The sequence below is a fragment of the Oncorhynchus mykiss genome, chromosome 1 (genome assembly GCF_013265735.2).
Source record: "Oncorhynchus mykiss isolate Arlee chromosome 1, USDA_OmykA_1.1, whole genome shotgun sequence".
NCBI lineage: Eukaryota > Metazoa > Chordata > Actinopteri > Salmoniformes > Salmonidae > Oncorhynchus > Oncorhynchus mykiss.
Genome location: NC_048565.1, coordinates 58292491 through 58536283, shown reverse-complemented (window position 1 = coordinate 58536283; position 243793 = coordinate 58292491). Strand labels below are relative to the sequence as shown.

Genomic DNA, 243793 nt, shown 5'->3' with positions numbered 1-243793 from the left:
AATATGGACTTGGTCTTTTACCAAATAGGGCTATCTTCTGTATCCCCCCTACTGATTGGCTCAAACGCATTAAGAAAGAAAGAAATTCCACAAATGTACTTTTAACAAGGCACACCTTTTAAATTAAATGCATTCCAGGTGACTATCCCATGAAGCTGGTTGAGAGAATGCCAAGTGTGTGCAAAGCTGTCATCAAGGCAAAATGTGGCTATTTGAAGAATCTCCAATATAAAATATATATATATATATATATATTTTTTTTACATGATTCCATTTGTGTTATTTCATAGTTTTGATGTCTTCAACTATTATTCTACAATGTAGAAAATAGTAAAAATAAAGAAAAACTCTTGAATGAGTCTGTGTTCTAAAACTTTTGACTGGTAGTGTATGATGTGGTGGCAGCTACAGAAATGCACTTTGGTGTACTAGATTTTACTGCAGAAGTGTTACAAGGTGTGTTGAACGATAGTGTCCTGTCTTTCCAGGCTGCAGGTCTGGTGTAGGAGCAGATAGGGCCAGGTGGAATAGTGGTGAGGTTTTAACAGATGTAGGGTCAGTTGATAGGGCAATTTTCCTTCCCTTTTTATCTCTTTATCTCTTCCCTTTTGGTGTCACAAATTGTAATGAATTTACACTCCAGAACAGTAGGCTTAAACAAAGGGCTAGATGAGAGAAATAGATGTATAGTGACAAATGTGGGGGTGAATGCACCTTTCAGTTGGTTGAGATTCGCCAATACAAATGTATAGAGGTAGTAGTAGTGATGGCCTTATATAGTATTTTTGTGAATCCGGCTACTTTCGCTCTGTTTACGTAAAAGAGCCGGCCCATTTGGCTCCCAAACGGCTCTTTGTTGAAAATACTCAAAGATCGACCAATAACCATAAACAATTATGATCTTCAATGTAAAGCCCAAAATTAATGTAAACGTGAAATCGACATTAAAATACATTTGTACTTAGCCAAATTATTAGATGGCCTGCAAATTGTGTTTTTTTTTAACAAAAAAAAGTGGACCCGATTGACGCGCTCTTCCCATTATGTATTGTTCACCCTCTTTATATACTTATTTAGCAATTAATCTGCAGAAAAACAGTTTTGAGCTCAAAAAGCCGCAGTATGCAAATCAGGGAGCCAGCTCTTTCACGATTCGGTTCCCAACGTTCACCAAAAAGATCCATTCTTAAAGAGCCGTTCGTTCGCGAATAATCCATCACTAGGAAGAAGAAAATTAATATGGCAGCAGGTAGCTCCTGCACGATAGTGGAATATTTCGGGGGCGATGACGGCTACCGCTGTGGTTATTGTAAAAATGAGAAGGGTAACTTCTCTCATGGTAAGATTTGATTTGTAAATTCGCTGGGTGAACTTTATTGTACTGTCCTTCGCTTCGTAAAGGCCTCGTCGTTGACGCTGGCTAACGTTAGCTAGCCATTTTCCAACAGCGGTCAGTTTGCTAGTTAGCAAGCCGTCAAATAATTGTTGCTAGCCATACATAGCTAACGTTTCCGAGTTGAAATATTTTTGCATGTTATTTGACATACTTAGTAAACAAGTTGGTAACGTTAGTTAGCTAGTCAAGCACACCAAGCTAACCTTGTTAGCTAACCTTGCTAGCTAGCATTAGGTTGCTAGCTAACGGTAGCACTGTAATGACTTGGCTGCTTTGACAGCTGACCACACTTCAACATTATAGCCTATTCGTTAGTTAGGCATAACTGACGATGTGAAGTCAATGTCTGTATCCAAAAATGAAAAAAAAAATACAAGAGTGGGACTGCCCCAGTTATAAACGTATAAACGTTATAAAAATTATCACTGCAGCTAACTAGGTAGTTTGAACAACTTTTCATACAGGTTGCTAACTTGTTAGGCCTAGGTTAGGGAGCATGTGTTTTTAGTTCATTCTCTATAATCTGAATTTGCCGAACAAGATTGAGGATATGCTGCTCCTCCCCTTCATGTTCATGTACAGCATGCAGTTGCCCCATCACATGGTCTGTCCACGCTGTCAGGAAGGAGAGGCTTAGCTAGGTGCCAAATCAGTGGGTGAGCTCTGAGCTGGAAGTGGTTTTAGGTCAGGGAGGGTTCAACGAAGGTTTTTTTCCCCCACAGACAGGAATGTTGTGTTGACACCATAAGGGGGGTCTAATTGTGAGTGTGTATCTGTTTGTGTCATCATTAAATCAGCCGTTCTGCACTTGAGCAAGGCAGTTAACACCCAACAATAACGGCGCCCTGTAAGCAGATGAGTTCGATGTCAAAGAAGGCAGCCCCCCCCCCCCAACACCACAAGCACACATATTTCAGTTAAGTGCATTCAGTTGTGCAATTTACTATTTATCCCCTTTCCCATTAGTGCCGTGGTTGCACACAACACCTTGGGTTACACAAAGGATTCTGAGTTAGAGATTTTAGAGGTTTCTTTAAGCATAGCAGGCCAGATCACTAAACAGCGAGCACAAGGTGAGATTGTAATACCAAATGATGTGATTTAACCCCCAAAATGTGGTATCTGTTATACTGGGACTAACAGGTTAGGTACTGTTTGGTGTAGCACAGAAGATTTTTGACCAACCATGTCCAGTTGGAGGGGGTCTGTTAAATTTAGAAAATGCTCTGTTTTATATATCATGATATAATCCAACAATGTGTATGCTGCCATGTGCTTAAAGCTGCAATAAGTAACTGTTTGGACGCCCCAAACAAATTCACATAGAAATGTGAGATAGATTTCTCGTTGGAAGCAAGTCTAAGAAGTGGTAGATTAGTTCCATGTGTGCTATTTCGATGCTTCCCGCTCTAAAGTTTCGTTTTTGCGTTTTGATTTTGTACACCAGTGGAAAATACATTTTCCATAACCAAAACTATTGTATTTCAAAGCGGTTAAATGGTGCAGTGATTCTCTACACCAGTGGTTGCCAAACTTTTTTTATAGTCCCGGACTCCTTCAAACATTCAACCTCCAGCTGCGTACCCCCTCTAGCACCAGGGTCAGTGCACTCTCAAATGTTGTTTTTTGTAAGCCTGCTACACACCCACTATACGATACATTTATTAAACATAAGAATGAATGAGTTTTTGTCACAACTGTGGGAAGTCACAAAGAGCTCTTATAGGACCAGGGCATAATAATACATAATTTTGCTCTTTATTTAACCATCTTACATATACAGTGCCTTGCGAAAGTATTTGGCCCCCTTGAACTTTGCGACCTTTTGCCACATTTCAGGCTTCAAACATAAAGAGATAAAACTGTATTTTTTTGTGAAGAATCAACAACAAGTGGGACACAATCATGAAGTGGAACGACATTTATTGGATATTTCAAACTTTTTTAACAAATCAAAAACTGAAAAATTGGGCGTGCAAAATTATTCAGCCCCTTTACTTTCAGTGCAGCAAACTCTCTCCAGAAGTTCAGTGAGGATCTCTGAATGATCCAATGTTGACCTAAATGACTAATGATGATAAATACAATCCACCTGTGTGTAATCAAGTCTCCGTATAAACGCACCTGCACTGTGATATTCTCAGAGGTCCGTTAAAAGCGCAGAGAGCATTATGAAGAACAAGGAACACACCAGGCAGGTCCGAGATACTGTTGTGAAGAAGTTTAAAGCCGGATTTGGATACAAAAAGATTTCCCAAGCTTTAAACATCCCAAGGAGCACTGTGCAAGCGATAATATTGAAATGGAAGGAGTATCAGACCACTGCAAATCTACCAAGACCTGGCCGTCCCTCTAAACTTTCAGCTCATACAAGGAGAAGACTGATCAGAGATGCAGCCAAGAGGCCCATGATCACTCTGGATGAACTGCAGAGATCTCCAGCTGAGGTGGGAGACTCTGTCCATAGGACAACAATCAGTCGTATATTGCACAAATCTGGCCTTTACGGAAGAGTGGCAAGAAGAAAGCAATTTCTTAAAGATATCCATAAAAAGTGTTGTTTAAAGTTTGCCACAAGCCACCTGGGAGACACACCAAACATGTGGAAGAAGGTGCTCTGGTCAGATGAAACCAAAATTGAACTTTTTGGCAACAATGCAAAACGTTATGTTTGGCGTAAAAGCAACACAGCTCATCACCTTGAACACACCATCCCCACTGTCAAACATGGTGGTGGCAGCACCATGGTTTGGGCCTGCTTTTCTTCAGCAGGGACAGGGAAGATGGTTAAAATTGATAGGAAGATGGATGGAGCCAAATACAGGACCATTCTGGAAGAAAACCTGATGGAGTCTGCAAAAGACCTGAGACTGGGACGGAGATTTGTCTTCCAACAAGACAATGATCCAAAACATAAAGCAAAATCTACAATGGAATGGTTCAAAAATAAACATATCCAGGTGTTAGAATGGCCAAGTCAAAGTCCAGACCTGAATCCAATCGAGAATCTGTGGAAAGAACTGAAAACTGCTGTTCACAAATGCTCTCCATCCAACCTCACTGAGCTCGAGCTGTTTTGCAAGGAGCATTGGGAAAAAATGTCAGTCTCTCGATGTGCAAAACTGATAGAGACATACCCCAAGCGACTTACAGCTGTAATCGCAGCAAAAGGTGGCGCTACAAAGTATTAACTTAAGGGGGCTGAATAATTTTGCACGCCCAATTTCAGTTTTTGATTTGTTAAAGCTTGAAATATCCAATAAATGTTGTTCCACTTCATGATTGTGTCCCACTTGTTGTTGATTCTTCACAAAAAAAATACAGTTTTATATCTTTGTTTGAAGCCTGAAATGTGGCAAAAGGTCGCAAAGTTCAAGGGGGCTGAATACTTTCGCAAGGCACTGTACAACCTTATTTGTTCATAACTGACCACCAGGTTTAATGAGAAGGGTGTGCTTGAAAGGATGCACTTAGCTCTGCAATGTTGTATTGGCGAGAGTCTGTCTTAAGTCATTTTACACACAGTCTATGCCTGTATTTAGTTTTTGCTAGTGAGGGCCGAGAATCCACTCTCACATAGGCACGTGGTTTCAAAGGGCATCAGTGTCATAACAGCTCGATTTGCCTAGGCAGGATACTCTGAGCACATCCCAATCCAGAAATCTGGCAGTAGCTTCTGATTAAATTCAATTTTCACAGAACTGCTTGTTACAATTTCGACACGGCTCTCTTGTTCAGATATCGGTAAGTGGACTGGAGGCAGGACATAAATCCCCCCAGCAATCCCCCCAGCATTGTCCCAGCCATATCCGTGGCAGCAGGAATAATTAAGTCTGCCACAATAGTATGGGGCTTGCCGGTCCTAGCCACTCTGTAGCTCACCATATAAGATACCATTAATAAGAAGGGGCTAGAATGGTATCTTACCACTCGAAAGTTGTCTTTATTCTCACTCAAAAAACTTGTGGCTTATTTTTCAAATTGTCATGTTTCGATTTCTAAATGGCTGCTCAAGAATGAATGTTTCCTGTGAGAGAGTCACGGTTGTGATTGGATGTTAATTATTTGACTAGGCTACCTGTAATTGATATTGTTTATTTGTGACTCACCACCTGGATTCGGTCTTATGTAGCAACATTGTAATTTCTTTTTTTACATTGGATGAAACTAGCGACTGCATTTGAGGAAACAATGGGAAAGTAATTCTGCTTTGAAAGTTGATCAACTTGTAAACTGACTTTTGAGAGAACTGTTTTTAGATGTTTTGCTACTACTATTGGAGAGCCCTTTGTCTATACCCATTCAGCATTGTTCACACACTCTTAACCCTTAGCCCCACCCATCTTATTAAGGGTTGATCGCTTTGGACAATAAGTAGGGTTGTTCCGAAAGCTCTGACCTCATGACAGTCAAGCACCCAAGCTAACATTGGCTAGCTACTCATTATGTGTCTGGAAGAACACCCTGCTCTGACCATTTTACTCACCCTTGCAGAGTTGGTTAGGCAGTTTTCATGTTATCCAGAATGTTGGTGACTGTAACTGTGCTGCTGGCAACAATTTAATTACATGTTTACTGACACCAGACACATTCAACGGGGGTTGAGCATTCAAAAATGGTTATTCTGCGATCTGGCACACTAAGACGAGAATCTTTTGTTAAGAAATGTTGCTAGATATCTAGCTAGGTAAATGATGAATCCCAACATATAACGTTACACTAACTTGAAATAAAAATACTTTGTCAAATTTAGTAGTCTTTTGTTGAGACATCTAGCTAGCTAAACAATGGACCATAATCACAACTCCTGACGTCACTACCCTGCATGAATCTGCAGGTAGCTAACCAACCAGGTTCTATGGCTATAACTAGTCAAGCAAATGTGTCTGAGATATGAAGAATAAGATCATACACATAACGTTAGCCAGGGACCCAGCCTGCTAACGTTAGCTAGCTAACAGAACACTTTAAATGAAACCACTTTGTCAAATTTAAAATTCAACACTTACCTAGACATACTGACCAGCTCCAATAGACAGATGAGTGCTATATGGTAGACCAATCCGAACTCCTCTTGGCATGTCCAGCCCACTCATTATCTCAGCCAATCATGGCTAGTGGGATGGTTGCTCCCTTTCCTGTGGCTAAACCAACTAGGCTCGTAATTTAACCATTTTATTCATATTTACAGCTGACATACAAGTTTGATATTAAGGCACATGTAAGTTCACATGTTCTAAAAGCCATTTCTGCCAAAAATCGCATTTTGATAAATATATTTTTTACGTTCAAACGGCTCCTGTGAAGTCGTGACTTGCGACATACACCAAGTTTCCTGATTTTGTGTTACATTCCTCTGAACACTAGATGGTTTAATTTGATTTTTGGGAGTGAAACGAGGCTATTCAGGCAAGGGGGAAAAAAAAGTCAATTATTAATTGTCACCTTATTCAGTCTCATCTGAACATCGTAAAATTCTTGGTTATCTTCATGAACCCTAGCTAACAAGTTGAATCAACAATACAAAATTTTGTTTATTTATTTACTAAATACCTGAATTACATATACACAGGATGGCTCATACATTGATTACTAATGATGTCATACAAGAATACGTCCCTAGCAGACGGAACCGATATGACTGCTGGTTACACAAAGAAAGGGGGTTGGGTTTGAATGAAAGTGCGGGAAGACTGAGGAACAAAAGGATTGGGTCTCTATCGGACCTTGTGAAGCTATGCCATCGTAAATACAGAATCTTATGCATTCTAAATAACCGCCCATTTGGAAAAGGAAAATGCAAGAAATATTTATGAGCTGTGCTTTGTTAGATTTGTCATAGATGGAAGGCTGGGTTGCCCAGCATAGATCTCTCTTGTCCTTTGAAGAATATATCTTGTTGTAGAAAAGATACGTTGTAGTACCCTGTCTTTCTGAAGAGATTGTCCGTTCTTTCCTAGCCCACGTTTACAGCTGCAACTAACTCGACGTGTAGGATTATTATTCTTCTTCTTTAGTGAATAAGAGTTCAAAGTTCATACCAAGTTGCCATACTATAAGCTCATGCTATATTCTGGCTGGTATAGTCAATTCATCCTTCTAGCGTGTCGATCTTCACCCCCATGTTGAAATGTGCCCTTTTAAACGTATGGATAGCAGTCCTCACGTCATCGGGAAGACAAGGTTGACTTTTCGTCAACAGGCTTTTGTAGTGGTGGAGAGAAGGGCGTGTTTCATAGTTAATCTTGGAACTCCCTCTCCCGGATTCGGGAGAATTGTCATCAGCTGACACTAATTAGCATAACGCAACGGACCAAAAGTATTACTAGAAAATATTCATATTCATGAAATCACAAGTGAAATATATTGAAACACAGCTTAGCCTTTTGTTAATCACCCTGTTATCTCAGAATTTGAAATAGTTTTCCAGCCAAAGCAAGACAAGCATTTGTGTAAGTTTATCGATAGCCTAGCATAGCATTATGCCTAGCTAGCATCAGGCAGCTTGGTCACAAATCAGAAAAGCAATCAAATTAACAACCAAACAAAGTGCACCACACTAAGTCCCATAAATGGAATAAGGTTAGGGCAAAACATTATACAAAAATCACAATTATAACATGCAGCATTTTATGAGAGGTTTTCTACATGGGACCACAATGGAGACCAGATTTTCCAAAATGTGTCAGACTTCTGGTATAAATCAAAGGTAAGTATCTCTAGGGGTAGAATGGCAAAAGCTTGAGAGCCACATTCTCTCAGAAGGTACTTCAAGTGTGTACCATAATAACAATATAATTTTTTTGGGCTAAGTAAACAAGGGTATTGAACAGACAGGATCAAACACAACGTTACAAACACAAATTCGTTGAAAAAGCGAATTCCAATAAGACTGGATTCTGCTACAGTACCAAATAACGTACATGAAGGTGCCAGTATCCTGTTTACATTTAAAACATAAATGTGATACATTAGAAAACATTCTGTGAAGGCGGACAGTTGTAAAGTAGGTTTTATTTAGTTGTATGGTTATGGAGGTGCATTTGGGGAAGACCCTTTTGCAGATAGAAGCCCACTCTTCCTCATCTAATGCATGTCCAATGTCTCAACGCATCATAGGATGAGGCACTTCTGTTCAATAAAATAGGATATACAGTTGAAGTCAGAAGTTTACATATACCTTAGCCAAATACATTTAAACTCAGTTTTTTCACAATTCCTGACATTTTAATCCTAGAAAAAATTCCCTGTCTTAGGTCAGTTAGGATCACCAGTTCAATTTAAGAATGTGAAATGTCAGAATAATAGTAGAGAATTTATTTTAGCTTATTTATTTCATCACATTCCCAGTAGGTCAGAAGTTTACATACACTCAATTAGTATTTGGTAGCGTTGCCTTTTAAATTGTTTAACTTGGGTCAAACGTTTTGGGTAGCCTTCCGCAAGCTTCCCACAATAAGTTGGGTGAATTTGGTCCATTCCTGCTGACAGAGCTGGTGTAACTGAGTCAGGTTTGTAGGCCTCCTTGCTCGCACATGCTTTTTCAGTTCTGGCCACACATTTTCTATAGGATTGCGGTCAGGGCTTTGTGATGGCCAGTCCAATACCTTGACTTTGTTGTCCTTAAGCCATTTTGCCACAACTTTGGAAGTATGCTTGGGGTCATTGTTCATTTGTCGATTTGGTTTTCTTTTTGCTCCAGATATATTTAGAGATTGGCATTCATTTTCTAAAAAATAACAGATGGCAGAGGATCTTTTGGAATAGCTAATTTAGCAGAGGAAGGATATTCATCCTGATGACATTAATTCTGCCAAAAAGAGTTTGGTAGGGTAGACCAGTTAACCAAGTCTTGTTTAATCTTTGTGTGCATATAATTTGCATTGAGCATGTCTTTATGATTTGGCGCTACATACAGTGCATTCGGGCCCCTTGACTTTTTTACCTTTTGTTATGTTACAGCCTTATTCTAAAATGGATTTAATTATTTTTTTTCGCCAATCTAATGACGACAATCCATAATGACAAAGCAAAAATGTTTTAAAAAATTGTATAATAGTTTGAAATGTATTAAAAATAAGAAACATATCTCTGGAGAGACCTGAAAGTAGCTTTGCAGCAACGCTTCCAACCTGATAGAGCTTGAGAGGATCTGCAGAGAAGAATAGGAGAAATTCCCCAAATACAGGTGTGCTAAGCTTGTAGCATCATAACCAAGAAGACTCGAGGCTGTAATCAATGCCAAAGATGCTTCAACAAAGTACTGCGTAAAGGGTCTGAATACTTATGTAAATGTGATATTACATTTTTATTTTATTAATTTGGAAAAACATCAACTTTTTTAAAAACTTTGTCATTATGGAGTATGGTGTATAGATAGAGTGGGGGGGGGGGGGGGGGGGGGGGGAAGAAACATTTTAATCGAAGTCTGTCACGTAATAACATTCAAGTCAAGGGGTTTGAATACTTTTTTGCGCTGTGTGTGTTTACAGTACCAGTCAAAGGTTTGGACACCTATACCATTTCCAGGGTTTTTCTTTATTTTTTACATTGTAGCACATGCTCCAAAAAATAAAGGGAACACTTAAATAACACATTCTAGATCTGAATGAATGAAATATTGGTATTAAATACTTTTTTCTTTACATAGTTGAATGTGCTGACAAAATCACACATTATCAATGGAAATCAAATTTATCAACCCATGGAGGTCTGGATTTGGAGTCACACTCAACATTTAAAGTGGAAAACCACACGACAGGCTGATCCAACTTTGATGTAATGTCCTTAAAACAAGTCAAAATGAGGCTCAGTAGTGTGTGTGGCCTCCATGTGCCTGTATGACCTCCCTACAACGCCTGGGCATGCTCCTGATGAGGTGGCGGATGGTCTTCTGAGGGATCTCCTCCCAGACCTGGACTAAAGGATCCGCCAACTCCTGGACAGTCTGTGGTGCAACGTGGCGTTGGTGGATGGAGTGAGACATGATGTCCCAGATGTGCTCAATTGGATTCAGGTCTGGGGAACGATCGGGCCAGTCCATAGCATCAATGCCTTCCTCTTGCAGGAACTGTTTACACACTCCAGCCACATTGCATTGTCTTGCATTAGGAGGAACCCAGGGCCAACCACACCAGCTTGTGGTCTCACAAGGGGTCTGAGGATCTCATCTCGGTACCTAATGGCAGTCAGGCTACCTCTGGCGAGCACATGGAGGGCTGTGCGGCCCCCCAAAGAAATGCCACCCCACACCATGACTGACTCACCGCCAAACCGGTCATGCTGGAAGATGTTTCAGGCAGCAAAACGTTCTCCACGGCGTCTCCAGACTCTGTCACGTGCTCAGTGTGAACCTGCTTTAATCTGTGAAGAGCACAGGGCGCCAGTGGCGAATTTGCCAATCTGGTGTTCTCTGGCAAATGCCAAATGTCCTGCACGGTGTTGGGCTGTAAGCACAAACCCCACCTGTGGACATCAGGCCCTCATACCACCCTCATGGAGTCATTTTCTGACCGTTTGAGCAGACGCATGCACATTTGTGGCCTGCTGGAGGTCATTTTGCAGGGTCTGGCAGTGCTCCTCCTGCTCCTCCTTGCACAAAGGCGGAGGTAGCGGCCCTGCTGCTGGGTTTTCCGTTTTTGATTTGTTAAAAAGGTTTGAAATATCCAATAAATGTCGTTCCACTTCATGATTGTGTCCCACTTGTTGTTGATTCTTCACAAAAAAATACAGTTTTATATCTTTATGTTTGAAGCCTGAAATGTGGCAAAAGGTCGCAAAGTTCAAGGGGGCCGAATACTTTCGCAAGGCACTGTGTATATTTATTTATTTATTTATTTATTTGAGATTCTTCAAATTATCCACCCTTTGCCTTGATGACAGCTTTATACACTCTTGGCATTCTCTCAACACAGCATTTCTCATGAAGCTGGGTAATCTGTATGCCAGTTATGTAACCTCAGCCTGGGCTGGGCCAGTGTGTGGGGAGGAAAGAAATCTGTGGCCTGGGGTAATTCCACAGGGAGGTCTGTGTGGAGGAGATGGGACATGCCTCAGGAACTGGGGTTACAGGCCAGGCGCTAACGTCACCATAACACTCGTTGCTTCACTCACAGAAAGGACATAACTACTGTAGTAGCCTACCATCTCCAAATGGTAGCTCGTTCTAGACTACTATATCGTTGCTTTCTGATACAATCCTCTAACTCCAATTTTGCCAATTTTCATTTGAAAGCAGTAACTCCCATCAATATACTCTGAACATTTCAAGACTAGGCCTAAGGTATTCAAAAAAGCTTCTGAAGTTTCATAATTGTATATTCATTAATGTGGAAAATATTATGTTTTGCGACGATATGCACCATTGGTCTCAGACTGTTGCTGCACCTAGAATGGTTTTAATCAGCCTTGTTCTTCTTGAATAGGCCTAAACAAACAAGTCTATTTCAATCAGCCGTGATTGATATCTGACTGCGACAATACACAGCCTATGTGCAAAAACACTCAAGTCCTCCGCCTCTCCACATCTCTTTCATAGAAAGCCTTTTCTTACTGTCACACCTGAATAGTGTTGGTGATCGTGTGCCTGTTGTGTAGGTGATGCTTTCCATGACGGCAGTAGCGCTATGACTACCCAGGATAATCTAGCCTAGTCCTTCCAGCTCTCAGTTGCAGTGTTTCCCTTACGATCTTTTACAGCAGCGTTTTAATAAATTATGAAAACGAATATGATGAGGTCACTTTTGGTGCCTTTTATTTATTTTTGACACCATATAAAATATAATTTTCCCTTTATCTACAAGCATTAGGCCATAACCTGTAACCCAAATCAAATGTTAATTGTGACGTGCCGAATACAACAGGTGTAGACTTTATCATGAAATACTTATTTATAAAGCAGTTAATAAAATATTTACTAACTGAAGTAAAACAATAAATAATAAAAAAGCATTAACACTGAGGCTATGTACAGGTACTGAGTCAATGTGCGGGGGTACAGGTTAGTCGAGGTAATTTACACATGTTGGTAGGGTTAAAGTGACTGCATAGAGGCAGTGTAAAAACGAATGGAGGGGTGGGTCCGGGTGGTCATTTTGATTAATTGTTTAGCAGTCTTATGGCTGTTAAGGAGCCTTTTGGACCTAGACTTAGCTCTCTGGTACAGCTACAACCACTAGGGTGGCTGGAGTTGGACAATTTTTAGTGCCTTCGACTGACACTGCCTAGTGTATAGGTCCTGGATGGCAGGAAGCTTGGCCCCAGTGATGTACTGGGCCGTACGTACTACCCTCTATAGCGCCTTACCGTCGGATGCCGAACAGTTGGCATACCGGGCGGTGATGCAAGCAATCAGGATGCTCTCGACAGTGCAACTGTAGTACTTTTTGAGGATCTGGGGACCCATGCCAAGTCTTTACAGTCTTAGGGGGAAAGGGTGGTGTTGTGCCCTCTTCACGAAAGTCTTGGTGTGTTTCGACCAAGACCCTTCTCCCCAGATTTGCTCAGGCGGCCAGCTCTAGGAAGAGCCTGGGTGGTTTCTAACTTCTTCCATTTAAGAATCATGGAGGCCACTGTGTTCTGGTACCCTTCCCCAGATCTGAGCTCTACGGGCAAGTCCTTTGACCTCATGGCTTGGTTTTTGCTCTGACATGCACTGTCAACTGTGGGACCTTTTATATGACTAGAGGTAGACTGATTTTATGATTTTTCAATACCGATTTTAATTGGAGGACCAAAAAAAAAAGCAGATTGCAATTAATGTGCATGTATGTGTAATAATTACAACAATACTCAATACAAACTGGTTGTTCAATATTCCCAGTTAAGAAGTTTTTGGTTGTAGTTTATAATAGGAATTATGAAACGTTGACTTTCTCTCCACCATTTGTATTTCATACACCTTTGACTATTGGATGTTCTAATAGGCACTTTAGGCTTTCAATACTAATCTCAGGAGTTGATAGGCTTGAAGTCATAAACAGCGTTGTGAATCAAGCATTGCTAAGAGCTGCTGGCAAACGCAGTAAAGTTTGAATGAATACTTACGAGCCTGCTGCTGCCTACCACCGTTCAGTCAGACTGCTCTATCAAATATCAAATCATAGACTTAATTATAATATAATAAACACAAATGCAAGCCTTTGGTCATTAATATGGTCAAATCCGGAAACTATAATTGAAATACGGAACCGTTCTGTTTTTTTATCGAACGGGTGGCAACCCTAAGTCTAAATATTGCTGTTACATTGTACATCCTTCAATGTTATGTCATAATTATATAAAATTCTGACAAATTAGTTTGCAACGAGCCAGGCGGCCCAAACTGTTGCATATACTCTGCTTAAGAGAAGTGACACAATTTCCCTAGTTAATATTGCCTGCTATCATGAATTTCTTTTAACTAAATATATGCAGATTTAAAAAAAAATATACCTGTGTATTGATTTTAAGAAAGGCATTGATGTTCATGGTTAGGTACATTCGTGCAACGATATCGCTTTTTTTGCGAATGAGCTTTTGTTAAATCATCCCCCGTTTGGCAAATTAGGCTGTGATTCGATGATTGATTAATTAACAGGCACCACATTGATTATCTAGCTTGTCCTGCGTTGCATATACACATGGTTGATATTACTAGGTTGACTAGTGTTTATGTGAAGATTGATTTGTTTTTTTTATAAGATAAGTTTAATGCTAGCTAGCAATTTACCATGGCTCCTTGCTGCACTTGTGTAACAAGTGGTCAGCCTGCCACTCAATTTCCTCGTGGAATGCAATGTAATGTAATACTCACAAGACATGTCACTCATTGAGCACGTTTGGGATGCTCTGGATCGAGGTGTACGACTGCGTGTTCGGGTTCCCGCTAATATCCAGCAACTAAGCACAGCTATTGAAGACTGGGACAACATTCCACAGGCCACAATGAACAGCCTGATAAACTCTATGTGAACGAGATGTCATGCTGCATGAGGCAAATGGGGGTCACAACAGATTCCTGACTGGTTTTCTGATCCACGCCACTACCTTTTTTTAAGGTATCTGTGACCAACTGATGCATATCTGTATTCCCAGTCATGTGAAACCCATAGATTTAGGGTGTAATGAATTTATTTAAATTGACTGATTTCTTTATGAACTGTATGTCTGTAAAGGATTTGAAATTGAATGAATTACTGTTCAATTGTGCAGGAATATTTGTGAAAGCGTAATAAACATTATTCCAAGTGATTCCGTGACCGTAAATCCACTTCACCAACTGTAGTTCAATAACTGTAGGTGAAAAAAATAAATGTTTTTTCAAACTCAAGGTGTTATGTCATAGCTCAGACCACATTCTTTCTGCCGAGATCTTTGAATCTTAATTCGGAGCAGAGCTTTTTGGAAGAAGTTTTTTTATTTTTTACCCTAATTCTGTTACCAAACTTTGCATCTGCACAGTTCTTCCAGTAAATGTGTTTTTGACATTTGTGTGACTTGTTCAAAGTGGTTAAACTTTTGAAATCAATGTTTTTTGTTTGGAAGACATTTTATCAAGTCAAAGCGTAAATCCGTTATTGTGGATTTACCCGATTTCATGTCCACTCATCCTGCCTGTGTTTTATGCAGGGATGTGGTCCCACGCCATGACAGTACAAGACTACCAGGATCTCATAGACAGAGGATGGAGACGGTAAGTCAGACTCTGAGCTTTATAATCTCACACACTGTTTTCCTCCAGGCCAGTAGTCTCTACACGTTGTGACACAGCAGCATAGCCCTCCATGTTTAACATATTTTTGGGTGTACAACATTGCCACATTGCTTATCTGTAGTTGTGTGTGTATATACATTCCTTATCTGTAGTAGTCTAAATGCCCACTGCATATGTTCATTTGTTATTCTTCCTTGTCTGTTACTTCTACAGAAGCGGGAAGTATGTTTACAAGCCCATCATGAACAAGACCTGCTGTCCACAGTACACCATCAGGTAAACAGAGCCTATTATCAAAAAGACTCGCATCAACCTAGCTAAAACTGGGGTCGTATTCATTAGTGCTGATGGGTTCTGACGTGTAAACTTGAAATATTCATGTTACCGAGGGAGAGGGGGAAATGCAGAACATCCGGTACCCTATCCGGTATCCTATGGAAAGGAGAAGTGCCACAGTCAGGTTTCAGTTGTTGGGTTGTGATTTTAAATACTTGCTACACCAGAAGTGAATGGTTATCTGTAGGAGGAATGTATTTGGTGAGCCAGGGGCTTGAAATGTTACTAAGTAAGGGAAAGGCAGTCACATAGTTGCGGTTACTGATAAGGGTAGATAGCTTTGGATTAGTGAAGAATGGGTGCTGAGGTCCGGTCACATTAAGGGAGAAGGAACAGTTTACTCGCATCACTTAACTTTCTTCCCTAGCAATAAAGATGTAATGTGTAGAGAAAAGGAGGAGACTCCGCCTATAAAGTCGGGTGTAAATGCTTGTGGTGGGGGGGAACATGTCTTTGTCTGTTCAGCTGTCTGGCCCATTGGGTGAATAAACTTAGAACTTTTCCTCGTTATCCATTTTTAGTTTACTGTATTACAGTGCTGCACACCTTAGCAAAATGCACAAATGTTTTCCAATAAACAGAAGCAAGAGTTCCTTATTTGACACGTTTGGGTAGTCCCACCCTATTTCAATCTGTTTTGTTTGATGCCTAATGAACATGACCCAGTTGACCCTTTACTCAGTTAGAAGCCATATACTAATGGTTCACTAACACACTAATACATGGTTTGTAGGTGTCATGCCTTGAACTTTCAGCCATCTAAAACCCACAAGAAGATCCTGAAGAAGATGAGCAAGTTTCTGTCTAAAGGGGAGATGCCAACGGAACAAGGCGATGGTGAGAGGAAATTTGCTTTCGTGAAATACTAATGCTAATACTGTCTTTAGTAAGCGACACATCGATTACATGTGGTAGGCTGCTCTGTTCTAGGGATGGGCATGAGTACTCAAACCAAGTACTCCTCATTGCAGATCGTGGGCAGGGGTCAATGTGTGCAAAGTTGGGTGATATATCAAATTAATTCATATGTATGTTTTTGCGCAATATTCCCCAATGTCTATATTGCAAGAATTGCAGTTTTGCTCTTTTTATTTTTTTGGAGGTTTTGTCTGTTTTATTCTCGTATTTTTGGTCTTGTCTCTTTCTCTCCTGTGCACCTCCCCACTTACACCAGATGCATGTCTTTGCCCTAACGGTGGGAGTCGTTGTCCCAAAGGCAGGCGACAAGCTTAGGTCCAAAATAAGCCTGTATAAACGTATTGATCTTATTTTTGACATTTTTGCTTTTGCTTCTTCCTCTATTGTTTACGCACACCAAGTCCCTCCCCCTGCCTCATCACATCTTCCTCTGACAAGTGATTTCTACTCGCTATTTGAGGTTTAGCACGTGGGCTTGATGTTTCTATAGCCTAATATGCCTGCTATTGCTAAGAAGTTAGTAATTATTTGTGAATGTGCATGGTTCTAGTTACATTAAAAAAAAGGGGCATTTTCATAGACTTGAAAGCCAGGTCAGTGGCTATTGCAAAAATAATACAATTATTAGTGGGTCTTGTGGTTGTGGAAGGCATATATTTTAGGCATATATTTTATTGGTCACATACACTTTTGGCAGATGTTATTGCGGGTGTAGTGAAACTCTTGTGTTTCTTGCTCCTACAGTGCAGTAATGCCTAACAAGTGGTTGTTGTCCTTGATGATATTTTTGGCCTTCCTGTGACATCGGGTGCTGTAGGTGTCCTGGAGGGCAGGTAGTTTGTCCCTGGTGATGCATTGAGCAGACCGCACCACCCTCTGGTGGGCAGAACACACCCACCGAGAATGAGAGCCCACAGTCCTTGGTAGGTGGCACTGTGTTGTCCTCAAAGCAGGCGAAAAAGGTGTTTAGCTTATCCGGAAGCAAGACATCGGTGGCTGGTTTTCCCTTTGTAGTCCTTGATTGTCTGTAGACCCTGCCACAAGTCTTGTCTGAGCTGTAGAATTGCCACTCCACAGTCTCTGTACTGACATTTTGCCTGTTTGATTGCCTTGCGGAGGGAATAACTACGCTGTTTGTATTTGGCAATATTCCCGGTCACCTTGCCATGGTAAAATGCAGTGGTTCACGCTTTCAGCTTTGAGCAAATGCTGCCATCTATCCACGGTTTTTGCTTTTGGTAGGTTTTAATAGTCACTGTGGGTACAACATCTCCTATACACTTCCTGATGAACTCGGTCACCATATCCGCGTAGTCAGTGATATTATTTTGAGGCTGTCCGGAACATATCCCATTCCGCGTGATCAAAACATTCTTGAAGCATGGATTCCGATTGGTCAGACCAGTGTTGAGTAGTCACTAGCATGGGTACTTCATGTTTCAGTTTCTGCCTAAAGGGAGGCGCAAAATGGACTCGTGATCAGGTTTGCCGAAGTGAGGGTAATTTGGGCCTCGTAGGCATTTCGAAAAGTTGAGTAGCAGTGGTCCAATATTTTCTCGGAGTGAGTTCTACAGTCAATGTTCTGGTAGGACTTTGGGAGCCCCCGCCCTGAACTGAGAACCCAACTGGCTGTTCGGACTCAGATATCCCGAGAGAGCCGTGTTTCCGTTACAACGTTACAATCCCGGAATTCTCTCTGGAAGGAGATCATCGGCCAGAGCTCGTCAACTGTATTATCCAGAGACTGAACGTTTGCGAGTAATGCACTTGGAAGCGGCGGGTGGTGTGCTTTCCTCCTCTCCGAATACCTCTTCTCCGCCAGCGGTATTTTGTGAACAGCCTCTTGAATCAGTTGAATTGCCCTGAGGGGTACGAACAAAGGATCCAATTCAGGAAAGTCATATTCCTGGTTGGGAATGCTGGTGAGTTACGACTGCTCTGATATCTAAAAGTTATTTCCGGTTGAATGTAATAATACTTTTTCTTGGCTGTTAATGTAAGAAGTAACACAAACTAAATACTGCGAAGTTGCTTAGGCGCTAGAAGCACGGCTGCCCTGTCTGTCGGCGCCATTAACCCATCCTGAATTCATTAGATTATTGCTGACTGTTTGAAATGCAGTGTATTTGACATTTTAATTGTGCAACTATTATTTAGATGGCATTTTTTTTCTTGGTGTTGTGAATCGCCCATAAAAGTTTGACTTTTTTCTTTTTTTCTCATTTATTGCCCAGCCATAACAACAATGACAAAGTGCATAAGTGGTCACTCAATAGTAATCTTGTTGTCCCTCATTTGTTTGCATTTCTGTCCACCACTTGGTCTTCTATCCCTCAACCCTGATCCATTATTCTCTCTGCATCGATGCCTACCTGTCCACTCAAAACGTCTTAGAGAGTTCAGAGGTTTCTAATCTTGGTAAAGACACCATGGCTAGATGCATAACTGTAATTTATTTTAATTAACTTAAATCTGAACCAAAAAAAGTATGTTAATTGAATATCAGGGATATCAACACTATCCACATGTTTCAATGCAAACCAGGCTTAATAGGACCATACTGGGCTTAATTGGAACAAGAGTGATTTATGAGGAAAAATACAAAATATTTTGTGTATAATATACGCAATAGACTACAATATTATGCAAAGTTAGTATTGAACAATATTTGTTTATTCCAATTCTGTGTAGTTAGTGATATTTGTGCTGCTGTACCCTTTCACACCCCCCCCCCCCCCCCCCCCCCCCCAACATTCCGCTGAAAAGGCAGCGTGGGAAATTCAGAAATATTTTTTTGAAATATTTATTTTTCACACATTAACAAGTCCAATGCAGCAAATGAAAGAAACATAATTGTTCATCTACCCATCGTGTATATTTGTTAGATCACCACCAAATCCAAAAAAACACACACCCATTTTCCCCAGCCAAAGATAGAGTAACAAAAGCAGAATTAGAGATAAAATGAATCACTAACCTTTGATAATCTTCATCAGATGACACTCATATGACATGTTACACAGTGCATTTATGTTTTGTTCAATAATATGCATAGTTATATCCACAAATCTCGGTTTACATTGGTGCCATGTTCAGAATTGCCTCCAAAATATCCAGAGTAATTACAGAGAGCCACGTCATATAACAGAAATACTCATCATAAACTTTGACGAAAGATACATGTTTTACATATAATTAAAGATACACTGGTTGTTAATGCAACCGCTGTGTCAGATTGCAAAAAAATATATATATAATTGTTACGAAAAAAGCATACCATGCAATAATCTGAGACGGCGCTCAGAAGAAAATATATTTTTCCGCCATGTTGGAGTCAACAGAAATACGAAATTACATCATAAATATTCCTTTACATTTGATCTTTCATCAGAATGCAGTGCAAGGAATCCTAGTTCCGCAATAAATTGTTGTTTTGTTCCATAATGTCCATTACTAGTGTCCAATTAGCTTATTTTGCTAACACGTTTAGTTCACATGTCCAAAAGCTGGCGCTGGTCCAGGCGAACTCGGAAGAAAACTTCAAAAAGTTATATTCCAGGTCGAATAAACTCAATCTTCAGGATGTTATTATCATATATATCCAATAACGTTCCAACCGGAGCATTCGTTTTTGTCTACAGAGTAATGGAACGCAAGGCGATATAATGACTACTGTGCGTAACCAGGAACTGGCATTCTGCCAGACCAATGACTCAAATAGCTGCCATCCGGTCCCACATCACACTAAGGGCTTCATTCCACGTTCTACTGACTGTTGACATCTAGTGGAAGGCGTAGGCAGTGCGAACAGATCCATATCTTATTTGGATGTGAATAGGCGATGAGTTGAAAATCAACCAGCCCCAGAATTTCCACTTCCTGTTTGGAAATTTGCCTGCCCTATGACTTCTGGTATACTCAGACATTCAAACAGTTTTAAAAACTTCAGAGTGTTTTCTATTCAATAATAATATGCATATATTAGCATCTGGGACAGAGTAGGAGGCAGTTCACTATGGGCACGGAAAGTGAAAATGCTGCCCCATATCCCTAAAAGGTTACACTTACGGGATGCTATTTTTTTGTAAATTTGACATTTATGTAACAATATAACAGTAAAATAAGAAAATGCATTTAAAAATGTTCCACAGCTGTCTAACTTTAATAATTAAACATCTGATTGGCTTAGAGTAAATACTTGTCTACATAACCAGATTAATTGTTTGAAATATTTAACCGCAGAAAAGGTTTATTTGTTTTATTTGAATCTAAAGATGGAAGTGGGCTTAATGGGTATGGGGGCTTAAAAGGTATGCTTATCCTATTTAATCAAGATATGGCATTTTCATTTTTTTCCCTTCAAATGTTACATTCTTTACTTTGACATTAGAATATTTTTGTGTAGATCATTGTCAAAAAAAAGATCATCCATTTTAGTCCCACTTTGGAACACAACAAAATGTGGAAAAAGTCAAGGGATGTGAAGGTTTTCTGAAGGCACTGTATTTAAAATTGCACTTGTTTTCGTAATTGAAATCATAATGAAAGCAATGGTTTAGAAATGACAAAGATTCTCGCATTATTCTTTACTCTAACATCATTTAACTGGACTATTTGAACAGTGAAATTATTTCAAATGCCCATTCCTACTCTGTATTAGCCTGGTTAAACCAGACTGAACACTCAGAACAAGTGAAAATGCTGAGTGTTCTGTCTGGTTTAGCCAGGCTAACTTTTTACATTCAGACCTCATTGTAGTACATTATTAATACCTACTGATTGTGTATCAGTACTAACTGACTGGCTTTGTGCTGTTCAGGGGAGCCCATGGACTCGCTGTGTGAGGAGGGAGGACTGCACGGCCCTGTTAAAGTCTGTCACTCTGAGGTGGCGAGTCCTGTGGTCACAGCCATTCTGACTGAGGAGGGAGACACCACACCAGCCGAGTTTGAAACCGCTAGAAAAGACCCAGTGTCTATTCCAGACGGGAGAGGACCAGAAACAACCCCCAAACCGGGTAAGTCTAAAGGCAGGAAATCAAGAGGGCTAGACATAAGCGAGTTAATTGTGTTACCCTTCAGTGGAGAATGATCTTCTTTGATTGGTTAAATAAGCTGGAATCTCATGTCAGCTGGATCATTTGCTTGCTTACAATGTGAAAGAATATTGTGTATGTTAGGCTACATCTTCACCCCTCCAGGATCTAGCTCTCATCTAGGTTGCGTAGGTGTAAGGATGCACAACCTCTGCTCCCTGTTCTTTTCATGAAAGATGATTTATCTAGAAATAATGAATAAATTAAGTTCACCATATGGACAGCAGGTGGGAGCAGTCACCTATGAATATAGTCGTTTTCTGTCCTGATTCTTATGAATGGAGCCGACGATTCTGCTGTAAGCCAATTTATCACAAGCTCTCCCTTCAGTTCCCCACAGTTCAATTGCAGGATATCCTGAGACACACCACAGTGATAAATGGTAATGAATGAACAACATTGAGTGAATTAATACATATAAATACTGATCAGGTGAGGGAAGCGCTATGTATAACTGCTCATAATTCAGCTTCTGACGGTCCTTTCTCTCTGGGTATGTCCAAAATGTCTACCCCCTACATATCAAAATGTATTAAATATATTTCTCACCCATCTATACACAATACCCCATAATGACAGTGAAAACATGTTTTTAGACATTTGGGCTAATTTGATTTTCTAGGTAAGCCTCTAAGAGCTTTCCACACCTGGATGTTGCTACATTTGCCCTATTTATTTATTTATTTTTCTTCCCCCAAAGTTCTTCAACCTCAAATTGGTTTTTGATCATTGCTAGACTTCCATTTTCAGGTCTTGCCATATATTTTCAACTCGTGTAGATTTGGGTTTTAGGTTATTGCCCCGCTGAAAGGTGACTGAATCTCCCAGTGTCTGTCTGGTGAAATGCAGACTGAACTAGGATTTTGCCTGTGCTTAGCTCGATTTGATATATATTTTTTTTGTCCTGAAAAACTCCTCAGTCCTTAACGATTACAAGCATGCATACCCCAAACATGATGAAGCCACTACTATGCTTGAAAATATGGAGAGTGGAACTTAGTAATGTGGTGGTTTGCTTTTGCCCCGAACATAACTTTTTGTCTTTAATACAAAGTGTTAATTGCTTTGCCACATTTTTTACAGTATTACTTTAGTGCCTTGTTGCAAACAGGATGCATGTTTTGGAATATTTGTATTCTGTACAGGCTTTCATCCTTTTCCCTCTCAATTCTGTAACTATTGTGGAGTAACTACAATGTTGTTGTTCCATCCTCAGTTTTATCCTATCACAGCCATTAAACTCTTAAGTGTTATAGTCCTTCCTCTCTGGTAACTTGAGTTAGGAAGGACGCCTGTATCTTCGTAGTGACTGGGTGTACCATCCAAAGTTGAATTATTAACTTCACCATGCTCAAACGGATATTCAATGTCTACTTATTTATTTTTACCATCTAGTAATAGGTGCCCTTTGCAAGGCACTGGAAAACCTCCCTGGTCTTTGGTCGAATCTGTTTTGAAATTCACTGCTCGACCGAGAGACCTTACAATTATGTGTATGTGTGGGCGGCAGAGATGTGGTAGTCAACATTTTTTTTAAACCGGGTGAGTCCATGCAACTTTGACTTGTTAAGCATTACTTCTGAACTTATTTAGGCTTGCCAAATCAAATCAAATCAAATTTTATTTGTCACATACACATGGTTAGCAGATGTTAATGCGAGTGTAGCGAAATGCTTGTGCTTCTAGTTCCGACAATGCAGTAATAACAAGTAATCTAACTAACAATTCCAAAACTACTGTCTTGTACACAGTGTAAGGGGATAAAGAATATGTACATAAGGATATATGAATGAGTGATGGTACAGAGCAGCATAGGCAAGATACAGTAGATGGTATCGGGTACAGTATGTACAAATGAGATGAGTATGTAAACAAAGTGGCATAGTATAGTATAAAGTGGCTAGTGATACATGTATTACATAAGGATACCGTCGATGATATAGAGTACAGTATATACGTATGCATATGAGATGAATAATGTAGGGTAAGTAACATTTATATAAGGTAGCATTGTTTAAAGTGGCTAGTGATATATTTACATCATTCCCATCAATTCCCATTATTAAAGTGGCTGGAGTTGAGTCAGTGTCAGTGTGTTGGCAGCAGCCACTCAGTGTTAGTGGTGGCTGTTTAACAGTCTGATGGCCTTGAGATAGAAGCTGTTTTTCAGTCTCTCGGTCCCAGCTTTGATGCACCTGTACTGACCTCGCCTTCTGGATGATAGCGGGGTGAACAGGCAGTGGCTCGGGTGGTTGATGTCCTTGATGATCTTTATGGCCTTCCTGTGACATCGGGTGGTGTAGGTGTCCTGGAGGGCAGGTAGTTTGCCCCCGGTGATGCGTTGTGCAGACCTCACTACCCTCTGGAGAGCCTTACGGTTGAGGGCGGTGCAGTTGCCATACCAGGCGGTGATACAGCCCGCCAGGATGCTCTCGATTGTGCATCTGTAGAAGTTTGTGAGTGCTTTTGGTGACAAGCCGAATTTCTTCAGCCTCCTGAGGTTGAAGAGGCGCTGCTGCGCCTTCTTCACGATGCTGTCTGTGTGAGTGGACCAATTCAGTTTGTCTGTGATGTGTATGCCGAGGAACTTAAAACTTGCTACCCTCTCCACTACTGTTCCATCGATGTGGATGGGGGGGTGTTCCCTCTGCTGTTTCCTGAAGTCCACAATCATCTCCTTAGTTTTGTTGACGTTGAGTGTGAGGTTGTTTTCCTGACACCACACTCCGAGGGCCCTCACCTCCTCCCTGTAGGCCGTCTCATCGTTGTTGGTAATCAAGCCTACCACTGTTGTGTCGTCCGCAAACTTGATGATTGAGTTGGAGGCGTGCGTGGCCACGCAGTCGTGGGTGAACAGGGAGTACAGGAGAGGGCTCAGAACGCAACCTTGTGGGGCCCCAGTGTTGAGGATCAGCGGGGAGGAGATGTTGTTGCCTACCCTCACCACCTGGGGGCGGCCCGTCAGGAAGTCCAGTACCCAGTTGCACAGGGCGGGGTCGAGACCCAGGGTCTCGAGCTTGATGACGAGCTTGGAGGGTACTATGGTGTTGAATGCCGAGCTGTAGTCGATGAACAGCATTCTCACATAGGTATTCCTCTTGTCCAGATGGGTTAGGGCAGTGTGCAGTGTGGTTGAGATTGCATCGTCTGTGGACCTATTTGGGCGGTAAGCAAATTGGAGTGGGTCTAGGGTGTCAGGTAGGGTGGAGGTGATATGGTCCTTGACTAGTCTCTCAAAGCACTTCATGATGACGGATGTGAGTGCTACGGGGCGGTAGTCATTTAGCTCAGTTACCTTAGCTTTCTTGGGAACAGGAACAATGGTGGCCCTCTTGAAGCATGTGGGAACAGCAGACTGGTATAGGGATTGATTGAATATGTCCGTAAACACACCGGCCAGCTGGTCTGCGCATGCTCTGAGGGCGCGGCTGGGGATGCCATCTGGGCCTGCAGCCTTGCGAGGGTTAACACGTTTAAATGTCTTACTCACCTCGGCTGCAGTGAAGGAGAGACCGCATGTTTTCGTTGCAGGCCGTGTCAGTGGCACTGTATTGTCCTCAAAGCGGGCAAAAAAGTTATTTAGTCTGCCTGGGAGTAAGACATCCTGGTCCGTGACTGGGCTGGGTTTCTTCCTGTAGTCCATGATTGACTGTAGACCCTGCCACATGCCTCTTGTGTCTGAGCCGTTGAATTGAGATTCTACTTTGTCTCTGTACTGGCGCTTAGCTTGTTTGATAGCCTTGCGGAGGGAATAGCTGCACTGTTTGTATTCGGTCATGTTACCAGACACCTTGCCCTGATTAAAAGCAGTGGTTCGCGCTTTCAGTTTCACACGAATGCTGCCATCAATCCACGGTTTCTGGTTAGGGAATGTTTTAATCGTTGCTATGGGAACGACATCTTCAACGCACGTTCTAATGAACTCGCACACCGAATCAGCGTATTCGTCAATGTTGTTATCTGACGCAATACGAAACATCTCCCAGTCCACGTGATGGAAGCAGTCTTGGAGTGTGGAGTCAGCTTGGTCGGACCAGCGTTGGACAGACCTCAGCGTGGGAGCCTCTTGTTTTAGTTTCTGTCTGTAGGCAGGGATCAACAAAATGGAGTCGTGGTCAGCTTTTCCGAAAGGGGGGCGGGGCAGGGCCTTATATGCGTCGCGGAAGTTAGAGTAACAATGGTCCAAGGTCTTTCCTCCCCTGGTTGCGCAATCGATATGCTGATAAAATTTGGGGAGTCTTGTTTTCAGATTAGCCTTGTTAAAATCCCCAGCTACAATGAATGCAGCCTCCGGATAAATTGTTTCCAGTTTGCAGAGAGTTAAATAAAGTTCGTTCAGAGCCATCGATGTGTCTGCTTGGGGGGGGATATATACGGCTGTGATTATAATCGAAGAGAATTCTCTTGGTAGATAATGCGTCCTACATTTGATTGTGAGGAATTCTAAATCAGGTGAACAGAAGGATTTGAGTTCCTGTATGTTTCTTTCATCGCACCATGTCACGTTAGTCATAAGGCATACGCCCCCGCCCCTCTTTTTACCAGAAAGATGTTTTTTCCTGTCTGCGCGATGCGTGGAGAAACCTGTTGGCTGCACCGCTTCGGATAGCGTCTCTCCAGTAAGCCACGTTTCCGTGAAGCAAAGAACGTTACAGTCTCTGATGTCCCTCTGGAATGCTACCCTTGCTCGGATTTCATCAACCTTGTTGTCAAGAGACTGGACATTGGCAAGAAGAATGCTAGGGAGTGGTGCGCGCTGTGCCCGTCTCCGGAGTCTGACCAGAAGACCGCCTCGTTTCCCTCTCTTTCGGAGTCGTTTTTTTGGGTCGCTGCATAGGATCCACTCCGTTGTCCTGTTTGTAAGGCAGAACACAGGATCCGCGTCGCGAAAAACATATTCTTGGTCGTACTGATGGTGAGTTGATGCTGATCTTATATTCAGTAGTTCTTCTCGACTGTATGTAATGAAACCTAAGATGACCTGGGGTACTAATGTAAGAAATAACACGTAAAAAAACAAAAAACTGCATAGTTTCCTAGGAACGCGAGGCGGCCATCTCTGTCGGCGCCGGAAGCCATAAAGGGTTTGAATGCTTTAATTTGTAAAATGTTCTAAAAGCATAAATCCACTTTCACATTATGGGGTATTGTGTGTGTGTGTAGGCCAGTGACAAAACATTTATTATTTTTAAATTCAATACTGTACACATACCTTTAATGGTACTCTGTGGATATAGCCAATTTGTTACTTGTTGTGTATTTATTCCTTGTACTATTATTTTCATATTTTCTTCCGCTCTGCATTGTTGGGAAGGGCCCATTAAGTAAATATGGCGTTGTTAGTTTACACCTGTTGTTTGTGAAGCATGTGACAAATAACATTTGATTTGAAATGGCATCCTATTCCCTATGTAGTGCACTACTTTTGACCAGGGGCCATAGCTCTGGTCAAAAGAAGTGCACTTTATAGGGAATAGGGTGGACACAGTCTTTTTCCAGACAAACTAAACACCGTTGCACACTTTGAGGATAATACAGTGTCACTGACGCAGCCTGCTACCAAAGACTGCCGGCTCTCCTTCTCTGTGGCCGTCGTGAGTAAGACATTTAAACGTGTTAACCCTCACAAGGCTGCCGGCCCATACGGCATCCCAAGCAGTGTCCTCAGAGCATGCGCAGACCAGCTGGCTGGTGTGTTTACGGACATATTCAATCTCTCCCTATCCCAGTGCCCACATGCTTCAAGATGGCTACCATTGTACCTGTACCCAAGAAGGCCAAGGTAACTGAACTAAATTACTATTGCCCTATAGCACTCACGCTGTCATGAAGTGAAGTGCTTTGAGAGACTAGTCAAAGATCCATACACCTCCACCCTAGACCCACTTCATTTTGCATACTACCCCAATAGGTCCACAGACGATGCAATCTCCTGCACACTGCCCTATCCCATCTGGACAAGAGGAATACCTATGTGAGAATGCTGTTCGTTGACAGCTCAGCATTCAACACCGTAGTACCATCCAAGCTCATTAAACTTGAGGCCCTGGGACTCAACCACATCCTGTGCAATTGGGTCCTGGACTTCCCGATGGGCCGCCCCCAGGTGGTGAAGGTAGGAAACATCACCCCTTTGCTGATCCTCAATACTGGGGCCTTACAAGGGTGCATGCTCAGCCCCCTCCTGTTCTCCCTGTTTACCCATGACTGCGTGGTCATGCACACTTCCAACTCAATCAAGTTTGCAGACAACACAATGACGAGACGGCCTACAGGGAGGAGGTGAGGGCCCTTGGCGTGTGGTGTCAGGAAAACAACGTTCCTCAGTGTCCACATCACGGACAAACTGAATGATCCATCCACACAGACAGTGTGGTGAAGAAGGCGCAATAGCGCCTCTTCATCCTCAGGAGGCTGAAGAAATTTGGCTTGTCACCTAAAGCACTCTCAAATTTTTACAGGTGCAAAATTGAGTGCATTGTGTCAGGCTGTATCACTGCCTGGTACGGCAACTGTACTACCCACAACCGCAGGGCTCTCCAGAGAGTGGTGTGGTCTGCACAACACATCACCGGGGGCAAACTACCTGCCCTCCAGGACACCTACAACACCCAATGTCACAGGAAGGCCTAAAAGATTATCAAGGACAAGAACCACCGAGCCACTGCCTGTTAACCTCGCTACCATCCAGAAGGCGAGGTCAGTACAGGTGCATCGAAGCTGGGACCGAGAGACTGAAAAACCGCTATCAACCCCATCACACTGTTCAATAGCCATCACTAGCCGGCTTCCACCTGGTTACGCAACCCTGCACCTTAGAGGATTCTGCCCTGTATACATAGACATGGAATCACTGGCCACTTTTAAATAATGGAACACTAGTCACTTTAATGTTTACGTACTGCTTTACTCATCTCATATGTATTCTATTTTACTGTGTTTTAGTCAATGCCACTCCGACATTGCTCAATCAAATATTTCTTAATTGCTTTCTTTTACTTTTAGATTTGTGTGTACTGTTGTGAATTGTTTTTAGATACTACTGCACTGTTGGAGCTAGGATAACAAGCATTTCGTTACACTTGCAATAACATCTGCTAAATATGTGTATATGACCAATACAATTATATTTGAGACTAACTATCTCCTTATTCAGTGAGCTCACTGGCTTTGGGTGCTGATATGGAGAGTGTGTAACGTGCCCTGAGGGACACCGCACTGTACATATCTGATGTTAGAGAAGCTTCCATTGAAGAACACTGGGTTGTATTGGATAAATAACTCCAACCATGGGATGGCAGGTGACGTAAAGACATAGCAAGTAATTTTGTTTCAATAGCAATTTATGATCAGGTTGTGACGGTAAGGACAGGTTGTTAAACCCCCAGTGCTCTCTCTGCTGCCTACGCCCCTGCCATAAATATACATGCCAACACCGCTGCAAGGCTAGAGGCTAGCACAGAGGGATGACGCAGCAACAAAACGACCTCTTCTACTGGAAAACATTAAATCGTATGTGGGTGGTACGAGAGAAAATCAGTCTGTTTTCCTGTGCTTGTATTACTAGGCTACTTAATGAAAAGTGTTTGTGTGGCTGAGGGGGCAGGGAGAGTGCTATAGATTTGATGAAGTGTTAACTGCTGGAGTGGGAGACTCGGTCTTCCACAGGAATAGATCTGTCATTTTCTTTACCAAGGCTGCATGCTCTGTCCTCGAGTACCTCTTTGTGTGTGTGTGTGTGTGTGTGTGTGTGTGTATCTGCTAAAGAGAAGGGGTAAATTGTCTAGCGACGTGTCATGTGACAGAGGGAAAGTATGGTTGAAGTCGGAAGTTTACATACACCTTAGCCAACTACATTTAAACTCAGTTTTTCACAATTCCTGACATTTAATCCTAGTAAAAATTCCCTGTCAGTCAGGATCACTATTTTATTTTAAGACTGAAATGTCAGAATAATAGTAGAGAATTATTTATTTCAGCTTTTATTTCTTTCATCACATTCCCAGTGAGTAGGAAGTTTACATACTAATTGAGTGTATTTGGTAGCATTGCCTTTAAATTGTTTAACTTAGGTCAAACATTTCGGGGAACCTTCCACAAGCTTCCCACAATAAGTTGGGTGAATTTTGACCCATTCCTCCTGACAGAGCTGGTGTAACTGAGTCAGGTTTGTTGGCCTCCTTGCTCGCACACACTTTTTCAGTTCTGCCACAAATTTTCTCCGGGAGTGAGGTCAGGGCTTTGTGATGGCCAGTCCAATACCTTGACTTTGTTGTCCTTAAGCCATTTTGCCACATCTTTGGAAGTATGCTTGGGATCATTTTCCATTTGGAAGACCCATTTGCGACCCAACTAACTTCTTTGGGGTAGGGGGCAGTATTGGGAATTTTGGATAAAAAGTGTGCCCAAACTAAGCTGCCTGCTACTCAGCCATAAAAGCTAGAATATGCATATCATTAATAGAAAACACTCTGAAGTCTCTAAAACAGTTTGAATGATGTCTGTGAGTATAACAGAACTCATATGGCAGGCAAAAACCTGAAGAAATCCAACCAGGAAGTGGGAAATCTGAGGTTTGTAGTTTCTCAACTCAGCCCCAAACCAATATCCCACTGTGTATTTGATATGTTGCACTTCCCACGGCTTCCAGAGTGCCACAGCCTCAGTCGCGCGCTCACGTGAAAGGTAGCTACTTTTAACTTCATTTTTGAAGACAAAGGAATTGTACGGTTGGAGTATTATTGAAGATTTATGTTAGGATGGTTTTTAAAGATTGATTCTAAACATCGTTTGACATGTTGCTACGAACTGTAACAAACTTAAAAACTTTTCGTCTGCTCCTAGTGAAAGCTTGTCATGAATGTGGATTAACAAACATTTATTGTGGAACTGGGATTACTCGGAGTGCATTCTGATGAAGATCATCTAAGGTAAGTGAATATTTATAATGCTATTCTGACATCTGACTCCAACATGGCGGATATCTGTTTTGCTTGATATGGGCTCTGAGCGCCGTACTTTATTTCTGCTTGATTATTGCTTTTTCGGTAAAGTTCTTCAGAAGTCTGACACAGCGGTTGCATCTATAATTCCGTGCATATTACTTGTATTTTCATCATTTTATGAGCATGTCTGTAAATTGATGTGGCTCTCTGCAAAATCACTGGATGTTTTGGAACTACTGAACGTAACGCGCCAATGTAAACTTTACCGAACAAAACATACATGTATTATGTAACATGAAGTCCTATGAGTGTCATCTGATGAAGATCATCAAAGGTTAGTGATTTAATTTGATCTATATTTCTGCTTTTTGTGACTCCTTTCTTTAGTTGGAAAATGGCTGAATGCTTTCTGTGACTAGTTGCTGACCGTACATAATGAAATGTTTTGCTTTCGCCGAAAAGCGTTTTTGAAATTGGACACTATGGTTGGATTAACTTCTTTACGCTACCCATCCCTTAAGCGGGATAATTGGCATCAGCAACCGGTGAATAGCATAGCGCCACAGTCAAATAATATTACAAAAAATATTCATATTCATGATATCACAAGTGCAATATTGTAAAACACAGTTTAGCCTTTTGTTTATCCACCTGTCTCAGATTTTGAAATTCTGCTTTACAGCGAAAGCAATCCAAGCGTTTTGTAAATTTATCGATCACATGACAAAACATTAAGTACACTTAGCATCAGGTAGCTTTGTCACGAAAATCAGAAAAGCAATCAAAAAAAGAATGTACCTTTGATCTTCGGATGTTTTCACTCACGAGACTCCCAGTTACACAACAAATGTTCCTTTTGTTCCATAAAGATTATTTTTATATCCAAAATACCTCAGTTTGTTTGGCGCGTTATGTTCAGAAATCCACAGGAAAGAGCGGTCACGACAGCGCAGACAATTCCAAATAGTTTCCATTATGTCCACAGAAACATGTCAAACGTTTTTTATAATATTATATAATCGATATGTCAACCGCAAATGTCTTTCACAGTAGGAGAGAAAAGCAATACCTATTCAAACTCTGTTGCCCGAGCAAAACTCATGTGACCACTTGACGCGATGTTATCGTTCTGGCTCATTTTTCAAAATAAAAGCCTGAAAATGTCTGAAGACCGACACCTTGAGGAAGCGATAGGAAAAGGAATTTGGTTGATATCCCTTTAAATGGAGCAATGGGAGGCTATGGAACATGGAGTTTTCAAAATAAATCAAACCAGGAAGTGGCTTCTTTCTCAGGGTTTTGCCTGCAATATCAGTTCTGTTATACTCCCAGACAATATTTTGACAGTTTTGGAAACTTTAGAGTTGTGTATCCTAATCTGTCGATTATATGCATATTCTAGCATCTGGTCCTGAGAAATAGGCCGTTTACGTTGGGAACGTTATTTTTCCAAACATAAAAATAGTACCCCCCCCCAGCTTCAAGAGGTTAACAATAATTTTATCTTTAAAATGGTGTAAAATACCTCTGAGGAATTTTAATTATTGTATTTCTGTTTTGAATTTGGCGCCCTGCATTTTCACTCGCTGTTGAGGTGGGACGCTAGCCTACCTAGAGGTTAACTTCCTGACTAAAGTCTTGATGTTGCTTCAGTATATGGACATCATTTTCCTGCCTCATGATGCCATCTTTTGTGAAGTGCACCAGTCCCTCCTGCAGCAAAGCACCCCCACAACATGATGCTGCCACCCCCGTGCTTCACGGTTAGGATGGTGTTCTTCGGCTTGCAAGCCTCCCCCTTTATCCTCCAAACATAACGATGGTCATTATGGCCTAACAGTTCCATTTTTGTTTCATCAGACCAGAGTACATTTCTTTAAAAAGTATGATCTTTGTCCCCATGTGCAGTGGCAAACCGTAGTCTGGCTTTTTATGGAGGTTTTGGAGCAGTGGCTTCTTCCTTGCTGAGCGGCCTTTCAGGTTATGTCGAAATAGGACTCGTTTTACTGTTGATATAGCTACTTTAGTACCTGTTTCCTCCATCTTCACAGGGTCCTTTGCTGTTGTTCTGGGATTGATTTGCACTTTTCGCACCAAAGTACGTTCATCTCTAGGAGACAGACCTTCCTAAGCGGTATAATGGCTGCGTGGTCCCATGGTGTTTACTTGCTTACTCTTGTTTGTACAGATGAACATGGTACCTTCAGGCGTTTTGAACTTGTAGACTTGTGGTCTACAATTTTTTTTCTGAGGTCTTTATTTTTTTGGGGTGGTTTTGCCATGATGTCAAGCAAAGAGGCACTGAGTTTTTGAAGGTAGGCCTTGAAATACATCCACAGGTACACCTCCAATTGACTCAAACGATGTCAATTAGCCTATCAGAAGCTTCTAAAGCCATGACATAATTTTCCAAGCTGTTTAAAGGCACAGTCAACTTAGTGTTTGTAAACTTCTGACCCACTGGAATTGTGATACAGTGAATTATAAGTGACATAATCTGTAAACAATTGTTGGAAAAATGACTTGTCATGCACAAAGTTGATGTCCTAACCGACTTGCCAAAACTATAGTTTAACAAGAAATTTGTTGAGTGGTTGAAACACTGAGGTTGGCGTCATTAAAACTTGTTTGTGAACTTCCGACTTCAACTGTAGGTCCTTGAAATAGAAATGTAAGTGCTTAAGTCTTTGCGTTTGACTTGCCAATGTCTGTATGAACCCTGTATTGGCTTCTTGTTCGGCTCGCAAATGAAAGATATAAAATCACTAGATATTGAAATTATGCACGCGTCATTTGCTTTCCTGTCAGATCTTGTCCCAGGCCGTTTTTTTTTTCCATTTGGACCAGTAGCTTTCAGTTGGCTCTGGCCCGGTGTGCCACTGGCAAATTTACCTGCATGTCATGCCCTGCGGTGCACTTAGGGCCTATATGTCTACTTCGTTGTGTAGCCGTTAGCGACGCTAATGATGGCCTTTTTAGTTTTCGGGTAGGTAGAAAGGCAATTGAAAAGTAGCTTCAAAGTTGCCTTTGCCTACCTGGTAGAATCATGCGTATTTGCAGTAATCCAGTGGCCATTCGTTTTCAAAACAATCACAAGTTCGGGACAGATACACCGCTAGCCAAACACAACTGTTTGGCTGGTGAGCACCTGAATAAAGGGTACCCTAAAGGGAAAAAAAATGGGGGAAATCATTCCTCCAATTTAGTTTTTTTCAGATTCTCCCCTCTAGAGGATTTTGCCGAAAAGAAAACCATGGTCATTTGAAATCTGTAACAAATAGATGTTGTACTTTTTGAAGTCTCTTTTCTTTGCTGTTACAGTAAATCTTCCCAAATCAATGTAAGAACACAAGGGCATGCACATTTTAAAAGATGCCTAGTCATTATTAGCCTGATTCTGTAGTGAATGCAAGCACATTATGGGACACAGGCCAAGGTCTGGATTCACAAAACCTTGTTAACACTAGAACTGCTGGGCCTCAATGGACTATCTAAAAAATAATAATTTAGCTGGTTTTATGAAGGCATTGGTAAACATTAGAATACGATTTGTATTTTATTTCAAATTACACAATAGCATTTTCATTTATTTTGCTTAACAAAATCAATGCAATAACACAATGCTAAAATTCAGGTGTTTGATTTTAAAAAATGAAGAAAAAAAAAAATGTCATGGAGTGCCTTTGTTACAACTATGAAACAAAGCATATGTGTTAACATGGTAACAGCTTATTTTTATAACCCTAATATTTAAAAAAATACACCAACCACTATGACACACAGTCAAAAGACGAGCGGTCAAATTATAAAAAGAAAAGTATCATAAACATAAGCGCCAAGTGGCCTTGATAAATAGTGAAACTGCACAAAAGCAATAAGGGTATTATAATGAATATAAGTGTTGATATGACAGCAGTCAGTCAATTATTGTCAGCTCGTGCTTGTGTTCATCATGCAATGGTATCAGTTGGATTTCCTTTAGCTGTTATCCCTTGTCCTAACAGTTGACAAAATGTTCAGAACTTTCACTTGCTTTACGCACTACATACCTTTTTTGTTTGTTGTGCTTAATAGTATCAGGTTTTCTTTGTCCCTGTGTCTTGTCATTCTTCAACTTGTCATTCTTTGTCATTCTAACCACTAGGCTACCCTGACTCGCCCTGGTCTTCATTCACAATTGGTGATAACATAATTATGCATTCTTCGCTCCCCCCGCACTCAACTCTCCCATTCTCCCATCATACTTTACTTATTTATTTAATCTGTAACGTGTGAAAATTAGTTCGATATGGTTTAAGTTAAGTTTCGAGGCAATTGTCGGGTGATTATCAACTGAGCACTGCACTCTCAGCTGTAGGAAGAGGGAGCAGTGTAGGCCTTACTGTTGGGATGAGAGGCAACGGGAAAACCGTTCAAGATGACGACATGCCCTCTTAAAACTGGTTATTACTCCAGTTCTGTGTGTGATATTAAGATTCTAACAACGGCAGTGTGTTACATAGACTGCAGTGTGTTACAAAGCTCTACTGGTTCTCGTTTAAAAAAATCTATATATTTTTGTACCTTATTTAATACTAGAACCGTCAAAGGCCAACGGCCACTGATTCTTCATTTTTGTAATTATAATTTTTTAAATAAGCCAAAAGAAAAAAACTATGTCCTACTCCTTCCTTGACTTTTCCTAAATGGTTGTATTTTACATCAGAATTTTGGAATCACAAACAGGAATAGGTGTGAAAATACTTTTCTAACTTAACCCACCAAGACAATATGCTGTAGGACGTTGGTACCTATTGCTAACTTAACCCACCAAGACAATATGCGGTAGGACGTTGGTACCCAGCCGGGCGCTAATGCCTCCCTCTCTCTCCTCACTGAATGAATGACAAATAGATGAATGGGCAATAATCATTCACCTTCACAATTTTCATTTAAAGATGGGCTTTTATGGGACTTTTATTTACTGTAATTCTATTACTAATCAAATGTATTTTAAGGGAAATGAAAACATGCTAAATGTTGCAGTAGGCCTTGAATGCAAACCATATCCTTGACTCTATCCAACTTGATGAGCAGGGAGAAAAAATTATGCCTGCACAGCCTGCCCATCGAAACTATATCTCAACTAATTTCACACATAATAAGAGTTAAGCCTATAGACAAGATTTAAATTGAAAATCATCCGACGGAAAATATTGTCAGTTGTAAAATTGTATATGGAGATGGACTCATCTTGTAATTTATAGATGCAGGGAAAGGATAATCACTTTATCAAAACCTCTTTTCAGTCACATGCAGGTAAAACATTTTGAATTTGATATACAATGCATTCGGAAAGTATTCAGACCTCGTGATTTCATTTTTTTAAACGCTACAGGCTTTTTCTAAAATTTGCACACAATACCCCATAATGACAAAGCAAAAAAACATTTGTATTTTTAATGTTAGCAAATGTATTAATAAAATATACCTTCTTTACCTAAATATTCAGACCCTTTGCTATGAGACTTGAAATTGAGCACACAAAACACATCTGTCTATATTAGGTCCCACAGTTGACAGTGCGTGTCAGAGCAAAACCCAAGCCATGAAGTCTAAGGAATTGCTGCAGCATTGAAGTGGCCTCCATCCTTCTTTAATGGAAGCAGTTTGGAACCACCAAGACACTTCCTAGAGCTGTCCGCCTAGCTAAACTGAGCAATCGGGGGAGAAGGTCCTTGGTCAGGGAGGTGACCAAGAACCCGATAGTCACTCTGACAGAGCTCCAGAGTTCCTTTGTGGAGATGTGAAAGTTGTCCTTCTGGAAGGTTAACTATCTCTTCAGCACTCCACCCATCGGGCCTTTATGGTAGAGTGGCCAGACGGAAGCCACTCCTCAGACAGCCCGCTTGGAGTTTGCCAAAGGCACCTAAAGGACTCTGACCATGAACAACAAGATTCTCTGGTCTGATGAAACTAAGATTGAACTCTTTGGCCTGAATACCAATCGTCACGTCTGCAGGAAACCAGGCACCATCCCTTCCAACAGGGCAACGACCCTAAGCACACAGCCAAGACAACTCAACACTGGCTTTGGGACAAGTCTCTAAATGTCCTTGAGTGGCCCAGCCAGAGCCCGGACTTGAACCCGATCGAACATCTCTGGAGAGACCTGAACATAGCTGTGCAGCTACCCATCCAACCTGACAGTTCTTGAGAGGATCTGCAGAGAAAAATGGGAGAAACTCTCCAAATACAGGTGTCAAGCTTGTGGCGTCATACCCAAGAAGGCTGTAATCACTGCCAAAGGTGTTTCAACAAAGTTGAGTAAAGGGTCTGAATACTTATGTAAATGTGTTTCATTTGAATAAGTTTGCTAAATAAAATAAAAATGTGTAGATTGAGATTTTATTTAACCCATTTTAGAATAAGGTTGTGCTGTAACAAAATGTGGAAAAAGTCAAGGGGCCTGAATACTTTCCAAATGCATTGTAGTATCAGAATGCACATATTTTGCCGTTTCTATTACCTTTGTCAAATAACACTCATAATTCAAGAGGTGCAGCTCTATTTTAACTTTTTCCAAGAATATCTGTGCTGTCCATGCATTCGGCACATGACACCTCCCGCGGCAGCATTCATCTGGCTACTAAGCAAAAACTAACATATTACAATATGCTATTTTTTTATGTAATTCATGAGCTGGTCCTTTTGTTGAAGAATGCAGCAAAATAATTTCACCTGTGCACCTGGCTGATTTTATATTATCTTTTTCATTTCTACTTTGTCAAAAGCTGTAACTGGACTTTATTCATTACTATAACTCTCTTACGAATCGATTCTACAAATAAATGTGATAAAATTAATTAACCTATTTTTGTTTCTCTTACAATAAAAACAGTGTATCGGCCTACGTTTTTTTTCCCCTAGGAATTTGTAGGATTATACAGAACATATCCTTTACTCTAAACAAATAACTCATTTAAAAATATATATTATTCATGCAATCCTTTTAAAATTGTTTATGCACTATCAAGCGATGGTGCTTATGTTTGCTGCACCTTGCTTGTTGATATGCAAATGCTTAAGACGATTCTTCAAAAATAAAGTTATTGGATGTTCTTAATTCCAACATGGCTAAACCATTGTCTTAAACTCATGGAAGTGAGTTAATTAAGCTAATGAAAGCAATTGAACATGTTTAGTTGACTCACAAACTTTGTCTAAAAGTTTCAGTATTGATTGTTTTAAATCCAAGTATATTTGTTTTGTCAGTAAGAAATGTGCTAACAGGATTGCCCTTACTAGCTAGCTCATTGCTTCGCAACAATCATGATCTTAAAAATATAGTTAATTTCATAAAATCCTACATTAAGAAGAAATGTTTTAGGAATTGCACTTACAAATGAACTTATTTTAAAAATATATTTAAAGCTTTCTTTGTGAATCTGGGTCCAGGTCATGATCAATTATATATTTATTTTTAATTAAATATTGCTGCGACCAAATGTGAAATCATGTGAAAAAAAAGAAGTGTAGAACCCTGCTATGTGTTTGGATCAGTCACAGTCTTCAGTCTGAACAGAGGCCAGAACCCAATATGTGACCGCTCAATCTTGCCCTGACTGTGTTTAGTTTATACTTATTTGGAGGGAAACCATTTGACCGCGCTGTCACTCCTGCTCTCTGTTTATCTCCTGCTCGGAAACGTTCTCTCTTTAGTCACAGGATACGGAGAGAATTTGAGGATATACAAGGGAAGGATGTAATGCTCTCTTCAGTCATCTGACTGAGACACATCATTTTCTGTTCGTCTCTGGGAGAATGTGAATTGGATCGGCTTCACAATGGTGCTACCTTACAGAGTTCTGTTGAAGCTACTGTAGACTTTCATTGCAAAAGTGTTTAAATCAATTATTCGGTGACGTGAATATACTTAGTGTAGTTTTATCTAAAAAGTACAACTTTAAATGTTTAACCATTATGAAATTCACAGTGGATGGTCCTTTTGTTCCTCCTCTGAGGAGCCTCCACTGCCTCGCATCCTCTCGCCACTATCCCCGCCTCCTTCTCAAAACCCATTAGAAGAGGTCAGAGGGGACGGACCTCTAGCTTTCTCATCCAATGGGATTTGAGGAGAGAGGTTATGAGGAGTATGCTATTCAGATCTTCCCTTCCTCCTTTTTCTTGCTTTCTCACGCTCTCGCCTTCGTTTCACTTTGTCTCATAACTTGGTGTCTATTGTCTAGAGTCTAGACACAGAATCACTCAACCTGCCCCATAGCATTAGCACCCAGACAACTGCAAAGTTAACCGTGACTGAGGGATTTATCTATGGTCTCTCGGGGTCCTGATTGAGTTCAGATAAGCTCACAACTCTTACCTCAATGAATGATTTACAGAAAAGTGTGTAGCCCTCCAGTCAAAGTACCGTCCATATAGATACTGAAGGGAGCGTACAGTTCATAGTATGTAGAGACATTAGTTAGAATGTGTAGGTCTATGCTGAAGGCTGAGGATTGTTCCACCCAGTTTTGACACAAGGTCATATTAGTTAGTGCACACTGTAGTAAAATGCTTTGCAACAGAAAATAAACTAATCTTCTGATTGGACATGTTTTTAGGTAGTCCTTGTTTCAGTTATTTTTCTTACATTTGATGACTAGTGAATATGACCCTGGTTCTGGTTCCTGACACTAGTACTTGCCCTCTCCTCCTGCGGGTCTCCGATATGACATTCGCCAATCAAGAGTGCTTTTGGTGGCGGCTTGCAGAAGGCCAGGTGGGGAGGGATGGGGTTACTGGAGCTGCATTGCGCAATATATGCGTGCGTCAAGTTGAGAGTAGTCCGTCTGTCTCGGTCCTCTGTCATGTAGATGCAACAGACTCCTCTGTAAAGAATGGGGTTTGTGTGTGTCACTTTTCGTAGTAGGTCTGGAAGAAGATCCAGTTTCCTTACAGTACTCTCTTTTCCTATCCTGTTTAAGCTGTATCAGCCTGGTTTGTATGTTTGTCTCTAAGACACTGCTCTTGTGATTGTAGTGGGCTCCCTCTGATGTCAGCAACAGACACACACCTCTGCCTAAGGTCCAGTACTCTGTGTGGAGCAGCTACTGACATGCTGGAAAGCTGAACGCTGTTTCCCATCAGAACCTGCAGCCCTGTCCAAACCATCCAGCACAACCCCATTGTGTATACTTCTGGCCCCTCTTTGGACACTGTATTAACTAACCTCCAGACGAGCTTCAATGCCATACAACGCTCCTTCCATTGCCTCCAACTGCTCTTAAACGCAGGGAAAGCTAAATGCATGCTATTCAACCGATCCCTGCCCGCACCTGCTCCCCCGTCCAGCATCACTACTCTGGACGGCTCTGACTTTACGTGGACAACTACAAATACCTAGGTGTCTGGTTAGACTAAACTCTGCCAATGACTGGAACGAACTGCACAAAAATCACTGAAGCTTGAGACCCATATCTCCCTCACTAGCTTTAAGCACCAGCTGTCAGAGCAGAACACTGCACCTGTACATAGCCCACCTGTAAACAGCCCATCTACCTACCCCATCCCCATACAGTATTTATTTATTTGTCTTGCCCCTTTGCACCCCAGTATCTCTACTTGCACATTCATCTTCTGCACATCTACCATTCCAGTGTTTTAAATTGCTATATTGTAATTTCTTTGCCACCATGGCCTATTTATTGCCTTAACTCCCTTCTCTTACCTCATTTGCACTCACTGTACATAGACTTTTTTTGTTTTCTTTTGTTCTGCTGTATTATTGACTGTTTTGTTTATTCCATGTGTAACTCTGTTTGTGTCGAATTGCTATGCTTTATCTTGGCCAGGTCGTAATTGCAAATGAGAACTTGTTCTCAACTAGCCTACCCGGTTAAATAAAGGTGAAATAAAAATAAATAAATAAATAAATACACACAGTCATATATGGTCATGATCTTTGTCATTCGATTGGAAACTCCCCAGAGGCAGAGGACCTTCTATCTCCTGAGTTGATACCCCTTCATTTGAAACCAAAGGTGTCCACAAAAAGCCAAGAAATCACTTGCAGTCAACAAACACAACCCATGCTGTTTTATAGGTTCTCGTGCGGTGATGTCATGTATTGAAGAAGGGGGAAGAAATAGAAAACGACATCCATGTAGATCTGTTTTTTTTTTTTTTGTGTGTGTTGGCGCATGCGTGTGGAGGCTACGCTAAAGCAAACAAGGCAATCCGACTTCCCCTGAGGGGAGCAAAGCCATTGGAAACATGGCCTCACACCCACAAAACATCCCCAAATGTGGGACTCATCATCAATGGCAACATCGTTTAAAAGTAACCACCTCTTTCTCACTCCCACACTACCGTGTTAATAAACCTCATGCAGAAGTCTTGCATGAAGGGGAAACTTGTTCGCCTGTTCCATAAGGCTGTAGTTTAGTCCCCCCCCCCCCCCCCTCTCTTTCGAGCTCTTTTACACAATTCTTTTTATATTGAACAGTTTTGGAAATGCCCTACCCCAAGCTTGTTTTTGGAGCGAAAAAGGATTACTATGTGGTGTTAACATCCTGAAGTTCTCGCACCCTTGGAAAGGGAACTTGTGCTCCCATCTATACCATTCTAGTTTCTAACAATAGTATTTATTCTCTCTCTCTCCCTCCCACCCTCTCTTTCTCTTCCCATTTTTCTCCTGCTCTCCATCCCACTCTTCTCCATCTCTCTCCTCCCCTTCAGGGGTAGGAGCGGACCCCGGCAGGCCGTTGTGTAGGAAAGCCAAGGAACTGAGGAAGGCTCGCCGGCTGCAGAAGGAGCAGAAGAGACAGGTGGGGGGTGGAGTCCCGGCCTCTGCGACCTCTAACCCCGCCACGCCCGTCCAGCTCACCCAACCCAAAGCCCTGGAGGAGTTCATCAACGAATCTCTGCCCGATAGTCCTCTGCACCGCCTCGAGGTAAGCGAGAGAGGGGTTCAGGTCTACAGCTACTTCCTAGCCCCTACTCATTCAATGTCTACAGATCTGAAGGAACCGGATGGGTGTAAGTAATACAGTGATGGCGCCACCTAGCCTTCCAGTAGCTTTAGGTGAGTTTCCTCTATCTTGCTTTACGTCTATCCACTTCCAAAGGATCTACCGTCAGACCCGGCCAGAGAGAGGCCTCTATCGGCTTCCCTAACCCAGTGACTTCACCATGCGTGCCTGTGGGGAGAATGGTACGGCCAGAGCCCAAGTGGAAAATCCAGCACTTCACGACACAAACTCAACCAAATGGTAGCCTGACCACACACACTGGGTCAGGCTACCCCAAGTAATCACATTCAAACGACTGCAGAGCTCTGCATTGTTTATAAGAGATGTAAATGTACTTTTGGCTCTGGGATGTACTGCAGGCAGGGCTACATCCCAAATGTTACCCTATTCCCCATAACCTATAGTGTATTACTTTTGACCAAAGCTCTAATGGGCCCTGGTCAAAAGTAGTGCACTATGAAGGGAATATAGTTCCATTTGGAACACAAGCCCAGATAAATACATAAAAATCCCTTTCCAGTATAAGGTGAAGTTTTGGGCCATCCTCTTGACTTTCGCTGAGGTTGGTAGTCTAGAGTGATGTCAGCTTTTGATTAAGCCAGACCTTGAGACGAGCTATTCATTCACTGACTGGCACTGAGCTCCCATCAGACTCCTCTCCCAATCAGCTCATCTTAGCTGATTAGATTACTTCTATTGGCTGTGATGTTTACTCATTCAATTTCCTTAAGTGGATGTACGTACACACAAAGTCGAGCCACCCAATTGAAGGTTAATTTGTTTGGCAATTTAAGATGATTGAAAGGCTCATGTGTTTTGAAACATGAGTTTCTAGGCCTAAAGCATGCCGATGGGCTGCAATCAATACTAGGAATTGGGATGTTTAGGATTCTGATGATATGGAGATAATTGAATCTGGGTTTTGCCATTTACACCACTCTTTGACTTTGAGAGTCTTAGACTTCAGCAGGAGCCAGTTCAGGATGATCTAACATACCAGAAAGTTCAGAATTAGATAGAAGTGAATTGAGTCGAGCACATCTGACTGCCTGTCATGTAGAATATGGATCGTGCAAGTCTGCTCTATTTATTCTATTTCTATCGACAACTTTCTCAGAATGTTTCATATCACTAAATACACCCCAGTTCAGATTTGTTGAGTAAGCTGTGGAGCTACAGGGGGAAACTGAAGGTCTTGGACCGCAAGGATATTTTGGGTGTTTACACAAATGCAATTAACAACATTCCAGCTCCACTTCATCACCAGCACAACCGTTAAACATGTCAGACCGCCTGAGTGATGGATTCAGACAATCATTAGGAAAGGACTGGGAGGAGGAGAGAAGCATGTACATATGGCCCCAATGAAAGAGACGTGAGAGAGGAGATGTGATCGAGGCTCAGGGGCCCCTGACTAGGTAAGGCCCCTTCCCTTGTATTGATAGATACATTGAGACTGTGGGAATCGTAATAAAGCCTTTTCCTGTAACCACAACCCTGTTCTCATCCACAACCCTTAGTGTTTTACAGTAAAACTAGTGGCTTTTAGTGAATGACATAGATGAGATGTCTGGAGGGTCAGGTTGGGACACATACTTGTGCCCTTGCCACCACCAGGGGTCAGTGTGGACATACGATTGACAGCCCCCCTTTCCCCAAAGAGAAGCGTATAACACCAACCTGTCTTTCTCGCTCAATATGCCTTCCTATTATTTATTATCTTTTAGTTACAAACCCACTCTCCTCTCACATGTTCACTTGCTCTTGTTTGTCCATTGGCCTTCTCTGTTTATCAGACACATTCTATAGTCAGCGAGTCTCTTCTGCGCGTTTTTATCAAAGAGAACAGGATATGGGCTCACACAGAGTTCCACATGTGGAACAACATATCGGCTTACAGGGGCTTTTGAAGGCCAATATCTCCATTTTAATTATGTGGCATTACAGACACATTATTGGAATGGTTTTGTGTTAGTCTGTCGGTGCCATCTCATTCGATTTGTTATGAGAGCGTTGCGTTTTCACCAAACTATCCAGTGTGGTGTTGGCTCAATAAAACTATTTTGGCATATCAAAGGATATCTGGCGTTTTAAAAGTACATTTAAAGAGGCCTTACTTACGTAAAAGGCCCAACATCTTTGTTTGAATATACAGTGCGTGTACCAAGCAGTCATATGAGAGCCCTGTGCATGTCCAACTCAAACAAACCTTGGGTTGAAATTCCCTCGCAGGCTACTATTCAAATGGCAGGGGCATGTTGGCCAACAAAAGCTTAAAAACAAACATGTTTAATTAAAATGAAGCTGGGGGGATTATGAAGGTTGAATTCTCACATTCTCAACACTAGTGGTTATGCTTTATCCAAAGCTCAAAGGCCTGGCTGCCTGACTTTTGGGCCTGTTTTAAAACTGGTTCTAATCCTCCCCTACTGTAGCTTGACATGACATGGTGAAGCACTGGAAATGGGGTTTATAAGAGGTGTACACACACACACACACACACACACACAGGTCATGTTTGAATGATCTCTTTGGTTTTTCAGGAGATCAACCCAGGTAAGGTCTTTTAAATTATGTTTCTGTTAAACATGATGACAAACACTTGTGGTGTTTACCCTATTTGTTCTCTTTTGTCATGCTCTCACCTGTCACTCTGCTTGTCTCCATGGAGATGGACACAAACACGCCCTCCTCCTTTATCAACCTCACTGCTTGGGTGTAGCACCTGTGGTTGCGGTAATAGAAAAACTGTATTGTAAATAACTCCCACCCAATATAACTTCTGAATGCTGTTTACGGTGTTAATCATTCAGTCAAATACCTTTTTCAAGATGTATAATAAAGGCTCACCTTGGTGTATCCTGTCCCCACACACGTGGAATATAGAATGCTTACTTAATACAAAACATCTTCTTAAAAATGTTCACAAGGGCCTACCTTAAAGGAGGGAAACGGCTTAGATGGTTTAAAGCCTGATGTGGCATGCTTGAAAATGAGAAATGTAACACTCAAAGATTTGCCTTAGTGACGGACAGAGTTAATGGAGGACGAGACATTCAGTTTACCCTCCATTCTGTTTCTTTCATACTTTTAAATACATTTTTCTTCCCTCTGCTTTAATATGCGAATGTGGTGTACCCTCTGTGTGAATTTGTCTCCACTTATCGTTCTATGTCCTGTCTTCTTATATTTGTGTTAACCCTTCTCTGCCCATCCCTCTTTTGAAGGTGAGGCTAGTGCGCTCCAACCCCCCCAGTTCACAGTTCAAAGCCTCTTTCGACGCCTCCTACCAGGTGTACAAACTCTACCAGATGGCCATTCACCACGACCCTCCAGACAAGCCCACCGAGAGCCAGGTCAGGGGTCAGCAGGTCAACCTGCACAGGGGGAAGGGAGGGTGGGAGGGCGAGGGTTAAGGGGTGCTTTTGATATCAAAACACAGTGAACAGTGTTGAGAGTAAATTCAGTTGTCTTTATTATAAAACACCATGTGGGAAATTTGCCTTTGGATTCATAACCTTGATTTATATAAAAACAAACAACATTAAAACATCATCAGGAGCATCTCGTCAACATTGGGTGAACATCTTGAACCGACAGATGTAATTGTTATCTGGAGTTTGCCAAATAGTATAATCAGTCTCTCTCCAATGTGAGCGAAGTATCTCTGACCAATGTTTGTGTGCAATCTGTCATCAGGCAACTAAGATGATACAGATGCAAGTGAATGGGGTGCTAAGTGAAAGGGAATGGAGACATTTGATAGAGTAGTGGAGGGGAAATGGCGAGAACGTGGAGTTAGGTGACATGAAAGAGCAAGTTACCATAATCACTCTCTGGCTATGGAAGTGGTTAGGATGGAGAGAAGAAGAAATTGAAAGTGTGACTTTGTGGGCCAGTGGAGGCTGCTGAGGGGAGGACAGCTCATAATAATGGTTGGAAAGGAGCTAGTGGAATGGCATCAAACACATGGAACCCATTTATTTGGTATCGTTCCACTAATAATGCTCCAGCCATTACCACGAGTCTATCCTCTCCAACTAAGGCTTCACCAACCTGTGTTATGGGTATGAATGAAAGGGAGAAAGTGAATGAAGGACTCAGGATTAGGGGAGTGTGTGTGTGTCTGTGTGCGCGCTCTGTTACATGTTTCTGGATGTCTGAATGTGTGTGCATGTGATCTCTTGTTCGCTCGCAGGGGGAAATTTCCCATACACGGAGGAGGGTGAAGGCAGTGTTTCTACAGGTGCCTCAGTCTAATTGGGTCTTTTAGTTTCTGGGTGTGTCCTAAGTAGCACCCTATTCTGTACCTAGTGCACTACTTTTGACCAGAACCAAGTAGTGCACTATGTAGGGAATAGGGTGTCATTTGGGATGCCACCTCTAGCTGTTTGAATATGGTGGCTGTCAGGTATTCATTCCCACCCTCTTCCTCTTTTCTTCATCAGTCTTCCACTCCCTCTGTGCCCATCATTCCTGCTAGTTTGTTTTTATTCCATTCCCAACCAGTCACAGTTGTTGAACTGAAGCATCCACTTAAAATTCATTGTTAGCATTAGTTTGTATTTTTTGCCCATGTTGGCACTTGACACAGTCGGAGGATTGTCTCCGCCCTGCGGTTCTCACCAGACATTCTGTCTCGAAGGCTGGAGCTCAGCCTGATTTTTTATCTGTGTAAATCTCACACCACTTGGGACATTGCTATTGTCTCATATCTGGATGTATACAAGAGTAAAAGCGAGTGTGTAGATCCCTATCTGAATGCGAGTGTGTGTGTGGAATGTGGATGCCTGTTGTTCCTTGAATCTCATATCTTAGAACTCCATTCAACCTCTAGTCCCCTGTCTTTCTCTTTGAGGGTTTGTCGTCAACCGTGGTGCGGGGGTGGTACACTAGCCTCATCTTCAGGGTCCCTGGATCCCTCATCTCCAGGCAGTAACCACCACTGGACTCACTCTCCCAGAATTCTTAGTTTTGGTTTGTTGTTAATTCTATGGTTGGAATCTTGATTGGCCTGACTCGTCTCAATTCAGAACCGAGCAGCTAAAAAAATAAAATAAAGAATCAACAGAACTTTGAACTGGGAGTCTGAATTGCTTCAGTAGAACGTTTTTATAGTGCTAAACTGCTTATGCGGCATTGTCTAAAACCTCTCCACTTATTGTTTGGTTCTCCTATTGTCTGTCCATCCCCCCTGCAAACCAATACCACACCTTCCTCTTCTTCATTCTCCCTCCAACACCCCAACTCCATACTGTATGTCCTCATTCTTCTTCGCTGTTTGTCTTTCCTCCTTCGCTGTCCCCACTCTCGACAATCAATTTTGACTTTATCCATCCCTCCACTTCTTCTTTCACCATCCTCTCCGAAGGTGAGGCTAGTGCCCGTCAATGATGATGATCCTCAGTTCATGGCGACCTATGAGCAGTCGGCAGCGCTGTACGCACGCTACCAGATGGCCGTTCACGGCGACACCCCTTCCGAGTGTAACGAGAGTGAGGTACGGTAACGTTTCTGACATCGCACCTACTGTAATGCACAGGGCACAGTGACTGCCACAATGCTACCATGCGCTGTGCTGTACACGCCACCCTGCCACATTTTGCTCCTCCATCACAAACACAGTACCATCCATAGAAGGGTTGAAGATCTTTTTTGTTGCCAATTAACTTGAAATAAATATGTGTATTCATTTGTCTGCAGATAAAATATGCCTAGATATGAATATTAATTTATTTAAATTCTGTCAGTGATCTGTCCTGTTGAGAATTTTCTGCCGGTTTACTTTTCCATTTTTGAGTACAATGTCAATGTCCTTAACATCACATGATTGCGCTGACCGCGTAGCATGTTGACACAGCAAATCTCCTGCATGCTTGTTTGCCCTGCATGCCATTATGTAAGTTGATTCCATTGTGTTTGATGGTGATTTATAACTAGGTGAACTCAATGCATGTCATTGCCTGTGTGTTTCATGGGCTGTGTCTCAAGGCATCCTATTCCCTATATAGTGCACTACTTTTGAGCAGAGCCCAGAGCAATTACAGGGAATAGGGTGCCATGTGTGTATTAACCAGGGTTAGCTAAGAGACACACGGAACCTCAACATTATTAATGATTCTTATATTTTTTTTTCACCTTTTATTTAACCAGGTAGGCTAGTTGAAAACAAGTTGTCATTTACAACTGCGACCTGGCCAAGATAAAGCAAAGCAGTGCGACAAAAACAGCACAGTTACACATGGATAAACAAAAGGACAGTCAATAACGCAATAGAAAAATCTATATACACTGTGTGCAAATGGAGTAAGGATTTAAGGGAATCAATAGGCCATAGTAGCGTAGTAATTACAGTTTAGCTAATTAACACTGGAGTGATAATGTGAAGATGATGTGCAAGTAAAAATACTGGTGTGCAAAAAAGTAAATAAAAACAATATGGGAATGAGGTATGTAGTTGGGTGGGCTATTTACAGATGGGCTATGTACAGCTGCAGCGATCGGTAAGCTGCTCAGATAGCCGATGATTAAAGTTAGAGGGAGATATAAGTCTCCAACTTCAGCTATTTTTGCAATTCGTTCCAGTCATTGGCAGCAGAAAACTGGAAGGAAAGGCGGCCGAAGGAGGTGTTGGCTTTGGGGATGACCAGTGAGATATACCTGCTGGAGCGCGTGCTACGGGTGGGTGTTATGGTGACCAGTGAGCTGAGATAAGGCGGAGCTTTACTTAGAGCAGACTTGGTTGGTCCACACTGAGGTGATCAGGCGATCAGGGAGTTAGTTTCACTCTAATGAACAGGACGAGGCTGGCCTGAATCCTGGATTTCTGTATTTCATTTTGAATTATTTTGCCAACATTTTTAGAAACACTTTCACTTTGTCATTATGGGTTATTTTGTGTAGATGGTTAAGGGAAAAACATTACTTTTTAAATAAAAAATAAATACATTTAGAATTCAGACTGTGTAATACAACAATGTGAAATAGTCAACAGGTATGAATACTTTGAAGGCACTATAACAGGCTTTTAAAATACAATATTGGTGAACAGTTTCTACTTAAAATATTGAAGGGCTTCAAAATGTACTCTCTTCTCAGCGGTGTGAGGCATGGCATCGCAGTGCTTGAGGCATCACTACAGCCCTGGGTTCGATCCCAGTCTGCTGTGACCGGGAGACCAATGAAACGGCGCACGATTGGCCCAGCGCCATCCGGGTTAAGGGAGGGTTTGGCTGGCCGGTATTTCCTTGTCCCATCATGCTCTAGCGGCTCCTTGTGACTGGCTGCGCACCTTTTTAAGCTGACTTCGATCGCCAGTTGTAGTGTTTCCTCTGACACATTGGTGTGTGGCTGGCTTCCGGGTTAAGTGAGCAGTGTGGCGCTCGACCTTTGCCTCTCCCTAGTCCGTACAGGAGTAGCAGCGATGGGACAAGACTAACAATTGCATATCATGAAATTGGGGATATAAAGGGTAAAAAACAATGTACTCGATTCTTGGAACGACCCATATACAGTTGAAGTCGGAAGTTTACATAGTTAGGTTGGAGTCATTAAAATTTTACACTAAGTTGACTGTGCCTTTAAACAGCTTGGATAATTCCAGAAAATGATGTCATGGCTTTAGAAGCAATTTCCAAACGCCTGATGGTACCACGTTCATCTGTACAAACAATACTATGTACAAAAGTATGTATGTACCGCTTTGGAAAGAGATGTGGGCTGTCTTTTAGAGATGAACGTACTTTGGTGCGAAAAGTGCAAATCAATCCCAGAACAGCAGCAAAGGACCGTGTGAAGATGCTGGAGGAATTGGGTACAAAAGTATGTATATCCACAGTAAAACGAGTCTTATCGCCATAACCTGAAAGGCCGCTCAGCAAGGAAGAAGCCACAGCTCCAAAACCTCCATAAAAAAAGCCAGACTACGGTTTGCAACTGCACAAGGGGACAAAGATCATACTTTTTGGAGAAATGTCCTCTGGTCTGATGAAATAAAAATAGAACTGTTTCGCCATAATGACCATTGTTATGTTTGGAGGAGAAGGTGGGGGCTTGCAAGCTGAAGAACACCATCCCAACCGTGAAGGCCGGAGGTGGCAGCATCAAGACATCAGTGAGGAAGTTAAAGCTTGGTTGCAAATGGGTCTTCCAAATGGACAATGACCCCAAGCATTCTTCCAAAGTTGTGGCAAAATGGCTTAAGGACAACAAAGTCAAGGTATTGGAATGGCCAGCACAAAGCCCTGACCTCAATCCTACAGAAAATGTGTGGGCAGAACTGAAAAAACGTGTGTGAGCAAGGAGACCCAAGTTAAACAATTTATAGGCAATGCTACCAAATACTAATTGAGTGTATGTAAACTTGATGAAAGAAAAGCTGAACAATCATTCGCTACTGTTATTCTATTATTCTGACATTTCACATTCTTAAAATAAAGTGGTGATCCTAACTGACCTAAGACGGGGAATTGTTACTAGGATAAAACGTTGAATTGTGAAAAACTGAGTTTAAATGTATGTGTAAACTTCCGACTTCAACTGTATAAGAAAGTATATGGGCACCCTTTCAAATTAGTTGTTTCGGCTATTTCTTCCACACCCGTTGCTGACAGGTTTATAACATCAAGCACACAGCCATGCAATCTCCATTGACAAACATTGGCAGTGGAATGGCCTTGCTGAAGAGTTCATTGACATTCATCGTGGCACCGTCATAGGATGCCACCTTTCCAACAAGTCAGTTCTTAAAATTTGTCCAGCTAGAGCTGCCCTGGTCAACTGTAAGTGCTGTTATTGTGAGGTGGGAAAGGCTAGGAGTAGCAACGGGTTAGCCGCTAACTGGTAGGCCACACATGGGACCACTGAGTGCTGAAGGTCTTAGCGCGTAAAAATCGTCTGTCCTCTGTAACACTCACTACCGAGTTCCAAACTGCCTCTGGACGCAACGTCAGCACAAGAACTGTGTTGTCGGGAGCTTCATGAAATGGGTTTCTATGGCTGAGCATCCGCACATAAGCCTAAGATCACCATGCGCAGTGCCAAGTGTCGGCTGGAGTGTTGTAAAGCTTGCCGCAATTCTCTGGAGCAGTGGAAACGTATTCTCTGGAGTGATAAATCACGCTTCACTGTCTGGCAGTCTGACTGGTGAATCTGGGTTTGGCGGATGCCAGGAGAACGCCATCTACCTCTGCATAGTGGCAACTGTGAAGATTGATGGATGAGTAATGGGGATGTTTTTCATGGTTCCAGTGAAGGGCAATCTTAATGCTACTGCATACAATGACATTCTAGGCGCTTCTGTGTTTCCAACTTTACTGGTAACAGTTCAGTGAATGTCCTTTCCTGTTTCAGCATGACCATGCCCCATGTACAAAGCGTGGTCCTTACAGAAATGGTCTGTCAAGATCGGTGTGGATGAACTTGACTGTCCTGCACAGAGCCCTGACTTCAACCCCATCGTACACCTTTGGGATGAATTGGAACTCCTACCGAGATGGGCCTTATCGCCCAACATCAGGGCCCGAACCTCACTAATGCTCTTGTGGCTGAATTGAAGCAAGTCCCTGCAGCAATGTTCCAACATCTAGTGGAAAGCCTTGAAGTTGAAGGCTGTTATCGCAGCAAAAGGGGGACCAACCCCATATTAATGTCCATTATTTCGGAATAAGTTGTTCGTGCAGGTGTCCACATACTTTTGGTAGTGTAGTGTCTCTTTCCTTCAAAACTAAGTAAGCAACCACTATCTATTTTATGAGCATGTTCCATTGTGTGTGTGTGTTTGCATGTGATAATGTGGTTGTGGCTAATGTGTACAAACGTTGTTGAGGGTTCAAGTGATTTAGGGATGTTACTTATTTACTTGTTGAACGTTTTTGAAACCCTATTCTGTGGCAACTATGGCAAATCCTATTAGATGAGGTCAATTCACACCTGAAATTGAGACCGAGGCTAATGATTGAATACTGCTACACAGGAAATGAAGATGTGTGCTCTTGGAGTCTCGCGCAAGGTTCAGGGTGTGTTTTTACTGTCTCGCCAAATCTTCACCCGCAGTTGAAATATTTTGCTGTGAAACAGGGATGTTTTCAGTGTCTGGGAGCACATATAAATTCACAATTGACTTTTGCAGGTGATTGAGGTGGAGGAGGAGAAGAGGTTGTCTAGTTAGAATGCGGTTCCTGGACATTCTCTCTGAAGTGCACTATCTAGGGAATTGGGTGCCGTTTGGGATGCAGCGTCTGCAGCGCCTCAAATCAAATTGTATTTGTCACAAGCTTCATAAACACCAGGCAGTGTTAAGTGAAATGCTTACTTACGTGCCCTTCCCAACAATGCAGAGAAATATAGAATAATATGAGGAATAAATAACACAAGGAATAGTCTCACTCATACACACACCTGTGAGGACCCTTTGTCCCAGAGTGCTGGAAAAACCTCCACCTGCCTAGCTATCTGCCAATGGCGCACAGCAAATTACCTAATTCTCCAGCTTGTAAAAATGAGTGAAGTCAGTCAGTCCGTCTGTGGTGACGGATTATTTCCTGGTGCCATAACAACACTAGGACTGTTAATTGTGAAGGTGTCTGCTTGTGTGTGAGTGCAAGTATATTTGTGTTCTGCCCAGTTTCACTGCTGTGTTGTGAGCCTGGGACAGAAAGGAGGACCAGAGGTGTGGACCACAACACTGACATCTGTCTGTTTCGTGCCACATTTTAGTATAAATTTTTTTGTGGATGGGGTTGCCAGGTTCGATGGGGTTGCCAGTTTGGGTTATTGATGGTGGTATGCATGAGGCTACGGGTGAATGTAAGGCTGGTTAGTTATTGTACCATCTGGGTTGTGCCAGTTACCCTGTTTCACCTTCATACCAATGGGATTGGGAAAGAAAGAGGTTTGTAGGACTATGAACCCTTCATTCATGTAGACTGTGTGCTAACAGTAGTATTTTTGATGCACAGAAATTGGACATGAGTTTTATGTTTATTTTAGGGCTTTTTTATGTGTTTCATGACACGGAAAGTATCTGTTTTTACTTTGCTTTATAGATCCGTTGTTGACATAGTGCCTTCGGAAAGTAATTCAGACCCGTTGACTTTTTCCAAAATGGATACATTTGTATTTTTTCCGCGCTATACACATAATGACAAAGCAAAAGCAGGTTTTTAGAAATCTTTGCTAATTTATGTGAATCTGAGTAAAACATTTTTTTGACAAGTACTGTATTCAGACCCTTTACTCAGTACTTTGTTGAAGCACCTTAGCAAACCTGTATTTGTGGAGTTTTTCCCCATTTCTTCTCTGCAGATCCTCTCAAGCTCTTGTCAGGTTGGATGGGGAGCGTCGCAGCACAGCTATTTTCAGGTCTCTCCAGAGATGTTCAATTGAGTTCAAGTTCAGGCTCTGGCTGGGCCACTCAAGGACATTCAGAGCCACTCCTGCGTTGTCTTGGCTGTGTGCTTATGGTCGTTGTCCTGTTGGAAGGTGAACCTTTGCTTCAGTCTGAGGTCTTGAGTGCTTTGGAGCAGGTTTTCATCAAGGGTCTCTGTACTTCGCTCTGTCAACTTTGCCTCTATCCTGATTAGTCTCCCAGTCCCTGCTGTTGAAAAACATCCCCACAGCATGATGCTGCCACCACCATGCTTCACTGTGGGGATGGTGCCAGGTTTCTTCCAGATGTGACGCTTGGCATTCAGGCCAAAGAGTTCAATATTGGTTATATCAGACCAGAGAATGTTATTTATCATGGTCTGAGTTTTTAGGTGCCTTTTGACAAACTGGAAGTGGGCTGCCATGTGCCTTTTTGCTGAGGAGTGGCTTCCATCTGGCCACTCTACCGTAAAGGCCTGATTGGTAGAGTGCTACATAGATGGTTGTCCTTCTTGAAGGTTCTCCCATCTCCACAGAGGAACTCTAGAGCTCTGTCAGAGTGACCATCGGTTTCTTTGTCACCTCCCTGACCAAGGCCCTTCTCCCTCGAATGCTCAGTTTGGCCGGTCAGCCAGCTCTAGGAAGAGTCTTGGTGTTTCCAAACTTCATTTAAGAATGATGGTGGTCCCTGTGTTCTTGGGGACCTTCAATGCTGCAGAAATTGTTTGGTACTCTTCCACAGATCTGTGCCTTGACACAATCCTGTCTCGGAGCTCTACGGATAATTCCTTCGACCTCGTGGCTTTGGTTTTTGCTCTGACATGACCTGTCAACTGTGGAACTTTTTTTATATAGACAGGTGTGTGCCTTTTATAAATCATGTTCAAACAATTGAATTTAACGCAGGTGGACTTTAATCAAGTTGTAGAAACATCTCAAGGATGATCAATGGAAACTGGATGCACCTCAGCTCCATTTCGAGTCTCATATAACAAAAGTGCTGAAATACTTATGTAAATGTATTTCTGTTGTATTTTTAATACATAATGTTTTCATTTCGTCATTACAAGGTATTGTGTGTAGATTGCTTAAAAAAAATACATATTTAATCAATTTTAGAATAAGGCTGTAACGTAACAAAATGTGGATGAAGTCAAGGGGTCTGAATACTTTCCAAAGGCATTGTAGTTGGTGTAGTTGTCCAGGGGGAAGGGCCTTGGCTATTTGGGGGAACTCCAGCCTGCTTGGGGGCATGGTCTTAAAGCCTGCTTTGACAGACACACACAAGCACCACACCTGCCCCTATGACACTGCTAATTACAACTACCCCTATTCTGCTGGACCTAACCCACCCACCTCGGATTGATAAATTCTTTCCACCCTTCATGTTTGACCTTCTGTTCACATTAGTTTAGACATGGCCCCCTCTCACTCCTGCTATTCTGTGGCCCCATTTTCCTTGCTGCTACTGGGTTACTGTCCTTTACTCTTAGTCAGTCCAAATTCGCTCCGTACAATATGGTGGACCGTGCAAGTTCCTTCACTACTTGTAGGTCCTTCAGATCAGCAAACATGGAAGGTTTAGTAATAAAGGAAACGGGAAGGAGCACATTGGGACCCTCTCAACCAATTTGACCCTTCTCTCAACAGCTAACTCTATCTAGCGCTATATCCTCCTCTCCCATTCTCCATCCATTCCCTATTAATTTACGGTTGAAGTCAGATGTTTGCATACACCTTAGCCAAATACCTTTAAACTCAGTTTTCCACAATTCCTGACATTTAATCCTAGTACAAATGCTCTGTTTTAGGTCAGTTAGGATCACCACTTTATAAAAAAAAAAGTGAAATGTCAGAATAATAGTAGAAAGAACGATTTTATTTCAGTTTTTATTTTTCATCACATTCCCATTGAGTCAGAAGTTTACATACACTCAATTAGTATTTGGTACTTTGGTCAAACCTTTCAGGTAGCCTTCCACAAGCTTCCAAAACTTTGTGTTTTGTATTGTTATTTTGTCCCATTCCTCCTGACAGAGCTGGTGTAACTAAGCCAGGTTTGTAGACCTCCTTGCTCACACGCTTTTTCAGTTCTGCCCCCAAATTCTCTATAGGATTGAGGTCAGGGCTTTGTGATGACCCCTCCAATACCTTGACTTAGTTGTCCTTAAACCATTTTGCCACAACTTTGGAAGTATGTTTTGGGTCATTGTCCATTTGGAAAGCCCATTTGCGACCAAGCTTTAACTTCCTGACTGATGTCTTGAGATGTTGCTTCAATATATCCACATAATTTTCCTCCCTCATGATGCCATCTATTTTGTTGGCACCCTCCTGCAGCAAAGCACCCCCACAACATGATGCTGCCACCCCATGCTTCACGGTTGGGATGGTGTTCTTCGGCTTGCAAGCCTCCCCCTTTATCCTCCAAACATATAACGATGGTCATTATGGCCAAACAGTTCTATTTTTGTTTCATCAGACCAGAGGATATTTCTCCAAAATGTACGATCTTTGTCCCCGTGTACAGTTGCGAACCGTAGTCTGGCTTTTTTATGGAGGTTTTGGAGAAGTGGCTTCTTCCTTGCGACATAACCTGACCTTTCAGGTTATGTCGATATAGGACTCGTTTTACTGTGGATAAAGATACGTTTGTACCTGTATCCTCCAGCATCTTCACAAGGTCATTTTCTGTTGTTCTGGGATTGATTTGCACTTTTCTCACAAGTTCGTTCATCTCTAGGAGACAGAACGCGTCTCCTTCCTGAACAGTATGACGGCTGCGTGGTCCCATGCTGTTGCGTACTATTGTTTGTACAGATGAACGTGGTACCTTCAGGCATTTGGAAATGGATGAACCAGACTTGTGGAGGTCTACAATTTTTCTTCTAAGGTTTTGGCTGATTTCTTTTGATTTTCCAAACGAGCAAAGAGGCACTGAGTTTGAAGGTAGGCTTTGAAATACATCCACAGGTCGAAAATTCACTCAAATGATGTCAGTTAGAAGCTTCTGATAGGCTAACGCCATAAAATTTTCTTGAATTTTCCAAGCTGTTTAAAGGCACAGTCAACTTAGTGCATATTAACTTCTGACACACTGGAATTGTGATACAGTGAAATAATCTGTCTGTAAATAATTGTTGGACAAAATTACTCATGCACAAATTCGATGTCCTAACCGACTTGCCAAAACTATAGTTTGTTAACAAGAAATGGTTGAAATACGAGTTTTAATGACTCCAACCTAAGTGAATGTGAATTTCCGACTTCAACTGTACCTGCCCCCCTCTCTTCCAGAAGCTGTCCTCCCCCATTCCTCCTTTCCCCTCCAGGTGTATTTATTGAGCAATGGAAAGTGTTGTGCATCATTAAAGTAGTGATGGCTCGTTAGGGTTGTTGGTGACCTGCCATGCCCGGTGCTGCGTAGGGGGAAGTTGGGTCATGATGTTTTGTAGGTATTTATTAATCCATTAAGGTATTACCTAGGGACATACTCTGGTAGGCTATAAACCAGCGCTGCTTTCTGAGACAGCAGGTGTGTGTGTGTGTGTGTGTTTGGGCAATGTGTGTTCCCGGGTTTCCTCAACTCTGGTGTGGATTTGTTATCCATGGGGGGCCCTTTTCCTCCGGAATGGAGTCTACACCACTGGGTGGTTTCCCAGACATGGGAGCTCTTTACTAGGGCTGTCCCCGACCCCCCCCAAAAATATCTCTTAATTTGACAAATCGATTGGTCAATATTTAGGTGTCTTTTTCCATATTTAGACACATCCTATGTATTTTTAATCAGCTATTTGCACTGAGCTTGTCCTATGCTTTAAGCACACTGTTTGATTAAATAATTAAGACACACTAGAGGGAGTCCAACCACAATGGATTTGATTGTGCTGGACCGGGCTCATACTTAATGGGCTGTGTAGAAAAATGACAGCGTGTGACTAGTACCTGTTGTGTCTCTCCTCCCTGCTGCTGCGACCACCACAGAACATCAAGTGTTTATCACGCTGTCCGTGTTGCTGAAACATAATTACAACCATTTCTGACAAAAAAGTTACGTTACCGAAGTCCCTCATTTGTTTAGGAAAAACATTCCCTATTCCCTCAACCCTTCCTCTCGTTCGTGACACATTAATGCATCGCATGCACATGACCAATAGGGCCTGACCTATAGCATATCATAATCGTATCAATAAATTGGTAATAACACCGTAACACGTGACAGCAAAATGGATGCAGATGATGTGACAAATAAACTTGAAACAAGGTAATGTTACTGGTTGGTCTGGAGGTAAAGGGGAAGTCAATAAATTTGATAGAAAAATATGGATAAGGTGCTATTATGTGAGTCGATCATTTTGTTTTTTTGATGCATTCGTGAATATAATTGCTGAAATTGAATGGTGGATTTGTTTACGCTAATTATTCTAGGATCGCTATATTTATATTTAAAGCTAAAATGTTTGATTTGCATTTCAACTCATGAATGAGTCGTATGCTCTGTGATGACATGAAATATAGTCCCAAGTAAGTTATGGTATTAAGACTAAACCGGATGCGCTCATACAATGCGGACAGCAACCGCTATCAAACTCGGGAGAAAGCGCATTATAAAATATTATTTTTATTGTTGCACCATTTGTCTTTAACCATGTACAATTTTAGTATCACTTTCTTTGAGTGGAATGTGCCATCCCCACGGCCTCAATAATGGATTAGTCCACTCGGACCCGTGGGCATTTAGAATTCAGGCTGTTACACACATTGGAATAAATCAAGGGGTATGAATGCTTTCTGAAGGCACTGTATGTCTCGGCTCGGTACATGCACAGACTGCTCTTGCTCGAATCAGTTGGTTTGCGAGACTAGGGAATGGCAGGCACTGTTCCCCCAAAAGCCTGCGGTGCAGGTTCACTTGACAATTGTTTAGCGTTCTTTAGGAGGCTTGGTATTTCTGATAGTCACTTCATCTCCCGGGTTCCTGTACCTCGGCTGGATCTGAATTGCAGGACGCGGTAATGGATTGGGTTGCTGGTCGAGTTGAATGTCTTCCGGCTCCTGTGCACTCTGTTGCGGGTTACGGGAGGCTATTCGAACAGATAGGGTGACAAGGTTCTGTAGGTATCCCCCTGCCGCCTGTGTCTGTCTTGTTTAAACACTGATTTCCTCTCTTCCCAGAGGGGTCCTGGTCCCACCTCGGTGATCCGGTCCTACGTGAACTTTCGAGACCAGGCTAGCTAAAAAGTTCTGTATCGCGTGCTTGCCATGTTAGCTAACTTGCAGAGGCAAGCTAGCTACTGCTAGTTATTCCAGCTTCATAATGGTGGAATTTATTGGCTAACTCTCTTGTTTAGTATACGTAGCTAGCATAAAGTTGCTTGGTTATTCTAAATGGACGTGCTGCAGTCAGAGGCTAGCTAGCTTAGACTAGAAGCCTCATGGCTAAAATCATGCATTACTTCCGGCAAATTAAGCTGAAAAACATTACTGTGACTTCAGTACTCCCGCGTTTGGTTACGTCCAAACGGAGTGCTACGTCAGCCATTGCCGGAGCCCCCTGTGTCCATGATGGGCCTTGCTTCATCCAGTCTCACAGAATCACAACTTCATTTGGAAGCTTGTCCATGTTTAAAGGCCCCTCTGTTACCCTGTGTTCCATAGTGTTCACAGGGTTAAAGGGGTATACATAGTACTACACCGGCTTCGACTCTCGTCGGATGTGGCAGGGCTTGCAACTCGACTAGCACAGCCGCGAGCTGCCCTGTGACACGAGCCTACCAGACAAGCTAAAATACTTCAATGCTCGCTTTGAGGCAAGCAACACTGAAGCATGCATGAGAGCATCAGCTGTTACGGACGACTGTAATCACGCTCTCTGTAGCCAATGTGAGTAAACAGGTCAACATTCACAAGGCCACGGGTCCAGATGGATTATCAGGACGTGTACTCCGTGCATACACTGACCAACTGGCAAGTGTCTTCACTGACATTTTCAACCTCTCCCTGTCGCAGTCTGTAATACCAACATCTTTCTAGCAGACCACCAATAGTCCCTAAGGTAACCTGCCTACATCTGTAGCCATGTACTGCTTTGCAATGTTGGTCATGGCTCACATCAACACCATCATCCCAGAAACCCTAGACCCACTCCAATTTGCATACCGCCCCAACATATCCACAGATGATGCGTCTTTATTGCATTCCACACTGCCCTGTCCCACCTGGACAAAAGGAACACCTACGTGAGAATGCTATTCATTGACTACAGCTCAGCGTTCAATACCATAGTGCCCTCAAAGCTCAACACTAAGCTAAGGACCTTGGGACTAAACAACTCCCTCTGAAACTGGATCCTGGACTTCCTGATGGGCCACCCCCAGGTGGTAAGGGTAGGTAACACATCTGCCACGCTGATCCTCAACACGGGGGCCCCTCAGGGGTGCATGCTCAGTCCCCTCCTGTGCTCCCTGTTCACCATCCATCAAGTTTGCTGACGACACAACTGTGGTAGGCCTGATCACTGACAACGATGAGATGGCCAGGTCTCTGACCTTCTCCCTATAGGCTGTGTGGTACCAGGATAACAACCTCTCCCTCAACACGATCATCACAAAGGAGATGATTGTGCACTACAGGAAAAGGAAGACTGAGCACGCCACCTTTCTCATTGACGGGGCTGTAGGGGAGCAGGTTGAGAACCTCAAGTTTCTTGGTGTCCACATCACCAACAAATGATCATGGTCCAAACACACCACGAATAGGGCACGAAAAAAGCATATTCCCCCTCTGGACACTGAAACAATTTGGCATGGGTCCTCAGTTCTACAGCTGCGCCATCGACATTATGTTGACTAGTTGCATCACTGCCTGGTATGGCAACTGCTTGGCCTCCGACCGCAAGACACTACAGAGGGTTCCTACCATCCAGGACCTCTATACCAGGCGGTGTCAGACTCCAGCCACCCTAGTCATAGACTGTTCTCTCTGCTACCGCATGGCAAGCGGTTCCAGAGTGCCAAGTCTAGGTCCAAAAGGCATCATAACAGCTTCTACCTGCAATATATGACTATTTGCACCCCCTCTTTTACGCTGCTGGTACCTATGACTGGTTGGTATGAGGGCGTTTTTCGCATGGGTTTATTTTTAATCTGTGCGGTCCAGCGCTGAATACCAGCATAAACCGAGTGAGGCTCATTGTGACAGAAGAACCTTCAAGGGATCTTGCAACGCGGTTGGCATCAGTTGCTAGGACCGATACGATCTTTCCTGTGATCCTGCTTGTCTGAGTTGTTGTTTGGCGTTACAGCTAGCCAACTGTCAAGCTAGTTGGGTTTTCTTGAGTGCTTGAACGCTGTTAGTCATTGTGACTGGGAACGTGCATTGTCCCGAGCTTGTGGCTGTCTGGATCCCTGCTGTTTGTTGTTTTCAATCTTCCCTGTGACCTACCCTGTCTGGAACTGCGAGGAGTAACAGCGTAACCTGCGTTTCTACGATTTACAAAGACCAAAGCCGGGGGGAGTACCATTGAGGACAGTAGTTTATCTCTATCACAGGTGAAGGATCTTTTAAAGAAACAAAAATGGTTCCACAAGCAGTTGTTACAACAACAATAAAATAGTTAAGTGTTTTGTCCAAATACTGGAATCAACTAATAAAATAATGGACAACCTGACCAGAGAGGTCCAGGACCTGAAGAACAGTGCAGTTTTCCCAGGGTCAGCTCAATGACTTTAAACAGGAGAATGGGAAGATAACAACAGTAATCTGTAAGTCATTGAGAGAGGACACCAATTCTGTATGTGAATCCATGATAACAATGATGGAGAAATCAGATTTTCTCGAGGGACTATCAAAGTGGATCAACATGGTTGTGGACTGAATTGTGGAATCGTCACATGAGACCTGGACGGAGTCTGAGGACAAAGTGGGAGAAATGATTGTGGTGGATCACACCCACAGGGCTGGAAAGAAACACCACCGGCCCAGGCCGATAGTGGTCAAGTTCCTGAGGTTCATGGACAACTATTTTTTAACTATTTTTTTTAGTTGAACCTTTATTTAATTAGGCAAGGCAGTTAAGAACAAATTCTTAATTACAATGACTGCCTACACCGGCCACACCCAGACGACGCTGGGCCAATTGTGCGCCTCCCTATGGGACTCCCAATCACGGCCGGTTGTGATACAGCCTGGATTCAAATACAGCCTGGATTCAAACCAGGGTGTCTGTAGTGATGCCTCCAGCCCTGAGATGCAGTGCCTTTAGACTGCTACGCCATTCGGGAGCTTTAATGAGGACTATCCTGAAGCTGTGTGCCAGAAGAGGAATGAACTTGTCCCAGCCATTAAAGCGGCCAGAGCGCGTGGAGACATTGCTTACATTCACTATGACGGGCTCATTGTCCACCCTCCCTGCCAAAAGCCTGGAAGAGAAGAGCGACTGAAGCCTATGCTTCAACCACGCAGCACACACACACTTACACACATACTTACACACACACACCAACTGATTTAATGGACTGCTGTTGGTTGGTATATATATTTTATCTTGCATTGTTTGCTTTTGGCAGAGGTGTTTCTGTATATATTCAGAGCCATATCCCTGTAATGCTTAGAGAATATCTAAGCATTACAGGGATATGAGCATTGGACTAGTTAACCGTAAGGTTGCAAGATTGAATCCCTGAGCTGACAAGGTAAAAGTCTTGTCGTTCTGCCCCTGAACAAGGCAGTTAACCCACCGTTCCTAGGCGATCATTGAACATAAGAATGTGTTCTGTGTTCTTAACTGACTTGCCTAGTTAAAATAAAGATAAAAAATAAATAAAATCGGCGTCCAAAATTACCGATTTCCAATTATGAAAACTTGAAACACTAATTAATTGGCCATTCCGATTGATCGGTCGACCTCTATGAGATCATACGTTTTCTTTTGCTGTGGATGTAAAAAATATTTGTTCGACTGATGTGATTAAGGAGCATCCGATGCTGCACTTGTTGCAATTATTGATAACCATGCACCTGCTAAGAAGCTGACTGTTAGAACTGTTACGGCTCCGTGGATTGATGAGGAATTGAAAAACTGTATGGTTGAAACAGATGGTCATAACATTTTGGCTGTTTGCATGATGCGACTCTAATGATGATTTTGAAAAAAGTTGCATGAAAGGCATGAGCTCTGCTTTGTTTTTTTTGCGCAGGCTGTACACACTTCATCAGTCTCTCATTCACAATTTGACAAGCACTTTATACTGCCTTGAATTTCCCAGCGGCATCCCCTTTGTTTGGCCGTAATTCCCCTAAAAAATAGATAGACATAGACATAGATGTGCACATAAATGTGCACATGGCAGTAGGCTGTAAGAGTGGGAAAACGCCATTCTCACATGTGACTGCAAATGCGATTATGCATGTAATGCTTTTATTATAATATCAAGGTGTATTTTAATTTGAACTTTAGTTGTGATATAAACCTTATAAAAAATATACAGGCCTATGGGCTCGGCTAAATGAGGTATGCAACCTATGATTTGATAAAGGCAGGCATTCGTTCTTGCCTTGCTGAACACAAGCTGGGCATCATTCACAAGTGATAATAAATAATTCACATGTGATCGGCTAATATTGTCACCCATCAGACTATTCTTGATTTATTCTTATCTTTACATTTTTGATTTAGATTGGACCATTATCGTGCACCTGTCTCAACAGGGGCAGGGGGAAAATACATGTAATCTATGCACTTAAATAGCAAATGGAGGACACTATTTCCCCGTCGTTAATTTTAATGCCAGCCAGGTAGGCTATACTCCTTTTGTAAAGAGAGGCAATGTGCTAAAAATAAGGAAAGTTGAAAAAATTATAGTAGGCCTAGCCTATAGAAAGCCAATTGATCTTCCTCTTTTTAACGCAATTGCATAACAACCTATAGAAATGTTTCGCAAACATGAAAGCACGGGCTCTCATGAAGTGTTTGATTAGATTTTCGATTGCAGAGTGATTAGAGGGACAATAGTGCTCAGTACCAGGCAGTTAGCAACTGTGTTTTTTTCAATTCACTGATTTCCTTCTATGAACTGTAACTCAGTAAAATCTTTAAAATTGTTGCATGTTGCGTTTAGAAATGTGTTTGGTGTTAAAAAGCCATGGACTTTTAAGTTGGAAAACCCTACATGGGAGATGCTAGATAAATGTACGGAGGCACATTTTAATTTAACCTTTATTTAACGAGGCAAGTCAGTTAAGAACAAATTCTTATTTACAATGACTGCCTACCAAAAGGAAAATGGCCTCCTGCGGGGACGGGGGCCTGGGATTAAAAAATAATAAATACAGTATAAATATAGGACAACACACATCACAACAAGAGAGACATTACATGGAGACCTAAGACAACACAGCAAGGCAGCAACACATGGTAGCAGCACAAAACATGGTACAAACATTATTGGGCACCGACAACAGCACAAAGGGCAAGACGGTAGACAACAATACATCACACAAAGCAGCCACAGCTCTCCGTAAGAGTGTTCATGATTTGAGTCTTTGAATGAAAAGATGGCCGAGTCAAATAGAAATCCTGACTTCATGAAGTGGTGATTAAAGAGCTCAGCCATGTGCTTCTTGTCAGTAACAACCACATCATCAACATTAAGGAACATGAGGAGAGTTTATTCTCCAGGTCTTTAACCGTTTCCCAGAACTTCTTGGGGTTAGACCCACAGAAAGAGAACGGCTCCTTAAAGTAACTTACTTTGGCCTTCCGGATAGCCTGAGTGCACTTATTTCTCATTTTCCTGATTGATAGTCAGTCAGCTGAGCCTTTCTACCAAATGCAATTCCTGAGGTGGAATATCTCTGCAAAATCATGGTCAAACCAGGGGCTGAACCTGTTTTTAATTCTCATTTTCTTTATGGGGACGTGTTTGTTAACAATACCAGTGAAAGTTTAAAAATCAAGAAGGTCCAAGCGTCTTCGACAGAGGGGATCAAGCTGATTCTATACCATTTTAGAGGCCAGTTCATGAAGGAAGGCTTGCTCATTTAAAGTTTTTTTTTAACAAGCGTCTGACAAATCAGGACAGGTTGTTTCCCTGAGCAGCCATTACGAACACAGGCTGTAAAACAGTGATCACTAAGGTCATTACAGAAAATATAAAATATCCTGATACCTGTCAGGATTAATTGTGAGGATAACATCGAGGAGAGTAGCATTTTCTGGGTGTTTGGAGTCATACCTTGTGGGATTGGTAATAATCTGAAAGATTTAGGGAGTCTTATTGCTATTGTCAGGTGGTTTAAGCATGTCCCAGTTTGTCACCGAGCAGGACAAATTCAGACTTAGTGTAAGGTGCCAGGAGAGAGCTTAAGACATTTATTATTTATTTTTTTCACCTTTATTTAACCGGGTAGGCTAGTTGAGAACAAGTTCTCATTTACAACTGCGACCTGGCCAAAATAAAGCATAGCAGTGTGAACAGACAACACAGAGTTACACATGGAGTAAACAATTAACAAGTCAATAACACAGTAGAAAAAAAGAAAAAAGTCTATATACGTTGTGTGCAAAAGGCATGAGGAGGTAGGCGAATAATTACAATTTTGCAGATTAACACTGGAGTGATAAATGATCAGATGGTCATGTACAGGTAGAGATACTGGTGTGCAAAAGAGCAGAAAAGTAAATAAATATAAACTGTATGGGGATGAGGTAGGTAAATTGGGTGGGCTATTTACCGATAGACTATGTACAGCTGCAGCGATCGGTTAGCTGCTCAGATAGCAGATGTTTGAAGTTGGTGAGGGAGATAAGTCTCCAACTTTGCAATTTTTTTGCAACTTTGCAACTTTGCAATTCGTTCCAGTCACAGGCAGCAGAGAACTGGAACGAAAGGCGGCCAAATGAGGTGTTGGCTTTAGGGATGATCAGTGAGATACACCTGCTGGAGCGTGTGCTACGGGTGGGTGTTGCCATCGTGACCAGTGAACTCAGATGAGGCGGAGCTTTACCTAGCATGGCCTTGTAGATGACCTGGAGCCAGTGGGTCTGCAGACGAATATGTAGCGAGGGCCAGCCGACTAGAGCATACAGGTTGCAGTGGTGGGTGGTATAAGGTGCTTTAGTGACAAAACGGATGGCACTGTGATAAACTGCATCCATTTTGCTGAGTAGAGTATTGGAAGCTATTTTGTAGATGACATCGCCAAAGTCGAGGATCAGTAGGATAGTCAGTTTTACTAGGGAAAGTTTGGCGGCGTGAGTGAAGGAGGGTTTGTTGATGAATAGAAAGCCGACTCTAGATTTGTTTTTTGATTGGAGATGTTTGATGTTTGAGAGTTTACAGTCTAGCCAGACACCTAGGTACTTATAGATATTCTAGGTCGGAACCATCCAGGGTGGTGATGCTAGTGGGGCGTGCGGGTGCAGGCAGCGAACGGTTGAAAAGCATGCATTTGGTTTTACTAGCGTTTAAGAGCAGTTGGAGGCCACGGAAGGCGTGTTGTATGGCGTTGAAGCTCGTTTGGAGGTTAGATGGCACAGTGTCCAAGAAAGGTCCGGAAGTATACAGAATGGTGTCGTCTGCGTAGAGGTGGATCAGGGATTCGCCCGCAGCAAGAGCAGCAACATTGATATATACAGAGAAAGGAGTCGGCCCGAGAATTGAACCCTGTGGCAACCCCATAGAGACTGCCAGAGGACCGGACAACATGCCCTCCGATTTGACACACTGAACTCTGTCTGCAAAGTAGTTGGTGAACCAGGCAAGGCAGTCATTAGAAAAACCGAGGCTACTGAGTCTGCCAATAAGAATATGGTGATTGACAAAGTCGAAAGCCTTGGCCAGGTCGATGAAGACTGCTGCACAGTACGGTCTTTTATCGATGATGGTTATGATATCGTTTAGTACCTTGAGCGTGGCTGAGGTGCACCCGTGACCGGCTCGGAAACCAGATTGCATAGCGGAGAAGGTACGGTGGGATTCGAGATGGTCAGTGACCTGTTTGTTGACTTGGCTTTCGAAGACCTTAGATAGGCAGGGCAGGATGGATGGAGGTCTGTAACAGTTTGGGTCCAGGGTGTCTCCCCCTTTGAAGAGGGGGATGACTGCGGCAGCTTTCCAATCCTTGGGGATCTCAGACGATATGAGAGGTTGAACAGGCTGGTAATAGGGGTTGCGACAATGGCGGCGGATAGTTTCAGAAATAGAGGGTCCAGATTGTCAAGCCCAGCTGATTTGTACGGGTCCAGGTTTTGCAGCTCTTTCAGAACATCTGCTATCTGGATTTGGGTAAAGGAGAACCTGGAGAGGCTTGGGCGAGTAGCTGCGGGGGGGGGGGGGGGGGGGGGGGGGCTGTTGGCCGAGGTTGGAGTAGCCAGGAGGAAGGCATGGCCAGCCGTTGAGAAATGCGTGTTGAAGTTTTCGATAATCATGGATTTATCGGTGGTGACCGTGTTACCTAGCCTCAGTGCAGTGGGCAGCTAGGAGGAGGTGCTCTTGTTCTCCATGGACTTCACAGTGTCCCAGAACTTTTTGGAGTTAGAGCTACAGATTGCAAATTTCTGCCTGAAGAAGCTGGCCTTTGCTTCCTGACTGACTTGGTTCCTGACTTCCCTGAACAGTTGCATATCGCAGGGACTATTCGATGCTATTGCAGTCCGCCACAGGATGTTTTTGTGCTGGTCGAGGGCAGTCAGGTCTGGAGTGAACCAAGGGCTATATCTGTTCTTAGTTCTGCATTTTGTGAACGGAGCATGCTTATCTAAAATGGTGAGGAAGTTACTTTTAAAGAATGACCAGGCATCCTCTACTGACGGGATGAGGTCAATATCCTTCCAGGATACCCGGGCCAGGTCGATTAGAAAGGCTTGCTCACAGAAGTGTTTTAAGGAGCGTTTGACAGTGATGAGGGGTGGTCGTTTGACTGCGGATCCGTAGCGGATACAGGCAATGAGGCAGTGATCAATGAGGCAGTGATCGCTGAGATCCTGGTTGAAGACAGCGGAGTTGTATTTGGAGGGTCAGTTGGTCAGGATGACGTCTATGAGGGTGCCCTTGTTTACAGATTTAGGGTTGTACCTGGTACGTTCCTTGATGATTTGGGCATCTAGCTTAGATTGTAGGACTGCCGGGGTGTTAAGCATATCCCAGTTTAGGTCACCTAACAGAACAAACTCAATCTAGATGGGGGGCGATATATTCACAAATGGTGTCCAGGGCACAGCTGGGAGCTGAGGGGGGTCGGTAGCAGGCGGCAACAGTGAGAGACTTGTTTCTGGAGAGTAATTTTTTAAATTAGTAGTTCGAACTGTTTGTGTATGGACCTGGAAAGTATGACATTACTTTGCAGGCTATCTCTGCAGTAGACTGCAACTCCTTCCCCTTTGGCAGTTCTATCTTGACGGAAAATGTTATAGTTGGGTATGGAAATCTCTGAATTTTTTGTGGCCTTCCTAAGCCAGGATTCAGACACGGCAAGGACATCAGGGTTAGCAGAGTGTGCTAAAGCAGTGAGTAAAACAAACTTAGGGAGGAGGCTTCTGCTGTTGACATGCATGAAACCAATGCTTTTTCGATCACAGAAGTCAACGAATGAGGGTGCCTGGGGACATGAGGGCCTGGGTTTACCTCCACATCACCCGCGGAACAGAGGAGGAGTAGTATGAGGGTGAGGCTAAAGGCTATCAGAACTGGTTGCCTAGACAAAGGGAACAGAGAATAAAAGGAGCAGATTTCTGGGCATGGTAGAATATATTCAGGGCATAATGCGCAGACAGGGATATGGTGGGGTGCGGGTACAGCGGAGGTAAGCCCAGGCACTGGGTGATGATAAGAGAGGTTGTATCTCTGGACATGCTGGTTGTAACGGGTGAGGTCACTGCATGTGTGGGAGGTGGGACAAATGAGGTATCAGAGGTATGAAGAGTGGAACTAGGGGCTCCATTGTAAACTAAAACAATGATAACTAACCTGAACAACAGTATACAAGGCATATTGACATTTGAGAGAGACATACAGCGAGGCATACAGTAATCGCAGGTGTTGATTGGGAGAGCTAGCTAAAACAGCAGGTGAGACAACAACAGCTAATCTGCTAGCACAACAACAGCAGATAAAAATGCGTTGACTAGGCAGAGAGGGTCGGATTAACTACACACAGAGCCTGAGTGCGGCTGGGGCCGACAGATAAAAACATAAACAAACAGAATGGAGTACCGTGATTAATGGACAGTCCAGCAGGCATTAGCAATGTAGCCAAGTGATCAGTGTCCAGCAGGCATCAGCTATGTAGCCAAGTTTAGAGCAAGGATCCGGTGGAGTATTGGGCTCTAGCCGTGTATGAGTGTGGTTCAGGTGAACAGCTGAGTAGGCCGGGACGTGGGCCTCAGGGATGGCTTCGGTACTGCGTACAAGCTAGCTGTGAAGATCAGAATGTACAGCCCGGTGCCAGGTCGATTAGAAAGGCCTGCTCGCTGAAGTGTTTTAGGGAGCGTTTGACAGTGATGAGGGGTGGTCGTTTGACTGCGGACCCATTACGGACGCAGGCAATGAGGCAGTGATCGCTGAGATCCTGGTTTAAGACAGCAGAGGTGTATTTAGAGAGCAAGTTGGTGCCCGTGTTAATGGATTTAGGGTTGTACTTGGTAGGTTCCTTGGTAATTTGTGTGAGATTGAGGGCATCAAGCTTAGATTGTAGGATGGCCAGGGTGTTAAGCATATCCCAGTTTAGGTCACCTAACAGTACAAACTTTGAAGATAAATGGGGGGCAATTAATTCATATATGGTGTCCAGGGCACAGCTGGGGATCTATAACAAGCGGCAACAGTAAGATACTTATTTCTGGAAAGGTGGATTTTTAAAAGTAGATGCTCAAACTGTTTGGATACAGACCTGGATAGCATGACAGAACTCTGCAGGTCATCTGCAGTAGATTGCAACTTCACCCCCTTTGGCAGTTCTATCTTGGTGGAAAATGTTGTAGTTGGCGATGAAAATTTCTGCATTTTTGGAGGCCTTCCTTAGCCCGGTTTCAGGCACAACTAGGACATCAGGGTTGGCGGAGTGTGCTAAAGCAGTGAATAAAACATACTTACGGAGGAGGCTTCTGATGTTAACATGCATGAAACCAAGGATTTTAAGTTTACAGAAGTCAACACATGATACCGCCTTGGGAATAGGAGTGGAACTGGGGGCTCTAAAGTGAAATAAAACAATGCGAACTAGCCAAGACCGCAGTAGACAAGGCATATTGACATTAGTGAGAGGCATAAAGCAATCACAGGTGTTGATCAGGAGAGTTAAGACGACAGGTAAATGGTGATGAATGGGCAGAGCGGGTCAGTTAGGTACATACAGGACCTGAGTTCGAGGCTGGGTCCGACAGGTAATCAAAATTAGGTACCTTGTTATTGATACATTCCAGGGGGCATCAGCTGTGTAGCCGAGTGATCATAGGGTCAAAAGAGCAGCAATAGGTGAGTCAGGGTGCCGTTCGGTAGTCACAACTACGCTAGGCGAGCAGGGGACACAGCATTCAGAAAAGCTAGTGGGCTGGGGCTAGTAGATGGTTCTGCGGCGATAACAGAATAGCCTGTTTAGACCACATCGGGTGATCACATCGGCAGTCCAGTCGTGATGGATCGTTGGGGCTCCGTGTCGACAATAAAGGGTTCAGGCCAATTGGCAAAGGAGGTATTGTAGCGCTAGAGTTAGCTGGTATATGGGCCCAGCTCGAGGCTAGCTGGTGCTTGCTTCGGGACAGATGCGTTAGCTCACAGTAGCCACTCGTTTGCAGCTAGCTAGCTGCGACGATCCAGTGTAATCCTCCAGAGCGGTAGGAATCCGGTGATGTGGTAGAGAGAAGCAGTCCAATATGCTCTGGGTTGATGTCGCGCTGTGCAGACTGGCAGGTGTTGTCCAAACTAATGCTGGCTGGTGACCGAGAAAAATGTGACGACCGCTAGCCGTGGCTAACAAAGACTAGTAGCTAGTTAGCTGGCTAGCTCCTGATGGAAGTTCCAGTTATAAGGAATAATAAAAAAAAAAGCCATGTTAGACATTATTTCTTTACACATACTGACCAGCTCAAATAGACAGAAGTGTGCCAAATGGCAGACCAATCCAAACTCATCTCTAGGCATGTCCAGCCCATTCATTATCTCAGCCAATCATGGCTAGTGGGAAGGTTGCTTTTTCTGTGGCTTACCAACAATGCTCGTAATTTAACAAATGTATTAGTATTTACAGATGGCATAAGTTTGATATTAAGGCACATGAAAGTTCACGTTCGAAGGCATTTCTGCCATAAAATGCATTTTGATAAAAACCTATTTTTTACGTTCAAACGGCTCTCCTATGAAATCGTGACTTGCTACATACGCCTAGTTTCCTGAAACGGTCACATATTGTTTTGATGGAAGAGGAAATCCTTTCGGAGAGGTAGGATGATGAAAAGGGTTGTAGCGTACCCCCCTTAAGACGTGCAACTGCGAGAGGTTGAACTAAAGGCCAAATGTGAATAGCAGAAAGTATAGCTTGAGCACAAGGAAAGGGAAAGAGAACATGCAGCAAGACAACAAGAGCAGGAATGTGAGCATGCAAATTGATTAAGAGCGATAGATCTGGAAGCACTCAGAATCCAGTCCGGTCATCCAGCAGCCTCAACAGAGTTTGATCTGGGTCGGAAGAGCTGACTTGTACCACCTTTCAACGAAAAGGACATGGATGTATATTTTACTCTATTTAAGCGGATTGCCACATCCCTAAAATGTCTGCAAGATATTTGGTCGCTACTCAAGTGTTCTTGTGGGAAAAGCTCAAAGTTTATGCCACTTTATTTCTTGACCAGAGTTCAGATGACACTTTTAAAGCTGCTATCCTTCAGGGTTACAAGTTGCATCTCATACAGACAAGTTCCGTAAATTATGAAAGACAGAATCACAAAGCCAGGTTGAGCTAGTAAGGGAACAAGCATCTATATTTGATTGCATGGGTGACCAAGCTGTGTGCTAGTAGTTTAAACAGACAGCTCGGTGCATTCAGCATGTCAACACATCTTACAAAAACAAGTAGTCATGAAGTCAATCTCTCCTCTACTTTGAGCTATGAGAGATTGACATGCAATTATTGTTAACTCTCTATGTACATTTTAAGGGCAGTGCTGCCCTGTTTTGAGATAATTGTAATTATCCTAAGTCCCTCTGTATGACACCTGACCAAACTAATGGAAAGTAGTCCAGGTGCGACAAAACTAGGGACTTGCCTTGTTGATAGTGTTAAGGCAGAGTAGCGCTTAGCTACCTTTGCATCAACATGTTTTGACTGACAGTTTACAATCCAGGGTTACTCCAAGCAGTTTAGTCACCTTAACTTGCTCTAATTTCCATATTATTAATTAAAATATGTATTTGAGGTTTAGTGTTTAGTGAATGATTTGTCCCAAATACAATGTTTTTGAAATATTCAGGAATAACTTAGACTGGGCCAATCGGGATGGATGGCAAGAAATATCTCATTGTCATCCCAGTTACACTTCAAGAAGAGATACGGAGGTTGGCTCACAATGGTAGTATGGCGGGCCATCTTGGCTTACTGTAAATCCTGTTGCATTTGACAGAGGACAGGTAAACCGAATCGAGCTTTACCAGTTGCACCTTTGCAGCCTATTCCTGCTTTTGATGAACCTTTCAGCAGGGTTCTGGTGGATTGTGTTGGTCCTTTGCCCAAAAGCAAAGAGTGGTACTTTCGCACTTTCGACGTGGGTGACCAAGTCCTGGTTTTGTTGCCCGTTCTGGGGTCACCTTTGCAAGCTTGCTTTTTAGGCCCTTTCCCCATAGTGGAAAATTTGTAATATGGAATATGTCATTGCCACACCGAAGCAGAGGGGGAAAAAACACGGCTATGTCATGTCAACATGTTAAAACCAGTGGAGGCTGATGACCAGGGGAGGACAGCTCATACTAATGGATGGAATGGTATTAAACACATCAAAGATGTGGTGTCCATGTGCTTCATACCACTCAATTGACTCCATTTTGTTCTCTCCTCAGCAGCCTTCACTGGTTCAAACCATACTTCACCTACTACGATTGGGCGGAGAAGTCTGTGGAAACCGGTAGGGATGTTCTGCCTGTGTCCACTGCTGTCATCGTTAACTATAGTCTTCCTCAAGAGTACGAGAAAAGCCCAATACACTTTGGTACGGCTGCGTAACTCTGAGATTCTAGAAAACCTTGATGTTTTTTTGGCACACTTGTCTCTGGGGGGGAAAAAGGCGGCATTGTTGCACTGCTTTTAGAATTGATTTATGTTGTGATATGGAAGTTGTTTTCTGTTTGTGAGCAGACTTGTTCAACAAAAATATGGAATATATTTGTGGTCTTACAGGCTTTGGTTACAGGCTTTGGTTATTCTATGTATATTTCAAGGTTGGACCTTAGCACGTTGGGCGCACCGATTTGGTGCCACCTCGTTAGCCAGTAATTGTTACACCTGTGCTGGCTTGTCATCTTGTTAGTCAGAAAGTGTTTCAACTATGCTGGCACATGTGATATTTAAGAGCGTCTGGCCCAGTGCTCCAGTTGCCCTGAGCGATATGGAGGGTTAACGTCTTTTAGTTGTTTCTCCCTATTTTGATTTTCTAATTAACAATCCTTTGTCTGATCTTCCCTGTCGTTTTGGGCGCTCAGGTTGGGTGTCTTTTAGGGCCCAATGAGTGTCTTTCAGAACCCCTCCAAGAACTCAGTTAGACTTTGTTGGTATTTTTGATTTCTTGTTTGAGAACGTAATTATGGGCAAGGGTTTGCCTAGCAGTGTACGTGCCCAATCCACCAGGGGTCTGGCAAGGTCTTGGGTGTTGTTTAAATGGTTGACTGTAGGAGATATTTGTGCTGCAGGGAGTTGGGCATCACCATACACAAGTTTGGCGTCGCCACACTCTTTTTGGGGCATGATTATATTTCCTCATGGTGTATTGTACTGTATTTGGCTGACGGTTAGGGAATGGAACGTAATGACTAACTACTGTTCTCTGAAGGGGGGAAACGAGGTACAACACCTGTTATTAACTTGAAGGAATGAATCCGAGCCTCACGCTTATCACCTGTGGAAAGCGGGACTTCCAGCTAGGCACGGATTTCATTGGACTTGTCAGGTGTGATTGTAAATCCTTCAACTGAAGTTGTGAGATTGCGACTCCACATAGTGTGCTGTACCTTGTTTCCCTCCTTCAGGGAACAGTAGTCATACATTTATGATTTGCAACTCAACAAATCCTGTTTAAATCATATTTACTCTACCTGCCTGCAGACCATGGTACGTGACAGGGGTTCACAGTGGAAAAGAAGGGGAGAAACGGGGAAAAAAAGGACATACAGTGCCGTCAGAAAGTATTCACACCCCTTTACTTTTTCCACATATTGTGTTACTGCGTGAATTCAAAAGTTTCACTGGCTTGCACCCAATATCGCATATTAATGTGGAATTATGTTTTTAGAAATGTTTTACAAATTTGCTTAACAAGTCACAAGTTGCATGGACTCACTTTGTGCAATAATAGTGTTGTAACATGAGTTTTTAAATACTCTCTCTGTACCCCACACATACAATTATCTGTAAGGTCCCTCACTCAAGCAGTGAATTTCAAACATTATTCAACCACAAAGATCAGGGAGGTTTTCCAATGCCCTGCAAAGAAGGGTGGCCTAGTTAAAGTTTTGACTTAAATTGTTTTGAAAATCTATGGAATGTGAAAATATTTTACAATCCAAATGTGCAAAGCTCTTAGACTTACCCAGAAAGACACAGCTGTAATCGCTGCCAAAGGTGACTCGGGTGTGAATACTTATGTATGACTATTTCTGTATTTAATTTTCAATACATTTGCTCAAATTTCTAAAAACATGTTTTCACTTTCGTTATGGGGAATTGTGTGTAGAAAAATAATAAATTATACATTTAGGCTGTAACACAACATGTGGAATAAGTTGAGGGGTGTGAATATTTTCAGAAGGGACTTTCTTTATTCAAAAGAAAGGGCAAGACTTGCTGAAAAAAATAGCTTACGTCTCGGTTGTACACATTTTCTGAAATGTTTTTCAGAGAGTAACTAGTTGCATCATAGATGCACTCAATTCCATAAGGTTCATTAAATGCTGCGTCACGTTTTAAAGCTTTCTATTAGCCGAACTCCATTGAAGTTCTAGGTCCCTACAGAACCCCTATAACTTCCTTTTTAGGCCAGAGGTCAACTCACATTTTGTTTGTATTCTCCCAGGCAACCATTTTCACCAGCCTCAACAAAAATTGTAGTTTTCCCCAGTTTTTTCCCCAGTCCTTAAAGTAAAATGAAGTGGTCATTGATTTAGAATCACCAAATGATAGGAGGATGAGGCTCCATGAAAAGTAGTGTGGTGAGGGAGGAAAGGAAAGTCTGGGATTCTTTACACCAGAGATCGCATGCCATGTCTCGCAATGCAACAGTGCTGACAAATGAGCAGGCCAACACAATGTGATTGAGTGAGCTCGCTAATGTGGAGAAGAGAGCTTAGTGGCCATTAGACTTTATCGAGCCCTGTTTGTGTGTGTGTGTGGGAGGGAGGGAGAACGTGTCTGTGAGAACTATTGTGTTTGTTTGAGAAATATTGTGTATGTCTGAGACGGCTGCTTGCCTTCCTAATGGTACACAGATGAGTGTTTTGTTATAGGAGAGGGAGAGCTGTAGAGGAACTGATGGGTGCCATGTGTGAGAGTGAGGAGGACTAGGAAGTTACTAAATGGAGCAGTACACCTTCTGTATCTGTATGACACGCATGCACGCTCTAGACGTGTGTGTGTGTGTGTCTGTCTCTCTGCCTATGTCATTGGTTTGTGTCTGCAAGCATTACATACAAAAATATGGTGTGTGTTTGTGCGTGTGTATTGATATGCATGTGTTTTTGTGTGTATGCCTGCTGAACAGTGTGTTTGTGGCCAGACTGGGGTCAGGGCTGCCAGACTTCATGAGAGCAGGCTGGTGAGTGACTGAGTGGAGACATAAGTGGAAAAACACTGCTGCTCAGCCCTCTGGGTAAAATTACCCAGCAGCACCCTGCTTATGAGTGCCTGTCATGGTAACAGGAGAGAGGGAGGGATCGTAGTGCCAGCTCTGCCAAACCAGACCTCATAGCCACAGTTTGCCTGCCACTGTTCTTACTACATCTCACTCACTCTCACTCCCCCCCCCCCCCCCCCCCCATTTCAATGTCAAATTATGTCATTGGATATCCTTCATGTTCCAGTGTAAGATGTTTTATATTCATAAACCATGTTTGAGTTAGCTCTGCCACAAAGCAAATAAATTAAGTAATCTAATAGTGGGTGATGTTGTCCTGTTCATTAACTTGTTAATTCATTTTTTTAGACAGTTTAGAAAAGTGTTTCATTTGCTGTCCCTTCTGCAATAATGCACTTCGCAAGATTGGGGTCAATTCAGTGCTCTGGTTGAATGGCCACACTCCACCTGTGTCTGTACTGTGTGTGTTTGCCCATAAACGTGTGTGTGCTAGTATGTGTGAGCAAGTTTGTAACGTGTTAGTAGTGCTGGAGTACATATTGGTCAGTGGTAGTGGTAGTTAGTAGTAGAAGCATTTTTCTCCTGCTGTTTAAGTAATTCTTTCTAGCCTCTCCTCCCCTGTCCTGATGCGGGTTTTAGTGCCACAGGGAGCACTGTTTGATACTTTTATAGATCACAACCAGACCACACAGAGATAACGGTAATAACACATATGGGGTATGCGTTCATTGATCGGTTTGCTTTTGTACACTCCTCTCTCTATGGATTTCATGTTTGTGTGTAACCACCTCAATTTTATGCACATACTAATGGAGTGTGACTTAAGTTTGCAGAGTTACTCTCACTCTCTCTGCATATACATACAGTACACTGAGTGTACAAAACATTGATGCACCCCATTTGCCCTCAGAACAGACTCATCATGAAGTGCTTTGAGAGACTAGTCAAGGACCATATCACCTCCACCCTACCTGACACCCTAGACCCACTCCAATTTGCTTACCGCCCAAATAGGTCCACAGACGACACAATCGTAATCACACTGCACACTGCCCTAACCCATCTGGACAAGAGGAATACCTATGTGAGAATGCTGTTCGACTACAGCTCGGCATTTAACTCCATAGTACCCTCCAAGCTCGTCATCAAGCTCGAGACCCTGGGTCTCGACCCCGCCCTGTGCAACTGGGTACTGGACTTCCTGACGGGCCGCCCCCAGGTGGTGAGGGTAGGCAACAACATCTCCACCCCGTTCTGAGCCCTCTCCTGTACTCCCTGTTCACCCACGACTGCGTGGCCACGCACGCCTCCAACTCAATCATCAAGTTTGCGGACGACACAACAGTGGTAGGCTTTGATTACCAACAACGACGAGACGGCCTACAGGGAGGAGGTGAGGGCCCTCGGCGTGTGGTGTCAGGAAAATAACCTCACACTCAACGTCAACAAAACTAAGGAGATGATTGTGGACTTCAGGAAACAGCAGAGGGAACACCCCCCTATCCACATCGATGGAACAGTAGTGGAGAGGGTAGCAAGTTTTAAGTTCCTTGGCATACACATCACAGACAAACTGAATCGGTCCACCCACACAGACAGCATCGTGAAGAAGGCGCAGTAGCGCCTCTTCAACCTCAGGAGGCTGAAGAAATTCGGCTTGTCACCAAAAGCACTCACAAACTTCTACAAATGCACAATCGAGAGCATCCTGGCGGGCTGTATCACCGCCTGGTACGGCAACTGCTCCGCCCACAACCGTAAGGTTCTCCAGAGGTTAGTGAGGTCTGCACAACGCATCACCGGGGGCAAACTACCTGCCCTCCAGGACACCTACACCACCCGATGTTACAGGAAGGCCATAAAGATCATCAAGGACAACAACCACCCGAGCCACTGCCTGTTCACCCCGCTATCATCCAGAAGGCGAGGTCAGTACAGGTGCATCAAAGCTGGGACCGAGAGACTGAAAAACAGCTTCTATCTCAAGGCCATCAGACTGTTAAACAGCCACCACTAACATTGAGTGGCTGCTGCCAACGCACTGACTCAACTCCAGCCACTTTAATAATGGGAATTGATGGGAAATTATGTAAAATATATCACTAGCCACTTTAAACAATGCTACCTAATATAATGTTTACATACCCTACATTATTCATCTCATATGTATATGTATATACTGTACTCTATATCATCTACTGCATCTTTATGTAATACATGTATCACTAGCCACTTTAACTATGCCACTTTGTTTACATACTCATCTCATATGTATATACTATACTCGATACCATCTACTGTATCTTGCCTATGCCGCTCTGTACCATCACTCATTCATATATCTTTATGTACATATTCTTTATCCCCTTACACTTGTGTGTGTATAAGACAGTAGTTTTGGAATTGTTAGTTAGATTACTTGTTGGTTATTACTGCATTGTCGGAACTAGAAGCACAAGCATTTCGCTACACTCGCATTAACATCTGCTAACCATGTGTATGTGACAAATACAATTTTATTTGATTCTTCAGGGCATGGACTCTACAGGGTTCAAAAACGTTCCATAGAGATTCTGGCCCATGTTGACTCCAATGCTTCCCACAGTTTTGTCGAGTTAGCTGTCCTTTGGGTAGTGCACCATTCTTGATGCACGGGTAACTGTTGAGCATGACAAACCCAGCAGCGTTGCAATTCTTGACATTCAACCTGGTGCACCTGACACCTACTACCATACCCTGTTCAAAAAGCACTTCAATCTTTTGTCTTGCCCATTCACACGATGAATGGCACACGTACAGTGCATTCCAAAATTATTCAGACCCCTTGACTTGTCTACATCTTATTTTAAAATTGATTAAATACATTTAAAAAATCCTCAATATAGACACACTACCACATAATTACAAAGCGAAAACAGGTATTTAGACAATTTGCTATGAGACTCAAAATTGAGCTTAAAGTGCATCCTGTTTCTGTTGATCATCCTTGTTCCGTTTCTACAAGTTGATTGGAGTGCACCTGTGGTAAATTCAATTGATGGAACATTTATTTTATTGAACCTTTATTTAACTAGGCAAGTCAGTTAAGAACAAATTCTTATTTACAATGATGGCCTAGGAACAGTAGCTTGTTCAGGAGCCGAACGACAGATTTTTACCTTGTTAGCTTGTTGATTCGATCTAGCAACCTTTCGGTTACTGGCCCAATGCTCTAACCACTAGGCTACCTGCCGCCCGACATGATTTGGAAAGGCACACATCTGTCTATATAAGGTCCCACAGTTGACCGTGCAAAAACCGAGACAGGATTGTGTCGAGGCATAGTTCTGGGGATGGGTACCGAAACATTACTGCAGCGTAGAAGGTCCCCAGGTACACACTGGCCTCCATTCTTAAATGGAACAAGTTTGGAACCACCAAGACTCTTCCTGGAGCTGGCAGCCTGGGAAAACTAAGCAATCGTGGGAGAATGGCCTTGATCAGGGAGGTGAACAAGGACCCGATGGTCACTCTGACAGAGCTCTGGAGTTTCCCGAGAACCATCTCTGCAGCACTCCACCAATCAGGCCAGATGGAAGCAACTCCTCAGTAAAAGGCACATGACAGCCCGCTTGGCATTTGCCAAAAGGCATCTAAAGGACTCTGACCTGATGAAACAAGATTCTCTGACCTGATGAAACCAAGATTGAACTATTTGGCCTGAATGCCAAGCGTCACATCTGACGGAAACCTGGCACCATCCCTACGGTGAAGCATGGTGGTGGCAGCATCATACCGTAGGATGTTTTTCAGCGGCAGGGACTGGGAGACCAGTCAGGATCCAGGGGAAAGATGAACGGAGCAAAGTACATGATGATGATACCTTGATGTTAACCTGCTCCAGAGCGCTCAGGACCTCAGACTGGGTTGAAGGTTTACCTTCCAACAGGACAACGACCCTAAGCACACAGCCAAGACAACGCAGGAGTGGCTTTGGGATAAGTCTCTGAATATCCTTGATCAGCCCCCAGCCAGAGCCCGGACTTGAACCCGATCAAATATCTTTGGAGTAGGGTTGCACATTTTGGGGGAGTATTCAGAGGTGGAAATATATGGGAATTAATGGTAATGTATGCAAATTAATATACCATTTAAATGTTTTTTACGTTTTATCATACATACATACATACATACATACATACATACATACATACATACATACATACATACATACATACATACATATATTACTGCTCAAAAAAATAACGGGAACACTAAAATAACACATCCTAGATCTGAATGAAATATTCTTATTAAATACTTTTTTCTTTACATAGTTGAATGTGCTGACAACAAAATCACACAAAAATTATCAATGGAAATCAAATTTATCAACCCATGGAGGTCTGGATTTGGAGTCACACTCAAAATTGAAGTGGAAAACCACATTACGGGCTGATCCAACTTTGATGTAATGTCCTTAAAACAAGTCAAAATGAGGCTCAGTAGTGTGTGTGGCCTTCACATGCCTGTATGACCTCCCTACAACGCCTGGGCATGGATGGTCTCCTGAGGGATCTCCTCCCAGACCTGGACTAAAGCATCCGCCAACTCCTGGACAGTCTGTGGTGCAACGTGGCGTTGGTGGATGGAGCGAGACATGATGTCCCAGATGTGCTCAATTGGATTCAGGTCTGGGGAACGGGCGGGCCAGTCCATAGCATCAATGTCTTCCTCTTGCAGTAACTGCTGACACACTTCAGCCACATGAGGTCTAGCATTGTCTTGCATTAGGAGGAACCCAGGGCCAACCGCACCAGCATATGGTCTCACAAGGGGTCTGAGGATCTCATCTCGGTACCTAATGGCAGTCAGGCTACCTCTGGCGAGCACATGGAGGGCTGTGCGGCCCCCCCAAAGAAATGCCACCCCACACCATGACTGACCCACCGCCAAACCGGTCATGCTGGAGGATGTTGCAGGCAGCAGAACGTTCTCCACGGCGTCTCCAGACTGTCATGTCTACACTGCATGACGTGCTCAGTGTGAACCTGCTTTCACCTGTGAAGAGCACAGGGCGCCAGTGGCAAATTTGCCAATCTGGTGTTCTCTGGCAAATGCCAAACATCCTGCACGGTGTTGGGCTGTAAGCACAACCCCCACCTGTGGACGTCGGGCCCTCATACCACCCTCATGGAGTCTGTTTCTGACCGTTTGAGTAGACACATGCACATTTGTGGCCTCCTGGAGGTCATTTTGCAGGGCTCTGGCAGTGCTCCTCCTGCTCCTCTGTTACTGTAATTTAATTATGCCAATGTGTTTTCATTAATTGAAAACCCTTAATCTATTTTATGAGAATTTGTAAGATTCTTGTTTGCATAAAATAGACGGAGACCAGCCATTTCAATATTAGGTAACAGAATTTATGATTTATTTATTACCACGAGCAACAGTTTATATACAATAACATGACGTCATTTCATTGCTTAACAGAATCCCCTCTCGACCGGGACAAAGTGAGGTTAATAGTTCATTCTAACTTACTAACATACTCACAGCTCACACAACATAACTAAATTAACTTTTGACCCCCCAACATTATCGATCACTGCTTAGCTGACAGGTCTAATTAACAGAACCTAGGAATGCACTCACTTCCTTATCTAAAACACCCCAGAGCTCAGTTTCGTCGGTTCAACCATAGGTTAACTACATTATCTGTTTACTTAATCCACAACCCATTCGTTTCTTCCTAGTTGGAATGGTGTTCATTAACTTTAATTACTCCTTGTCCGTGTCACACAATCCCTTCTTATGAACTCATATTGTTAATCAGATATAATAAAACAGAGTATAAGTTTACTTAGTTACAGTTCTATTTGAAATGGCGATATTATTTTATTAATTTATTCATAATAATTCTAACATCCTCCTTGCACAAAGGCGGAGGTATCGGTCCTGCTGCTGGGTTGTTGCCCTCCTACGGCCTCCTCCACGTCTCCTGATGTACTGGCCTGTCTCCTGGTAGCGCCTCCATGCTCTGGACACTACGCTGACAGACACAGCCAACCTTCTTGCCACAGCTCGCATTGATGTGCCATCCTGGATGAGCTGCACTACCTGAGCCACTTGTGTGGGTTGTAGACACTAGAGTGAAGGCACCGCCAGCATTCAAAAGTGACCAAAACATCAGCCAGGAAGCATAGGAACTGAGAAGTGTTCTGTGGTTATCACCTGCAGAACCACTCCTTTATTGGGAGTGTCTTGCTAATTGCCTACAATTTCCACCTGTTGTCTATTCCATTTGCACAACAGCATGTGAAATTTATTGTCAATCAGTGTTGCTTCCTAAGTGGACAGTTTGATTTCACAGAAGTGTGATTGACTTGGAGTTACATTGTGTTTAAGTGTTCCCTTTATTTTTTTGAGTAGTGTGTGTGTGTGTGTGTGTGTGTGTGTATGTATATGTATATATATGGAGAGATATATAGATATAGATAGATATATATATATATATATCATAATTTGCAAATTAATTATTTAAAAATCCTCTACAATGTGTTTTCTAGATTTTTTTTTTCTCATTTTGTCTGTCATAGTTGAAGTGTACCTATGATAAATTACAGGCCTCATCTTTTTAAGTGGGAGAACTTGCACAATTGGTGGCTGACTAAATACTTTTTTGCCCCACTGTATGCGCGTGTGTGTGTGTGTGTATATATAGATAGATCTATATAGATAGATCTAGCTAGATAGATCTAGCTAGATAGATCTAGCTAGATAGATCTAGCTAGATAGATCTAGCTATATAGATTATATATATCTATCTATCGATATGTATGGAGACAAACATTAACGTTTTACCTTTATCGTAAGTAGACATAATTGCAAATGATTAAATCCCTCCAAAGGAAAAAAACAAACAAACAATTTAGTTACAAATTAAATTTTAATTAAATTAGTTGACTACATGAGATTTCACTGAACAACAAAAGGGAATATTGAATGATCCATCGCATCTCCCAAAAACATTTTAAACATCCTTAAAATGATTGTCTCAACTAAAGCTTTGTTTGTGTTCCTCTCAGGCTTCCTTGACATCTCCCTGGTCCTCCTCAATGTCCACCTCTTGAACATCAGACTCTGAGGCCTCATTTTCACTGTCACTTCCCAACCTTGTTGAGGATGTCTCGTTGTCAGGCTCAAAAAGTGTCAAATTTTTCCGAATGGCAACCAATTTTTCAACCCTTGTATTGGTCAGCCTGTTGTGTGCTTTGGTGTGTGTGTTCCCAAACAAGGACCAGTTGTGCTCTGAGGCGGCTGATGTTGGTGGGATTTGGAGGATGATTGAGGCAACAGGGTCTCAGATCCTCAAAGTCCCTTCCACCTGGTGGCTGATGAGATATGTTGGCACGACTGCCTTATTGAATCTATATCCCAAAGCCCTTGCTTGGAAGTGTACTTCGCCATACTGCCAAGAACCTTGCCCTCATCCAGGCCAAGGTGGCGAGACACGGTAGTGATGATACCATATGCCTTGTTGATCTCTGCACCAGACAGGATGCTCTTTCCAGCATACCTGGGGTCCAACAAGTACGCTTGCGGCATGTATGGGCTTCAGGCACAAGTCTTCAGGTTTTTTGATGCATTTCAGAATTGCAGTTTCCTCTGCTTGGAGCAACAGTGAAGTGGGCAGGACAGTACAGATTTTTTCTCTTACATCTGCTAGCAGAGTTTGAACATCAGACAGGATGCCATTGTCTCCCACAATCTGTGCAATGGCTACTGCTATAGGTTTAAGGCTGCTTACCACTCTGTCCCAAAATTCATAATCTAGGAGGATCGAGAGACAGTCCACGAGACAGTCAAACATGACAACACCACCCCCAACAGGTGTTGCTGGGCAGCTTTAATGTGGTGCTCTTATTCTTCTCACTTTGCTTGGTGAGGTATATTGCTGCTATAACTTGATAAACCTTCACATACCTAACCATATCTTTTGCACTCTTGTTCAGTGTATCCTTTGTTTTCAATGCTATGATGTCCTTGAGGAGCAGATTCAATGCATGAGCAGCACAGCCAATGGGTGTGATGTGAGGGTAGGACTCCTCCACTGTAGACCAAGTGGCCTTCATGTTCGTAGCATTGTCTGTCACCAGTGCAAATACCTTCTGTGGTCCAAGGTCATTGATGACTGCCTTCAGCTCATCTGCAAGGTAGAGACCAGTGTATATGTTGTCTGTGCTCTTGTAGAATTCTGGTTGAGGGGTAGAGATGATTTAGTTTATTATACTTTGGCCACGAACATTCGACCACCATCCTAGATGTTTGCAATACAGTCTGTGATTTGCTTGAACTTCACTTGAACTCTGTATCCAGAAAATGAGTAGATGAAGCATGTCTGGTTGGAAGCGTGTATGCTGGGCGAAGAACATTCAGAAATCTCTTCCAATACACATTGCCTGTGAACATCAGAGGTGAACCAGTTGCATACACAGCTCCAGCAAGACATTCCTCAGCATTTCTCTGACTATGTTCCTCCATTGAGTCAAAAAAACGTCTGATTCCAGGAGGACCATGAGATTTTGCTATCGATAAGGTGTCTGATTCATCATTTCCACCTCGAATAGAAGTAGAGGGACTTTTGTCAGAGGTTGCTTGTTGTGAGTGCTGAGGGAACTTTATGCACTTGGCCAGATGATTCTGCGTCTTTGTTGCATTCTTCACATATGATTTGGCCCAGTATTTGCAAATGTACACAGCTTTTCTTTCTACATTAGCTGCAGTGAAATGTCTCCGCACATCAGATAGTGCCTGTGGTATGTTCCTATGAAGATTAAATTAACCTGTTATGGCTGCATCCCTTTGTTCTCAATTTCCGCCTGAAGACATACCCAAATCTAACTGCCTGTAGCTCAGCCCCAGAGGTAAGGATATGCATATTCTTGGTATCATTTGAATGGAAACATTCTGAAGTGTGTGGAAATGTTAATTGAATGTAGGAGAATATAACACAGTAGATCTAGTGGAAGAAAAGAGAAAGAAAGAGTATACGTTTTCTGTTTTTTATTGTTGTAGTATCTTTCACATGTACTAGAATAGGATGCTGGAGATAATGTTGATGGATAACACAAGAGGGCATCTGTAGGTGTGCAAAGTTTCAGACTGATAACTTCAGGAATGGGTGAGCTACATGACATTTAGCATGAAGTCACCCAGGTGTCCCACACAAGTTGCCCAAATGTACCCAAGTGGCCGAATTGGTGAAATGACCTATAACTATATACAGCAGTGCAAATAACTATATACAACACATCAAAAGCAATTCTAACACACACACAAAAAAAACGTTTTAAAAAATATGAGGAGAGAGGAAAAAAAAAAAAAAAACAGTACACCCCTTGGAAGTCCTCGTCACAGTATTTTGCTGCCTGTGCCATGTCCCATAGCAGTCTCTTTCTGATGTAAAGCAGAGGCAAACTGAACAAGTGGTGCATTTCATGCGACACAGAACACAACGACGCCTCCATGCTGTGCCCTTTTGGCCCTGAGGCACAGTCATGCCTGCAGTAATGAACTGTGGCATATCAACACCACTGGGGGCACAGGTAGAGCGGGCAGCTTGGCACCGGGGGCTCCCAGTCGGAGTCGCTATCACTGTGAAAGAAAACATAAAAAAAAAATATTTGAATTGTATGAGCCTTTTATCACATAAAATAAATGTATTGTATAAAGCAGAGGGAACAGTCACTAAGATGAAGTGTTGTTTCATTCAACTCCGGCCATTGGTGTGTGTGTGTATATATATATATATATATATATGTGTATGTGTATATATATGTATATATATGTGTATATATATGTGTATATATGTATATGTATGTATATATGTATATATGTATATATACATATATGTATATACATGTATATGTATATATATGTGTATATATATATATATAATATGTGTATGTATGTGTATGTATGTGTATATATATATATATATATATATAAACAAACCAACACACACAAACAAACCACACATTTCATTGCAAAAAAAAAAATATATATATATAATATATATATTTTTATATTTCATAAAACGGCATTAGCACTTACCCGTCCAGAAGTACGTCCTGTCCTTGCAGAAACAGCTCCTCAGTTCGTTTGAATCATAACACCCCAAGATTCCTCAAACAAAAAATCTCTCACTTTCACTTTAGACTTTGACTTCGCTTTACGTGATTTATTCGCCATGATATCTTCAATGAAATCGTTGAAACTACAACTTTCCGAAATACAGCTGCGCATAAAAAGCCTTACAGCAACTCCTCTGATCGTCAAGGCGAGAATGGAGTTCCCTGCGCGTGCGATTACAAACAAGGAATTGTGGTCCAACCCAAAACCATTACATACTGACGTTTACCTCAGCTCATTGGCTAGATTTCAAGAAGATCAGTGGTCATTGGGCAGAAATATAGTCAATCAATGAAGCTTCGCAAAAATTATTGGTGCGTAAGGTAGTCATTGATCCTTGTCTTCAAATCAGCTCACTTCGGTCAATACTCCCCGCAAAAAAAAACAATGACGGTTTGGCTGTGTTGCAAACATCCAGAGGAATGCACTGAAACCAACCATGACTAGATAAACGATTGTTTACGGGGGGGTAATCACGTTGAATGCTCCGTAAAAAATTATAGAGATGGAATTCACGGCACAACCGGTTTACAAAATGTTTCGATTTAGGCTATAAAAATGTATTTTATCAAAGAAAACGGCACTTCATTTGATCACTGGGACCCTCAGGAAGAGAAATAAGAGCAAGATATCAGAATGTAAGTCATAATTTTACCTTCAGATGTGAATGTGTAAAAACTGTCATTGCGGAAAATGTTTGTTGTTGATTGCTCTTAAACAAAAGCATGGGATTTGTTCTCTGTAATAGCTATTTTAAATTGGAAAACATAGTTTGATTACCAAGATTCTAATATTTTGAAGGGTGTAAGACACTTGCATTTTCAAGAATGTTTAATGTTACGAAGTTGTATTTTTAGTTGTCACTCTGAAATTTCCCCTGATGTTGGTCCATGTACAGGGATCGCAGCCATAACAGGTTAAAAAAGAATTTAAAAAAAATATATATATATATATATTACACACACACAATTCCATGTACAGATAAATAGTTAAGCAGTTAGATTAAACAACTTATTTGTAAGATAAATGTTTTAAAATGAAACATGAATGGAAGCAAGCTAAAACCTACATGGTAGCAAAAACTAACTATCAGAAATGGTTAACAAATTCTTTCAACACACTTTGCTGTAGGCTACTATTTACTAGTCAACAAAAAATCTTGTCAAAAAAGATTTTCACCCCACCCAGTATTGTAATCAAAACTCAATCAAAGCATGTAGTCCTTGGCTCAGGCAGTTTAGTTTAGTTTAATTTAACCAAAATATGCCGCAAGACCTACGATTGCTTTGTGTATCCCACAAAAAAAGGTTCACTGTTTTAAGCTAACTTTTTGGGGATTAATTAAAGCAAAATTCCCGGGCTTAACTTCCCATGGAAAATGTCAGACCCTTTGCAAACCCTACTCTGGAGAGACCTGAAAAAAGCTGTTCAGCGATCCTCCCCATCGAACCTGACAGAGCTTGAGTGGATCTGCAGAGGGGAATGGAAGAAACTCCCGAAAAATACTGGTGTGCTAAGCTTTTAGCGTCATAACCAAAACGACTAGAAGCTGTAATTGCTGCCAAAGGTGCTTCAACAAAGTACTGAGTAACATGCTGACCAGACAAGTCACGTGTGCGAGCGTCGCAAAATGCATTTAGATATCAATGTTATTCAATTATTGCACCCACACTGCTCGCACGCGCCAACGAGCGTCTGCGATGCCAAGGGCTAAAATAGAACTCCTTTTTATTTCTGACGCAGATCTCGCTGAAAGTCCTGCCTCTCCCATCTCCTCATTGGTTATACCCACGTGGGTGATTGATAGACAAACTGTTTTGCCGGTGGTCGTGGTAATACTATGAAAGTGCCGATCACCATATAAGTTCAAAGATGAAACAGCCTGGAAGGAGGAGAGATGACTAGAAACGATTTGGTTGGCCGTTTTATGTGTGAATTAATTGTCGTAGTAGAGCACCTTCTGCATATCATGTAAAATAACTCCATGTTTATATCCCAGGACAAATTAGCTAGCAACAGCAAGCTAGCTAAATAGGACAAATTAGCTAGCAAGTGCAAGCTAACTAGCTAAATTGCCATACATTTTTAATGCTTTTCGACCTGTCCCCAAATTAATGACATTGGTTCAGTTTTTGTTTTGATAATTTAACCTGCGTGTCGTGAACGGGTTTGGTGTAGGGGGACAAAATACATTTATGCATGATAGCGCACGCGCGCAGCCGGTTTGGGTTCCGTGTAATATTAGTTTTTCTATTTTATACAATTTGCTAACATTTCTAAACTTGTTTGCTTTGTCATTATGGGGTATTGTGTGTAGATTTGGGGGGGGATATTTAATAAATTTTAGGATAAGACGAACGTAACAATGTGGGAAAAGTCAAGGTTTCTGACTTTATGAATGCACTGTATTAGATCAGGAAAAAAATATTTGTTTACATGTATTTATACCCCATTTTGGGAAGTCTCATGGTCTGAGAAACACCGCTGTAGATCTGCCACCTTTCACCATAGGTATGGAAGGGCAATATCGGCGGATGTGGTAGCGCTCTGTGTAGCGGTTATGGTATGAAGGTTTGGCTTGGAGAGGTTTTTTCACCTGGTCAGACAACTGTTGTGTTGTGCACAACAGTTGTGAAGTCCACAAGCGAAGAGAAAAGATGAGTGTGCGTAGATGCGAGAAGGAGTTAAACAACTAGCAAAGTGATGATGCTTTTTGTTTGCGTCTGCTATGAAAGTGAACTGTGTGCGCGGGTGATCAGGGTTGCATTCATTCCGCCAATTCAAAACATTTCTTAAACTGAAGCAAGCGGAACTGAAAGGGGATGGACCTACCTGAATTTGTCCATTATATACTCTTGTTTTGGACTAATGATGACACCCTAGATCAGCTAGATGCAGGAAACGGTGTACACGGTGGTATTGAATGTGTCAACTTGGTTACTGGGTGAATGGAATATGAATGACAGTCATCCAATATGCTGTAATACTAAGGCCATGCTCATTTAAAAAAAAATAATAATAATCTTAAACTGCACCGACTGGTATGATCCTCAAGACAAATGTTTCCTCTTGTGAAAACACGGTCTTGCTCTCTATGGCATACTGAATTTACTCTCCATTTGATATATTACATCTAAATAAGCACAGGAATGGGAGTGTTACACCACAAGAGACAGTTACTGGGAAAATGTATGGTTTTCATTTGAAACTCGTGGCCTATAGAGATTAAGTGACCCTCATAACTTACTGTTTATTTTTCTCCCTTTTCTTTCTCTTGGCGCTGGCTGCTCGTCCCTCTACAGTTCAGGAGATTTCTCTGTGACTCACCACTTGAGGTACGTACCCCTGCCCTCCTGTTGTCTCTACATACTTCTAAATTTCCAAAGTGTATAAATTACTCCCAATGCCTGATTCACACTACTGAGATGTACTGGCCTGTTTACGCATCCACTATAGTTGCTGGAACCGTGCTAGAATGGACAATGTGAAAAGAAAATATCTGAGATAGCAAAGTACAGTTTTGAAAAAGAATGTGCAAATATTGTACAAATTGTATTGGTCACATACACATGGTGTGTAGCGAAGTGTAGCGAAATGCTTATGCTTCTAGATCCAACAGTGCTTTAGTATCTAACAGGTAATATCTAACAATTCCACCACAAAATCTAATACATACAATCTAGTAAAGGAATGGGATAAGAATATAGAAATATAAAATATATGGATGAGCAGTGAGAGAGCGGCTAAGATGCAATAGATAGTGTAGTATCTAAAATGTATTTGTCTTTTCTCGTCCCATGTATATATATTTTTATACATTTATTTTCCTTCGCATTCTTTTTAATATTTTTCCTGAACCTCACCTTCAAAATACTCTCCTGCAACTCGCCTCTCCCAATGTGGTGTGGATCTGTTTTTTTTTCTAAAGTATTTCTATTTTCCTCCGAACTGGAATACCTCAACTGAAGCTAGATAGCTAACTAGCTACCAGCTATCAGTCAGCTAACCTTTAGCTCGGAAAGCTCTCGCCTATTTTTCTCTCCTTATCCCCGGATTCCTACCGCAAACTCTGAACCCTTTAATCTGGATCATGGCAGCTAGCTAACCGCAACCCGTGTTGACTTCTTCTGGCTATAACGTTTTCGTCCCGGAGCAAGCACCAAATAGCCTGGGGCTATCCCAAGCTAGACCCATCTCCCGACTAGGGCTCCTGGGCTACTCCTTCTACTGCCGGTACGGGGCACAGAACCCTACCGATCCTTCACGACTGGAATACCGACATAATCTGCCCGAGGATCCCAAAAGGGTCCCCTGAAGGCCCATTTTGCTAACCTGGGCCTGCTAGCTATCTATAGCATATTGGACTGTTAGCTGATCCACCGGCCAGTTTCTTGGACCACTATACCAATTTTGCCAATTGGACTTGGACCCATCTGCTACTTGGAACCCTACTATTTCCACGACTGGTCTATCGATGTCACAGACTTTTCCCCATCGCAACGTCCCTCTAAGGCCCTTATGCTAGCTTGCTAGCCCCGGCCTGCTAACTGCTACCACCGGCCTGCTAACTGTCTGAATCGCCGTACCCCCAGCCAGCCCAACCACTCACTGGACCCAACGATCACTTGGCTACGCATGCCTCTCCCTAATATCAATATGCCCTGTCCATTACTGTCCTGATTAGTGATCACTGTCTTATTTCACTGCAGAGCCTATAGCCCTGCCGGGGGGGGGGGGGGGGGGTTAGAGAGCGTGCTATGGAGTAGACGTGCTTTGCTAGAGCTCCGCTCCATTTTGAAACAAATTAGTATTTATCTTAACCTCTCACGACCTATATCTTCAAACAAATATGACCAAGGGGAAAGGCACCAGAAAAGGGAGATCATTTGAATGAGAGAGACAGCAAACCAATTTCAACGTCGCCAACCCACGAGGAGTTAGCTGAAGAGGCTAGCTTCCAAGAGTCCCCCACAGAGCCTACGCAAAGTGACATACTGGCTGCCATAAACTCACTAAGCAAGAAGGTGCACACAAGGTTGGCTGATATCTCAGAGTATTGGGACTTTGGCCGAAACTGTGAAGGCAACTCAGAGAAGGGTGCATGAGGTTGAGCAGACGACAGTTGATCACGAGGCCAGGCTACAGGACATAGAGAAACAGTGCGCAACGTTCAAAAATGACGACAAAACCCTGAAAGCCCGACTGGAAATGCTTGAGTCACATTCAAGATGCCAGAACATCCGAATATGTGGCATCCAGGAGGACTGAGAAAGGGAAACCCACTGAATTTGTCTTTGATGCAAAAGCGAGAGGGGTAGCAATCCTGATAAGGAAAAACATTCCGTTTGTTTACTCATCCTCGATTTCAGATCCTAATGGTCGGTATATTATTGTGGCTGGTACACTGAATTCAAAACCAGTAACCTTGGTCAATTTATATGTACCCAACTTCGATGATCCATTATTTTTTCAAAGGGTATTTAAGGACATACCAAATATCTTGGATACAAGTGTTATTGTTGGAGGGGACTTTAACTGTACGTTAGATCCTCTTTTAGATAAACAGCTATCAAGGTCACTTCAACAATCAAATGCCAGTGTCTGTCTAAATACATTGATGACAAACCTTAACGTTGTCGATATTTGGAGACTGACGCACCCAACAGACAGGGATTACTCTTTTTTTTCATCAGTTCATAAATCATATTCCAGAATTGACTATTTTTTGTTGGACTCCAAACTAATCTCAGCGGCTGAGTCGGTTACCTATCACCCTATTCTAATTACGGACCACTCTCCTGTGTTCATGGTGCGGAAACTCGACAATATGTCGACAGGTCGGCAACCGTGGCGCTTAGACGCATACCTGCTGAAAGATGAGGCTTTTTGTCAGTATTTGAAGGAGCAGATTGCCTGTTTCCTCGGAACTAACGACACGGGGGATGTTGACGACTCCACCCTTTGGGAATCTCTAAAGGCTGTGATTAGAGGTTACATTATTTCTTATACATCAGAGAGGAAGAAACGCGCCAATACTAGGCTAAGAGAAATTGAAAGAGAGTTAGGGGAACAGGAGAACGTTTTTAGGACGAATTCCTCATATACAGTCCTTGAGAAGATCACAAAGTTAAAATATGAATACAATACCATCCTTTCGAAACGGGTGGGCTCTTTACTTGCTAGAACGCAACAAAGTTATTTTGAACTGGGTGACAAACCACATAAATTATTAGCAAGCCAGCTAAGGCATGTACAGGCATCTAGAGCTATTCACAAAATAAAAGACAAGAAGGGTAAAATAGTAACAGATCCGCAGGATATTAATAAATGCTTTGCGCAGTTTTACTCAGAGCTATACCAATCAAAATGCGATGCTACTGATCCACAAACTATGGAACGCTTCCTCGCTGAATGTGAACTTCCTAAACTAGACAGGGGGGCAGCTGCTGCACTTGATGCAGGGATAAGTTTGGAGGAAATTAACACAGCGATAGCACAATTTCCAAACAGCAAGGCCCCTGGGCCCGATGGATATGTAATTGAATTCTATAAGAAGTACTGCGCCAGTCTAGCTCCACTTATGTTGCGAATGTTTAAACAATCCAAAGAAAATGCCAAACTCCCGCAAACATTGTATGAGGCTACAATAGCACTGATCTTGAAAAAAGATGGGGATTCCATGGAGATGTCGTCTTATCGCCCCGTGTCGTTACTCCCCATAGAAAACAAGGTGTTGACAAAGATATTGGCAAACCGATTGAAAACATATATTTCTGACATCATACACCCTGACCAGACAGGTTTTTATCCCGGGCTGACACATACACTACAATTTGAGACGTCTTTTCAACGTAATGTATCACGATCATAAGGTTGAGGCAGTGGTAATAGCTCTTGATGCAGAGAAGGCGTTTGACCGGATTGAGTGGAAATATATGATGTCGGTTCTGGAGCACTTCGGATTCGGAAAGGAATTTATTAATTGATAAGTATTATTTATGCACACCCAATGGCGTCCGTGGTAACCAATCAAGAAATGTCGCAGTCATTCCGCTTGTTCAAGGGGTGCCGACAGGGGTGCCCTATTTCGCCTGCTCTCTTCGCTATAGCCATGGAACCCCTTGCTACTCGCATTCGGGCATGTGCCGATATAGCTTCTGTTAAAATAAAGGACACACAGCACAAAATGTCCCTATATGCAGACGATGTTCTTTTGTTTTTGTCCAAGCCTAAAACTTCTATTCCACCCTTACTTAACTTGATAAACACATTTGGCTCCTTCTCTGGCTACAAGATAAACTGGCAAAAAAGTGAGTTGATGCCAATATCACGGCCTGTGGATATGCAATTTCTGCCATCTACCCCGTTTAGAACAGTGATGGACTTTCACAAGCCTTGGCATTGTAGTGACAAGAGACCTTGATCAGCTATTGAAAGCGAATTGGGACATGAAAATATATCAGCTTAAACAAAATATAGATTTTTGGAAGACTCTGCCTATCTCCTTGGTTGGTCGTATAAACGCTATTAAAATGGTTGTCCTACCCAGGTTTCTCTACCTCTTCCAATGTCTACCCAATTTCATACCACAAAGCTATTTTAAGAAACTGCATTCAATAGTAACTCCATTTTTATGGGATAACAAGGCAGCCAGAATTTCAAAGAAGCATTTATGCAAGTACAAAATAGAGGGGGGCTTTGGCCTTCCTCACTTTAAACTGTAATATTGGGCTGCTAATCTGAACATTGTGTCTTTCTGGAGGGAAAGCTTACCTGCGATGAGACAGAAGGATATGCCTGCATGGCTTTTGATTGAGCAGGCCTCCTGTCAACGTTCCTCACTCCCTGCACTTGTTAATAGCCCATCATATGTGAAAAAATCCACTTATGACTCTAACCCAGTCATTTGTCATACGCTTAGGATCTGGAAACAGATTAGGTATTTTCTTAACAATACCCACTGTATACATTGACAGCCCGATTTGCCTGAATCATGCTTTTTACCCCGCATTGGATGATGTGGTGTTTTCACAGTGGAGGGAGAAGGGGCTCACAACAATTGGTCATCTATACATAGATGGTCAGTTAGCTTCATTTCAACAATTACAGGGAAAGTTCAACATGCCAACAACACATTTTTTCAGATACCTCCAAATCAGGAATTTTGTAAGGACACATATCCCACAGTATGGCATGAAGCCAAATAGTCCTACATTAGATAGCTTGATCCTTGTCAAACCCCATTTAAAAGGGTCGGTCTCTAGACTGTATGATGTGCTACAAGCCCACATAGAGGTATCCACAGACATCATTAAAAGGGCTTGGGAACAAGAACTTGGCTCAGAAATCTCAGATGAGGACTGGGTAGAAGCTCTCAGGAATATAAACCACAGTTCAGTGAATGCCAGACACAACCTTGTACAGTTTAAGGTGATACACAGGTTACATTACTCAAAAGTAAAACTGCATAAAATATTCCCGGACACCTCACCACTGTGTGAGAGGTGCAAGCAGGATGAGGGGACGTTGACCCACTTATTCTGGACATGTCCTAAGTTACATGTTTACTGGGCTCTCATTTTTGATTATTTATCTAGAGCCTTTGATAGAGTTCTAGCCCCAGACCCATTGACCGCTCTGTTTGGCACAGTTGATGGGAATAATCACGAAGGGAAAGCTGTCTCTCTTTGTACTCTATTAGCCAAAAGGCTCATCTTGCAATTTTGGAAACTGGAGACTATACCTAGCTTTGAAATGTGGTTACGGGATTTAGGAAATGTAATACATATGGAAAATACTCGATACAATACCTCCAATAGAAGTCCAATGTTTTACAAAATATGGCAGCCGATACTGGATAAATGGTCTAGTCCCGCTTCATAACTGGGTTGACGATCTGCTGCTACTCTGTGCTGTACTCCACTCAATATTTATTTTTGGCTTAACTACACTGCTTGTAATGACTATATGCTGTCTTCCTATACATGTACCACCTAATAAGATTTTGTTTTATTTTGTGTATGTGTGAGTTAAGTTTTGTTTTGTCCTCTAAATTGGCCATCCCATTCAACAGTACAATGAATGTCATTGTTAGTATTGCTGTCTTTTATTTGATTTTTTATTGTAAAATAATAAACATATTATAAAAATAAAAAAAAGAACTGCCAAAGGGGGTGGTGTTGCAATCTACTGCAGAGAGAGCCTGCAGAGTGCGGTCTTACTATCCAGGTCCCAAACAATTCGAGATTCTGCTTTTAAAAATTCACCTTTCCAGAAACATGTCTCTCACCCTTGCCACTTGCTATAGACCACCCTCTGCCCCCAGCTGTGCCCTGGACACCATATTGAATTGATTGCACCACATCTATCTTCTGAACTCGTGCTACTAGGTGACCTAAACTGGGACGTGCTTAACACCGCGGCCATCCTACAATCTAAGCTTGATGCCCTCAACATCACACAAATTATAAATGAACCTAACAGGAACAACCCCAAATCTGTAAACACGGGCACCCTCATAGATATCATCCTAACCAACTCGCCCTCCAAATACACCTCAACCAAGATCTGTGATCACTGCCTCATTGCCTGCATCCGTAATGGGTCTGCGGTCAAACGACCACCCCTCATCACTGTCAAACGCTCCCTAAAACACTTCTGCGAACAGGCTTTTCTAATTGACCTGGCCCGGGTATCCTGGAATGACTTTCCACCTGGCTGCCCCTACCACGGTCAACAGCCCTGCGTTCCCCACAGCAACTCGCCCAAACCTCCCCCACTTCTCCTTCACCCAAATCGAGATAGTTGATGTTCTGGTAGAGCTGCAAAATCTGGACCCCTACAAATCAGCCATGCTGGACAATCTGGACCCTCTCTTTCTAAAATGATCTGCCGAAATTATTGCAACCCCTATTACTAGCCTGTTCAGCCTCTTTTTCGTTTCTTCTGAGATTCCCAAAGATTGCTGCCACGGTCATCCCCCTCTTCAAAGGGGGAGACACTAGACCCAAACTGCTACAGACCTATATCTATTCTACCCTGCCTTTCTAAGGTCTTTGAATGCCAAGTTAACAGTTTACCGACCATTTTGAATCTCACCGTACCTTCTCTGCTATGCAATCTGGTTTCAGAGCTGGTATGGGTGCACCTCAGCCACGCTCAAGGTCCTAAATGATATCATATCCGCCATCGATAAGAGACATTACTGTGCAGCCGGAATTCATCGACCTGGCAAAGGCTTTTGACTCGGTCTATCACCACATTCTTATTGGCAGACTTCACAGCCTTGGTTTCTCAAATCATTGCCTCGCTTCACCAACTACTTCTCAGAGTTCAGTGTGTCAAATCGGTGGGCCTGTTGTCCGGACCTCTGGCGGTCTCTGAGGGTGCCACAAGGTTAAATTCTCTGGCCGACTCTCTTCTCTGTCGCTCTCGCTGCTGGTGATTCTTTGATCCACCTCTACGCAGACGACGCCATTCTGTATACCTCTGGCCCTTCGTTGGACACTGTGTTAATAGGTAGGGATAGGCGGGACGCAAATGTCTCAACTGGCCAATTGCCAGGGAAAATGCAGAGCGCCAGATTCAAATAAAATATTATAAAATTCAAACTTTCATTAAATCACACATGTAAGTTACTCAATTAAAACTACACTCGTTGTGAATCCAGCCAACATGTCAGATTTTAAAAATGCTTTTGGCGAAAGCATAAGAAGCTCTTAACTGATAGCCTGCACCATCTGCACTAGCAGTAAACAAAGGGGTTAGCATATTTCATCTCTGCAGGCGCAACACAAAACGCTGAAATAAAATATAAAACATGCATTACCTTTGACGAACTTCTTTTGTTGGCACTCCAATATGTCCCATAAACATCACAATTGGTCCTTTTGTTCGATTAATTCCGTCCATATATATCCAAAATGTCCATTTATAAAGCGTGTTTGATCCAGAAAAAACAGCTTACAAAAAACGCAATGTCACTACAAAATACTTCAAAAGTTGCCTATAAACTTTGCCAAAATATTTCAAACTACTTTTGTAATACAACTTTAGGTATTTTTAAACGTTAATAATCGATCAAATTGTAGACTGGTCTTTCTGTGTTCAATACAGGAATGAAAACAAACCAGCGATACGTTTTACGTCTTGCGCAAGTCTCAACAGTGTACCCAGTACCCATACCCTCGTAAAACTGACCATCCTACCGATCCTCGACTTTGGCGATGTCATTTCACAAAATAGCCTCAAACACTCTACTCAACAAATTGGATGAAGTCTATCACAGTGCCATCCGTTTTGCCTTTCACCAAAGCCCCATATACTACCCACCACTGCGACTTGTATGATCTTGTTGGCTTTCCCTCGCTTCATACTCATCTCCAAACCCACTGACTCCAGGTCATCAACAAGTCTCTGCTAGGTAAAGCCCCGCCTTATCTCTTCTCACTGGTCACCATAGCAGCGCCCACCCGTAGCACGCGCTCCAGCAGGTATATCTCACTGGTCACCCCCAAAGCCAATTCTTTCTTTGGCTGCCTCTTCTTCCAGTTCTCTGCTGACAATTACTGGAACGACTAAAATCTAATTTTACATTGGCGCGTTACTTTCAGTAGTTCTAAAACATGCGGTGATTGTGCAGAGAGCCACATCTATTTACAGAAATACTCATTATAAATGTTGATGAAAATACAACTGTTATACATGGAATTAGAGATATACTTCTCCTTAATGCAACCGCTGTGTTAGATTTCAAAAAAGCTTTACGGAAAAAGCAAACCATGCAATAATCTGAGTACAGCGTTCAGACAACAAAGCAGCCAAAAAGATATCCGCCGTATTGGGTGGTCGACATTAGTCAGAAATGGCATTATAAATATTCACTTACCTTTGATCTTCATCAGAATGCACTCCCAGGAATTGCAGTTCCACAATAAATGTTTGTTTTGTTCGATAATGTCCAAATAGCTTCTTTTGTTAGGACGTTTGGTAAACAAATCCAAAAGCGCGTTCAGGTCCAGCCGAACGTCGGACGAAAGGTTCCGTTACAGCCCGTAGAAACTTGTAAAGCTAAGTATAGAATCAATCTTTAGGATGTTTTTATCATAAATCTTCAATAATGTTCCAACCGGAGAATTCCTCTGTCTGTAGAAAAGCAATGGAACGAGAGCTAACTCTCGTGACCGCTCCTCAGAGCCTGTGGAAATCTGCCAGACACCTGGCTCATTCCTCTCTCGTTCAGTTCCACTTCACAGTAGAATCCTCAAAGTTCTAACGACAGTTGACATCTAGTGGAAGCCTTAGGAAGTGCAACATAACCAATATCCCACTGCATCTTCAATAGGGGCTGAGTTAAAAACTACAAGCCTCAGATTTCCCACTTCCTGGTTGGATTTTTCTCAGGTTTTCGCCTGCCATATGAGTTCTGTTATACTCACAGACATGATTCAAACAATTTTAGAAACTTCAGTGTTTTCTATCCAAATCTACTAATAATATGCATATCTTATCTTCTGGGGATGAGTAGCAGGCAGTTGAATTTGGGAATGCATTTCATCCGGATGTGAAAATACTGCCCCCTGTCACCATTTTTAAAGTAACTAGTGTTCCATTTATTAAGGTGGCCAATGATATCAAATCTGTAGGTAGGTAGCCGCTTCTGTGTTAGTGGTGTCTGTTTAACAATCTGATGGCCTTGAGATAGAAGCTGTTTTTCAATCTCTCGGTTCCAGATTTGATGCACCTGTACTGACCTCACCTTCTGTATGGAAGCGGGGAGAACAGGCAGTGGCTCGGGTGGTTATTGTCCTTGATGATCTTTTTTGCCTCTGGAGAGCACTGCAGTTATGGGCGGTGCAGTTGCCGTACCAGGTGTTGATACAGCCCGACAGGATGCTTTCAACTGTGCACCTGTAAAAGTTTGAATGTGCAAATTTTTTTTCAGCCTCCTGAGGTTGAAGAGGCGGTGTTCTGCTTTATTCACCACACTGCCTGTGTTGGTGGACCATTTCAGTTTGTCCGTGATGTGTACACCGAGGAACTTAACTTTCAACCGTCTCCACTGCTATCCCGTCGATGTGGATAGGGGGGTGCTTCCTTTGCTGTTTCCTGACACCACACTCCGAGGGCCCTCACCACCTCCCTGTAGGCTGTCTCGTCGTTGTTCGTAATCAAGCCTACCATTGTGGTCGTCTGCAAACTTGGCGATTTGAGTTGGAGGTGTACATGGAGGTGTACCACGCAGTCGTGGGTGAACAGGGAGTACAGGGGGGAGCTAAGAATGTGCCCCAGTGTTGAGGATCAGCAGAGTGGAGATATTGTTTCCTACCTTCACCACCTGTGGGTGGCCCGTCAGGAAGTCCAGGACCCAGTTTCACAGGGTGGGGTCAAGACCCATGGATGCTGAGCTGTAGCCAATGAACAGCATTCTTACGTAGGTATTCCTGTTGTCCAGGTGGGATATGGCAGTGTGATAGCGATTGCATCGTCGGTGGACCTATTGGGGAGGTAAGCAAATTTAAGTTGGTCGAAGGTGGCAGGTAAGGTCTAGTTGAAATTATCCTTGACTAGTCTCTCAAAGCACTTCATGATGACAGAAGTGAGTGCTACAGGCCATCTTAAAGCATGTGGGGACAGCAGACTGGGTTAGGGATTGATTTAATTTGTCCGTAAACACACCAGCATGCTCTGAGGACGCAGCTAGGGATGCCGTCAGGGCTGGCAGCCTTGCGAGGGTTAACACATTTAAATGTTTTACTCACGTCGGCCACGAAGAAGGAGAGCCCACAGTCTTTGGTAGCGGTTCGCGTCGGTGGCACTGTGTTGTCCTCAAAACGCGCAAAGAAGTTGTTTAATTTGTCTGGGAGTAAGACGTCGATATCCGCGACGGCTGGTTTTCTTTTTGTAATCCGTATTGTCTGGAGACCCTGCAACATACGTCTCATCTTTGAGCTGTTGTATTGCCACTCCACTTTGTCAATATACTGACACTCTTTCTTGTTTATTTTCGGCCATATTCCCAGTTGCCTTGCCACGATTCAATATCGGGGTACGTTAAGTTTTCCTATTGGTCAGACCTATTGGATAGACCTAAGTACGGGCACTTCCTGTTTTAGTTTCTGCCTAAAGCAGCGTTTCTTAAGCTTTTTCAGTCTGGGACCTAAATTAGAAATTCTGTTTTCCTGGGACTCAAGCTTATGAAAACATGCAACTATATGTATAACAAATAAAGACAAATAACAATGAAATTAAATATAAATAGCTATTTCATGTTTATTTTTCCCAGTTAAAAGCACTGTCTAGGTTGGAACTGTTGCTGTTAAAATATAATAAATTATTTTAATTCTGAACTGGAATCAACTGATTCATCACATCAGATAGATGTAAACCAGAACACAAACACAAAGCACTAATGAGGGGCGGCAGGGTAGCCTAGTGGTTAGAGCATTGGACTAGCAACTGAAAGGTTGCAAGTTCATATTGCAAGTTCATCTCCCCGAGCCGACAAGGCAGTTAACCCACTGTTCCTAGACTCATAGATATGTGGTGCCAAACTGGATCAGAACATCTACCTCTTTTTCAGTCAAGCAGGAGACCACTTCCTGTTGTAGATGAGCAATCCAGAACTGCTTGAGTGTTTTCCTCAAAAACATTTTGGTTCAATCTGTTTATTCCAGTTCAGAATACATTGTTTTACTCTATTTTAACAGCAATAGTTCCAACCTATACTTGTTTTCTTCAATAATTTCTATAGTAAGATGTACAGTAGAGTAGGCCTGCTCATTTTTCATCTTCATATGTACTGTTACTTTGGGTTGCACTTTCAGTAGCTAGCTAGCTTGCTTTGGCTAAATTTACCTTGCTAGCTGTTAGCTATTAAGGGGATTGTTTTACTATTATGAGAGATAGTGCTCCCCTATTTCTGCTGTGATCATCACCTGTTATAAAATAACAATGCCTTGCTTGCTGACTAACTATTCCACTGTCAAAAAACTGTTTCCTGAGGCATTCTGCCCTGTTCTGAAATAACTCCCTGTGTTTACTGTCATGTTCAGTGTTGCCAGATCCATCTAAAATTTCTAGCCCAATGACCTCTGAAAACCTGCACACAAGGCCTGAAAACTAGCCCCCAAAAAATGTTTTCGCAGCAAGAGAGGAGTTGACGCATTTATCCATGAAACCCTTTTTCCATAACGTTATCGAGCGAATTAAGGAATTTCTACATGCTTTTTAACGACGAAGAAGCTAAATGAGTTTTTCCATCAAAATAATAAATCTTGAACGTTTAAGAATGTCGCAAGACAAAAAATCAATCACCCTTAAACTCTCCAGATCATTTTCTATCAATGGATGTCAATTTAACTGGTTTTGACTGCTATGATTAAACAATAAATCCCTAGGAGGTGTGGTATATGGCAAATTTACCACAGTTAATGGCTGTACTTTGGACATAGCCCTTATTAGCCATGGTATATTGGCCATACACCACAAAACCCTGAGGAGCCTTATTGCTATTATAAACTGGATAACAATGTAATTAGAGCATACTCCTGAGTGGCACAGCGGTCTGAGGCACTGCATCTCAGTGCAGGAGGCGTCACTATTGAACCTGGTTCGAATCCAGGCTGGATCACATCTGGCTGTGATTGGGAGTCCCATAGGGCGACGCACAATTGGCCCAGCGTCGTCTGTCATTATGAATTTGTTCTTAATTGACTTGTCTAGTTAAATATATAAAAAAATATCTATATTCTATATGGTACAATCTAGTTAGCGGACACAAGCACAGGTCTAATAACAGTTCGGTAGGCAATCAGAGCTTTAGTATTGTTTATAGGCTACCTGCATCTTGCTGAGCTAGATGCAGGTAGTCTATAGCCCCTGAAAAGGCCAACATCTAATTTCAGCGAAAAGTCCACAATGAAACTAACATTAAATGTGGAGAATGATACATTCACGATAGAGCTGTGACCATGATCACAATTGACAACTTCCCATTTTCCCCATAACAGATGCATGTGAGGGAGTTCCATAACATCCATTTTAAATTTCCACTCGCTTAGCGCTCCAGTACCTTAGAACTGAGCACGAGTAAAACACTTTGCTTGATACGGTTATCCATTAGAAGTCGACATTTGAATGCCGTTTACTTTAAACCACCTGTGAGCAAACGTATCTAAAGAGCTGTAGTGCGCCAACAGTCCTTTTCCAATGCCTTATCGCAGTTATCAGTTCTTGGCGTTAATGTTTTACGGAAAAGGGGTGTCTTCATAATGACCAATATAAATAGCCTACCTACAAATGGTAAAAGGTTGTCACCATGTGCGCGTGTGCTGCTAGTAGCAACCTGCTCACTGCCTGGTAGTCAGCAGCAGCAGGCTATAGTTAAATATATATTATTATTATTTTTAAAGAGAAATACCGGGGTGGCGCTGTGTGATTTAGAAGTAGGCCCAAAACCCGCCACCAATACATTTTCACCCACAACATCGTTTTCAAAGTTGCCCAATTTTGCGAGAGAACCGCAAACATGGTAACTCTGGTCATGCTGTGGATGTTTGGCCAGGACGTGTCTTTTTAATTTGTTCGTTTTGAGTGACTCATTACTAAACACTCACCCACACAAAACACATTGTGGGTGCTCCTCATTATTTCTCAAAGCTTGGATGAAACAAAGAGAAACTCATCGCTGTATTTGTGTTTCAGGGCAATTGACCTGAGCAGAATTGAGCAGAATTTAGACAACGGCGAGTGGGAATGACAAGTCATTGGCTGTCATTCGCTGCAGCATTTAGGTTGCGGAGTGATCTTAAAAAGATCTGGTAAACCGCGAAGCACATGCATCTCCCTCCGACACGCTCAGCTGCCAAACTGACACGGCTGCTAATCAGAGAGCGCTGTTGCACTTGGAAGCGCACAATACCTTGGAGTGGCCATCATCATTTGTTGTCCTTAAGCCATTTTGCCACAACTTTGGAAGTATGCTTGGGGTCATTGTCCATTTGGAAGACCCATTTACGACCAAGCGTTAGCTTCCTGACTGATGTCTTGAGATGTTGCTTCAATATATCCACATAATTTTCCTACCTCATGATGCCATCTATTTTGTGAAGTCCACCAGTCCCTCCTGCAGCAAAGCACCCTGACAACATGATGCCTCCACCCCCGTGCTTCACGGTTTAGATGGTGTTCTTCGGCTTGCAAGCCTCCCCCTTTCTCCTCCAAACATAATGATGGTCATCATGGCCAAACAGTTATATTTTTGTTTCATCAGACTAGAGGACATTTCTCCAAAAAGTACGAACTTTGTCCCCATGTGCAGTTGCAAACCGTAGTCTGGCTTTTTTTTAATGGCGGTTTCAACCACATTAGGTGTCAGAGCCTCGTATTAGAGGACCTGTTCTTCATAAATCCTACTTGGTATGATATGGTATGATATCCTACTTGTTTTATATTAGGTAGGCCTTCTCTAAGCGTATCGCAAAGGTCTTAGTAAGAATCTTACAATCCACATTGAGGAGGCTGATGGCTCTAACATTCCCAGGTTCTGTCATATCTCTGTCCTTTTCAGGGATCAATGACATCAAACCCTCATTAAAGGTGTACGGAAGGGAGGCATTTTTAAATGGTACAATAATGTCAATATACTTTTTAGAATATTCTACAGGAAGGTCATCCAGACCAGGTGACTTCCCTACGTTCATAGATAAAATGGTGGCTCTAACCTCTTCTGTTACAGAACAGTCTAGGTCCTCTACCTAGTTATCTGATCATCTAGGTAATTCTATAACAAGCAAAAAAGTATGGGGCCCGCTGAACATTAGGCTGCATAGAAATCTTCATAAAAATGCTGAAACACAGTTTCTCTTTGGATAAGGTTAGATTTGGATTACATTAGAAGGGTTCTGCATTTTTTGTGTTGCTCGTAGCCTGCCTGTATTCTCACCTTCCTCATTAAAACGTGTTCTAATCCTAAACAGTGCATGTTCTGCCATTTTTGTTATACATTTCATGCAACTGCAATTTCTGTTTGCAGGCAGTTTGAAATGTGCTATCTGTGAAAAAAAGGATCTAAGATCATCTGCTACTGATTTGACTCAATATCTCATCTTGTAATGGCATGGTGTTTAGTCTAAATCTACCCTTCCTCAGATATTCAGAGTTTATATCAACATGTAACTACTGTAGCATGATCTGTGTGGGCCATGGGCCAAATCTTGCAATCAATCACATTATTAACCATGAAATTAGATATCAAGAAGAAATCTGTTCTCTAGTGTGTCTTATGACAGTGGGAGAAAAATATATATTCTCTGTCATTAGGATGGATTAATCTCTCAACCAGCTTCACCTGTATCTCCATGACATATGCTAGCAGATGATATAGGCCTTGCAGACATACAGGTGAAACTGGTTGAGAGAATGCCAAGTGCAAAGCTGTCAAGGCAAATGGTGGCTACTTTGAAGAATCTCAAATATAAACTTTTTAGATTTTTTTTTTACACTTTTTTTGCTTATGTGATTCCATATGTGTTATTTCATAGTTTTCTCTCAACCTTTGACTGTATATAATTTTCTTATTCTATTAAAACGGTTATGGCGTTTTGTTTTATTTTCATGACTGTGTTCATCCATAATCGTCAGTTACACGATTATACAATTACCGTGCCAGACTGTGTGTCTGCCCAGATTGCTCTTCTCTTCCCCAAACCAGACCATGAGCAGCAACCTAATGAGTGCTCCACTCCACTTTGGCCACGGAGCCTTCTGAAAACTCATGGAGCACTCAGGCAGGAATTCAATCAAACCTGCCATAGCAATGTTTATGCAGTGTCGTTGTTTATAGAAACCGCACAGACTTCTTATTCTGAAAAGTGAAAGCATACCTGTGAGGGGAGTCTACCTGGTAGTAGTTGTTGCTAGGTTTTTCATCTCAGATTTTATTTGACCATAGGGAACAGTTGCTCCTACTCCAATACTGCAATGTGCATTTGTTTGAGTTAAGAAATTACACTTTTACTCCCCTGCACTAGACCAGAGGGGGAGAGCGTGGAGAAGGGGGAAGGAAAGGGGGAGTTTGGAGGCCCATCAGAGGGATTTGGGCCCCTTTTGAGGCCTCAGAGGCAGTTTACTGTTTAGCGGTAGAGAATGTTTACGTTGTTGTCATTGTGGCAAGGACACAGCCATTAGGCTGACCTGGGAGGTGACGCGCAGGTTAGAGTGAGACAAGATCTACCTCTTAAACGTGTCTGCTGCATAAACACACACAAGTGCACACATACATACCCGTGTGTAAACGCACACGCATATGAGTGCACACACATACCGAAAGTAAATAGACACTCAACCATTCACTGACAGACACTCACGGCCATGCTCAGAGGGGGTAAGAAAAATCACTCTCGCACACATATGGAGACCCACTCTCTCACTTCTGACTAAATTCTAAGTGAACCTAGGCTCTGACAAAGACTCCAGTGTTTGCTGCCAGAGCCTGTACCAAGAAATTTACAGGCTGCATGCCTTCCACTGACAGGCATTTTCCCCAGCCCCAGACAGACTGCCACAGCTCAGGGGCCCCACCCAGCCTCCAGATGTGGTGCCCACTAGGAGCCCCAGAGGTATACTACCAGTTCTGTGTTTTAAAAGTTTTAGAACACCTACTCATTCAAGGTTTTTCATAATTTGTACTATTTTCTACATTGTAGAATAATAGTGAAGACATCAAAACTATGAAATAACCAAACGTTTTAAACGAATCAAAATATATTTGATTCTTCAAATAGCCACTCTTTGCCTTGACAGCTTTGCACAGTCTTTGCATTCTCTCAACCAGCTTCACCTGGAATCCTTTTCCAACAGTCTTGAAGGAGTTCCCACATATGCTGAGCACTTGTTAGCTGCTTTTCCTTAACTCTGCGGTCCGCCTCGTCCCAAACCATCTCAATTTGGGTTGAGGTCGGTGGATTGTGGAGGCCAAGTCATATGATGCTGCACGCCATCACTCTCCTTTTTGGTAAAATAGCCTTTACACAGCCTCGAGGTGTGTTGGATCAGTGTCCTGTTGAGACATATGATAGTCCCACTAAGCCAATACCCAGAAGAGATGGTGTATCGCTGCAGAATGCTGTGGTAGCAATGCTGGTGATGTGTGCCTTGAATTCTAAATATATCACAGATAGTGTCGCCAGCAAAGCACCATAACACTTTCTCCTCCATGCTTCACGGTGGGAAATACACATGCGGAGATCATCTGTTCACCCATGGTATTTGCGACCGCACTTGAAGAAACTTTCAAAGTTCTTGAAATGTTCCGTATTGACTGACCTTCATATCTTAAAGTAATGATGGACTGTCGTTTCTCTTTGCTTATTTGAGCTGTTCTCGCCATAATATGGACTTGGTCTTTTACCAAACAGGGCTATCTTCTGTATACCACCCCCACTTTGTCACAACACAACTGAATGGCTCAAACGCATTAAGGAAGTAAATTCCACAAATTCCAGGTGACTACCTCATGAAGCTGGTTGAGAAAATGCCAAGAGTGTGCAAAGCTGTCATCCAGGCATATTCTGCAATGTAGAAAATAGAAAACATAAAGAAAAACCCTTGAATGAGGAGTCGTTCTAAACCTTTTGACTGGTAGTGTAGCTAATACAGCCACCAACCAGACCCCCCCCCCAATTCCACCTCCACTCTCCCAGCTTAACACTCTCCATTTTACCCCCGGCCTCCCTCTCACTCACTCCCATCTGCTGAAAGTCTGCCCCATGCTAGTCCTCCTCTAGTCTTCTCTCCTCTAGTCTGCTCACCACACACAAACACTTCACCCCCTAGCCCACATAGTGAACGGATACCCCTGTCCCCGTCTCCAATGCTCTGTCGTGTCGCCCAGGTAATCAGCTAGCGTTTGGTAACACAGCAGCCCGGCGCTGGAGCAAATTTGCCTTTCTTTTTACGGTAAGCTTCACCTAACACAGCTCCGCCAAGGGGGTACAAGAGGAATGTGGAGCCCAGGACCGGTGGAGGTCTTCTGGGAAAGATAGCTGTGAGTTTGTAGGGGTCCTGGAGGTCCAATTATAGGTATTGGGAGGAGGGGGGGGGTTTATATTTAGACAGGTTTAATTGTGTCAAGGTGGTTGTTGCTGGTCAGTGGCCAAGCAGCATTCTGGGGGTTTTCACACTGTTGGATTAACAACGGCAGCTCTCTCTGTGTTGTGATAACAAGCGGCGTCTGCCCCGGGCCCAGATGGGCCGTGGGGAAGGATCCTGTTTCAACCGTTCTTTCACACATGCACATACACCAGTCCACCTCAGGCTTAATATGCCCCCTAGCCCCACTAGCTGTCTAAAGTATGTGTGATGTAAAGCAGTTAAGCCAGTTGATTTGAAAAACCCAGCATGCAATCTGTTGGGTACTAAACAGGAGTTGTATTGCACACACACATCCAAGAGTAAGCTTGGCCACATTCCACACCCTGCCCGGCGAGATGGATTTCATACAGGGTCTTTTATTAAAAGGCGTCCCCCATGTGTTTCGGTGGCTAGCACACACAGCTCTACCTACACCCCAGCCTGATCCCCCTCCACATTTGGGAGCTATTAGCGGGCTGAGTGCGGGCTACTGTACACCCCTGTGCATTTATTTATTTAATGGAACCTTTCTTTTGACATGGAGTCAAAGCTGAGCCCTGTATGAAACTATACACAGCAAAATACACATCGAACTTCACATTCATATAGACAATATACACAAATCAAAACACAATCAATCATAAAAAACAAACATTCTCCTTGAGTGAAAAGGTCCCCTAACAGCTGTCTGAAATGCCCTGGACGTTAGCACAAGAAGGCCTTATAAACAAAAAGAGAGCAGTGTATTGATCTACGAGACTTGAGAGGACCTGCCTACTTTCTGATACAGAATGCATTGATGTGTAATGAACCTATCGTCCAATGGTTTAAATAGTGGCATCTGCATTCATATAGACTATATCGCCATAATCTAAAGCCGAAATGAATGTCGACTAAATTATTTGTTTTCTGCTATTTAACGAAAGGCATTCCTGTTTTTAGGAAGCCCATTTTTATTCTTACCCTCTTAACTAACTCATCAGTATGCTTTTTGAAAGAGCTTTTTCCATCAATCCAGATACCCAGATATTTATAAGCAGGGACACGATAAATGTGGGCACCATCCAATGTCTCACTGAGCTCGAGCTGTTTTGCAAGGAGGAATGGGAAGAAATTTCAGTCTCTCGATGTGAAAAACTGATAGAGACATACCCCAAGCGACTTACAGCTGTAATCGCAGCAAAAGGTGGCGCTACAAAGTATTAACTTAAGGGGGCTGAATAATTTTGCACGCCCAATTTTTCAGTTTTTGATTTGTTAAAAAAGTTTGAAATATCCAATAAATGTCGTTCCACTTCATGATTGTGTCCCACTTGTTGTTGATTCTTCACAAAAAAATACAGTTTTATATCTTTATGTTTGAAGCCTGAAATGTGGCAAAAGGTCGCAAAGTTCAAGGGGGCCGAATACTTTCGCAATGCACTGTAAATGTGTGTGTGTGTGTGTGTGTGTGTGTGTGTGTGTGTGTGTGTGTGAAACCTGCTAATGCCAAAGCACTAACAGGGGATTCATATGATTCAGTCACTAGGTCAATTCCATTTTTCCAGTTTGTATTTGTGTTTGTACTATTGTGATCTATAACCTCTCTCTCAGATGGAGACGCCTCCGGATGGACCAGCGGCGGGCTACGGTTCCTTCCACCAACAGTACTGGCTGGATGGCCGCATCGTGGCAGTGGGAGTAGTGGACATCCTGCCCACCTGCGTGTCCTCTGTCTACCTGTACTACCACCCCGACTTCGCCTCTCTGTCGCTGGGCTCCTACTCTGCACTCAGGTCAGTAGGACTGGAGGGGCTAAGGATCGAGCTTCGCATTTGGCAGTGTTTCCATTGCGCCGCTTTTTGTTGTAGTGCAGAGGTGCACAATTGGCGGACCTCGTGTCCAGGTCCGGACCGAGTGAAGGTCCTATCTGGACCTCGACACATTTCTCATAAATAATTTTAAAGTTAAATACTGATGAAGCAACTGTTTTTTTCAATGTACACATACTGTACTGGCTCAGCACAGCTGGGAATGTCCAGACAGCATTCCATACTACTGTGTGTTGTCCAATCACATGCGTTATTTAAATCACTTCACGAAACTCAGCCAATCAAAGCGAATGTTTACAATGCATGTTAGGAGACTGATGTTGTCAGAGAGAGACAGCGAGAGAAGCAAAGCCGGAGCGAGAGGCGAAATTTATAGAATGGCGTGTGCAAAAGTCAGGAAAGTTGATACAGAAAATCAAGCTTTCAATGAGGAGTGGACAGACAAATATGCCTTTATCCTCCCGCAGTGAGTGTCAAACCACTCTGCCTGATATGTTCAGAGACCGTGGCTCTAATAAAAAGTGCCAACATGAAGAGTGCCACTACGAAACAAAGCACACATCTTTTGAGCAAACATATCCACAGCAGTCTGAGGTGAGGTCACGCAAAATATACAAACTCAAAGCCCAGTATGATCGGTCCACCAGTGTCCTCTCCCATGCATTCACTACCCAACAACGTGCAAACGAATGTTCACTAAAAATAGCTTGGATTTTGGGTCAACACCAAAAGCCATTTACTGACGGGAATGGAGTGCATGAATGCTGTTGCTGAAACTTTACTTGACGGTAAACAAAAAGACGAGCTGTGAAAAGATCAAGCAAATCCCAATGTCACATAACACAACCGCAAGAAAGAGTGAAATACTAACAGAAGATGTATTAACACCGCGGGATGAAGCTATTCGGAGTGCACCCTGCATAGCACTAGCTGTTCATGAATCTACTGATGTGAGTGATAATGCCCAGCTTCTGGTGTATGTTAGATTTTACCACACAGAGAAGGAATTCTGTGAAGACCTGTCAGGTGTAACACCACTTCGAGACACATGCAAGAGGAAAGGACATATACATGGCCATAGAGGAGATGCTGAGAGAGGGGGATAGATCTAAAACAAGTGGTCTCTATAGAGAGAGAGGTGCTGTGGCAGGACAACCCTGATCTCACAGCTTACCACTGCATCGTTCATCAGTCTGTCCCGTGCGCCAATCTGTCAGAAGAGTATGCTGAAGTGTGAATATAATGATGAAACTTATCAACTTCCTCAGGGCATCCTCATCTCATCAACATTGCCTGCTGACAGAATTCCTGAAAGAAGTTGAGGCAAAAATCAAATGACCTATTGCTATCGAAAGGAAATAACAGCTTTCCTAGTACAGCTCAAGAGTCAGAAGGCGACACAGTTTTCACTTTTTTTGCAAGACGAGAGCAAAATGGATTTGTTGCTTTTTTGGTAGACATCACACCTTAACAATCTCAACGTGAAATAACAGGGCAATTCAGTTAGGTTTGATGACATCTATCTGCTCCTTCCAGAGAACTGGAAATTGTCATGGAATATCTTCAAGGAAACTGTGCACACTTCCGAAAGTGTAGGAACAGATTCAGGCTGAGAGAGATGTTTCTCCTCATGTGGACTTCATAGATAAGCTGATTGGAAACTTCAGACATCGATTTGACAGCTTCAGGCTTGGACAGCAGCTCCTTCTAATTGAGAATCCGTTCCTCATCACAGATGTCAGAGGATTTTCAAAAGGAGATGACACAGACCTTCAAGTGGGCACATGGTGGATCTCTACAGATGGAACTGATTGATCTGCGAGCAAATGTTGCACCAAGAGAGCACTTTCAACTAACTGATCATGACGCTTTCTGGCTGCAGGCTGTGTCTTGAGACCGTTTTCCCTGGTCTAACCAAAGTAGCACTACACACCTTGACCATGCGTGGCTCCACATACAGTTGTGAATCTTCTTTCTCCACTATGAACATCATTAAAAATAAGTACTGTTCTAGACTCAACAATGAGCACCTACATATGTGTATGAGAATGGCATGGATTCCATTCCAGCCAAGGTTCAAATTAGTGACTGGGCAAGCAAAAGACAACTTCTCTCGCTAAGAAGAGATATGGAGAAGTGACGTGGGAGAGAGTAGGACAGAAAAATATTGTCTGTCGTTTCTTATTTGTTCAAAAATCAAAGCACTTTTTTCAGAAACAGGCACTTGTTATTTTTTTGAAGATGCAGTCTTGTTTTGCTTGAAATGAGAACATTTGTAATTGGCCTACTTTTATTTATGATTAGGATGCATATTTATTTTGCCTCATATGTAAGGTGGCTGCATTGAAAATTTGCAATAAATATTGTTGAAATGTAGTACTTTGTTTATTAGCTATACATATACAAGAACTACATATGCCCCCAAATCATAGCGCACGTTAGACATTTTAATGGTTTGGACCTTTTGGGAGGAGAAAATGTTAGTCACTGGACCTCTTTGAATTCTATTTGTTGTAGCGGATGTTCATGGGCTGGAACATAATTACAAATAATTTGTAGACTGCAAAAATCCTTTATAAATATGTTTGACTAAAACATAATAATTTCAAATCTTCCTCACATTTATGTACAATCATGTGTGTCTCTCTTATGCGTGTGAATAGTTGTAAACAGATTTCTTAAACTAAAATCACCTGGAGCAGATTTTCTGTTGATTTTAGTCTTCTGTCAAAGAATGAAAATTCCAAATTCCAAATTTTTTTTAACCACCAAGCCCGCGGGTCGCCAGTTGGGGTACCCTGGCCTAGATGATATCCAAAACAGCTAACACACTCAATTCATACATTTTAAGTCATTTTAATTGTGTCATGTCTTTCTACTCGATACCACAAGTAATTTTACCAATCTGGTGAAGTCATATAAAAAATGAAGTATTCAATAATTTAGCTGTGCATTTCAGATGGAAGCAAGGTCTTTAGAATGTTCCAAACGCCACAAAATAGAGCTTGTTCTGAAGAAAAAAAGAAGAAAAAAATCCTCCACAGCCTGGAAACTCCCTGGCTGGTTACTTTTTCTATTTGGCTGGCCACTTTACTTGCAGAAAACACAATCTTTTCACTTTTTGTTCTCTCTTTCGCTCCTATGTTTTTTTCTTTACCTCCCTCATCCCCATCTCTCTCTTCTCTCATTTCTCTTTATTTTTTCTCTCTTCTTTCAGGTTCTTCTTCCCTAATTAACCTTTACACTCTCTCTCTGTTTCTCTCAATCTCTCTTGATTTTCCCACCTCTGTGGGCAGTAGAGGTACAGTATAGGTAATACCTAAGGACTGGGTAGGTAAATACTGCTCATCTGTCAGTATTGGATGAGGCAGTGGGGTGTTTGTGGTGCGGCTGACGACAGCACTGTCTGCTGGTATGAAATAAGAGATCACACACACGTAGCACGCACATACACACACATCTGACGCTTCCTGTAAAGTGTAACCCAATAATGTGAGAAAGCGTTTAAGTATTTCTGCACAGATGTTGAAGGACTGGGTGATTTACAGAGTTGGCCGTGTGTATGCATGCATGTGAGAGACTACAGATTGTGTGTGTGTGACTAGTAGAGAATGTGCAGTTTGTACATTTGCGCTCACACACAAGCCTGAACAGACCCTGGTCTGCATTTCTTATATTATTATTGCAAGAGTCTGTCTCCAAGAGTAACAGTACTCCCTGTATAGATAAAGCCCAGACGAGGTTATTTGATTAGGTTTGATTTGATTTTATAAGACTTCCTCTGTCAGATATACACATTTTCTGCCATACACCTTCTGAAGCGTGTGTGTGAGGGGGAGGGGGTGTTGTGTAAGAGTGAGTGAGTGAGCTAGAGAGAAACTTGGTGTTCCATGGGGAGTGTGTGTAGGTGTGATTCTGTGCTAAGAACAGGAGAGGGAGATGTTGAGATGTTCTGAAGAGGGGCCCCAAGGAGAGGGGGATAAAGAGGGATTGGAGGACTGGACATTGCGCCAGAGGCACTGTTATCCAAAAAGCAGCTGGTGTCCGGCATTGGAGTAGTTTTGTGTGTGCGTTAGGGGTGGGCGATATTACGATAGCATCGTCTATCAACGATGATTGACAGCCATCGTCGATGGTGACGACATCGTGATGTGACAGTCTCTCGCAGGGCAGCACAAGTGACATTCCAAGTAATTTGCCTATTCCTATTTGCTAAAGCCTATTTCAATACATACTGTGTGTGATGCAGAACTCGAGAGGAATATAGGCCAGATAGTGGAGAATTCCACCAAAGCAGCACAAAATGTCCAGTCAGAAAATATTGTTTCTTTCTCTGTTTCTGTCGGCTGCATGGGCTTTAGGCTATTCATTTTTTATGTAGTCTATATTTTCTGCTCTCTCCATTCGGTAGGCAGTTATGATTATGACTGTATGCATGGTTTTCTCCCGATCAAACAATGAATGTAACCAAGTTCAATTTCAAAAGGTTATTATGAATAGCCTTAAACTTAAAGTAGCCAGGTGACTAATAATGAGAGAACAAACAATACCAATAGTCTATAGAAAAATTGAATGTAAAGTTGAATCAAGTTTAAGCTTATTAAGAGAAATTATCCATGCGGGCCAAGAAAGTACCTAATTTTTTAAATGTTTATTAAATTTTTTTAACCCCATTGATACCAAGTTCTCATTCACAATTGTTAACATTCCAAATAAAACAAGGAACAATTTCAATACTACAACTGCATACTCAATTATTTAATACCAGAGTCCTAAACTGACCTACCGGCACCAGTGAATCAAGGAATTTTGCACGTTATTCCAACAATAGGGTGTTCACTAAAACAAAAAAAAGGATTTACCCTGCAACTGGGTTTGGTAGCTCATTCTTTTATACTTTAGCAACAAATCAAATCAAAGTGTATTTGTCAAGTGCACTGAATACAACCTTAGTGAAATGCTTACTTACAGGCTCTAACCAATAGTGCAAAAAATGTATTAGGTGAACAATAGGTAGGTAAAGAAATAAAGTAACAGTAAAAATACTATAGGCTATATACAGTAGCGAGGCTATAAAAGTGGCGAGGCTTCATACAGACACCGGTTAGTCAGGCAGATTGAGGTAGTATGTACATGTAGATATGATGAACCGAGAGTAGCAGTAGCGTAAAAGAGGGGTTGGTGGGTGGGACACAACGCAGATAGGCCGGTTAGCCAATGTGCGGGAGCACTGGTTGGTCAGCCCAATTGAGGTAGTATGTACATGAATGTATAGTTAAAGTGACTGCATATATGATAAACAGAGTAGCAGCAGCGTAAAAAGAGGGGTTGGGCACACAATGCAAATAGTCCGGGTAGCCATTTGATTACCTGTTCAGGAGTCTTATGGCTTGGGGGTAAAAACTGTTGAGAAGCCTTTTTGTCCTAGACTTGGCACTCCGGTACCGCTGGCCATTCGGTAGTACAGAGAACAGTCTATGACTGGGGTCTTTGACAATTTTTTTGGGCCTTCCTCTGACACTGCCTGGTGTAGTGGTCCTGGATGGCAGGCAGCTTAGCCCCAGTGATGTACTGGGCCATACGCACTACCCACTGTAGTGCCTTGCGGTCAGAGGCTGAGCTATTGCCATACCAGGCAGTGATGTAACTAGTCAGGATGCTCTCAATGTTGCAGATGTAGAACCTTTTGAGGATCTCAGGACCCATGCCAAATCTTTTTAGTTTCCTGATTGGGAATAGGCTTTGTCGTGCCCTCTTCACGACTGTCTTGGTGTGTTTGGACCATTCTAGTTTGTTATTGATGTGGACACCAAGGAACTTGAAGCTCTCAACCTGCCCCACTACAGCCCCGTCGATGAGAATGGGGGCGTGCTCGGTCCTCCTTTTTCTATAGTCAACAATCATCTCCTTAGTCTTGGTTACGTTGAGGGATAGGTTGTTATTCTGGCACCACCCGGCCAGGTCTCTGACATCTCTATAGGCTGTCTCGTCGGTGTCGGTGATCAGGCCTACCACTTGTGTTGTCTGCAAACTTAATGATGGTGTTGGAGTCATGCCTGGCCATGCAGTTGTGGGTGAACGGAGTACAGGAGTGGACTGAGCACGCACCCCTGGAGAGCTGCAGTGTTGAGGATCAGCGTGGCAGATGTGTTGCTACCTACCCTCACCACCTGAGGGTGGCCCGTCAGGATGTCCAGGATCCATTTGCAGAGGGAGGTGTTTAGTCCCAAGATCCTAAGCTTAATGATGCACTTTGAGGGTACTATGGTGTTGAACACTGAGCTGTAGTCAATGAATAGCATTCTCACATGAGTGTTCCTTTTGGCCAGGTGGGAAGCGGCAGTGTGGAGTGCAATAGGGACGTTGGAAGCTTGTGTAGTAGTGCTTTGTAAACAAAGATGGCGCTGTGTTAGACGGCATCCAAAAGTTTAAGAGTAGTGGCTGCTGCAATTTGGTAAATGGTGTCCCCATAGTCAAAAACTTCCAGGAAAATGTGTGCTGTACAATATGCTTCCTGCTATTTAGGGAGAGGCAGGATCTTTAAAAAATGATAATAAGCCCATGTTAAAGCTTAGCGTTTTAACCAGCTCATTCGTATGTTTTTTTTTTTAAACATTCAAACTTTGTCAGTCTACATGCCCAGATGTTTACAGGCAGGAAACCTATCGATGGGAGAACCATCCAATTAATACATATGTAGTCCATCAGATTTTAGTTTTTTGAGAATTAGAGAGCAACATGTATTTAATCTTGCCCGTATTCATTTTTAAACTAACCAGGGCTTTCTGTAAGGCAACATAGTCAGATTGCAGCTCTATGGGGCAATGGCATACATGCCAGAATGATTACCACCCTGTAGCACTCACTTATGTAATCATGAAGTGCTTTGAGAGACTGGTTATGGCACACATTAACTCCGCCACCCTTGACCCACTCCAATTTGCATACCGCCCCAACAGATCCATAGACGACACAATCTCAATTGCTTTCCGCACTGCACCAATCTTAGATAAGAGGAATACCTATGTAAGAATGCTGTTCATTGACTACAGCGCAATGTTCAACACCATTGTCCCCTTCATGCTTGTCACCAAGCTTAGGACTCAGGGTTCTGAACATCTTCCTCTGCAGCTGGATCCTGGACTTCCTGACGGGCCGGCTTGGATGGTTCTCCCATAGCCACAGAGGAACTCTGGAGCTCTGTCAGTGACCATCGGGTTCTTGGTCACCTCCCTGACCAAGGCCAATCTCTCCCGATTGCTCAGTTTGGCCGGGCGTTCAGCCCTAGGAAGAGTTTTGGTGGTTCCAAACTTCCATTTAAGAAGGATTGGAGACTTTCAATGCTGCAAACATTTTTTGGTACCCTTCCTCAGATCTGTGCCTCAACACAATGCTGTCTGGAGCTCTACGGACAATTCTTCGACCTCATAGCTTGTTTTTAGTCAACTGTGGGACATTATATAGACCGGCGTGTTCCTTTCCAAATAATGTCCAATCAATTGAATTTAGCACAGGCTGACTCCCAAGTTGAAGAAAGATCTCAAGGGAATCAATGGAAACAGGATGCACTTGAGCTAAATTTCGAGTCTCATAGCAAAGGGTCGGAATACTTACTTGACACTTTTTCAGTTCTGCCCACAAATGTTCTATGGGATTGAGGACAGGGCTTTGTGATGACCACTCCCATACCTTGGAGTGGCCATCATCATTTGTTGTCCTTAAGCCATTTTGCCACAACTTTGGAAGTATGCTTGGGGTCCTTGTCCATTTGGAAGACCCATTTGCGACCATGTGTTAACTTCCTGACTGATGTCTTGAGATGTTGCTTCAATATGTCCAGATAATTTCCTGCCTCGTGATGCCGTCTATTTTGTGAAGTGCACCAGTCCCTCCTGCATCAAAGCACCCCGACAACATGATGCTGCCACCCCCGTGCTTCACGGTTGGGATGGTGTTCTTCGGCTTGCAAGCCTCCCCCTTTTTCATCCAAACATATAACAATGGACATTATTTCCAAACAGTTCTATTTTTGTTTCATCAGACCAGAGGACATTTCTCTCAAAAGTACGATCTGTGTCCCCTTGTGCAGTTGCAATCCGTAGTCTGGCTTTTTTATGGCGGTTTTGGAGCAGTGGCTTCTTTCTTGCTGAGTGACCTTTCAGGTTATGTCGATATAGGACTCGATTTACTGTGGATATAGATACTTTTGTACCTGTTTCCGCCATTATCTTCACAAGGTCCTTTGCTGTTGTTCTGGGATTGATTTGCACTTTTCGCACCAAAGTACGTTTATCTCTAGGAGACAGAATGCGTCTCCTTCCTGTGCGGTATGATGACTGCATGGTCCCATGGTGTTTATACTTGCGTACTCTTGTTTGTACAGATTAATGTGGTACCTTCAGGCATTTGGAAATTACTCCTAATGATGAACCAGACTTGTGGAGGTCTACAATTTTTTTCTGAGGTCTTGGCTGATATCTTTTGATTTTTTTTCTGCCATGATGTCAAGCAAAGAGGCACTGAGTTTGAAGGTAGGCCTTGAAATACATCCACAGGTACATCTCCAATTGACTCAATTAGCCTGTCATGGCTTTAGAAGCTTCTGATATCATTTTCTGGAATTTTCCAAGCTGTTTAAAGGCACAGTTAACTTAGTGTATGCAAAATTCTTACCCACTGGAATTGTGATACATTGAATTATAAGTGAAATAATCTGTCTGTAAACAGTTGTTGGAAAAATTACTTGTCATTCACAAAGTATATGTCCTAACCGACTTGCCAAAACTATAGTTTGTTAACAAGAAATTTGTGGAGCGGTTGAAATATGAATTTTAATGACTCCAACCTAGGTGTATATAAAGTTCTGACTTCAACTGGAAGTAAATAAGGTTTTTCTCTTTTATATTTTGAATATTTAGCAACAATGTCTAATCCTGTTTTTGCATTGTCCATTATGTGGTATTGTGTTTAGATTGATGAAGAAAAAATATTTAATCAAATTTGTAGTAAGGCTGTAACGTAACACAATGTGGAATAAATCAAGGGGTCTGAATACTTTCCGAATGCACCGTAAGCTGCATGTGCACACACGTGCATGTTTAGCATATGACAACAACAAGATCATATTAAGGATAACATCACAAATGAATACATAAATACCACTTGCATCTTGACAATGAGCTGATCATTTGAATCAGCTGTGTAGTTCTAAGGCAAAAACAAAAATGTGCACCCCTTTGAGTCCCCAGAACTGAGAACCACTGCTCTTCATTGTGACCTCTTCATTTGCAGACAGGCTTTCACAGCTCTCTGTATCTGAGGACAGAAAAATATCACAAGAAAAAGGCTCAATTATACTCAAATACTGAAATGTTATGTTACTATTATCTCTGTGCTCACTTCTAGGGACTTGAACTACACAAAAGTACCTACCTTATACAGAATAGCTTACTCTCTCACTTTGACAGGGGGTTGCCATCCTTTCACCCTCTTCTTTGGGTGTTAGCTAGCGAACTACAAATGCATTTGGAGTTTGTTTTTTACATTGATGAATACATCAATATAGCTAGCTAATATGAACTTAGATAGCTGGGGATATATGTAAAGCTAGCTAGCTAGCTACGTCAGCAGCTCATTTGATTTAGCCTGTACGTTATCTAGTTCTAATATTCTAATATTCTAATATTATTAATTTTTTAAAAACATTTTCAAAATATATTTACTTACTTGAATAAGTTCTCCCAGCCATGTGGACGATTGGAAACAGGGCAGCAAAGTTTGTCACCAGAGAGGTTGAGAGCATATTACTATTTACTAAATAAATTTGTGAAATGGAGAATGGATTAAACTATTAACCCATTTAATAACCAGAGCTGTGCTGTGCAAAACCTGCTGTGCTGAATTCCTTATACACAATCTAACACAATCTAATATGTGACTGACCGGCTCAAATCGGTCTTATGTAGCAAAATTAAAAATTGTGTTTTTTACGTTGGATAAAAGTAGAGACTCAGAGCTACAAAATGGTATATCATACACTGCATTTGAGGAACATTAGGGAAATTAATTTTGCTTTGAAAGTAAACTTGTAAACTCACTTTTGAGAAAATGGCCTTGAATGTTTTGGTACTACTATTGCAGAGCCCTTCTTTGTATACACCCATTCAGCATTGTTCACACCCTCTTAAGCTTTAGCCCCACCCATCTCTTTAAGGGTTAATCCGAATGTACTAACCGCAGTCAAGCGCCAAAGCTAACTTGCTAGCTACTTCCAGACACATCTGAGCGAGAGCAGCTCACTGAACATTACTCGCCCTAGCAGAGCTGGTTAGGCTGTTATGTTATCCAGAGCGTTGTTGACTGCAACTGTGCTGTCAGATTGTCCGTTTGTAAATTCTGAGCATTTCACATTCAATTTAACAATTGTTTTTGTATTTACAGATGGCATACAAGTTTTGTTATTAAGGCACATGAAAGTTCACATGTAAAAAAAAATAAAGACATTTTTTTTTTAAAAACGCATTTTGATTTAAAAAAATATTTTATTCAAATGGCTCTCCTGTGAAGTAGTGACCCGCGACATATGCCTAGTTTCCTGAAATGGGTTACATATGCTGCCAGCATACCCACAAGTGAGCCACTCTGGTAGTGGCACGTGGCAATTTACTGCTTACACAAGCTGTAAGGGTGGGTATTGGGATTAAGCCTTTATTTTATGCACTCCTTAGCCTTATTGTCTACCTCCCCTCTCTGCTCAATATTTCAATGTTTTTATCCAATGTAATGTGAACACTGGGGAAACGAACTGCGCACTATAAGTTAGTTGTTGGTTGCTTCCTAAATGGCACTCTATTCCCTACAGTACATAGTGTACTATATATAGCGAATACTGTGCCATTTGGCATCTAGATGTTTACTTTCTTGTTTTATAAATGCCAGTTGGTTTTACTACTCTGAAATAGTCATATGATTATAGGGCCTATGTGATTATAGTATGTTATGATTATACTATGAAAAGTGATTGGCTAAAATTACTCTTCTTTGCAGCAGATTTCTAAAACATTTATACAATATTACAGATGAGACTCATGTTCTGTGTAGTACAGCTGTTTATTAAAACCTTTTAGGTCAAACAATACATATTTAATTAATATAGTGTTCTATATCATTATTATATGGGTAAAGGACTTTGCTGAAGAGTTCATACTATAAGATGGGTATTGAACCAGCAACCTGCTCAGGGATCTGTCATGCCACTCCACTGTCCCCAGACCCTCAAGGGCATTCTGACTACCTGTACTAAACTCACAGAATTAAATCCAATTGATATTACTTCATTGTAAATCTTTGTGAGAAACAGACAGGCAAAAAACTACTATCACAATAGAAAACTATTATACCGTATCTGCATTACTGCCTGGACTAAGCTCACAGAATTAAATAGGACAAAATAGATACTTTTGGTCATGTAGTGTATGTGGACACCTGCTTGTCGAATGTCTTATTCAAAAATCATGAGCGTACATTTGGAGTTGGTCCCCTCTTTGCTGCTATAACAGTAATTAGGCCTGGCTCACAGTCAGTGTTCGTATTCATCCCAAAGATGTTTGATCGGGTTGAGGTCAGGGCTTTGTGCAGGCCAGTCAAGTTTTTCCACGCTGATCTCGACAAACCATTTCTGTATGGACCTCGCTTTGTACACTGGGGCATTGTCATGCTGAAACAGGAAAAAGGTCCTTCCACCAAACTGTTGGCACAAAATTGGAAGCACAGAATTGTCTAGAATGTCATTTGTATGCTGTAGCGTTAAGATTTCCCTTCACTGAAACGAAGGGGCCTAGCCTGACCCATGAAAACAGCTCAGACCATTATTCCACCTCCACTAAACTTTACAGTTGGCACTATGCATTCAAGCAGGTAGCGTTCTCCTGGCCAAACCAGATTTGCCCTTTGGAATACCAGATGGTGAAGTGTGATTCATCACTCCAAATAAAGCGTTTCCACTGCTCCAGAGTCCAATGGTGGCGAGCTTTACACCACTCCAGCTGACACTTGGCATTGCGCATGGTGATCTTAGCCATGCGCTGCTCGGACATGGAAACCCATTTCATTAAGCTCCCGACTAGCAGTTCTTGTGCTGACGTTGCTTCGTGGCAGTTTGGAACTCAGTAGTGAGTGTTGCAACCTAGCACAGACCATTTTTACATGCTTCAGCACTCTCCGGTGCCGTTCTGTAAGCTTGTGTGGCCTACCACTTCATGGCTAAGCCGTTGTTTCTCCTAGACGTTCCCACTTCACATTATAACAGCCCTTACAGTTGACCGGGGCAGCTCTAGCAGGCCAGAAATTTGACGAACTGACTTGTTGGAAAGGTGGCATCCTATGACGGTGCCAGGTTGAAACTCACTGAGCTCTTTAGTAAGGCTGCTCAACTGCCAATGTTTGTCTGTGGAGATTACATGGCTGTGTGGGTGTGGCTGAAATAACCAAAATGCACTAAATTGAAGGGGTGTCACATGCTTTTGTATAAATAGTGTACTTTATTATATTGTCTGTCTGGGACTAAATCCTCTATCTCTTTTCTCCAGGGAGGTTGCCTTCACCAGGCAGCTGCAGAAACAGTCCCCCAAGCTGTGCTTCTACTACCTGGGCTTCTACATCCACTCCTGCAACAAGATGCGATACAAGGTACGATAATGACACTTTTACTTTGTTCTGTTATACTCTGCTCTACTTGACTTCTCTACTGTACTCGGCTGAATTGTATACTGTTGTACTCTACCCAACTATATTCACCCTAGTAGGATGCCAATAACTTCTCCAAAATAGTAGAGAATATTTCACGACAGTATTTCTATTATTCTGTATGATATCAAACAGAGAACTGGAGTTTTGCCCCGCTCCTTAACATGTCAGTGTGATTAATGGCTGAGGCTTTGATGTGAGCGCAGTGTTTTCCCTATTCTATGTGTTTGTTATTTTCATCTCTGTGCCTCACCTCCATAAAGACATTTGTGTGCAGTGCACTTGGTGGAGGGACAGATTGGGATGGATGTCTCCTCATCTATGTTCCAAATTGCACCCTGTTCCATATAGTGCACTACTTTTGACCAGGGCTCTGGGCTTCGGTCAAAAGTAGTGCATTATGTACGAAACAGGGTGTCATTTGGGTTGCACACCTTTTCTCTTACGGAGAATAGGGTGAGAAATTATTCGATTTAAAAAAAAAATATCATCATCATCATTTGGAACCGTGTAAAATGGTGTTGATGCCCCCTTAGACTCCACTTCACCCTCCCCCCGCCTAACCTCTCCGACTGGTGGCTACGGCGTGGCTACGGCGATGTCTCTCATTGAAACCCCAGTACATTCAGAGCGCCACGTTCCTAAAACCCTATCTGGCCCTCATGGAGAGCTCTCCCTCCTCTCCTTTTTCCCCCTCTCCCTATTTTCCTGTCTTTCCCTCTGTGTTATTCTAGGTGCAAGGGTATCAACAGGGAGACCAGTCGGAACTAGTGCTCTGGCTCTCTCTCCTTCTCATTTTCACTCATTAGCCCCTACTCCTCTGTCTCTGTGGGCCCCTGTACTAAGGAGTAAGGCTCTGGTCCAGAGCCATAGCTTTGCTCTAGTCTATACATTATGTAACAACAGCCCACTGAGAGCTGTGTTCTCTTACTGAATGTGCTGTTACTGTTCTCACTCAGTGTGCAGTTTTTCTACTGCACTGTAGCTTCAGACAGCCAGTGTAGAACCCTTATGCCCCAACAACTCCCAGTTGAGGTAGAATCATTGACGTCCAGGCCTAGGTTGGCATTCAACTCAAACCCATAATCAGTCTATTTTGAGCTGGGCAACGGAGAGACCAGAGGGTTGTGGGTTTGAGACCAGGGCCCAGGGCATCTTCGGGACATAAACAGACATGTCAGCCATTCCATTGGTAAAGTGTGTGCGCGTTAAGAGATGTTTAATTAAAATGAAGCCAGGGGGATTCTGAATGGTTAATTCTCACATTCTCAACACTAATGGTTATGCTTTATCCAACACTCTTAAGGCCTGGCTGCCTGACATTTGGGACTGTTTAAAGCTGGTTCTAATCCTTCCCTATGGTAGCCTGCTATGACATGGTGAAGCACTGGAAAGGAGGTTTATAAGAGATGGAGCACATATACACAAATACAAACACACATACACACACACACACACACTGTTCTGCTCTTAGAGCAGAACAGCTGATTCATATACAGTAAAACTGTAGGGAGGGGAAGAATGTCAATAAAAGTGATGGACTGAAAGAGTAAGGGAGAGCAGACTGGGCTGCTAGAACCATAAGCAGTTGAGGATAGGTCACAGTGGAGATGGCCATTGTAAATCAGCAACACTAGGAGTGTGTGTGACACACACCCACTAACGCATGGAAACATACACACAATCATCTCGCACACACAGAACCATCTGTCTTTCGCATACACACACATACTGGGGACATCCACATAACATTGACTAAGACTGGATGGTTTTGAGGAGGTTGGGTGAAAGTAAGCAGCCTTTCCAAGTCTATTAGATTGGGCGAGAAATGTCTCGTTAATCCCCCCTTTCTCTCATTCATTTCTTCATTGCCTCCGTATTTCATTATCTAATTCCTCTATTCCCCCATTGGTTCATTCATCCATGTCTTATTTCATTCAGGTATTCCTCCCAACTTTTCCCTTTCTGTCGAAGACATTGTGATGTCTTGTTGAGGATTATGGCAACATGCCATTTTCACACTCCTTCCTCCCCCCCAGCATTTATTATAGGTCCGCTTGATGGATCTTCCATTTTCTGTGTGTGTGTGTTTGGTTGCCTCTGCAATGTTGTATATACGTAGAATCCTAAACACACTGGTGTCTGTTGCCACAGTTTCCTGCCCCTTCACCATTGGTATTTATCCCCCCCCCTATATCTGATGGGGGGATACCCATTCACTACCTTATTTACCTCGCCCCATTTTATCCCCGGGAGAAACGGAGCTGGGGTGAGAAGGTTGCCCAGTTCCCACCTTCTTGCGCGCTCACTCACTCTCTCTCACTCACACTCACACGCACACTCACACACACACACATACATGCCCACAGTGTCCCATTACGAGCTTATTTGCATATGTGACCAAACTAGCTAATTAATGCGTAGACGCGCTGTGCGCTTGTTCTGGTCACAAAATGTCCCCGTTTGGAGTCCCAGCAGGATAATGATGTATTGGAGGCCCCCTGTGTTCTGGGACTTAGTGAGGGCCTCTCAGTCCTAACCCTCTCTCACAACATGACCACTTGAACTCTGCTGGACACCTCTCGGCAGTGAGCGGTCTCAAACCCCTCTCTCTATCGCTCTCTCTCCTCTTTTATTGGTGAATATCTGGAACAATTTGTACTGTCTACGAGTGTCAGTGAAAAGAAACCTAGAACACTTTATAACACTGAAGTTCCTTGTGAAATTTAACTTTTTTAGCACAGTTAATGTAATTCCAGCAGTAGTCCCTGTGAACTTTTTTGAAGCATTTTGTTTCGCTAATTGTTTGTTTGGACTTCTGGAAATGGATTGTATCTCGGTGGAGTCTAGAACATAGCCTCATCAAATGTTATTTGTCACATGCCAAATACAAAGGTGTAGACTTTTCCTTGAAATACTTACTTACAAATGCTTTCCAAAAATGCAGAGTGAAAAAGTAAGACAATTTGCAAAAAAAATAAATAATTGGAATCACAATAAATAACAAATACAAGACTATATACAGTGGTGACTCCTTTAAAAGTTGAGAGCTTGCGCCACGGGATTTAGAGGTACCCAGCGTCATGGCTTTATAGCTCCAGACCACCGCGGGGGGGGGGGGGGGGGGTTAGAGCACTCATTATGCATTTGGGTCCCAAGGTTTTTATATGACCAATCATGTCAAGTGGTTCCAATGAAGAATTTGACATTATGCCACTCGTCGCTGGTGACTTTCTTCAGCAAAGATGTCTGACAAAAACATAAAATGTAAGTAATTATAACGTCATAACGAGTCAAAGAAAAAAATTACAATTCCACCATAATTTGCAAATAAATTCATAAAAAATCCTACAATGTGATTTTCTGGATTTTTTTTCCCTCATTTTGTCTGTCATAGCTGAAGTGTACCTATGATGAAAATTACACAATTTGCACAATTGGTGGCTGACTAAATACTTTTTTGCCCCACTGTATCTCTTGATGATTTCTTCCTCAAAGAAATCTCGAGCCTTGATGCATTATTGTGGAACACAAAACAGTCCGTGAGTTGTAGGCTTCAATATTTTATGTACCTTTTGCTTTGTAAATAGCCAAACTTACCATCAATAATCAAATATGGGCCTGGTCCCTGGTGAGAAATTGCCCCCCCACACATGGAGTTTGAACAGATGCTTTGGACCCGGCTTGCTTGATTTTCTTCCTTTTTTTTCTGTAGCAGTTTTCAGCAAATTGCTCAAGGGCCACGGTTGAATCGTCTTTGAAGATGACGTCATTGAATGTCTCGTACGCATGCCTGGGCCTGCAGGACTCAAAGTTCTTTGTTTGTCAGACGAATCATTCGGCCGAAACTACAGAACAGTACAAAACAAGCGAACACACATGGTTAATGTTCTAAGAATGAAAAAATAATAATATATAATTAAATAAAACTTTTCTTACCGAGCCTTTCCATAAGTCCACTCAAGTTTCTTCAACTGTCTTCTGACTGTGATTTAGAGTGACTGTTGCAACCCAAAAAAGCTTTAAAGACAGAGTTAATGAGGTCACCGAGAAAGTCTGGACATGGCCTGCTCTCCCTTGTACGGAATTAGGCACTTTCCCGTGTTTACTACAGTATGTACTGTAGGCTGTTTACTTGTCAGACTGCACAGTAGCGTAATAAACAAATGCAGGTGCCTTATATCTTCTAAATGCTTTATTATCCAAATGTAAAAGCATATACTGTACAGTACTGTATTTCTTCACCAGCATCTTTATGGTTTCGTTAATAAAATAATGATTTAAAATACTCTTTCAAAATGCTAATGTTTATTTAGTCATAACGAATTACTATGGGAATAAATATCACTGAATTACAGAAATATTGGAACAAAGTTTTCTAAGGAAGGTAAACTAATTTAGAATCCTCCAATCCTATTATGCTGTAGCCTAGCCCTGATCGTCACGTTGTACAACGCCATATTTTCCATTCCATCCTAACGGAGACCCTGAGGTTTTCATTTCTCTTCAAATAGAAATATCATAATATTAATAAAATAGTGCATTAACAGAAAAAATGTCTGACAATTAAATAACGTGCCACAGAATGCTGCAGCAGCCCGCAATGTATGCTGCAGTATGACATAACATTTAAAGGAGGAACCACTGTACAAGGAGTACCGGTACCCAGTCAATATGCAGGGGTACAAGGTAATTGAATTAGTATGTACATGTAGGTAGGGGTAAAAGTAACTAGGCAATCAGGATAGCATGTAACAGAGTAGTGGCAGCACAGTGTGAAATTGTGTGTTTTTATGTGGCGTCAAAGGGTAATTGTAATAGTCAGGGTAGCCATTTGATTAACTGTTCAGCAGTCTTATGGCTTGGAGGTAGAAGCTGTTCAGGTTCCTTTATGCAGATACTGCATGTAATTCATGGCTTTTGGTTAGGGTACATAGTCACTGTGGGGACGACATCGTCGATGCACTTATTAATGAAGCACGTGACTGATGTGGTAAACTCAATGTTATCCGATGAACCCCAGATCATATTCCAGTCTGTGCTAGTGAAGCAGTCTCGTAGCTTAGTGTCCGCTACATCTGACCAGTTCCGTACTGAGCGCATTACTGGTACTATGTATTGTAGTTTTTGCTTGTAAAAAAAAAAAGAAAAAAAGTGAAGATAAACACGAAAAAGTCACTAAGTAGCAAAATCGGGTTGGAGCACGTAAGATGTCAACCGTCTCCGTCTGCACCATCTTATCTCCAGCCTGGTCCCTGGTCTGTTTGTTGTAATGTGGTCATTGTTTGGCATGACAAATCATACATTCTCTAAAGAAACAAATGGCTGTAAGTTGATACTTTAACTCTGACAGTATCAACATTTCAGTTTCCATTTTTATATTTCATACCACTGTCTATTTGAAGACTGTTTGGTAGTACTGATTTACAATTTTGTTGCTGATTTGGTGAAGGACTGTGTACAGTGCATTCGGAAAGTATTCAGACCCCCTTTTCCACGTTTTGTTACGTTACATCCTTATTCTAAAATTGATTCAATTCTTTTTTTTACCTCAATCTACACACAATACCACAATGTTTTTAAAAAAATTTAACAAACGTATAAAAAAAACAAATAAGATACCTTATCTATCTCTCGAAATTGCGCTCCGGTGCATCATGTTTCCATTGATCATCCTTGATGTTTCTACAACTTGATTGGAGTCCACCTGTGGTAAATTCGATTGATTGGACATTATTTGGAATGGCAAACACCTGTCTATATAAGGTCCCACAGTTAATTAACAGTAAATGTCAGAGCAAAAACCAACCACTGAGGTTGAAGGAATTGTCCATCGAGTGGAGCGGGTCGAGAGTTTCAAGTTCCTTGGTGTCCACATCACCAACGAACTATCATGGTCCAAACACACCAACACATTCATTACGAGGGCACGACAAAACCTTTTCCCCTCAGGAGACTGAAAAGATTTGGCATGGTTCCTCAGATCCTCAAAAAGTTCAACAGCTGCACCGTTGAGAGCATCCTGAACGGTTACATCACCGCCTAGTATGGCAACTGCTCCGCATCTGACCATAAGGCTCTACAGAGGGTAGTGCGTACGGCCCAGTACATCACTGGGGCCAAGCTTCCTGCCATCCAGGACCTATATAATAGGCGGTGTCAGAGGAAAACCCATAAAGTTGTCAGAGACTCCAGTCACACAAGTCATAGACTGTTTTCTCTGCTACCGCACAGCAAGCGGTACCGGAGCGCCAAGTCTAGGACCAAAATGCTCCTTAACAGCATCTACCCCCAAGCCATAAGACTGCTGAACAATTAATCAAATGGTCACCAGATATTACATTACAGGACCTCAGACAGAGGTGGTTCATCTTCCAACAGTACAATGACCCTAAGCACACAGCCAAGACAACGCAGGAGTAGCTTTGGGAATGTCTCTGAATGTCCTTGAGTGTCCCAGCCAGAGCACAGACTTGAACCCGATCGAACATGTCAACTCTGGAGAGACCTGAAAATACAGTGCCTTGCGAAAGTATTCGGCCCCCTTGAACTTTGTGACCTTTTGCCACATTTCAGGCTTCAAACATAAAGATATAAAACTCAGTGAGGTTGGATGGAGAGCATTTGTGAACAGCAGTTTTCAGTTCTTTCCACAGATTCTCGATTGGATTCAGGTCTGGACTTTGACTTGGCCATTCTAACACCTGGATATGTTTATTTTTGAACCATTCCATTGTAGATTTTGCTTTATGTTTTGGATCATTGTCTTGTTGGAAGACAAATCTCCGTCCCAGTCTCAGGTCTTTTGCAGACTCCATCAGGTTTTCTTCCAGAATGGTCCTGTATTTGGCTCCATCCATCTTCCCATCAATTTTAACCATCTTCCCTGTCCCTGCTGAAGAAAAGCAGGCCCAAACCATGATGCTGCCACCACCATGTTTGACAGTGGGGATGGTGTGTTCAGCTGTGTTGCTTTTACACCAAACATAACGTTTTGCATTGTTGCCAAAAAGTTCCATTTTGGTTTCATCTGACCAGAGCACCTTCTTCCACATGTTTGGTGTGTCTCCCAGGTGGCTTGTGGCAAACTTTAAACGACACTTTTTATGGATATCTTTAAGAAATGGCTTTCTTCTTGCCACTCTTCCATAAAGGCCAGATTTGTGCAATATACGACTGATTGTTGTCCTATGGACAGAGTCTCCCACCTCAGCTGTAGATCTCTGCAGTTCATCCAGAGTGATCATGGGCCTCTTGGCTGCATCTCTGATCAGTCTTCTCCTTGTATGAGCTGAAAGTTTAGAGGGACGGCCAGGTCTTGGTAGATTTGCAGTGGTCTGATACTCCTTCCATTTCAATATTATCGCTTGCACAGTGCTCCTTGGGCTGTTTAAAGCTTGGGAAATCTTTTTGTATCCAAATCCGGCTTTAAACTTCTTCACAACAGTATCTCGGACCTGCCTGGTGTGTTCCTTGTTCTTCATGATGCTCTCTGCGCTTTTAACGGACTTCTGAGACTATCACAGTGCAGGTGCATTTATACGGAGACTTGATTACACACAGGTGGATTGTATTTATCATCATTAGTCATTTAGGTCAACATTGGATCATTCAGAGATCCTCACTGACCTTCTGGAGAGAGTTTGCTGCACTGAAAGTAAAGGGGCTGAATAATTTTGCACGCCCAATTTTTCAGTTTTTGATTTGTTAAAAAAGTTTGAAATATCCAATAAATGTCGTTCCACTTCATGATTGTGTCCCACTTGTTGTTGATTCTTCACAAAAAAATACAGTTTTATATCTTTATGTGTGAAGCCTGAAATGTGGCAAAAGGTCGCAAAGTTCAAGGGGGCCGAATACTTTCGCAAGGCACTGTAGCTATGTAGCAACACTCCACATCCAACCTGACACAGCTTGAGATGATCTGCAGCGAAGAATGGGAGCAAATCAAATTGTATTGCTACCAATGACTTGAACGAACTACAAAAATCTCTGAAACTGGAAACACTTATCTCCCTCACTAGCTTTAAGCACCAGCTGTCAGAGCAGCTCACAGATTACTGCACCTGTACATAGCCCATCTATAATTTAGCCCAAACAACTACCTCTTCCCCTACTGTTTTTATGTATTTATTTATTTTGCTCCTTTGCACCCCATTATTTCTACTTTGCACATTCTTTCACTGCAAATCTACCATTCCAATGTTTTACTTGCTATATTGTATTTACCTCACCACCATGGCCTTTTTTTGCCTTTACCTCCCTTATCTCACCACATTTGCTCACATTGTATATAGACTTATTTTTCTACTGTATTATTGACGGTGTGTTTGTTTTACTCCATGTGTAACTCTGTTGTTGTATGTGTCGAACTGCTTTGCTTTATCTTGGCCAGGTCGCAAGTGTAATTGAGAACTTGTTCTCAACTTGCCTACCTGGTTAAATAAAGGTAAAATAAAAACATGCACCAAATACAACAGGTAGACCTTGGAGTGAAATGCTTCCAAGCCCTTAACCAACAATGCAGTTTGAAGAAACAAGTGTTAAAGTATTTACTAAAATAAACTGAAGGAGAAAGAAAATCAAGAAGAACTAATAGTAAAAATTAAAATTGACTAGGGTTTCTGAAGTCTGGCAAATTTTTTGGGCTTTTCTTTGACTCCACCTGGTATAGAGGTCCTGGATGGCAGGATGCTTGGCCCCAGTGATGTGCTGGGCCGTACGCACTGCCCTCGGTAGTGCCTTGCGGTCAGAGGCTGAGCAGTTGCCATACCAGGCGGTGATACAACCAGCCTGGATGCTCTCTGATGAATCCCAATCCTCTTCACGACTGTCTTGATGTGTTTGGACCATGATAATTTGTTGATGTGGAACACTAAGGAACTTGAAGCTCTCAACCTGCTCCACTACAGCCCCATCGATGGGAATGGGAATGGGGGGGGGAGGGGACTGGGCACGCACCCCTGAGGGCCCCAGTGTTGAGGATCAGTTTTAGCAGATGTGTTGTCACCTACCCTTGCCACCTGGGGGTGGTCCGTCAGGAAGTTCAGGATCCAGTTGCAGAGGGAGGTGTTTAGTCCCAGGGTCCTTAGCTTAGTGATGAGCTTTGAGGGCACTATTGTGTTGAACGCTGAGCTGTAGTCAATGAATAGCATTCTCACGTAGGTGTTCCTTTTGTCTAGGTGGGAAAGGGCAGTGTGGAGTGCAAAAGAGACTGTACCATCTGTGGATCTATTAGGTCGGTATGCAATTTGGAGTTGGTCTCGGGTTTCTGGGATGGTTGTGTTGTGAGCCATGGCCAGCCTTTCAAAGCACTTCATGGCTACAGATGTGAGTGCTTCGGGTCAGTAGTCATTTAGGCTGGTTACCTTGGTGTTCTTGGGCACAGCGACTATGGTGGTCTGCTTGAAACATGTTGGTATTAGACTCGGTCAGGGACAGGTTGAAACTTGCCAGTTGGTCAGCGCATGCTCAGAGTACACTTCCTGGGAGTCCTTCTGTGAATTCTGTCCTGTTTAAAGGTCTTACTCACATCGGCTACGGAGAGCGTGATCACAGTCTTCTGGAACAGCTGATGCTCTCATGCATGCTTCAGTGTTGCTCCCCAAATACAGGTGTGCCAGGCTTGTAGTGTCATACCAAAGACGACTCGAGGCTATAATCTCTTCCAAAGGTAAAATGTTTACATATGTAAATGTGATTTCAGGTTTTTCTATTTAGTACATTTGCAAAAATGTCTAAACCTGTTTTTGCTTTGTCATTATGGGTAATTGTGTGTAGATTGGGGGGGGGGGGGGGGGGGGGGGGATAATTTAATCAATTTTAGAGTGAGGCGAAAATGTAACGAAATGTGGAAAAAGACAAGAGTTCTGAAATCTTTCAGAATGCACTGTATCATCTCAGCATCCTGCCTACACAGCCCATGAGGAGACAGACAGGAGCAAGACCTTCTGCATTTTCTCTAGTCTCCACTGATGATGAGCAAAAGGACAGATTAGGCAATAAAAAAGTTAGGGAACAAGGGAGTGAGGAAAAGGTGTGTGGTCAGGTGGTGAGATCAGAGCTGAGATGACTGAACACTTCTCTGGCACAGAGCGAGAAGGAGCGAGGGCACGTCGTTAGCCTCTCCTGGATTACCCAAGACACCCTCCCCCCAACCTATCTTGCTACTTCCACTCCATTAGAGCGGTTCCCAAGGCTGTGGGCCACATGGCCAGTCAGTGGGGCTGGCAGAGGATGAACCCTAACTGACCATGGCCAGGCTCGGGCAGGATGTCACATCCAGACCAGCCAAGCAAACAGCCTCTGTGAGATGCTCAGTCCCAGTTCCAAGCCCAGCTCTGCACAATTGAGTTGGCTGACACTCAACAGCCAGCTCCCTGGACCAGCTCCAGTCTATAGCTTCTTAGCAGGGCTATTGCAAAGGTCCTTTAGAGGGACTCCGGTCTGGTGTGAGGGTGTGGAAGCTACGGCACATAGAGAGGCCTTTTGGACAGGCTGAGGTGTGACTTGGCATGGACTGTCTCAGACTGGGGACAGGACCTTCTGGCTGCCACCTCACGACTCACGCTGTATCCTTTCACCTTCCACCACCCGCAGACAGAGATGAGTATTGTAGATATTGGTGTTTGATGGTGGTGGATGAGGTGAATTTCCCTTTTTACTATGTAAAGCACTTTGAGTTCTGCAAAAGCACTATATGAATTCAGTCGATTTTTATTATAAGCCTAGATGTTGAAGAGCCTTCTTTCCCCTCACCATCTCTCTTACCAAGAGCAGCACTTTAAGCAATAACCAGATGGTAAAGAATTCCATAGACACACTTCATTCCAGATAGCCTTGTCCCAGATCTGTCCATTGGTGCTGTTTAGCCAAACACCTACTCTAATACTGAGAAGTCTGTGGAAAGGTAACTCTAGTGGTAATGGAGGGGAATTGCAGCCTGTCTGTTTTCTAAAGTATTTGGGTTCAACAAGTTGCCTCAGTACTCTCAGAAAGGTGGAGCCTGAACCACACTGACTGACTGATCATAGAAGTCTGGCATCGCTAATACTCTTACCACAGATCTCAATGTGGTAATAATAAAGATTCACAACTTCAAGCATTGAGTTGATTTGTGCAAACATGTTTTTATCTCTTTAGTTGCAAAACTAAAGCGGTTTCTCCGCTCTCTTTCTCCCTCTTCTCTCTCTCGCACAACAAACCTACTTACAATTTCATTTACTACTGTTGTTTTTAGAATTTTGTACAGACAGGAAAGCTAAAAAAAACACTGGTCCGTGTTTCTGTAACTTTCCATTTCTTTTGAAGAGGTGTGGAGGTTATTTTTAAAGATTGACTAAGCAAGCAGACATTTGAAGGTGGTGATGATGATAAAGTTAAAGTACATAAATGAGGCAGTTGGTTACTTGGCTCGAGTTAATTTCCACAAGACCTGGGCTCGTAGGACCTGACAGAGAGCGCTTGTTTTCAAGGCCCCTTATTTCAGCAAACTAACACACAAATGTATGCACGCGCGCATAGACGGGAAAGACAAACATACACACACACCGGTTCCCAGTGGGGGAGGGAGGTAGTGAGAGTTGCTTAAAGTGGCACTTACTTTTGTTGTTATTGTTCCGTCTGAAATAATGTCTCGAACTGAGCCCAGGAAACCATTAAAGTTCCACAGAAAGGAAGAAAGAGCGAGTGAGTGAAATGAGTGAAATAGGAAGGGACAGATGGAGAGCAAAGCAGAGGGTGACAAAACGGTTGCCAATGACAAAAGGGAAGACGATAAAAAGAAGTAAGGAATATTTGTTGCTTGGGCTGGTAGTTGACGACAGCCTTTTTAAGGACTTTTTAGTAGCAGCTGTAGTTACCTACCTCCCCTCAGTCTCATTCAGCTCAGTTCTTAGTCTTGAAATACAAAAGCACACAGTCCGAGAGCAAGCCATCATCCATCACTAGTCAATAACAATCAATCTTCAACGTTGCCTTGGTGTGTGTGCATGTTAAGTAGGCATTTAAGTAGAAAGCTGAACACTGTAGAATTAAGTATAGAAAGTTGTTATATCGCTGACTTGCAGAAATTGAGAACATAAAAATGATCAGACATTTAACCAAAACTGGTTATAATACAGGACAAATGGAGAAAGTACATGATACAGTATGTCTTTGTGAGTAAGTAGAGTAGAATCTAAACTCAGCAAAAAAAAACATTTCAGGACCTTGTCTTTCAAAAGATAATTTGTAAAAATCCAAATCGTTGAAACACTGTTTCCCATGCTTGTTCAATGAACCATAAACAATTAATGAACATGCACTTGTGGAACGGTCATTAAGACACTAACAGCTTACGGACTGGAGGCAATTAACCTCTCTGGGACGCTAGCGTCCCACCTGGCCAAAAGCCAGGGAAAATGCAGAGCGCCAAATAAATTACTATAAAAATCAAACTCATGAAATCACAACTCATGAAATCACACATGCAAGATAGCAAATTAAAGCTACACCTGTTGTGGATCCAGCCAACATGTCAGATTTCAAAAAGGCTTTTCAGCGAAAGCAGACGTTGCTATTATCTGAGGATAGCACCTCTGTAAACAAAGAGAAACCATATTTCAACACTGCAGGCGCGACACAAAATGCAGAAATAAAAATATAATTCATGCCTTACCTATGACGAGCTTCTTTTGTTGGCACTCCAATATGTCCCATAAACATCACAAATGGTCCTTTTTGTTCGATTAATTCCGTCGATATATATCCAAAATGTCTGATCCAGTTTGATCCAGAAAAACACTGGTTCCAACTTTCTCAACGTGACTACAAAATATTTCAAAAGTTACCTGTGCACTTTGCCAAAACATTTCAAACTACTTTTGTAATACAACTTTAAGTATTTTTGTTACGTAAATAATCGATAATCGACAGGATGATCTGTGTTCAATACAGGAAGAAGACAAACTGAAGCTAGCTTTCTGGTCACGCGCCTCTATCTAACAGTACACTTCAAGTGACCCTCGTTCAAGATGGCCGTACTTCATTACACAAAGGAATAACCTCAACCAATATCTAAAGACTGTTGACATCCAGTGGTAGCGATAGCAACTGCAAGAAGGTCCCTTAGAAATCTGGATTCCCAATGAAAACTCATTGAAAAGAGCGTGACCTCAACAAACAAAAAAATCGGGATGGTTTGTTCTCTGGGTTTCGCCTGCTGAATAAGTTCTGTTATACTCAGACATGATTCAAACAGTTTTAGAAACTTCAGAGTGTTTTCTATCCAAATCTACTAATAATATGCATATTGGTGGAAGAGTGGGTTAACATCTCACAGCAAGAACAGGCAAATCTGGTGCAGTCATGAGCAGGAGATGCACTGCAGTACTTCATGCAGCTGGTGGCCACCAGATACTGACTTCCTTTTGATTTTGACCCCTCCTTTGTTCAGGGACACATTATTCCATTTCTGTTAGTCACATGTCTGTGGAACTTGTTCAGTTCGTCTCAGTTGCTGAATCTTATGTTCATACAAATATTTACACGTTAAGTTTGTTGAAAATAAGCACAGCTGACAGTGAGAGGACATTTATTTTTTGCTGAGTTTATAAAACCGATGCATTCCTGTGTGATGGAGATCCCTGCTCTAATCCCTCTATGACTACCTCTAAGGTTTCGGTAATATAGGTCATTCTGTTCACTCTTGAGATTCTTAAAAGTTCAACAGGACAGAGGAGCAATACCCTCTCTCCGAGGAGACTAGCGAGCACACATACAATGCAGCCATAGTATATAAATCATCGCTCTTTTACTCCATTACCCCTCCCCACCATCCGTGTTCTAGACCCATCCACCTCATCAGTACAGGGGGGGGGGGGGGGGGGGTGGAGGTGCCGGAAGGTGGGTGACAGTTGTTTTCATAGGGCTGACAGGGTCCATAATGCATTGATTAAGGTACAGGAGGCGCCTGGACATGGCAAAGCCTCTCATTGTGCTTTCACTCACCGATAGAGCGGTTGAGAGAGAGGGAGGTGGGGACAAGCCCAGCACCATTAGATAGTTCAGAGTGTTCCATTATGAATTGAAACTATCCCAGATTTTTTTTCTCCATGCAATTTATTATTTTGCTGTACATGAAAATGTTTTGTTACATAGAATTTAAGTATTTCATTGTCTTCGTTTGCGGGACTTTCATTTTTACTGTCCCTTAAACATCTGCTTCTCCCATCTCTAGAAGGAGCAGTCCAGTCTTGTCTTTTTTTCAGTCCTTCCCTATCCTCTACTGTGTGTGTTCCTCCCCTTCCATCTCTCTGTGTATAACTCAAGGTATGCAGTGGCAGGTAGAAACATGCTTAGCAGTGCAACTCTCACGACTCAGCTTGTCCTACTCTTTCATTGTTTTTCACATGTGACTTCACACTCTGTGTCACTTAGATGTGCATCTCTCTGCCCAGATTAAGTGACAATGTGTGAGTTTGAGGTATTCGTAGGCGGTCATTGGCTTTTTTTTCGGGGGGCTTATGCTGGTGTAGTGTTTGAGCATTGGACATGGTCCAAATGGCTTGTAGCCTGTATTGCTTATCAGGACTAAGTTTATTGCTGGTGATGTAATTCAAAGCATTAACTAGCCCTACTATATGGCCCATCTACATTACCATCCATGTTGTATTCTAGCGCTCAGGAACTCGTTTGATCTCAGACCTGCTCTATAGCATCTATTTACCATTAACAGAAGTATACCTGATCCCAGACCTGCTGTTTAAAGTGGATGTGTCACATATCCAAAGTGACCTACAGTCATGCGTGCATACAGTTTGCATGTATAGGTGGCCCCGGGGATCAAACCCACTATCCTGGTGTTGCAAGAGCCTTGCTCTATCAACTGAGCTCTATGCTAGCTCTATGCTATTTATCATAAACAACTGTAGATATTATGTAGCAGCACTATGTGCTTATGTCTCATCAGCTCAACAGGTCTGGGCACAGCAACGTGTCCTTTCTTTTTCTCCCTCCTTTCTTTCTTTGTACTATGACCAACTGTGCAAAGAAAGCAGCCACCATGCAGGTTTGGATTAAAGGATGGATGGAGGGGGTGGGGAAAGAAGCTATTCAATGAATTTGATTATTTTAAGGAGAGATAAACTAGGGCCCTATAACATCTGTGATATGGACGCAATCACGGAATCCATACATTAAAACGGATTTCAATTCAACAATATAAGACATTTTATTGAGCTTAGTAGGAAATTGCTGGGCTATATTATTCTGTTGTGTGTTGATGACAGGATTTCTTATTGATCTGTTCTTTCTCAAATATTTTATTCTCTCCCCAATGCTCTGCCTTAGTTGGCTCATTTCTGTACTGGCTAGACTGATTGTTCTGTTATGTGGGTGGAATACTGTGCTGCTGGCCCAGTGGCATACCCCCTAACCCCCCTCTCTTTCAGACGCCCCTGTCAGAGAACCTTTGGCCATCAAAACGAGATCAAACCAGCCCAGACCCATTTTCACCCTCTCTGTGAAGTTTATAAGCTAAACGCTCCCCCCTTCACCCCTTTCCCTTCCCTCTCTCCCCTAAATTGCAGCCTTTCTTTCTGGCAGTTAATTGTTGTTTGATTTAAGCTCAGCGAGAGACCACCAACAGTGTGCCTCACAGTAGAAACATTTGTATAACATTTTCAGTCATTTCTTTCTCGCTTTTGTCTCACAATCATCCTCTGTTTTCATTTTTTTTTATTAGTTTGCCCTGCTTACGTTTTCAACAAATCATTAACAGCCATGGTGTGGTGCCGCAGTCTGGGGCTAATTCATTCTCCCAGCCACTGACAGGGTTGACGGGTCAGGTGTTAGGGTTCACGTGGTTGGGTCAGATGATTGGCTCGTTGAGTCTTGCTGGGCGTGGATGAGGGGGGTGGAGGGAATAGATAGATTGAGACAGAAGGGGTGTGTGTGTTGTGGGGATGAAAGGAAGGGAGTGTTCAAGTTTTATTAGTAACTCATCAAAAAAATAAACGTCCTCTCACTGTCATCTGTTTATTTTCAGCAAACTTAAATATACATAACAAGATTCAACACCTGAGACATGAACTGAAAAAGTTCCGCAGGCATGCGACTAACATAAATGGAATAATGTGTCCCTGAACAAAGGGTCAAAATCAAAAGTAACTATCAGTATATGGTGTGGCCACCAGCTGCATTAAGTACTGCAGTGCATCTCCTCCTCATGGACTGCACCAGATTTGCCTGTTCTTGCTGTGAGATGTCACCCGACTCTTCCACCAAGGCACCTGCAATTTCCCGGACATTTCTGGGGGGAATGGCCCTAGCCCTCACCCTCTGATCCAACAGGTCCCAGACGTGCTCAATGGGATTGAGATCCGGGTTCTTCGCTGGCCATGGCAGAACACTGACATTCCTGTCTTGCAGGAAATCACACACAGAACGAGCAGTATGGCTGGTGGCATTGTTATGCTGGAGGGTCATGTCAGGATGAGCCTGCAGGAAGTGTACCACGAGGGAGGTGGATGTCTTCCCTGTAAACGCACAGCGTTGAGATTGCCTGCAATGACAACAAGCTCAGTCCGATGATGCTGTGACACACCGCCCCAGACCATGACGGACCCTCCACCTCCAAATCGATCCCGCTCCAGAGTACAGGCTTCGGTGTAACGCTCATTCCTTCAACGATAAACGCAAATCCGATCATCACTCCTGGTGAGAGACAACCGTGACTCGTCAGTGAAGAGCACTTTTTGCCAGTCCTGTCTGGTCCAGCGACGGTGAGTTTGTGCCCATAGGCAATGTTGTTGCCGATGATATCTCTTGAGGACCTACCTTACAACAGGCCTAGAAGCCCTCAGTCCAGCCTCTCTCAGCATATTGCGGACAGTCTGAGCACTGATGGAGGGATTGTGCGTTCCTGGTGCAACTCGGGCAGTTGTTGCCATCCTGTACCTGTCCCGCAGGTGTGATGTTCGGATGTACCGATCCTGTGCAGGTGTTACACGTGGTCTGCCACTACGATCAGCTGTCCATTCTGTCTCCCTGTAGCGCTGTCTTCGGCTTCTCATCGTACGAACATTGCAATGTATTTCCCTGGCCACATCTGCAGTCCTCATGCCTCCTTGCAGCATGCTTAAGACACGTTCGCGCAGATGAGCAGGGACCCTGGGCATCTTTCTTTGGGTGTTTTTCAAAGTCAGTAGAAAGGCCTCTTGTGTCCTAAGTTTTCATAACTCTGACCTTAATTTCCTACCGTCTGTAAGCTGTTAATGTCTTAGCGACCGTTCCACAGGTGCATGTTCATTAATTATGGTTCATTGAACAAGCATGGAAACAGTGTTTAAACCCTTTAAAATGAAGATCTGTGAAGTTATTTTGATTTTACGAATTCTCTTTGAAAGACAGGGTCCTGAAAAACGGCTGTTTCTTTTCTTTTTTCCTGGGTTTATGTATGGGATACGCATGGTATACAGTGCTTTCAGGGTTTTACAAAATTGTTACTTTACATCCTTATTCTAAAATGGTTTTGATAAATAAAATCCTCAGCTATCTACACACAACACCCCATTATGACAAATCAAAACAGGTTTTTAGAAATGTTTGCAAATGTATAAAAAATTAAAACAGGTACTTTATTTAAATAAGTATTCAAATCCTTTGCTCCCGAGTGGCGCAGCGGTTTAAGGCACTGCATCTCAGTGCTAGTGACATCACTACAGACCCTGGTTCGATTCCAGGCTGTATCACAACCGACCGTGATTGGGAGTTCCATAGGGCGGTGCACAATTGACCCAGCGTCATCCTGGTATGGGTTTCGCTGGGGTAGGCCGTCATTGTAAATAATACTTTGTTCTTTGCTGACTTGCCAAAAATATCAGACTCAACATTGAGCTCAGGTGCTTTGTGTTCTAATTGATCATCCTTGCTGTTTCTGCAACTTGATTGGAGTCCACCTGTGGTAAAGTCGGATTGGACAAAACATTTCTGCAGCTTTGAAGGTATCATTCTTAAATGGAAGAAGTTTGGAACCAAGACTCTTCCTAGAGTTGGCTGCCCTGCCAAACTGAGCAATTGGGGGAGAAGGGCATTGGTCAGTGGATGACCAAGAACCCGATGGTCACGCTGACAAAGCTCTAGAGTTCCTCTGTGGAGATGGGAGAACCTTCCAGAAGGACAACCATCTCTGCAGCACCCTACCAATCAGGCCTTTTATAGTAGAGTTGCCAGACGAAGCCACTCCTCAGTAAAAGGCACATGGCAGCCCGCTTGGAGTTTGCCAAAAGGCACATAGACTCTCAGACAATGAGATTGAACTAAATTTCTATTGCACCATAGTACTCACTTCTGTCATCATCAAGTGCTTTGAGAGACTAGTCAAGGATAATTTCACCTCCACCTTACCTGCCATCCTAGACCCACTTCAATTTGCATACCGCCCCAATAGGTCCACAGACGATGCAATCACCATCACACTGCCTTATCCCATCTGGACAAGAGGAATACCTATGTAAGAATTGACTACAGCTCAGCATTCTAAACCGTAGGGCCCTCCAAGCTCATCATTAAGCTTAAGGCCCTGGTTCTCAACCCTGCACAGTGCAATTGGGTCTTGGACTTCCTGACGGCCCACACCCAGGTGGTGAATGTAGGAAACAACATCTCCACTCTCTGATCCTCAACACTGGGGCCCCACTGGTGCCCTCTTGACGAGTGGTGGTGTTGTCGGTCCATGACATGTCCTTCGTGATGTGGACGCAGAGGAACTTAAAACTTGTGACTCTACTGCAGTCACTCTGATGTGGATCGGGGCATGTTTCCTTTTTTTCTCTGCTTTCTGAAGTCAAAAATCAACTATTTTGTTTTGCTGACATTTGAAGGAGAATTTATTTTCATTACACCATAATGCCAGTTCATTTACCTCCTCCCTATAGGCTGCTGTGTCGTTGTTGGTGTTAGGAATATTATGAATAAATGACTAAACAATATCCTCATTTTAAATAGAACTGTAACTAAGTAAACTTTATACTCTGTTTTATTGTATCTGATTAACAATATGAGTTCATAAGAAGGGATTATGTGGCATGAACAAGGAGTAATTAAATATAACGAACACCATTCCTAACTAGTCTGGAGAGGAATGGGTTGTGGGTTAAGTAAGCAGATAGGTTAACGACCCTATGGTTGAACCGACAACTTAGCTCTGGGGTGTTTTAGATAAGACTGTGAGTGCATTCCTAGGTTTTCTGTTAATTAGAACTGTCAGCTAAGTGGTGATCAATAATGGTGAGGGTTCAAGAGTTAATTCAGTTATATTGTGTGTCCTGTGTGTGTGTTAGTGAGTTGGAATTCACTTTTAAACTCACTTAATTCTCGGTCGAAAGAAGGAGATTCATTCTAGAAGCAATGAAATGACGTCATGTTATTGTATATAAACTGTTGCTTGTGGTAACGTGGCAGCTCGCTCCGAGAATAAATTCTGTTACCTATTATTGACTGGTCTCCGTCTATTTTATGAAAACAAGAATCTTACAAATTCTCATAACATTTGTAATTAATGAAAACATATTGGAATAATTAAATTACAGTAACAGTTGGTTATCAGGCCTACAACCATGGTTTCATCAGAACTTTAAGTTGGTGTTGCGAAAAGCCATGCAGTCGTGGGTGAACAGGGAATACAGCAGAGGACTGATGACAGCCTTGGGGGGGCCCCTGTGTTATGAGTCAGTGTGGAGGGGTTGTTGCCTATCCTCTCAGCCTGTGGTTTGCCTGTCAAGATGTCCAGGATCGTTGCAGAGGGTGGTGTCCAGACCCAGGGCTCTGAGCTTTGTGTTGAGCTTGAAGGGAACTATAGTATTGAATGTTGAACTGTTGTCAATGAACAGCATTCTCAGATATGTGTACCTATTGTCCAGATGCGTTACGGTCATGTGAATAGCGACGGAAATGGCGTCTTCCGTTGATCTGTTGGAGCATTAGACAAATTGGTGTGGGTCCAGTGTGCCTGACATGAGTTTGGATGTGTTTGCCTTGCCATTTAACTCAGACTGGTTTATTTTTCAAAACAGTGGCTGCACCACTTGGTCTGAATTTTCTGAGACATGCAAGGCTTTTTTCTAGGGAGAGAAGGGGGATTCCAGAAAACCGATCAGCACTACTCGCAGAACGAGTTGGGGCCATAACATAATGGCTAAGTCATACTCATTCATGCAGAGCAGGCTGGGGGCTCAGGTGGCTGGGACTTGGGCAGTATATGTTTGTGTCGGTACTGTTTTCCTGCCCATAAAAGATCTTGGGCAATATAGAGAAGGCTGGGACTGTATGTCAGTGGCCCGGGTTGGTGCTGTATGTCTGTCTTTAACAGATAACATACAGCCATACTCCCACAGATGTGCTGGGGCTGGTCCTGTATGTCTGTAGCTGTCTGTGCTGCCTCCCTGCCCATAAAGACCTGGAGAGTTGAGGAGATAAAAGGGCCCTGTGAGTCTTGATGCCTGTAAAGCTGCTCGCTGCCTTCGGTCTGTCGGGCTCTATCGAAATAAGATCCTGTAAAAATATTTTCTCGTCATTAACCTGTCGCCCATGGAGCACTGATGCAGAGCCGTGCGGGGGCAGAAGGGATGGGGCAAACCCTGGGAGTGGGGGTGAGGGTGTTTCAATTTGTGTGTGTGTTTGTCCATGTTTGTGTGTCCGTACCATGTGAGAGACAAAACAACTTGGAGTTTAGTTTGTTTGCATCTTTCATTGGTGCCATACCCCTCTTTCCGCCTCCAACAGCCTTCACCATTCTCACCCTGAACACTGATGTGTAGGTAGGTCTGTGTGTTAGTGTGACCCAGTCTGTTTACGTGTCATTCAGCAATGCATGGCAGGGACCCCCTCAGTCCTGTATATCTGTGGATCATGTGAATGTGTTTAAGACTCTGAGAGACAGAATGAGAGTGGGGTCATTGTGAACTGTGTGTGTTATATTTGGGAGGGACAGATAGGGTCTTTATTTGTCTTTGGCTGTGAGTGACACACACATCCAATTTGCTAGGTGATTGTGACCCTGTGTCAGAGCTGGCCTGGGTCTGAGTCATACTAAGCCCTCTGTGTCCAGTGTCAGTTCAGACACACCTGAGTTGTGTTAATTTGGGCATAATGTAGCAAAACACTTTGTAATGGAGAACTGGTGTTTCTTATTAGATAAGTTCGAGTAGTCCCTCCTTGCCAAATTAAATTGTATTTTAGTTGCAAAATGTATTCCTAGCTCCGACAGTGCAGTAATATCTTAACAATACACACATCTAAAAAGTTAAAAAAAATTGAATTAAGAAATATGGAAAATATTAGGACAAGCAGTGTTGGAATCTGGAGTGTGTGTGTGTGTGTGTGTATATACTGTGTATTCAGACCCCTTGACTCAAGGACAGCCATCTGCTGCACTCCACCAATCAGGCCTTTATGGTAAAGTGGCCAGATGGAAGCCACTCCTCAGTAAAAGGCACATGATGGCCCCCTTGGAGTTTGCCAAAAGACACCTAAAGACTCTGACCATGAGAAACAAGATTCTCTGGTCTGATGAAACCAAGATTGAACTCTTTGGCCTGAATGCGAAGTGTCACGTCTGGAGGAAACCTGGCACCATCCCTACGGTGAAGTGTGGTGGCGGCAGCATCATGCTGTGAGGATGTTTTTCAGTGGCTTGGACAGGGAGACTAGTCAGGATCGAGGGAAAGATGATCAGAGCAAAGTACAGCAAGATCCTTGATGATAACCTGCTCAGGACCTCGGACTGAGGTGAATGTTCACCTTCCAGCAGGACAACGACCCTAAGCACGCAGTCCAGACAAGTCTCAATGTCCTTGAGTGGCCCAGCCAGACCCTGGACTTGAACCCGATCGGACATCTCTGGAGAGACATGAAAATATTTGTGCAGTAATTAGAGGTCGACCGATTATGATTTTTCAACGCTGATACCGATTATTGGAGGACCAAAAAAGCCGATACCGATTAATCGGAAGTTTTTGGGGAATTTTATTTGTAATAATGACAATTACAACAATACTGAATGAACACTTTTATTTTAACTTAATATAATACATCAATAAAATCAATTTAGCCTCGACATCGACAACAGCCACCCTCGAAGCATTATTACCCATCGCTCCACAAAAGCCGCGGCCCTTGCAGAGCAAGGGGAACAACTACTTCAAGGTCTCAAAGCGAGTTACGTCACCGATTGAAACGCTATTAGTGCGCGCCCAGCTAACTAGCTAGCCATTTCACATCGGTTACACCAGAATAATCACGGGAGTTGATAGGCTTAAAGTCATAAACAGCTCAATGCTTGAAGCACAAAAGTGCTGTTTGAATGAATGCTTACAAGCCTGCTGCTGCCTACCACCGCTCAGACTGCTCTATCAAATATCAAATCACAGACTTAATTATAACATAATAACACACAAATACGAGCCTTAGGTCATTAATATGGTCAAATCCGGAAACTCATTTAGAAAAGAAAACGTTTATTCTTTCAGTGAAATACGGAACCGTTCCGTATTTTATCTAACGGGTGGCATCCAAGTCTAAATATTCCTGTTACATTGTACAACCTTCAATGTTATGTCATAATTACGTAACTTCCTAAAGCTTCCACTAGATGTCACCCGTCTTTAGAAACTTGTTTGAGGCTCCTACTGTGAAGGGGGGCTGAGTGAGAGGGGAGTGAGTCAGAGGTCTGCCAGCAGCCACGAGCTGGTCACGTGCATTCACGAGAGGTAGCTCTTTTCTGAAGACAAAGGAATTCTCCGGTTGGAACATTATTGAAGATTTATGTTAAAAACATCCTAAAGAATGATTCTATACATCGTTTGACATGTTTCTACGGACTGTAACGGAACTTCTTGACATTTCGTCTGCAACTAGTGAACGCGCTTCGTGAGTTTTGATTTGTTTACCAAACGCACTAAGGAAAGTAGCTATTTGGACATAAATGATGGACATTATCGAACAAATCAAACATTTATTGTGGAACTGGGATTCCTGGAAGATCATCAAAGGTAAGTGTATATTTATCATGTCATTTCTGACTTCTGTTGACTCTACAATATGGCAGATATCTTTTTGGCTTGTTGGTTCTCTGAGCGCCGTACTCAGATTATTGCATGGTTTGCTTTTTCTGTAAAGCTTTTTTGAAATCTGACACAGCGGTTGCATTAACCTGTAGTGACACCCCTACCCAGTGAACGGGACCGTTGTCATCATCTGACACTAATTAGCATAACGCAACGGACAAATCTTCCTAGAAAATATTCCTGTTCATGAAAATCACAAGTGAAATATATTGGAACACAGTTTAGCCTTTTGTTAATCACCCTGTAATCTCAGATTTTCAAAATATGCATTTGTCTAAGTTTATCATAGCCTAGCGTAGCATTATGTTTTGCTAGCAGCAGGCAAACTTGTCACGGAAATCAGAAAAGCAATCAAATTAAATCGTTTACCTTTGAACTTTGGCTGTCTACCAGGTTAAAACATCCAAAGTTCATTTTTTTTTCTCCCAAAAATATTATTTTTGTAGGCGAAATAGCTTTGTTTGTTCTTCACGTTTGGCTGAGAAATCGCCCGGAAATTGCGGTCACCACAACGCCGAAAAAATATTCCAAATTAGCTCCATAGTATCGACAGAAACATGGCAAACGTTGTTTAGAATCCATCCTCAAGGTGTTTTTCTAATATCTATTCGATAATATATCCGTCGGGACAATTCGTTTTTCACTAGGACCGATTGGAATAATGGCTACCTCCTGTATTTTACGCGAGAATCTCTCTCGGAGCCACCATGTGACCACTTACGCAATGTGGCTGCCTACGGCTAATCTTCAACAGAAATGCGTAAAACTACGTCACAATGCTGTAGACATCTTGGGGAATACGTAGAAAGCGTAAGCTTGTTGATGGTACATTCACAGCTGAATAGGGAGTCATTGGAACGCAACGCTTTCAAAACCTGGGGCACTTCCGGATTGGATTTTTCTCAGGCTTTCGCCTGCAACATCAGTTCTGTTATACTCACAGACAATATCTTTACAGTTTTGGAAACGTTAGTGTTTTCTATCCAAAGCTGTCCATTATATGCATATTCTAGCATCTTTTCCTGACAAAATATCCTGTTTAAAACGGGAACATTTTTTTTCCCAAAAATGAAAATACTGCCCCCTAACACCAAGAGGTTAAGGATAAGTTTATCTATATTTCCATGTATTGTCATCAACATTTATAATGAGTATTTCTGTAAATTGATGTGGCTCTGCAAAATCACCAGATGTTTTTGGAACTACTGAATATAACGTGCCAATGTATACTGAGATTTTTTTATATGAACTTTATTGAACAAAACATACATGTATTGTGTAACATGAAGTCCTATGAGTGTCATCTGATGAAAATCATCAAAGTTTAGTGATTAATTCTATCTCTATTTCTGATTTTTGTGACTCCTCTTTGGCTGGAAAAATTGCTTTTTTTCTGTGACTTGGCTCTGACCTAACATAATCGTTTGTGGTGCTTTCACTGTAAAGCCTATTTGAAATCGGACACTGTGGTGGGATTAAAGATTACCTTTAAAATGGTGTAAGATACTTGTGTGTTTGAGGAATTTTAATTATGAGATTTGTTGTTTTGAATTTGGCGCCCTGCACTTTCACTGGCTGTTGTCATATCGATCCCGTTAATGGGATTTCAGCCCTAAGTTTAACTAAATATGCAGGTTTAAAAAATATACCTCTGTGTATTAATTTTAAGAAAGGCATTGATGTTTATGGTTAGGTACATTCATGCAACGATTGTGCTTGTTTCACAAATGCGCTTTTGTTAAATCATCCCCCGTTTGGCGAAGTTGCTCTTCACACAGTTTGCAACGAGCCAGGCGGCCCAAACTGCTGCATATAGCCTGACTCTGTTGCACAGAACGCAAGAGAAGTGACACAATTTCACTAGTTAAAATAAATTAATGTTAGCCGGCAATATTAACTAAATATGCAGGTTTAAAAATATATACTTGTGTATTGATTTTAAGAAAGGCATTGATGTTTATGGTTAGGTACACATTGGTGCAACGACAGTGCTTTTTTCACGAATGCAATGGTTAAATAACCGTTTGAAGTAGGCTATGATTCAATGATAAATTAACATGCACCGCATCGATTATATGCAACGCAGGACAAGCTAGATAAACTAGTAATATCATCAACCATGTGTAGTTAACTAGTGATTATGTTAAGATTGATTGTTTTTATAAGATACGTTTAATGCTAGCTAGCACCTTACCTTGGCTCCTTGCTGCACTCGCAAAACAGGTAGTCAGCTTGCCACGTAGTCTCCTCGTGGAGTACAACGTAATCGGCCGTGATCGGTGTCCAAAAATGCCGATTACCGATTTGTTGTGAAAACTTGAAATTGGCCATTCCGATTAATCAGTCGACCTCTGTGTTCAGCAATACTTAAGTAGGACTGGCCTTGACTAGAATACAGTATATACATATGAAGTGAGTTAAACCGTATGTAAACTGTATATTATTTAAATTGACCAGTGTTCCATGACTAGGTGTACATGGGGCAGCAGCCTCTGAGGTGCATGGTAGAGTAACTGGGTGGTGGCCGTCTAGTGACAATGACTAAAGTTCAGGGCCGGGTACCTGGCTGGGGCTGGTTATTTAACAGTCCGATGGCCTTGAGATAGAAGCTGTTTCTCAGTCTCTCATTACCAGCTTTGATGCACCTGTACTGACCTCGCCTTCTGGATGGTAACAGGGTAAACAGGCCGTAGCTTGTGGTGATTGAATTGTTGTTGCCTACCTTTACCACCTGGGGGCGGCCAGTCAGGAATTCCAGGACCCAGTTGCCCAGGGCGGGGTTCAAACCCAGGGCCCGAGCTTAATGATGAGCTTGGAAGGTACTCTATTGTTGAAGGCTGAGCTGTATTCATTGAACAGCATTCTGAGATAGGTATTCCTTTTGTCCAGTTGGGATCGGGCAGTGTGCATTGCGATGTAGATTGCCTCATTCGTGGGTCTATTGGGGCGAAATGCTAATTGCAGTGGGTCTAGGGTGCCGGGTAAGGTGGAGGTGATATTATCCTTAACTAGCCTCTCAAAGCACTTCATGATGACAGAAGGGAGTAGTAGTAGTCATTTAGTTCAGTTACCTTCACTTTTTTGGGTACATGAAGCAACTGGGGACAACAGACTGGAATAGGGAGAGATTGAAAATGTCCGTCAACACTCCAGGCAGCTGGTCTGCGCATGCTCTCAGGACGCGGCTTCGGATGGCATCTGGGCCGGGAGCCTTACAAGGGTTAACACGTTTAAATGTCTTACTCACGACCGCCACGGGGAACGAGAGCTCGCAGTCCACGTAGCATGTGGTGGCCAGTGTTGGCGGCACTGTGTTTCCCTCAAGGCGGTGAAGGTGTTTAGCTTGTCCAGGAGCAAGACGTTGGTGTCCCCGGCTGGTTTTCCCTTTATAATCCGATTGTCTGGAATCCCTGCTACCTGCGTCTCGTGTCTGAGCAGTTGATTTGTGACGCCACTTTGTCTCTCTACTGAGGTTTTGCAGTTGTTCGCATTTTCAGTTTTGCGTGAATGCTGCCATCTATCCACGGTTTTTGGTTTGGATAGGTTTTAAATGTCAAAGTAAGGACATTTCCTGATTAACTCAGTCACTATGCCAGTGTATACGTCAATGTTATTCTCAATCTGGAACATATCCCAGTTCGCGTGATCAAAACAATCTTGAAGATACCGATTGATCAGGCCAGTGTTGACCTGACCTTACCACGGGTACTTCCTGTTTGCATTTCTGCCTATAGGAAGGGGTGTGATTTGATTTGCCAAAGTGAGGGCTTTGTAGCTGTCCCAGAAGGTAGAGTAGCAATGGTCTAGAGTTTTTTTTTGAAGCACGAGTGGCGCAGGCGATGTTGATATAACATCGCCAGCTACAATAAATGTGGCCTCAGGATATGTGGTTTGTACAACGTCCAGTGTAGTCGTGGTATCGGCTTGAGGGGGAATATGCACGGCTGTGACGTTGACCGAATTCTCTCGGGAGGTAATGCGGTCAGCATTTGATTGTGAGGTATTTCCAGGTCAGATGAACAAAATTACTTGACTTCCTGTACATTACCACAATCACACCATGAGTAGTTTATCATGAAACACACTCCTCCGCCTTTCTTTTTTACAGAGAGTGCTTTATTCCTGTCTGTGCAACGTACTGAGAACCCAGCTGGCTGTATGGACTCTGACAATATATCCGGTAAGAGCCATGATTCCGTGAGGTAGTTTTACTCTCCCTGATGTCTATCTGGAAGGAGATCCTCGCCCTGAGCTTGTCTACTTTATTGTCCAGCGATTGTTCATTAGCGAGTAATATTCTCTGAAAGTGGGTGGTATGCACGCCTCATGAGTCGGACTAAAATTCCACTCCGAATATCTCTTCTCAGCTGGCAGCGTCTTGCAGCAGTCTCTGGGATAGGTAGACTTGCCTTGGGGGGGGGGCATGAACAAAGGATCCAAATTAGGAAAGTCATATTTCTGGTCGAAATGGTGGTGAGTTACCGCTGATCTAACATACATTTTTTCCTGCTGTATGTAATAATGCAAAGGACGTTATGAGCTAATAAGGTGAAAAATAGAACAATACTGCAAAGTTGCTTAGACCATGTCTATCGGCGGCATATTGCTTCAGTCTGTTGTCTTCCATTTGTTGCTCTTTGAACACCACCCTGTACTAGGGTCAGCCTCACTTTGTGTGCTCAAGAGCCGACATAGCTGGAGGCTGCCATTTTTGTCTGTTTATACGAATGTAGCCTAAGTCCGTGTGATAGTGTGTAATTGTATTTTTCAATTGTTTACTTGCCCAAACTAATTTTCCTGAAGTTCCCTGACTGTTTATTTTAATATTTTTGCAATACACTTCAATATACTCATTAAGCAAAGACCTATTCATAGCGCCAGAATGACATTAGTGATCCAGACAGTTTTGTAGTCATTGGTGGAGCCAGTCAGTCCAGCATTGTAAGGGAATAGATTACTAACAAACTTCTGAGCAATAGTTAGCCCTAGCTGTGCAGCTAAAACATGCAGTACTATGACGGTAATTGAATAACGGTGTAACTGACGGTTTTGGATGAAGACTGTTGTGAAAATAAAGTAACCGTCAATACCGTTTAAATCGGCCTGCATTCATTTTTATCGATGGCAATTTGAATGCATAGAGATACTGTGACGAAATCTTGAGGCCCATTTCGTGACATTAATCCGCCGCCATCACCTTATGTTTCAGCATGATAATGCCGCATGTCGCAAGGATCTGTACGCAATTCCTAGAAGCTGAAAATGTCCCAGTTCTTCCATGGCCTGCACACTCACCAGACATGTCACCCATTGAGCATGTTTGGAATGCTCTGAGTGTGTACGACAGCGTGTTCCAGGTACCGCCAAATCCAACAACTTCACCCAGCCATTGAAGAGTGGGACAACATTCCACAGGCCACAATCATCAGCCTGACCAACTTTTTGTGAATGAGATGTCACACTGCATGAGGCAAATGGTGGTCACACCAATGCATCCCTGGCATATCTGCTGGCCAGGCAAACTCTGTAAAAGTAATTTGTAACTGAGGTAAGAGAGAGCCTTAAAGCCAACCTAGGAAAGCTGTAGAGGAGAGAGAAGACACTGAGGATGGGGGGGAAAGAGTGACAGTGAAAAATAATGAGGGTTAGATGAGAGGGAGTGAGGAAGGAGAAGAGAAACACCTTGTGGTGGTGAGCTCAGGCCAACACTCCAGTCCAATAAGGAAAGGGAACAGACTCACAGATAGTGGCCAGACCCCTCTCTCTGACTCACAGATAGTGGCCAGACCTCTCTCTCTCGCGCTCTCACACACACCGGTGTTCTATTCCTCCTTTTTCCTTTTTGGATAAGTGCTGAGTTCTCTGACTGGGCTATGAGCCTCCTGTTATTTTTGGTTATATAGGCCCTCTACATCTTTTACCTTTTTTTCATCACACAAATCTTTAAAGGCACAGGCATGTTATTCTGGGCTAAGGTTTGGACTGGGGCATAGAAATAGGCCTAAAATACTCTACTAATGGTCTGCTTTCCAAATGGCACCCTATTCCCGATATAGTCCACTATATAGGAAAGATATTGTGCCAATTGGGACACAGACATAGACCTTTTTATATTGCCCTGCATAAATTCCATGTCATCCTGTGTCTGTTTCTTGCCATGGTATAGGAGAGTACAGAGAGAAGCCTGTCCTTACACGTTGGTTCACTCTCTCTCTGATTAGGAAGTATTCTGGTGCTACAGAGTGTAACTGTGGCTTACTCACTCTATCTATGACTCACTCCATCCCATCCCTCTCTCCTCGTGTCCCTTCACTCATCCGTGCCCACGGCTGTTTTCAAGAGGTCCAGTGTTGGGGTGAAGGTGTGTGTGCATGTGAGAGAAACATGTGGAGGTGTGCTTTTGCTGAGCGATGATGAGGGAACCCATAGAGTAGTTGTGGTGAAGTGTAAGAATGTCTGTGACGGTTGACAGTCAGAGAATGTCAGTGGGTGTGTAGCGTGTCCACTGCAATGCCACTACCACTCTATTCATCTGTTGGCACCAGGATAAGTTAACTCCCTAACACATCCCCTTCAGCTGGCCCTGGTGACCCTGTTTGTCCCCATCGTGGGTTACGTGTCCGGGGTTGTATTCATTTGGCACCAAATGGAGGCTGTGACCTCACTGTGTGTGTGCGAACGTGTGTGCGAACGTGTGTGCGAACGTGTGTGCGTACGTGTGTGACAGAGAACGTGTGTGCGTACGTGTGTGACAGAGAACGTGTGCGTACGTGTGTGACAGAACGTGTGTGCGTACGTGTGTGACAGAGAACGTGTGTGCGTACGTGTGTGACAGAGAACGTGTGTGCGTACGTGTGTGACAGAGAACGTGTGTGCGTACGTGTGTGACAGAGAACGTGTGTGCGTACGTGTGTGACAGAGAACGTGTGTGCGTACGTGTGTGACAGAGAACGTGTGTGCGTACGTGTGTGACAGAACGTGTGGGACAGAGAACGTGTGTGCGTACGTGTGTGACAGAGAACGTGTGTGTGTACGTGTGTGACAGAGAACGTGTGTGCGTACGTGTGTGACAGAGAACGTGTGTGCGTACGTGTGTGACAGAGAACGTGTGTGCGTGCGTGTGTGACAGAGAACGTGTGTGCGTGCGTGTGTGACAGAGAATGTGTGTGTGTGTGTGTGTGAGAGAACGTGTGTGTGTGTGTGTGTGTGTGTGCGCGTCCGTGTTTTGAGATGTGGCAGAAGGCCTCATGGAGGCGCCTGCTTTTTTATTGCATAATCTCTTGTTTGTGTGTTTATCAATATATGTGTGTCTTTGGTTTGAGCATGTGTGTGTACAATGTGACTGTGTAAGACAGTGCAGCATGCCTGTTGGAGACGCCTTCTTGTTTACAGTGTAATCTGTGTGTTTGTTTGGAGCCATGTGATCAATTCAAGGCCTTTGATAACAGGCCAAAGGGCTAAGGTTCTGCTGCACTCTCCTCTTTCCCCCTGTTCCCGATTTCTTTCTCTTCAGCCTTTTCCTCTACATCCGTCTTTCCCGATGATCACTGTCTAGTTCAGTTTATAACGATGTCTAACACTCAAAATATTGTCGCAACTTCATCAAGATGTTCAGATCTCTTGTAGTAACTTATTAAGTAAGGTGTTGGGTAGATATTTGCTGCACCCTGATTCCAGTCCCGGTTCCAGTCCCCAAATTTGCCGCAATATTATGTTTGTTTGTGTCTTTTGGCGTAACGGCTAAGGCTAACATTTTATGGACCAGGGTTTGAGTCCCGGTTGGGACCACCCCCAAAATTTGCTGCAATGTTATGTATTGTAAAATAACAACCCCTTTCTCTGTCGCTCTCTCTAGGGGCAGTACCAGCCTTCAGACCTCCTGTGCCCAGAGACATATGTCTTTGTGCCCATAGAATGCTGCATCCCCAGCCTGGAGCAGACCCACTACGCACGCTTCAACCAGGACCCCGACGCAGGTACTGAAAACAACACCGCAACCTACAGTACACTATGAACGCTATACTACGGCACACTGACCTATATCAGTCATTCTTGTGGTCAGCAGTAGCCTCAAGTTTACAGAATTGGGCCAGTAGAAGGGTTGCTGCTTCCAATCCTCGGGGGGAAAATGTGACTGCAGTGAGACGGCAACCGGAGGGTTTCTGTCATCAAAATCTCAACTACCATTTACTGCCGTTGTGCCTGTGTGCGAGGCACTTAACCGCTACAACTGGTTCGGTTTGGGAATAACATGAAGCAAAAAAAAAATAATAATTCCAATTGACATTGGACAACAATGTTTCGATTGTATTCACAAGCTGTTATGGATGAGTGTGTGCTCAGATGAACCTGTGTGTGTGAGCCGAACCAAACTAATCCGAGTCTGATCGTGCAGTATGTTGAAACCTCTGGCTTAGCTCCAGACATCGAGCTTTCCCTGAACCCAGGTCAGTTTGTGTGCTGGCTCCACTGTGGTCAGACACTGTCATTATGGAAGACTCGGGGCTGCATCCCAAATGGCACCCTGTTCCCTACATAATGCACTACTGGGCCCTGGTCAGAAGTAGTGCACTATGTAGGGAAAAGGGTGTCATTTGCGATGCAGATGCTGTTATTATTACCAGAATAATGATATCAGTGATAATAGCTGGGCCGACCAGCAGACGCCACAGCTGGGAGGGAGAGAGTGGAGAGGAGGACAAGGAGGAGAGGGAGAGAAAGAGGTTTCATTGCGGATAACTGCTGAGTGGGGTACTTGAAAGTACTCTCTCGCTCTTACTCACACATAATGATACACACACACACACACTCCCCTCCCTCTCCCTGTTCTATCTATGTCCCGCTCTGCTGACTGTTCAGTTCTCTGTTAGAGTTCTATATCAGCACACACACTCCTTTAAACTGTTTTTACCTCACCCCACACTTCTACCCCCACTGCCGTGTCTATAGTAATCCTCTCCAAAACTATTTAGCTCTTCCAAGATGAGCCTGGCTCCGTTTAGGCGAGCCTCACCTCTACTCACTGATCTGGCTAAGTAAACAACAGGCTAATATGTACAACTACCAGATCTTGAGATGGAGAGAAAATCCTCTAGAAACCATTCAGAAGAGTTTAAGTATTTGTCTCCAGTGTGTATGGCAGCCTGCAAGCTGAGAGAAAGAGAATCGCTGCATTTTCACACACACACACACACAGACAGTTGATTTGGCTGTTTCCAGTGTCTAACACACTAATAGTGTGGCGCAAGCGGTCACATTGGTCTTGGTAGGCAGAGGTGTGCGTAGTTTCAGGTGTTTGGTGTGTGTGTGCGGTGCGCACGCAACGGTCTGTGTGACTGTGACTGTGTGCCAGGGTTTCCTTTAACTGATCATTGTCAGCTTTTGGCAAGAAAAAAAAAGAAATTTTATAAAAGATTGCCGCCGGTCAAATTCTTTGGGAGAAATTATGGAAATACCAGTCGATGTAAATACATTTGATCGGTCGATTAGGTTAATTTGCATAATTTTGTGGCATTAAATTGGTTTGTGTCTATTTTTGTTAGTCGTCATTTATTTTATCACACACGCACAGCATATGCTACAGAGTCTAGTAGGCTATGAGCGGTATAAAATGAACTTCCTTCAAACTGCACGCAGACATAAATGGTACCCAAGAGTTCGTCTGATTCTGGGGAAGTAGATGAAGGGCGTCATTGACAAAATCCCAAGGCATCCCTTTGAAGGACAATTTGTAAATAAGTCATTTTGACTGAACATATGGACTTATTACACAGTAAGTCTGACCCCTCAAATGTCAATCATTGGCAAAGGTCATTTAAAAAATGTATATATACAGTTGAAGTCAGAAGTTTGTATGATGGCAATTTGCATACAGTGGGGAGAACAAGTATTTGATACACTGCCGATTTTGCAGGTTTTCCCACTTACAAAGCATGTAGAGGTCTGTAATTTTTATCATAGGTACACTTCAACTGTGAGAGACAGAATCAAAAATCCAGAAAATCACATTGTATGATTTTTAAGTAATTAATTTGCATTTTATTGCATGACATAATTATTTGATCACCTACCAACCAGTAAGAATTCCGGCTCACAGACCTGTTAGTTTTTCTTTAAGAAGCCCTCCTGTTCTCTACTCATTACCTGTATTAAATGCACCTGTTTGAACTTGTTACCTGTATAAAAGACACCTGTCCACACACTCAATCAAACAGACTCCAACCTCTCCACAATGGCCAAGAGCAGAGAGCTGTGTAAGGACATCAGGGAAAAATTGTAGACCTGCACAAGGCTGGGATATGCTACAGGACAATAGGCAAGCAGCTTGGTGAGAAGGCAACAACTGTTGGCACAATTATTAGAAAATGGCAGAAGTTCAAGATGACGGTCAATCACCCTCTGTCTGGGGCTCCATGCAAGATCTCAACTCGTGGGGCATCAATGATCATGAGGAAGGTGAGGGATCAGCCCAGAACTACACGGCAGGACCTGGTCAATGACCTGAAGAGAGCTGGGACCACAGTCTCAAAGAAAGCCATTGGTAACACACTATGCCATCATGGATTAAAATCCTGCAGCGCACGCAAGGTCCCCCTGCTCAAGCCAGCGCATGTCCAGGTCCGTCTGAATTCTGCCAATGACCATCTGGATGATCCAGAGGAGGGATGGGAGAAGGCCATGTGGTCTGATGAGACAAAAATTGGGCTTTTTGGTCTAAACTCCACTCACCGTGTTTGGAGGAAGAAGAAAGATGAGTACAACCCCAAGAACACCATCCCAACCATGAAGCATGGAGGTGGAAACATCATTCTTTGGGGATGCTTTTCTGCAAAGGCGACAGGACGACTGCAAACCTGGTCAATAACTACAGGAAACGTATGATCTCTGTAATTGCAAACAAAGGTTTCTGTACCAAATATTAAGTTCTGCTTTTCTGATGTATCAAATACTTATGTCATGCAATAAAATGCAAATTAATTACTTAAAAATCATACAATGTGATTTTCTGGATTTTTGTTTTAGATTCCGTCTCTCACAGTTGAAGTGTACCTCTAATTAAAAAAATGACAGACCTCTACATGCTTTGTAAGTAGGAAACACTGGTGATTTTGCAGGTTATCAAATACTTGTTCTCCCCACTGTATGCAAATTTGATTTGGGGCATCTGGAAAAAAAACTACTCCCATCCAGGAACAGTTTGGTGACGAACAATGCCTTTTCGAGCATGATGGAGCACGTTGCCATAATGCAAAAGTGATAACTAAGTGGCTCTTGGAACAAAACATTGATATTTTGGGTCCATGGCCAGGAAATTCCCCAGACCTTAATCCCATTGAGAACTTGTGGTCATTCCTCATTAGGCGTGTGGACTAACAAAAACCCACAAATTCTGAACATCTCCAAGCATGGATTATGCAAGAATGGGCTGCCATCAGTCAGGATGTGGCCCAGAAGTTAATTGACAGCATGCCAAGGCGGATTGCAGAGGTCTTGAAAAAGAAGGGTCAACACTGCAAATATTGACTTTTTGCATCAACTTCATTGTCATTAAAAGCCTTTGACACTTATGAAAGCCTTGTAATTATACTTTAGTATTCCATAGTAACATCTGACAAAAATATCTAAAACACTGAAGCAGCAAACTTTGGAAATTAATATTTGTGTCATTCTCAAAACTTTTCCATTCACCTACTCTGTGTCTCAGACACGGCGGTTGTAACCAAAAATTTCACATTTTAACAAAGGACAGATTTTCACCGGTCTAATGTCCATTGCTCATGTTTCTTGGCCCAAGCAAGTCTCTTATTGGTTTCCTCTAGTCGTGGTTTCTTTTCAGCAATTCAGCAGTTTCATCATAGCGCTTGATGGTTTGTGCGACTACACTTGAAGAAACTTTAAAAGTTCTTGATGTTCCGGATTGACTGACCTTCATGTCTTAAAGCAATGATGGACTGTCGTTTCTCTTTGCTTATTTGAGCTGTTCTTGCCATAATATGGACTTGGTCTTTTACCAATTAGGGCCATCTTCTGTATACCACCCCTACCTTTCCACAACGCAACTGATTGGCTCAAACGCATTATGGAAAGAAATTCCACAAATGAACTTTTAACAAGGCACACCTGTTAATTGAAATGCATTCCAGGTGACTAACTCATGAAGCTGGTTGAGAGAATGCAAAGAGTGTGCAAAGCTGTCATCAAGGCAAAGGGTTTAAAGAATCTCAAATATAAAATATATATTTTTTAAATAAGTGCATTTTTCCCCAAAAAATGTTTTTATGAATATCGCTGGCAACAGAATAAACAAAACAGTAGAAAAGCTGAATTTCTTATTTCTTTATTCCTCAGCTAGTAATATGGGCTCCCGAGTGGCGCAGCGGTCTAAGGTACTGCATCTCATTGCTAGAGGTGTCACTGCAGACCCTGGCTCGATTCCAGGCTTTATCACAACTTACCGTGATTGGGAGTCCCATAGGGCGGCACACAATTGGTCCAGCGTCGTCCAGGTTACGGTTTTGCCGGTGTAGGCCGTCATTGTAAATTTCAATTTGTTTTTAACTGACTTGCCTAGTTAAATAAAGGTTAATTAAAACAATTTTGAGAATATTACACTAATTGGAGCCAATTACACTCACTGGAGTATCTGACATAGGATTTGAAAAATCACTCAGGAATACGTTACCAGTGCAGCAAGTGCAACTTGCTTACTGCTGCTGGTAAGCTTTCTTGACTTAGTTTTATTTTGGTCACACTTTGTTTGGGTAGTCGATCTGTAGATGGACTACAGATGGTCATACTATCTGTTGATAAGCAAGGTTTAGGGTTAGTAGATAGTTACTGATAGTCCATTTGTAGATGCTCTACAGACTATCCAAATAAAGTGTTACCATTCATTTTTGCTGACCTTAAAACAAAGGTCCAATGCAGCCACTTTTATCTCAATATCAAATAATTTCTTGGTAAATTGGGTCGCCAATTTGCATGGGAGGGGGTCCCTGGGCAAGAAAAGACTTGAAGACCCTTGCACCGAATTACACTGAACAAACGTGACCGACTGCCTCGATTTGGTATTATGTAGCAACATTTGAAATTGTGGTTTTTTTACGTTGAATAAAAGTAGTCTCAGGGCTAGAAAATGGTATATAATATACTACAGTTGAGGAACATTAGGAAAGTAAGCAGCTTGGTTTGCTTTTAAAATTGATAAACTTGTAACCCCACTTGAAAAAATGGCCCTTGAGTGTTTTGGTACACCTACTGTAGAGCTCTTATTTGTCGACACCCATTCAGCATGCTTCACAACCTCTTAAACCTTAGTCCCACCCATCTTTTTAAGGAATCACATGTAAGGCCATGTGGCAAACACACACTTTATCAAATCTATGTTTATTTGTCAAATGCACAGTATACAGGTGTAAACGGTACAGTGATAGTACTTGCATAGGAGCAATATCAAAAACAGAAAGTGTCCAGATAAAATTAAAAAAAATTGTTATTAGATGACACCCAACACACTTGTCTAAATTGATGGGCCATGTGAAGGAAATGCTATAACCATCCCTCACTGTCTGGGTCCCTATTGTCTAGACATGTACACATGTTCATGAAATACAATCGATGGCTGGAAATCACCCCCAGACACACCAGCTAATTTGATGGATCATGTAATAATCCTGCCGAAGTGGAGTCTTTTTAGATATGTAGCTAGCTAAACAATGAACCGGCATAACCCCAACTCATACTACTACCAATACAAACATTGCCATAGCTGTATGACAGTATGTAACGCCAGTATGTAACTATCTCTTGACATTTTTAGTAGCCTACAGCATAACTCTTATAGACAGATATGACTTGTTTCACCCGTGCACATTACCATTAACCCCTTCATTATAGTGACGATGAAATGTTCACCAAACATCACCCCAATCCGTTAAGCAGTTCTTTCATATAAATAGGATAAATAATTTGCAAATTTGTCAACCGTGACACTCGAATCACAGAGTCAGATTCATTATGACCTTGAACCCCCATTTGAATACTCAAGAAAGGTGTTGATATACTTAAAACCAGTAGCAGGTAATAAGCTGAGTTTGCTCTAAAACTTAGGGTAGGGCTGCTCATCGGAATTTCCTGTCTTTTTTTTGTCTATTGCCTACACAAAACATGTCACTTAAAATGTTTTTGTATTTAATACACAGTAGCTATATGTACTCCCTTGTAGAGCAGTCGAGTGGACTATTTAGGGCCCTGGCCTCACCTTGGGGGTTAGAGGATAGCTGCTGGGGGCGGTCTCTGGTTGTCAGGATGAGGAGGCTGGAGGCCCTGTCTTAATGAGGTGTGTGTGGTGTGCTAATCTATACATTTATGCTGACGTGTCGAAAAACAAGGGCGCACACGGGTTACATGCCTCCCGCGGAAAGCCTAGGCCTCTCTCTGACCTCAGGCACGTTTTAAACACTGGCTCATTCACGCGCATGCACACACACATACACTTTGTCACAATCTCTGTTTGATTGACATAGACATAGGAGAATTGCCCTCTCCACAGGGTAAACGCTTATGCTGCAGCCAGGCGCCAACACACTCCTCTCTACCTACACACGAATACACGCACACACTTCTCTCTCTCCCCACCCAGCCAAGTGTATGTGGTCTTGCTGTAACTGGTGCTGTTTATTGAAAGTGTGTGTTTGGGTAGTAAAGCCAGGCGATATGGTGCTAAGTCGCTAGGAGAGACTGAGGCCTTCTATTCTCTTCCATCTTTACAAGTCCCAGTCTGACAGCACCCATAATAACAGATTCCCTCTGGAATAACACGTACACACATTTGCACGCACACGCACAGAACTACACTCATGTAAGGGATAGTTGATTGGTGCTGTGATTAATGCGATAACGATTATTTTATCAAATCAATTAACTATGTTTAATTATTACGATGATTAAATGAATCATATAACAATTAGTTAAGTAGTAATCTGGGGCACCATTGGAAAAGTTTATTTAACGAGTTACTGTTTCCCAAATTAACTAAAAAATATCAGAATATCTTGATACACTATCTGTCATCCATCAATCATTTGCTCCTATTTCATTCTAATTCTGAACGTCGTAATATCCTATAAATCTGCACGAACCCTAGTCTCCATGATGAATCAGCAATACACAAATTTGCTTATTTATTTACTAACTACACTGCTCAAAAAAATAAAGGGAACACTTAAACAACACAATGTAACTCCAAGTCAATCACACTTCTGTGAAATCAAACTGTCCACTTAGGAAGCAACACTGATTGACAATAAATTTCACATGCTGTTGTGCAAATGGAGTAGACAACAGGTGGAAATTATAGGCAATTAGCAAGACACCCCCAATAAAGGAGTGGTTCTGCAGGGGGTGACCACAGACCACTTCTCAGTTCCTATGCTTCCTGGCTGATGTTTTGGTCACTTTTGAATGCTGGCGGTGCTTTCACTCGTGGTAGCATGAGACAGAGTCTACAACCCACGCAAGTGGCTCAGGTAGTGCAGCTCATCCAGGATGGCACATCAATGCGAGCTGTGGCAAGAAGGTTGGCTGTGTCTGTCAGCGTAGTGTCCAGAGCATGGAGGTGCTACCAGGAGACAGGCCAGTACATCAGGAGTTGTGGAGGAGGCCTTTAGGAGGGCAACAACCCAGCAGCAAGACCGCTACCTCCACCTTTGTGCAAGGAGGAGCAGGAGGAGCACTGCCAGGGCCCTGCAAAATGACCTCCAGCAGGCCACAAATGTGCATGTGTCTGCTCAAACGGTCAGAAACAGACTCCATGAGGGTGGTATGAGGGCCCGACGTCCACAGGTGGGGGTTGTGCTTACAGCCCAACACCGTGCAGGACGTTTGGCATTTGCCAGAGAACACCAGATTGGCAAATTCGCCACTGGCGCCCTGTGCTCTTCACAGATTAAAGCAGGTTCACACTGAGCACATGTGACAGACGTAACAGAGTCTGGAAACGCCGTGGAGAACGTTCTGCTGCCTGCAACATCTTCCAGCATGACCGGTTTGGCGGTGGGTCAGTCATGGTGTGGGGTGGCATTTCTTTTTGGGGGCCGCACAGTCCTCCATGTGCTTGCCAGAGGTAGCCTGACTGCCATTAGGTACCGAGATGAGATCCTCAGACCCCTTGTGAGACCATATGCTGGTGCGGTTGGCCCTGGGTTCCTCCTAATGCAAGATAATGCTAGACCTCATGTGGCTGGACTGTGTCAGCAGTTCCTGCAAGAGGAAGGCATTGATGCTATGGACTGGCCCACCTGTTCCCCAGACCTGAATCCAATTGAGCACATATGGGACATCATGTCTCGCTCCATCCACCAACGCCACGTTGCACTACAGACTGTCCAGGAGTTGGCGGATGCTTTAGTCCAGGTCTGGGAGGAGATCCCTCAGGAGACCATCCTCCACCTCATCAGGAGCATGCCCAGGCGTTGTAGGGAGGTCATACAGACACGTGGAGGCCACACACACTACTGAGCCACATTTTGACTTGTTTTAAAGACATTACATCAAAGTTGGATCAGCCTGTAGTGTGGTTTTCCACTTTAATTTTGAGTGTGACTCCAAATCCAGACCTCCATGGGTTGATAAATTTGATTTCCATTGATAATTTTTGTGTGATTTTGTTGTCAGCACATTCAACTATGTAAAGAAAAAAGTATTTAATAAGAATATTTCATTCATTCAGATCTAGGATGTGTTATTTTAGTGTTCCCTTTATTTTTTTGAGCAGTGTAAATAATCACACAGAATTACATAAACACACACACAGGATAGATTATACATTGGTTACTAACATATGATGAAATGAAAAGTCCCTAGTGGACTAACCCGATATGACTGCTTGTTACACAATGAAAAGGGAGGTGGGGGGAGAAGGGACACAGGAATACAACTATCGTACATACAGTTAAATAATAAGCTCAACGTAAATATGGATATATAGCACTACTATCAACCGCTCACTCGGATTTAGAAATACAATGTACATATTTATGCTTGTATGTCTTTGTTGTCTCTCTCTGGTGAAATCACTCGATCCATCTACTCGATCCAAGTCTCTGGTTGTGTAATTCTCTGCTTTGTCCACCAGAGGTCACCATGTCCTTTGTAGTCATAGCTTCTTGATCTCGGAGTGTCTGTTAGAGTGAATCTTCATTCTGGAAGTGTTCGTTAGAATGGGTCCTTCAAAGTACTACCCGGTGGTTCTCGGTCAAGTTTACTAGACTAAAGTACTTAAACAGCTGCAGACTGATGTTCCTGTGTTGTCTTCTTTGAGAGAGAGTTTCAGAGTTTCTAACCATTTCGTATCTTTCAGCTCATGCTGTCGGTCACACTGGTCTTTAGTTTTAAACCATTGCTCAGCCGTGTATCCACCGCTTCACACTGTCTGGTCTCTATAGAGATTTAAATTCCTACCATTTCAACGTACAGCCACCGCTCCACGTTTTTCTGGTCTTTATTGTCTAACCATTCGTGACGTCCTGCTTACCGTCCGCCTACTTGGTCTAATGTAAATTCTTCAGCGAGTCCTTTTAAACACTTGCGGGAGAAGGGCATTCCCTCCTTTTGTCAAAATGTCTGTGCTCACATGGGCATGGTTACTGACTTACAGTGGCTTGCGAAAGTATTCACCCCCCTTGGCATTTTTCCTATTTTGTTGCCTTACAATCTGGAATTAAAATAGATGTTTGGGGGTTTGTATGATTTGATTTACACAACATGCCTACCACTTTGAAGATGCAAAATATTTTGTATTGTGAAACAAACAATGAATAAGTCAAAAAAAAACAGAACTTGAGTCAATACTTTGTAGAGACCTTTTTCAGCAATTACAACTGCAAATCTATTGGGGTATGTCTCTATAAGCTTGGCACATCCAGCCACTGGGATTTTTGCCCATTCTTCAAGGCAAAACTGCTCCACCTCCTTCAAGTTGGATGGGTTCCGCTGGTGTACAGCAATCTTTAAATCATACCACAGATTCTCAATTGGATTGAGGTCTGGGCTTTGACTAGGCCATTCCAAGACATTCAAATGTTTCCCTTTAAACCACTCGAGTGTTGCTTTAGCAGTATACATTGTCCTGCTTGAAGGTGAACCTCTGTCCCAGTCTCAAATCTCTGGAAGACTGGAACAGGTTTTTCTCAAGAATTTCCTTGTATGGGGCCTCCCGGGTGGCGCAGTGGTTAAGGGCGCTTTACTGCAGCGCCAGCTGTGCCATCAGAGTCCCTGGGTTCGCGCACAGGCTCTGTCGTAACCGGCCGCGACCGGGAGGTCCGTGGGGCGACGCACAATTGGCCTAGCGTCGCCCGGGTTAGGGAGGGCTTGGTCAGTAGGGGTGTCCTTGTCTCATCACTCACCAGCGACTCCTGTGGCGGGCTGGGCGCAGTGTGCGCTAACCAAGGTGGCCAGGTGCACGGTGTTTCCTCCGGCGCATTGGTGCGGCTGACTTCCGGGTTGGATGTGCGCTGTGTTAAGAAGCAGTGCGGCTTGGTTGGGTTGTGTATCGAAGGACGCACGACTTTCAACCTTCGTCTCTCCCGTGCCCGTACGGGAGTTGTAGCGATGAGACAAGATACAACAATTGCTGTAGGTACTACAGCAATTGGATACCACGAAATTGGGGAGAAAAAGGGGTAAAAAAAAAAAAGTTTAATTTTAAATTATTTTTCCCTGTATTTAGCGCCATCCATCATTCCTTCAATTGTGATCAGTTTCCCAGTCCCTGCCGATGGAAAAACATCCCCAAAACATGATGCTGCCACCACCATGCTTCACTGTGGGGATGGTGTTCTTAGGGTGATGAGAGGTTTTGGGTTTACGCCAGACATAGCTTTTTCTTTGATGGCCAAAAAGCTCAATTTTAGTCTCATCTGACCAGATGTACCTTCTTCCACATGTTTGGGAAGTCTTCGCCTTTTGGCGAACAACAAACATGTTTGCTTATTTTTTTTCTGGACACTCTTCCTTAAAGCCCAGCTCTGTGGAGTGTACGGTTTAAAGTGGTCCTATGGACAGATAGGCCAATCTCCGCTGTGGATCTTTGCCGCTCCTTCAGGGTTATCTGTGGTCTCTTTGTTGCCTCTCTGATTAATGCCCTCTTTGCATTGTCCATGAGTTTTTGTGGGCGGCACTTTCGTGGCAGGTTTGTTGTGGTGCCATATTTTTTCCATTTTTAATGGAATAATAATAATGGATTTATTGGTGCTCCGTGGGATGTTCAAAGTTTCTGATATTTTTTTATAACCCAACCCTGATCTGTACTTCTCCACAACTTTGTCCCTGACCTGTTTGTAAGCTTTTTGGTCTTCATTGTGCCGCTTTCTTGGTGGTGCCCCTTGCTTAGTGGTGTTGCAGACTCTGTGGCCTTTCAGTACAGGTGTGTATATATACTGAGATCATGTGACACTTAGACGGCACACAGGTGGACTTTATTTATTTAATTAATTATGTGACTTCTGAAGGGAATTGGTTGCATCAGATCTTATTTAGGGGCATCATAGCAAAGGGGGTGAATACATATGCACGCACCACTTTTCGTTTGTTTATTTTTTAGAATTTGAAACAAGTTTAAAAAAATAAAATAAAAACATTTCACTTCACCATTTTGGACTATTTTGTTATTGTCCATTACATGAAATCCAAATAAAAATCCATTTAAATTACATGTTGTAATGCAACAAAATAGGAAAACTGCCAAAGGGGATGAATACTTTTGCAAGGCACTGTATCAAAAGACTATATGAAAACCCATTATCTCATTTAGAAGGCTAAAAATCACATTTCATCTTCTCACAAATTGTTTCATTTTTAATCATATGAGCCACAACATTTAGATGTAAATCTGATAAACTGTATCTCTGAATGTGTATATTTCTCAGTTATGTTCTACTGTCCTTAGTTCCATCACAAATTAGAAACTTATTTGACATGATTGTTTAGAGCCACACGAACTATTCACCACATTTGTTAGAAATGTCCAAACTTTTGATGTTACAGTACCGCAAAGTCTCTCTGTGGTAACAAAGGGATTTTTAACTTCCATTTCTGAAGAGTGGGAGAGGAGTTCCTGCAAGGTATTTATGACCTGGTTGTTAAGTCATAAAACTCATGAGAGAGGGGGGGCGCTGATCTGCCAACTATGATTCTTACCCAAGAGGGCAAGTCATGACATTGGTCAAGATCACTGTCTCTCCGCTGACCCAGTCAATCAGTAAACAGAACAAAGATGTTCTAAGATTCAATAAACCACCTTGTTATTCAGAAGAGGTAGGACTAACAACCACATTCTACACGATGCGGAAGAAAAGGACAGAAATAAATTGCCTGTTTGAATATAGAGCCTCTCCTAGGCAATTAGTACAGGGAGGTGTGCTCGCCACCTCTGCTAGGCAATTAGTGTTAGCTCTTCAGGCTCCCCTGGTTTCTCAGCGGCAGCTGTTTATCGGCAGTCGTATCAGTGACGGTTTGTCGCAAAACTAAGACTCACCGAAACAAAGACTGTTCTGCCGAGTTGTTCGAGGAAGGAAAGAGAGGAGGGCTTCACACCACTCTCACTTGAGTATCTTACCTAGTTGTTTACAGTGGAACTAATTTAGCTATTTTGTTGCTTTGTCAACTGTGTGTGTTTTCTTTACCTGTTTGCACCTCTCCCTGTAGGCTTTACAGACACTCCCCAAACCTTTGTTGCAACCCTTCTAATTTAGTGTAGCCTGCATGCACAACCCATGTAGAATTCCAGGTCTCTGGCAGCGTTTGGAACTGCCGATCTGCAGTCAAGAACGCTGAGTTAATTTCAGCCGATGCTACCCTTCAGTCCCTTGACTTTTTCGCCCTGACGAGCACTGCTTCTCCAGCTGCTTTTCATCTGACTGTTTTCTCTTATAGTCTGAGAGCATCTGGCCGTGGTGGTGGTGGCACAGGTCTACTAATTTCTCCTAAATTGAGATTTTCTCCCTCTCATCTGTCCATCTACTCATTTAAATGCCATACTGTCACTTGCCCACTCAAGCTTAACATTGTCATCTATCGCCCAGGTACCCCTGGAGAATTCCTCAACGAGCTCCCTTCCAACTCACAAGGCAGGCAATATGCTTGACCTCATCTTTACCAAGAGGCTGCTCGCCTACTACTCTCACTGCAACACCCCTCCAGGTCTCTGATCACTACTTAGTTTCCTTTTCGGTCTGCCTTTCTCCCAACCCTAACCACTCAGCCCCTATCCAGATGGTCACCCACCGTCACAATCTTCGCACTTCTCCTCTTCTATCCTATAATCTCTCCCTTCTGCTAAATCAAATAAAATGTATTTATATAGCCCTTCGTACATCAGCTGATATCTCAAAGTGCTGTACAGAAACCCAGTCTAAAACCCCAAACAGCAAGCAATGCAGGTGTAGAAGCACGGTGGCTAGGAAAAACTCCCTAGAAAGGCTAAAACCTAGGAAGAAACCTAGAGAGGAACCAGGCTATGTGGGGTGGCCAGTCCTCTTCTGGCTGTGCCGGGTGGAGATTATAACAGATCATGGCCAAGATGTTCAAATGTTCATAAATGACCAGCATGGTCAAATAATAATAAGGCAGAACAGTTGAAACTGGAGCAGCAGCACGGCCAGGTGAACTGGGGACAGCAAGGAGTCATCATGTCAGGTAGTCCTGAGGCATGGTCCTAGGGCTCAGGTCCTCCGAGAGAGAGAAAGAAAGAGAGAGCGAAATAGAGAGGGCATACTTAAATTCACACAGGACACCGGATAGGACAGGAGAAGTACTCCAGATACAACAAACTGACCCTAGCCCCCCGACACATAAACTACTGCAGCATAAATACTGGAGGATTCTCCCTTTTGTCTTATGATTCTGCCTCTTCGACCCTACTCTCCTCCCTTTCCGCATCCTACGACTCTTACTGTCTCCTTTCTTCCAGGCCGGATCGGCCTTCCACTCCTGCTCCGTGGCTGAGTGACTCATTGCGAGCCTACAGAACAGGGTTGTGGGCAGCTGAGTGAAATGGAGGAAAACTAAACTTTTAAAGAACCTTCTCTTCCTCTATCAGCTGCTAAAGCCACTTTCTACCATGCTAAATTTCAAACTTCTGCCTAACCCTAGGAAACACTTTTCCACCTTCTACCTCCTTAATCATCCACCCCTTCCCTCCTCCCTCTGCGGACGACTTTGTCAACCACTTTGAAAAAAAAGTTGACAACATCCGCTACTCATTCACTCAGCCGATTGAGTCCACTGGTCTCACTCACACAGAACTACCCTACGCCTTGACCTCTTTCTCCCCTCTCCAGATGACATGCTGCGACTGGTGGGTTTGGCCATCCGACAACTTGCCTGCTCAATCCCATCCCCTCCTCCTTCTCCAGATTATCTCTGGAGACCTTCTCCCATTCCTCACTTCCCTCATCAAATCCTCCCTGACCACTGGCTGCGTCCCCTCTGACTTTAATTTATTTTCTTTCCAAAACACTTGAGCGTGCTGTCTGATCAACTTTCTCGTTATCTTTCTCAGAACAATCTTCTTGACCCTAACCAGTCAGGCTTCAAGACGGGTCACTCAGCTGAGACTGCTCTTCTCTGTGTCACGGAGGCTCTCCGCAATGTGCGCGCTCTCTCTCTCTCGCTCTCTCTCTCTCGCTCTCTCTCTCTCGCTCTCTCTCTCTCGCTCTCTCACTCTCGCTCACTCACTCACTCACTCACTCACTCACTCACTCACTCACTCACACACATCCTCCTAGATTTATCCGCTGCCTTTGACACCGTGAACCATCAGATCCTCCTCTCCACCCTCTCAGGGCTGGGCGTCTCAGGCTATGCACACTCTTGGATTGCATCCTACCAGGCAGGCCGCGCCTACCAGGTGACGTGGAGAGGATCTGTGTCTGCACCACGTACTCTCTCTACTGGTGTCCCCCAGGGCTGGTTCTTAGGCCTCTTCTCTCTATACATCAAGTCACTCGGCTCCGTCATATCCTCACATGGCGTCTCCTATCATTGCTATGCGGATGACACTCAACAACCTTTCTCATCCCCCCCCCTTCTGACACCCATGTGGTGACACGCATCTCTGCGTGCGTGGCAGATATCTTAACTTGGATGTCGGCCTACCACCTCAAGCTACACCTCGACAAGATGGAATTGCTCTTCCTCCCGGGGAAAGCCTATCCACTCAAAGACCTCCATCACGGTTGACAACTCCAGTGTCACCCTCCCAGAGTTCAAAGAACCTTGGCGTGACCCTGGACAACACTGTGTCGTTCTCTACAAACATCAAAGCAGTGACTCACTCCTGCAGGTTCATCCTCTACAACATCTGTAGAGTACGACACTACCTCACACAGGAAGTGCCACAGGTTCTAATCCAGGCACTTGTCCTCTCCCATCTAGCCTACTGCAACTCGCTGTTGGCTGGGCTCGCCGCTTGTGCCATCAAACCCCTTCAACTTATCCAGAACGCAGCAGCACGCCTGGTTTTCAACTTTCCCAAGTTCTCTCATGTCACCCCGCTCCTCCGCACACTCGTCTAGCTGAAGCCCGCATCCACAACAAGACCACGGTGCTTACCTACGGAACAGCAGGAGGAACTGCCCCTCCCTACCTTCAGCTATGCTCAAACCCTACACCCCAGTCCGAGTACTCCAATCTGCCACCTCAGGTCTCTTGGCCCTCCCACCCCTAAGGGAGGGCAGCTCCCACTCAGCCAAGTCCAAGCTCTTCTCTGTCCTGGCACCCCAATTGGGGAACCATCTTCCTGCTGAAGCTAGGACAGCAGAGTCCCTGCCCATCTTCCAAAAACATCTGAAACCCTACCTCTTCAAACAGTATCTTAAATAATTATCCTCCTCACCTCGACCCACCCCCAAAATACAAATTAAATAAACACAACCTGCACTTGACCCCCACCCCCCTTCTAGGTCTGACTCTACTGACAGCTACATTATTGAGGAACAGTTTACTTTCTATGCCTGTGATATGTGGTTGTCCCACCTAGCTATCTATTTTAAGATGAACGCACTAACTGTAAGTCGCTCTGGATAGGTGTTTCTCAGTGACTCTTAAAGAAATAACATTATTCTCTCTCTCTCATGGGATTAAAGAGTTCCATGAAGAGAGCGGAAAGACATTGTCATTGAAGACAGTTTTGTGCTCGAGTCGCTTGTTTATTTAGATAAACGCGACTGAATTGAAACAACTTTTCTTTTGACAGTGTTATCCGTGACCTAGTTGCAGGTTATCTGATCATCAAAGGTTGATTATCCACAAGGTCATGGTTTGATGACTATTTGATTATTTCACCAACTTGTATTGAATTATTCTGGTATTAGTTATTGAAGGTCTGTGTGAGAAATACTTTGTTACACCTTGCTGAGTACTGTATGTGGTTTTGAGAAGGCTGCTGTTGTATTTGAGTGTTATAATGCTGATTGTTTAGGAAACCAATCCACTGCTCTTTATTATTTTCTTTGAGTGTTATCAGTCTGAAGCTATATCACAGTGAGTGATTGTAGATATTGACTATTGAGACACCATACTGTTGCTTTTTTGTTTTGCTGTGTTGACTGTCAAGACTCAACCATACCACTGCTCCTAGTAGATGCAGACTGTTCATGTGAAACATTCTATAATTATAAAATAATAATTAAAGAAACTGGTACACTTCATGTGAATTGATGGAATTACATCAAACAATCCTAAATGTTTATCTGGACTCACCGTGTGGATTGATTTAATAGAGAACGTACCATTGTACTCACACACACACACACACACACATGATAATCCCCCTCTCTCGCTCTCCATGTGTCTGACTTCCTATGTGTCTGGCTCACGTCCTCTTATCAGTCTCTGTCTCTGACTGGTTGTCAGAGGTACTTTAGTTGTGTTCATCACAAGTGCCACTAACTAGGTCTGGCTCTAACACTAATGCTCTCCTCCTGAGTGGATCATTATATCCTTCTGTTCTGAGAGAGATCACTCCACCTCTTCTTTCCTCTTCTCTCCAAATCCCCTGTTAGAGCTGAGATGAGAGGGATAGAGAGGAAAGATGGAAGTAGTTAGTGAATTAGGCTTAGAGGTGTTTTAATGAGTGAGACATTTGGTTTTAGTCTGAATCTGTGGCACCTCTGCCTTATTGACATCCCTATAGATGCATCATGTTGTATTGATCAATGTTGATGAAACCACATGAAACAGACCACACTGGATCCACAAATCAATTCTGTATGCTGCTTTCTTGGCCAGGGCTCACTCGAAAGAGATGCCAATCTCAGTGACTTCCCTGGTTAAATAAAGAATACATGAATAAACACGGTTGTCAAAGCCCTGGAGCCCCTCGTCTCGGTCCTGACCCTCTCACTCCAGAGACACTACCCAATTTACCTCTGACCTGGAAGAAGTTTGCCCTCTCCGCAGACCCATGTCAGTGGACGTCCGGTGGTCCTGACGGACCGTGGGGGTCTGGAGCCGCTCACCAGGCAGGAGCCCTGGAGGAGAGAGGGATGGATGTAGGGAATGAGTGAGCGAACGTGGGAAGGAGGACTGGGGATGGATTTGTTTATAAGGGGAGCGGATGTTTGGATTGTCTGACGGAGGAAGGGGGAGAAGGAGAGACCTGGTCTCCTCTCGTGACAGCTCTGCTCAGTGTTATTGGCAAGGTTAATTGGGCAGCTAAAATCCTCAGCCTCTCTGTCCTCCAGCTCTGTTGGACTGTCTGGATGCGTCCCAAATGGCACCATATTCCCTACAGTGACTATATAGGTAATAGGGTACCATTTGGGATGCAAACGCTGTTTAATAGTCCCTCTGTTTTTGCTCTCCACTGGGGGGAAATAGCGTGTATTCTGCTGTCAACTCTGTGATGGACATGCTCAGGAATGTCTGTGTCCCTCCTAACAGAGCTCCGTTCTTCTTTTCACTGCCAGATAGCATGATGCTAACAGAGCTCCATTCCGCTTTACACTGCCAGATAGCATGATGCTACCAGAGCTCCATTCTGCTTTACACTGCCAGATGGCATGATGCTAACAGAGCTCCGTTCCGCTTTTCACTGCCAGATAGCATGATGCTAACAGAGCTCCATTCTGCTTTTCACTGCCAGATAGCATGATGCTAACAGAGCTCCATTCCGCTTTTCACTGGCAGATAGCATGATGCTAACAGAGCTCCATTCTGCTTTTCACTGCCAGATAGCATGATGCTAACAGAGCTCCATTCCGCTTTTCACTGCCAGATAGCATGATGCTAACAGAGCTCCATTCCGCTTTTCACTGCCAGATAGCATGATGCTAACAGAGCTCCATTCCGCTTTTCACTGCCAGATAGCAGATAGCTCTAACCTGTCCCCAAGACCAAAAAAAAGAGTGCTCATTTAGGATCACCACACACACACACACACACACACACACACACACACACACACACACACACACACACACACACACACACACACACACACAAATTCAGGACTTTATGTCCTGAATACAAAGCGTTATGTTTGGGGCAAATCCAACATAACGCATCACTGAATAGCAGTCTTCATATTTTTGATGTATGGTGGTGGCTGTATGCCAAGAGTGTGCAAAGCTGTCTTCAAGGCAATGGGTGGCTATTTTGAAGAATCTAAATATGTTTTATATTTGGGTGGCTACTTTGAAGAATCTGAATTTGTTTAACACGTATTTTTGGTTACTACATGATGCCGTATGTGTAATTTCATAGTTTTGATGTCTTCACTATTATTCTACAATGTAGAAAATTGTAAAAAATAAAGAAAATCCCTTAAATGAGTAGGTGTGTCCAAACTTTTGACTGGTACTGTATGTCAGCTTAAATCTATGTATGGCTGTGTAGCAATGATCAATAACCAACTTGACAGAGCTTGAAAACATTTGCAAATATTGTACAATCTTGGTGTGCAATGCTCTTAGACTTACGCAGTAATCACTGCCAAAGGTGATTCTATCATGTATTGACTCTTGAATACTTATGTAAATGAGATATTTCTGTATTTCTAAACATTTCTAAAAACACTTTCACTTTTTTGTTATGGGGAATTGTGTGTAGATGGGTGAAGAAAATATGGAAGTCAAGTGTTATGAATACTTGTTTACTCTTGTGAAGCCACAGGCGTAAATATTCAAGTTTTGAGATATTGCTGATTTTGTTTTTCGTTTCAAAAGATGAAACTGATACAGTGCCTTGCGAAAGTATTCGGCCCCCTTGAACTTTGCGACCTTTTGCCACATTTCAGGCTTCAAACATAAAGATATAAAACTGTATTTTTTTGTGAATAATCAACAACAAGTGGGACACAATCATGAAGTGGAACGACATTTATTGGATATTTCAAACTTTTTTAACAAATCAAAAACTGAAAAATTGGGCGTGCAAAATTATTCAGCCCCTTTACTTTCAGTGCAGCAAACTCTCTCCAGAAGTTCAGTGAGGATCTCTGAATGAGCCAATGTTGACCTAAATGACTAATGATGATAAATACAATTCACCTGTGTGTAATCAAGTCTCCGTATAAATGCACCTGCACTGTGATAGTCTCAGAAGTCCGTTAAAAGCGCAGAGAGCATCATGAAGAACAAGGAACACACCAGGCAGGTCCGAGATACTGTTGTGAAGAAGTTTAAAGCCGGTTTCCCAAGCTTTAAACATCCCAAGGAGCACTGTGCAAGCGATAATATTGAAATGGAAGGAGTATCAGACCACTGCAAATCTACCAAGACCTGGCCGTCCCTCTAAACTTTCAGCTCATACAAGGAGAAGACTGATCAGAGATGCAGCCAAGAGGCCCATGATCACTCTGGATGAACTGCAGAGATCTACAGCTGAGGTGGGAGACTCTGTCCATAGGACAACAATCAGTCGTATATTGCACAAATCTGGCCTTTATGGAAGAGTGGCAAGAAGAAAGCCATTTCTTAAAGATATCCATAAAAAGTGTTGTTTAAAGTTTGCCACAAGCCACCTGGGAGACACACCAAACATGTGGAAGAAGGTGCTCTGGTCAGATGAAACCAAAATTGAACTTTTTGGCAACAATGCAAAACGTTATGTTTGGCGTAAAAGCAACACAGCTGAACACACCATCCCCACTGTCAAACATGGTGGTGGCAGCATCATGGTTTGGGCCTGCTTTTCTTCAGCAGGGACAGGGAAGATGGTTAAAATTGATGGGAAGATGGATGGAGCCAAATACAGGACCATTCTGGAAGAAAACCTGATGGAGTCTGCAAAAGTCCTGAGACTGGGACGGAGATTTGTCTTCCAACAAGACAATGATCCAAAACATAAAGCAAAATCTACAATGGAATGGTTCAAAAATAAACATATCCAGGTGTTAGAATGGCCAAGTCAAAGTCCAGACCTGAATCCAATCGAGAATCTGTGGAAAGAACTGAAAACTGCTGTTCACAAATGCTCTCCATCCAACCTCACTGAGCTCGAGCTGTTTTGCAAGGAGGAATGGGAAAAAATGTCAGTCTCTCGATGTGCAAAACTGATAGAGACATACCCCAAGCGACTTACAGCTGTAATCGCAGCAAAAGGTGGCGCTACAAAGTATTAACTTAAGGGGGCTGAATAATTTTGCACGCCCAATTTTTCAGTTTTTGATTTGTTAAAATGGTTTGAAATATCCAATAAATGTCGTTCCACTTCATGATTGTGTCCCACTTTTTGTTGATTCTTCACAAAAAAATACAGTTTTATATCTTTGTCTGAAGCCTGAAATGTGGCAAAAGGTCGCAAAGTTCAAGGGGGCCGAATACTTTCGCAAGGCACTGTATGTAATAGATTTCACAAATCAGCATTTTTAGAAGAAATGAAAACAACTTAGTGTTTAAATAAAACATGATGCAAAACTGTGGATTCAATAATATCTCACTCAAAATATACATATCCCCTTGTAGTAGAGGAAGAGAGTGAGGGAGAGGGAAAGAAAGAAGTTGGGAGCCCAAGGGCATTTTCCAATTCCTCCCTTTTTCTCATTAAACCCACGTGGAAATATTATTTAATAAAATGTTGTGCTGAGCTGTGGAAGAAACAAATCTTGACCAAAGTCAGAAACCATCTAGAGTGGGTCATTATTGGCCACACTATATTCGTGCATTCGGTTCCCTCTCTACTCCTCATCTTCCTCTTCTCTGCGCCTTTAATAATGAACATGAAGACTGGATTTGAAGCATTAACTATATCATATTGGTTGACTAAGGTGGTCCCCTCTCTCTTCCTTCTCCTCGTCCTCCTTAGCTCCGCTTCTTTATCATTTTCATCATGGAGTGTGAATGGATCTGAAGCATTGTTAGGGTTCTCTGTCTGGTACACTAATGCCCTACAAGTGGAGAAGTGGGCAGTTTATCAAAAGCTAACTCCAGTCGTCGTTGTGGGAACAGAGCAACGGAATGTAGAAAGTAAAAGTCGAGAGGCAGAAGTGCCGTGATGCATGGTCAAGTCAACACTATATAATAATAGTACTGTCTGTCTGTTTTGTCTCTCTCCCTCTGTCTCATCTCGTCTCATAACTCTTCAGCTGGAGAGCAGAGACGGGCTTAGTTGGGTGAATATTTGTGTGAGTTCATTTAAAATTGGAACAATAAGAGGAAACACACAGTCCATACACCACCCTCAGCTGGGTACCACATGTGCCTAGCTCTAGTTTGGAGAGTAACGTAATGAAGAGTGGGCGGGAGCCTTTTTTGTCTATTAATAACAATCATAACTCTCCTCCTGTTTCGCTCATTTCTCGCCACGTGGCTGCACTGCCTGTGTGGAATCACCCTGTTTATTTTCTCCCTCCTGGCTGACCCTACAGTGCGTGGCTGGATGGTCAGTCTACCTCACGTCCTGATAGGGAAACGGCCATTGGTGTTCTACTGATTTGATAGACAGATTTGGGCCCTCAAAGTGTACGGGTTGTATTGTATTGACCTGATTCCTACTAGAGATACAGTAAGCGTGCACAATTCAGACTTTCACGTTCATTGATGTCAAAGGGAGACATGCCACAGGTGTAAAAACAAGTTGGGCTTTTAAGTCAGAGTATGGCCCTTAATGTGTATGTAGAAAGGTAAACCCAGGTGACATGATATTCCCCAATGCCCTGTGCCGCCTCTCTGACTGTTGGCACTATTGTGTACTAGCTGGCACGGCTCTTCACCGCTGGAGAATGGATTGTGCCTCGAGGTGTGTGGACCAGGGGTTACCTACCTCTTCACCCTTTTTTCCACCCAAATCTGCGAGGACCATTTTTAGTGCTTCACTGCTCTTCGGGAACTCACTGTCAGCCTTTATGACTGAGCAACTAGTTTCGCAAAGCCGGGCCAGGAGTGAGGCCTTATAAACAACCGAAAGTCAGACCAACACACCTCCATTGCTCTAGGTTAGGGGAATTGGGGCGGGAGATGATGATGATGATGATGATAATACATGGGATACTGTACAGCAAGAGTAAAAAAACAAGCATAACAACAAAATCCAAATTTTATTACGTTACAGCCTTGTTCTAAAATGTATTAAATATTTTTTTTCCCTAATCAATCTACACACACTACTCCATAATGACAAAGCAAAAACAGGTTTGTTGAAGCACCTTTGGCAGTGACAGCCTCAAGCCTTTTTTGGTATGAAACTACATGCTTGGCATACCTGTATTTGGGGAGTTTCTCCAATTTCTTCTCTGCAGATCCTCTCAAGCTCTGTCAGGTTGGATACGGAGCGTTGCTGTACATCTATTTTCAGGTCTCTCCAACGATGTTTGGGCTCTGGCTGAGACACTCAAGGACATTTAGAGACATGTCCCGAAGCCACTACTGCGTTTTCTTGGCTGTGTGCTTAGGGTTGTTGTCCCGTTGTGGAAGGTGAGTCTTCGCCCCAGTCTGAGGTCCTGAGCACTCTGGAGCAGGTTTTTATCAAGGATCTCTCTGTACTTTGCTCTGTTCGTCTTTGCCTCGATCCTGACTAGTCTCCTAGTCCCTGCCACTGAAAACAATCCCCACAGCATGATGCTGCCACCACCATGCTTCACTGTAGGGATGGTGCCAGGTTTCCTCCAGAAGTGACGCTTGTCATTCAGGCCAAAGAGTTCAATATTGGTTACATCAGACCAGATAATGTTTTTTATCATGGCCTGAGTTTTTAGGTGCCTTTTGACAAACTGGAAGTGTGCTGCCATGTGCCTTTTTACTGAGGATTGGCTTCCATCTGGCCACTCTAAAGGCCTGATTGGTGGACTGCTACATAAATGTTTGTCCTTCTTGAAGGTTCTCCCATCTCCACAGGGACTCTAGAGCTCTGTCAGAGTGAACCATCGAGTTCTTTGTCACCTCCCTGACCAAGGCTCTTCTCTGGGCAGCCAATTCTAGGATGAGTATTGGTGGTTCCAAACTTCTTCCATTTAAGAATTATGGCCAGTGTGTTCTTGGGGACCTTCAAAGCTGCAGAAATAGTTTGGTACCCTTCCCCAGATCTGTGCCTCGACACAATCCTGTCTCGGAGCTCTATGGATAATTCCTTTGTCCTCATGGCTTGGTTTTTGCTCTGACATGCACTGTGGGACTTCATACAGATGTGCCATATATACAGATGTGCCTTTCCAAATCATGTCCAATCAATTGAATTTACCTCAGGTGGATTCCAATCAAGTTGTAGAAACATCTCCAGGATGGTCAATGGAAACAGGATGCACCTGAGCTCAAATTTGAGTCTCATAGCAAAGGGTCTGAATACTTTTGTAAACAAGGTATTTGTGTAGATTGAGGATTTTTACTTAATCCGGTTTTGAACAAGTCTGTAACATCACAAAATGTGGAAAGGGTAAGGGTTTCTGAATACTTCCCGAATGCACTGTAGTTAAGCTAATCAGCTTTTTATTTATTTTTAAATTAACAAGAGCTGAGGAAGGCTGAGCTAAGCTGAGGGGAAATCCAGACGGTACCCGTGGTATTTGAGTGTTTTTGAAAGTAGCTTTAGAGTCAGAGTTGTGGGTGACTGGGGGGAGAGAGTTTGGAGGCAGGGGTGCAGAATGCAGAGTCTTGTTTTTGGGATGGTTAGTAATCCAGTCAGAGTCAGAGTATAGACAGCGGGAGGGTGTGTGTATGTGGAGGATGTCTGAGTGGTATGAGGGGGTAAGGCCATGGAGGGTGAGGAGTAGGATCTTATAGGTGACGTGGAATTTGACTGGGAGCCAGTGAAGTTGGTGCAGAGTGCAGGTGATGTGTTCTCAGTGTGTGAGAACACTGGCAGTGGCGTACTGGAACCTATCCAGGGCTTTGCTAGACACCCCAAATAGGACTCCATTGCAGTAGTCAAGACATGATGTGACAAAGGCATGTAAGGGTCTCTACTACCGGATTTTTGAGGGATGGTCGGAGTTATGTATGTGTTTGGTTCCTGTATTCCTTTAACAATTGTCCATGCTCTAACAACCTGTCCATGCCAACAGAAGTATACGAGAACGAATGTGTTATGTCTACGTTTATATATGTCTTGTGATTGGATTGAGCCTTACCCTGGGGCCTGTTCATAAGGATGTAACAGAACGTTACAGTTCCACTTTAAACAGGTAGGGTAGGGCCTCCTGGGTTCTGGGTTCGAGCCCAGGCTCTGCCGCAGCCGGCCATGACTGGGAGGCTCATGGGGCGACACACAATTGGCCCAGCGTCATCCGTGTTAGGGAGTGTTTGGCCGGCAGGGATATCCTTGTCTCATCGCACACTAGCGACTCCTGTGGCGGGCCGGGCGCAGTGCAGGCTGACCAGGTCGCTAGGTGTACGGTGTAGAGGTCGACCGATTAACCGGAATGGCCGATTAATTAGGGCTGATTTCAAGTTTTCATAACAATCGGAAATCTGTATTTTTGGGTGCCGATTTGCCTATTTTTTTATTATTATTATTTTTTTTACAACTTTATTTAACTTGGCAAGTCAGTTAAGAACACATTCTTATTTTCAATGATGGCCTAGAAACGGTGGGTTAACTGCCTCGTTCAGGGGCAGAATGACAGATTTTCACCTTGTCAGCTCGGGGGATCCAATCTTTCAACCTTACAGTTAACTAGTCCAACGCAATAACGACCTGCCACTCTCCCGTTGCACTCCACAAGGAGACTGCCTGTTACGCAAATGCAGTAAGCCATGGTAAGTTGCTAGCTAGCAATAAACTTATCTTGTAAAAAACAATCAATCATAATCACTAGTTAAAACCTCTCTGATCTCCCCATCCCGGATCCGGGATCGTGAATACAGACTCAAGCTCATTACCATAACGCAACGTTAACTATTCATGAAAATCGCAAATGAAATGAAATAAATATGCCATCTCTCAAGCTTAGCCTTTTGTAAACAACACTGTCATCTCAGATTTTCAAAATATGCTTCTCAACCATAGGAAAACAATCATTTGTGTAAAAGTAGCTAGCTAGTGTAGCATTTAGCGTTAGCATTAGCGTTAGCATCCAGCACGCAACATTTCAACAAAAACATAAAAGCCTTCAAATAAAATAATTTACCTTTGAAGAACTTCGGATGTTTTCAATGAGGAGATAGCAAATGCTCAGTTTTTCCAAAAAGATTCTTTGTGTATTAGAAATAGCTCCGTTTTGTACATCACATTTGGCTACCAAAAAAACCCGAAAATTCAGTCCTCAAAACGCAAACTTTTTTCCAAATTAACTCCATAAATTCGACTGAAAACATGGCAAACGTTGTTTAGAATCAATCCTCAAGGTGTTTTTCACATATCTCTTCGATGATATATCGTTCGTGGAAGCATGGTTTCTCCTCTCAATCAAATGGAAAAATACTTGCACCTGGCTTTGCGCACCAATTTCGACGCAGGACACCAGGCGGACACTTGGAAAATGTAGTTTCTTATGGTCAATCTTCCAATGATATGCCTACAAATACGTCACAATGCTGCCGACATCTTGGGGAAACGGCAGAAGGTCTAAGCTTATTCCTTTCGCATTCACAGCCATATAAGGAGACATTAGAAAACAGAGCTTCAGAAATTCTGCTCATTTCCTGTTTGACGTTTCATCTTGGTTTCGCCTGTAGAATGAGTTCTGGGGCACTTACAGACAATATCTTTGCAGATTCTGAAACTTCAGAGTGTTTTCTTTCCAAAACTATAGTCTAGTCAACTAGTCAATAATATGCTAGTCAATAATATGTCAATAATAGTCAATATGCATAGTCGAGCATCTTTTCGTGACAAAATATTGCGCTTAAAACGGGAACGTTTTTTATCCAAAAATGAAATAGCGCCTCTATAGATCCGACAGGTTAACTACACATGGTTCATGATATTATCTAGCATGTCCTGCGTTGCATATAATCTGACTGAGCATACAAGCATACTTCGATACTTGTATCTGACTGAGCGGTGGTAGGCAGATGCAGGCGTGTAAACATTCATTCAAACAGCACTCTTGTGCGTTTTGCCAGCGTCTCTTCGTTGTGCATCAAGCATTGCGCTGTTTATGACTTCAAGCCTATCAACTCCCGAGATGAGGCTGGTGTAACCGAAGTGAAATGGCTGGCTAATAGCGTTTCAAACTTCTCTCGCTCTGAGCCTTGGGGTGGTTGTTTCCCTTGCTCTGCATGGGTAACCCTGCTTCGATGTGGTGGCTGTTGTCGTTGTGTAGCTGGTTCGAGCCCAGGGAGCAGCGAGGAGAGGGACGGAAGCTATGCTGTTACACTGGCAATACTAAAGTGACTATAAGAACATCCAATAGTCAACGGTTAATTAAATACAAATGGTATAGAGGGAAATATTCCTATAATAACTACAACCTAAAACTTCTTACCTGGGAATATTGAACATATGAATAACATATGTTCTCATGTTCTGAGCAAGGAACTGAAACTTTAGCTTTCTTACAAAGCACATATTGCACTTTTACTTTCTTCTCCAACACTTTGTTTTTGCATTATTTAAACCAAATTGAACATGTTTCATTATTTACTTGAGGCTAAATTGATTTTATTGATGTATTATATTATGTTAAATAAGTGTTCATTCAGTATTGTTGTAATTGTCAATATTACAAATAAATAAAATTAAAAAAAATTTTTAAAAACGGCCGATTTAATCGGTATCAGCCTTTTTGGTCCTTCAATAATCGGTATCGGCGTTGAAAAATCATAATCGGTCGACCTCTAGTACGGTGTTTCCTCCGACACATTGGTGCGGCTGGCTTTCGGGTTGGATGTGCGTTGTCAAGAAGCAGTGAGGCTTGGTTGGGTTGTGTTTCGGAGGACGCATGGCTCTCAACCTTCGCCTCTCCCGAGTCCGTATGGGAGTTGCAGCAATGAGACAAGACAGTAACTACTACCAATTGGATACCACGAAAAAGGGGTGAAATATATTTTTTTAATAATTAAAAAAATTTATGTATCTGGTAGGTCAGATAGGATTGTCTGTCAGGTATAGCGTTTAATAGCGGGAACCGGGTTACCGAAATTTGCTGCGACAACCAACTCCTGTTTCCCGTGAGATTAACTGCGAGAAACAAGTCAATGATCAGCATTATCAGCATTACGTGAAATTGAACTGTTAAATTATATCCAATGCCTTCTCTGCTCTATCTGCATGATCAATCAACACTCAGGGTGGGCGGCATCTCAGTATGGTGCACAGTTCACAATGCATGCATCATCTCATCAGCTGGTAACTTTTTTCCTTCTGACAGGTATACTACAGTAAATTAGGCCTAATACATCTGAATGATAGACTAATATAAATGTGTGTCTAATTTACACATTTCCATCTGGCTTTCGGGGGTTACCTTATTTTTTCATTGAAGATCATAAACAGTATCACTCGAATATTGTTACTTTAAATCAGTGTGCACACAAGCACTCTGTCTTTCTCCCTCTCCATCAATTGCATTCAAATTGCATTTAAAAATATAAATGCAACATGCAACAATTTCAATAAATTTACTGAGTTACAGTTCATATCAGGAAATGTCAATTGAAATAGATTCAGTAGGCTCTAATCTATGGATTTCAAATGACTGGGAATACAAATATGCGTCTGTTGGTCACAGGTACTCTACCTTAAAATAAAAGGCAGGGGCGTGGATCAGAAAACCAGTTAGTATCTGGTGTTACCACCATTTGCCTCATGCAGTGTGATACATCTTCTTCACATGGAGTTGATCAGGCTGTTGATTGTGGCCTGTGGAATGTTGTCCCATTCTTTTAATGGCTCGAACTAGAACAAACTGTCGCACACAATCAATCCAGAGCATCCCAAACATGCTCAATTTGTGACATGTCTGGTGAGTATGCAGGCCATGGAAGAACTGGGACATTTTCAGCCTCCAGGAATTGTGTACAGATCTTTGTGACATGGGGTCGAGCGTTATCATGCTAAAACATAGGGTAGTGGCTGTAGATGAATGGCACGACGATGGTCCTCAGTATCTTGTCATGGTATCTCTGCAGCCAAATTGCCATTGCCGTAGCTTATTCCTGCCCATATTCATAACCCCACCGCCACCATGGGGCTATCTGTTCGCACCATTGACATCAGCCAACCGCTGGCCAACACAACGCCATACACGTTGATTAATCCGCGAAGAGCACGGTTCTCCAGCGTGCCAGTGGTCATCGAATGTGAAACATTTGCCCACTGAAGTCGGTTACGATCCCGAACTAAAGTCCGGTCATGACCCTGGTGAGGACAAAGATCATGCAGATGAACCTCCTTGAGATGGTTTCTGACAGTTTGTGCAGAAAGTCTTTGGTTGTGTAAATCCACAGTTTCATCAGCTGTCTGGGTGGCTGGTCTCAGACAGTCCCGCAGGTGAAGAATCCGCATATGGCGGTCCTGGGCTGGCGTGGTTGCACGTGGTGTGAGGTTGTGTTGCTGGTTGAACGTACTGCCAAATTCTCTAAAATGATGTTGGAGGTGTTTTTTTGAAGAGAAGTTAACATTCAGTTTTCTGGCAACAGCTCTGGTGGACATTCTTGCAGTCAGCATGCCAATTGCATGCGCCCTCAAAACTTCAGACATCTTTGGCATTGTGGTGTGTGACAAAATGGCACACTTAGAGTGGCCTTTCATTGTCCCCAGCACAAGGAACACCTGAAATAAGCTTTTTATGCTTATGGACAATTTCTGGGATCTTTTATTTCAGCTGAAACATGGGACCGACACTTTACATGTTGAGTTTATATATTTTTGTTCAGTTTAGATAATCCTGTTCAAGATTGTTGGACAGTTCACTGTTTTCTTGCGCATTTATGCATCTGCTCTGCACTGGCCCCTCTCCTCCTTAGCTCCTAGAATAGCTTGTTGGAAATTTGAGCGTTTCTTATACTAATAGACTATTCGAGGAGGGATGCAAGTTTGCTCTTGTTTGTTGAACGTTAAATGAAGCAGCCAAAAGAGTTTGAAAGAAGAGAGAGCGTGCGATGGTGAAAGGCTAAAGCAAGTAAGCTATTCATTCAGACCCATGAACATTCAATCCTCGTGAAGAGAAGCCATCTGCATCTTTTTCTAGTCTTATATTATTCAAGCATGTAATTACAATGAAGATAAGGACACGGAAACATATTTAATTTAACGGTTGAGAGCGAAGAAGGAATAAAGGAACAATAGATGGAAGAGTAGGTAATACGCACAACATGGTTATTCCAGTCCATATAATACAGTATATTACAATACAGTAGGCCTACAGTAATAGTCCACACTCAAAAAGGTTACTGAAGCTTGTTTAATTTATTTTTCCCATAGGCTACATCTATGGGCTTTTATGTTTTTCTGTTGTGCGGTATAGCTGTTATATGTAGCCTATTAGATGATGGCACAATCATTTGGGATATTTTGGGCTCATCTCGCTCAGGAAGCATCAGGCTCTTATCCAAACATATTTCAAATGTCCTGCCCACGGGCCCTGCTCCTTTCCCCTGGCGCTATCAGGACCACATCAGACTATGATTTGCTAGTTGGGCCATGGGGTGGGGGGCGTTTCAATGGGTTGGTTCTGGTGGTGTGGAACTAAATCTGATGGTTGTCTGACTCTGCTGTATATAATTTGAACTTTAGAATGGCACACGATTCTGTCCGATGGTTTTATATGCTTTAGAATGACACGTCCGGTTTTGGCTGGAAATACCAGGGAGGAAAGTGATAGATTTATTCTCTGGATGAAACAATTGTAAAACACCGGGAAAATATTCAACCTGTAGTCAGATAGAATATGGAATCAATCATCTCGGCTCAATTCAGTCTATTTCTATCTGCAATGTTCAGAACGTTTCACATCACTGAATTCACCACTTGTCTGTCTTTCTGTCCAGGTGACACACACGTACTGAAGGACCTGGGTCGTGCTCTGGTGCTGTACAGACGGACGGTCATGCCCTACGCCGCCTACGCCCGCAAACGCAAGTGCTCCAACGACGAGATGGAGGTGGCGCAGTACGCTGGCCTGGTGGGCCAGGTCTGTGCTGAGAGGATCCTGCTATACCGGGCGTAACCCACTGGGGGCGCCACCGCCACCCTGCACCTTGATCCGCTCGTGTCTCTGTCTGTCCCGCTGTCTTTGTAAGTGCTTTCCACTGCTTCACTCTACAATAGCCTCACCAAGTTTAGCTCTACTACACATAGGCCGAACCAACACATTCAAGTATGTACCTGCTTTCAGGAAGAATTCACACCCCTTCACTTTTTTTCACATTCTGTTGTGTTACAGCCTGTATTTTAAATGGATTAAATTGAGATTGTGTCACTGGCCTAAACATAATACCCCAGAATGGAATTATGTTTTAATAAATGTTTAGAAATTAATTAAAAATGAAATCTGAAATGTCTTTGAGTATTCAACCCCTTTGTTATAGCAAGCCTAAATAAGTCATTCTGACTGCAACATTCTAACAGTATAATGAATACATTTCATATACAGTACGCTATCGCAAAAATAATAATTTTGGTTGCCTTTAAGAAGGCTTTGGGGGAAAAAAAACACAATAGCATTTTGATTAGTTTGTTACTGTAGGACAGTCAAGATCACTTTCGCAGCCAAAAAGCAAGCGGCGATCTACTGCTCAGAATTTTCTTAAAACATAACTTAAGACATGAACCTAATAAAAACAGTTGTGTAGGAATGAAGTCTGTGCAGTAGGTCTAGTACATTATCACAGCATATAGGCTATATGCCTGGCCTGCCAATATTGTTCTTCTCAGACCATATTATATTTCAAAACTCAAGCTTTGATAACAAAATAAATCAGTTGGTGTAGCAAGGCACATCTGAGCATGAATTTAAATATATTTTTCAAATAATTCGCTTTTTTATTTTACCAAGAGTATGTGGACACCTGCTCATCGACCATCTCATTTCAAAATAATGGGGATTAATATGAAGTTGGTCCCCACTTTGCGTCTATAACAGCCTCCACTATTCAGGGAAGGCCTTCCACTAGATGTTGGAACATTGCTGTGAGGACTTTCTTCCATTCAGCCACAAGAGAATTAGTGATGTCGGGCACTGATGTTGGGTGGTTAGGACTGGCTCTCAGTCGGCGTTCCAATTCATCCCAAAGGTGTTCGATGGGGTTGAGGTCAGGGCTCTGTGCAGGCCAGTCAAGTTCTTCCACACCGATCTCGACAAACCATTTCTGTATGGACCTTGCTTTGTGCATGGGGGCATTGTCATTCTGAAACAGGAATGGGCCTACCCCAAACTGTTGCCACAAAGTTGCCAGCACAGAATTGTTTAGAATGTCATTGTATGCTGTAGCGTTAAGATTTTTCTTCACTGGACCTAGGCGGACCATGAAAAACATTATTCCTCCACCAAACTTTAGTTGGCACTATGGATTTAGGCAGCTATTGTTCTCTTGGCATCTACAAAAATCAAGATTAATTTGTCAGACTGCCAGATGGTGAAGCGTGATTCATCACTCCAGAGAACGCGTTTCCACTGCTCCAGAGTCCAATAGCAGCAGGTTTAACCACTTCAGCCGACGCTTGTTATTGCGCATGGTGATCTTAGGCTTGTGTGGAAACCGTTCTTGTGCGGACGTTGCTTCCAGAGGCAGTTTGGAACTCAGTAGTGAGTGTTGCAACCGAGGACAGGCGATTTTTACGTGCTTCAGCACTCGGCGGTCCCGTTCTGTGAGCTTGTGTGGCCTACCATTTCACGGCTGAGCTTTTGTTGCTCCTAGATGTTTCCACTTCACAATAACAGCATTTACAGTTGACCAGGGACAGAAATTTGATGAACTGACTTGTTGGAAAGATGACATCCTATGACGGTGCCAGGTTGAAAGTCACTGAGCTCTTTAGTAGTAAGGCCATTTTACTGTCAATGTTTATTTATGGAGAGCTGTGTGCTCAATTTTATACACTTGTCAGCAACGAGTGTGGCTGAAATAGCCAAATCCACTAATTTGAAGGGGTGTCCACATACTTCTGTATATATAGTGTGCCTGCATCTAATTGTAATGGTGCTTTCAAGACTCTTGGAACTCTGGAAAAAAACGAGGCAAATCATGATGTCATTTAACTTCAAGTCGGAAAGTCGGCTCTAGAAAGTTGTCAGAGTTTCCGAGGTGTAAGACCAGTCGGATCTCTTTTTCTTTTTTATTATTATATATATATATATATATATATATATATATATATATATATATATATATATATATATATATATATTCAGTTGAAGTCAGAAGTTTACATACACCATAGCCAAATACATTTAAACTCAGTTTTTCACAATTCCTGACATTTAAACCTAGTAAAATTTCCATGTCTTAGATCAGTTAGGATCACCACTTTTATTTTATGAATGTAAAATGTCAGAATAATAGTAGTGATTTTATTTCAGCTTTTATTTCCTTCATCACATTCCCAGTGGGTCAGAAGTTTACATACGCTCAATTAGTATTTGGTAGCATTGCCTTTAAATTGTTTAACTTGGGTCAAATGTTTCGGGTAGTCTTCCACAAGCTTTTGGCCCATTCCTCCTGACAGAGCTGGTGTAACTGGGTAAGGTTCGTAAGCCTCCTTGCTCGCGCACTCTTTTTTCAGTTCTGCCACTCCAATACCTTGACTTTGTTGTCCTTAAGCCATTTTGCCACAACTTTGGAAGTATGCTTGGGGTCATTATTCATTTGGAAGAACCATTTGCGACCAAGCTTTAACTTCCTGAGTGTTGTCTTGAGATGTTGCTTCAATATAGCCACATAATTTTCCATCCTCATGATGCCATCTATTTTGTGAAGACCACCAGTCCCTCCTGCAGCAAAGCACCCCCACAACATGATGCTGCCACTCCGTGCTTCACGGTTGGGATGGTGTTCTTCGGCTTGCAAGCATCCCGCCTTTTTCCTCCAAACGATGGTAATTATGGCCAAACAGTTCTATTTTTGTTTCATCAGACTAGAGGACATTTCCCCAAAAAGTACGATGTGCAGTTGCAAACTGTAGTCTGGCTTTTTTTATGGCAGTTTTGGAGCAGTGACTTCTTCCTTGCTGAATGGCCTTTCAGGTTATGTTGATATAGGGCTCGTTTTACTGTGGATATAGATACTTTTGTAGCTGTTTCCTCCAGCATATTCACAAGGTCCTTTGCTGTTCTTGGATTGATTTTCACTTTTCGCACCAAAGTACGTTCATCTCTAGGAGACAGAACGTTGTCTCCTTCCTGAGCGGTATGACTGCTGCGTACTATTGTTTGTACAGATGAACGTGGTACCTTCAAGCGTTTAGAAATTGCTCCCAAGGATGAACCAGACTTGTGGAGTTGTGATTTATTTTTATTTTCCCAATGTCAAGTAAAGAGGCACTGAGTTTGAAGGTAGGCCTTGAAATACATCCACAGGTACAATTGACTCAAATGATGTCAATTGGCCTATCAGAAGCTTCTAAAGCCATTACATAATTTTCTGGAATTTTCCAAGCTGTTTAAAGGCACAGTCAACTTAGTGTATGTAAATGTCTGACCCACTGGAATTGTGATACAGTGAAATAATCTGTCTGTAAACAATTGTTGGAAAAATTGCTTGTAGATTACAAAGTACATGGCCTAACCGACTTGCCAAAACTATAGTTTGTTAACAAGAAATGTGTGGAGTGGTTGAAAAAACGAGTTTTAATGACTCCAGCTGTGTTGTTTTTTTTAGGAGTTCCCAATTGTCTTGAACATGGTATCAGTCTCAGCGGAGGGAGGGAGATAGCAGCAGAGGGTCCGCCTCTCACGGTCCCTCTTTCTTTGCGTTCCTCCGATGTGACTGACCATTTAGAGGGGACACAGTCTTCCACTTGATTGTGCCTCGGGCACAAATTCAAATTCCAGAAAAAGTTAAATACTCTGCGATATTGAAATGGACAACGAGCTGCTAATAATTATAAAACGCAGGGCTATCGATACACTTGACTACTCATTCAATGCAGCTGCAGTGCGAGTGGAAGTAGAGAGAAGTGCTTTATGTTTTGTAATAGTGTTGAATTAAAACAGTGTTGACAGTGCTGAATAAAACTTCGACATGAACTCACTCATAAAAACAGCAGCTATTTGCTGTATTATTTGACAGTATCTCTAATGGTAATGGTTTTAAAAGTTATAACATCTTACCTAAGCTAGTATCAATCTTTGCTGTGGTTGGGGTCGTGGAAGCTGTAGGTAGGCACAGTGATTTGAGCTATCTGATTGGCCAGCGCAGTATGCACACTCGTTTTAGCCACAGATCTCCATGTCTGCCGGGTAGGCAAAGTTTGTCTTTTCAGACAAATTCAATGATTCCAAATGGATACATTTTGCCTACCTGGTGCGCAAGGACTTCTGAAAAAAAGAGGCATCTACCGCCAACAGCACAAAACAAAAAAAAAACACATGCCTCTGACTTTATCGTTGGCTTCTACAGAAATGTTTGGTGATCGACTAACATGCTGACCAGACCAGACACGTCGGGTGCGCGAGCGTCGCAAAATACATTTTGAAATTTGTGTTATTCAATTATTGCACCCACACTGCTTGCGCGCGCCAAAGAGTGTCTGCGATGCCAAGGGCTAAAATATAACTTTCTATTTCTGACGCAGATCGCGCTGAAAGTCCTGCCTCTCCCATTTCCTCATTGGTTATTCCCACGTGGGTGATTGAAAGAGCAACTTTGTTTCCGGTTGTCGTGGTAATACTATGAAAGTGATCACCATATAAGTTCAAAGATGAAAAAGCCTGGAAGGAGGAGAGATGACTAGAAACAATTTGGTTGGCCGTTTTATGTGTGGATTAATTGTCGGAGTAGAGGTCCTTGTGCATTTCAGGTAAAATAACAACTCAATGTTTATATCCCATGACAAATTAGCTAGCAACAGCAAGCTAGCTAAATAGGACAAATTAACACATACAATTAATTATCTGTAAGGTCCCTCGAGCAGTCGAGCAGTGAATTTCAAACACAGTTTCAACCGCAAAGACCAGGGAGGTTTTCCAATGCCTCGCAAAGAGCACCTATTGGTAGATGGGGGGGGGGGGGAGAGAAACCAGATATTGAATATCCCTTTAAACATGGTGAAATTATTAATTACACTTTGGATGGTGTATCAATACACACAAATATACAGGCCTCCTTCCTAACTTAGTTGCCGGAAAGGAAAGAAACCACTCAGGGATTTCACCATAAGGCGAATGGTGACTTAAACTACTTGTTTTAAAGACCTGTGATAGAAGACTGAGGATGGATCAGCAACGTAGTTTCTGCACAATACTAACCTAAATGAAGGAAGCCTGTACAGAATAAAAATATTCCAAAACATGCATGTTTGCGATAAGGCACTAAAGTAAAACTGCAAAGAATGTGGCACAGAAATGTACTTTATGTCCTGAGTACGAAGTGTCATGTTTGGAACAAATCCAACACAACACATCACTAATTACCACTTCATATTTCCAAGCATGGTGGTGGCTGCATCATGTTATGGGTATGCTTGTCATCGGCAAGGACTAGGGATTTTTTGAGGGGGGATAAAAAAATAAATGGAATAGAGCTAAGCACAGGCAAAATCCTAGAGGAAAACCTGGTTTATTGTGCTTTTCAACAGACACTGGGAGACACTCACCTTTCAGCAGGACAATATCAAATCAAATTGTATTAGTCACATGCTCCGAATATTAAACATTAAACACAAGGTCAAACATACACTGGAGGTGCTTACCAAGACTACATTGAATATTTCTGAGTGGCTTAGTTACAGTTTTGACTTAAATTGTCTTGAAAACGGCTGTCTAGCAATGATCAACAACCAACTTGACAGAGCTTGAAGAATTTGAAAAATAATATGCAAATATTGTACAATCCAGTGTGCAAAGCTCTTAGACTTACCCAGAAATACTCACAGCCTTAATAGTTGCCAAGGATGATTCATAACATGTATTGACTCGGGTGTGAATACTTACGTAAATTAGACATTTCTGTGTTTCATTTTCACTACATTTGCAAAAATGTCTAAAAACATGTTTATACTTTGTCGTTATGGGTTGAGAGATGGATGGATGAGAGGGAAACATATTTAATCCATTTTGAATTCCAGCTGTAACGCAATAAAATGTGAAATAAATCTAAAAGTATGAATGCTTTCTGAAGGCATATTGCACTCACCTGGCGGCCTCGTCTATGATATTATATCTGAATCACGTTTGGTAGATGTCAGTTTTATCCATAATACGCAAGGTTTCAGTTTAACAAAGTATGTTGTCTATTTAGTTCACAACTATCAATCCAGTTGATTAAGACTCAGAAATATTGGTTACTGGGAACATTAATGTCAGTGTAATTTTGATTTCATAATGTTTGACTTTCACCCCACGGAAAGCAGCAGTAGCCATCATCTTCACCCTAACCCAGCACAAGTCATGGTTCTCCTCTGTACTGATATGGGATCAGACTATTTACTGATCTAGAATCAGTGAAGTTGAGGAGAATCTGAAAGTTGCTGCTTCACTCTGAGGATTGGGCTCATACACGCCACATCCACAAACCACACTGAAATAAACATGATCTGGTTGTATTCCTGTGACGCAAACATTTGTGTGTGTGTGTGCTGTATGCTTGTTTGTCTGTCACTGATATTTATAGCTTTATTTGCTCCTTTATTATTGATACTATTATTTTGTTTCAAACAAATAAAGGGATGAAATATCCAAATGCTTATTTATGTTTGTGGTTTTCTCTCTATGCAAATCATGTACAGGCCAGCCTGCAAGGGATCGTGAGAATGGGGTTTTAGAGGTATTTCCTTGAATGGACGGACAGGCACATGCAGGAGGACAGGCGCATGCACGATCCATTCCAAAGTGCACACAAGCACAAATAAAAGTGTACATTTGCACAGACAGACACTGTATAAAACTAACACACACAATGATGTGGTCGAGGCTTGTTTGAGTTGGGCAAGACGACAGGTGTCATATGTGAGCTGGCAGAACATGAATGCAATTGGCCCTCTGTGCTTCCAAAAGAGTGTCAACGGCAGGCAGCTCCAGAGCAGAGCCAGGCCAGACCCACGTCAACAGGCTAGCCTCCAGCTCTGAGCTAGGCGCTAGGCTAACACTGGGTCAGGCTTGTTTTCGTTAAGGCACATAAAAAAAATTTGCAATGGAAAATTACAAATAAGGTACCTCTTATTGGAAGAATCCAGATAGTCGATCCCAGCATCGGTCCTTTTTCTTTTCTGTTAATTTCGTGCCTAATGAACACTACCCAAGTCTGCGCTATCCCACGATACACATGCAGGGCCAAAGGTCTAATCAAAGTGAAAATTCAATTAGAAGGCAGATGTGTTAAAGCCATTCCTAATGCTGGGACAGTTGGTAATTTCTGTTGTGCCTTTAACCGAAAGCAACGACTGTGTGGCCCTCCTATAAACCAAGGAGCTTCAGCTAGCCTTGGGTTAAACTAATACACACTCGCAAACACATACACAAACACACACTCTTAGTACAGTTGTGTTTTAACCACAGACAGAGCTACTGCCAGCCTCGGGTTAGAGCAACACACAAAGAACAGTTGTGTTTTAACCACAGACTCTGGGACTGAGTTAGTGAGTTTGACCCTGGACAGTATCTATCTGTCTAGCAGGCCTGCTCAGCGCTCTGCTGTTTTCCAGAGGCTGTTTCTGCAGCCAAGTTTGAAAAGCAACCAGCTCACTGAAAGTAAAAGGAACAAACCTATCCTGGTTCCAGGTCTATTTGTGTTGTCTTGCCAACTTCTATGGCCATTGCAATGAAATGACTAAGGAGTTGTCAAGATGGCACAAACATATCTGGAACTAGGCTAGAACATACCCATCACTCTTGGGGGGGGGAAAAACACTTTCTTTAAGACCTGTCTATTTGTGTCCCAAATGGCACCCTATCCCATAGTGCACTAATCTTGACCAGAGCCGTATGGTCAAAAGTAGTGCACTATAAAGGGTTAAGGGTTCCATTTGGGAGACAGCCACAGAAATGGTTTATAGAGTGACAGGCAAATTATCCAGGAAGAAAACACTGGCACTGACTGGAGCTATATTGGATCCAGTGTTCCTCTCCCATATTAGCCACGTTTTTCCCCCGGACCTCAGTCGCACAATCGTCCATCCCCTGTGTGTGTGTGTGGTTTTTGGAGTAAAGGCAGTTTTTGTTATATTTGGACCACTTACATTTGATCCTGTCTTACCATAGGCTACACTATAGATATCCTCCTTCTATAGATATAGGGTCTATAAAACATATCTATAACTACCTGGGTCAATAACCTTAATTTGGATCTCATTTACATGCTACATTTTTATCACGTAACGAAATCGGTCCATTCGACAGACCTGGGTTTTTTCCCCTATTCCAAGTTTATATTTATTTGATACTGTATGTCAGTGTTACACGGCTGCCTACTATTGTTTATTTCGCCGTAGAATCAAAAAGACGATACCGAGCCAGCATACCTTGTGTCGTAGTTTAGAATACGGGTTCACATCTTTTCAAAATAAAAGTACATTTGAGTGGTCACAAGTGTCTGAGGTCAGAACTGAGATTGTAGGATACTGCGTCATCAACCAGTATGGTCCTATGACACGTGCATCTACCCACAAACTGTGTACACAGTATGAAAGTCAACCTGGAAATTCCATGGAACATCTGAATAATCTGCTAAATAAAGGCTTTCTTTTCACTGTTTATGTTGCAAATGACACCCGTTTCTCTACATAGTGCATTACTTTTGACCAGAACGCAATACTTTTACATAGAGCCCTATGGGACCGAGTCAGAAGTAGTGCACTATATTGGGAATAGGGTGCCATTTGGGACGCATACACTGTCTTCCTGTTTGTTAATGGTATGTCTCTGTCACAATACTGTTTGATCTCTTTTTTTTCTGTCCTCTGAGTTTATTTTTACTCTATTCAGACTTTGTCACTGACTGCGGGGACAGTGAGTGTGTGTGTTGTTTACTCACTCTGGCCCTTGTGTAAATGGTAAAAGCTTGTAGCTTGTTTTGATTGGCCACATTAGGACACTATCAATGCACAAGTGTTTGTGTGTCTGTCTGCATGTTTGTGTGTGTGCCTGTGTATGCCTGCCTGTGCATTTGCACGTACACACATGTGCACAACTATGTGTATGTATACAGTGTTTGTTCAATCTCGGCCTCTGTGGACGTGTTGTTCATGGTTGTAGCATGTTTGTACTGGCAACCCATGCCAGCCCCCAGCCACCCAGCGGAAGTTCCCAGGCCAGAGGAAGTGCTGGGCTCCTTTGTGAACAAGGCCCCCGGATTAAGCGTATCGCAGCCTAAATGCAGGCCCTTTCTGCTGAGGATTAACAGAGGGACAGAGGGGCGCCCACTCCCACTGGGTACTGTCACACAGATTCAACACACCACTACCAGCAGCCCCGGAGCCCGTGGACTACGGAGCTTGCTGCCTCTATCTCTCACTCCAGGGCACAGGACATGATGATTGGCCGTATTGTACAGAAAGAGACCGTGTTTAGTCAAAGTGATTACAGAAGCATGGCGAATGTGCTTTGACATGGTGGAGACTATATATGCAAAAGTATGTGGACACCCCTTCAAATTAGTGGATTCGTCTATTTCAGCCACACTCGTTGCTGACAGTTGTATAAAATCAAGCACAATCTCCATAACAAGTCAGTTCTTCAGATATCTGTCCCTGGTCAACTGTAAGTGCTGTTACTGTGAAGTGAAAGGTCTAGGAGCAATAACAGCTCAGCCACCTGAGTGGTAGGCCACACAAGCTCACAGAACAGGACCGCTGAAGATGCCTCTGGGAGCAACATCAGCACAATGACTGTTCGTCGGAAGCTTCATGAAATGGGTTTCCATGGCTGAGCAGCCACACACAAGCCTAAGATCAACATGCGCAATGCCAAGCGTCGGCTGGAATGGTGTAAAGCTCGCCGCCAATGGACTCTGGAGCAGAGGAAACGCGTTCTCTGGAGTGATGAATCATGCTTTACCAGTCCGAGGGACAAATCTGGGTTTGGTGGTTGCCATGAGAATGCTACCTGCTCCAATGCATAGTGCTAACTGTAGGAGGAATAATGATCTGGGGCTGTTTTTCATGGGTCGGGCTAAGCCCCTTAGTTCCAGTGACGGGAAATCTTGACGCTACACCATACAATGACATTCTAGACAATTCTGAGATCCCCAAAGATTGGAAAGCTGCCGCGGACATCCCCCTCTTCAAAGGGGGAGACGCTCTAGACCAAACTGCTACAGACCTATATCTATCCTACCCTGCCTTTCTAAGGTCTTCGAAAGCCAAGTTAGCAAACAGATTTATGACACTTTCGAATCACCCCGTACCTTCTCCGCTATGCAATCTAGTTTCAGAGCTGGTCATGGGTGTACCTCAGCCACGCTCAAGGTCCTAAATGATATCATAACCACCATTGATAAAAGACATTACTGTGCAGCCGTATTCATCGACCTGGCCAAGGCTTTCGACTCTGTCAATCACCACAGACTCAACAGCCTTGGTTTCTCAAATGATTGCCTCGCCTGGTTCACCAACTACTTCTCTGATAGAGTTCAGTGTGTCAAATCGGAAGGCCTGTTGTCCGGACCTCGGGTAGTCTCTATGGGGGTGCCACAGGGTTCAATTCCCAGGCCGACTCTTCTCTGTAAACATCAATGATGTCGCTCTTGCTGCTGGTGATTCTCTGATCCACCTCTACGCAGACGACACTATTCTATATACTTCTGGCCCTTCTTTGGACACTGTGTTAACCTGTTATGGCTGCATCCCTTTGTTCTCAATTTCTGCCTGAAGACATACCCAAATCTAACTGCCTGTAACTCAGCCCCAGAGGCAAGGATATGCATATTCTTGGTATCATTTGAATGGAAACATTCTGAAGTTTGTGGAAATGTTAATTGAATGTAGGAGAATATAACACAGTAGATCTGGTGGAAGAAAAGAGAAAGAAAGAGCATACGTTTTCTGTTTTTTGTTGTAGTATCATCTTTCACATGTACTAGCCACACAGTCAGAGGATGCTGGAGATACTTTTGATGGATAACACAAGAGGGCAACTGTATGTGTGCAAAGTTTCAGACTGACAACTTCAGGAATGGGTGAGCTACATGACATTTAGCATGAAGTCACCCAGGTGTCCCACACAAGTTGCCCAAATGTACCCAAGTGGCCGAATTGGTGAAATGACCTATAACTATATACAGCAGTGCAAATAACTATATACAACACATCAAAAAGCAATTCTAACACACACACAAAAAAAAAACGTTAAAAAAAATATTAAATAAATATAGAAAAAAAAAGTACACCCCTTGGAAATCCTCGTCACAGTATTTCGCTGCCTGTGCCCTGTCCCATAGCAGTCTCTTTCTGATGTAAAGCAGAGGCAAACTGAACAAGTGGTGCATTTCATGCAACACAGAACACAACGACGCCTCCATGCTGTGCCCTTTTGGCCCTGAGGCACAGTCATGCCCGCAGTAATGAACTGTGGCATATCAACACCACTGGGGGCACAGGTAGAGCGGGCAGCTTGGCACTGGGGCCTCCCAGTCGGAGTTGCTATCACTGTGAAAGAGAACATTAAAAACATATTTGTATTGTATGAGCCTTTTATCATCACATAAAGTAAACAGATATGTATTGATTGTATAGAGCAGAGGGCACAGTCACTAAGGTGTTCCATTCAACTCCGGCCATTGTTTTATATATATACACACACACACACACACAAAAACAAACGACACATTTCATTGTAAAAATGTTTTAAAAAAAATTATATATAATATATATGTATATTTTTATATTTCAGAAAACGGCATTAGCACTTACCCGTCCAGAAGTACGTCCTGTCCTTGCAGAAACAGCTCCTCTGTTCGTTTGAATCATAACACTCCAAGATTCCTCAAACAAAAAATCTCTCACTTTCACTTTTACTTTAGAGTTTGACTTCGCTTTACATGATGTAATTCGCCAGGATATCTTCATTGAAATCGTTGAAACTACAACTTTCCGAAATACAGCTGCGCGTAAAAAGCATTACAGCAACTGCTCTGATCGTCAAGGCAAAAATGGAGTTCCCTGCGCGTGCGATTACAACCAAGGAATTGTGGTCCAACCCCAAACCATTACATACTGGCGTTTACCTCAGCTCATTGGCTATCTACCCAGCTAGATTTCAAGAAGATCAGTGGTCATTGGGCAGAAATATAGTCAATCAATGAAGCTTCGCTAAAATTATTGGTGCGTAAGGTAGTCATTGATCCTTGTCTTCAAATCAGCTCACTTCGGTCAATTCTCCCTGCAAAAAAAACAATGATGTTTGACTGTGTTGCAAACATCCAGAGGAATGCACTGAAACCCACCATGACTATATAAACGATTGTTTACATGGGCGAATCACGCCGAATGCTCCGTAAAAAAATGATAGAGATGGAATTCACGGCACAAATAGTTTACAAAATGTTTAGATTTAGGCTATAAAAATGGATTTTATCAAAGAAAACGGCACTTCATTTGATCAATGGGATACTCAGGAAGAGAAATAAGAGCAAGATATCAGAATGTAAGTCATAATTTTACCTTCAGATGTAAAAGTCTAAAAACTGTCATGGCGGAAAATGTTTCTGTTCTTGATTGCTCTTCTCAAACAAAAGCATGGGATTTGTTCTCTGTAATAGCTATTTTAAATTGGAAAACATAGTTTGATTACCAAGATTCTAATCTTTTGAAGGGTGTAAGACACTTGCATTTTCAAGAATGTTTAATGTTACGAAATTGTATTTTTAGTTGTCACTGAAATTTCCCCTGATGTTGGTCCCTGTACGGGGACAGCAGCCATAACAGGTTTTAACAACCCTCCAGACAATCTTCAATGCCATACAACTCTCCTTCTGTGGCCTCCAACTGCTCTTAAATGCAAGTAAAACTAAATGCATGCTCTTCAACCGATCGCTGCCCGCACCCACCCACCCGTCCAGCATCACTACTCTGGACGGCTCTGACCTGGAATATGTGGATAACTACAAATACGCGCACCAACGACTCCTGTGGCGGGCCGGGAGTGCGCGCTAACCAAGCTTGCCAGGTGCACGGTGTTTCCTCCGACACATTGGTGCGGCTGGCTTCCGGGTTGGATGCGCGCTGTGTTAAGAAGCAGTGCGGCTTGGTTGGGTTGTGTATCGGAGGACGCATGACTTCCAACCTTCGTCTCTCCCGAGCCCGTATGGGAGTTGTAGCGATGAGACAAGATAGTAGCTACTAACAATTGGATACTACGAAATTGGGGAGAAAAAAGGGGTAAAAATAAATAAAAAACAAATTGGATGTAGTCTATCACAGTGCCATCAGTTTTGTCACCACAGCCCCATATACTACCCACCACTGCGACCTGTACAGTCGTGGCCAAAAGTTGAGAATGACACAAATATAAATTTTCACAAAGTTTGCTACTTCAGTGTGTTTAGATATTTTGGTCAGATGTTACTATGGAATACTGAAATATAATTACAAGCATTTCATAAATATCAAAGGCTTTTATTGACAATTACATGAAGTTGATACAGAGAGTCAATATTTGCAGTGTTGACCCTTCTTTTTTAAGACCTCTGCAATGCGCCTTGGAATGCTGTCAATTAACTTCTGGGCCACATCCTGACTGATGGCAGCCCATTTTTGCATAATCAATGCTTGGAGTTTGTCAGAATTTGTGGGTTTTTGGTTGTCCACCCGCCTCTCAAGTTCTCAATCGGATTAATGTCTGGGGAGTTTTCTAGCCATGGACCCAAAATATTGATGTTTTGTTCCCCAAGCCACTGTTGCCTTATGGCAAGGTACTCCATCATGCTGGAAAAGGCATTGTTCGTCACCAAACTGTTCCTGGATGGTTTGGAGAAGTTGCTCTCGGAGGATGTGTTGGTACCATTCTTTATTCCATTCTGTGTTCTTAGGCAAAATTGTGAGTGAGCCCACTCCCTTGGCTGAGAAGCAACCCCACATGAATGGTCTCAGGATGCCTAACTGTTAGTATGACACATGACTGATGGTAGCGCTCACCTGGTCTTCTCCGGACAAGCTTTTTTCCAGATGCCCCAAACAATCAGAAAGGGGATTCATCAGAGAAAATTACTTTACCCCAGTCCTCAGCAGTCCAATCCCTGTACCTTTTGCAGAATATCAGTCTGTCCCTGATGTTTTTCATTGAGAGAAGTGGCCTCTTTGCTGCCCTTCTTGACACCAGGCCATCCTCCAAAAGTCTTCACTTCACTGTGGGTGCAGATGCACTCACACCTGCCTGCTGCCATTCCAGAGCAAGCTCTGTACTGGTGGTGCCCCGATCCCGCAGCGGAATCAACTTTAGGAGACGGTCCTGGCCCTTGCTGGACTTTCTTGGGCGCCCTGAGGCCTTCTTCACAACAATTGAACCGCTCTCCTTGAAGTTCTTGATGATCCGATAAATGGTTGATTTAGGTGCAATCTTACTGGCAGAAATATCCTTACCTGTGAAGCCCTTTTTGTGCAAAGCAATGGTGACGGCACGTGTTCCCTTGCAGGTAACCATGGATGACAGAGGAAGAACAATGATTCCAAGCACCACTCTCCTTTTGAAGCTTCCAGTCTGTTATTCGAACTCAATCAGCATGACAGAGTGATCTCCAGCCTTGTCCTCATCAACACTCGCACCTGTGTTAACGAGAGAATCACTGACTTGATGTCAGCTGGTCCTTTTGTGGCAGGGCTAAAATGCAGTGGAAATGTTTTTGGGCGATTCAGTTCATTTGCATGGCAAAGAGGGACTTTGCAATTAATTTCAATTAATCTGATCACTCTTCATAACATTCTGGAGTATATGCAAATTGCCATCATACTGAGGCAGCAGACTTTGTGAAAATTCATATTTGTGTAATTCTCAAAACTTTTGGCCACGACTGTACGCTCTCGTTGGCTGGCCCTCGCTTCAGACTCGTCGCCAAACACACTGGCTCCAGGTCATCTACAAGTCTCTGCTAGGTAAAGCCCCTCCTTAGCTCACTGGTCACTATAGCAGCACCCACCCGTAGCACACAGTCCAGCAGGTATATTTCACTGGTCACCCCCAAAGCCAATTCCTCCTTCAGCTGCCTTTCCTTCCAGTTCTCTGCTGCCAATGACTGGAACAAACTGCAAAAAACACTGAGGCAGGAGACTCATATCTCCCTCACTAGCTTTAAGCACCAGCTGTCAGAGCAGCTCACAGGTCACTGCACCTGTACATAGCCCATCTGTAAATAGCCCATCCACTACCTCATCCCCATACTGTATTTATTTATTTATCTTGCTCCTTTGCACCCCAGTATCTCTACTTGCACATTCATCTTCTGCACATCTACCATTCCAGTGTGTAATTGCTATATTGTAATTACTTTGCCACCATGGCCTATTTGTCTTACCCCCCTTATCATCCTACCTCATTTGCACATACTGTATATAGACTTCTTCTATTGTATTATTGACTGTATGTTTGTTTATTCCATGTGTAACTGTGTTGAACTGCTTTTCTTTATCTTGGCCAGGTCGCAGTTGCAAATGACAACTTGTTCTCAACTAGCCTACCTGGTTAAATAAAGGTGGGGAAAAAAAGAGCCGTGTTGAGCAGCTTGACCGTATGATACGTAAGAAGTGCCCTTCAAGCAATCCAACTTGTGGGGAGGTGCTTCAGGAAGCGTGGGGTGAAATCTCTTCAGATTACCTCAACAAAGGCAACTAGAATGCCAAAGGTCTGCAAGGCTGTAATTGCTGCAAATGGAGGTTTCTTTGAGGAAAGCAAAGTTTGAAGTACACAATTATTATTTATAACCTTGTCAACATCTTAACTATATTTCCTATTCATTTTGCAACTCATTTCATGTATGTTTTCATGGAAAACAAGGACATTTCTAAGTGACCCCAACCTTTTGAACGGTATTGTATGTGCCCTGGATTGCCTTTTTAAGAACCTCAGGTAGAGGTGAAGCTATCCTCCCAGCCTCTCCCTCTCCTTCTCACCGCCTCATCCCCCCTGAACCCATGAAATGGAGCTCCTAAATCTTGGCCTAGTGAATGATGCTGTTGTTGTAGAGGGAGTGCTTGGCATTTCAACGGTAACCTGCTGGGTCTGAGGGGGAGCTGGGCCAGGGAAGAGAACACTAAAATGTCTGTATAAATAAATATAGAAAAATATGCCGATGTTTACAGCTTGCCCAGGCTTACACGGGCTCGGCAGGGTGGGTTAACTTTTAGTAACACACTGAGTGATTCAGATGACTGTTTTTCTATGAGTGTTTTTTTTATACCTGACCCGGTACCGCATCCATCGAGTTTTATCAGAAAATAGAACGTGACATAATTTGAAAGCTACAGTCCTTGTCTTTTTGGAAATCTAACTAAAAACTTAGTGCTGGCAATGTCATAACAAAATATATATCTTTAGGAACAGCAATATTTACATTTTATTTGTATTCCCTAATATGAAACAGGGTCGTACACAGGTAGGCAAACAGGCAGGTGAATCAAAACTAGGACTTAAGGCTTTAACTGGTTCTCACAAACGAGCTAGGAAAAGGCCTAGTAGAATCAAAACGAACAATACCTCACAAAGGCACAAACAGAATGAACTGAACTAAATAAGGAGCTGATGTGACCAGGTGACTAACACAGGTGAAATCAATGAACAAAAATGAAAGACTGCTACTTTCAAGAACACAAGGTTGACTAAGAAAATAAATACAGAACCTTACGTATGACTTGTAATTTTGAAATGTACTTTGAGGGTAGTATACAACATTTTGCGTTGTTTGGTGCCACGTTGCCAACAAAGGGTGTCAGGTAGAGGTGACTGATGTTTTTCTTTGTCTCAGAAAAAACACCCGACACAATTTTACTGTATCCTTTTTAATGCAGCAAACATTTAATTCTCAATGACTGTTTGTAATGTATTTTTGTGTTGTTTTGCAAGGTCCTGTGGATGTTTACATTTATATAATTGCCTTCATTGTAAAAAGCAACAAGCGTACAACTGTTCACTTCTATAAATTTCCTTTGTCTACTAAAGACTTACCTCAGCCCTCACTCTCTCAATTTTCTCCCATATTCACACTTCATTTAATGTTGTAAATTCAGCTGGCTCTCATATCTATCCAATAAAGTGTACATTTTCCCCACTAATAGCCTATAATAACTTAATAAACAGTTTTTCCTAAAGGCAGCTATTGTTCTACAGATTATGTTTCACTTAAGTCGTTTTACAGTATGTACCTTTGTAAATGTAATCCCAAAAAAAAAGAATCTGGAAAGGCAACTCTGGAAATAACCAGAAAATTAATAGTTATATACAATATTCTATATCATTGTCATTGTATCATATCTGCCTTCATCATAGAGGAACTATAACCATTTGTACAGTATGCAGGCCAAGAAAGGGAATGAGAATATAATGCATCTAGAGTGGCCAAAGGACACGTCATTGGTGCTTATGGTTTTGGAATATTTTGTTCAACAAATTTCATGATCATGAATGTTCTGAAAGTGTTGAGTTTACTAACCACTAATATACCCATCAAAAGACATGTTGGCCTATTTAATGATATAAACATATTTATTCTGTAGTAAACCTATAAGATACCCCCCTCTCTCGATCTCAATCACTCTTTCCATCTCTCGCTCCCTCTTTCTTTCCCACTTAGAGAATCCCACAGATGTAAATTGTCATTCCTGATTAACCACACATTTGACATATGTTTCATGCACTGTCTCAGCTCTAGGCCTCTAGTCTGACATTTTATAGGAGTTAGAAAGGCCAATGATCTTTGGCTTCGAGTTCACAGAGGAGTGTGTGCATGACATGGGCATTGTTTGTTTAGCATGTGAATCTAAGCTTGGACCCATAAAGATAAATTCATATATGCTTGTACCCACCTTTTCACTTACTTTGCTCTGTATTGACTAGAAGACCTGCACCCCAGTTGATTAACACCCAGCAATGGTCCTATGGGCAATTTGCAGAAACACTTAGCAAGATAAATATTTTCATTTCTGGCTAACGCCCGCTAGGCACCCCAATGCCCCGGCTCTCAGCAACAGAAGAGGGTGTGGTTATGGCCAGTCTGCCTGGCATGTGCGAGTGGGGGGCAGCTGGGATGGAACCACGCCCTCATCCAAGGGCCTCATCCAAGACCACCACAAAATGGACGCCAATGGAAGCCAGTTCACTTTGGGCTGTGAATAGTACCATCATCACTCCTTGTTTGTATACCATGAAATCAGTTCATTACTGACTGAGCAGGGAGGGAAACATGGTCCAAAGGGGCCTGGCCACCTCAAGTGTTTAGGAATTAGTGGGCTATGTTACGATTGCTGGTATAGTAACGCCCAATAAGCACACTGATTACACCTCAAATGGGTTCCTAGGTGTGGTTCACTTGAGGAGGGAAAGAGTTCACATCTGTTTTATGAGTTCTGTGGTTACCACTCTGCTCCCATAAATCCAACCAAATAAGGAGCACCAAACCACATTTCAGATATAAGGGGAGATTCAGTGAACCCAGAAACCCTAGTCGGCATGCAGCTTAGCCTGCCCTGCTTTCCCCTCTGTCTCTCCTTCAGCCTCCAGCTAGTGTGGCTCTTGGATCAAGGCCCATCAGTGGCTATGAGACCCGATTAGGTGGAGACGAGACTACTTTCTCTCCCCCGTCCGTTCTGGGTTCGCAGTGTGTGCATGAGCTGACAGGTTTAATGCCACTTCCAGAAGCGTATTACTATGTATTCCAAAGCAAATCCCTTGGCTCACATACCAACCACTCACTGCCCTACCTGCTTTGATTCCACCTCCTTTGTTGTCTTTTTCTACTCCCTTGCCCATATAAGATTTCCAATGATGTTGCAAAAACAAATGTAGGATTGACAGCTACTTTAGTCCAATAGTGTGGGTGGTAGCCATTTGCGAAATAATCAATATTTGCTTTCACTGAGTTGTGAAGGCCTGAGTACAGAGGGCCTTCACTACAGTGGCTGCATTCCTAAATGCTTTCAGGCAGCCATATTGTTACGAGGGGTCGCTGCAAGACAAAGACGGCAGCAAGTGAGTGAGTAGGTTTAGCAACCGATTGCTTAGGTCAGTATACGAGGCCGCAGCAACACAGAAAGCTGTTGGCAAGAGCGGTTTCCCTGAAAATATTCCCATCCGCTGGTGAGCAAGCAACACCAGCCAAAAATCCCTGCCTTGGACAGAGAACGTTCTGAATGTGCAAAAATAAAAAAGGGGGAGCAGACCAAAAAAATGTAGAAAAAATATAGTTGGCTGCCATGCAAATTAAATGCAGATTCTGTGTATATTACTTTTTTCATGTCACAAGTCAAAAAAAGGGAAAGATTAAAAATGTAGAGCAATAAAGTGGGGCTGGCAGGGGCCCTTGTTTCGTTTGGCGGAAATGATCCCAGTACGGTTACAGCCCGATCATTATCCAGGAATCCAGGGAAACACAGAAACAACCCCAACGCCTTTCTCTCCTTCTCCTCCTTCACTATTATTTATTTATCTTCCTCATTATTTTTCTCTTCTCCTTCTCACTCTGTCATTCTCTCTTCCTCTCTTTCTTTATCCCTCTTTCTCTCCCCCCCTCACTCTCTCCCTCTCTCATTCTCGCTCTCCCCTCTCTAACTCAAATCAAATCACATTGTATTTGTCACGTGCGCCGAATACAACAGGTGTAGACTTTACTGTGAAATGATGCTTGCTTAAGAGCCCTTCCCAACAATGCAGAGTAAAAAAATACAAAATATTGTAACACGAGGAATAAAAGACTCAAGAATGAAGCTATATACAAGGAGTACCAGTGCCTGATCTATCTGCAGGGGTATGATGTGTTTGAGGTAGATACAGTGCCTTCAGAAAGTATTCACACTCCTTGACTTTTTCCACATAATACCCCATAATGTCAAAGTGGATTTGTGTTTTTCAAAATTTCTACAAATGAATTAACAATGAAAAGCTGAAATGTCTTGAGTCAATGAGTGTTCAACTTCTTTGTTATGGCAAGCCTAAATAAGTTCAGGAGTAAACATTTGCTAAACAAGTCACATAATAAGTTGCATGGACTGTGTGCAATAAGTGTTTTTAACGTGATTTTTGAATGACTACCTCATCTCTGTACCCCATACATACAATTATCTGTAAGGTCCCTCACTTTCAGAAGACCTTAATTGGTAGATGGGTACAAATCTTAAAAAGACATACATTGAATATCTCTTTGAGTATGGTGAAGTTATTAATTACACTTTGAATGTTTTACTCTATCAATAAAAACAGACCTCAAAGATACAGGTGTCCTTCCTTACTCAGTTGCCAGAGAGGAAGGAAACCGCTCAGGGATTTCACCATGAGGGCAATGGTGACTTTAAAACAGTTCGAGTTTAATAGCTGTGGTAGAAGAAAACTGAGGACGGATCAACATTGTAGTTACTCCACAATACTAACCTAATTGAAATGAAGGAAGCCTGTACAGAATACAAATATTCCAAATAATGCATCCTGTTTGCAATAAGTCACTAAAGTAATACTGCAAAAAATGTGTCAAAGCAATTCACTTTTTGTCCTGAATACAAAGTGTTGTGTTGTATTGGATTTGCCCCAAACATATTACCACTCTCCATATATTCAAGCACAGTGGTGGCTGCATCATGTTATGGGTATGCTTGTAAGCGTTCAGGACTGAGGCGATTAAAAAATAAACAGAATAGAGCTAAGGACAGACACAATCCTAGAGGAAAACCCGGTTCAGTCTGCTTTTCACCATACACTGGGTGATAAATTAATCTTTCAGCAGGACAATAACCTAACACACAAGGTCAAATCTACATTGGAGTTGCTTACCAAGAGACAGTGAATGTTCCTGAGTGTCCGAGTTACAGTTTTGACTTTAATCTACTTGAAAATCTATGGCTAGACCTAAAAATGGTTGTCTAGCAATGATCAACAACCAATTTGACAGAAATGTAAGAATTTTTTAAGAAGAATAATGGACAACTGTTGCGCAATCCAGGTGTGAAAAGCTCTTAGAGACTTACCCAGAAATACTCACAGCTGTAATCGCTGCCAAATGCTTCTTCTACAAAGTATTGACTCAGGGGTGTGAATACTTGTATAATTAGACATTTCTGTATTTCATTTTCAATCATTTCTGTTTTCACTGTCATTTTGGGGTATTGTATGTAGATGGGTGAGAAAAAAAGTTATTTAAATCATTTTGAATTCAAGCTGTAACACAACAAAATGTGGAATAAATCAAGGGGTATGAATAGTTTCTGAAGGCACTGTATGTACAGTACCAGTCAAAAGTTTGGAGACACCTACTCATTCAAGGGTTTTTCTTAATTTTTACTATTTTCTACATTGTACAATAGTAGTGAATACATAGGAAATAACACATATGGAATCACGTAGTAACCAAAAAAGTGTTAAACAAATCAAAATATATTTTCTATTTGAGATTCTTCAAAGTAGACACCCTTTGCCTTGATGACAGCTTTGCACACTCTTGGCATTGTCTCAAGGCACACACCTGTCTAAATAAGGTCCCTCAGTTGACAGTGCATGTCAGAGCAAAAACCAAGGCATGAGGTTGGAATGTGTCGAGGCATAGATCTAGTGAAGAATACAAATAAAAAAACATTTCAGCAGCATTGAAGGTCCCCAGGAACACAGTGGCCTCCATCATTCTTAAATGTAAGAAGTTTGGAACCACCAAGACTCTCCCTAGAGTTGGCTGCCCGGCCAAACTGAGCAATCGTGGGGAGAAAGGCCTTGGTCAGGGGGGTGACCAAGAACCTGATAGTCACTCTGACAGAGCTCCAGAGTTCCTCTGAGGAGATAGGAGAACCTTCCAGTAGGACGACCATCTCTGCAGCACTCCACAAATCAGGCCTTTATGGTAGAGTGGTCAAACGGAAGCCACTCCTGACAGCCCGCTTGGAGTTTGCCAAAAGGCACCTAAAAGACTCAGACCATGAGAAACAAGAATCTCTGGTCTGGTGAAACCAAGATTAAACTCTTTGGCCTGAATGCAAAGCATCACGTCTGGAGGACACCGGGCACCGCTCACCACCTGGCCAATACCATTGCTACGGTGAAGCATGGTGGTGACAGCATCATATTGTGGGGATGTTTTTCAGCAGCAGGGACTGGTAGACTACAAACCCTTAACCAACCATGCAGTTCAAGAAATAGAGTTAAGAAAATATTTACAAAATAAAAAGTAACACAATAAAATAACAATGCAAGCCTATATACAGGGTACCGGTACAGAGTCAATGTGCGGGGGTACAGGTTAGTCACGGTAATGTGTACATATAGGTAGGGGTAAAGTGACTATGCATACATAATAAACAGTGAGTAGCATCAGTGTAAAAACACTGGGCCATACGCATATAAGGCGGTGATGCAACCGGTTAGGATGCTCTCAGTGGTACAGCTGTAGAACTCTTTGAGGATCTGGGGACCCATGCCAAATCTTTTCAGTCTCCTGAGTGGGAAAATGTTTTGTCAAGTCCTCTTCACGACTGTGTGTTTGGACCATGATAGTTTGTTGGTGATATGGACACCAAGAACTCAACTCGACCCACTCAACTACAGCCCCGTCAATGTGAATGGGGGCGTGTTCTTCCCTCCTTTTCCTGTAGCCCACGATTAGCTCCTTTGTCTTGCTTAGGTTGAAGGAGAGGTTATTGTCCTGGCACCACACTGCCAGGTCTCTGACCTTCCTATAGGCTGTCTCATCGTTGTCTGTGATCAGGCCGACCACTGTTGTGTCATCAGCAAACTGGTGTTGGAGTCGTGTTTGGCCACGCAGTCGTGGGTGAACAGGGAGTAAAGGACGGGACTAAGCACGTAACCCTGAGGGGCCCCGGTGTTGAGGATCAGCCTGGCAGATGTGTTGTTACCTACCCTTACCACCTGGGGCTGGCCCATCAGGAAGTCCAGGATCCTGTTGCAGAGGTAGGGTTTAGTCCCAGGGTCCTTAGCTTAGTGATGAGCTTTGTGGGCACTATGGTGTTGAACGCTGAGCTGTAGTCAATTAACAGCATTCTCACATAGGTGTTCCTTTTGTCCAGGTAGGAAAGGGCAGTGTGGAGTGAGATTGAGATTGCATCATCTGTGAATCTGTTGGGGCGTTTTGCGAATTGGAGTGGGTCTAGGGTTTCCTGGGATTATGGTGTTGACATGAGCCATGACCAGCCTTTCAGGTTAGAGGGAAAGATGAACGGCTCAAAGTACAGAGCGATCCTTGACGAAAACCTGCTCCAGAGTGCTCAGACTATGTTGAAGGTTCATTTTCCAACAGGACAACGACCCTAAGCACACAGCCAAGACAACGCAGGAGTGGCTTTGGGACAAGTCTCTGAATGTCATTGAGTGGCCCAGCCAGAGCCGGACAAGAACCCAATCAAACATCTCTGGAGAGAGCTGAAAATAGGTGTGCAGCAACGCTCCCCATCCAACCTGACAGAGCTTGAGAGGATCTTCATAGAAGAATGGGAGAAACTCCCCATATACAGGTGTGCCAAGCTTGTAGCGTCATACCCAAGAAGACTCAAGCCTGTAATCGCTGCCAAGGTACTTCAACAAAGTACTCAGTAAAGGAGCTGAATAATTATTTAAATTATTTACACTACTGATCAAAAGTTTTAGAACACATACTCATTCAAGGGTTTTTCTTTATTTTGTACTATTTTCTACATTGTAGAATAATAGTGAAGACTTCAAAAACTATGAAATAACACACATGGAATCACGTAGTAACCCAGAAAGTGTTTAACAAATCTAAATATATTTTAGATTTTAGATTCTTCAAATAGCCACCCTTTGCCTTGATGCAAATGCTTGGCATTCTCTCAACCAGCTTCACCTGGAATGCTTTTGCAGATGGCGTTCCCATATATGCTCAGCACTTGTTGGCTGCTTTTCCTTCACTCTGCGGCCCGACTCATCACAAACCATAGACATTTGGTTGGGGGATTGTGGAGCCCATGTCATCTGATGCAGCAATTCATTACTCTCCTTCTTGGTAAAATAGCCCTTACACAGCCCAGAGGTGTGTTTTGGGTCATTGTCCTGTTGAAAAAACAATTTTAGTCCTACTAAGCCCAAACCAGATGGGATGGCGTATCGCTGCAGAATGCTGTGGTAGCCATGCTGGTGAAGTGTGCATTGAATTATAAATAAAGCAGACAGTCACCAGCAAAGCACCCCCGCACCACAACACCTCCTCCTCCTCCATGTTTTACAGTGGGAAATTCCCACTGGTCTAATGTTCATTGCTCGTGTTTATTGGCCCAAGCAAGTCTCTACTTCTTATTGGTGTCCTTTAGGAGATTTGACCATGAAGGACCAATTTGGACCCATTTGACCATGAAGGCCTGATTCACACAGTCTCCTCTGAACAGTTAATGTTGAGATGTGTCTGTTACTTGAACTCTGTGAAGCATTTACAGTGGGGCAAAAAAGTATTTAGTCAGCCACCAATTGTGCAAGTTCTCCCACTTAAAAAGATGAGAGAGGCCTGTAATTTTTATCATAGGTACACTTCAACTATGACAGACAAAATGAGAGAGAAAAAATCCAGAAAATCACATTGTAGGTTTTCCATTCATGTGGCGATCCTCATGAGAGCCAGTCTCATCATAGCGCTTGATGGTTTTTGCGACTGCACTTGAAGAAACTTCAAGAAGAAGAAGAAGTTCTTGAAATGTTCCATATTGACTGACCTTCATGTCTTAAAGTAATGATGTACTGTCGTTTCTATTTGCTTATTTGAGCTGTTCTTGCCATAATATGGACTTGGTCTTTTACCAAATAGGGCTATCTTCTGTATACCGCCCTACCTTGTCACAACACAACTGATTGGATCAAACACATTAAGAAGGAAAGAAATTCTACAAATGGACTTTTAAGGCTGCACACCTGTTCATTGAAATGCATTCCAATAACGAGCATATGTTGGGTTAACATCTCATGAAGCTGGTTGAGAGAATGCCAAGTGTGTGCAAAGCTGTCATCAAGGCAAAGGGTGGCTATTTGAAGAATCTCAAATAGAAAATATATTTTTGATAGGTTTAACACATTTTTGGTTACTACGTGATTCCATATGTGTTATTTCATAGTTTTGATGTCATCACTATTATTTTACAATGTAGAAAATAGTAAAAATAAAGAAAAACCCTTGAATGAGTAGGTGTTCTAAAAATTTTGACCGTGAGTGTACATTTGCACAACATTTTTTTTTACCTGTTTTTGCTTTGTCATTATTTTGTGTAGTTTGATCTGATTGTAGATTGTTGAGGGAAAAAACGATTAATCAATTTTAGAATAAGGCTGTGCATAGAGTCAGTGTAAGATTTGGTCAATGCAGATAGTCCGGGTAACCATTTAATAATCTATTTTGCAATCTCATGGATACGTCTTGGGGTCTTACGTCTTGGGGGCAGAAGCCTGTTGGTCCGAGAGTTCTTGCTCCGGTACTGTTTTCAGGACGGCAGCAGAGCGAACACTCTATGTCTTGGATGGCTGAAGTCTTTGCCAATTTCTGGGGCGTCCTCTGATACTTGCTCTCCCACTCTCTTTTTCTGGGGTAGTTTAAAGGCAATTCGAATTCACTTACATGTCTCTAAAAGAACCACGGTGTGGTGCAGCGGGGGACTTTTTGGCGGTTTGAGTAAAGCTGCTGGTGTAAGGTCGGACGCTAAGAGTTTTTAAATTAGCCCCCCCCTCATAATAATAAGCGACCAGAACTGAAAGAGCTTCCTTTCCCGCAATAATGCAGATCAGCTTTAAGACAACAGAGATGGCACTCTGTTGTCTTAAAGCTGATCTGCATTATTGCGGGAAAGGTAGCTCTTTCAGTCCTGGTCGCTTATTATTATGATTTCTAGATGAACAGGGGGAATTCTGAGGGAATGTGGTGATTTAGTATGGCCCCATGGTGGTCTGGGGCTTTACAGTAAACAGGAAAGGGGAGATGGGCTCTTACAGCACAAACCACATATGAATTTAACCAAAACCCATGTGGTTGAATTAAAACAGGAAAAGTCCCCAAGTACAGTACTCGCTTTACCACTTTATTTAATCTAAACCGTAGTAGCCGTTTAGACTGTAGAGTAGTCAAAACTGTAGGGTAATCAGAATGTAAAATCAATGGGGTGTCTAGAGAAAGACTGGTTGTCCTGTGCCACCAAGTCCACACAGCAAGCATTTGGGTGTATCTGTAAAAATAACAAGTGGGTCTGGTCCCTTTTTTTTCCTGTGGCATAACATGGACACACACACACACCAGAGGAAGGCGTATCTCCACCCCCAGTAGTGTGTGAGGTAATGTCTCCACTGCCTGCCTGGCCCAGTGCTGCCTGAAGGGCACTGGCTGGATCCCAAATGGAACCCTATTCCCTATATCCTGCACTACTTTAAACTGGGCCCATTATAAGGCTCTGGTCAAAAGTAGTGCACTATGTAGGTAATATGGTGCCATTTAGGTGGCATCCACTGAGACATTTGGTTCCTTTTTCCAACACGTGCTTCCTGCATTATAACTGCATCTATTATCTTTAATTCGTAACACTGGAATTCATCTATCATTACTGATGAGGGCAAACTAGTTCTAACTGCTGATTATTATATATATTCGCCTTTCATGGCAAAGAAAACATAAATCATAAGATAATAAAAACCCTAAGCGGCTTATATCCAAAATAACCAAAACATTGCATGATGATTTTTATTTTTGTATTTTTTACCCAGTGAACCTGAGTTTGTGTTTTTAAAGCTGTCCCCCTCCTTTATATTATCTAATCTCCTGTCAAAGAGCCTTCTGTCTCCTCCTCAGTCTACTCTTAATTTTTCTCAGCTCTTTAATGCATCTGGACTTAGAAAGAGAGCTGAGGTTCTGGCCTCTGCTGTAGCATCAGACCATCACCCTGATGGCTGTCTGGAGCCGGGCCCTGCCTCAGCTTGCTGGGAGGCCCAGAACTAGGCCTGTTCTTTGTGCTGGGAGATTGGGCTGAAAAGCCATTGGCCTGGAGGTGGGGATTGGTGTCTGGAGCCAGACCCTGCCTCTTCTAGCTGTGAGGCCCAGGACCAGACCTCATCTTAGGGATGAGAGCCGCGGTTGTGGTGCCATGGGCCTGGAAGTGAGGATAGGAAGTAGGGAGCTGTTGGAAATGGCCTTGATGAGTAGTGCTACTCTTACGGAAAAAGCACATGATTTCACGTGCAAAATCACGTTTTGCACATGTAAAATGGTATTTCACGTGAAATTTCACACAACAAAGTATTTATAACCATGTGCTTTTGAAACACTTCAATCTGATGATATTTCACATGACGTTTCACATGTGAAACCATGTGGTTTTGGAAGTCTTCACGTGATGATATTTCAAATTTTCACATGTGAATATCTTTCACATGAGATTTCACAGGTGATGCCCTGCAAACAAAAATGGGTCGTTTAGGATGACCCCTTACATGTTGTCAAGTTACATTAACTTAAGATCACTTGAAAAACATGATTAAATGTGATGTGGTTTCTCCATAAGGGTATAATAACCTTCAACCTCGAAGAGGAAGGAGATGTGAAGCTTGAACAATGGCTGTTTCTCAACTAATCATTACTCAATTCCTGGAGGCTCCTCAGAGGAGGAAGGGGAGACCCATCCCCCACAGTGAATTTCATAAAAATGTAAATTGTAAAACCGTAAAAAAGTTATCCTTTTTAGACAAAAATATACTAAATATATTCACAATACCAAATAATTTATTTAAAACACGCTGTTTTGCAATGGAAGTCTACAGTAGCTTCAACATAACTCTATAGCGTAGGACCATGGTGTAGCCAGAGGACAGCTAGCTTCCGTCCTCCTCTGGGTACATTGACTTCAATACAAAACCAATCATACACCCGCAATAACAAATGCTAAACACATGTATGTGACCAATAAACATTTATTTAGGAGGCTCATGGTTCTCACCCCCTTCCACAGACTTACACAGTAATTATGAGAACAAAAATGGGAGAGAGAGATTTTATTAAAGAAAATCTGTTTCACTAGCAAATGAAGCTAGCTAGTTTAGCCTACTCAAACACCGTGCTCAAACAGAGGGATGCTATGTTAGCTACAGTAGCTGGCTATGACTATCCAACACAACACTGGAACTTCCAATATATATTTTTTTATTTAACCTTTATTTAACAAGTCAGTTAAGAACAAATTCTTATTTTACAATGACGGCCTACCCCAGCCAAACCCTCCCCTAACCTGGACGAAGCTGGGCCAATTGTGCGCCACCCTATCGGACTCCCAATCACGGCCGATTGTGATACAGCCTGGTATCGAACGAGGGTCTGTTGTGACGCCTCTAGCACTGAGATGCAGTGCCTTAGACCGCTGCGCCACTCGGGAGCCACTTACAAGGTAAGCTTTTGGTTTAACTAATTTATTGCCACTGGGGCCAGCCGGTGTAACTGCTAAACTGCTTACTGACTATACACTGTAACGTTACTGCATGATTGTCCACAAACAAAGGGAAAAGGGGAGAGAACATAGATGCGAGAAGGAATATGACGTGGCTGCTATGAGAGTAAACTGTGTTTACACGTGATAAGGTGTGTATTCATTCTGCCGATTCTGTTGCAAAAGGTTTCTTAAACGGAAGCGGAACGAAACAGAGATAAACATACCTGAATTTTTCCAATAGCAACTCTTGTTTGCAACTGTTGGACTAATGATTACACCTTAGGTCAGCTAGATGCAGGCAAGAGTGTTTGTCCATGTATCACTGTCTGTCACCTCACAGTTTTCTCTTGACCCGTGTGCACCTATGTTGTAAACTTTCATTCATAGGCAAGGTTGTGGCAACCTCATGATGGGTATAGGGGAAATTACAGTATCATGTAGTAGCCTAAACCTATCGGTGTTACATTGAACTGGGTGAATGGAATATGAATGACAGTCATCCAATATGCTATAATAGAAATAAGGCCATGCTCATGAAAATAAAAATGTGTCCTCCCTCATCTTAAACGGCACAACTGCCACTGAATTCCTTGTATCCTCTGTCCTCGCCTCCTTGAACCTTCTGATAAGGAGGCGAGGAGATAGGATGTGAAGAATTGCAGAAAGATAAATTGAGAAACAGCCCCTGACCTTGTGTGACTAAATACGTTTCCCTTCTGCTGTGATGTGAGTGACACACAGAGGGTTGACAGATAGTTTGAGAGAGATACATGAATTGTTTTTCTATACCCAGGATGTCACCCAAACAGAGTTTTCAATGGTCCATAATACTGGGTGGACCTTGCCAGGCTTGCCAGGAGCATCTGTGTTATTGTGCCAGGGGGAGGGTGACATCCGGGTGGCATTAGTGTTGCCCCTTTCAGACTGTCTGCCAGCCTCTATGGGCAGATTTTGCATGGTGCATTCTTCTGTTTCAAAGAGTGTCTGCAGAGAGAGAGAGAGAGAGAGAGGGATAGACCCTGGTTCTGATGGGACAGACAGGGTGGGATCACTGGGCTCCACGCCCATCCCTTCTCCCTCCACTGACAGCCTGTCAACTGTGCAGGGTGGGGGGGCAGGGTGGGGGAACTACAGGGTTTGGGGTTGGAGGTTTTGTCAGTCAAGAAGAGAATGACAGGGCAGTGTGAGGGTGGGCTGATTAGTGTGTGCGTGCGTGCACACTTTCTTGCTTGCGGATGCTTTTGCCTGCCTGCGTGCATGCATGAGAGGGGTGTTTAGAGGGGTCAGGGAAAGGGTGACTGTTGTCAGTTAGTAAGAGTGACAGACAGGCGGGCTGTGGGAACCAGTGACAGGGGCCATCAGGGGCCTTCATGGTGTAACGTGGATGCTTTATGTGTTTATCAAACTGCTGACCTCATCCGCCCCATAGACAGGAAGCACACTGGCAGAGGGAGGAGGGGTAAGCAGGGGTGTAGAAGGGTGGGTGGAAAGGATGGGGGTACAGCATGGCTTTGGGGTGAAGGCGGAAAGGGGAATGAAGGGTTGGGAGTCTGGAGTCTAGCCAGTGGAGAGGGAGGCCAGGGGCCCGTCTGGGTTAGGTGCCCTCCCCTATCTGGGACCAGGCTTATTTACGACCTGAACAGGCCCAGTCCAAAAAGAGGGAGAGATGGAGGAGAGATGGAGAGTACATACCCGTCTAGTGTATTATCTACACACTCACACACATGCTGCTGATAAGGCAGAGATGGAAAGATCTCTCGTGATCTCATATCACAAGTCCATGCTTGAGCGTAGGCTGCGTCATTTTCCCCCTGACTGCTACTCGCTCCTCATCTTGCTCTCTCCTTCTCTCTCCCTCATTCTCTCTCTCTCTCTCTCTCTCCAGCGCTGTAACCCTAGCCTTCTGTAACAGGCTTATTACAGCTCTCTGTTATATAACACCCTTCTTTTATGACTGAAAATCCCTCTTTTATTTCCATAATAACTCTGCCCCTAAACCTCTATGACCGACCCCTGCGTAGAACTGAGGAATCATACGCTGTCAATCATACAGGAAGTTAAAGAGTTATAGAGAATATCATATGATGTCAGCGATCCTTATCTGAAATAGGGGACGCTGGCGCTTGCTTCCATGACATGGTGTGGGTTCAAAGGGGATGCTGTTTGTTGAGTGTAGTCATGTGTGATTGTGGAGTGTGTGTGTGCGTGTCTTTTCATCTTTCTTCACATATGGAGATGGAAAGTCCTATCTATCTTCTTACATCACTGTTCATTTATCTCTGTATTGCTAGGGAATAGGTTACAGTAGGTAGTTTAGACAGCACACTACCAATTCCACACTCCATTCCTCCAGGGGGCAGCAGCAACCTTGTCCAGGTGCTGAGCCTGATGGATAAGCACATCAGGTGCTTGGACTATCCGACCAAGAGGTCAAGATAGACATACATGTAGCTAGCCCTGTACCAAGGTAAGGTTGCTGTCTCCCTGGACACATGTACATTCAACACCTAGGCGCATAAGCCGATTTCTCACATACAGTAGATGCATGTCTTAAATCAGGTTACATACACCAGTTAACTAGGCCTACAACACCCTAGACTTAGCAAGTGCAACAATATTAGTAGGCCAGTTAATCAGTTATGCATGTGAATTCTCAAATACAGTGGCGTGCCTGGGGCCTGGGCCTTCAGTGAGGTCCTACACAGTCCCACCCGAATTAATCCACCTCTTATTACCATCATTATGATGCCATGGCTCTAGACACTATACATTTAGACAGAAACGCAGTATAACCAGGCGTTGCGTCACCTTGAAATTGCCATTTTTATTCAGAGAATTGCAGGGGAAGAGTACAATACCTTTTCATTGTGCAGCTCCCGTTGCCCTGCGCGCTTGTTCGTTGAGCTGTAGATCCACTCGGGTGTCCCCAAAAGTTTTCAAAAGCACCATTGCTTGTAAGTGCCCAGCAGTACTTTGGTATCTCGTTGCTGCCTTGGTTAGACAACTCAAGTTTGCAAAGCCAGTGTGGCTCCAAACACCAAATCGATCACTTGCATATAATAGGGATTCCCAGCAGTACAGTTTGCAATGCTTCTCAGAGCCTGTGAGCCATTGATAGCGCTCGTAGTTGGAACTTTGAAAGTGGCGAACGGACCCCTTTCCCGCCTGTGACAGGCTTTGTAGCGTCGGCGTCGGGCGACCTCTCCTGACGATGTCTAATTTTTCTTGAAAAGTTTGTCTTGAGAATGGTGTTATAATTATATCCTCGACCAAATCGATATCTTCTCCTCCTTCCGCCATTGTGGGTTGAAAAAACAGCTTAGTAGTACGCAAATTAATTTGATTATCAAATTCAGTTTCCTAGTTCTGAGGTTCTGCATAGACCTGCGCATATAGGACCTGCCTCTCAATATTGGTAATCCAACCAAAAGACGTGCACGCACTACGCCTGCTAGCTGGCTCCTGTGTATCACTGGAGCCAGCCAGCAGGCGTACAATAGCCAACTCTAAAGCTGATTGGTTGACACTCAATTTTCATTTCCATTCACTTTAAGCTACAAGTGCCCGCACTGTTGATTCTGAAGGCCTGAGGGGCAGATTTTAGACCCCTGGCAACACATGATGGCTGAATATGATTCCAGCCCTCCAAATCTCAACCTGGGGCTGGAAGCAGTGTAACCAAGAGGAAAGCTATGAAATGAAGAGTATAACTCTTACTCTGGGGAATCATTTAATACATATTTGTGGGAAAATATATATATTTTTTAATTATATTCTGATGATGTTTAGGCCAGCAGAGAAGGCCTTGTAGGCCCTGACGGCCCACCACTGCTCAAATACCATTGTGGCTCTATGCTAGTGACAAAAAGGCCCATATGCCTGCCTCAGTGCCTCCACTGTGTCAGCCAGGCCAAAGCATCACAACAACAGGTGGGGTGCGAGAAAGTGAGTGCAATCTTTTTACCTTTTAAACATTGGCCTTTTCAGACATGTTAAAGAGAAGGGGATGAGTAATAGGGACGGGAGGCCACTGTTGCACCTCGCTTTTCATTCAGTCATTTGACCCCCTTTTTTTGTGGTTAAATTCTGTGGAAAATTGGATGGCTAGGCATAATCGAGGTGGATGTTTTCCCCGGAATGGAGCGGAGTGCAGATGAAGCACATTCCTTGGGAAAGCTGTGTAAATCCCTTCATTGATTTGGGGGGAGAACCTCCTGACCTCTGGAATACATTATCAGATTAGCAGGGGAGCCCATGAGCAAACACACACATGGGCCTGCGAACATAGACGTATATAGAAGCACAAATGCACACATTCACAAACACACACACGCACCAATGACTTTTAGCTCAGCCACTTGCTATTCACACACCGCACCAGGAGCACTCACATCACAGGCCACAAATCCAGCACCCAACTATCAGGGGCATATGGACTGGCACTCACAAACTCGCCTTACAGACTCAATTATCAGTGTGTGTGTGTATTTCATTAATAGTTGCACGTTTTCCTATTTCTGTATGCTGTTGTACATTTCAGACATGAATTCTGACACTCTTGCACTTCAAGGCCCAGATTCACAAAACCGTCTTAAAAATAAATGTAATCCTTAAATGCCATTTTTTCCTTGACTATATACTTATGAAGAAAGTTAAGCAAAGTTGCTATTCCTCAAAAAGGTTATTGGAAATTTTCTTGCACTATTTCTTATGTTTCTCCTTAAGCAAAAAGTGAAGAAGAAATTAGATTCTTGAAAATAAAGTTTTGGGATTTGTTTTTAATTTCAAGGTAGCTAAAATCCTGCGTGTTATTACATACAGCCGGGAAGAACTATTGGATATAAAAGCTATGTCAACTTACCAACATTACGACCAGGAATACGTCTTTCCCGAAGCGGATCCTTTGTTTGGATCTCCACCCGGACATGGGATCTTATCCTAGAAGCCGATCCAAAACAACCCGGTCGCCGCAGGAGAGGCAGACGGAGCAGCCTACTGGTCAGAATCAGAAGGTGATCACGCCATCCACCACTTCCGAGCATATTACTTGCCAATGTCCAATCTCTAGATAACAAGGTGGACGAAATTAGGGCACGAGTTGCCTACCAGAAATACATCTAAGATTGTAACATTCTGTTTCACGGAAACATGGCTCACTCGGATATGTTGTCAAAGTCGGTACAGCCACCCGGTTTCTTCATGCATCGCGCAGACAGAAACAAACATCTCTCTGGTAAGAAGAAGGGCGGGGGTGTATGCCTTATGATTAACAACTCATGGTGTAATCACAACAACATTCAGGAACTCAAGTCCTTTTGTTCACCTGACCTAAAATTCCTGAAATCAAATGCCGACCGCATTATCTACCAAGATAATTCTCTTTGATTATAGTCACAGCCGTGTCTATCCCCTACAAACATCGGCCCTGAAAGAACTTCACTGGACTCTATGTAAAACGCTTTTTTTGGAAACCATACATCCTGAGGCTGCATTTATTGTAGCTGGGGATTTTAACAAAGCTAACCTGAGAACGAGACTTCCTAAATTCTATCAGCATGTCGAATGCGCAACACAAGCTGGTAGCATTCTGGATCACTCCTAATCTAACTTCCACGATGCATACAAAGCCCTCCCCGACTCTGCCAGCTACCATAGATTGATGGCAGCATTCGCGCAAAATTGAAAGCGCGAACCACCGCTTTTAGTCATGGCAAGGCGACTGGAAACATGACCGAATACAAACGGTGCAGCTATTCCCTCCACAAGGCAATCAAACAAGCAAAGCGTTAGTATAGAGACAAAGTAGAGTCGCAATTCAACGGCTCAAACACGAGACGTATGTGTCAGGGTCTACAGTCAATCACGGATTACAAAAAGAAAACCAGCCCTGTCACGGACATCAACATCTTGCTTCCAGACAAATGAACCTGTTTGGGGTAGGGTGCAGCATTTTCACTTTTGGATAAATAGCGTGCCCAAACTGAACAGCCTCCTACTCTGTCCCAGATCCTAATATATGCATATTATTATTAGTATTGGATAGAAAACACTCTGAAGTTTCTACAACTGTTTGAATCATGTCTGTGAGTATAACAGAACTTATTTGGCGAAACCCCGAGGACAAACCATTTAGAATTTTTTTTTTTTAAGTCACTGTCTTTTCAATATGTTTTCATGGGGAATCTAGAATTCTAATCAACTTTCCTACAGTTCCTACCACTTCCACTGGATGTCACCAGTTTGTAGAAATTGGTTGGGGTTTTTCCTTTGAGTAATGAAGAAATACCATAGCTCAGAACGAACGTCACTTCATGTGTACCTTTTGATAGAGGCGCGGAACCAGAAAAGTAGCATCAGTTTGTTTTGCTCCTGTATTGAACACAGATCATCCCGTCTTCAATTTGATTGATTATATACGTTTAGAAATACCTTAAGTTGTATTACAAAAGTTGTTTGAAATGTTTTGGCAAAGTTTACAGGTAACTTTTGAGATATTTTGTAGCGACGTTGCGTAAGTTGGAAGCGGTGTTTTTCTGGATCAGACGCGCCAAATAAATGGACATTTTGGAGGTATATTAACTGAATTAATCGAACAAAAGGACCATTTGCGTGCGATGTTTATGGGACATATACGAGTGCCAACAAAAAAGAAGCTTGTCAAAGGTAAGGCATGATTTATATTTTATTTCTACGTTTTGTGTAGCACCTGCAGAGTTGAAATATGCTACTCTCTCATTGTTTACTGTTGTGCTATCATCAGATAATAGCATATTATGCTTTCGCCGAAAAGCCTTTTTGAAATCTGACATGTTGGCTGGATTCACAACGAGTGTAGCTTTAATTTGCTATCTTGCATGTGTAATTTAATGAAAGTTAGATTTTTATAGAATTGTATTTGAATTTGGTGCTCTGCATTTTCCCTGGCTATTGGTCATGTGGGATGCAAGCGTCCCGCTACCCCCAGAGAGGTTAAACAACTTCTTTGCTCACTTCGAGGACAATGCAGTGCCACTGACACTGCCCGCTACCGAAGCCTGTGGGCTCTCCTTCTCCGTGGCCAACTTGAGTAAAACATTTAAACGTGTTAACCCTCGCAAGGCAGATTGCATCCCTAGCCGCTTCTTCAGAGCATGCACAGACCAACTGGCTGTTGTGTTTACGGACATGCTCAATCAATCCTTATCCAAGTCTGCTGTCCCCACATGCTTCAAGATGGCCACTATTGTCCTGTTCCCAAGAAAGCTGAGGTAACTGATCTAAATGACTCACTTGAGTCATCATGAAGTGCTTTGAGAGACTAGTCAAGGATCATATCACCTCCACCCTACCTGATACCCTAGACTCACTCCAATTTGCTTACCGCCCCAATAGGTCCACAGACGATGCAATCGCCATCACACTGCACACTGCCCTATCCCATCTGGACAAGAAGAATACCTATGTAAGAATTAAGTTAATTGACTACAGCTCAGAATTTAACACCAAAGTACCCTCCAAATGAGTCTATAAGCTTGAGACTCTGAGTCTCGACCCCGCAAACTTAACATGTGTAAATATTTGTATGAACATAACAAGATTCAACAATTGAGACAAACTGAACAAGTTCCACAGACATGTGACTAACAGAAATTGAATAATGTATCCCTGAACAAAGGGGGGGTCCAAATCAAAAGTAACAGTCAGTATCTGCTGTGGCCACGAGCTGCATTAAGTACACACTGCCCCAGACCATGACGGACCCTCCACCTCCAAATCGATCCCGCTCCAGAGTTCAGGCCTCGGTGTAATGCTCATTCCTTCGATGATAAACGCGAATCCGACGATCACCCCTGGTGAGACAAAACCGCGACTCGTCAGTGAAGAGCACTTTTTGCCAGTCCAGCGACGGTGGATTTGTGCCCATAGGCGACGTTGTTGCCAGTGATGTCTGGTGAGGACCTGCCTACAACAGGCCTACAAGCCCTCACTCCAGCCTCTCACGGACAGTCAGCACTGATGGAGGGATTGTGCGTTCCTGGTGTAACTCGGGTAGTTGTTGTTGCCATGCTGTACCTGTCCCGCAGGTGTGATGTTTGGATGTACCGATCCTGTGCAGGTGGTGTTGCACATGGTCTGCCACTGCGAGGACAATCAGCCGTCCTGTCTCCCTGTAGCGCTGTCTTAGGCGTCTCACAGTACGGACATTGCAATTTATTGAACATGGCCGTATTCCGCTGGACCAACTCTCTGAGCTCTTGTCGTTGGGTCGGGCTGAAGTCTTCCCCCATTGCAACTTCGACCAAGGGCGGGCCCTGCTGTGGCCGGGTCCACGTTACACACAGCACCTTGTGTGCTTGACATTTCTTCAGTAAGTTCACATGGTAAAGCTGGAGGGGTTTTCTCCGCCCCAGTTGGTGGACCTTCTGGTTGACGTTGCCTACCCACTCAACGATGTCGTAGGGCCCAGGCCACATAGCCAGGAATTGACTCTCCGTTGTATGAGTAATTGAGTAAGTATGTAATTCAATAAAGGCTCATGGTTACAAATGATTTTCTGCACTGTAGATCATAGCATGAGTATCAATTAATAACACATGAGGTGTTTGTGTGTGTGTGTGTGTGTGTGTGTGTGTGTGTGTGTGTGTGTGTGTGTGTGTGTGTGTGTGTGTGTGTGTGTGTGTGTGTGTGTGTGTGTGTGTGTGTCTGTCTGTCTGTCTGTCTGTCTGTCTGTCTGTCTGTCTGTCTGTCTGTCTGTCTGTCTGTCTGTCTGTCTGTCTGTGTGTCTGTGTGTGTGTGTGAGATCAAGTGTCTGGAATGGGAGGTTGAGGGTAACAGTCCTCATGGTCACGGACTGCAGAGCCCACCAAGACCCCCTTGGTGGAGACACATGGCCCCACACCTCCCGACAGATCTCCACACCACAGGGTTACCTTACCCATCAGCCAGCCTGCCTGACACCCAGATGGAAGCTGCTCACACACGCGCATGCACACACACACACACACACACACACACACACACACACACAATGGCCAAAAAAGCCAAAAACATATCCATCCTATTACTAAATCACTTTACCAACATAAAACAACATTTCCCATGGGGATAATAAAGTCAGCACTACTTATCGGTAATCAATGGGGTCAGCCACATTGAACACATTGCAAAACACTAGTCAAAATATTGTGAGCCTAGTTGATTCTATTGACGTTCATTCTATTCACCATGGTCACTGAGGAATTAGCTGACATGCAGAATGCAGTATCATTAATCAGTCCCAGAACAACCTTGTTTTCTTTAACTCCAGAGGAGTTGTATAGGATTTCTGTTGACAGTGAAAACACACAGTGCACATCATACACATTCTATTTCACTAAAACAATGACAATAAGTACAATCAGAGGACGACTATGTGTCCTGTGATCACCACCTCCACTTTTGGTCAGTGTTTGGTCCAGTGGCGGTCGGTGCCGTTTAAGATGAGGGAGGATGATAATTTTTTAATGAGCATGGCCTTATTTCTATTATAGCATATTGGATGACTGTCATTCATATTCCATTCACCCAGATCAATGTAACATCGATAGGTTTAGACATGATACTCAAATTTTCCCTATACCCATCATCAGGTTGCTACAACCTAGCCCGTGAATGAAAGTATACAACATAGGTGCACAGCTTGAGAGACATTTCAGTAATAAATGTGACAGACAGTGACACATTCAATACATCTAGCTGATCTATGGTGTTGTCATTAGTCCAACAGTTGCAAACTAGAGTTTATTTTGGGCAAATTCAGGTATGTTTATCCCTGTTTCGTTTCGTTTGGTTCAGTTTAGAATGTTTTTCACACACAAACATGGTTAACTTTTTATTGCAGCCACATACAAACAGCATGATCACTTTGATCATTGTAGCTATAATTCCTTATTGCATCTACGTGCTTTCCCTCCTCTTACCTTCTCCCTTTGCTTGTGGACCTCAGTGCACAACACAAAACCTTTCCAAGCCAATCCTTCATATCATAACCACTAACCGCTACACACAACCTACATCATTGTCACCATTATTAGCTAACGTCATAGTCAACATAGCTACTAGAACTAATGTGTTAGTAAACCTGACTACTATCATGCAGTACAGTGTACAGTCAGCAAGAAGTTTATCAGTTCCACCAGCGGGCCCTGTGGCAGTAAATTATTAAAACAAAGATTTTACCTTGACTTGGAAGGGTTCCAATGTTGGATAGCCATAGCCAGCTAGCTAACATAACATCTATCTCTGTTTGAGCTGGGTGTTTGAGTAGGCTAAACTAGCTAGCTACATTCGTTAGCTAAGTGAATGTGAAAAAATACAATGAAATAGAGCTAGCTCTCTCTTTCTTTTGCTTAATTTTGAAGAAATTCATTTGTTAACTGTTTGTTCAACTATTGTTTTTCTCTCTATTTGAGTCAACTACTCACCACATGTTATGCACTGCAGTTCTAGCTAGCTGTTGCTTATGCTTTCATGGTAGATTAAAAAAACATTCCCTGCCTGGCCGCCCATGCCAAGTGTGAGTGAATCCACACTTCAACCTGGTTAATGTTTACAGGTTTATTGATTTGGGCTCTTCGGTGTAATGTTAGACAAACAACAGATCAATATCATTAGCACATCAAACATTGAAAGTCCCCCTGCCTCGTGAGAGAATCATTTGTCCACTTCAATTTTAAAACACAAAAGGGAACCCGAAGGTGCCATGTTTCACGCCATCTTTGATTTACAGTATGTCGCCTCTCTCCTTTTAAACCTGATGTCACGTTCCGCTAGCTTTCTCTCTTTCCCTTCCTTTCTCATTAAAATTATTCTCCTTTCAGTAACTTGTGGCACAGTGGTCTAAGGCACTGCATCTCAGTGCTTGAGGCGTCACTACAAACACCCAGGTTCGAATCCAGGCTGTATCACATCCGGCCTGTAATTGGGAGTCCCATAGGGCGGTGCACAATTGGCCCAGTGTCATCCGGGTTTGGCCAAAGTAGGCCATCATTGTAAATAAGAATTTGTTCTTAACTGACTTGCCTAGTTAAATACAGGTTGAATAATTTTTAAAAATGTTTTAACTTTCTTGGCTTCTCTTGAAGTGTTGATTCACCCTTTTCCCCCCTGAACTTTTTGGGCGTCTACTTTCAGTAATTTCTCTCCGTGGGATGGACATTGCGCCTCACACTTTTACAAAAACAAGCAGGGAGAATTCCACTTGAGAAGGGATGTGAAACCTAAACTGCAACCCTCCTACCACTCTCTATTCTCTACTTCACCCGGAGGTCAAAGACTTACGGCTCCTCAACCTATTATCTCTCTGACAGGACCAAGATGATTCTCAGCCCCTCTAAGTCTTTTAAAATAATTAGAACCATAAAAATATTAACCGGTAAGAGGTTACGGCAACTTCACCCAATAATTTACAAGACAGAGCAAAACCAAGCAGAGCAGTGCAACTGGAAACAATAAACGGAAAGAAAAAATGAAAGTGAGCTTTTTAAAGGCCCATCTTAGAGGAAGTTACCACACCCATTTTGAGTAATTCCCAGTGGTGTAGTACTTAAGTAAAACTACTTAGGTTGTTTTTTGGGGTATCTGTACTTTACTTTACTATTTACTATTTTGACTACTTTTACTTTCACTCCACCACATTCCAAAAGAAAATATGTACTATTTACTCCCATACATTTTCCCTCAAACCCAAAAGTACTCATTACATTTGGAATGCTCAGGCAGGACAGAAAAATTGTCAAATTCACGCACCGATCAATTTAACATGTTGTCATCCCTACTGCCTCTGGTCTGTTGGACTCACTTAACACAAATACTGTGTTTGTAAATTATGTCTGAGTGTTGGAGTGTTCCCGTCTGTCCGTGAATAAAAAATAAAAAATTGTGCCGTCTGGTTTGCTAAATATAAGGAATTTGATGTATAGAATCTCCTCTTACTTTTTAGTTTTACTCAAGTAGTTACTTTTATACTTTTACTCAAGTACTATTTTACTGGGTGACTCTCACTTTTACTTGAGAAATTTTCGGTTAAGGTATCTTTGCTTTTACTCAAGTATGACAATTGAGTACTTTTTCTACCACTGGTAATTCCTGTTCTAGAGTGGAAGTAGAGAAGTAAATACAAATAAGTCACTGACTGACAGCTGTCAGTGTAATTCGCTAGAATGCTAACCTTAGCTAGCTAAGTAAAGTTAGGTGAGCACCATTTCAGTTAATACAGGTATACTGTAAATCAAGTGGGAAAATTATTATTTTAGAAAAAGACTACCATCCTACCTGTCAAAAGATGAGTCTCGGCTAAACCGTGCCAATACGAGCTGTTGACATGACTTTTGATAATTACAGTGAAACTGTGTTGGATTGCAGATGTCATTAACATTTGGACATGCACATGGACATGATAGCTATATTCTTTGTGCTCTCGATCATTTCAGCAAGCTAGCTATACACTGAGTGAGAACACCTTCCTAATATTGAGTTGCACCCCCTTTTTCCTTCAGAACAGCCTCAATTTGTTGGAGCATGGACTCTGCAAGGTGTCAAAAGCGTTCCACAGGGATGCTGGCCCATGTGGATGCCAATGCTTCCCACAGTTGTGTCAAGTTGGCTGGATATCCTTGGGTGGTGGACCATTCTTGATACACACAGGAAACTGTTGAGTGTGAAAAACCCAGCAGCGTTGCACTTCTTGACACACTCAAACCAGTGCACCTGGCACCTACTACCGTACCCCTTTCAAAGGCACTTAAATCTTTTGTCTTGCCCATTCACCCTCTGAATGGCACACATGTCCCCATGTCTTAATTGTCTCAAAGCTTTAAAATCCTTCTTTAACCTGTCTCCTCCCCTTCATCTACACTGATTTGAAGTGGATTTAACATGTGACATCAATAAGGGATCGTAGCTTTCACCTGGATTTACCTGGTCAGTCTATGTCATGGTCTTGGCCAGGGGAAGATGGGTGTTGGGATGAGCGTTAAATAGACCAGCACTTAAATGTTTTTTCAATGGTAAACAGCCTTAGTGAACTATCTTCATTTATCCACCATATTTGCTGCCAATGATGATCTATACTGAACAAAAATATAAATACAACATGTAAAGTGTGAAATAAAAGATCCCAGAAATGTTCCATGTGCACATAAAACGTATTTCTCTCCAATTTTGTGCACAAATTTGTTTACATCCGTTAGTGAGCGTTTCTCCTTTGCCAAGATAATCCGTCCACATGACAGGTGTGGCATATCAAGAAACTGATTAAGCAGCATGATCATTATACAGGTGTACCTTGTGCTGCGGACAATAAGAAGCCACTCTAAAATGTGCCGATTTGTCATGAAACAATATGCCAAAGATGTCTCAAGTTTTGAGGGAGCGCGCAATTGGCATGCTAACTGCAGGAATGTCCACCAGAGCTGTTGCCAGTGAATTGAGCAGTACGTCTAACCGGCCTCACAACTGCAGACCATGTGTAACCACACCAGCCAAGGACCTCCACATCCGGCTTCTTCACCTGCAGGATTGTCTGAGACAAGCCACCCAGATAGCAGATGAAACTGAGGAGTATAAAGTTCTTATGTGGGGAAAAAGGCCCACCCATGGCTGCGCACTTGCCGAATCATGTGAAATGCATAGATTAGGGCCACATTTATTTCAATTGACTGATGTCTTTTTTTCAGTATATTAGATTGTTTGACTCAGTCGTGACTCGCAAACTTTGAGGGTCTTTCTCATTAATAAATAATGCCATACTGGTGGATGGTACCATTCAAATAAAACCCAGCCATGAAACAAAATGTAAGTGAAAAATCATTTACACATCATTTCATAGGAAAAGACACGTCTTTGGCATGAATTTGCACGAATCGGCAGTTTGTGTCACTTCAAGCCAAATATATCATACTCTGACTAAAACGATGACTTCAACGTGCAACATCATGGGTAAGCTCTGGCGATCATCTTTCAGCTCAAAAAAAGTGGCTTCTTCTGCTGTGGGCGTGTAACACACAAATACACACACTGGTGTGGGCAGTTGTTTGTTGTCACAGTAAATTACGGTGACACACTGGAGGAGTGACAGCTCTCGCTGGGTGGGTCTTGGCCAGGGGAAGATGGGTGTTGGGATGAGCGAGGGGGAGTGGTGCTTTCGAGACATTAACTGCAGGGAGGCCAGCGGGGAGGGGGAAGGGAGAGAGAGTCTGTCAATGTGAACATCACTGTTCTCAGGGACTCATTTACAAGGTGTGTCTCCTTGACTTTCACTGCCTACTGTAATTACTAGTGTAAACCCTGTACTTTTCCCACATTGGTAGAATGACTCCTATAGGATTTATGTGTATTCATTACAGTAAGGATTAGGTGACATCATATGAATGAAAGTTATAGATATACCATAATCACACTGTATGTCATCTGTAAGATGTATGTTATCCATAGAAATAGACATTCCGAATGTATGACAAAATGTAACGCTTTATATGGCCTTCTTTTATTCTGTTATCAGTAACAATAATAATATGATGTACATATATGCAGGTGCTTTTATCCAAAGTGACAATGAGCGCTTACAATTTAATAAGTGATCCCTGCAGGAATTGAACACACAATCTTGGTGTTGCTAGTGGCACACTCTTAGTTCAGCATTGGTTAGCCAAAGCAGGAGAGTTTGAGTGAGTGAATGTGGGTCCAAATCCTTGTCTTTCCTCAAGTGAGTAGATTTAATATCACTTTATTGTCCAACCAGTTATTAGGTGAGTCTCATGTAATCTCCTGACCCATTTTGAGAAGAGAACAGTTGAAATACACAACAGTCAACTCATCCATCTACCATACACCTCTGACTCAAGAGCTTCAGCGTTTACCTACCACTGTTTATAAAATAGTCAAGGACTAAAATACTGTGAAGTCTGGAAACAATGTTTATGCAGCCGGAAAGATCAAGTTCAGTGTATTGGCCAGGTTCTGTGTTTCCAACGTGATTCCTCCATGATTGATGGAATATTCCCTAAAATGGCAGCTTGTAGTTCTTAACTTGCTTAATTTATTTATCCAGCACAGTTTTTCAAAAAGGGATGACTGGAGTGTACCTGCACACGTTTAGCCTTCACATGAAGAAAATCGTGCCAGAGGAGTGATTTCCCTGGGGAGACTACAGGCCTCTACCAGTGGAGGGATATTCCATTGTATATCCAATCAGTCAATACTTCTTTAGTCTACAAGTGTGTTTGGTATTGCAGCACCCAATGTTTCCCCAACCCATGTGATAAATGCCTTACTAAGTACTTGACTCCAGTTGCTCCATAACACAGTGACTTAATAGTCTGAGTTTTATTCAACGATTCTCAGCTTGTGTACCATGGCCATGGGCATGACTGGAGACAGAGAGGATGGTACACACACACAAACTGCTGCGAGATTGTCTTTTCAAGAGCTGCCATTGCTCAACAGCAGGGTAATTAAGACAAGCAAGTGCAGAACGCTGGGGCAGACAACAATGTAAATCTGTCAGTCTGTGCTCTGGAGGTATGCATGCTGCAACGTGAAGCCCCGCAGCAACCTGACCTACCTTACACACAGACACCCTTTTGTTACTGAGTGGTGTTGAGAGCTGGAGACCGTATAAACAGAGGTACAAAAGCACACACACACACACACACACACACACACACAAAGTCTGTCTCTTAAATGCTGGATTTAACAAACAACAAGCCTAATACATACAGTATACACTTTAATTTAGACTCTCATGAAGTTAGAGAGAAACACAGACATACTAGTGTCTTGTTTAACTGACCTTGTGGACACACACAATTGATTCCCATTCAAAATCCTAAACCCTAACCCAAACCCCCCAATGAACATCAGCACTATAGACAACTCCCACAATCAAAATCCACATGCACATACCTCCAGTCCTATCCCACAACGTATGGCCATTTAGAGAACCAACATTGTCTATGCCATAACATGAATACTATGTGACAACATTTATATAGGAGAAACCAGCCACACCGTATTGACACTCCGTAAACAACACCTCTGCACAATAAAAAAAATAAAAACACACTACAAATACACGCCACAACTTCTCTCCGCATCACCGTTCTGGAGATGAAAGCCTCCTGAACCATATCCCAAAGAAGAGCGGCTGAATCCAGGTGGATAGCCAAACATAAGACCTTGGCTCCACTTGTCTTGAATGGTAAAGAATAGTATATAGACCCAATTGTGAGAGCCAGAGGAGTTTTATTAAATGTTTTATTTTATTAAGCACTTTAACATAGCACTTCTTTTTGCAGCTCTTAATCCCTTTATCCATTGTTGTGATTTTTCATTATTTACTATATTATATACTTATTTATCTATTCATTTATTGATCCAGCTTGCATGCTTTATTGATTATTATTATATTTTCTAATTGCTTACCCTCATAATTTAATCAATCTCTTGTCTTCCTCTCATTGTTGTCTTCCTAATCCCACTGAGCTCTTGGCCCCCATTGAACTCTTGGGCAAATAACCGTCCAATGTTCTCCCACCCTCTCCAGACCAGACTGACTTGTAACATGCAGACAGAGCAGGAAGTTGCAATAGGCCCATGAAACACAAGGTTTGATACCTGCACAAACAGAAACCCTCTTAAACCTAACCTTATCCTAACCCAAAACCTTAAATTCTAAGATTTACACTAATTCTAACCTTAACCCAAAACTCCCTAGAGCCAGAGAGGCCACCAACACGAGGAGGAAGTTCAGGTTTGTTTTTTATTTGTGCCGTCTTGTTTTGTCCATTACATAGATTATTTCTTATATAAAGCACCTTAACAGAGCACTAATTTTTGCTACTCTTAATCCCCAAATCCCTTTATCTCTTGGCGTGAATTTTCAATCATTACTTTATTATTTACTTATTCAATTATGTATCTATCAATTTATTGATCCAGTGTGCATGATTTTTTATTTTTTATTATTGTATTTTCTCATTATTTACCCTCAGAACTTAATCAATTCATTGTCCCCTCCTCTCATTGTTGTCTTGATCTCATTGAACCATTGCAGGGGACCCCTCTGAGCTCTCGGCCTCCATTGATCTCTCAGGAAAATAACCTGCCAATGTTCTCCTACCCCCTCTAGACCAGACTTGCGCCGGAGAGGATGGCTGCTCCTTTATGGGCTCCTGTCCAACTGTGCTATTCTGTTTGTTTTTTTGCATTGTTTGTAACTTTTTTTTAAACTTATTTTGTACATAATGTTGCTGCTACCGTCTCTTGTAACCAAAATAACTTCTGGACATCAGAACAGCGATTACTCACCTCGAACTGGACGAAGATTTTTTTCTTTAACGAGTCCGACACAGAGGATATACTGCTTTCTCGTGAAGGGGCGGAGAAAAAGGGGGCGGTGGTCTTGCTGCCTTCTGAGAATTCATAGGCGAGTGAGTAAACCTCCACTACCATCCTTTCTATTGGCCAATGTGCAATCACTGGAAAACAAAATGGATGATATACGATCAAGACTATCCTACCAACAGGACATTAAAAACTGTAGTATCTTATGTTTCACCGAATCGTGGCTGAACAACGACACGGGTAATATAGAGCTGGCGGCATTTTCCATGCATTGGCAGGACAGAGAAGCTACATCTGGTAAGACTAGGGGTGCTAGTGTGTGTCTATTTCTCAATAACAGCTGGTGCACAATGTCTAATATAAAATAAGTCTCAAGGTATTGCTCACCTGAGATAGTGTGGTCTACAGTTTATCATAAGGTTCTCTATCTACCAAGAGAGTTCTCATTTATATTATTCGTAGCCGTCTATTTACCACTATTTACAAACCGATGCCGGCACTGAGACCGCACTCAACGAGCTGTATAAGGACATAAGCAAACAAGAAAATGCTATTTTTTTATTTAACCTTTATTTAACCAGGTAGGCCAGTTGAGAACAAGATCTCATTTAGAACTGCGACCTGGCCAAGATAAAGAAAAGCAGTGCGACACAAACAACACATGGGATAAACAAACATACAGTCAATAACACAATAGAAAAATCTATGTACAGTGTGTGCAAATGGAGTAAGATTAGAGAGGTAAGGAAATTTTAAAAAATTACAATTTGAAATAAGAATATGGGGATGAGGTAGTTGGGTGGGCAATTTACAGATGGGCTGTGGACAGTACAGGTGCAATGATCGGTAATCTACTCTGACAGCTGGTGCTTAAAGTTAGTGAGGGAGATATAAGACTCCAGCTTCAGTGATTTTTGCAATTCGTTCCAGTCATTGGCAGCAAAGAACTGGAAGGAAAGGAGGAGTTGGCTTTGGGAATGACCAGTGAAATATACCTGCTGGAGCGCGTGCTACGGGTAGGTGCTGCTATGGTGACCAGTGAGCTGAGATAAGGAGGGGCTTTACCTAGCAAAGACTTATAGGTGACCTGGAGTCAGTGGGTTTGGTGACGAATATGAAGCGAGGGCCAGCCAACGAGAGCATACAGGTCGCAGTGGTGGGTGGTATATGGGGTTTTGGTGCCAAAATAGATGGCACTGTGATAGACTACATCCAATTTGTTGCGTAGAGTGTTGGAGGCTATTTTGTAAATTATATCGCTGAAGTCAATGATCGGTAGGATAGTCAGTTTTAAGAGGGTATATTTGGCAGCATGAGTGAAGGAGGTCTTGTTGCGAAATAGGAAGCCGATTCTAGATTTAATAATAGATTGGAGATACTTAATGTGAGTCTGGAATGAGAGTTTACAGTCTAACCAGACACCTAGGTATTTGTAGCTGTCCACATATTCTAAGTCAGAACCGTCCAGAGTAGTGATGCTAGATGGATGAGCGGGTGCGAGCAACGATCGGTTGAAGAGCATGCATTTAGTTGTACTTGCATTTAAGAGCAGTTGGAGGCCACAGAAGGAGAGTTGTATGGCATTGAAGCTCGCCTGGAGGTTAGTTAACACCGTGTCCAAAGAAGGGCCAGAAGTATACAGAATTATGTTGTCTGCATAGATGTGGATCAGAGAATCACCAGCAGCAAGAGCGACATCATTGATATATACAGAGAAAAGAGTCTTCCCAAGAATTGAACCCTGTGGCACCCCCATAGAGACTGCCAGAGGTCCGGACAACAGGCCTTCCGATTTGACACACTGATCTCTATCTGAGAAGTAGTTGGTGAACCAGGCAAGGGAGTCAATTGAGAAACCAAGGCTGTTGAGTCTGCCGATAAGAATGTGGTGATTGACAGAGTCGAGAAAGCCTTGGCCAGGTCGATGAAAACTGCTGCACAGTATTGTCTCTTATCGATGGCGGTTCTGATATAATTTAGGACCTTGAGCGTGGCTGTGGTGCACCCATGACCAGCTCGGAAACCAGATTGCCTAGCGGAGAAAGTACGATAGGATTCGAAATGGTCAGTGATCTGTTTGTTAACTTGACTTTCGAAGACCTTAGAAAGGCAGGGTGGATAGATATAGGTACCAGTTTGGGCCTAGAGTGTCTCCCCCTTTGAATAGGGGGGTGACCGTGGCAACTTTCCAATCTTTAGGGATCTCAGACGATATGAATGAGAGGTTGAAAAGGCTAGTAATAGTGGTTGCAAAAATTGCGGTGGATAATTTTAGAAAGAAAGGGTCCAGATTGTCTCGCCCAGCTAATTTGTAAGGGTCCAGATTTTGCAGCTCTTTCAGAGCATCAGCTATCTGGATTTGGGTGAAGGAGAAGTGGGGGAGACTTGGGCAAGTTGCTGTGGGGGGTGCCTGGCTGTTGATTGGGGTAGGGGTAGCCAGGTGGAAAGCATGGCCAGCCGTAGAAAAATTGAAATTCTCGATTATCGTAGGTTTATCGGTGGTGACAGTGTTTCCTAGCCTCAGTGCAGTGGACAGCTGGGAGGAGGTGCTCTTATTCTCCATGGACTTTCCAGTGTCCCAGAACTTTTTGGAGTTTGTGCAACAGGATGCAAGGATCTTAACTTCCCTGAAAAGTTGCATATTGCGGGGGCTATTCGATGTTAATGCAGTACGCCACAGGATGTTTTTGTGCTTGTCAAGGGCAGTCAAGTCTGGAGTGAACAAGGGCTATATCTGTTCTTAGTTCTACATGTTCTGAATGGGGCATGATTATTTAAGATGGTGAGCAAAGCACTTTTAAAGAGTAACCAGGCATCCTCTACTGACGGAATGAGGTCAATATCCTTCCAGGATACTAGTGTGATATATAGTGTGTACAGCCCAGTACATTACTCGGGCCAAGCTTCCTGCCATCCAGGACATATATACTAGGTGGAGTCAGAGGAAAGCCCATAAAATTGTCAAAGACTCAAGTCACCCAAGTCATAGACTGTTCTCTCTCCTACCGCGGTACCGGAGCGGAGCTAGGACCAAAAGTCTCCTTAACAGCTTCTACCCCCAAGCTATAAGACTGCTGAACAATTAATCAAATGGCCACCCGGACTATTTACATTGACCCCCCCATTTGTTTTTACACTGCTGTTACTTGCTGTTTATTGTCTATGCATAGTCACTTTACCCCTACCTGTATGTACAAATGACCTCGACTAACCTGTACCCCCTCACATTGGCTCGGTACCAGTACGCCCTGTATACTGTATAGCCTCGTTATTTTATTGTGTTACTTTTTATTATTTTTACTTTAGATTATTTCCTCGGGTGGCAGGGTAGCGTAGTGGTTAGAGCATTGGACTAGTAACCGAAAGGTTGCAAGTTCATATCCCGAGCTGACAAGGTACAAATCTGTCGTTCTGCCCCTGAACAGGCAGTTAACCCACTGTTCTTAGGCCGCCATTGAAAATAAGAATTTGTTCTTAACTGACTTGCCTAGTTAAATAAAGGTAAAAAATATATATATATTTGGTAAATATTTTCTTAACTCTCTCTTAAACTGGATTGTTGGTTAAGGGCTTCTAAGTAAGCATTTCATGGTATGGTCTACACATGTTGTATTCGGCGCATGTGACAAATAAAGTTTGATTTGATGTGCAATATGCAGACAGAGCAGGAAGTTGCAATAGGCACATGCAACCCAAAGTTTGATACCAGCACAAAATAAACCCTATTAGACCTAAACCTCTAAGCCTAAAATAGCTGTTTTCCTTGTGGGGAACAGCGAAATGTCCCCACTTGTCAGAATTGTCCTTGTTGTACTATCCTTGTGAGGACTTCTGGTCCCCACAAAGATAGTAAAACTAAACATACATACACATACACACACACACACACACACACACACACACACACACACACACACACACACACACACAGTGTTTAACTTTCACCCACCTTCCATCTCTAGATGTAGTGCAGAGGCGGGCGGAGAGGTTAAGGGTCAATGTCTATGGTGAAGAGGTTACACTTCAACAGACAGCTCGGCTGAAATTAGGCTTTAAATTTGCAGTCCATGGTCAAAATATTTAACCCCCGCTCACCTCATGGTCTCCTAAGAAAACATATGCTTTGTCTCAACGACCAGCCCCAGTCGCGGTTATCACACACAGAAGTACAAACACACACCTTTATAGATGTTCACTTAGACATACAGTACCAGTCAAAATTGTGGACAAACCTACTCATTCAAGGGGTTTTCTTTGTTTGTCCTATTTTCTGCATTGTAGAATAAAAGTGAAGACATCAACTATGAAATAACACACATGAAATCATGTCGTAACCCAAAACGTGTTAAACAAATCAAAATATATTTTATATTTGAGATTCTTCAAAGTGGCCACCCTTTGCCTTGATGACAGCTTTGCATGCTCTTGGCATTCTCTCAACCAGCTTCATGAGGTAGTCACCTGGAATGCATTTCATTTAACAGGTGTGCCTTGTTAAAAGTACATTTGTGGAATTTCTTTCCTTAATGCGTTTGAGCCAATCAGTGTTGTTGTGACAAGGTAGGGGTGGTATACAGAAGATAGCCCTACCTTTTAAAAGACCAAGTCCAGATTATGGCAAGAACAGCTCAAATAAGCAAAGAGAAACGACAGTCCATCATTACTTTAAGACATGAAGGTCAGTCAATCCGGAACATCAGGAACTTTGAAAGTTTCTTCAACTGCAGTCGGAAAAAAAACATCAAGCGCTATGACGAAACTGGCTCTCATGAGGACCACCACCGGCAGCTCAGCTCAAATTACCTTGACTAACCTGTACCCCCGAACATTGGCAGGGATACCCCCTGTATATAGCCTCGTACCGGTACCCCCTGTATAAAGCCTCGTACCGGTACCCCCTGTATATAGCCTCGTACCGGTACCCCCTGTATATAGCCTCGTACCGGTACCCCCTGTATATAGCCTCGTACCGGTACCCCTTGTATATAGCCTCGTACCGGTACCCCCTGTATAAAGCCTCGTACCGGAACCCCCTGTATAAAGCCTCATACCGGTACCAACCGTATATAGCCTCGTACCGGTACCCCCTGTATAAAGCCTCATACCGGGAACCCTGTATACAGCCTCGTACCGGAACCCCCTGTATATAGCCTCGTACCGGTACCCCCTGTATAAAGCCTCGTACCGGTACCCCCTGTATACAGCCTCGTACCGGTACCCCCTGTATACAGCCTCGTACCGGTACCCCCTGTATATAGCCTCGTACCGGTACCCCCTGTATATAGCCTTGTACCGGTACCGCCTGTATACAGCCTCGTACCGGTACCCCCTGTATATAGCCTCGTACCGATACCCCCTGTATACAGCCTCGTACCGGTACCCCCTGTATAACGCCTCGTTATTGTTATTTTATTGTGTGTTACCTCTGCAGAGGATAAATGAGAGTTTTCCAGCCTCAGAAATTGCAGCCCAAATAAATGCTTTGCAGAGTTCAAGTAACAGACGCATCTGAACATCAGCTATTCAGAGGAGACTGTGTGAATCAGGCCTTCATGGTTGAATTGCTGAAAAGAAACCACTACTAAAGGACACCAATAAAAAGAAGATACTTACTTTGGCCAAGAAACACGAGTAATGGACATTAGACCGGTGGAAATATGTTTTTTGGTCTAATGAGTCCAAATTTGAGATTTTGGGTTCCAATCGCCATGTCTTTGTGAGACGTAGAGTAGGTGAATGGATGATCTCCGCATGTGTGGTTCCCACCGTGAAGCATGGAGGAGGAGATGTGATGGTGTGGAGGTGTTTTGCTGGTGATACTCTCAGTGATTTATTTAGAATTGAAGGCACACTTAACCAGCATGGCTACCACAGCATTCTGCAGCAATACGCCATCCCATCTGGTTTGCGCTTAGTGGGACTATAATTTGTTTTTCAACAGAACAATGACCCAAAACACACCTCCAGGCTGTGTAAGTGCTATTTGACCAAGAAGGAGAGTGAAGAAGTGCTGCATCAGATGACCTGGCCTCCACAGTCACCCGACCTCAACCCAATTGAGATGGTTTGGGTTGGACCGCAGAGTAAAGGAAAAACAGCCAACAAGTACTCATTATATGTGGGAACTCCTTCAAGACTGTTGGAAAAACATTCCAGGTGATGCTGGTTGAGAGAATGCCAAGACTGTGCAAAGCTATCATTAATTCAAAGGGTGGCTACATTGAAGAATCTCAAATGGAAAATATATTTTAATTTGTTTAACAATTTTTGGGTTACTACATGATTTCATGTGTGTTATTTCATTGTTGGGGATGGACGGTTGAGGGAGGAGGTTGGGGGTAGATGTGCTGAGGGCTTGGGTGTTAATGAGTTGCTGTTGCAGGACACAAAGCAGAGTCTTTCCTTGCCCTGGGGGGGATGGGGTCAAAGGTCAGGCAGCCCATTTACTGACCCTCTGATTTATATCACTGGGCCTCTATCTCACTTTAAAGGATGAAACAGTGTATGTTGGGAATGTAGTATGCCTCTATCAGGAGTATCCTTGGAAGTAATGTACACCTTAAGGCGTCCTTCCAAACTGTTTCGGCATGCTTCCCAGCCAAAACAGTTTGGAAGAGTTTGTCCATATATTCAAGGCAAGCCGAAGTCGGTAGCCGAAGTCTCCGCCCCTTTGTTGGTGATTGGTAGGAGTAGGAGTTCTTCATTAAAGTCTTTGTTGTCATTCAACAGGAGATGACTTGTTTTCATGCGCTATTTTCACTGACCCAAACATCTTTAGTTAGATGTAAAATTGAGGGACTAATATCTCCTCAGCAAAAACAGCAGATTTCTTGAGTTATCCTAGATTAATTCTAACTTTTTTGAGGAAGCTACTGCTTCTCAAAATGGACAAACAGAATGGACAAAATGTATATTTAATTAATTAATGTATGTTATGTTATGCTACTTTCCATGATGTAGACAGTATGTGTTACTACATTACACAAGCTGACGTTTTGACAACATCGAATTGGGGGGAATTATGCATCCTTTTTACCTAAGATTGGTACCAAGAGAGTTCACATCTATATTATTCGTAGCCATCGATTTACCACCACAAACTGATTCCAACACTAAGGCCAGACTCAACAAGCTGTATAAGGCCATAAGCAAACAAGAAAATGCTCATCCAGAAGTGGCGCTCCTAGTGGTCGGGGACTTTAATGCAGGACTTTAATGACCTAATTTTAACCAGCATGTCATATGTGCAACCAGAGGAAAATACCTCTAGACCACCTTTACTCCACATACAGTGACCGTACGTACATATCCCAACCAGAAGCTATGGACTACAGGCAACATCCGCACTGAGCTAAAGGTTAGAGCTGCAGCTTTCAAGGAGCAGGACACTAATCCTGACGCTTAAAAGAAATCCCACTATGCCCTCAGATGAACCATCAAACAGGCAAAGCATCAATACAGGACTAAGATTGAATCCTACTACACTGGCTCTGATGCTCGACAGATGTGTCAGGGCTTGCAAACTATTATAGACTACAAAGGGAAACTTAGCCTTGAGCTGCCCAGTGACGCAAGCCTATCAGACGAGCTAAATGCCCTTTATGCTCGCATCGAGGCAAGCAACACTGAAGCATGCATGAGAGCACCAGCTGTTGAATTTAAAATGCACAATGTGGACCCAGAGGATACCACTAGAAAGTATTAATTAAAACGCTTGTTTCCAAAGTGGTCCTCGATTGTAAAAACCAATAACACATATAATGATTAAAAGACAAGACAAAATTACAAAACAACCATAAATATATTAATTTATATTGACATCCAAAAAAGTGGCACTATTCACTGCACAATCTGTTAATTTCACATCATACCAATCCTTCAAATAAATACACCTGACCAGCGGCACAAGGGGCAGTGGGGTGGTTTCCCTTACGTAGACAACCTTGTCCAAATGAAAAACTTTGTTTTACTGCTCTTCTTGTGGAGAGTGGGACCACCCGGGCTGTTTTGAGATCCTTGGGAAATGTACCACTACTAATAGTAAGGTTTACAATATGTGTTATCATTTTAGCAGTGACACAAGCACTATCCTTTATGAATATTGCAGGAAGGTTATCCAGCCCAGTTGCTTTGTTTATGCTCATTAAGCATAGTAGATTGCAAACGTTGTCCTCTGTTATCATGCACAACTCAAACAAATCATTAGTGATCCTTTGCTGTGGTAAACGTTGTTAATGAAAGACTGGTCATAGTGTCCAGAGCAGGTGGTTAACTTCTTAACCAGAGATGAGGCTATAGTGTTAAAATAATTTGCAACCTTGGCCTGGTCATAACATAAACCATCATCAATATTCAGGCCCATATTACAGGATTTTACCTTATGGGGAGTTTTTGAGCCAATGTCCTTTAAAATGATCTACAGTTTTCAAGACTGATGGAAGTTATTATTAACAGCGTCTATATAATGTTGGGATCTGGTCTTATCCATTTTGTATCTTGCCTGGTTTCTACAGTTAATATAACCATCATAATCTTGTTGTAGATGTGTCCTTATGAATCTGGCCAGGTAGCGATCCCTTTTACTTATGAGGTCTAAGATCTCGGGAAGTGATCCATTTCCCTGACCGCTGTTTGATTCAAATTTGTTTCATCTGAGCCAGAGAGTCGAGTGCAGACAGAAACAGATCTTTAAAAAGATACTTCTGCAAAACGTTCCTTTGAGTATTGTTTCATAGACCGTACCTTAATGTATTTATTACCTGGATCTAGTAGCATTTTCGATGTCTTAAAGGTACAGTAGGTTACCATATGATCACTAAAACCAATATTTAAGACGCCTGATTAACAGACGTTCTCTTGATCAGATACAATAATCAAATCAAGTTGATTTACTGTCAATACACACCCGGGTTGGCTGAACAATCAGTCGATTTAGACCAAATAACTGATTAAAGTTATACAGGACATTACTAGTGTACTTTTCTTGGGTGATAACTGCACATATGTATTGAAATCGCCAAGCAGAATACATTCTCTGTCAGCAAATATTTTGTGATCACAGCAATTTGATTCAAGTAAATCATAGAAATCATTCTGCTTAGGAGGCCAATAGCACACACCAACAAGTACAGGAAGACATTTAGGAAGAAGTATATCTACCCATGCAACCTCAAGACCAAACATTTTCAGATCTGAACGAGGGTTAAAATGCAAATCAATCCTAGTAAAAACACACACGCCGCCACCGTTTCAGTTTTGATCAATTCTATGAATGCTAGAACCTGGTAACTCAACCTCATCGTCCACAATAGACCCATCAAGCTACGTCTCAGTCACAGCAACTACTACAGCAACTACTGCAGCCCGTGTGTTAGAAGCAAGGAGTTTTAATTCCTCTAATTTCGGCAGCAGGCTCTGTGCGTTCACATGGATAAAATGAAGTCCTCTTTGATTGAAACAGTCAAACATGTTATTTTCTGTGCTCACTGCTGATACATATACTATCTCATCTAGATTGCACTCATCCCTGTTTTTGCACCACATTTAAACAGCATACATTGCAAACAAGAGAAATGTTACTTTGAGATTTTACAGCTTCATCATATGGCAAGGGGTTGATAGCTCCACACTTTATGTGAGAAAACCACAGCTTTTGAGGCAGAGTTTGGGCAGAGTTGTGTTGATTGCTTTGTGGTGTTTGGGCAAGGACAGGGTTGTACATTGCCACAGAGTAGCAGGCTGAAGGTAACAAGCAGCTTGTTGAAGTTAACACCGGTCTCAACGGCGCTGCAGCGTTTCCTGTGTACCTTCCCCAAGCGGCTCAGCTGTTCCCGTAGGAAAGGTGATATCAAGTGCCGGTAAAATTGTTCATGGCTGAAGTTCACAATATGAAAGTGAAGATCTCCATCCAAGTCTTTTGGTGTAGGTGGAACAGGATTGTGGGATAATCTCCATGTTTGAATTGTAGAATAAATCAGAAACGCAGAGGCAAATGGCTAGAGCCAGAATAGTTTTTCACGTTGCGATATACAAACAAGCAATACTGATATACAAACAAACAGTGTTCCAGATGACCGTGTGATCACGCTCTCCGTAGTCGATGTGATTAAGACCTTTAAACAGGTCAACATTCACAAGGCCACGGGGCCAGACGGATTACATGGGAGTGTACTCACGGACCAACTGGCAAGTGTCTTCACTGACATTTTCAACCTCTCCCTGACCGTGCCTGTAATACCAACATGTGTCAAGCAGACCACCATAGTCCCTGTGCTCAAAAATGTGAAGGTAACCTGCCTAAATGACTACCGCCCGTAGCACTCACGTCGGTAGCCATGCTTTGAAAGGTTGGTCATGGCTCACAACAACAGCATCATCCTGGACACCCTAGACCCACTCCAATTCACATACCACCCCAAAATATCCACAGATGACGCAATCTCAATCGCACTCCACACAGCCCTTCCCCACCTGGACAAAAGGAACACCTATGTGAGAATGCTGTTCATTGACTACAGTTCAGCGTTCAACACCATAGTCGCACAAAGCTCATCAACTAAGCTAAGGACCCTGGGACTAAACACCTCCCTCTGCAACTGGATCCTGGACTTCCTGATGGGCCGCCCCCAGGTGGTAAGGGTAGGCAACAACACATCTGCCACGCTGATCATCAACACTGAGGCCCCTCAGGGGTGTGTGCTTAGTCCTCTGTTTACCCACGACTGCGTGGCCAAGCACGACTCCAACACCATCATTATGTTTGCTGACAACACAACAGTGGTAGGCCTAATCACTGACAATGATGAGACATATTTGCTTAACTCTATTTCTTAAACTGGGCTTTTAAGTAAGCATTTCACTGTAAGGCTTACACCGGTTGTATTCGGCGCATGTGACAAATAAAATTTGATTTGAGTTTGGTGATATACGAGTGAACCCCCGTATCAAAATGCAACATTCCAAAAAGTATCTGACTGTGTTCTGCAGGTTGTCCTCTAACCAGTGATATATCTAGTTTCCATGTGTTTTTGAGTTGTGGTAGTTTCAACAGCGCATATCCCCCCTATATTTAGGAACATAACTTGAACTTTCATCATTAATTTCCAATGGTATTTTACTTAATCAGGTAAAAACTGCTGAATGATTTAAAAAACGTGCTGTGATTGATTTATTTTGACAATATACCAGAAATCAACTAAACTGATATTCCCTGTATAATATTAGTGGCAAATCAGACAACAATGTCAGTTTTTGACACATGGAATCTATTCCAAGAACTAACTTATAATCGCGCTAAAAGTTAATTACTCCCCCTGACCTTTACCTATTCAGTTAAGTGAGCGCAAATGCTGCAGGCCAGGAAGTCTTACCTATCGGAGGAGAGCAGCACCTCTATCTCTTCACAGACAGAGAGGAGATGTGTCCTGCTAGTGAATAGGTGAAGAGAACATTCTAAGACTCATCATTCAAAGAGAGCCGTGCTGGGTTTCAGGAGCTGTTAGGAACCTATACGTACTGAATATCGGTCGCAAATGGCACACTAATCTCTATATAGTGCACTACTTTTGACCAGAGCCCTATGGACCCTGGTCAAAAGTAGAACACTATAAAGGGAATTGAGTGCCTTCTGGGACTCATCCAGACAGTAATGTTTAACCCTTCTTCCTGTTGATCCAGACAGAGCAAGTGCATGGATCACCAGCATCAGCGCTAATGCCTAACTCCCTCCACCATGGCGCAAACAAGAATGAGCTCTTACAGTCACTATTACTATGGAGGCCTGTGTCAATGTCTGGTAATGAGCAGTAGGCATAGAGAGAGAGAGAGTGAGTGAGTGAGTGAGTGTGTGTGTGTGTGTGTGTGTGTGTGTGTGTGTGTGTGTGTGTGTGTGTGTGTGTGTGTGTGTGTGTGTGTGTGTGTGTGTGTGTGTGTGTGTGTGTGTGTGTGTGTGTGTGTGTGTGTGTGTGTGTGTGTGTGTGTGTGTGTGTGTGTGTGTGGGTACGAATGTCAGGTGTGGGTTTGTGTGTTTGCAGTCTGGCCAAGCATGTTTGATGTAAATCCTATAACTCAAAATTGGGTGAGTCATATCCTGTATAGAATCTGAAACGCGCATAGAGAGTGTGTGTGTGTGTGTGTGTGTGTGTGTGTGTGTCCTACAGAAGGTACGAATGTCAGGTGTGGGTGTGTGTGTTTGCAGGCTATCCAAGCATGTTTGATGTAAATCCTATAACTCAAAATTGGGTGAGTCATATCCTGTATAGAAACTGAAATAGGTTTGAGTTCATTTGCAACAAGACAAATGAATGTCCATCTCCTTTACCTTAAAACAGAAAAACATTGATATATTCGGGCGGCAGGTAGCCTAGTGGTTAGACCGTTGGACTCGTAACCGAAAGGTTGCAAGAATGAATTCCCGAGCTGACAAGGTTAAAATCTGTCATTCTGCCTCTGAACAAAGCAGTTAACCCCACTTTTCGTAGGCCGTCATTGAAAATAAGAATTTGTTCTTAACTGACATGCCTAGTTAAACAAAGGTAAAAATCGAATTGGTTCTTCTCAAAAGGCCTGGACTCCAAGACTCATATTGTAAAACCAACTTTGGAGACTCTCTCCCTTTTGTTCACACCCCAATGTAAGCCAAGCATCCAGGCATCCCAGCTATTCCAAACACTACCAAGAACTGTGGCGGAAACATGAGGAATATGGATGACTGACCCTCTACCCCCTCACTGAATCCCTGCTCTGTCTCTTACCTGACTCATGGTTAGGGGAGTGAGGAGGGTTTGGGCAGTAGAGGGTCTTAAGTGACCTAATTGGGTTGTTAAGAGATATTGGGGATGCTGAGAGGGGGTAGCTACCTGTACTTCTGTATCCTATCCAGGGTCGTGTTCAGTAGGCATGAAACGGATTACATTTTTTTATAAATGGAGTGAAACAAAGATGTACTATCTGAATTTGTCCAATAAGAAACACTAGTTATCAAAAAAACAAGGACCAAGGCACTCTTCATATGATTAAAATGTGTTTCGGCAGCATGGCCTTCGTCAGGGAGTAACTTCCATGTTCAATTGAGCATGCCGTAAAAATAAAGGCATTTTAATTATATGAAGAGTGCCTTATTCCTATTTGTTTTTTATGGTTACTCACTGACGAAGGCCATACTGCCGAAACACGTCAGACTTTTTAAGACTTTTATCCATAAGAATAAAGGCATTTTAGTTACACTATATGTCTTGGTCCTCATTTGTTTTATGACTACTTAACCCCTTTGCCAAAGAGCAACCTCTATCTACAAGATTGTGTACCCTAGCAGCGATTCCCTTCTTTTTTCCCCTACAATAAACAGTAGTTATCGTTTTAAATTGCACATTTTAAAATGTTTTGTTACGGTGTGCCCTAATGAACACATGCCAGGATATGTAGTAGAGGCTGGGTTCTGGAGTCTACAGTACTGAAAGCAGAGAACCACTGCTAATCCACATTCCTTGGGATATCAGGGAAGGGAAGAGATCTGACCTCTTGGCTGACCCTATCTGGAGGGCTGTGATATTGGTCATGGGTGCAATATGGTATCAATACTATACCTCTCTTCCCCTCTGTCTCTCCTTCCCTCCACCCCAATACGATAACATTTATCTCTCACACCTTCTACGGAATGTCCAATAGACTGGTCTCCTTCAATTTAACATGCAATTATATCAGCTCTTGATTTGTGTAGGCTACTAACTGTTTCCCTTACACCAACACTATCCCTCCTGCAGTGACTCCTCCCCCTTCCATCCCCACATGGCTGCAAAGTCAAAGTTATATGGTTCAAATTAAACCCTGGGGCATACTTTTCCTTCTCTCTTTGTCCCCCCCTCCTCCACACACATACACATTTGTTTCAGGTTCTATACAGGATATGACTCACCCACTTTTGATCTTTTAATTATAACGTGACAAAAATATCAAGAGAAAAATCTGGGAGAATAAGAAGAGAGGAGGGGCCCTAGGGCTTTTGGAAGTAGTAAAGTTATACATACCTTTCATATCACTAGGGAAGGGAAACAAAGTTTATATTTTGGTGAGACATGGAATCCAAACCTAAATCACAGTCCAACTAATGTGTCACCCTATGGGTTTACCTCCAAAAATTATATAAATTCTTTACATTGCAAAGAGGATACGTTCATTAGAGTTACCAGACTCAGAAATTGCGTCCCAAATAAATGCTTTGCAGAGTTCACGTAACAGACACATCTCAACAACTGTTCAGAGGAGATTGCGTAAATCAGGCCTTCATGGTCAAATGGCTGCAAAGAAACCACTACTGAAGGACACAAATAATAAGAAGAGACTTGCTTGGGCCAAGAAACACGAGCAATGGACATTAGACTGTTGGAAATATGTCCAAATTTGAGATTTTTGGTTCCAACCACTGTTTTTGTGAACGGATGATCTCTGCATGTGTAGTTCCCACCGTGAAGCATGGAGGAGGAGGTGTGATGGTGCTTTTCTGGTAACACTGTCAGTGATTTATTTAGAATTCAAGGCACACTTAACCAGCATTGCTACCACAGCATTCTGCAGCGATACGCCATCCCATCTGGTTTGTGCTTAGCGGGACTGTCATTTGCTTTTCAACAGGACAATAACCCAACACACCTCCAGGCTGTGTAAGGGCTATTTGACCAAGAAGGAGAGGGATGGAGTGTTGCATCAGATGACCTGGCCTCCACAATCACCCGACCTCAACCCAATTGAGATGGTTTGGGATGAGTTGGACCGCAGAGTAAAGGAAAAGCAGCCAACAAGTGCTCAGCATATGTGGGAACTTCTTCAAGACTTTTGGGAAACCATTCAGGTGAAGCTGGTTGAGAGAATCCCAAGACTGTGCAAAGCTGTCAACAAGGCAAAGGGTAGCTACTTTGAAGAATCTAAAATCTAAAATCTATTTTGATTTGTTTAACCCGTTTTTGGTTACTACATGATTCCATATGTGTCATATCATAGTGTTGATGTCTTCATAATTATTCTACAATGTAGAAAATAGTAAAAAAATAAAGCAAAACCCTTGAATGAGTAGGTGTGTCCAAACTTTGACTGGTACTGTACATGTTGGTTGTTTTGCTCAAGGAAGCCCACTAGACTCATCTGAAGGTAGCCCGGTGAATTCAGTTCATTCAAAGTAAAATAAGTAGCATATCTGGATGTGATTTACAGTAGATAAATCTGTCAACCCAGTCATACACATGATGTATAATCCTGTAATATGATTCTGGCCCGCGATGACAAAAATATATTCTAATGTGGCCCTCCGTAGAAAAGAATTGCCCAGGCCTGAGCTAAATGATCCTTGGCATGACCATCTGAAAACAATTCCTTATGCTAGTTTATTATACCTTATTTTCCATGGAGGGCCACATTAGAATATATTTCTGCCATCGCGGGCCAGAGTCATATTACAGAATTATACATCATGTGTATGACTGTGTTGACCAATATATTTACTGTAAATCACATCCAGATATACTACTTATTTTACTTTTTAAAAATGCACAGAAATAAACCACATCCATGTTCTCCTTTTGGTAGGTATTTTCACTATTTCACTAAACAT

The 243793-nt window shown here is 42.7% G+C and overlaps 1 protein-coding gene across 5 annotated transcripts; it reads left to right on the top strand.

Annotated features, from left to right (window-relative positions):
• Positions 1-1187: 1187 nt before the first annotated feature.
• On the top strand, positions 1188-182639 carry LOC110532479 (arginyl-tRNA--protein transferase 1). Of its 5 annotated transcripts, XM_036980792.1 has the most exons (13): positions 1188-1339; positions 15005-15068; positions 15303-15365; positions 16159-16262; positions 21163-21360; positions 41103-41317; positions 44623-44751; positions 46767-46895; positions 88286-88318; positions 107709-107890; positions 120514-120613; positions 151631-151751; positions 182139-182639. In XM_036980792.1, the coding sequence occupies exons 1-13, from the start codon at positions 1240-1242 to the stop codon at positions 182315-182317; spliced, it is 1617 nt and encodes a 538-aa protein (XP_036836687.1). In that variant the 5' UTR covers positions 1188-1239; the 3' UTR covers positions 182318-182639. The 5 variants fall into 5 exon arrangements, with proteins under 5 accessions (XP_036836687.1, XP_036836702.1, XP_036836696.1 ...); XM_036980807.1 differs by lacking the exon at positions 44623-44751; XM_036980801.1 differs by lacking the exon at positions 46767-46895.
• The last annotated feature ends 61154 nt before the right edge of the window (positions 182640-243793 follow it).

Coding starts and splice junctions, on each gene's coding strand:
- LOC110532479 (XM_036980792.1), top strand. CDS start 1,240: ATGGCAGCAGGTAGCTCCTGCACGATAGTGGAATATTTCGGGGGCGAT. Junction 15,069..15,302: donor ATAGACAGAGGATGGAGACG/GTAAGTCAGACT, acceptor TTACTTCTACAG/AAGCGGGAAGTATGTTTACA. Junction 88,319..107,708: donor TCTGTGACTCACCACTTGAG/GTACGTACCCCT, acceptor CCTCTCTCTCAG/ATGGAGACGCCTCCGGATGG.